We start from the raw sequence: 284,700 nt of genomic DNA, 5'->3' as shown, positions 1-284,700 counted from the left end.
AGCATAACTGACACCCTGACACAGACCATGCACCCCGCTCATACACGCTGCCACCACTCACCGAACATACGGGCGATGAGTCCCAGAAGTACTAATTCTACTGCCTGCCAATCAGCAGGGTCACACACTCTAAGGCTATGGATTCTTTAATAAGTCTGAACCTTGTATGCTCTAAAGTTTTAAGCTTTAATAGAAAAGGTATAGTGCTTACAATAAAATATATAAAAATATGGAAATAAAAAGTGACATACAAATATGTAAAACAGTTATAAAAATAAAGTCAGAAAACTTAGAAATATCTAAACTTTGCAGTCCGGCATTCTGCTCCCTAAGGGGGGGATGAATATGGAATGGCTCGCATCAGCTTGGCTGCCCCTCAATCTGTGAATAGCTTTCTATGTATAAAGGCCATATTTAGAGAGTCAACCTGGAGGACAAATTTCTACACCAGCCTCTCAGGTTAATATTCTAATCCTTGGTTTGTGACAGGATCCTGGCTATTTTACCAATGAATACATTATTTTTCTTTGAACCCTATTTGTGTGACCTTTCTCATAGTAAGTAGTGTCAGGTTGCAATTGGCGTCTCTTCAAAAGTGTCAGAAGGTGTCAAATGTTTCCACTTGTGTGTATTCAGGACATCCCCCCCCCCCCCCCGGGTGAGCCTAGGAAGACTGTCTTTTCCTCAGGATAACATAGGGCATGATCTTTGTGAAGAGCTGCAGCCTAGAACAGATGCTAAGTTACTGCTGGTCATACATCCATACATATACATATTCCACTACACAAACCTTGAGTTCATTCCTGTCAGAATTTCTCAGTGTTGTACAAAGTTTCATCTAACTTTGCATTAACCATTAGCTGTGTTGAGAAGTGATAAGGCAGTAACAGAAAGACCCTACTGTTACTTAGTCTCGCCATAACGCTTGATTTACAGCTACACTGCTCAGTACTGCTGTATAATCTCTTCCATGCTATTGCTGCTTCTAAACAATGTGATATACAGACACAGGAGAGCTGAAATCCCTCAAGTCTGTATACTGTGTATGAAAGACATCACAGCAGCTAGTGTACGCAAACTAGCTCAGGGACAACTAAAAAGGAGAGAGAGCCTGCAGAGGGGAAAAGCCAGAAATGTTGTCCATAATGTACACACACATTAGAAGTTATTAAAAGTCACCTCCAAACAAGATACTGGGGCAGTGGCAGAGAGCCAGTGCAGGACCCATAACGAGGAAGTCTGTATTTTTATTTACACCAAATCTTACACACAGTAGTTTCATCCCCTTTAAGTGCATGGTCTAGATTGGCCTGTAAGGACCTATACAACAAACAGAGAGAATAGACCTGTAAAAATTAACTTTTATTGGTTTATTGAAAAGATCAAAGAAATTGAAGGTGCAAAAAATGTGCAAACATTTTTGCAAAGACAATGGGGGGTCAAAAAACAGTATAATAACCTAACAGGGACTAATTTCTCCCTAGAGAAGCCCTGTGAAATCACCCTACCTGTCAGAGGAGGTTAGCACCCTAGTTGTAGACGTGATGGCGCTCCCGCTTACCGTCGGTAGCCCTAGAAAACCCTATTGCATCCTCCACATACTACAAACTAGAATAATACAAGAAAACGCACACATAAAAAAAAAAAAAAATTCAAGGAAGCACCCAGAATTACAGACCTATTGGTGGTTTTTCAGTAGCAGAAGTACCTATACTATAGAACACATGTGATGATTATTGATTCTGCTCTATTTTTTGGGTGGTTTACAGCAGCAGTGTGCATTAATTCACTATGCAATTTTTTCTGCAGCCAGGGATGGCAGAAGTATCATACAGGTCCTTCTCAAAAAATTAGCATATAGTGTTAAATTTCATTATTTACCATAATGTAATGATTACAATTAAACTTTCATATACTATAGATTCATTATCCACCAACTGAAATTTGTCAGGTCTTTTATTGTTTTAATACTGATGATTTTGGCATACAACTCCTGATGACCCAAAAAACCTGTCTCAATAAATTAGCATATTTCACCCGACCAATCAAATAAAAGTGTTTTTTAATACCAAATAAAAAAACCATCAAATAATAATGTTCAGTTATGCACTCAATACTTGGTCGGGAATCCTTTGGCAGAAATGACTGCTTCAATGCGGCGTGGCATGGAGGCAATCAGCCTGTGACACTGCTGAGATGTTATGGAGGCCCAGGATGCTTCAATAGCGGCCTTAAGCTCATCCAGAGTGTTGGGTCTTGCGTCTCTCAACTTTCTCTTCACAATATCCCACAGATTCTCTATGGGGTTCAGGTCAGGAGAGTTGGCAGGCCAATTGAGCACAGTAATACCATGGTCAGTAAACCATTTACCAGTGGTTTTGGCACTGTGAGCAGGTGCCAGGTCGTGCTGAAAAATGAAATCTTCATCTCCATAAAGCATTTCAGCCGATGGAAGCATGAAGTGCTCCAAAATCACCTGATAGCTAGCTGCATTGACCCTGCCCTTGATGAAACACAGTGGACCAACACCAGCAGCTGACATGGCACCCCACACCATCACTGACTGTGGGTACTTGACACTGGACTTCAGGCATTTTGGCATTTCCTTCTCCCCAGTCTTCCTCCAGACTCTGGCACCTTGATTTCCGAATGACATGCAAAATTTGCTTTCATCAGAAAAAAGTACTTGGGACCACTTAGCAACAGTCCAGTGCTGCTTCTCTGTAGCCCAGGTCAGGCGCTTCTGCCGCTGTTTATGGTTCAAAAGTGGCTTTACCTGGGGAATGCGGCACCTGTAGCCCATTTCCTGCACACGCCTGTGCACGGTGGCTCTGGATGTTTCCACACCAGACTCAGTCCACTGCTTCCTCAGGTTCCGGTCACCTCTTCTCGTTGTACAGCGTTTTCTGCCACATTGTTTCCTTCCAACAGACTTACCATTGAGGTGCCTTGATACAGCACTCTGGGAACAGCCTATTTGTTGAGAAATTTCTTTCTGGGTCTTACCCTCTTGCTTGAGGGTGTCAATGATGGCCTTCTTGACATCTGTCAGGTCACTAGTCTTACCCATGATGGGGGTTTTGAGTAATGAACCAGGCAGGGAGTTTTTAAAAGCCTCAGGTATCTTTTGCATGTGTTTAGAGTTAATTAGTTGATTCAGAAGAGTAGGGTAATAGGTCATTTAGAGAACCTTTTCTTGATATGCTAATTTATTGAGACAGGTTTTTTGGGTTATCAGGAGTTGTATGCCAAAATCATCAGTATTAAAACAATAAAAGACCTGACAAATTTCAGTTGGTGGATAATGAATCTATAGTATATAAAGTTTAATTGTAATCATTACATTATGGTAAATAATGAAATTTAACACTATATGCTAATTTTTTGAGAAGGACCTGTACAATGTGACTATATACACTGCTCAAAAAATAAAGGGAACACTTAAACAACAGAATATAACTCCAAGTAAATCAAACTTCTGTGAAATCAAACTGTCCACTTAGGAAGCAACACTGTTTGACAATCAATTTGACATGCTGTTGTGCAAATTGAATAGACAACAGATGAAAATTATTGGCAATTATCAAGACACACTCAATAAAGGAGTGGTTCTGCAGGTGGGGACCACAGACCACATCTCAGTACCAATGCTTTCTGGCTGATGTTTTGGTCACTTTTGAATGTTGGTTGTGCTTTCACACTTGTGGTAGCATGAGACGGACTCTACAACCCACACAAGTGGCTCTTGTAGTGCATCTCATCCAGGATGGCACATCAATGCGAGTTGTGGCAAGAAGGTTTGCTGTGTCTGTCAGCGTAGTGGCTGGAGGCGCTACCAGGAGACAGTCCAGTACACCAGGAGATGTGGAGGGGGCCGTAGGAGGGCAACAACCCAGCAGCAGGACTGCTACCTCAGCCTTTGTGCAAGGAGGAACAGGAGGAGCACTGCCAGAGCCCTGCAAAATGACCTCTAGCAGGCCACAAATGTGCATGTGTCTGCACAAATGGTTAGAAACCGACTCCATGAGTATGGTCTGAATGCCCGACATCCACAGATGGGAGTTGTTCTCACAGCCCAACACCGTGCAGGATGCTTGGTAGTTGCCACAGAACACCAGATATGGCAAATTCATCACTGGCACCCTGTGCTCTTCACAGATGAAAGCTGGTTCACACTGAGCACATGTGACAGATGTGACAGAGCCTGGAGAGCAATCTGCTACCTGCAACATCCTTCAGCATGACCAGTTTGGCAGTGGGTCAGTAATGGTGTGGGGTGGCATTTCTTTGGAGGGCCGCACAGCCCTCCATGTGCTCGCCAGAGGTAGCCTGACTGCCATTAGGTACCGAGATGAGATCAATGTAATACCCATATGTTACTACAAGTAGCTAGAAGAGTCAAAAAACAATGAATTTAGTAAAGCGAATAACCCTTAGTAGTAATTGATATTTTAGATAAAAACCACAAGTTTATTAAATTCAACTTAAAAACCATGAGACAGCTACACACAGATATACACAAAACCACATAACCGTGCACTCTACATTTACCCTATTGATACAGCCTCTAATAAACTCCTACCTATCAGCGGAGGTTGGCACCCTAAACAAACATGCGAGATTGGCGCCCCCGCTCACCGACGGCTGACCCTGTGACTCCTGATATGCATACCCTCTTATAAGTGTCACAGGATGCCTCGTCATATATACCGGACCGGAAAAGGAGATAGGCAGGAAAAACCAGACCAATGTATTATATGTCTGTATCTTGGTCTTGATGTGTTAGGGTGAGATACACGGACTCAAACAATAGTGCAAAAACAAAAACGTGCTCGTGCTTAAAAAACATATAAATCTCACTACCTCTGACCCCTGCTGATATAAACCTGCCTAGCAGTGGGGGTTGGCGCCCTACTTGACAGCGGATACGGCGCCCCCACTCAACGGTGGCTGACCCTGGGACACCCTATTTATTAAGCTAGTGATGGTCCTCAGACTGATATCAACCACTTAATGTGTACACACATATAAAGGCAGGGCAGTAATCCTAGCAATAGTCAGCTCTAATCTACAGCTGACTGCTACGTTAACACCATAACATAATGGCAGAGGGTGAGAAACGATACTTATCGGAGATGATGATTAATACGCCTCTACGAGTTTCACCTCATCGGATCATCAGGAGGCCATGATATGTAGATGCTGCATGGAATCCAACTTGAACTGTTTATATGCATTTGTCTAAGTGTCAGAGTAGAATATGGGTGGTGTCATGATGGAGCCACTAGAGGCCGGGTCGGGGCCGCCATTAAAGCAAAGCCCAGGTTAAAGAAACCAAAGTATTTATTCTCAGTTTATAGGTTTATGGCAGCCGCCCACTCTTGTGGACATATACATTGCTGTCGGATGCACACACATTGCTGGATGCAGAGGCGGATTATAATGAGGGCAATCTGGGTGGTAGCCCAGGGCCCAGTGGTGTGGGGGGCCCTGGGCTACCGCTGAGATTGACCTCGGCCGCCATTAGGGCATTACTGGCCTGACTGGCGTATTGGCCCGGTGGGCAGAGGGGGTCCACATCAGGCCCTCATCTGCTCACAGGGCCCCTACCGGCGCTGAGGCAGTTTAACGCTATTGACGTGCGGGCCCCCACATCAATAGTTAACAGCTGCCAGCCAATCGGAGGCTGGCAGCTGACATCAGCCGCAGCGCGCACGTCGCCGGCGTCTGATGTCATTGTCAGTTGCTGGCGAGTGCGAGCTTTAGCTGCGAGGAGGGAGCATGGCCGAAGGAGCGCGGTCAGGTGAGGAGAACTCGTTTTTTGGTTGTTTTTTTTTAATTGAGAGCCACAATCCGGGGAACCGGGCCAGAATGCTGGAAACTGGGGGCAGAGATGCTGGACACATTGGGGGCAGAGATGCTGGACACATTGGGGGCAGAGGTGCTGGACACATTGGGGGCAGAGATGCTGGACACATTGGGGGCAGAGATGCTGGACACATTGGGGGCAGAGATGCTGGAGACATTGGGGGCAGAGATGCTGGACACATTGGGGGCAGAGATGCTGGACACATTGGGGGCAGACTGGACACATTGGGGACAAAGATGCTGGACACATTGAGGGCAGAGATGCTGGACACTGGGGGCAGAGATGCTGGACACATTGGGGCAGAGATGCTGGACACATTGGGGGCAGAGATGCTGGAGACATTGGGGCAGAGATGCTGGAGACACTGGGTGCAGAGATGCTGGACACATTGGGGGCAGAGATGCTGGACACATTGGGGGCAGAGGTGCGGGACACATTGGGGGCAGAGATGTTGGACACATTGGGGGCAGAGATGCTGGACACTGGGGGCAGAGATGCTGGACACATTGGGGGCAGAGATGCTGGACACATTGGGGGCAGAGATGCTGGAGACATTGGGGGCAGAGATGCTGGACACATTGGGGGCAGACTGGACACAATGGGGACAAATATGCTGGACACATTGGGGGCAGAGATGCTGGACACTGGGGGCAGAGATGCTGGACACATTGGGGCAGAGATGCTGGACAAATTGGGGGCAGAAATGCTGGAGACATTGGGGCAGAGATGCTGGACACATTGGGGGCAGAGATGCTGGACACATTGGGGGCAGAGATGCTGGACACATTGGGGGCAGAGATGCTGGACACATTGGGGGCAGAGATGCTGGACACATTGGGGGCAGATATGCTGGAGACATTGGGGCAGAGATGCTGGAGACATTGGGGGCTGTATGCTGGACAAACTGGGGGCTGCATGCTGGAGACACTGAGGGCAGAAATGCTGGACACTGGGGGCAGAAATGCTGGACACTCTGGGGGCAGAAATGCTGGAGACACCGGGGGTGGAAATGCTGGAGACACTGAGGGCAGAAATGCTGGAGACACTGGGGGCAGAAATGATGGAGAGATAGGGGGCAGAATGGAGATACGGGGCAGGATTGCAGACACTGGGGGCAGGATTGGAGACATCGTGCAGGATCATGGGGGAGGATTGGATCATGGGGCAGGATGGATACGATGGAGACAGATGGGGCAGGATGGGGAGATCATATGGGGCAGAATGGATACTCATGAGGGCAGGTGTTATGGACTGGTGATTTAGGAGAGACATGCGACTAGCTCTGAGCAGGAGGTAACTATACTGACCGCAGTTCCTGATCTTAACACAACACTAGAAGTAGCCGTGGGATGTTCCTGTCACTCCCTGGACACCTCGTCACAGCCGGAGAACTAGCTACCCCTAAAGGTAGAAACAGGAAAGCTATCTTGCCTCAGAGAAAATCCCCAAAGGACAGACAGCCCCCCACAAATAATGACTGTGAGAGGAGAAGGAAATGACATACATAGAATGAAACAAGATTCAGCAAAGGAGGCCACTTCTAGCTAGATAGATAGTACAGGACAGAACACTGTGCGGTCAGTAATAAAAACTAGAAAAAGTCCACCGCAGAGAAATGCAAAAATCTCCACACCTGACTAAAGGTGTGGAGGGCAAAATCTGCTGCCCAGAGCTTCCAGCTTAGCTGAATAGATCCATACTGATAAGCTGGACAAATGAGCAAAACATAGAATGTGCTGAACAATAAGTCCACAACAAGAGGACTGCAAAAGGACAAGCAAGGACTTATCTTTGCTGAACAGGTCAGAGTGTCAGGGAAATCCAAAAGAGCCGAGACTCCAAGCAGGAACAATTGACAACTGGCATTGATTAAGGGATAAGGCCAGACTAAAATAGCCGAGCCAGAAAGACGATCAGTGGAAGCAGCTGCTGATGCTAAATCCAAGAAGCAGCCATACCACTCAAAACCACCGGAGGGAGCCCAAGAGCAGAACTCACAAAAGTGCTACTTACAACCACCGGAGGGAGCCCAAGAGCGGAAGTCACAACAGTACCCCCCCCTTGAGGAGGGGTCACCGAACCCTCACCAGAGCCCCCAGGCCGATCAGGACGAGCCAAGTGAAAAGCACGAACCAAATCGGCGGCATGAACATCGGAGGCAACCACCCAAGAATTATCCTCCTGGCCATAACCCTTCCACTTGACAAGATACTGAAGCCTCCGCCTCGAAAAACGAGAATCCAATATTTTCTCAACCACATATTCCAACTCCCCCTCAACCAACACCGGGGCAGGAGGATCAACAGAGGGAACAACGGGTACCACATATCTCCGCAACAAAGATCTATGGAAAACATTGTGGATGGCAAAAGAGGCTGGAAGGGCCAAACGAAAAGACACTGGATTGATAATCTCAAAAATCTTATAAGGACCAATAAACCGAGGCTTGAACTTAGGGGAAGAAACCTTCATAGGAACATGACGAGAAGATAACCAGACTAAATCCCCCACCCGAAGCCGAGGACCAACACACCGACGGCGGTTAGCAAAACGCTGAGCCTTTTCCTGAGACAACGTCAAATTGTCTATCACATGAGTCCAAATCTGCTGTAACCTGTCCATCACAGAATCTACACCAGGACAATCAGAAGGCTCAACCTGCCCTGAAGAAAAACGAGGATGGAAACCAAAATTACAAAAAAAAGGCGAAACCAAAGTAGCCGAACTGGCCCGATTATTAAGGGCAAACTCGGCCAACGGCAAGAAAGCCACCCAATCATCCTGATCAGCAGACACAAAGCATCTCAAATAGGTTTCCAAGGTTTGATTAGTTCGCTCAGTTTGGCCATTTGTCTGATGATGGAACGCCGAAGAAAAAGACAAACTAATGCCCATCCTAGCACAAAAGGCCCGCCAAAACCTGGAAACAAACTGGGAACCTCTGTCAGACACAATATTTTCCGGAATGCCATGCAAACGAACCACATGCTGAAAAAACAATGGAACCAAATCAGAGGAGGAAGGCAATTTAGGCAAAGGTACCAAATGGACCATTTTAGAGAACCGGTCACAAACCACCCAAATAACAGACATCCTCTGGGACCAGGGCCGGACTGGGACTAAAATTCAGCCCTGGCATTTGAAGTTACACAGGCCCACTTGTCACATGGTGACTGTATAATATCTTTGTACACTTGTAGGCAGGGCCGGTTTTAGGCAAAGTGGGGCCCTAGGCAAAGTTTAAAATGGGGCCCAAAATGCTAACATATTGCACATCACACAGAAGCCTTTCTGTTGTATTTACGTGCGCTGAGTTCAGGCCGCTAAACGAGTTTGATCGACAATACTGAAGTTGTTCAACGCTTGTTTCCCGGCCTCTTTCCACCAGCTGAGGAATAATGATGAGACAGAACGATCACTAATAGATCACCATACAGTATCATGTTTTCAGCAGCACATCTACAGTTTACACTGGCAATGTGCTGCTGACAACAAGGCTTTTTGTTCCAGCAAAAACAATCCGAATATGCAGCATTTTACTTGTTTAGTAAAATACACCCCATAGTCCTCCATATATTATAATGTGCTCCATAGTCCTCCATATAGTATAATACACTCCCTATAGTCCTCCATATATTAAAATACACTGCTCAGTCCTCCACATAGTATAATACACTCCTCATAGTCCTCCATATAGCATAATACAATCCTCATAGTCCTCCATATAGCACAATACAATCCTCATAGTGCTCCATATAGTATAATGCACCGCCACAGTCATCCATGTAGTACAATTCACTTCCCATAGTATAATGCACCCCATAGTTCTTCATATAGTATAACGTATTCCCCATAGTCCTCGATACAGTATAATGCAGCCCACATATAGTATAATGCAGCCACCCCAGAGTATAATGCAGCCACCCCAGAGTATAATGCAGCCACCCCAGAGTATAATGCAGCCACCCCACAGAGTATAATGCAGCCACCCCAGAGTATGTAACCCCCATAGAATATAATACAGCCCACCTCCCCATAATATATAATGTAGCCCCCCATAGAATATAATGCAGCCCCCCATAGTATATAACGCAGCCTCCCCCATAGAATATAATATACCCCCACAATAGTATATAACACAGCCACATAGTACATAACATGGCCTCCCCCATAGAATATAATATACTCCCCATAGTATATAGCAAAGCCCGCATATTATATAGCACAAACCGCATAGTATACAGCACAGCCTGCATACTATAGCACAGCTCGCGTAGTAGATAACACAGCCCACACAGCAGTATTCAGCACAGACCACACAGTAGTATACAGCACAGACCACACAGTAGTATACAGCACAGCCCACGTAGAAGTATACAGCACAGTCCACACAGTAGTATACAGCACAGCCCACAGAGTAATATATACAGCACAGCCCACAAAGTAATATATACAGCACAGCCCACAAAGTAATATATACAGCACAGCCCACAGAGAACTATATACAGCACAGCCCACAGAGAACTATATACAGCACAGCCCACAGAGAACTATATAAAGCACAGCCCAGAGTACTATATACAGCACAGCCCAGAGTACTATATAAAGCACAGCCCAGAGAGTACTATATACAGCACAGCCCAGAGAGTACTATATACAGCACAGCCCACAGAGTACTATATACAGCACAGCCCACAGAGTACTATATACAGCACAGCCCACAGAGTACTATACACAGCACAGCCCACAGAGTACTATATACAGCACAGCCCACAGAGTACTATATACAGCACAGCCCACAGAGTACTATATACAGCACAGCCCACAGAGTACTATATACAGCACAGCCCACAGAGAACTATATACAGCACACAGTAGTATACAGCACAGAGCACAGCCCACAGAGAACTATATACAGCCCACAGTAGTATACAGCACAGAGCACAGCCCACAGAGAGCTATATACAGCCCACAGTAGTATACAGCACAGAGCACAGCCCACAGAGAACTATATACAGCCCACAGCAGTATACAGCACAGAGCACAGCCCACAGAGAACTATATACAGCCCACAGCAGTATACAGCACAGAGCACAGCCCACAGAGAACTATATATAGCACAGAGCACACAGTAGTATACAGCACAGAGCACAGCCCACAGAGAGCTATATACAGCCCACAGCAGTATACAGCACAGAGCACAGCCCACAGAGAACTATATACAGCCCACAGCAGTATACAGCACAGAGCACAGCCCACAGAGAACTATATATAGCACAGAGCACACAGTAGTATACAGCACAGAGCACAGCCCACAGAGAGCTATATACAGCCCACAGCAGTATACAGCACAGAGCACAGCCCACAGAGAACTATATACAGCCCACATCTCTTCTCTTCCTCCCCTCACCTCCTCCGAGAATGGCCCCACAGTCCAGAAAAAAAAAAAACTCCTCACCTCTCCTCGTGCCCAGCGTTGCTTCCTGGTTCCTGCTCCTGTCTCAGCAGCTGCAGTCTGCCCGGGACACAGCAGGTGCGCGATGATATGACATCATCGCGCACCCGCAGTGTCAGAGGCAGAGCGGGGAATGATGGGAGAGGAGCGTCTGTAGACGCTCTCTCCTCCATCATTGCATTCAACTGTACCGGCGTCTATACGCCGGTATAGTTGAATGCGACGGCGGGGGCGGCGGATTGAGCGGCCCACCACTGGCACCGGCCCTTCTGGCATTTGCCAGAAGTGCCCTATGGCCAGTCCGGCCCTGTCTGGGACACAGGAAGATCCGAAATAAAATCCATGGAAATATGCGTCCAGGGCCTCTCAGGGACAGGCAAAGGCAAAAGCAACCTACTAGCGCGGGAACAGCAAGGCATAGCCCGGGCACAAGTCCCACAGGACTGCACAAAAGAACGCACATCCCGCGACAAAGAAGGCCACCAAAAGGACCTAGCAACCAAATCTCTGGTACCAAAAATTCCAGGATGACCGGCCAACACCGAACAATGGACCTCAGAAATTACCTTACTTGTCCATCTATCAGGAACAAACAGCTTCCCCATAGGACAGCGGTCAGGTTTATCAGCCTGAAATTCCTGAAGCACCCGCCGTAAATCAGGGGAGATGGCAGAAAGAACCACCCCTTCCCTAAGAATGCCAACCGGCTCAAGAACTCCAGGAGAATCAGGCAAAAAACTCCTAGAGAGGGCATCCGCTTTAACATTCTTAGATCCCGGAAGATATGAGACCACAAAATCGAAACGGGAGAAAAACAGGGACCATCGAGCCTGTCTAGGGTTCAGCCGCTTGGCCGACTCGAGGAAAATCAGATTCTTATGATCGGTCAAGACCACAACGCGGTGCCTGGCTCCCTCAAGCCAATGTCGCCACTCCTCAAATGCCCACTTCATAGCCAACAACTCCCGATTATCGGAAAAAATCAAAATATCATCCAAATACACAATCAAGAATTTATCAAGATAATTGCGGAAAATATCATGCATGAAGGACTGAAATACAGAAGGAGCATTAGAAAGCCCGAAAGGCATCACAAGGTATTCAAAATGGCCTTCGGGGGTATTAAATGCAGTTTTCCATTCGTCACCCTGTTTAATACGAACAAGATTATATGCCCCTCGAAGGTCAATCTTGGTAAACCAACTAGCCCCCTTAATCCGAGCAAACAAATCTGAAAGCAAGGGTAAAGGGTATTGGAATTTGACCGTGATCTTATTAAGAAGGCGATAATCAATACAGGGTCTCAAGGAGCCATCCTTCTTGGCAACAAAAAAGAATCCAGCTCCCAATGGTGACGAAGACGGCCGAATATGCCCCTTCTCCAAAGACTCCTTAACATAGCTCAGCATGGCGGCATGCTCTGGCACAGATAGATTGAAAAGTCGGCCCTTAGGGAACTTACAGCCAGGAATCAAGTCAATAGCACAATCACAGTCCCTATGTGGAGGAAGGGAACTGGACTTGGGCTCATCGAATACATCCTGGAAATCTGACAAAAATTCAGGAACATCAGAAGATGGGGAAGAGGAAATTGACATCAAAGGAACGTCAGTATGTACCCCTTGACAACCCCAACTAGTCACAGACATAGATTTCCAATCCTGCACTGGATTGTGTACTTGTAACCATGGAAAACCCAGTACAACAACATCATGTAAATTATGCAACACCAGAAAACGGCAATCTTCCTGATGTGCTGGAGCCATGCACATAGTCAGCTGAGTCCAATACTGAGGTTTATTCTTGGCCAACGGTGTAGCATCAATACCCCTCAGAGGAATAGGGCTCTGCAAAGGCTGCAAAGAAAAACCACAGTGCCTGGCGAATTCTAAGTCCATTAAGTTCAGGGCAGCGCCTGAATCCACAAATACCATGACAGAAAAGGATGACAATGAGCAAATCAGGGTCACAGACAAGAGAAATTTAGGCTGTACAGTACTGATGGTAACAGATCTAGCTACCCTCTTAATACGCTTAGGGCAATCAGAAATAGCATGAGCAGAATCACCACAGTAAAAACACAGCCCATTCTGACGTCTGTATCCCCTCTGTTCTGCTCTAGTCAAAATCCTATCACATTGCATAGGCTCAGGACTCTGTTCAGAGGACGCTGCCATATGGTGCACAACTTTGCGCTCGCGCAGGCGCTGATCAATCTGAATGGCTAGAGACATAGATTCGCTCAAACCAACAAGCGTGGGGAACCCCACCATAACATCTTTAAGGGCTTCAGAAAGACCCTTTCTGAAAATTGCTGCCAGACCGTCCTCATTCCATTTAGTGAGCACTGACCATTTTCTAAATTTCTGGCAGTATAATTCTGCCACTTCCTGACCCTGACACAGGGCCAACAAGGTTTTTTCCGCATGATCCACAGAGTTAGGTTCGTCATACAATAATCCGAGCGATTGAAAAAATGCATCTACATTAAGCAATGCCGGATCCCCTGACTCAAGGGAGAATGCCCAGTCCTGAGGGTCACCACGCAGCAAAGAAATAACTTTTAACTTGCTGAATGGGATCACCAGAGGAACGGGGTTTCAGAGCAAAAAACAATTTGCAGTTATTTTTAAAGTTCAAAAACTTGGATCTATCTCCATAAAACAAATCTGGAGTAGGAATTCTAGGCTCTAAAACCGGAGTCTGAACAACATAATCTTGGATACTCTGTACTCTTGCAGCAAGCTGATCCACACGAGAAAACAAACCCTGAACATCCATGCCCGCGCCCAAATCCTGAACCACCCAGAGATTAAGAGGAAGGAAAAAGACAAAACTGTCTAAAGAAAAATAAAATGGCTCAGAACTCTTTTTCTTTTCCTTCTTTTGAGATGCATTCAACTCATTTTTGGCCAGTTGTACTGTTATGGACTGGTGATTTAGGAGCGACATGCGACTAGCTCTGAGCAGGTGGTAACTGTACTGACCGCAGTTCCTGATCTTAACACAACACTAGAAGTAGCCGTGGGATGTTCCTGTCACTCCCTGGACACCTCGTCACAGCCAGAGAACTAGCTACCCCTAAAGGTAGAAACAGGAAAGCTATCTTGCCTCAGAGAAAATCCCCAAAGGACAGATAGCCCCCCACAAATAATGACTGTGAGAGGAGAAGGAAATGACATACATAGAATGAAACAAGATTCAGCAAAGGAGGCCACTTCTAGCTAGATAGATAGTACAGGACAGAACACTGTGCGGTCAGTAATAAAAACTTGAAAAAGTCCACCGCAGAGAAATGCAAAAATCTCCACACCTGACTAAAGGTGTGGAGGGCAAAAGCTGCTGCCCAGAGCTTCCAGCTTAGCCGAATAGATCCATACTGATAAGCTGGACAAATGAGCAAAACATAGAATGTGCTGAACAATAAGTCCACAACAAGAGGACTGCAAAAGGACAAGCAAGGACTTATCTTTGCTGAACAGGTCAGAGTGTCAGGGAAATCCAAAAGAGCCGAGACTCCAAGCAGGAACAATTGACAACTGGCATTGATTAAGGGATAAGGCCAGACTAAAATAGCCGAGCCAGAAAGACGATCAGTGGAAGCAGCTGCTGATGCTAAATCCAAGAAGCAGCCATACCACTCAAAACCACCGGAGGGAGCCCAAGAGCAGAACTCACAAAAGTGCTACTTACAACCACCGGAGGGAGCCCAAGAGCGGAATTCACAACAGGCAGGATGGGAGAACATATGGCTGGAGCAAGGAATGAGACACATGGGAGCCAGGATGGGGAATATTATTACCATAGGGACTAATTTAGGAATATTATTACTGCAGTGATGTATTTTATTTTTTTGAGTATACTGTTTTAAATGGGGGGGCGGTCCTGTTACTGTGTAGAGTGACACTATATTGCCTCTTTTTCTTCATGTGGTGTAATGTAGAAGTTGGGAAAAATTAAGTAATGTGTTCTGCAAGCGGAGCTCGAGATAACTGTGTTATTTCCTGCAGAGATGAGCCCTGGCTGGAAGAAGTGATGGAGGTCTGTGCTGGATGAAAGATGAAAAACAAAGATGAAGGACTTCACCTAGAGACGTCACTGGTGAGTCAGTGTGTTACCTATACACTGACACTATACACCTCATACTATATACAGAGCTCCTGTGTATAATGTCACTAGTGATCACTGTATAACCTCTACACAGACACTGCATACTAAGTACAGATCTCCTGTGTATAATGGCACTTATGGTGATAGTATTGTTTTTTTTATTACTGATCAGTATTGCAGTATTAGGTCATTATGTGGTGGTAATATGTGGTCTGGACATGGTGTTGTGGTATTTGTTCCTTGTATGTGCTATTTGGTCACTTTGTGGTGGTAATATGTGGTCTGGTCATGGTGTTGCGGTATTTGTTCCCTGTATGTGATATTATTGGTCATTTTAAAAATATACTTAAATTGTATTGCATATTTTAACAAATATTCAATAGGTTACAATAGAGTAGGGCCCGGCCAAAAGTGTCTACCATATTATGGTGGCGGCTTGAAAAATCTTTTGGCCACAACTAAAGCTGCCGGTTATATGTGTGATCTGGTGATGGGAACTGTTAATGTGTGATAGGTGAGCAGTGGAGTTTCACTCAGCAACTATTTTTCTGGAATAATCTGGTTCAGGTATATGATGACCCCGTCACATGACCAGGGGGCCCACAGAGTCTGAACAGCCTGGGGCCCTGGCTACCCTTAATCCACCCCTGGCTGGATGTGAACAGCACATGACCCATATCTCATCACTGACCTGCCGATCTCGTGCTGCTACTCCGGAAGTTAGCATAGTGTGCGTATCAGCCGACACGCATGGTACCGCGCATGTCCAAAGCGTCATTGTGCACGTCATTGCGTGCGTCATCGCGGTCAGACATGATGAAACTCTCACCGCTATTGTCACGCCATCCTGCGCATGACAAGACTGCACACCAGCGCCCAGCAGCGGTGAGGCTCCTCCCTCTACACCGCGCGGCTCTGCGCATGTCACGGCAGCGTACTACTCCCCTAGCAATCGCCAGAGACACATGCACAGCAACCAACCCGCACAACTATGCGCCTGCGCCAGCGATACCACTGTCATAGACCACAGCAGCTGATAAAAAACACATCTTCCACCGTGCGGTACTCATAGGCAGTGCATCCCCAGAGGAAAGAACATATTCATTTAAATATCATCTGTGGGTTGGCACTCCATACTCTTTTTGATACGGGGGGAGCCTGCCTTGTTTTATGGTCCCTTACATGATATGTGCCTAAACATCCCATACAGTGGACCAGATACAACATACCACGACTCACCCCATCAAGATGTATATAGAGTCACACTAATTAAATATTGAGTACCGCCTAGATTTGGCAGAATCCCGTATAAACTATACACTTATATGCACACTTGCAGTATAATAAAGAAACAACATTGATATACCTATAGGTTGATATTAGCAATACTCACAGCTAATACTGTGTAAACCCCTATTTGTAGAAAAAGGGATATAATAGTGGCATGGTAGCAACAGGTATCTGTTTAAGGACCCTACTAATCAGATGGAGCCTGTACTAAAACGACCCAACCCTATGAGTGAAAAATGTCACATGTAAATGCACATATGGTCACAAAAAGCAAGCATAGGAGACATTCTCATTGAGGCCTCATGGGGCTATACAATTTATGCGATGGATCCATGCACACTCCTTTTGTAATAGGAGTCTGTCAAAGTCGCCACCCCTCGGATTCTGAGTGTATACTTCAATCACACTGAATGATATCTCATTTGCATTACCCCTATGAATATCGTTCATGTGTCTGGCTATGGGGGTATCACGCTTATGTTTGATATCTCCCAAATGTTCGCCTACACGTCTCCTGAATTCCCTCCTCGTTTTACCTACATAGTCTTTTGGACAGCTGCATGTGGCTACATAGATTAGTCCACTGGTCTTACAATTAGCGAAATCACGGATATAAAATCTATTACCAGTTGAGGAGCTAATGATAGGTTTTCCTGGTCTCATATATCTGCAGTGGACTAATCTATATAACCACATGCAGCTGTCCAAAAGACTATGTAGGTAAAACGAGGAGGGAATTCAGACACATGAACGATATTCATAGGGGTAATGCAAATTGGGGTCAGTGGTCCACACTGCAGGTGCACACAGAGTGGGGAGTTTTTGTAGGTTGGGAATAGATGGAGACGGCGCTGAAAATGTGAGAAGTCAAATGTACCTTTGTTGCAATCTGTGCAGATGAATCCTGGCTGGAGAAGTTGTTATGTGTAAGGCTTCTTTCACACTTCAGTTGTTTGGCGTCAGTCTGCTCCGACATAGTGACGGATCGACGGATCCGTCACAATTGTTGAGAAAACGGTTCTAACGGATCAGTTTTTTTGACGGATCCGTTACTTGGGGGTTGTCTGGGAAAAGTATCTACTTTTTGGAGAATGCGCAATTGAAAAAGCGGAGTGGGGCGATGGATCCGCCGAAATGACGGTCGCGACGGATCCTTTGCCCATAGGCGGCCATTCTATGGAATGGCGGATGCGACGGATCCGTCGCGAACTGCCATTTCAGCGCAGACAAAAAACGTTATAATGTCCGTCAATGTCTAGCCGACATCTGCCAAATTTCGACGGATCCATCGCATGGCGGATGGAACGGACAACCATCCGCCACAATCCGTCGCTAATGCATGTCTATGGGAAAATAGCGGATCCGCCAAAAAAAATGGCGGATCCGCTATTTGAGGAAAATGGCGGTTTCAGACTGACGCCAAAAGACTGAAGTGTGAAAGAGGCGTTAGTTACTATATATAACTGTACTGTAATCACTTGTTCTGCAGAACTGGTATCTACCAATATACGGTTGCCGTTAGGTTGCAATATTGCTCTTTTTAGGTAGCATTTTTTTTTAAATTTAGTAGCAAGTTAATGTAATTCAGTCATAGTAAAAGGTGTATGGTGGTATCATTGGTCTTTGTATAGAATGTAGTTTCATGTAGAGGTAATGGTGATATTATAAAATTATGTATTCGCTGTGTAGTGATGATAGTAGTAGGCACTGTGTAGCCGTATATTGTATGTATGTTTGTAAGTAAGCTCCATTATGGCACCATATCTAAGCAGTAAGCTTGGTTCTGGTACTGTATCAATGTAGTAATCTAGATTATGGTACCGAATGTATGCCGTAATCTCGGATCTGCTCCAGTTTCTATGTAGCAGGCTTGTTTCCATGTAGTAAACTTATTAAGCTCGGTCCTGCTCCCTTATCTCGTAACAAGCTCGGTCCTGCTCCCTTATCTCTGCAGTAAGCTCGGTTCTGCTCCCATATCTCTGCAGTAAGCTCAGTTCTACTCCCATATCTCCACAGTAAGCTTGGTTCTGCTCCCATATCTCTGCAGTAAGCTCTGTTCTGCTCCCATATCTCTGCAGTAAGCTCCGTTCTGCTTCCATATATCCGGAGTAAGCTCTGTTCTGCTCCCATATCTCTGGAGTTAGCTTGATTCTGCTCCCATATCTCTGGAGTAAGCTTGGTTCTGCTCCCATATCTATGCAGCAAGCTCCGTTCTGTTCCCATATCTTTGTACCAGCCTGTTTTTAACCCCTTCCCGACCTGTGACGCCACGTAGGCGTCATGAAAGTCGGTGCCAGTCTGACCTGTGACGCCTATGTGGCGTCATGGAGGGATCGCGTCCCTGCAGATCAGGTGAAAGGGTTAACTCCAATTTCACCCGATCTGCAGGGACAGGGGGAGTGGTACTTTAGCCCGGGGGGGAGGGGGGGTGGCTTTGCCCCCACGTGTCTACGATCGCTCTGATTGGCTGTTGAAAGTGCAACAGCCAATCAGAGCAATTTGCAATATTTCACCTATGAAAACTGGTGAAATATTACAATCCAGCCATGGCGGATTCTGCACTATCATCTGCCATGGCTGGAAACCCTGATCTGCCCCCCCACCCCCCACCGCCACCGATCTCCTCCCCAGTCCTCCGTCCTGTGCTCCGCTTCCCTCCGTTGGCCTGTCCGCTCCCCTGTCCTCCTCTCCGCTCCCCCGTGCTCCGATCCCACCCCCAGTGCTCCGATCCCCCCCGTGCTCCGATCCCCCACTCATACTTACCGAGCCTCCCGGTGTCCGTCCGTCTGTTCCATGGGCGCCGCCATCTTCCAAAATGGTGGGCGCATGCGCAGTGCGCCCGCCGAATCTGCCGGCCAGCAGATTCGTTCCATGTACATTTTGATCACTGTGATAAAACCTATCACAGTGATCAAAATAAAAAAAATAGTAAATGACCCCCCCCCTTTATCACCCCCATAGGTAGGGACAATAATAAAATGAAGAAAATATATTTACTTTTAGTTTTCCACTAGGGTTAGGGTTAGGGCTAGGGTTAGGGTAAGGCTATGTGCAAACGTATTCTGGTCCTCTGCGGATTTTTCCGCAGCAGATTTGATTTACCGCGGTTTTTCAGCGTTTTTTCTGTGGATTTCACTGCGGTTTTACAACTGCGGTTTTCTATAGGAGCAGCTGTAAAACCACTGCGGAATCCGCAGAAAGAAGTGACATGCTGCAGAATGTAAACCGCTGCGTTTCCGTGCATTTGTTTCCGCAGCATGTGCACAGCGTTTTTTGTTTCCCATAGGTTTACATTGAACTGTACACTCATGGGAAACTGCTGCGGACCCGCAGCTGCGGAAACGCAGCGGATCGGCTGCGTTTTCCGCAGCATGTGCACATACCCTTAGAATTAGGCTATGTACACGGTGCGGATTTGGCTGCGGATCCGCAGAGGATTGGCCGCTGCGGATTCGTAGCAGTTTTCCATGAGGTTTACAGTACCATGTAAACCTATGGAAAACCAAATTCGCTGTGGCCATGGTGCGGAAAATACTGCGCGGAAACGCTGCGTTGTATTTTCCGCAGCATGTCAATTCTTTATGCGGATTCTGTAGCGTATTACACCTGTTCCTCAATAGGAATCCGCAGGTGAAATCCACACAAAAAACACTGGAAATCCGCGATAAATCCGCAGGTAAAACGCAGTACCTTTTACCTGCAGATTTTTTAAAAATGCTGCAGAAAAATCTCACAGGAATCCGCAACGTGGGCACATAGCCTTAGGGTTAGGGTTGGAATTAGAGTTAGAGTTGGAATTAGGGCTAGGGTTGGAAATAGGGTTAAGATTAGGCTTGTTGTTATAGTTATGGTTAGGGTTAGGGGTGTGTTGGGGTTAGGGTTGTGGTTAGGGTTGGGATTAGGGTTAGGTGTGTGTTGGGGTTAGAGTTGTGATTAGGGTTATGGCTAGAGTTGGGAGTAGGGTTAGGGGTGTGTGGGGTTAGTGTTGGAGTTAGAATTGAGGGGTTTCCACTGTTTAGGCACATCAGGGGTCTCCAAACGCAACATGGCGCCACCATTGATTCCAGCCAATCTTGCGTTCAAAAAGTCAAATGGTGCTCCCTCCCTTCCAAGCCCCGACGTGTGCCCAAACATTGGTTTACCCCCACATATGGGGTACCAGCATACTCAGGAGAAACTGGGCAACAACTATTGGGGTCCAATTTCTCCTGTTACCCTTGCGAAAATAAAAAAAATGCTTGCTAAAACATCATTTTTTTTTGAGGAAAGAAAAATATTTTTTTATTTTCACGGCTCTGCGTTGTAAACTTCTGTGAAGCACTTGGGGGTACAAAGTGCTCATCACACATCTAGATAAGTTCCTTGGGGGGTCTAGTTTCCAAAATGAGGCCACTTGTGGGGGGTTTCTACTGTTTAGGCACATCAGGGGCTCTGCAAATGCAACGTGACGCCCGCAGACCATTCCATCAAAGTCTGCATTTCAAAACGTCACTACTTCCCTTCCGAGCCCTGACGTGTGCCCAAACAGTGGTTCCCCCCCCACATATTGGGTACCAGCATACTCAGGACAAACTGGGCAACAACTATTCGGGTCCAATTTCTCCTGTTACCCTTGCGAAAATAAAAAATTGCTTGCTAAAACATCATTTTTGAGGAAGGAAAAATATTTTTTTATTTTCACGACTCTGCGTTGTAAACTTCTGTGAAGCACTTGGGGGTTCAAAGTGCTCACCACTCATCTAGATAAATTCCTTGGGTGGTCTAGTTTCCAAAATGGGGTCACTTGTGGGGGGTTTCTACTGCTTAGGCACATCAGGGGCTCTGCAAATGCAACGTGACGCCCGCAGGCCATTCCATCAAAGTCTGCATTTCAAAACGTCACTACTTCCCTTCCGAGCCCCGATGTGTGCCCAAACTGTGGTTCCCCAACACATATGGGGTACCAGCATACGCAGGACAAACTGGGCAACAACTATTGGGGTCCAATTTCTCCTGTTACCCTTGTGAAAATAAAAAATTGCTTGCTAAAACATCATTTTTGAGGAAAGAAAAATTATTTTTTATTTTCACGGCTCTGCGTTGTAAACTTCTGTGAAGCACTTGGGGGTTCAAAGTGCTCACCACATATCTAGATAAGTTCCTTGGGGGATCTAGTTTCCAAAATGGGGTCACTTGTGGGGGGTTTCTACTGTTTAGGCACATCAGGGGCTCTGCAAACGTAACATGATGCCGCAGACCATTCCATCAAAGTCTGCATTCCAAAATGTCACTACTTCCCTTCCGAGCCCCAACGTGTGCCCAAACAGTGGCTCCCCCCACATATGGGGTATCAGCGTACTCAGGTCAAACTGGACAACAACTTTTGGGGTCCAATTTCTCCAGTTACCTTGTGAAAATAAAAAATAGCAGACTAAAAAATCATTTTTGAGGAAAGAAAAATGATTTTTTATTTTCACGGCTCTGCGTTATAAACTTCTGTGAAGCACTTGGGGGTTTAAAGTGGTCACCGCACATCTAGATTAGTTCCACGGTAGGTCTAGTTTCCAAAATGGGGTCACATGTGGGGGAGCTCCAATGTTTAGGCACACAGGGGCTCTCCAAATGCGACATGGTGTCCCCTAACGATTGGAGCTAATTTTTCATTCAAAAAGTCAAATGGCCCTCCTTCCCTTCCGAGCCCTGCCGTGTGCCCAAACAGTGGTTTACCCTGACATGTGAGGTATCAGGGTACTCAGGAGAAATTGCCCAATAAATTTTAGGATCCACTTGATCCTGTTGCTCATGTGGAAATGAACAAATTGAGGCTAAAAAACTTTTTTGTGAAAAAAAAAGTAGTTTTTCATTTTTATGGATCAATTTGTGAAGCACCTGGGGGTTCAAAGTGCTCACTATGCATCTAGATAAGCTCCTTTGGGGGTCTAGTTTCCAAAATGGGGTCAATTGTGGGGGAGCTCCAATGTTTAGGCAAACAGGAGCTCTCCAAACGCGACATGGTGTCCGCTAAAGATTGGAGCCAATTTTTCATTCAAAAGTCAAATGGCACTCCTTCCCTTCCGAGCCCTGCCGTGTGCACAAACAGTGGTTTACCCCCACATGTGAGGTATCGGTGTACTCAGGAGAAATTGTCCAACACATTTTAGGATCCATTTTATCCTGTTGCCCATTTGGAAATGAACAAATTGAGGCTAAAAGAAATTTTTTGTGAAAAAAAAGTATTTTTTCATTTTTACGGATCAATTTGTGAAGCACCTGGGGGTTCAAAGTGCTCACTATGCATATAGAAAAGTTCATTGGGGGGTCTAGTTTCCAAAATGGGGTCACTTGTGGGGGGGCTCCAATGTTTAGGCACACAGGAGCTCTCCAAACGGGACATGGTGTCCGCTAAAGATTGGAGCCAATTTTTCATTGAAAAAGTCAAATGGCGCTCCTTCCCTTCCGAGCCCTGTCGTGCGCCCAAACAGTGGTTACCCCCCACATATGGGGTATCGGTGTGCTCAGGACAAATTGGACAATAACTTTTGGGGTCCAGTTTCTCTTTTTACCTTTGGGAAAATAAAAAAATTGTTGCTAAAAGATCATTTTTGTGACTAAAAAGTTAAATGTTCATTTTTTCCTTCCATGTTGCTTCTGCTGCTGTGAAGCACCTGAAGGGTTAATAAACTTCTTGAATGTGGTTTTGAGCACCTTGAGGGGTGCAGTTTTAAGAATGGTGTCACTTTTGGGTATTTTCAGCCATATAGACCCCACAAACTGACTTCAAATGTGAGGTGGTCCCTAAAAAAAATGGTTTTGTAAATTTCGTTGTAAAAATGAGAAATCGCTTGTCAAATTTTAACCCTTATAACTTCCTAGCAAAAAAAAAAATTATTTCCAAAATTGTGCTGATGTAAAGTAGACATGTGGGTAATGTTATCTATTAACTATTTTGTGTCACATAACTCTCTGGTTTAACAGAATAAAAATTCAAAATGAGAAAATTGTGAAATTTTCAAAATTTTTGCCAAATTTCCATTTTTTTCACAAATAAACGCAAACATTATCGACCTAAATTTACCACTACCGTTGAAGCCCAATATGTCACGAAAAAACATTCTCAGAACCGCTAGGATCCGTTAAAGCGCTCCTGCGTTATTACCTCATAAAGGGACACTGGTCAGAATTGCAAAAAACGGCCAGGTCATTAAGGTCAAAATAGGCTGGGACATGAAGGGGTTAAAGCCTGTGATCTCTGCTGCTTTAATGCAATGGCCAGAGATAAGCAGTGAAAAGGAGGGCCACCGAAACTCGAGGGCCACTGCCTTGTGATTGCCCCTGGGCTGAAAAGTGCCAGCCAGCCCCTGTCTGTCTCTCCACTCTTCCTCCAGACTCTGGGACCTTGATTTCCAAGGTCTAGTGTAAAGTATCCACAATCAATAATGGTTTCAAGAGTCATCTGCTGGTGTAAGGACCACTGTTTTATCAAGGCCAAAGTCAGCGCAGCTGTCTACCAGGAAATTTTAGAGCACTTCATGCTTCCCTCTGCCGACCAGCATTTTGGAGATGGAAATTTAATTATCCAGCAGGACTTGGCACCTATCCATACTGCCAAAAGTACCAATGCCTGGATTAAAAACAACAGTATCACTGTGCTTGATTGGCCAGCAAACTCGTCTGACCTTAACCCCATAGAGAATCTATGGAGTATTGTCAAGAGGAAGATGAGACACCAGACCCAACAATGCAGATGAGCTGAAGGCTGCTATCAAAGCAACCTGGGCTTCCATAACACCTCAGCAGTGCCATAGACCGATCCCCTTCATGCCACGCCACATTGATGCAGTAATTGATGCAAAAAGAGCCCCGACCAAGTATTGAGTGCATTTACTGAACACTAGTGTTGAGCGATACCGTCCGATACTTGAAAGTATCGGTATCGGAAAGTATCGGCCGATACCGGCAAAGTATCGGATCTAATCCGATACCCGATACCAATACAAGTCAATGGGACTCAAGTATCGGACGGTATTTCTGATGGTTCCCAGGGTCTGAAGGAGAGGAAACTCTCCTTCAGGCCCTGGGATCCATATTAATGTGTAAAATAAAGAATTAAAATAAAAAATATTGCTATACTCACCTCTCTGACGCAGCCTGGACCTTACCGAGGGAACCGGGAGCCTTCTTTGCTTAAAATGCGCGCTTTTACTTCCTTCCGTGACGTCACGGCTTGTGATTGGTCGCGTGCCGCCCATGTGGCCGCGACGCGACCAATCACAGCAAGCCGTGACGTAATTTTCAGGTCCTCAATGCCTAATTCTAGGCATTCAGGAATTTAAAATTACGTTCCGGCTTGTGATTGGTCGTGTCGCGGTCACATGGGCGACGCGACCAATCACAAGCCGTGACGTCACGGGAGGCAGGAGACGCGCGCTTTTTTAAAATTACGTCACGGCTTGTGATTGGTTGCGTGCCGCCCATGTGACCGCGACGCGACCAATCACAGCAAGCCATGACGTAATTTCAGGTCCTGATGCCTATTTCTGCATTGAGGACCTGAAATTACGTCATGGCTTGCTGTGATTGGTCGCGTCGCGGTCACATGGGCGGCACGCAACCAATCACAAGCCGTGACGTAATTTTAAAAATGCGCGCGTCTCCTGCCTCCCGTGACGTCACGGCTTGTGATTGGTCGCGTCGCGGTCACATGGGCGGCACGCAACCAATCACAAGCCGTGACGTAATTTTAAAAATGCGCGCGTCTCCTGCCTCCCGTGACGTCACGGCTTGTGATTGGTCGCGTCGCCCATGTGACTGCGACGCGACCAATCACAAGCCGGAACGTAATTTTAAATTCCTGAATGCCTAGAATTACGCATTGAGGACCTGAAAATTACGTCACGGCTTGCTGTGATTGGTCGCGTCGCGGCCACATGGGCGGCACGCGACCAATCACAAGCCGTGACGTCACGGAAGGAAGTAAAAGCGCGCATTTTAACCCCTTCCCGACCCATGACGCCACGTAGGCTTCATGAAAACCCGTGCCAATCCGACCCATGACGCCTATGTGGCGTCATGGAATGATCGCGTCCCTGCAGATCGGGTGAAGGGGTTAACTCCTATTTTACCCGATCTGCAGGGAGAGGGGAAGTGGTACTTCAGCCCAGGGGGGGTGGCTTCACCCCCCCGTGGCTACGATCGCTCTGATTGGCTGTTGAAAGTGAAACTGCCAATCAGAGCGATTTGTAATATTTCACCTAAAAAACTGGTGAAATATTACAATCCAGCCATGGCCGATGCTGCAATACCATCGGCCATGGCTGGAAAACCTGAAGTGACCCCCCCCCACCCCACCGATCGCCCCCCCAGTGCTCCGTTATGGGGTCCGGTCCCCTCCGTCCTGTGCTCCGCTACTCCGTCCTCCTGCCCGCTCCCCCCTGCTCCTATGTCACCCCCCGGTGCTCCGACGCCCCCCCGTGCCCCGATCTCCCCCCCCTTATACTTACCGAGGCTCCCAGTGTCGGTCCGTCTCCTCGCTGGGCGCCGCCATCTTCCAAAATGGCGGGCGCATGCTCAGTGCGCCCGCCGAATCTGCCGGCCGGCAGATTCATTACAAGTACATTTTGATCGCTGTGGTAGGTTCTATCACAGCGATCAAAATAAAAAAATAATAAATAAACCCCCCCCTTTATCACCCCCATAGGTAGGGACAATAATAAAATAAAGAACTAGGGTTAGAACTAGGGGTAGGGTTAGGGGTAGGGTTAGGGTTACGGGTAGGGTTAGGGTTAGGGGTAGGGTTATGGCATGTGCACACAGAGCGGATCGGCCGCGGATCCGCAGCGGATCAGCAGCAGATCCGCAGCGGATCGGCAGCGGATCCGCAGCGGATCGGCAGCGGATCCGCAGCGGATCGGCCGCGGATCGGCAGCGGATCGGCAGCGGATCGGCAGCGGATCCGCAGCGGATCGGCAGCGGATCCGCAGCGGATCGGCCGCGAATCCGCAGCGGATCGGCCGCGGATCCGCAGTGGATCGGCAGCGGATCGGCCGCGGATCCGCAGCGGATTGGCAGCGGATTGGCCGCGGATCCGCAGCGGATTGGCCGCGGATCCGCAGCGGATTGGCCGCTGCGAATTCGAAGCAGTTTTCCATCAGGTTTACAGTACCATGTACACCTAAGGAAAACCAAATCCGCTGTGCCCATGGTGCGGAAAATTCCGTGCAGAAACGCTGCGTTGTATTTTCCGCAGCATGTCAATTCTTTGTGCGGATTCCGCAGCGTTTTACACCTGTTCCTCAATAGGAATCCGCAGGTGAAATCCGCACAAAAAAACCTGAAGTGACCCCCCCCCCCCCCCCCACCGATCGCCCCCCCAGTGCTCCGTTATGGGGTCCGGTCCCCTCCGTCCTGTGCTCCGCTACTCCGTCCTCCTGCCCGCTCCCCCCTGCTCCTATGTCACCCCCCGGTGCTCCGACGCCCCCCCGTGCCCCGATCTCCCCCCCCTTATACTTACCGAGGCTCCCGGTGTCGGTCCGTCTCCTCGCTGGGCGCCGCCATCTTCCAAAATGGCGGGCGCATGCTCAGTGCGCCCGCCGAATCTGCCGGCCGGCAGATTCATTACAAGTACATTTTGATCGCTGTGGTAGGTTCTATCACAGCGATCAAAATAAAAAAATAATAAATAAACCCCCCCCTTTATCACCCCCATAGGTAGGGACAATAATAAAATAAAGAACTAGGGTTAGAACTAGGGGTAGGGTTAGGGGTAGGGTTAGGGTTACGGGTAGGGTTAGGGTTAGGGGTAGGGTTATGGCATGTGCACACAGAGCGGATCGGCCGCGGATCCGCAGCGGATCAGCAGCAGATCCGCAGCGGATCGGCAGCGGATCCGCAGCGGATCGGCAGCGGATCCGCAGCGGATCGGCCGCGGATCGGCAGCGGATCGGCAGCGGATCGGCAGCGGATCCGCAGCGGATCGGCAGCGGATCCGCAGCGGATCGGCCGCGGATCCGCAGCGGATCGGCCGCGGATCCGCAGCGGATCGGCCGCGGATCCGCAGCGGATCGGCAGCGGATCCGCAGCGGATCGGCCGCGGATCCGCAGCGGATCGGCAGCGGATCCGCAGCGGATTGGCCGAGGATCCGCAGCGGATTGGCAGCGGATTGGCCGCGGATCCGCAGCGGATTGGCCGCGGATCCGCAGCGGATTGGCCGCTGCGAATTCGAAGCAGTTTTCCATCAGGTTTACAGTACCATGTACACCTAAGGAAAACCAAATCCGCTGTGCCCATGGTGCGGAAAATTCTGTGCAGAAACGCTGCGTTGTATTTTCCGCAGCATGTCAATTCTTTGTGCGGATTCCGCAGCGTTTTACACCTGTTCCTCAATAGGAATCCGCAGGTGAAATCCGCACAAAAAAACACTGGAAATCTGCTGTAAATCCGCAGGTAAAACGCAGTGCCTTTTACCTGCAGATTTTTCAAAAATCGTGCGGAAAAATCTCACACGAATCCGCAACGTGGGCACATAGCCTTAGGGTTAGGGTTGGAATTAGAGTTAGGGTTGGAATTAGGGCTAGGGTTTGAAATAGGGTTAAGATTAGGCTTGTGGTTAGGGTTACGGATAGGGTTAGGGGTGTGTTGGGGTTACAGTTGTGGTTAGGGTTGGGATTAGGGTTACGGTTGGGATTAGGGTTAGGATTAGGGTTGGAATTAGGGTTACGGGTGTGTTGCGGTTAGGGTTGTGGTTAGGGGTGTGTTGGGGTTAGGGTTGTGATTAGGGTTATGGCTACAGTTGGGATTAGGATTAGGGGTGTGTTGGGGTTAGTGTTGAAGTTAGAATTGAGGGGTTTCCACTGTTTAGGCACATCAGGGGTCTCCAAACGCAACATGGCGCCACCATTGATTCCAGCCAATCTTGCGTTCAAAAAGTCAAATGGTGCTCCCGCCCTTCCAAGCCCCGACGTGCGCCCAAACAGTGGTTTACCCCCACATTTGGGGTACCAGCGTACTCAGGACAAACTGGGCAACAACTGTTGGGGTCCAATTTCTCCTGTTACCCTTGCAAAAATAAAAAATTACTTGCTAAAACATAATTTTTGAGGAAAGAACAATTATTTTTTTATTTTCACGGCTCTGCGTTATAAACTTCTGTGAAGCACTTGGGGGTTGAAAGTGCTCACCACACATCTAGATAAGTTCCGTCGGGGGTCTAGTTTCCAAAATGGGGTCACTTGTGGGGTGTTTCTACTGTTTAGGCACATCAGGGGCTCTGCAAATGCAATGTGACGCCCGCAGACCATTCCATCAAAGTCTGCATTTCAAATGTCACTACTTCCCTTCCGAGCCCTGACGTGTGCCCAAACAGTGGTTTACCCCCACATATGGGGTATCAGCGTACTCACAACAAACTGGGCAACAAATATTGGGGTCCAAATTCTCCTGTTACCCTTGTGAAAATAAAAAATTGCTTGCTAAAACATCTTTTTTGAGGAAAGAAAAATTATTTTTTATTTTCACGGCTCTGCGTTGTAAACTTCTGTGAAGCACTTGGGGGTTGAACGTGCTCACCACACATCTACATAAGTTCCTTGGGGGGTCTAGTTTCCAAAATGGGGTCACTTGTGGGGGGTTTCTACTGTTTAGGCATAACAGGGGCTCTGCAAACGTAACATGATGCCCACAGACCATTCCATCAAAGTCTGCATTCCAAAACGTCACTACTTCCCTTCCAAGCCCCGGCATGTGCCCAAACAGTGGTTTACCCCCACATATGGGGTATCAGCGTACTCAGGAGAAACTGGACAACAACTTTTGGGGTCCAATTTCTCCTGTTACTCTTGCAAAAATAAAAAATTCTGGGCTAAAAAAATATTTTTGAGGAAAGGAAACACATATATTATTTTCACGGCTCTGCATTATAAACTTCTGTGAAGCACTTGGGGGTTCAAAGTGCTCACCACACATCTAGATAAGTTCCCTTGGGGGTCTAGTTTCCAAAATGGAGTCACTTGTGGGGAGTTCCTACTGTTTAGGCACATCAGGGGCTCTGCAAATGCAACCTGATGCCCGCAGAGTATTCCATCAAAGTCTGCATTTCAAAACGTCACTACTTCCCTTCCGAACCCCGACGTGTGCCAAAACAGTGGTTTACCCCCACATATGGGGTATCAGCGTACTCAGGAGAAACTGGACAACAACTTTTGGGGTCCAATTTCTCCTGTTACTCTTGCAAAAATAAAAAAATTCTGGGCTAAAAAAATATTTTTGAGGAAAGGAAACACATTTTTTATTTTCACGGCTCTGCGTTATAAACTTCTGTGAAGCATTTGGGGGTTCAAAGTGCTCACCACACATCTAAATAAGTTCCCTTGGGGGTCTAGTTTCCAAAATGGAGTCACTTGTGGGGAGTTCCTACTGTTTAGGCACATCAGGGGCTCTGCAAACGCGACATGGTGTCCGCTAATGATTGGAGCTAATTTTCCATTCAAAAAGCCAAATGGCGTGCCTTCCCTTCCGAGCCCTGCCGTGCGCCCAAACAGTGGTTTACCCCCACATATGGGGTATCATCGTACTCAGGACAAACTGGACAACAAAATTTGGGGTCCAATTTCTCCTATTACCCTTGGGAAAATAAAAAATTCTGGGCTAAAAATCATTTTTGAGGAAAGAAAAATTATTTTTTTATTTTCACGGCTCTGCGTTATAAACTTCTGTGAAGCACCTGGGGGTTATAAGTGCTCACTATGCATCTAGATAAGTTCCTTGGGGGGTGTAGTTTCCAAAATGGGGTCACTTGTAGGGGAGCTCCAATGTTTAGGCACACAGGGGCTCTCCAAACGCGACATGGTGTCCGCTAACGATTGGAGCTAATTTTCCATTCAAAAAGTCAAATGGCACGCCTCCCCTTCCGAGCCTTTCCGTGCACCCAAACAGTGGTTTACCCCCACATATGAGGTATCGGCATACTCAGGAGAAATTGCCCAACAAATTTTAGGATCCACTTTATCCTGTTGCCCATGTGAAAATGAAAGAATTGAGGCTAAAAGAATTTTTTTGTGAAAAAAAAGTACTTTTTCATTTTTGCGGATCAATTTGTGAAGCACCTGGGGGTTTAAAGTGCTCACTATGCCTCTAGATGAGTTCCTTGGGGGGTCTAGTTTCCAAAATGGGGTCACTTGTGGAGGAGCTCCAATGTTTAGGCACACAGGGGCTTTCCAAACGCGACATGGTGTCCGCTAACGATGGAGATAATTTTTCATTCAAAAAGTCAAATGGCGCTCCTTCCCTTCCGAGCCTTACCATGTGCCCAAACAGTGGTTTACCCCCACATGTGAGGTATTGGTGTACTCAGGAGAAATTGCCCAACAAAATTTAGGATCCATTTTATCCTGTTGCCCATGTGAAAATGAAAAAATTGAGGCTAAAATAATTTTTTTGTGGAAAAAAAGTACTTTTTCATTTTTACGGATCAATTTGTGAAGCACCTGGGGGTTTAAAGTGCTCACTATGCTTCTAGATAAGTTCCTTGGGGGGTCTAGTTTCCAAAATGTGGTCACTTGTGGGGGAGCTCCAATGTTTAGGCACACGGGGGCTCTCCAAACGCGACATGGTGTCCGCTAAAGATTGGAGCCAATTTTTCATTCAAAAAGTCAAATGGCGCTCCTTCCCTTCCGAGCCCTGCCGTGCGCCCAAACAGTGGTTTACCCCCACATATGAGGTATCAGCGTACTCAGGACAAATTGGACAACAACGTCCCTGGTCCAGTTTCTCCTTTTACTCTTGGGAAAATAAAAAAATTGTTGCTAAAAGATCATTTTTAACAGGATGCAGGAGGAGTGCAGGGAAGCGGACGCCGGGCACCGGAATGTGAGTATGTGTTTTTTTTTTTTACTTTTACAGCGGCCCTGCGCTTAGTAACCCGATGTTTACCCTGGTTACCAGTGAAGACATCGCTGGATCGGTGTCACACACACCGATTCAGCGATGTCAGCGGGAGATCCAGTGACAAAATAAAGTTCTGGACTTTCAGCAACGACCAGCGATCTCACAGCGGGATCCTGATCGCTGCTGCGTGTCAAACACAACGATATCGCTATCCAGGACGCTGCAACGTCACGGATCGCTATCGTTATCGTTGTAAAGTCGCTTAGTGTGAAGGTACCTTTAGTGTATATACTTTTCTCAAGCTGGATAATATGGTTCGTTTGAGTAATGACATCTCGTCTGGTTGGAGGTTCCTCCCTGATCCAATACCTTGCGATCAATTTCCTCGCAATAAACAATAATCGTGCAATTGCAATTTTAGTCATGTTGTCGGCTAATATTTCCCCCACATACCCTAGTACGCAAATCAACCGGTCTCTTGGAATTGAACACCCATATATCACTTCAATTCGGTTCAGCACTACAACCCAGTACGAAGATAATCTGGGGCAAAGCCAGAGCATATGTAATTTTCCCGCCTGAGACTGTGAACCTCTAGGACACTCAGAATTGTATCTCAACCCAGCTTTAAATAGCATGTCAGGTGTCCTGTAGACCCTATTTATCACGTACAATTGCGACAATCTCCCGGGTTCACTCATAGATAACTTTGGTATGTACTCTAAAATAGACTCCCACCTGTCATCGTCTATCTCACCCCGGTCAGCCTCCCACTTCCTTCTGGCCCTAATAGGGTGGTCTACTAAAAAGGTATGTATTTAACCAAATACTAGGCCTAAGTAAAGAGAGCACTTCCATAAATACAAAATCAATCAAAAGAACAACCGGAAGCTTAGATAGCAATAAAAATATCAATATTTTATTATTCACAAAAACAAAATAAATTAAAAACAAGTCTCATAGTAGCCAGTGGAGATACATGTGACAGAATACTACTGTCTGCATACAGGAATATGCCACAGAATCAAGTGATACATACACACATGCCTAAAATAATAACAAAACAATTATATAAACAAATGTCCAAATACTCTATATATGATCTATATTGTTGCAGTGAACCACACAAGGAAGGGTTAATCCCATAAAGTACGGTATATAGCAAACATGCTTACAGTCAAGAGAGGAAACCCTATCCAGTTAGGACATATAGCGTATTGCACCACTAGTAAAAAGGTGCATGTTAGTACATCACTAGTATAAAGTGCATATAGTGCATATAAGCGGCATGAAAGTAAATAAGGGCATATTACCTATGTACGCAGCTCAGTACAGGAACCCCGACGCACGTTTCGCGGTATGCTTCGTCCAGGGGGATAGTCACAGCACATAGTGGCTATTTCAGGGTTTATATAGAGGGTGTAATCAGTGATGGCAGCGGTTTGTAATGGTGCTTGTTTCAACATACCGGCTCTGACGTCACTGCCGGTCAGCGTCACATGCGGCCTGTCCAATCCCCTCCCCGACGCGTCAGGGCAGGGGGCGGAGTCAGCCACACCACAGACGCATCTCCACAGCGACCCGAAAACCAGAAGTATCCGCAAGCGCACACCGCAAGATAGTGAATATAACTAGGATACTAACAGGATCGGGGAGGGGATTGGACTATCTGAAAATTTGACAACATCAGAGATGGAGATACTAAATAAGGATATTGAAGCCCAATTTCCCACATGGGAAAAAGAAGTGAAAGATACTAAAATGAAAAAATTTCAGCGGGATCTTCAAGATTTTAAGAGTGGCACAGTATATAGATGGCAGAGCAACCGGACTAATAGAGAAGATAGCCTTTCTAGAGCATCCTCCATTTCATCCATGTCATCTAGGGAGAATGACAATGTGCAAACTAATCGTATCTATAATCTGAGGAAATATACCAATAAGAGGAGAAATGACAACTACAAAAGACGAGAAAAATGGGCGGATAATTCTGGTAAAGCAAGGCTGCAGGTGATTAATTTATCTGAAACACAACTAACACAACCACAATTAGAAGTGTTAAGCCTAGGTGTTATGACCCCAATGGCGAGGGTCTCAGAGGAACGTGGAAGTCTGCAGAATACAAAAATCCAGCTCATAGGGCAGTGGTAGCTGGGTTGACCATATATCTACTCCTAACGCCAACACTAGAAGTAGCCGGGGATCATTCCTACGTTGATTCTAGATGACACGCTCCAGCCGGAGAATCTAGCTACCCCTAGTAGAGGAAAACAAAAGACCTTTCTTGCCTCCAGAGAAGGGGACCCCAAAGCTGGATAGAAGCCCCCCACAAATAATAACGGTGAGGTAAGAGGAAATGACAAACACAGAAATGAACCAGGTTTAGCACAGAGAGGCCCGCTAACTGATAGCAGAATAAAGAAAGGTAACTTATATGGTCAACAAAAACCCTATCAAAATCCACACTGGAAATTCAAGAACCCCCGAACCGTCTAACGGTCCGGGGGGAGAACACCAGCCCCCTAGAGCTTCCAGCAAAGGTCAGGATATATATTTGGAACAAGCTGGACAAAAATACAAAACCAAAACAAAATAGCAAAAAGCAAAAAGCGGACTTAGCTGATATAACTGGAACCAGGATCAGTAGACAAGAGCACAGCAGACTAGCTCTGATAACTACGTTGCCAGGCATTGAACTGAAGGTCCAGGGAGCTTAAATAGCAACACCCTTAACTAACGACCCAGGTGCGGATAAAAGGAATGACAGAAAAACCAGAGTCAAAAAACTAGTAACCACTAGAGGGAGCAAAAAGTAAATTCACAACAGTACCCCCCCCTTAGTGAGGGGTCACCGAACCCTCACCACGACCACCAGGGCGATCAGGATGAGCGGCATGAAAGGCACGAACTAAATCGGCCGCATGAACATCAGAGGCGACCACCCAGGAATTATCCTCCTGACCATAGCCCTTCCACTTGACCAGGTACTGAAGCCTCCGCCTGGAGAGGCGAGAATCCAAGATCTTCTCCACCACGTACTCCAACTCGCCCTCAACCAACACCGGAGCAGGAGGCTCAGCAGAAGGAACTATAGGCACAATGTACCGCCGCAACAAGGACCTATGAAATACATTGTGAATAGCAAACGACACAGGAAGATCCAGACGAAAAGATACAGGATTAAGGATTTCCAATATCTTGTAAGGCCCAATAAAACGAGGTTTAAATTTGGGAGAGGAGACCTTCATAGGAACAAAGCGGGAAGAAAGCCATACCAAATCCCCAACGCGTAGTCGGGGACCCACACCGCGGCGGCGGTTGGCAAAGCGCTGAGCCCTCTCCTGTGACAACTTCAAGTTGTCCACCACATGATTCCAGATCCGCTGCAACCTATCCACCACAGAATCCACCCCAGGACAGTCAGAAGGCTCCACATGACCCGAAGAAAAGCGAGGATGGAAACCAGAGTTGCAGAAAAAAGGCGAAACCAAGGTGGCGGAACTAGCCCGATTATTAAGGGCAAACTCAGCCAACGGCAAGAATGTCACCCAATCGTCCTGATCAGCAGAGACAAAACACCTCAAATAAGCCTCCAAAGTCTGATTGGTTCGCTCCGTCTGTCCATTAGTCTGAGGATGGAAAGCAGACGAAAACGACAAATCAATGCCCATCCTACTACAAAAGGATCGCCAGAATCTGGAAACGAACTGGGATCCTCTGTCTGACACAATATTCTCAGGGATGCCGTGCAAACGAACCACGTTCTGGAAAAACACAGGAACCAGATCGGAAGAGGAAGGCAGCTTAGGCAAAGGAACCAAATGGACCATCTTTGAGAAGCGATCACATATCACCCAGATAACGGACATGCCCTGGGATAGCGGAAGATCAGAAATGAAATCCATGGAGATATGTGTCCAAGGTCTCTTCGGGACAGGCAAGGGCAAGAGCAAACCGCTGGCACGAGAACAGCAAGGCTTAGCTCGAGCACAAGTCCCACAGGACTGCACAAATGACCGCACATCCCTTGACAAGGAAGGCCACCAAAAGGACCTGGCCACCAGATCTCTGGTGCCAAAAATTCCCGGGTGACCTGCCAACACCGAGGAATGAACCTCGGAAATGACTCTGCTGGTCCACTTATCCGGGACAAACAGTCTGTCAGGTGGACAAGACTCAGGCCTATCAGCCTGAAATCTCTGCAACACACGTCGCAGATCCGGAGAAATAGCTGACAAGATAACTCCATCTTTAAGAATACCAACAGGATCAGCGACTCCAGGAGCATCAGGCACAAAGCTCCTAGAAAGAGCATCGGCCTTCACATTCTTTGAACCTGGTAAATACGAGACAACAAAATCAAAGCGGGAGAAAAACAATGACCAGCGGGCCTGTCTCGGATTAAGGCGTTTAGCAGACTCGAGATACATCAGATTTTTGTGATCAGTCAAGACCACCACACGATGCTTAGCACCCTCGAGCCAATGACGCCACTCCTCAAATGCCCATTTCATGGCCAACAACTCCCGATTGCCCACATCATAATTTCGCTCGGCAGGCGAAAACTTCCTAGAGAAAAAGGCACAAGGTTTCATAACAGAGCAACCAGGGCCTCTCTGCGACAAAACGGCCCCTGCTCCAATCTCTGAAGCATCCACCTCAACCTGAAAGGGAAGTGAGACATCGGGCTGGCACAAAACAGGCGCCGAAGTAAACCGGCGTTTCAACTCCTGGAAAGCCTCCACGGCAGCAGGAGCCCAGTTAGCTACATCGGAGCCCTTCTTGGTCATATCCGTCAAAGGTTTCACAATGCTAGAAAAATTAGCGATAAAACGACGGTAGAAGTTAGCGAAACCCAAGAACTTCTGTAGACTCTTAACTGACGAGGGCTGAGTCCAATCAAGAATAGCTCGGACCTTGACTGGGTCCATCTCCACAGCAGAAGGGGAAAAAATGAACCCCAAAAAGGGAACCTTCTGTACACCAAAGAGACACTTTGAGCCCTTGACAAACAAAGAATTTTCACGCAAAATTTTAAAGACCAACCTGACCTGCTCCACATGCGAATCCCAATTATCAGAAAAAACCAAAATATCATCCAGATAAACAATCAAAAATTTATCCAGATACTTCCGGAAAATGTCATGCATAAAGGACTGAAAAACTGAAGGCGCATTGGAGAGCCCAAAAGGCATCACCAAGTACTCAAAATGACCTTCGGGCGTATTGAATGCGGTTTTCCATTCATCACCTTGCTTAATGCGCACAAGGTTGTACGCACCACGAAGATCTATCTTGGTGAACCACTTGGCACCTTTAATCCGGGCAAACAAGTCAGACAACAGCGGTAAAGGATACTGAAATTTGACAGTGATCTTATTTAAAAGCCGATAATCAATACAAGGTCTCAAAGATCCGTCCTTTTTTGCCACAAAAAAGAATCCCGCACCAAGAGGGGAAGAAGACGGACGAATATGTCCTTTCTCTAGAGACTCCTTGATATATGAACGCATAGCGGTATGTTCAGGTACCGACAGATTAAACAGTCTTCCCTTAGGAAATTTACTGCCTGGGATCAAATCTATAGCACAGTCACAGTCCCTATGAGGAGGCAGTGCACTGGACTCAGACTCACTGAAGACATCCTGATAATCAGACAAATACTCCGGAACTTCCGAAGGCGTAGAAGAAGCAATAGACACAGGCAGGGAATCCCCATGAATACCACGACAGCCCCAACTTGAGACTGACATAGCCTTCCAGTCCAGGACTGGATTATGGGTCTGTAACCATGGCAGCCCTAAAACAACCAAATCATGCATTTTATGTAAAACCAGGAAACGTATCACCTCGCGGTGTTCAGGAGTCATGCACATGGTAACCTGTGTCCAATACTGCGGTTTATTTGCTGCCAATGGCGTAGCATCAATACCCCTAAGAGGAATAGGATTTTCTAATGGTTCAAGAGTAAAACCACAGTGCTTAGCAAATGACAGATCCATAAGACTCAGGGCAGCACCTGAATCTACAAACGCCATGACAGGAAAAGACGACAGTGAGCAAATCAAAGTTACAGACAGAATAAATTTAGGTTGCAAATTACCAACAGTGACAGGACTAACAACCTTAGCTATACGTTTAGAGCATGCTGAGATAATATGTGTAGAATCACCACAGTAGTAGCACAAGCCATTCCGGCGTCTATGAATTTTCCGCTCATTTCTAGTCAGGATTCTATCACATTGCATTAAATCAGGTGTCTGTTCAGACAACACCATGAGGGAATTTGCGATTTTTCTATCACATTGCACCGAATTAGGTGTCTGTTCAGACAACACCATGAGGGAATTTGCGGTTTTGCGCTCCCGCAACCGCCGGTCAATTTGAATAGCCAGTGCCATAGTATCATTCAGACCTGTGGGAATGGGAAAACCCACCATAACATTCTTAATGGCTTCAGAAAGGCCATTTCTAAAATTAGCGGCCAGTGCACACTCGTTCCAATGTGTCAGCACGGACCATTTCCGAAATTTTTGGCAGTACACTTCAGCCTCGTCCTGCCCCTGAGACATAGCCAGCAAGGCCTTTTCTGCCTGAATCTCAAGATTGGGTTCCTCATAAAGTAAACCGAGCGCCAGAAAAAACGCATTAATATCAGCCAATGCCGGATCTCCTGGCGCCAGCGAAAAAGCCCAATCCTGAGGGTCGCCCCGTAAGAACGAAATAACAATTTTTACTTGCTGAGCAGAATCTCCAGATGAACAGGGTCTCAGGGACAAAAACAATTTACAATTATTCACAAAATTCCTAAACTTAAACCTGTCTCCGGAAAACAGTTCAGGAATCGGTATTTTAGGTTCTGACCTAGGATTACTGATAACATAGTCTTGTATGCCCTGCACACGAGTAGCCAGCTGGTCCACACTTGTAATCAAGGTCTGGACATTCATGTCTGCAGCAAGCATAGCCACTCTGAGGTAAAGGGGAAGAAGAAAAAAAAAAAAAACTCAGAATCTTCTTTCTTATAATCCCTCTTCTGCAATGCATTAAACATTTAATACTGGCCTGGCAAACTGTTATGACCCCAATGGCGAGGGTCTCAGAGGAACGTGGAAGTCTGCAGAATACAAAAATCCAGCTCATAGGGTAGTGGTAGCTGGGTTGACCATATATCTACTCCTAACGCCAACACTAGAAGTAGCCGGGGATCATTCCTACGTTGATTCTAGATGACACGCTCCAGCCGGAGAATCTAGCTACCCCTAGTAGAGGAAAACAAAAGACCTTTCTTGCCTCCAGAGAAGGGGACCCCAAAGCTGGATAGAAGCCCCCCACAAATAATAACGGTGAGGTAAGAGGAAATGACAAACACAGAAATGAACCAGGTTTAGCACAGAGAGGCCCGCTAACTGATAGCAGAATAAAGAAAGGTAACTTATATGGTCAACAAAAACCCTATCAAAATCCACACTGGAAATTCAAGAACCCCCGAACCGTCTAACGGTCCGGGGGGAGAACACCAGCCCCCTAGAGCTTCCAGCAAAGGTCAGGATATATATTTGGAACAAGCTGGACAAAAATACAAAACCAAAACAAAATAGCAAAAAGCAAAAAGCGGACTTAGCTGATATAACTGGAACCAGGATCAGTAGACAAGAGCACAGCAGACTAGCTCTGATAACTACGTTGCCAGGCATTGAACTGAAGGTCCAGGGAGCTTAAATAGCAACACCCTTAACTAACGACCCAGGTGCGGATAAAAGGAATGACAGAAAAACCAGAGTCAAAAAACTAGTAACCACTAGAGGGAGCAAAAAGTAAATTCACAACACCTAGGTCTTACTTTCTCACCAACCTCTCCATTTAACTCCTTCTCAGCTATAACAGACCTTAACCTATTTGCACGGAAATTGGTTTTAAAAAGATTGCACGGAAAGTCAGAATCTGATATGGAATGGACAGAACAAGATTTAGAGATTATCAAGACGTTGGAAGAATTGGGTGGAGAACAAGAAGAGAATGTTAATATGGGTAAGTTTATGCCTCCTAAACCCAAAAAATTTCCCCCATTGAATCTATACCCTAATATAGATTTATTTGTAAAACTTGTCTCTAGGGAATTTGGTGAAATCCCTAGCATGGTAATGAAAGACAATTTATCTGCAGACCAAAGAAAGGCACTGAAGGAATTGAAAGGCATGAGGGATATAATAATTAAACCTGCGGATAAAGGGGGAAATATTGTTATTCAATCTACCAAAATGTATGAAAAAGAGGCGTTTAGACAGCTGAGAGACACTAGCTGTTATCGAAGACTTACTTTCAATCCCACCCTTACCTTCCAGGGCGAACTGGATGACATATTGGAGAAAGCTTTTCAGGAAGGGATAATAACAAAGGAACTTAGATCCAATTTAATTCCGATGTATCCGAAACTGGCCTGCATATACTTCACACCGAAAATTCATAAGAGTATGACTACACCTCCTGGACGACCAATCGTATCAGGAAATGGGAGTCTGTGTGAGATAATTGGTAAATATCTTGATTTTTATCTTAAACCTCTGGTATGCAACCTACATTCTTATATCAGAGATACAGGAGATGTTTTGGGTAAAATTGATGGCATACCAATGGAAGACGATATGTGGTTGGTGTCATTAGACGTTGAGTCGTTATACACTGCCATACAACATCATCATGGTATTCTGGCAGTGGAGTCCTTCTTACAAACTACGGATATAGACAGAGATTTGATTTGTTTTCTCCTTGATTTGCTTAAATTTGTCCTTGAGCATAATTACTTTATTTTCAAGGAAACAATATATGTACAGCAAAGAGGTACAGCAATGGGGGCGGCATTTGCCCCCTCATATGCTAACCTCTTTATGGGGAGTTGGGAGAGACAGATATTTTTTGTCAACCCCATCGCATACATTGAGAAGGTCTTGTTCTGGGTCCGCTTTATTGATGATATTCTTATGATTTGGCATGGCTCAGAATAGGACCTTCTCGCTTTTTTGGATATCCTTAACAACAACACCATGAATATCAAACTCACATGCAAGTATAGTCAAGTGTCTCTGGATTTTCTAGATATTCAAATCACCAAAGGATCTGACGGTTTATTGGAAACCAATGTCTTCAGAAAAGACACGGCAGTGAATTCTCTACTGCATGCCTCGTCCTCTCATCCAAAATCGTTAATTGAAGGCATACCATCTGGACAGTTTATTAGAATCAAGAGAATTTGTTCTAATGAAAAATTCTTTTCTGAACAGGCGGATAATCTTTCATCTAGATTTGAGGACAGAGGCTACTCAAGACGTAGCATTAAGAGAGGACTCCACAAGGCAAGGAGAATGACACGTTCTGCATTAATGAAAACTAAAACCAAACCAATGGTAGAACAAAAGGTGAGATTTATATCTACCTATACTGAACAATGGAATCAGATGAGAGAAGTGTTGAAGAGATATTGGCCCCTTTTGCAAACAGATAGGGATTTGACTAAATATCTACCTACGTATCCATCTATTACATATCGAAGATCCAATAACCTGAAATATTTATTGGTACACAGTTACTATGCAGGCCCTAACATTAGTAGGGCCTTTGGATCAAGAGGACAAAAAATGGGGCTGCTTTCCCTCCAATAACTGCATTGCTTGTCCTAATATTCTACAGGCTTCAACATTTACTGTACTTCAAGTGATGGGAAGAAGAATTTCAATATAACTCAACACATCACTTGTAATACATTGGGAGTGGTTTATTATGCACAGTGTCCATGCCCTAAGATCTATGTGGGACTAACGTCTAGAGCATTAAAAACCAGAGTGAGGGAACACGTTAGAGATATTACCAATGCAGAAGGAATTGATGATCTATCCATGCTTAAACCTGTACCGATACACTTTAAGTCCCACCACAATTGTAATGCCAAGCTTCTCAGAGTAATTGGGATAGATAAGGTATATGTGGATCAGAGAGGAGGTAATTGGAGAAAGACGTTGGCACAATTGGAAACCCGCTGGATCTCTAAAATCAACTCTGTTCAACCGTGTGGTTTGAATGAGGTGCTTAGCTTTGCCCCCTTTCTTTAAATGTATATATTTTGTAGCGGTGTTTTTATTATTTGATTTTAATTTTGTATTTTTTTAGTTTCTAGCTCCTGATATTGTCTCTATAATACCTGATTTGATCAACACAGTGCTCTGGCTTTGACATCCTAGGATACCTTTCTTCTGGAGCGGGACCCGCTTTTATCTTAATATACATTGTATTATGTATGTGTGTCTTTTATCACCACCATGTCAAGCATTATTTATGTGTATATTTTTTTATTTTATTTTATATGCAGCTATTTGTCACATTATCCACATAAAATTTATTAAGTAGTATTTTGGCACTTTAATATATTTTAAATACGCACATGTATTTTATTTATATATTTAATTATTGAGGATTTCACATATATTTGTACTAATTTAAGGATTGGCATTACACATTTCTGTAACATATCTTATATAGGTAACCAATGATACCTTCACTTTTTAGTTTTATAGTGCCAATCATTATTTATATATATTTACATTTTTTATATTGTGTAACATATGTATGCTGTTTTTTGCAATATATGCATTTTGCACGGATGCACTATCTACACACTTTATGTCTATTAATTATTGGTATATTTTGTACAGGTAGGCGGTGTATATCACGTTAGTACCCTAGCTATACTTACCATCTTACGGATAGCATTTTTGAATACTTCCGGTTTCGGGTTGCTATGGATACACGTCTGTAGCGTGGCTAACTCCGCCATCTGTACATATATCATACACTGAGGTATTAGTTTTGCACTTTATCTTTGACTAATATACACCTTATATGTAGGCGCTTACTATCCCGTTTAGTATCTTATTTACAGCTACTATCTTGCGGTGTGTGCTTGTGTATAATTCCGGCTCCGGTTGTCATGGATACGTGTCTGTAGCATGGCTAGTCCGCCATCTGCACATGTATCAGGCACTGAGGCACTAGTTTTGCACTGTATCTTTATTGACACATTTTTAATATGCAGGCGCTTATTATCCTGTTAGTATCCTAGTTATATTCACTATCTTGCGGTGTGCGCTTGCGGATACTTCCGGTTTTCGGGTCGCTGTGGAGACGCGTCTGTGGTGTGGCTGACTCCGCCCCCTGCCCTGACGCATCGGGGAGGGGATTGGACAGGCCGCATGTGACGCTGACCGGCAGTGACGTCAGAGCCGGTATGTTGAAACAAGCGCCATTACAAACCGCTGTCATCACTGATTACACCCTCTATATAAACCCTGAAATAGCCACTATGTGCTGTGACTATCCCCCTGGACGAAGCATACCGTGAAACGCGCGTCGGGGTTCCTGTACTGAGCTGCGTACGTAGGTAATATGCCCTTATTTACTTTCATGCCGCTTATATGCACTATATGCACTTTATACTAGTGATGTACTAACATGCACCTTTTTACTAGTGGTGCAATACGCTATATGTCCTAACTGGATAGGGTTTCCTCTCTTGACTGTAAGCATGTTTGCTATATACCGTACTTTATGGGATTAACCCTTCCTTGTGTGGTTCACTGCAACAATATACATCATATATAGAGTATTTGGACATTTGTTTATATAATTGTTTTGTTATTATTTTAGGCATGTGTGTATGTATCACTTGATTCTGTGGCATATTCCTGTATGCAGACAGTAGTATTCTGTCACAAGTATCTCCACTGGCTACTATGAGACTTGTTTTTAATTTATTTTGTTTTTGTGAATAATAAAATATTTATATTTTTATTGCTATCTAAGCTTCCGGTTGTTCTTTTGATTGATTTTTTAAAAAGGTATGTAATATATCTCCGTATACTTCTGATATTGCCTCCTTCGTTCCACTATTATTAAGTATAAAATCCAACGTGAGATCTGTCTGTATCACTATAGGCCCTCTCCTTCTGTGCCTGGAATGCATGCTAAACCCGTCTATATTGAAAAATATTTAGCCTTGGGAATTGAAATTCTTGCTGCAACATATCATATGACTTAAGATTCCCTCTGCACATCAACTGGTCTATCAGCCCAATCCCCTTTTCCTTCCACTCCCCCATTCCCTCCACGTTGTAAAATTCCTGAAAATATATATTATCCCAAATAGGTGAAAATTCTGTAAACCGCACTACCCCCCTAATTCGTTCAATGGTCTGCCATAGCTTGTGGATTAAATTTATGGTATGGTATGTAGGCCCCAATTTCTTAAAAAGTCATGCTTCTAGACCCCTACTCAAAGGCCAAGTTTCAATAATATATACCAAACTACTATGAACCTGTCCCTTCTCAAGTCCAACCCCCAATTTCCGAAGATGTTGGCTGCGCAGACAAGAAATATATCCAGGGGTTAGGAAGGGCTAGCCCTCCTTCATCTTTTGGCCTCTGTAATATTTCTTGTTTAATTCTCAGGCTCTTCTTACCCCACACTAAGGGTATGTGCCCACGCTGCGGATTCCATTGCGGAATTGATAAATCCGCAGTTCAAAACCGCTGCGGTTTTTCCTGTTGATTTATCGCAGTTTCTATTGCGGTTTCCGCTGCGGGTTTACACCTGCAGTTTCCTATTGGAGCAGGTGTAAACCCGCAGCGGAATCCGCACAAAGAATTGACATGCTGCGGAATGTAAACCACTGCGTTTCCGCGCGTTTTTTTCTGCAGCACGTGCACTGCGGATTTAGTTTCCCATAGGTTTACATGGTACTGTAAACTTATGGGAAAAAGCTGCGGACCCGCAGATGCGGAAACACTGCGGTTCCGCAGCGAAATCCGCAGCGTGTGCACATACCCTAACTCACCGATTAATGATTTCATCCTGCGGAATCTGCTCAATGGGATCCAAACAGGAGAATTATGTAAAATGTATAATAACTGCGGCATTGCAACCATCTTAAGAAGATTCACTCTACCCACCACCGATAAATGCAGCTTGCTCCAAGCTGAAATTTTGGTACGTAGTCTTTGTATTAATGGCTCCAGATTGAGCTCCTCAAATCTTGTCAGTGGGAGAGCTATGTGGCTCCCCAGATATTTACATTTTGGAACCACCCTTAATTTAGTGCTTTCCTCCACCTCCCTTGTACAATCGTATTCTCTGTCTACCTGCAAGACACACGATTTATCCTAATCAGCCCCAATATTCGCCCAAATCTTTCAATTAATAACACTACATTTCTTAAAGGCTCCCCAGGGCTCTCGAGGAAAAGCAGGATGTCATCAGCATACAGAGCAACTTTCTCCTCCATTTTCCCATACACAAATCCTCTTACTACCTGCGACCTTCTAATTACTGCAGCCAATGGCTCCACCGCCAGGGCAAATAGCAAAAGGGACAACGGGCACCCCTGTCTTGTACCTCTAAACAATTGAAAACTTTCTGACAGTGCATTGTTCACTTTAATCTTAGCCACTGTAGAGGAGTACAGTAATCTCACCCACAAAATAAAAACTGGTCCAAACCCACAGCGACTCAGCACCGACCACAGTCTGATTGAACTTGTTAATTAAAATCCGAAAAAACTTGGCACTCTAGATGAATAATTATCATATGCAAAAGGTTTATTGATGTGCATCCATAAAGGCAAGTCGAACGTTTTCAGTCCACATCCGGACCTTCATCAGAACAAATATAAGAGACTAGATGTTTCCAGCCAGCTAACGCTCGGCACGCTCATTGCTATCTAATTAACGCTGCTGGTGAATAAACTAAAGTAAATAGTGACAACATTCAATAGCGCTTACGCAGGTGGTTAATTAACTTAAAATGAAGCTAATAACAATAGTGTGGTGATGTGTTGGGGGTGGGATTATGTGTGGTGATGGGGTAAGGGGCGGGATTATGTGTGGTAATGGGATGGGGGGCAGGATTATGTGTGGTGATGTGTTGGTGGCGGGTTAATGGTGGTGATGTGCTGGGGGGGCAGGATTATGTGTGGTAATGTGGTGGGGGCGAGATTATGTGTGATGTGTTGGGGGCGGGATTATGTGTGGTAATGGCGTGGGGGCGGGATTATGTGTGGTAATGTGTTGGGGGGGTGGGATTATGTGTGGTGATGTGGTGGGGGGGCGGGATTACGTGTGGTGATGTGGTGGGGGGCGGGATTATGTGTGGTGATGTGGTGGGGGGCGGGATTATGTGTGGTGATGTGGTGGGGGGGCGGGATTATGTGTGGTGTTGGGGTGGGGGGGCGGTATTGTGTGGTGATGGGGCGGGATTATGTGTGGTGATTTATGTGGTGATGGGGTGGGGGGGCGGGATTATGTGTGGTGTGGGGTGGGGGGATTATGTGTGGTGATGGGGTGGGGGGGCGGGATTATGTGTGGTGATGGGGTGGGGGGGCGGGATTATGTGTGGTGATGGGGTGGGGGGGCGGGATTATGTGTGGTGATGGGGTGGGGGGGCGGGATTATGTGTGGTGATGGGGTGGGGGGGCGGGATTATGTGTGGTGATGGGGTGGGGGGGCGGGATTATGTGTGGTGATGGGGTGGGGGGGGCGGGATTATGTGTGGTGATGGGGTGGGGGGGCGGGATTATGTGTGGTGATGGGGTGGGGGGCGGGATTATGTGTGGTGATGGGGTGGGGGGGCGGGATTATGTGTGGTGATGGGGTGGGGGGGCGGGATTATGTGTGGTGATGGGGTGGGGGGGCGGGATTATGTGTGGTGATGGGGTGGGGGGGCGGGATTATGTGTGGTGATGGGGTGGGGGGGCGGGATTATGTGTGGTGATGGGGTGGGGGGGCGGGATTATGTGGGGGGGCGGGATTATGTGTGGTGATGGGGTGGGGGGGCGGGATTATGTGTGGTGATGGGGTTGGGGGCGGGATTATGTGTGGTGATGGGGTGGGGGGGCGGGATTATGTGTGGTGATGGGGTGGGGGGGCGGGATTATGTGTGGTGATGGGGTGGGGGGGCGGGATTATGTGTGGTGTGGGGGGATTATGTGTGGTGATGGGGTGGGGGGGCGGGATTATGTGTGGTGATGGGGTGGGGGGGCGGGATTATGTGTGGTGATGGGGTGGGGGGGCGGGATTATGTGTGGTGATGGGGTGGGGGGGCGGGATTATGTGTGGTGATGGGGTGGGGGGGCGGGATTATGTGTGGTGATGGGGTGGGGGGGCGGGATTATGTGTGGTGATGGGGTGGGGGGGCGGGATTATGTGTGGTGATGGGGTGGGGGGGCGGGATTATGTGGGGGGGCGGGATTATGTGTGGTGATGGGGTGGGGGGGCGGGATTATGTGTGGTGATGGGGTGGGGGGGCGGGATTATGTGTGGTGATGGGGTGGGGGGGCAGGTTTATGTGTGGTGATGGGGTTGGGGGCGGGATTATGTGTGGTGATGGGGGGTGGGATTATGTGTGGTGATGGGGTGGGGGGGCGGGATTGTGTGGTGATGGGGTGGGGGGGCGGGATTAGGTGTGGTGATGGGGTGGGGGGGCGGGATTATGTGTGGTGTTTTTATGTGTGATGGGGTGGGGGGGCGGGATTATGTGTGGTGATGGGGTGGGGGGCGGGATTATGTGTGGTGATGGGGTGGGGGGGCGGGATTATGTGTGGTGATGTATTATGTGTGGTGATGGGGTGGGGGGGCGGGATTATGTGTGGTGATGGGGGGGCGGGATTATGTGTGGTGATGGGGTGGGGGGCGGGATTGTGTGTGGTGATGGGGTGGGGGGGCGGGATTATGTGTGGTGATGTATTATGTGTGGTGATGGGGTGGGGGGGGCGGGATTATGTGTGGTGATGGGGTGGGGGGGGGCGGGATTATGTGTGGTGATTTTATGTGTGGTGATGGGGTGGGGGGGCGGGATTATGTGTGGTGATGGGGTGGGGGGGCGGGATTATGTGTGGTGATGGGGTGGGGGGGCGGGATTATGTGTGGTGATGGGGTGGGGGGGCGGGATTATGTGTGGTGATGGGGTGGGGGGAGGGATTATGTGTGGTGATGGGGTGGGGGGGAGTTATGTGTGGTGATGGGGTGGAGGGGCGGGATTATGTGTGGTGATGGGGGGCAGGATTATGTGTGGTGATGGGGTGGGGGGGCGGGATTATGTGTGGTGATGGGGTGGGGGGGCGGGATTATGTGTGGTGATGGGGTGGGGGGGCGGGATTATGTGTGGTGATGGAGTGGGATTATGTGTGGTGATGGGGTGGGGGGGCGGGATTATGTGTGGTGATGGGGTGGGGGGCGGGATTATGTGGGGGGGCGGGATTATGTGTGGTGATGGGGTGGGGGGGCGGGAGTATGTGTGGTGATGGGGTGGGATTATGTGTGGTGATGGGGTGGGGGGGTGGGATTATGTGTGGTGATGGGGTGGGGGGGCGGGATTATGTGGTGATGGGGTGGGGGGGCGGGATTATGTGTGGTGATGGGGTGGGGGGGCGGGATTATGTGTGGTGATGGGGTGGGGGGGCGGGATTATGTGTGGTGATGGGGTGGGGGGGCGGGATTATGTGTGGTGATGGGGTGGGGGGGCGGGATTATGTGTGGTGATGGGGTGGGATTATGTGTGGTGATGTGTTGGGGGTGCGGGATTATGTGTGATGTGGTGTGCTGGCGGGATTATTTGTGGTGATGTGGTGGGCGGGATTATTTGTGGTGATGTGGTGGGCGGGCGGGATTATGTGTGGTGATGTGGTGGGGGGCGGGATTATGTGTGGTGATGTGGTGGGGGGGCGGTATTATGTGTGGTAATGTGGTGGGGGTGCGGGATTATGTGTAGTAATGTGGTGGGGTGGCGGGATTATGTGTGGTGATGTGGTGGGGGCGGGATTATGTGTGGTAATGTGGTGGGGGGCGGGATTGTGTGGTAATGTGGTGGGGGCGGGATTATCTGTGGTAATGTGGTGGGGGCAGGATTATGTGTGGTAATGTGGTGGGGGGGCGGGATTATCTGTGGTAATGTGGTGGGGGGCGGGATTATCTGTGGTAATGTGGTGGGGGCGGGATTATCTGTGGTAATGTGGTGGGGGGGCGGGATTATGTGTGGTAATGTGTGGTGGGGGTGGGATTATCTGTGGTAATGTGGTGGGGGGCGGGATTATCTGTGGTAATGTGGTGGGGGTGCGGGATTATGTGTAGTAATGTGGTGGGGTGGCGGGATTATGTGTGGTGATGTGGTGGGGGGCGGGATTATGTGTGGTAATGTGGTGGGGGCGGGATTATATGTGGTAATGTGGTGGGGGCAGGATTATCTGTGGTAATGTGGTGGGGGGCGGGATTGTGTGTGGTAATGTGGTGGGGGGCGGGATTGTGTTGTTATGTGGTGGGAGCACGAGATTATCTGTGGTAATGTTGTGGGGGGCGGGATTATGTGTTATGTGGTGGGAGGGCGGGATTATCTGTGGTAATGTGGTGGGGGGCGGGATTATGTGTAGTAATGTGGTGGGGTGGCGGGATTAAGTGTGGTGATGTGGTGGGGGGCGGAGCTACTGTGCAGAGGGCGGGATTAGCGAGTAATCACGATGCCTCTTATATGTTTAGATATGGTGCAGGGAGAAACGTTAATCCTGTCTCTATAAATTCCAATATTGGTAGGGTAGCCTGGATGCAGCAAGAAGTCCTGTCCACGTAGGCACACGTGTGATGCAACCGGAGTCACTGGGTAAATGGCGCAGTTATGTCCATAAATATTGGACCAGTTCTTAGATAAAGAATGTTTTATAGTCCTCTGATTGGGGTCTGGTTCTGCTGTGATGACCCCTCATAGTCTGAGGGGCAAATTCTGCTTCATGTCACCTGTCTTATCCATGTTTTTTTCTTCTGTGCTATGTTGTGCATAAATATGTGATTCTTCATAATTTCTTTTAGTCTTTGCCTGATGAAGAGACCTGTGTAGTCTCGAAAGCTTGCAATTTGTTACCATCTTTTCAGTTAGCCATTAAAAGGTATCAACCACTGAGGACTCTCAATTCTAAATATTTTTCTATCTACTGGCTAACACGGTACCAAGATATATATCTTTCCTGTATCAATATTTGCAGATGACACTAAACTCTGCAGGGTAATCAATACAGGGGAGGACAATTTTATATTACAGGATGATTTATGTAAACTAGAAGCTTGGGCTGATAAATGGCAAATGAGCTTTAATGGGGATAAATGTAAGGTCATGCACTTGGGTAGAAGTAATAAGATGTATAACTATGTGCTTAATTCTAAAACTCTGGGCAAAACCGTCAATGAAAAAGACCTGGGTGTATGGGTGGATGACAAACTCCTATTCAGTGGCCAGTGTCAGGCAGCTGCTACAAAGGCAAATAAAATAATGGGATGCATTAAAAGAGGCATAGATGCTCATGAGGAGAACATAATTTTACCTCTATACAAGTCACTAGTTCGACCACACTTAGAATACTGTGCACAGTTCTGGTCTTCGGTGTATAAGAAAGACACAGCTAAACTAGAGCGGGTGCAGAGAAGAGCGACCAAGGTTATTAAAGGACTGGGGGGTCTGCAATACCAAGATAGGTTATTACTAGTGTTGAGCATTCCGATGCTGCAAGTATCGGGTATCGGCCGATACTTGCTGTATCGGAATTCCGATACCGGGATTCCGATACTCTTGTGGTATCGGGTATCGGAACAACATTAATGTTAAAATGTGTAAAATAGAGAATTAAAATAAAAAATATCGCTATACTCACCTGTCCGACGCAGCCGGGACCTCAGCGCAGGAACCGGCAGCGTTGTTTGTTTAAAATTCCCGCTTTTACATGGTTACGCGAAGTCCCGGCTTGTGATTGGTTAATGGCGGCCATGTTGCCGGGCCGCGGACCAATCACAGCAAGCCGTGACGAAAATACGTCACGGCTTGCTGTGATTGGTCCGCGTCCCGGCAACATGGCCGCCATTAACCAATCACAAGCCGTGACGTCACGGGAGGCTGGAAACGCGCTCATTTTAAAAAGGGCGCGTGTCCAGCCTACCGTGACGTCACGGCTTGTGATTGGTTGCGTCGCGGTCAACCAATCACAAGCCGGGAGGCTGGACACGCGCCCATTTCAAAATGAGCGCGTCCAGCCTCCCGGCTTGTGATTGGTTGATCGCGGCGCAACCAATCACAAGCCGTGACGTCACGGGAGGCTGGACACGCGCCCATTTCAAAATGAGCGCGTGTCCAGCCTCCCGTGACGTCCCGGCTTGTGATTGGTCAGGGCGGCCATATTGCCGGGACGCGGACCAATCACAGCAAGCCGTGACGTAATTTCGTCACGGCTTGCTGTGATTGGTCCGCGTCCCGGCAACATGGCCGACCTGACCAATCACAAGCCGGGAATTCACGTAACCAAGTAATAGCGCGATTTTTAAACAAACAACGCTGCCGGTTCCCTCGCTGAAGTCCCGGCTGCGTCGGACAGGTGAGTATAGCAATATTTTTTATTTTAATTCTTTCTTTTACACATTTATATGGTTCCCAGGGCCTGAAGGAGAGTTTCCTCTCCTTCAGACCCTGGGAACCATCAGGGATACCGTCCGATACTTGAGTCCCATTGACTTGTATTGGTATCGGGTATCGGTATCGGATTGGATCCGATATTTTGCCGGTATCGGCCGATACTTTCCGATACCGATACTTTCAAGTATCGGACGGTATCGCTCAACACTAGTTATTACACTTGGGGCTATTTAGTTTGGAAAAACGAAGACTAAGGGGTGATCTTATGTTAATGTATAAATATATGAGGGGACAGTACAAAGACCTTTCTGATGATCTTTTTAATCATAGACCTGAGACAGGGACAAGGGGGCATCCTCTACGTCTGGAGGAAAGAAGGTTTAAGCATAATAACAGACACAGATTCTTTACTGTAAGAGCAGTGAGACTATGGAACTCTCTGCCGTATGATGTTGTAATGAGTGACTCATTGCTTCAATTTAAGAGGGGACTGGATACCTTTCTGGAAAAGTATAATGTAACAGGTTATATATATTAGATTCCTTGATAGGGCGTTGATCCAGGGAACTAGTCTGATTGCCGTATGTGGAGTCGGGAAGGAATTTTTTTCCCCAATGTGGAGCTTACTCTTTGCCACGTTTTTTTTTGCCTTCCTCTGGATCAACATGTTAGGGCATGTTAGGTTAGGCTATGGGTTGAACTAGATGGACTTAAAGTCTTCCTTCAACCTTAATAACTATGTTACAAGGGAAGTTGTGCTTACAGCCCAACACCATGCCAGGTGGTTGGCATTTGCCAGAGAACACCATGATTGACAGATTCGACATTGATGCCCTGTGCTCTTCGCGGAGGAGAGCAGGTTCACACTGAGCACGTGACAGAATTTAGAGATGCTATGAAAAATGTTCTGCTACCTGTAACATCCTCCAGCATGAATGGTTTGGCAGTGGGTCAGTAATGGGGTGGGGTGGCATTTCTTTTGAGGGCCACACAGCTCTTCATGTGTTAGCTAGAGGTACCCTAACTGCCATAAAGTACAGGGATGAGATCCTCAGACCCCTTGTGAGACCATATGCTGGTGCGGTTGGCCCTCGGGTTCTATCTGATGCATGACAATGCTAGGCCTCATGTGGCTGAAGGGCGTCAGCAGTTTTTGCATGATGAAGGCTTTGACGCTATGAACTGGCCTGCCTGCTCCCCAGACCTTAATCCAATCAAGCATATCTGGGACATCATGTCTTGGTCCATCCATCAACGCCACATTGCACCAGACTGTCCAGGAGTTGACTGATGCTTTAATTCAGGTCTGGGAGGAGATCCCTCAGGAGAACATCCACCACCTCATCAGGACCATGCCCAGGCATTGTAGGGAGCTCATACAGGCATGTGGAGGCCACACACACTACTGAGCATCATTTCCTTGTCTTGAGGCATTTCTACTGTAATTTGATTTTCCACTTTGATTATCATTCCAAATCCAGACCTACATGGGATATTAATTTTGATTTACACTGATAATTTTTATGTTTATTTGTTCTCAATGCATTCCACTATGTAATGAATAGTGCAACTGAAATATTTATTTCAGTGACATCTAGGATATGGTATTTTAGTCTTCCCTTTTTTTTTTTTTTTGAGGTGTGTCACACACACGTTCTATGATTAAATGTAAAGTAATTGTGTTACAGTAGAAACATCACCGCTTTCAATAAAAATTGTTTAACACTATACATGTACTAAATCTATCAAGATGATATGTGAGAAACTCCACTGAGGTTTTGCCGGCATGATGGCCTATGACATCACAGCTTAAAGGGAAGTACGTCAGCAGGCTTTTCTTATGTAATCGCAGACACCATGAGGTAGAGGCTGAGACACTAATTTCAGTGATGTCACTCACTAGGCTGTGTGCTGTAGTTTCAATACTATAGGTGTTTTATCAACAGAAGATTATCAGTGCTGCCTGCGTGCCTACTGGTCCAACCACGGCCCCCAACACTGATTAGTAGTTTACTGTCAATATACTTATGTTTTTGAACTTTCTGAACACTGCTACATCTATACCAGAGAAAGCTCTGATAGTATAACAACTGCTGCACCCAGTAAAGCAAGAATCAGTCTCTTTCTTTACATTATACTTTCCGCAGATGAAGCAGCAGTAAAAACCTGGTGATAGTTTCCGTTTCACCATTTATTGTTGTGTATCAGTGTATATCACTGCAGATCCTGGAAATTACTTTATAATCCTTTTTATAACCTCGCAAACGTGTATTAGGGGGTTGTAGATAGTGGCAGACTCTGGCTCTAAGGCAGTCTGAAGGAGCCTATGTCGGCCACTACAGGTCTCAATGGAGGGGTAAATGTCTTTGGGCATTTAGGCAGTGAGTGCTATATGGATGTAATTGGACAAAAATTATTGTGTAACCTTTATCATACAGTATAAAGAGAGATTATATCATCAAAAACACCAATCTTATGTCCAGACCAGGGTTTAAAAATGATTTTGCAACAGGATATTAGTATGAGCCCTTCCGGGGACAAACCTATTACCAACATTCTCACCTAGTGTGTTTAACACCAAAAATAATTGCACAGGAAAAAAATGTGGCTTTCCACTTCAGGTTTTTTGTTTGTTTGTTTTTTTGCCAGTGGTCAGCTTTGTGCAGATTCTTTCAGATTATTGCATAATGGTACAATCTATGTTCGGCCACATTCACACTATCAGTATTTGTAAGCCAAAACCAGGAGTGGAACAGTAAGGAAAAGTACAATAAACATATGCTCCACTTCTGCATTTATCACCCACTCCTGGTTGTGGTTTACAGATACTCATGTAAAATACTGATAGTGTGAGCATGGCCTTAGGAGTTATCAACTTTAATACATGTCATGTATTTAATCAAATGCTCTTTATGCAAACTCCAGTCTGTTCTCTAAAGACGAGAGGCAGGAGCCACGTGTCCGATACCCCCAACTCTAAAGCGGTCACTGTTTCAGCAGTTTCTAAACATTCAAGTCTATAACCACGATCTTATAGGTGTAAATGTTTTGAAAGGTTCACAATCTGCTCCAAGGCATAAGCTACTTACTGGATTCTCAATTTTTATACCAATAGTATTGTTTGAATTAAGTTTTCGATATTTACTGCACTTCACGTTGTATTTAGTTATTCATGAGAGATGATCTTAGATTCTGGTATCAATAGGGATGATGTCTTAGGAGGAGCACACCATGAGTGAGCCATAATACCAAAGAACATCCGTCCGTTGTACTATGTGCAATTTCTCTAGAACCAGGATTTTAAATTAAGTACTATAGAGGTTTTTTTTTTTAATCTATAGTTTTTCCAGTTGTAATTTTGGATGTATTGAATCCTTGTCCCATTTTCAGCAACGCGTGACGGCATAAGTAACCTGCCAGATCAGTGTGAAAGAGCACTTACTCTCGCAACTTATGATACTTTCACACTTCCGTCTTTTGCCCTCCGACGCAAACCGTCGTTATGGGCAAAAAACGGATCCTGCAAATGTGCTTGCAGGATGCGTTTTTTGCCCATAGACTTGAATAAGCAACGGATTGCGACGGATGGGTACACGTCGGATGCGTCATGTTTTGGCAGACGCAACGCACAAAAAAAGTTCAATGTAACGTTTTCTTGTGCGACGTGTCTGCCATTTCCGACTGCGCATGCGCGGCCGGAACTCCGCCCCCACCGCCCCGCTCATCACACTGGGCAGCAGATGCGTTGTAAAACTGCATCCGCTGCCCATGTTGTGCTAAATTTAGCACAACGTCCGTCAGTACGTCGGGCCGACGGTTTGCGACGGCCCTGTACCGACGGAAGTGTGAAAGTAGCCTTAAGGAGAACCAGTCATCGCAATTTAGCATGTTAAAAAAAAGTATGGACACAATGGCACTGTTATACTGATTTAATAGATACCTGAACACAGGAGGATGTGGAGTATAAAAGGTTAAAATAACTAGAGGTAAGAGCAACCAAATACCAACCCGTAGGCATTCCCCTTGAGAAAGCGGTGGTTTACACGCGAAACGTGCATCGGGGTCTTGCCATCCAACACCTTTGGCCTGCCTATGCTCTTTTTACGTCTGGTAAGATGTGCCTCTCCTAACCCTGCATTTATTCCCACTTAGTTTAACTCGTACACAGAGCAACCAAATACCAGCTCATAGGTCTTCTAGTATCACTAGACGTGGTGTGCCTTTTCATATGCTGCAGGCTGGCCATTGTTTGCTTGTCTTTTAGACACTTTACTCACGTTTTTTGAGACTTTTATGGTATTTGGTCCAACAAAAATCTACCATTTTAACCTTTATACTCCGCAGGCTCCTATGTTCATTTTCATGGAGTTGGTTTTCTCTTTGTAGGAGTAATTTCACCTGCAATGTGCAGCTGTTTTGCATCTAGTATGCAACAGGGTTTTCTGTCTCTTTTAGTAGATACCTGTAGAAAAGAAATTTGCAGCCTGGTTCCTGTTTAATTAATGTTAGAAGTTTTGGAGCAATATCCTTTTTGCCTCTTTTTTTTTTAATGTTTGAGCTAGAGCCACCCTTGCCACAGGTCACTGCGCCGAGGTCTGAATCAGCACGTGCGCCGCCATTTTGTTGAAGACCGCTGGGAGATGACTAATCAAAAGGAAGCTCATATAAACAGAGGGCAAAGGCAGAGCCGAAAACCCTGCTGATAGTCCCACCCCAATGCATAAAACTTGTAACGTGAATTAAACAAGAACCAGGCTGCAGCATTCATTTGTACATGTATCTATTAAATCAGTATAACTGCGCTATTATGGCCATACCTTTACTTTTGCATACTAAATTGTGATGACATGTTCCCTTTAAGTCTGAGACTTAGAACGAGGCTAATGAGTCTCGTTCTGAAATTCTGACTTGTAATGAAAAAATTTTAAGCGACTTCGGCTCTAGACATCAACCACTGAGATTCGTCAAGTCACAAATAGTTAGTGCAGGAACGTACTGGAGTGCAGCTGGAACTGCGAGAAGATTAGTGAGTTTGTTGCTACCGTTAAGACGCTTACACTTGTGACACCAAACAAAATAAGGAAAAGAAAAAAAAAAAAATCACTGGAGTGGTCCAGTAAGAGACTTTTGGTGGTTATGTGAATTTACCGCAACTAAGAAAACTATGACCCACACAGAATTATTTCACACATCACCATACATGTCAGTGATGTAAAAGCAACAGTGTATGAACGAAAAACTTGCGTGTTTGTATAGGTTTTCAAAGTATGTGAGAGAGCACATGCACGTCTGTACAGTGGCATGTAAAAGTTTGGGCACCCCTGGTCAAAATAACTTATTGTGAACAGTTAAGCAAGTTGAAGATGAAATGATCTCTAAAAGGTCTACAGTTAAAGATGACATATTTCCTTTTATTTTAGGCAGAAAAGCATTAAGTTACTTACCGGTAACGGCATTTTTCGGAGGCCCATGACAGCACCACGAGAGAGGGGATCCGCCCTTCAGGAACAGGAAACCTACGGATACAAAAACGGCAGCACCTCTCCCACGTATCAGTTGTATTTCAGAGCCTGAGAGGACTACCGCGGTTAATGGCACACATATATACAAATATCTCTTTTTTTTTTTAAATTAGGAAGTGCAACCCCCATGAGAAAAAGGGAGGGAACCAAGAGTGCTGTCATGGGCCTCTGTAAAATGCCGTTACCGGTAAGTAACTTAATGCTTTATTCGGACTCCCATGACAGCACTATGAGAGATTTACAGAGATGTAAGCGACCTTAGGGAGGGACTATAGCCTGCAGCACCCTTAACCCGAAGGTGAGATCTGAGGAGAACCCCAAGTCCAACCAATAGTTTTTGAAAAAGGTGGAAGGGGATGGCCATGTGGCCGCCTAACATATTTGGTCGATTGACACTCCCGAACTTTCCGCCCAGGATGATGCCATGGCCCGGGTACAATGCGCCCTCAGATTCTGCATAGCCAGACCCCCACCTGTTGTATAAGCCTCCCTAATCCATTTGGCTAGTGTGCGTTTTGATACTTTAAGGGTATGTGCACACGTTCAGGTTTTTTTGCGTTTTTTTCGCGATAAAAACACTATAAAAACTCATTAAAAACGAATACATTATGCATCCTATCATTTAGAATGCATTCTGCATGTTTTGTGCACATGGTGCGTTTTTTTCCGGGGAAAAAACGCATCGCGGTAAAAAAAATCAGCATGTTCATTAATTTTGCGGATTATCCGCGTTTTTCCCGCAATTCTATGCATTTGGAAAAAAACACACAAAAAAGTGTCAAACACGCATGAAAAAAACGCATGCGGATTTCTGGCAGAAATGTCCGGTCTTTGTCAGGAAACTTTCTGCTAGAAATCCTGACGTGTGCACATACCCTAAGCCCTTTTCTAGGGCCTTGGAAGGATACAAAGAATGCATTATCCTTCTTCCACGCATCAGTGGTTGAGATATATTCTAAAAGGCATCTTCTAATGTCTAATGTATGGAGTTTTTCTTCCTTAGGATTAGAAGGATTAGGGAGAAATGATGGTAGAACTATCTCCTGCGACCTGTGGAAATGGGATGACACTTTTGGCAAGTAAGCTGGTCCGGCTTGAGGACTACCCTATCCTGTAAGAATTCTGTATAAGGGGGAACCTATCCTGTAAGAATTCTGTATAAGGGGGAAGTCTGGAATGTGCCTGGATGTCTCCTACTCTACGAGCAGATGTTATTGCTACCAGGAAAGCTGTTTTAAGGGATAGCATCTTTATCGAGGCTGATTGCTGGGGTTCAAACAGTTCCTTTGTCATGGCTGAAAGGATTAGGTTAAGATCCCATGGTATGCTTTTATTTTTGTTTATAGGTCTAGCTCTACTAGCTGCCTTAATAAATCTCGAAACCCAATAGTTATTGGCAATATTGTACTTTTAGAGTACTTGTGGAAACTCCAAACCCTTCTGCATAAATTCTAGGGATCTGACGTATCAGAACCCCTTCTTTAATGTTAAAATCTGAAGTGGCTAGGAACTTCTTCCAGGTTCTAGAGTAGATCTTTTTTTGTGATCTGCTTTCTACTTTTGAGAAGGTTATCTACTAAATTTGGGGAGAAGTCTCTGTCTTTCAATAATGACCTCTCAAGTTTCATGCCGTTAAATGGAGTCCCATCACTTGTGGATGGTTGATCGGTCCCTGGTAAAGTAAGTCCGGAATGTCTGGAAGCACCCAGGGATCGCCTATCGACATAGTCCTGAGCCACGCGAACCAGGTCCTCCTGGGCCAGAAAGGGGCAATTAGTATGACTCTTGTCCGAGCCTCCCTGATTTTCCTCACTACTAGAGTTAACAGGGTCAATGGGGGGAACGTGTAAGCCAAAGAAAAATCCCATTTTATCAAGAAGGCGTCCACCACCAGAGGGTTCTCCTTGGGATTTAGGGAACAGAATTTTCTCACTTTCCTGTTGTCTCTGGTGGCAACGAGGTCCAACTCTGGTTGACCCCATTTGTGGACAATCTAATTGAAGATGTCTCGGTTCAGAGATCACTCTCCTTGTCTTAGGGTATTGCTGCTCAGAAAGTCTGCTTTTACGTTTTCCTTTCCTCTGATATGAAGTGCAGTTAAAGATTAAAAAGGTCTTTCTGCTGTTTGGAATAGGCGATCTGCCACTTGCATCAGAGCCTTGAAATGCGTTCCACCTTGGTGATTTACATAAGCCACTGCCACCTGGTTGCCTCAGCGACTATCTTCGTGAACACCCTAGGGGCAGCTGACAGACCGAAGGGAAGCGCCCTAAACTGAAAATGACAAACTACTCCTCCCATAAGAACCGCCACCCTTAGGAATTTCTGGAATTCTGCATGGATAGGTACATGATAATATGCGTTTTTTAAATCTACGACTACCATGAAACAGTTTTCAAATAGCATTTTTATTGTCGAACTGATAGACTCCATTTTAAAGGTTCGATTAACCAGAAACTGATTAAGGGACTTAAGGTTTATAATAGTTCTGAACGACTTGTCCGGTATCTGAATAAGAAAGAGGAGAGTAGAATCCTCTACCGCTCTCAAATTCCGGAACCTCAATCAGGACTTTTTTTTTAAGGGAACCTGTCACCCCCCCAGACGTTTTTAACTAAAAGAGCCACCTTGTGCAGCACTAATGCTGCATTCTGTCAAGGTGGCTCTTTTAGTTCTGGTCCCTGTCAACGCTACAATAATCGCTTTTATAATGTGCCCCTCATACCTCGAATTTGTCAGGGGGGCAGGTCTTTCCCCCCTGACACAGACGCACCACAGCCGTCACTCAGGGCCTCTGCGCGCCACCTCTTCTTTCATTAGCGTCCCCGGCGCCTGTAAGTTTGAAGGGAAGTGCAACGGCGCATGCCCGAAAAAAAACTTACAGTGCAGGTGCCGGGAACGCTAATGAAGGAAGAGGCTTCAGCGCTCTTTTAGTTAAAAACGCCTGGGGGGGGGGGCGACAGGTTCTCTTTAAAGCACAAGTTCACCACTTCCAATTCCAATGCCATTTGTTCCAGGGGAGAAGAGCGCAGGGGGGTCAATTTAAAATTATCTCCTGGAATGTGACTAAACTCAAGTCTGAGTCCATCAGATATTATACTCCGTACCCAATCACTATTTGTGATTTTTGACCACGCTGGAGAAAAGGCCGACAATCTCTCCCCCCCCCCCCCCCCCGGGATTGCTAGTCATTGGTCGGGTTTCTTACGCTCTCCTGAGGAAAGAAGGAACAAAGCACGTACCTCTTCTACGTTTATCTTCCCATCTAGAACGGTCTCTAGTGGGTGAAAAGGTGGGCTTGCTTTCTTCCCTGACCAAATCTCTTCCTGTTGAAGGGACGACGGTAGGACACAGATGAAGTTAGGGAATTTTTTCTTGTCATCCTCTGCCTTCTCCAGCAGCTCATCCAGGGTCGGACAAAACAGATATTCTCCTTTGCATGGAATAGCGCAGAGTTTTGACCTTGTCTGGATGTCCCCCGACCAGCATTTCAACCACAAGGCTCTACGAGCCGCATTAGAGAGTCCTGCTGCTCTGGCAGCCATTTTAACAGAATCAACTGAGGTGTCCGATAGGAAGGCAGCGGCCTCTTGCATCACTGGTAGGGCATTATATTACTGGAAGCCCCCTCTTTCAGCTGGGACTCTAATTGATGCAGCCAGACCATCAAGGATCTGGCTGTACAAGTTGCTGCTACTGCTGGTCTTAGAGAACTGGCTGCCATCTCCTAGGTACCTTTAAGGAAGGTGTCTGCCTTCCTGTCAAGGGGATCTTTAAGGGTCCCCATATCCTCGAATGGTAGTGAAGATTTCCTTCATGCTTTAGCTACTGCAGCATCCAATTTAGGGGCCTTGTCCCAGGTGTTAACTTCTGGATCGTCGAAGGGGTACCTGCACTTAAGCGCTGGTGGTAAAGAATCCTTTTTTTCGAGTTTTTTCCATTCTCGGAAAATTAGCTCCTGGATTTTATCGTTCAATGGAAAAGACCTAAGCTTCCTTTGATCCAGCCCGCTGAACATCATTTCTTGTTTGGATAACTGCGGTAGGCTCCGCTATGCCCATCGTTCCTCTGTCTGACTTCACTAGCTTATCTACCCTATCCAGGGGCAGACAGAGCCCTCTTCTTTTTCCCCTTCTGCTGAAGAATCAGAGTCAAAAGGTGAATTTTGAACCACCTGCTTGGGACAGGGACCTCAGGAATTCCCTTAATTCTGCTCTCTCTCTTTCAAGCTTGCCACATTAAGAGATTCTTCTGCTACCTGGGGGAGGACAGTAAAGGCGATATAGTCTAGCCGACCTAACGTCACTCCACCCCGCCCCTTTCCCTGACCTTACAGTCTAATGGATACAGGGGGTGCATAATTTTTTGGGGCATGAATCTGCCAAGGGGACTCCACAAAGGGCGAACTCCTTATGTTTCGCCTTGCCCACACATTTCTTCCCCTAGAATGAGAAAGTATAAGGGGGACTGCGTCACTGAGTGAACATTCACGTAGCTCAATTACCTGTGCCCAAAGTGAAGAGGTACTGGAATATGAGGGGGGTTTTTCACAGTCGATGCTCTCGATCCTTGCCTGGAGGAGCTCTTAAAACTGAACTGGTCACTCCTGTCACGCTCCTTCTCCTTGGGCTACTGTCAAACTTCATCCAGCAGCTGAGGCTGCTGCTCACGATCACTTTCCATCATGACAATGAGGCCAGAAGAACGGTTCCAAATCTGGGGCCTATTAAATCGCCTTATTCCGGTCAGCAGATTGCCCTGCGCTGTTCCCTCATTGGCCTCTCTGTTCCAGGACTGCGGCTGGGCGGTCAGAGGGCCGTGTTGGATCAGGCATCTAAGAATCGGTGGGCGCGGCCATCTTGGAAACACTGCGCATGCGCAGCAACCCGGGAGCTCGCCGGCTCCGCCCCGGACGTCACCGTGGCCCAGCAATGCTCCCAGCCTGCGTTCAGAGTGGCGCGGGATGCCAGGCTGGCCAGCGGTGCTCCGGATAGCGCCCACCATCATGACACCGGCACCCTGCTGCACTGCACAGGTGCCGGAACAGAACGCCTGGGGAATACTCACCTAGCGCTGGTCTTCATGGAGACAGGAATCCTCCAGACTCTGCTCCCTACTGTGAATGTCACTGCCGTGTAGCCCAACCAGGACCACCGTGATGTCTCCAGGAACTCCCGCAGCGGCCTAGGTAGGAGACCCCCTCGCCACCTGATTCGGCCGACTGGCCTGGGATCCATAGGATTCTTTCTGTAGGATTCTATCCCTACAGGAACAGGAAACCAACTGATACGTAGTAGAGGTGCTGCCCTTTTTGTATCTGTAGGTTTCCTGTTCCGGAAGGGCAGATCCCCTCTCTTGTGGTGCTGTCATGGGAGTCCAAATAAAAAAAAAACAGTATATATTTTGTCACCTTTTACAAAAAGCAAAAATGGGCTGATGCAAAAGTTTTGGCACCCTGCATGGTTAGTACCCATTAACACCCCCTTCTGAAATGATCACAGCTTGTAAATGCTTTTTGTAGCCAGGCAAGAGTTTAAATTTTCATTTGAGGGATTTTCATCCATTCTTCCATAGAAAATTCTTCCTGTTCTGTGATATTCCTGGGTTGTCTTGCATGCTCTGCTATTTTGAGGTCTAGCCACAGATTTTCAATGATATCCAGATCAGGGGACTGTGAGGGCCACTGTTAAACCTTCAGCTTGCGACCTTTGAGGCAATCTATTGCGGATTATGACATGTGTTTAGGATCATTATTTGTAGAAGCCATCTTCTTTTCAAATATATATATATATATATATATATATATATATATATATATATATATTTTTTTTTTTTTTTTTTTCTTACAGGTGTTATGTTTGCATCAGAAATTTGTTGAAATTTCATTGAATCAATTCTTCCCTCTGCCGGTGAAATGTGCACCATGCCATTGGCTGCAGCACAACCCCAATGCATGATGGATCCATATCCGTTGCTTAATAGTTGGCGAGATGTTCCTTTCCTGAAATTATGGGTTCTTTTTTTCTCCACACATACCTTTGATCAGTGTGGCCAGAGTACTATTTCAACATCATTGGTCCACAGGACTGACTTCCAAAAAGCAGTAAGCTTGTTTAGGTGTTATTTTGCCTTCTTCTGATGTTGAATTTTTTGGGGAGGATGCAGGAGAGGTTTTCTTCTGGTGACTGTTCCATGAAGGCGATTTTTGTTCAGGTGTCTCTGAACAGTAGCACAATGTACCACAATTCCAGAATCTGCAAAATCTTTCTGAAGGTTAAAATCGGTCACAGGAGCGCTGATAGACACTGACACTGGATATAGTTTAGCCACAACGCATTTCAACGGACATGCAGTCTTCATCAGGTGGGAGTTGAAACACGTTGTGGCTAAACTGTATCCAGTGTCAGTCTCCTTTCAGCGCTCCTGTGACCGATTTCTACCTTTAACCCTGTGTCTATCCTCCTTTGGAGGTTGTCGGCTGGAGCTGCGGCGGTTCCTGGCACTTCCCTTATCCTTTGGGCTGCCTCCTTAGCGCTCCTAAATGACCGCCTTACATTGACTCAAATCTTTCTGAATGTCTTTTGAAGTCAAGCTCTCACTGAAGTTTTCCTTGGTCTTGCAGACCTTATCTTGACCTCCAGTGTTCGTGTTAACTACCATTTCTTAATTACATTTCAAACTGAGGAAGAGGCAACTTGAAAACACTTTGCACGGTATTAGAAGACAGCAAGGGAGCTGCTTAGAAGACCAATGGGTGCTGTTTTTTTTGCACAAAGTTAGAAGAGGTTGGGTTTTTATAAAGCTGGAAAATTTGCATCATCTGCCTCCTAACAATAATGGTGAACAAGCCATAACCCTAAACAGGCTAATTAGCCTCTTTACGACCTATATGTACATCATAGGTCACCTCCATTTGATGCAGGCTCCGGCGCTGAGCCTGCATGTTTTCAGGCACATGACAGCTGATTTGATGAGCTGGCATGTGCTCCTAACAGCAGCCACAGGTGTAATTGCGATCCTGACCGCACTTAACATGCCCGCGCCGGAAGCTCGTTACTAGTCCTGCCCATCGGAGCCAGTCACATGATTGAGAGGCGCTGATTTGTTGGCATGACAACACGGGGTCTGCAGGAGATCCCTCTGGTTGTCATTTCTAATCGGCTATGACCGCCGCACAATGGCCGGCGCTCATAGCAATTGAACATTTCTGCTACATATAGCAGGGCTTGAGCCCTGCTAGGCGTAGCATAAGAGATCAGAAGATCACAGTTTCAAGTCTCCTATGGAGACTATTGAAGCAATTTTTTTTTTTTTTTTTTTTAATATAAACGTTCAAATAACCAAATCAACTTTTGCACCATTCAAAATAATAATAAAAAAAAAAATACACGTTTGGTATCACCGTATTCAGAAACGGATGATCAAAATATTTAAAAAAAATTAATCCAATCGGTACTAGGCGTAATGGCAAGAAAATCAAAACGTCAGCATTACTTTTTTTTGGTCACCACAACATTGCAATAAAATGCAATTACAGACGATCAAAACATATCTACACCTAAATGGTATCAATAAAAAAGTCAGCACAAAAAAAAATAAGCTCTCACCCAGCCCCAGATACCAAAAATTGGAGAAGCTACAGGACTCAGAAAATGGCATCATCCCCCTCCCCCACTCACACATACTTAAATAATAAAGAACCTGTACATGTTTGGTATCTCCCGAAGAAGAATTGCGAAACGCGCGTCGGGTCAGAGGGACCCCGAGGAATTTCACGTGGCTGTTTGTGAGGTATATTATTTACTATTACTAATCTTCGCATGAGTATCATTACTACAGCTCATTATACTTCAGGACATATTAGGGATACATTTAGATTTACCCAAACATTAGTCAATAGAAACATCTGTACTTAGGAACTCAGTACATATCGGTAGTGATAATATTACTACCTGCCATTTATTTTGGCATCTCATTGATAGTAATCTGGCATTTGATCCTTATATATACAGCCACTGTTTTAGAAATATCCTATGGAAGTGTAGTCCCTCTTTTTCTGGATTATGTACAATCTATATTTTAACCTGGTTAATAATAAAAAAATAGATTTTATCCAAGTACCACTGTGGAGATCATTTATACCTGGTCACCCAGTAGTGAGATGTAATGTTTGGCATCTGCAAACTAGTAATGACATGGAAATTCATAATGACAGGTCAGTTTTAGCATTTAGGGAACATTATAAAAAAGAAAACCCCAAAAACAACTGCGGAATTGCATTTTTTTTGCAATTTCACCGCATTTGGAATTTTTTTTCCCCATTTTCCAGTACATCATCAGTACAAAATCAATGGTGCCCTCGTCCTACAAAAAGCAAGCCATCACATGGCCATATTGACGGAAAAATAAAGTTATGGCTCTGGGAAGAAGGGGAGCAAAACACAAAAATGGAAAATCCCAAGGTGGTAAAGGGGTTAAGGTCTGAAACCTTGGTCAAATTTATCTGAGCACACAAATCTCCAAACATGCCCAAATTTTTGCATTGCCCCATTTTTATTTATTTATTTTTAAAGGAAAACACTTTCTTCCCTTAAACTACAAAAAAAGAAAGTGTCATCTTTAAGCCCTTTTAGAGAATTTCATCCTCAACTTGCTTATCTGTTCACAATAACAGAAATTTTGACCAGGGGTGCCCAAACTTAAAACATACTAGTGTAAAGGTTTCATAGTTTCTACACTCACATGTGTATGTAAAGATTTAATGGTGTCCTGGCAAAAAAAAAAAAAAAAAAAAAAAGTTCCATAACATTTGCATGTGCAAGATATACGGTAGCTAAATAAGTTGTACTTTTTCATACTCTTCTGCATTTTTGCCTCCTCTGTTAAATGGGTTCTCCACTACTAGGACAACCCCTTCTTAAACTAAATGAACGGCCCCGATAAAATAAACCTATAAAACCTATACTCACACCTCCCGTGCCGGCTCCTTTCCTGGTGTCGGCACTCGTGGTCCTGGAGCTGTGATGCGGTGGAATGACACGTGATGCCCAATGTCCAATGAGCGCTGGCATCAATGTCTCCAGCTCTTATCAAAATGAACATGAAAAAGTCCGAGATCAGCTGTAGCCTGGACTTCTGCTGCATGTTTAGTTTGCCCGAAGGCACAGACAGTGATGCCAGCGCTGATTGGGCGCCAGACATTACATGTCATGTCACCGCATCACAGCCCGAGATAGCGAGTGCCGACACCACTGGAACAGTGCCGGCACAGGAGGGGATGATAGGTTTATTATTTATTTTAATCAAGGCCAAACATTCAGTTTAAGAAAGGGTTGTCCTAGTAGCGGACAACCCCTTTAACGCCTTAGCACACCATAACAAAATGTATTGCATGCTCAGGTGCACTTTAATGGAGCGGTCAATGAAGCTGAGAACACAACAGTTTTAAAGCAACTCGTCAGAATGCTTGTTCCAAACATCTTGGAGAACTAACCACAAATCTTCTGATAATGCAAGCTTGCAGAAATCCTGTTTTTTCATGCAATTATTGACAAATTTGGTGATGGTAAGATCACATCTCTTTGGCGGCAATATCACTTTCCAGGACAAACTCTTCTTTATTACACTGAAGATTGTTATTAACATTGCTTGGTTGTATGTTTGGGGTCGTTATCCTGCTGGATAAGAAAACTGGAGCCATACACTTCCCTGATGGTATTGCATGATGGATAAGTATCTGGCTGTTTTTCTTAGCATTAAGGATCATAGATACAGTGGTCAGCCAAGGAAATTTAGTGCAGCACATGAATGACAATGCTTACTTCCCTTCTAAAATCAGACAATTTTTAACAATGCCATGAGCTCAGAGCTGGCAACAAACAGTGGGACCCAGCTGCACTCAAATACTCGTTGGAGAAGTCAGGCCAGAAATGGTGTTCATGGAAAAACTGAAGCCAAAAAAAACATACCTTTACATGGAAAAAAGACCAAGGGCCTAAACTGCATAAAAACATAAGAACTGGTGTGCAGAAAAATAGCAGCAAGTGCTCAGGTTATACACTATGGCAAGACTAAGAACAGCAACAAGATACATGGTTGATAAACTAAATCAGTAGGGTCTCCCTAGGCAAAGATTTCAAAGCCAACTAGGGATCCAGGATGTGGCATTCATGTTATTTTGAAGTAGCACTGAGAAAAGGGTAACACAGAAGCCTGTGGACGCAGTGGAGAGCCACAGAATCTTGCACCAGCAGATGAAAGACATTACGCTTCCCTTTTAAATTGGTAGATGTCCAGCAGTGCCATCAGCTAAGAACTGGTAGAATCCAGTGGGAAAAAGCTAGAGTCATCTACTAGTTGGGAGAAAGCTGCCCAAATCAGTCTTTTTTGAATAACTGTGGCCAAGAAACAGAAATTTGAAATGGAAACAAGGGCAAAGCGACTCCACTATGCACAAAAACAAAAAATTGGATGCAGAAAAACAACAGCAGGTGCTCCAGTCAAAATCTGAAATATTTGGCTGTCACAGTAGTTTGTTTGCCAAAGGGCTGGACAGCAGTACAATAATGAGTGACTGCGGGCTACAGTGAAGCATGGTGGAAGGTCAGTGAAAGTTTGGAGCTGCATTGAAGCAAAGGAATGAGGATTTGGTCAAGATTAATGGTGTCCTCAATGCGGAGACATACATGCAGATACTTATCATACAAAACCATCAGGGAGACATTTAATTGGTTCCAAACTAAGGCTAATGTTCACATCACGTTTTTGCCAGACTTCACTGGCTCCATCAGAGCTTATATCTGAAACACGTGGTTGACTATTTTGGTGTGCCCCTTGAATAGTAGAATATTGCTAAAAATGATGTCCCTCAGAGCACAAGGTGACTGCGTGGGCGTTATTAAATCAATGGCCCTATTGGCAGATACATGTGTTTTCAGGGCTTCAGACATAGCGCTAACGGAGCCACTTTGTGTGGCTAAAAGGGGATGTGCACATGGGCTTATTTTGCAGGAAGACTACAACCTCAAATATATAGCCAATCTATCTGTAGCGTAAAGAAGAACAAGGAGTCCTGGAAGTGATAGAGGGCTTATAGTCATAGAGCCTGATCTCAACATCAAGTATTTGCTCAAGTCTATAATCACAGAAGATCTGGGGTTAGTTAGCCAAGATGTTTGGAACAACCTCACTGATGAGTTCCTTCAGAAACTGTGTATAAATGTACCCAGAAGAACTGATGCGGTTTTGAAGACAAAGGGTCATCACATCAAATATGGATTGTTTTAGATTTCGCCTTTGTTCATTCACTTTGCATTGTTAATTGATATTATTTCTATTTTTGAAAGCATTCATACTTTGCAGTACTTTTTCCACAGTACTGCATACAAGTCATTGTCTGTTACTTCGCATAAATGCCTGTGTTGGCAAAGGGAAAGCTCTGCCACCCAGCTTATCTTGGCAGTTCACATTTAGTTTTCATTTGTCTTACATATGGCATTATGCAAAGCTATTTAAAAATGGTTCTCTCAACTTTTTCTCTTTAGGAGCGCATCGCTCCTAGCTTCCTTATGGGGGCGGTGTGGTCATGATGACTGACAGTTCGGTACAGACCAGGGTCATGAACATGCAGCTTGTTCGAGCACATCCCAGGCTGCTAGCGCAGACAGATTTGCCTCAGTGCACCTGTGTTCCTCCCATGTTGCATAAACACGGGATCCGGCCAGAGTAGCACAAGTAGCCCTGACGCATACAGCCTGCCTGTTCCATGAGCTCCTTGCCTAGGTAACTGAACATTCAGACTGCAGGAAGGACGGTAAAATAGGTGACGAGCTGTACACTTATAAAATTACAAGGATTTTTAAAAAGCTAGTTGTAATGTAGCTTGTTTTAAAAAGCACTTTGCAGTTTTAACCAGAGAAAAACAACCCCTTTTATTTCAAGGGAACCTGTCACCCCGAAAATCGAAGGTGAGCTAAGCCAACCGGCATCAGGGGCTTATCTACCGCATTCTGTAATGCTGTAGATAAGCCCCCGATGTAACCTGCAAGATGAGAAAAAGAGGTTAGATTATATTCACCTCCTCTTCTTGTCTTCACGCTGCTGCCCCTGCGCAGGCGCACTTTGTCTGTCCTGTTGAGGGCAGAGCAGAGTACTGCAGTGCGCAGGTGCCAGGAAAGGTCAGAGAGGCCCAGCACCTGCGCACTGCAGTACTTTGCTCTGCCCTCAACAGGACAAAGTACGCCTGCGCCGCAGTGTGTAGACCAGAAGGGGACGTCATCCTATGAAATGGGAGTCCTCGGACTGCGACGCCCATCGGACCGGGACCGCCCCTGGGTGAGTATAATCTAACCTCTTTTCCTCATCTTTCAGGATAAATCGGGGGCTTATCTACAGCATTCCAGAATGCTGTAGATAAGCCCCTGATGCCGGTGGGCTTAGCTCACCTTCGATTTTAGGGGTGACAGGTTCCCTTTATGGCTAAGCTCATAAATGTGTTTTCAGGCAGTTTGCACAACTTCTTGCACCGACAAGCCCATTCACTAATGAAAGTCAATGCTTTAGTTGTACTGAGCGGCCTGTGTGGGAAAAATTGGGAGACAAGACAATGCTAGTGTGGCAGATACAGGATGCTTTCGATGTGGAAAAGAGAAAGGAGATGCTGTCAGAGAACCGCAACATTCGTGTGAACCTGTTTCAGTAAACCCTGAGCAAGTTTTCAGTTTCTTAAAAGTATTTTCTGCATATTGCCCCATATACTAGGTCGTTAAAGGTGTTCTATGGGCATAGAAAACAACAAGTAAAAGAAATGTAATTTAAAAAAAAATCTAAAATATATTTAATTACGAGTCACATTTTGTCTGAGGAGGTAATCACTATAGAATTAAAATGGTCGCTGCTACCCTAAAAAAACCATTTCCTTAGATGTAAGAAATATAAGCCTGAGAGCATGTGCAGTAGCGAGCTTCACTCCTCCCCTTCATATGTAGAAATATGAGATCACAGTGAAGATTTTCATCTAATTCTGTAGATACCGGGAGTGCTGAGGTAAGAAGATGCTGCTCACACTGCTGTCTACCCTGTCTTTCTGATCCAATGCTGGAGACACCAGGAGGTAGGAAGAGGCTACTGCTGGCAACCCTTTCTATCTGATCCAATACCGGAGATACTATGGGGTGCAGAGGTAAGAAGCGGATGCGCAAACTATCCGCCCTGTATCTGATCTAGTATTAGAGATATCAGTGGTGCTGCTCACACTGCTGTCTACCATGAATGCTGAACAGCTGTTGTGACCACTAGATAACCTAGATCACATACTGGCAAGTTGCCTGCATGTGACAGCAGCACCTCAGCATTCACAAAAGACAGGGTGGATAGCAGTAGGCAGATTCTTCTCATCTCAGCACACCTGGTAAATGTCCAGTGTTAAAGCAGAACATCCACAGGGAGCGCATTTTTTCTCATCAGGGGAGGGGGTGGAATTTCCTACTGCACATGCTCACAGGCTTCTGTCCTATTAACACTCTAGGGCAGTTTTCTTCTGTCAGTATCAAGACTGAGGGCATTTTAATTCTATAGTGATTACCTCCCTAGAAAAAACAAAAGTGATTTGAAATTAGCAGTATTTAGGAATTTATTGACGACAATTAATTTATTTTTGTATTCCTGAAAACTCCATTTAATACTACAGTAAACACAAAAATGGCCGCAAGTTAAAAGGTTGTACAAACACGACAACGTTCCCTGACATCACTTCCTGCTGTGCAGCTATTGACTGAAGAGCCATCATGCAGATTTTCTGCTCTTTTCACCCCCCTGCACATAATATTAAGACCCCTCAGCTCCACTCTCCAAGTCATTCTTCAGGATTTCTAAACTAACTGTTTCAGAAAAAAAGCAGAAAATCCTACAGACTGACAAACAACGGGGGCAACAAAGCTCCTGATTACTTGTATCATCCATTTCTAAGGTTAATGCTCCATTCATTGACGCTAGTACACCCATGTTACAGGCCATACATATTTGCCCATTCCTGCAGCTTAAAAAAAATAGTAGTAGAGGCAGACATACAGAACCATATTTGGAGGGTTTTTGTTTCCTTTAGTCTTTTCATGAGTGAGGGTAGTCACATGGAAATATCAGAAATACAGCAGACAAATGAAAATACTAAAATACAAAACAATAGAAAAAAGAAAATATGTATTTACAGGTAGGTAACATTATTATGGAGGGAGCGATGAGCGCAGCAAGTTTGACATGCAAGAGTCCAAGGGAACCGCTAAAAAGGCTGCGCAAAAATGGAGACAAAGGTTTTGGAACATTTCATCTGCCCTAGGTCACTACATTGATCAGAACCAAATACAGTCACTAAACAGCCCATGAGTACATCAGAACAAGCACACAATACACTGGGTTGGAACCGAGGCTTCACTTTGCTGGGATGGATTAGTCATAGAAAGCCAAAGATGAAAGTGCAGGACATGCGACAGAACACAGCAGGCCTGACCTGACCTGGCATTATTCTGTGAATATTTAAACTATCCATAGAAAATATATCACCTCAGACTCGCCCTCTGCAACATGAATTGGGGAAAGGGTGAAATGGAATTAAATACGACAGACTATGTATATACTTTGAGTAACTCACACACTGGCTGAGATCTAAAAAGTCACTTCACACCACAGAAGATATTTAAACTTAAGAAAAAAATATATATATAATAAAAAAAAAAAAAAAAAAAAAAAAAAAAAAAGGGGGGGGGGGGGAAGGTAGACAAAACCAAAACAAAACAGGAAGGAGAGCTGGTTAGAGGGCTGCACGTCTCCTCATGGGGTCTGGTCCCACAGGTTTTGCAGAGCCGAAGTAGTTCTGGAGCTCAGAGGCCTTTAAAGTCACATGCTACATAGAGCCACAGGTAGGCCAGACCTTGAAGGAATCCGAGATCTCCAATCCATATAGATCCACTGGATCCCAGTTCTTTTTTATATATATTTATATATATATATTTTTTTTTTAGTCTAATCTCTGATGTTCCAACAGGAATATAGTCCGCTGCTGAGGGCATGTTTCAGAGAGAAGGACCTTTTGTAGAAGTCACTAAAGTTTTTTTTTGCTTTTTTCCCATCATTTTACAACAAAAATTCCATTGAGGTCCATCAGTTGTAGCGGTGTCCATTTACACTGAGTTTATCCAGAGGAGAGAGATGCCAAATTGAAAAAAATTCTGCCAGGTTTGGCGTTGTTTCCTGTTCCCATCATACTTCGAGGAAGCGGGAGCTGCTGGCCTTAGTGTGGAACGGTTCTGACCACATTCGGCGCAGGTCACCCTGTGAGAGAGAGAACAGTGTCAGCAAAAGTCTTCAGCGTGCAGTGTAATACTGGACAGAATATCTGATCTTCAATAAATCTAATCCACTCTAACACAAAGTTACAGAAGACATTATGAACCATCACTTGCTGAACAATCCAAGTTTCAAAATTAATAGTGGCAGTACCAGACTGTGGTAATATAGGCTGTAACAGACATGAAAATATGGGAGACGTGAAACCAATTAGAACTGATATCCTACAAATAGTCCCTGAAGTCCCAATACGTGAGGCGCAAAGACGTTCTCAATACTACATGCTTCTCAGAGTATACACACCATTACGATTGTACAATACGAGTTGCCAGCAAAATTCACTATGTTATAGATGCAAACTGCCTAATGGTGGATTATATAATGTTACGTGTGATTGTCCCAAATTAGGTAAATTCTAGTCAGAGGTACTGCGACTAATTGCCTCAGTGTTGAAATGCAATATTTCCCCTGGCCCAATCACCTGCTTACTAGGCAATATTGGGGGATTTGCCAGTTTAAGAAAATTATCAGTTGTCTTTTCCTAGACTGCGTTACCAAGGTACCAACTTACTGCCCTATATTGGAAAGAAAAAACTTTTCTTACAGTAAATAAATTCCTAAAATTAATTGTATGCGCTGTCATGACAGAGGTGTTTTTCAAAAGAAAGAATTCCACAACTTTGGGGCTTTAGGGTCCCGATGGCTAGACTCCCCCCTAGCCTAGCTCAATTAAATTTGACGTGGTCTCAATAATTCAGCTATGTGCATACGTTGAGCATTTGCTTGCAGAAATTTCTGCAAGGTTTCTGCACGTCCTGGCAGAAAAAAACTCACGTTTTGCAGCGATTTATGGTGTGTATTTTTGCATGCGTTTTTGTACAGTAATGAAGGCTTTTTTTAGCCCAATAAAGACATATATACACTGTGTTCCAAATTATTATGCACAAAGAGTTTAGGAGTGATAAGGTTAGAATTTTTTTGTTTGTCATTTAAACTCATTGATGGTGATGTGTGTCAGGGCTCTTTATATCACTGAAAGCAATTGCAGATACCTGTGCTAATTAGTTTGGCAGGTGTGTCCAAATAAAGGTAAGTACTTAAGAAGGCTGTTCCACATTATTAAGCAGCCTACATTTTTTGCCAAAATGGGAAAGAAAAAGGATGTGTCGGCTGCTGAGAAGCAACAAATTGTAGAGTATTTAGGTCAAGGCAGGACTACAATCAACATTGCCAAGACACTTCATCGTGATCATCGCACAATCAAGAAGTATGTAGCTGATTCCCAGCACACAAGATAAGGAAAAATTGAGGACTCTTTCCAACAGGCAATTGCGTAAGGTTAAAAGAGCAGCTGCAAAAATGCCTTGTCATAGCAGCAGACAAGTTTTTGAAGCTGCTGGTGCCTCCAACGTCCCCAGAACAACAAGATGCAGGGTCCTTCAGAGGTGCGTAAGCCATCCTGTCGACCACCTCTATCCACTGCACACAAGCAGAAACGGCTCCAGTGGGCCAAACGATACATGAAGACTGACTTCCAAACTGTTTTGTTCACTGATGAGTGCCGTGCAATGCTCGATGGTCCAGATGGATGGAGTGGAGGATCGCTGGTTGATGGACACCCCATGAAAACATGGCTAAGGCGCCAACAAGGAGGAGGTGGAGTAATGTTTTGGGCTGGAATCATGGGGAGAGATTGTCGGCTTCTTTATGATCCCTGAAGGGGTAAAGATGAACTCCATAATCTATGTCAGAGGTCCCCAACGTTTCTGACCTTGAGAGCCACATTCAGCTGTGAGAGAGGGTTTAGCCACATCCAGCCTTGAGAGAGGGCCGCGAGCCACATTCAGCACCCGCCACCCTCACAATAGTGGCAACCAAAGCCCCTCCATTACAGGCATAATGGTAACCAAAGCACTCCCAAGACACTGTCATCCAGCTTCAAACATCTCCTCTGACAGTTGGTGTCATCTTGTCTCCAGCGTACCATACTTAAATCATCTCAAAACCCCTAAGACCAGGATATGTGCATCCTGATCTGCTCTTCTGTGCAGGGCTGCTCACAAAATTCACCATTTTCAGATGTGCTCTTCATGCCTGTTTGCTAGAACTGGAGCTAATGCACCAAGCTGACAGACAGCCGCGAGCCACAATTCATGGGTCTGGGAGCCACATGTGGCTCCCGACCTACAGGTTGGGGACCCCTGATCTATGTGGAGTTTCTAAAACAACACTTCCTGCCATGGTTCAAGAGGAAGAACCGTGCTTTCCGCAGCAAGATCATTTTCATGCATGATAATGCACCGTCTCATGCTCCAAAAAACACATCTGCATCTCTGGCTGCTACGGGCATAAAAGAGGACAAACTTATGGTGTGGCCACCATCTTCCTCTGACCTCAACCCCATTGAGAACCTCTGGAGCATCATCAAAAGGAGTGTCTATGATGGCGGGAGGCAGTTCACATCTAAGCAACAGCTCTTGGAGGGTATTCTGTCCACATGCAAAACAATTCAACCAGAAACCATCCAAAAACTGACAAATTCAATGGACGAGAGAGTTCAGAAGCTTCTTTCGAACAAGGGGTCCTATGTGCAAATGTAACATCACCTAGAATAAAGGTTTCACTTGAAAACTGTTGATTTCATTTTGTAATAAGCGGATAATGCTTATAACTTCACAATTGACTATTTTTTTGTTCAAAATAAAACAAAAAAGGTTGAAAACTCTGCTGTGCATAATAATTTGGAACATGCATTTTGAGTGTTTATTTATTTTTTTTTAAATATACTGTTTTCATAGGCAGTTTGTTCCAAAACATTGCAATTATACTAGAATAGTAGATGACTGGAAAATAACAATGACTGCAATTCAGATAGGTAATTTAGAGAAAATATGAGGAAATATTATTTGCATAATAATTTGGAACACAGTGTATAAAAAAAAGGTTTTGTGATGTAATCTCTTGGTTCGACACGATCTTTTTCATTCTGATACAGTAGTATCAGGGTAATGGGATTAGGGTTTGATGTCAGCAGCTGTCATTGACACCAAGCCCTAGGTTTAGGAATGAAAAGGTGTCAGCCAGACACCCTTATTACTAAGCTGGTAAGTAAACACACACAAACACATTGTCACCAGCCTACGTAGGAGCGTCAACAGAATGAACCTACATAGGCTGTAACCAAACAGCAACTCTTAATTTAAAGAAAAAAAAATGCGTCAGCTCCTGCGTAATTTTCATAGTCAGCAGAGGGAAAGCCGAAGGCTGAGGGCTGATGTTAATATTTTGGGAAGGACCCAATAGCCATAAAGGTTCCCAGGTTATTAATATCAGCTCACAGCTGTCAGCTTAGCGTTTACTGGCTAGTTTACAGGAGGACCCCAGAAAAAAATTGACATGGGGCCCCCTATAAAATCTAACCAGCAGAAGCTAGGCAGACAGCTGCAGGCTGATATTAATAGCCTAGGAAGGGGCCATGGATATTGCCCTCCAACCCCCGGGCTAAAAACATCAGCTCTCAGCTGCCCCAGAAAAGGCACACCTATCAGATCTGGCGCTTAGCCTCGCTCTTGCCACTAGCCCTTTAGCGGTGGCAACTGGGATAATGGTTGGGAGGGGGGAGTTGATGTCAAGAGATAAGTAAAATAAGTCCATTTCACAATGGCCCTCACAGTCTCCTGAACCGATCAGCATTGAAAATCTGTGGCTAGAACTCAATATAGCAGTGCATGCAAGACGTCCCAGGAATCTCACAGAGCTGGAAGATTATTTTCAAGGAAGAATGGATGAAAATCCCTCAATCAAGAACTGAAAGACTCTTGGCTGGCTACAAAAAGCATTGTGACTAGGTACTAACCATGCAGGGTGCCCATACTTTTGTATTGACCCACTTTCCTTTTAAAGATGACATTACATTATATTATAATTATGTTTGGAAAAGAGGGTAGTTTTGTTTAAAGGCACTCTATCACTGGGATGGGTGCCTTTGGGTTTCTTGTGTTACAGTTTTTTCATGTTGGTAATTTTTTGAAAAATGCTCAACCCAAAAAAATATCTGATTAAAAAAAAAAATGAAGAACACAACCTACCTTTAAATAGGCCATGGTGAGCAGCGGTAATAAAGTAAAGGGAACCAAATAGAGCAAAGCAGGCTGTGCAGCTCTGTGAATGCGTGAAGCCACCGTCGCCGTTAACAGTCCTGTAATGTAACAACATTAACACACAAATGCTTTTTTTTCTCTCTTCATTTAAAAGGATAGTCTGGGGAGATAAAAAAAAATTGTTCTGTCTCTTCCCCCCAAACTATAAAGATGAGATGTCCAGTGCAGTTATATGATCTTTACAAGCCATGTAATTCCGTGTGACAGCAGCTGCTCCTCACTGCTCTCCCCCCCCCCCCGTAAGGATCAGCCATCATGAGAAGACGGGGCGTGGTTACTCCCCTGTTCTCTGCTTTGAAACAACTATTATCAGGAAAGTGGATGATAACAGTGGGGAGCTGCACGCTGCTGTAATGTCCTAGACGGAGGGGTGAGCATTGAGAAGCAGCTTCTGTCACACCAGACCCCTGGATAATGTCTCTCTGTCTGCAGTCAGATGTGAGGGGGCGTGAACTGCTCACAGCTTCTAGTAGTAGCATCCAGTCCCCGGATAATGTCTCCGTCACAGGACTACTACAAGCAGGCCACTCCCCCCCTTCTCAAGATGGCTGTTCCTTACAGCGGGAGCAGCACTTGATGTATGATGTAATGACCCAGGACGGGAGGGGGAGAAGTGAGGGAGCACGGAATTACAAGGGTTAAAATGATAATTAAAGCACACTGGACATGTCATCTTTATAGTGTATATGAGTGCAGGAACAGTACAAACATTTTTTATCTCCCTGGAGCACCCCTTTAAGGCAGGTTATAATGAAAACAGAGACTCAAATTATTACTACACCAATGAAATATTAAGAGCAGATATGATACTTCAAATCTTAAAAAAAAGACTCAATTCACATGTCAAGGCCAAGATGACAATGTGGGTGGGCTAGATCCAGATCCGATCATAAATCATATGATGTGATCACTGCAACTAGCAAATACACTCACACAACAAAACTGTATAAAAACAAGGGACTGCCATTCATAAAAAACGCAAACATTTTTTAATCGAAGAGGAAGGAGGGCATCTTGAAAGACCAATCTATATATGCTTAATATAGCAGGTGCTGGTTACTTACCCACAAAGTACCCAATGAGTGTGCAATGGAAGTAGGAGACCTTCTGCATTCGTCCCGAAATGTTGGCGGTCCCCTGTGCACCACAAGAATCAGTTGTTGCCTGTTTCTTGTAGTTGTCATAACGCAGAACGAAACAGAGAAGTAGTCCTGGCATTACAATGTCCCCTATGCCAAGCATGGAAAAATGGCTGCCTGTAGAACTGCACAAAGACAGTAAGTAGTAAAGCATTTTAAGAATGCACAAACAGGACTGGATTCATCTACAACAGCCATTTCCGGATCTAGAAAGCAGAAGGCATTTCTCAGTAAGAGAACCTTACCTAGGAAAAACGAGTTTTCCTGGCAGTGACAGGCGAGGTATGTCCCTACCAACATTTGGGCCAAGATGAAGCTTCCTTGACAAGACATCCAGAGGATTATCAGCAGGTTGTGTTGCCACCTTGACCATCACATTGCTGTTAAATATGTATGCAGAAAAGAAGACCTGCAAAAGAAGTACATGGTTAAACCATATGCAAATATTGTGTGCAAGATGCCTTATAGCAGATACTTAGACCTTGAAGGCCTCCCACCCAGCCAATCAATTCTCAAACTTTGCACTGATGAAGGGCAAAAACCTTGTAACTTCTGGAAATGTGCACCCCATGAATTGTTACATGGAGACTGCCCACTGCAGCAATGCCAAAAATGTGGTCGCTAACTGCTGTTTATCCACATTGTGGTACTCAGAAGAGAGGGTGTGGAGTTGGGGGGGGATTTTTATTTGGAGGAGGGCGCCTTGCTGTATTTCCAGAGCCTATGTGATTCAAGTAATGTGGAAATACCTTTGAATTCTATTAACGAAGACAGAACTGAATGGGGTCCTTGTTTTTGAGGAATACATTTTAAGTGGTAACATATTGGATTACATAATCTTAGGCTGAAAGTGATACAAAATGTTAAGCTCACATTTATCCTATATGCTCTATGTTAAGCATGTATGTTGGGGTTTCCATTTAAATCCCCCCAAAATTAAGTTCAGACAAAACTTCTCACTATAGTGAGGCAGATGGAGTCACTTTGGACTCCGCTTGGTGTATGCTCCAGTGGCATCTTTCCTTTTAGGCATGCACACAGCTCTGGTCAACCACACTCGTGTGCGCTAAAAAGAGGCTTTGTTTACTGTGCGGTATAAGTGATAAGACTGCTATATTCCTCGAGTAGTGCTAGTACAGCAATACTAGATTTCTATTTTTCTTTTGCTTTGCTACTTGTACACACATTTTCATTAAAAAATGTTTTTAATCACCATATTCTAAGAGCTATAATTTTTATTTTTGGGGCAACAGCTGTATAAGGGATTATTTGGGGGTGCGTAACTTTTTTAGCTTTTTATTCTGATTTTCTTTTTCACGCTGAATGAACAAAATCAAGCAAATCAGTTTTTTTCCGGTATAAAGTGATAAAACAGTATGATTATAGCAATAACAGATTTATACAGGTTTTGTTTTTCACGATACACAAGATTTCATAGAAATCTTGTCTTTGCATTGCCATATTCTGAAAGTTCTAACTTTATTTTTTCAGGTTAACTTAAGGTTTCCATTGATACCATTTTTCTTTATTATTTTAGATACAACTTTCTGCCAGTCCTTTATTCCATCTTTTGTCTGTCAGAATGAGTAAAAAGTTAACTTTTTGGTGTTTATGGATTTTTTCTTTTTTACAGTGTTGGTCTCTTTAATGACCGCCGGTAAAAGATGTATACGTGGTCAAATCCCTTCTCTCCACTGCATTGTTGATATATGGATTCTGGATCTTTAGAGAGCCCAATATGCATATTTCCCCTTCAACTAAGGGAGCGGCAATAGAGACTCTTCATGTTTACTTTTCCCCCCTCTTTGACGGTGCCCAATCATAACAAGGTTGCTCATGGGGTGGGAAAGAGAAGCAAAGTCCCACAGGGAAGGCCAAAACTGGCATCTTCAAAATAATCTGCTTAGACTTTATGTACCTCACTTGTCAACACCGAGAAAACCCAACTGCTGTCATTTTCTGCTAATGCGGTGACGCGAGAAGAGGAAAGCTGCCATGTGAGAATGATGATCATCATCATGGGAGCAGGGCTTTTCAGATACCTACTACAAGTATCGAGGAATAAGGAGATTGACAGTTTGCCCAAACACCTGTAGTAGGTGCTGAGCATTGTATGTGACAAATGCTGCTCCCACCATGATTTTCACTATTCCTGGGCTCCACGTCACAGCTCTTCTCGTCCGTCGGCGCAGTTAAACAGGAAGTGAAGGGAATGAGGAGTTCTCTGCATGGTCGAATGAGACACATCGAGTAATGAGACACATCGAGTCTCACCAAATCACACTGAAAATGCCTGTTTTTATTTTTTTTTAGGTTATTTGCATTTTTCCCCTCTCTATGATGCTGCCTTTTTAGGATTAGTCAGTGTCATAGAAGGTAATCATTAAAAGTCCCTTGGCTGCAGGCATAATTGCCTATAGGGCGCGAGAAATGCAGAAGCCCATATCTCCATAACGGAGTATAGAGAGTAAAAGATGTCCAATCAGCTCTGTAGCCAATTTATGATGGGATAGTAAATTATGAATAAATAGAAGTAGCGATGGTCCTCTTAAAACCCTCTATAAAAAAAATATATTTTTTTAAAGTTTTAATGAGGACCATAACCATTTACTTTTGGAGCTCCCCAATATTTTGTTATTTCAAAATGTAATCATCAACATGACAATTTTCTTTTAGATGCACTTGAGCAATACAATGGTTGTTAAAGTAGAGAGAATCTTTCACAAAGTGCCAACTATGTTACCTTGACCACTTCATGGTCAAACGTGCAGACAAACGGGCTCAGACATTGCAGTCTTTGCTTATAACTAATGTGATGGTCCATCAACAAGTACGAGGAACACGTTCTTAGGGAATAAAAACACCCATAAAGCTTGTCAAAATGACAAGAAGTTAGGAAAGGCACAAATTTACATCCTTCATGTCGTGTAATAAGAATAGTCTGTACCTGACAGCATTGTACAGTAGGTCCATCGGAACTTTGTGAGGAGTTATTATAATGTGTTTTGTCATAGGCTTGCAGTCTAACATTACTGAATTTCTATATGAACATCATTTAAAACATGTTTTTCCTATATTATTGGAGCAACATGCTGCTCCTTGTAGAGTCTTGGACACCAAGTAAAAATGCTGCTCAAAACACTCTCTTAATTACGCAGCTGAGTACTTGCACTGATGTTTGGGCTCAATATTATGTTTTTGGATCGGTAAACCACACTGAGTGGAGCACGGACTCATTGTTTTTTATTGAGCCAGTACATTGCTATACGCAAGTACCGTTTAGAATTGGGCGTGCAATTTCAGGACCCTGCACCTCCAACAATCAGCAGCACATTGCAGCCCCTACAATATATAAAAATTTGGGTGGAAATGGAGGGACAGATCTAAAATCTAAATCAGAACAATTTTTATTGTTGATCCAGTTCTGGTAGGCTATGTGGTTAGCTTAAGTGTAAATTTGGTCGGAGACTCCCTTTAATGGCTGTAGGATAGAATAATCATCAGACTAACTATATAACTCTACATATTTCATACCACATTTATTGTAAAACAGATATTCTTTTGAAATTAACAATCCTGCTTACCCAAAACACATCATATATAAGTAGCCCTGAAAGTAGAAGACAGGAAACCTTCAGGCTAGGCAGGCGGACAAAGGCGATCATTGCTACACATAGTCCCATTGCAAGGGCTGGAAAGAGAAACAAAGTGGTGGATTGTTCAAACCGGCTTCTTCAAAAAGGAATTCATGCAATGTGTTACGACAGTGGTAATGTGCACTAACCAGCTACATCATGTTGTACAGACGTTGCAAAGGCTAAAAAAAACCTTTAAAGGGAATCTGTCAGCAGGTTTTTGCTATGTATTCTGAAAGCAGCAGAAGACTGAGGATGAGACACAGAATTCAGGATGTGTCACTTGTCAAAGTGTGCTTTTTACTAAATGTGAAGGATTTATCACTAAGATTAACATTGCTGGACAACACTAGTCCGGCAATGCCCCCTCGTGATAAGCAGCTCACTGTCTATGGACTTTGTACACAGAGCCTGGTGTGTGTGTGTGGGAGGTGGTGGGAGTGGGGGTTAGCTTTTTCAGCTCTGCTTCATTTTAAATCTAAAAGCTCTGATTGTTTGACAACAGCTGCACCTAGTTATGGAAGTGATACATCGTTGGATTCAGCATCTCTTTGCCTACATCAAGCTGCTCTCAGATGAGGTATCAAAAACCTGCTGACAGGATTCCATTTAAAACGGAAACGGACCCAAGGTTATTAGCTAAATATATATGGTTTCCCTACGTTGGTGCCCCACATAACCCGTGAGATGCCTTTGAGAAAGGCAAGAAAACTCACCGTCCATGAGCAGCCAGTGGCCTGTCAGTACCCAAATAAGAACTAGCATTACAGAAAGAGAAAATGATAGCAGCTCTGCCAATGTAAACCGACCACAGCATCCAAAGGAAATCCTGAGAAACAAAAATGGAAACATTGGTAGACTATTGCAATGTACCTCACATTTGATAAGTGTTTATCTTGTGCATTTAATGTGACCTTGTGTTCAAGTAACTGCAAAAAAAAACAAAGACAATGCCCAATATCTTATTATATTGGATTTCTCTTCTATATTTAACTCAAGCACAAAATACAACCGTTTTAGGGAACATGTGCTAAGCTAAGATACTGAGGGTGCTTTCACACTGCGCTCAGACACTCATTCAGCTGTTTCATCTCGGCTTTTGTCCGAACCAACAGACACAGTTGGCTCCCGTCAACAGAACAGATGATATGAGCAGCTGCCGCTCTGTGAGGTGAATTCAGCGGACGCAGCCAAATCGTGGGCACGAGCGGTCTATGTCGGTAGAGATCAGCACCAGACACAAACAGGCAGGTAGTTAGGAAACACCCGCTTGTTAGTTCTTTGGCCTATACAGATAAAATCTACCGTACTAGTCCGGTATAACTCCTTTTAATAAGGGGCAGACTAAAAAAATAAAAAACAACAAAAAAACCACTTTGCAACTGAGAACAAATGACATGATTCAAATCCACAGGATTCATGGATGCATACTCACTTATTCTGAGGAGAGCAGGGCCTGGTTAAATACTGGCACATAGGGAGCAAGAGAAATGCAAATGCTATTGTTGCGAGAACTGAAAGAGAAAATGAACATTAAATTCTTTCTTTTTTCATTTGTGTGAAATTATCCCTCTGAACAAGAAAATTACTCACCTGCAGTGCAAATAGTGAACACCACCTGAACAGAGTCAAAGAAGAAGAACATGACCAGAAGAGAGACAGAGGCGCCAATAGGAAGGAACAAAGCCTGAGTAGAGTCAATAGTCTGGATACCTGTAGAAGAGCAAGCTTGTTACATTCCCAAAATGATTCGCCATCTCTGAAGGACATGTATTTTTCATTTACTATCCTTAGCTGGTTACACCAAAATGCTGAATAAGCAATTCCTATTCACAGCCATACACATGAACCTACAGAAACATCTTATCTCCACAACAAAGGAATTAGGAATATGGGAACATAACATGTCTAATAACCCCCTAGCCCTCCCTCCAAGCATCGGGGGAGAGCCAGGCAACCCCATGCACGGCCAACCAGTCTTGCACCTAAATAAATCACCTGAGTGATGCTTTAATAAATAAATTTGTACATGAGCTTAAATAATAAATAATCTAGATTATGGGATAAAGTAATCTGGTTAGTCAATTCGGCATATGGGATTTTATTACACGAGTCTCCATAGGTTTGTATTTTAGGATATGTGGATGATCTCCCAATCCATGATCCTAAGAGAAAGATGTAGCATGAATGCTATACATGGCCAGGAAGGTCACTGCACAATACTGCTTGATGGAGTCTGTTCATCAATACGGTCAATTGGTTGGTTGCAATAGAAAAATTATAGATATGAGAAGAGAGATTACAAAGAAATGTAACAATATATAGGCACTATGGTTAGGCAATTCGAGCCTAGCACTTTCTACATTCACTAGAGACAAGATATTGGATCTTTTGGGCTCTCATATATGAACTTGAAAAGATTTGAGTGTTTCGAGTGAAATAATAGCCAAGATATATTGTTATGACCGATGGCCTTGGTCATCTCAAAGACGCTGCTCCTCCTCTCCCCCTCCCTCTGCCACAGTGATGGATTTAAGAAAGATTTGAAATAAAGAAAAACTTTTTATGGACATTGGTGAGCGCCGCTAACTTACTTCTTCACTGGACAGTACACTATAATGCTTTTCGCCATGTGAGACTCGGTAGCTGAACACTACCATACACTTCGAGCTTTGGTGTTAGACCAAGCTCCCACAAGAGTTCACACAGATGTTTCCCATTTTAATAATATGATAGAATTTTACTAAGTGACACAAAGAAGGGAATTGACTCTGCCCTATGCCCTCTGCTGTCTGCTGGAAGTTGCAGAAACAGGAATTGCAGGATAACGGCTATTGATAGCGGCTATTGATAGCCTGTTTGATCAGGGTGAGTCACTTTAGTGACCATTACAGATAGTCGGTTTGATAGCGCCTTAGCCAAAATCTTAATATCTACTGTTAATAGTAATATGGGCCTATATGATACAGGTAACTGCGGGTCCTTGGCTTGGGAAGGAAGAACCATAATTGTGTCTTTCCTCATTGGTGATGAGACAGAGTGTTCCTGAAAGGAGTAATTGAACAAGCTCAACAAACTGGGAAGTAATAATTCACTGAAACATTTATATATTTCAACTTGGAGACTATCTGTTCCGGAATGACAAGGGTTTGTCTAAAACAGGGGTCTCAGGCCATATGGACGTTGGGACCATGCTTGTCAAATGCTTGCAACTCCCTGCCAGGGGTAAAAAGCATGCGGAATTCGCATGCGTTTTCCCGCAAAACACAAGCGTTTTGCAAGCATTTTTCGCTTGCAGAATGCTTGCGCTTTACAAGCGATTTGAAGCATCTCTTGAAAAAGTGATTGACAGGTTGGTCACACGTCAAGCATAGTGCTTGAGAAGTGTGACCAACTTTTTACTATTGATGCTGCCTATGCAGCATCAACAGTAAAAGATAGAATGTTAAAGATTAAAAAAAAAAAAAAAAATGTGGTTTTTCTCACCTTCCAACGGCCCCCTATCTCCTCAGCGGCGCTCCCGGTACGTTCCGTTCCCAGGGATGCTTTGCACGAAGGACCTTTGTGACGTCACGGTCGCATAACCGTGACATCATCTCAGGTGGTTCGCGCAATGCATCCCTGGGAATGGAAGCCGCCGTGTGCACCGCTGAGAGGCGGGAGGACTCCGGGGGGCCATCAGATGGTAAGTATATCCCTATTTTTTATTTTAATTCTTTTTTTTTTACAGGAATATTTGTACCCAGGGCCTGAAGGAGAGTCTCCTCTCCTCCAGACCCTGGGTACCATCCGCACATGAAGCGCTCACTTTACGATTGGTGGGCATAGCCACATGTGTAAAGTGAGTGTTTCAATACAAGCCTATGGCGTCGGAATCGCCACGATTCCACAGAAATAATGAACATGCTGCTGATTTTACCGCTATGCGATTCCGCAGCGGGAAAATCCACCATATGGGTATAGCAACTGCGGAATCCCATAGGATTGCATGGGAATGCGTTTTTAAGCGTTTAAGTGTTTCCGCTGTGGCAAAAAATACGGAGGAAACGCATAAAACACGCAACGTTGGCACACAGCCTAAGGGTATGTGCACACGTCAGGATTTCTTGCAGAAAATTCCTGAAGAAAAACGGACATTTTCTGCAAGAAATCCGCATGCATTTTTTTCGCATTTTTTTTCCCAATGCAATAAAATAGGGCGATCTGCGCTATTTACCGCTTTATCGCTGGCGGCGGCCATCTTCCCGAGGCCGCGCGTGCGCAGATGGAGCGCTCTGCTGTCCGGGGCTTCAGGAAAATGGCCGCGGGATGCCGCGCGTGCGCAGATGGAGATCGCGGCTGCCATTTTCCTGAAGCCGATATGCGAACTGTAACAATTCACCACATAGGGGATTGCACACTGAAGTCTTTTGTAAAGCAAGGGTCAGCCAGGTTGTGTTTTAAAAGGTTTTAATAAGTTTATATCGACACACTTCTGAAGGGCCCTGTCTGAATGGAGAGGAGGTGAAGCATGAGCACCTTTACGATAGTCACACAAATGTCAAACATGTACAGTTTCACCTTCGCTCAAACAGTGGATATATGGGGAGCATAAGCACCTGTGCACACGTTGCAAAGCTGTCACTTTTTTTTCTGCACAGATTTGTCACAAAACCTGTAGGGTTTTTTGAGGCCAGTCTCATGCACACATTGCTTATTTGTATCTTGCAGATTTGGTGCAGATATAGATTGGCAGTATGTCAATTCTTTCAGCGTTTTTGCTTGCAGATTTCATTCATACTAATGAGGCGACCACTGCGCTCTGCAAACGACTTTTGACTAACCTCTGCACTAATCCGTACCTCCCACCCCCGACTGCAAAACTTCTCCCGTGCTGCGCCAATCCTCTGGAATGCTCTACCCCAAGATATTAGGACCAGCCACAACATGCATAGTTTTAGGCGCTCGCTCAAAACACATTTGTTCAGAGCGGCCTATCATGTTCCCTAATCAATGTCATTTTATGTTTGTGTGTGTGTGTAGCCCATTCGCTATCTCCATCTACCCCCCACACCCTGAAGATGGCTGGACCATCATTGTAAATACATCATTGTAAATGCACACCTGTACTTTGTATCTCCCCACCTCATTGTAGATTGTAAGCTCTCACGAGCAGGGTCGTCTTATTTTGCTTTATTACTGTATTGTTAATGTTGTTACCTATGACTGTTGTGTTTGAAACTGTTAAACTGTAAAGCGCTGCGGAATATGTTGGCTCTATATACAGATTATTATTATTATTAGTGGGGAAAAATCTGCACCAAAAACGCATGTAAACAATGCATCAAAAACAGGACAAACAGTAATGTATTTATCATCTACTTTTTTTTCCTGCCAAGAGATGCAGAACTGGTGCAGAAATATCTGCAAATACTTAACATGTGCACATACCCTTACTATAATTGCTCACTAGAGTCTCCAGTAGTAATTTGTACTTTATTTCCAGCACTTTAATGCCAATTGTGTAAGGGAAAACCAACCACAGCAGCAGGGCATTAATATGGCTAGTCCCTGGGGAGAGGTGCTCAGAAGCATTTTTTTTATTATTTGCTAAAGAGTTAAACACATTGTGCAAGGTGATTTTAAATTAAAGGTATTGAATATTTACTGCTGTGATATAATACAAATTATCAAATTACATGTGACAGCCATTCTACATGGTGCACAGAAAGAATGGGATAAAGCCAAAGTGCTGTCTTTTTCCCACTTTCTCTATTCAGCCAAAATACAGGTGGTTCAGTACACCAGCTAAATCAGAACTTAATATTAAGAGAAGTAAAGCTACATGTTTCATGCCATTCAGGATTAAAAGGTATATCTCAAGTTGGCTCCCGAGTAGCTCACAGCTATACAGACTCTTTACTTCCTGGTTGCTGGGGGGAGATGGGCACTCTTCTTGATTGACAGATCAGGTCTGTTTCTGTTTGCTATGGTCATTGTTCTTAAGTGTACATGGTTATCACCATATTTCCTTATAGAGAAAACAGTATATTTGAACAAGCAAATGACTCAGGAAAGTAAGAGTCGTGATTAAGAAAACTACTCTGGAAACCAGGGCTGTGGAGTCGGAGTTCATTTTAGTGGAGTTGAAATTGGTAAAATGGACTGACTCCTACAATATATAATAAACTGGGTACAGCAGTACAATGCAATAGGTTCTGAATAGGATTTCATAAGAATTTGGGAAAGTTTTGAAATGTTCAATAAATGTCTATTCTATTCCTGATCCAAGGATCTCAGCTTTTAGTTGGGATGAATCTGTGCTGCACTTTATGTACATGCTCAGTAGTAAAGCTCCTCCTGTACAAATCAGAACAAAAAGGAACTGATAAGGAATGCATGCAGCCCTGTACTCCTCTCAAGAACTGCTAGTGTGAAAAGGAAAACAGGATTAAGGGTACCGTCTCACAGTGGCACTTTGGTCGCTACGACGGCACGATCCGTGACGTTGCAGCGATATACTTACGATCTCGCTGTGTCTGACACGCTACTGCGATCAGGGACCCCGCTGAGAATCGTACGTCGTAGCAGATCGTTTGAAACTTTCTTTCGTCGTCAGATCACCCGCTCTCATCGCTGGATCGTCGTGTGTGACGCCGATCCAGCGATGTGTTCACTTGTAACCAGGGTATATATCGGGTTACTAAGTGCAGGGCCGCGCTTAGTAACCCGATACTTACCCTGGTTACCATTGTAAAAGTAAAAAAAAAAACAAAAAACACTACATACTCACCTTCTGATGTCTGTCACGTCCCCCGGCGTCCACAGGGTTCATGATGAGCGGATCTATTACAAGTGTTTATTTCTGTTAATGTTGATGATTATGGCTTACAGCCAATGAAATTCAAATGAAATTCCAAAGGCATCTCAGTACATTAGAATAATTAACAAAAACACCTGCAAAAGGCTTCCTAAGCGTTTAAAAAGGTCCCTTACTCTGTTTCAGTAGGCTCCACAATCATGGGGAAGACTGCTGACTCCACAGATGTCCAGAAGGTAGTCACTGACACACTCCACAAAGAGGGTAAGACACAAAAGGTCATTGCTTAAAGGGAACCTGTCACCTGAATTTGGCGGGACAGGTTTGCGGTCATATGGGCGGGGTTTTCGGGTGTTTGATTAACCCTTTCCTTACCCACTGGCTGCATGCTGGCTGCAATATTGGATTGAAGTTCATGCTGTGTCCTCCGTAGTACACGCCTGCGCAAGGCAATCTTGCCTTGCGCACGCGCAGTATGCTTTGCCCAACTGCGGGCAAAGCCTAAAAACATTAGTGCACATGCGCCGGCGCACTATGTCCCGGAACACAGCGAAATACTTCCGGGACATAGTGCGCTGGCGCATGCTCACTAATGCTTTTCGGCTTTGCCCGCAGCTGGGCAAAGCATACAGCGCGTGCGCAAGGCAAGATTGCCTTGCGCAGGCGTGTACTACGGAGGACACAGCATGAACTTCAATCCAATATTGCGGCCAGCATGCAGCCAGCGGGTAAGGAAAGGGTGAATCAAACACCCGAAAACCCCGCCCATATGACTGCAACCCTGTCCCGCCAAATTCAGGTGACAAGTTCCCTTTAAGAATCTGGCTGTTCACAGACAGCTGTATTCAAGCATATTAATGGAAAGTTGAGTTGAAGGAAAAAGCGCGGTAGAAAAAGGTGCACAAGCAACCAGGATAACCTCAGCCTTGAAAGGATTGCTCAGAAAAAGCCGTTCAAAAATTTGGGGAAGATTCACAAGGTGTGGACTGCTGCTGGAGTCATTGCTTCAAGAGTCACCACACATACATATCCAGGACATGGGCTACAAGTGTCGCATTCCTTGAGTCAAGCCTCTCATGACCAATAGACAACACCAGAAGTGTATTACCTGGGCCAAGGAGAAAAAGAACTGGACTGTTGCTCAGCGGTCCAAGGTGTTGCTTTCAGATGAAGGTAAATTTTGCATTTCATTTGGAAATCAAGGTCCCACAGTCTGGAGGAAGAATGGAGAGGCACACAATCCAAGCTGCTTAAGGTCTAGTGTGAAGTTTCCACAATCAGTGATGGTTATGGGGAGCCATGTCATTTGCTGGTGTAAGTCCACTGTGTTTTATCAAGACCAAAGACAGAGCAGCCATCTACCAGGAAATTTTAGAGCACTTCATGCTTCCCTCTGCCGACAAGCTATTTGTAGATGAAAATTTAATTATAATAACTGGTTTAAAATCAACAGTATCGCTGTGCTTGATTGGCCAGCAAACTCACCAGACTTTAATCCGGTAGAGAATCTATGGGGTATTGTCAAGAGAAAGATGAAACACCAGACCAAACAATGCAGACGAGCTGAAGGCTGCTATCAAAGCAACCTGGGCTTCCATAACACCTCAGCAGTGCCACAGGCTGATGGCCTCCATGCCACGCCGCACTGATGTAGTAATTGATGCAAAACGAGCCCCGACCAAGTATTAGGTGCATTTACTGAATATACATTTCAGTAGGCCAACATTTCGGATTTTAAAATCATTTTTCAAGCTGGTGTTATAAAGCATTCTAATTTACTGAGATAAAGACTTGGGTTTTCATTGGCTGTAAGCCATAATCATCAACATTAACAGAAATGAAGACTTGAATTACATCACTGTTTGTAATGACTATTAAAATGAGTTTCACTTTTTGTACTGAAGAAATGAAATACATTAATTTTTTTATGATATTTTAATTTTGTAAGAAGCACCTGTATTTTGCCATCAACATTTGATTTGATCGTGACAAGAAAATTGTTACCAAGACACTGGCAGTAAAAGATACTAAAGCTCATCACACCAGTCACTTTATCCTGGCCTTAGTGGAAAAACAGGTTATTGCTATTGTAACTGAACGCTTCAAACACGTTAAGAACAAATAAATGAGAATAATGAAGGTGAACAGCAGCTAGAAGAAAACTTCAGATTCAACATGTTTGAGATGGAAGGCCACAGTCCTGTAACTGAGGAACAAATATTACTACAGAAGAACAGAAAAATGATAATTTACAGGTAGATGATGTTGTTGGAGATGCTTCAAAGCTTTCTCATGTTAATCACATGTGCAGTGTTGTGCACACGCCGCAGCTGGCAATAAGATAGTCCGCCAGAGGAACACTTCGAAAAATGATTCCATCTTCAAGAAACAAGGTGGAAAAGGGGCAATTGTGGATCAAGCCACTCGGAGGGGCAGCACCTAGCTAATGAATGAGCAAAACCCTTCCTTGTAGACATAGCTAACCCTCTGGTAACACTTAATGAAGGTCAATGGACAGGTGGCTGAATTGAAGGAATTGTTTCGTCACCTATTCACAGTGACTAAAAAATTAGAAGCTGAGGATTTAACTTTCATAAAGGAGTGGGTGAACTTGCTGATTTGCTTGTCCCAAAGAGGGAGTTTATTGCAGATGGCATTGCTGCTTCAATGAAATGGAGAGACACTGCTATTAGAAAATAAAATTCTTCTGGCAGCTGTTTATGTGGACGGAGTCATTTTATATTGCAAGATGATCAAAAGCTTACTAAAGGAAAAGAAGCTCTGATTTGAGGTAGCAGTTAGGAGTGGGCTACAGGACGGCCAAGAAGAAGAGGACTTGTGTTTTACCAGTACTACCATATCTTCAGCCTCATTAGAGGAGTATCATTTTGTAAAGTATTTGGACAACATTAAACAGTCAAAACATTACCGCAAGGAAAAGGATTCCACTCCCATAGCAAACAGATTGACCAGATTGAACCCCTTCACGCCGCAGCCCTTTTTCGTTTTTGCGTTTTCGTTTTTCGCTCCCCTCCTTCCCAGAGCCATAACTTTTTTATTTTTCCATCAATATGGCCATGTGAGGGCTTATTTTTTGCGGGACGAGTTGTACGTTTGAACTACACCATTGGTTTTACCATGTTTTGTACTAGAAAAGGGGAAAAAAATTCCAAGTGTGGTGAAATTGCAAAAAAACTGAAATCCCACACTTTTTTTTTGTTTGGCTTTTTTGCTAGGTTCACTAAATGCTAAAACGGACCTGCCATTATAATTCTCTAGGTCATTACGAGTTCATAGACACCTAACATGTCTAGATCGTTTTTTATCTAAGTGGTGAAAAAAAAATTCAAAACATTGCTAAAAAGAAAAAAAAAAACAAAACACACAGCGCACCATTTTCCGATAGCCGTAGCGTCTCCATTTTTTGTGATCTGGGGTTGGGTGAGGGCTTATTTTTTGCATGCCGAGCTGACATTTTAATGATACCACTTGTGCAGATACGTTCTTTTGATCGCCCGTTATTGCATTTTAATGCAGTGTCGCGGTGACCAAAAAAACGTAATTCCAGCATTTTGAACATTTTCTCGCTACGCTGTTTAGCGATCAGGTTAATGGGTTTTTTTTATTGATAGATCGGGCAATTCTGAAAGCAGCGATACCAAATATGTGTATGTTTGATTTTTTTTTTAATTGTTTTATTTTGGATGGAGAGAAAGGGGGGTGATTTAAACTTTTATATATTTTTTTTTTTTTTTTTTTTTTTTTTTTTTTACTTTTGCCATGCTTCAATAGCCTCCATGGGAGGCTAGAAGCTGGCACAACTGGATCGGCTCAGCTACATAGCAGCGATCATCAGATCGCTGCTATTTAGCTGCATTGCAGGCCTGCTATGAGCGCCGACCACAGGATGGCGCTCAGAGCAGGCCGGCATCAGTAACCATAGAGGTCTCAAGGACCTCTATGGTTACTATCCTGATGCATCGCTGACCCCCGATCATGTGACGGGGGTCGGCGATGCGCTCATTTCCGGCCGCGCGGTCGGAAGCGGTAGTTAAATGCCACTGTCAGGGTTTGACAGCGGCATTTAACTGGTTAATAGCGGCAGGTTGATCGCGATTCCACCTGCCGCTATTGCGCGCACGTCAGCTGTACATAACAGCTTACATGTCGCGACTTTGATGTGGGCTCAGCGCCGGAGCCCACATCAAAGGGGTAGACACGACATGCGCCGTAACAGTACAGGGCATGTCATGAAGGGGTTAAGTAAAATTTTTCACTTGCTCTCAAAGCAGAAGAGTTAAACCTTTCATCAAAACTATGTATGAGGCAATTCCTTTATACCCTGAAATTGTTAGAGATGTTGCCAATGTGGTTATTGCTTTGCCACCAAGATTACAATCTAGAGTAAGAACTCCTGAAACATACTTCAGATTCTGTCTAATAACCAAAAAAACAATCATGCAAATAATGGCAGTTGTAGGAAAATATAGAATTCCATATGGGAAACAATCTGAAGTCATGCTTACTATTATTCGTGCTGTTCCCATTAAATGCTCCTGGAGAACCACTGCCGTCCTTTTCTTTATCTTGATTTTCAAAGTCCATATTCAGAGACCTGTAAAGAATAAAACCAGTTTTAAACAGATGTGCAAAACAAATAAACAAAAAAGACAGGCAACACTATATCATGGTGAAATTGTGGCACAAATTGGTAATAAAACAATGCCAAAGTTGTATTAATTTGGCATAATTTTAGGTGTGGCTCTCTAAACTTGTACAATTGCCTCCAAAACAGGCTAAGGCTACATTCACACACCTTTCGATTTTTGTATCTGTGTAAAACGAACCGATTTTGTCACGTGGCAAGTGTATTGCCTCCGCATTGTACTGCATTGTTTAATCATCTGTTTTTAAAAACTGAAGCAGGAAGACTATCTGAACTTTTATTTATTTTAACACCTTAGCGACAGAGCCAATTTTGACTCCTTCATGATCTTGGGATTTTCAGTTTTTGCACTTCTGTTTTTTGCTCCCCTTCTTCCCAGAGACATAACTTTCTTATTTTTTCAATCAATGTGGCCATGTGAGGGCTTGTTTTTTTTTACGGGACGAGTTCTACTTTTGAACGACCTTATTGCTTTTACCATATAGTATCCTGGAAAACGAGAAAAAAAATTCAAAGTCCGGTGAAATTGCAAAAATGGTGCAATTCCACAATTGTTTTTCTTTCTTTTCATGTTTACTAAATGTCAAAACTGACCTGCCATTATGATTCTCCAGGCCATTACTAGTTTGCAGATACCAAACACATATGGGTTGTTTTTTTACTTAAGTGGTGAAAAAATAAAAAATAAAATATATATATATATATATATATATATATATATATATATATATATATATATATATATATATATATATATATATATATATATATATATATATATATATATATATATATATATATATATATATATATATATATATATAAAGGCCATTTTCCGAGACCCATAGCGCCTTCATTTTATGGGGTCTGGGGCGGAGTGAGGGCTTATTTTTTGCGAGCCGAGCTGATGTTTTTATTGATACCACTTTGGGGTACATACGATCTTTTGATCACTTGTTATTGCATTTTTAATGGAATGTTGCATAATTCTGCCATTTTGATTTTTTTTCTCATTATGCAGTTTAATGACTGTATTCATTCTTTTTACATTCTGATAGATCGGGAGTTTCTTAACATAGCAATACCAAATGAGTATTTATTTATTTTTATTTTTTTAACTTTGAAAGGTGTGATTTGAACTTTCATATTTTTTAAAAACTTTTTTTTCCCTTTTTTTCACTTGCTTCAATAATCTCCTTATAAGAATTGAAGCGGCTATCATCCGATCACTTGTGCTAAACATAGTAGGGCTGCAGCTCTGCTATGTGTAGCAACACTGATCATCAGCTATGAGAGCCAGCCACTGGGCAGTGTTCATAGAGCAGCAATAACCACCACAGGCAATTTCCTACAGCGGAATGACTGTGGCATTTAACATGTTAAAATGTTGCAGTGACCAAAAAAATTCTGGCGTTTTGATTTTTTTTCTTGTTATGCACCTTACCGATCGGATTAAATCTTTTTAAATTTTGATAGATCAGGCGTTTCTGAAAGCGTCGATACCATATAAGTGTATTTTGTTTTTATTATTTTATTTTGAATGTGGCGGATTTGAACTTTTATATTTTTAAAAACATTTTCCACTTTTTACTTGTTTCAATAGTCTCCATAGAAGACTTGATTGAAGCTGCGATCTTCTGATCACTTGTGCTACATATAGCAGTGCTTCAGTCCTACTATTTGTAGCAGAATTGATCACCTGCTATGAATGCCGGCCACTGGGTGAGGCTCATAGCAGAGTGGCAATGACAAGCGCAGGGGTCTCCTGCAGATCCCGCGTTCTCAATCAAACCCATCGGCGCCAGGCGATTATGTAACAGTGGCGCCGATGGGTGAAGCTAATGACTTGTTTCCGATGCGGCCATGTTAAATGCTGCTGTCAGAAATTGACAATTGCATTTAACATGTTAAGAGCCGAAGGTGGATCACAATTCCACCTGCGGCTGTTAGGGGCACGTGTCAGCTGATATTAGCTGTCGTGTGCCGGAAAACATGCCAGAGCCCGCATCAAACAGGGTGAGGAGACCTATAATGTATAAATACATCATATGTCGTAAAGGAGTTAATTATTTTACTGTGTTTGCCATACAGAAAAAGCAACATGACAGTTTTATAGCTCTGGTTGCTCCGGATGCGGCGATACCAATTCTGTACTTTTTTTTTTTTAACAAAAAAAGCTGTGTTTTTAGTGTTTAAACAGGTTTTCATAATTTTGTGTTTTTTTTATTATTACTTTGTCACTTAGTCCCACTTTGGGACATGCACATTTTTCATTTTGATTGTTGGTCTCATGTACTGCAGTGTATAAGACCAGCACTGACTCAGCCTTTTATAGTAGTGAGTAACAGGCCACTGTACTCTGCGGTCATCAGATGACCTTGGCTGCATGATGGCACTATGGCACCTGCTATGAAGATCATAGGGGGCCGATGGTGTTAAAAAGGAGTGTTTTAAATCCATTTAGCCACTAAGATGCCGTTGTCGTAATTGACAACAGCATTTAAAGAGTCAATCGTCCCCAATCAGTTCCAAAACCATAAAGGGCCGATGCCGCAGACACTAGCAGTTATATTTCAGCTGTCACCCGTGGCATTTTCGCCCACTGCTGGTGGTTTTGCTAAACATGTAACCCTGAGCACAGGGAAAAAGCAGCGCTGAGGATTAAAGCCTCTTAACAGCTGTAGTGAAAAGGCAGTGGTTGAGGGGTTAAAGAAAACTTTCAACAAATTTTACATGTTGAGCTGGACATTCAGTTTAACCCCTTCATGACAGAGCCCTTTTTCGTTTTTGTGTTTCTGTTTTTCGCTCCCCTTCTTCCCAGAGCCATGACTTTATTTTTCTATCAATATGGCCATGTGAGGGCTTGCTTTTTTGCAAAACGAGTTGTACTTTTGAACGACACCATTGGTTTTACCATGTCATGTACTTGGAAATGGGAAAAAATTCCAAGTGCGGTGAAATTGCAAAAAAAAAAAAAAAAAAGTGCAATTTCACAACTGTTTTTAAGATTTTTTTTTTTTTTATCATGTTCACCAAATGCTAAAACTGACCTGCCATTGTGATTCTCCAGGTCATTACAAGTTCATAGATACCAAATATGTCTAGATTCTTCTTTATTTATGTGGTGAAAAAAAAATTCCAAAGTTTGTTTAAAAAAAAAAAAAATTGTGTAATTTTCCAGAGACCCGTAGCGTCTCCATTTTGGGTTGGGTGAGGGCTTATTTTTTGCGTACCGAGCTGACATTTCAAATATACCATTTTGGTGCGGATACGATGTTTTGATCGCCCGTTATTGCATTTTAATGCAATGTTGCGGTGACCCAAAAAATGTAATTCTGGCGTTTTGATATTTTTTTTCGTTACGCAGTTTAGCCACCGGGTTAAAAAATTTTTATATATTGATAGATCGGAAAATTCTGAAGGCGGCGATACCAAGTGTGTGTATATGTTTGGGGTTTTTATGGCTTTATTTTTAATGGGGCGAAAGGGGGGTGATTTAAACTTTTTTTTTTTTTTTTCCCCATTTTTCGTGTAATTAAAAACTTTTTTATTCTTTTTTACTTTGTCTCCATGGGAGACTAGAAGCTGCCATAACCCGATTGGCTCTGCTACATGCAGGCGATGATCAGATCACCTGCATGTAACAGAATACCTCACTTGCTATCAGGGCTGTGGAGTCGGAGTCGTGGAATTGGAGTCGGAGTTAGTTTTGGTTGGAGTCGGTGTCAGAAGAAATGTACCGACTCCAGCTTAAAAAAAAATGTATTAATATTTCATAATTGAACTTTCATATGAATTTTATAAATGTTACTCAAATATATATGTTCTATCAAACTATGAACAACAGTGATAAGCAGTTCTGCTGGAGATAGATACATTTTTACTTCTTGTGTTATACTTGGTTAACCTCATGCTGCCCCAACCCCCCTACTTACAATGTATGAAACTGAAAGTGAAAATGTGTTGCAAATTCTTAGTAGTAAAGCTCCTCCTCTACACTAGATGTTTACTAGGTGTGCGTCTTCCAAGCATCTCACAGCTGCTACTCAGAAGAGGAAGACTGTAAGAAGTATTATCCTTTCAACAAATTTAGCATCAGTTAACTGTGAGTACATGAGGAATAACAGTATTACTGACCACTATATCAGTTGTACGACCTGGCAATAATTTTGTACAATTGTTTTTAGGAAAAACAATTGTCATTTGGATTGTGAATGCAGAATTAAAAACCTGAGAATGTCAAAGAAGCGTCACATTAAATCAGCTGTATTTGAACATTTCACCATCACTCAAGATAGGAAACATTATGTCTGTCAGTGTATGACAAATAATCCAGACGAAAACAAATGCTGTGAAGCCAAGATCAGTGCATATTCAGGCAAAGATAAAAATGCTCCTACCAGAGCTTCTAATTTAAAGAGACATTTACAGCGCTTTCATCCAGAAGTACTGAAAGCAGTGGATGAGAAAGACTGCATCCAAACCAATGAACCAGTGCCCAGCTCTTCCAGCCAAACAAAGGAGCAGAGAACTTTGCAGCCATCAGTTGCAAGATATTTTGTCAGTGACAAAGTTACTGTGACAATGACAGTAGATACATTTAAAAAACAGATCATAGAGCTTGTTGTAAAGGATAGTGTGCCTATTTCATTATTTTCACGACCAGCTTTTATGTGTCTGAATGGGGAAATGGCCCACAAGCTTGGTGTTTCTCTGGAGAGAGAGAGTATTAGAAAATTAGTAATCGAAGCTTTTAAACAAAAGGAAGAACTTAAAAAAAACTCTCAAGGGACGCTTTCTGTTTCTTAAAATGGATGCCTGCAGACGTCACAGAGTGAACTATTTTGCCATCAATGTCCGATTTGTTTGTGACAAAAATGAAATAGTTACCAAGACATTGGCAGTAAAAGACACCAAAGTTCATCACACCAGTGAGTTTCTCCAGGTCTTGGTGGAAAAGGTTCTGCAAGACTATGAACTTAAAAAAGAGCAAGTTCTTTCTGTCGTAACTAGACAATGCTTCAATATGATAAGTACTGTTAAGCTAATGAATGAGAGTAATGATGGTGACCAGCAGCTAGAAGAACATTCTGGGTCCACAGACACAGAAATGTTTGAAATAGAGGAACACAGTATTGTAACTTAGGAGCAAACTGAAGTTGCTTCAGATGAACAGCAACATGATAGTTTAGATGATCTTTGATGAATGAAAGAACGTATTGACACAGTTTCAACACGTTCTTTCATTCATCACATGCGCTGTGTTGTGCATACGCTACAGCTGGCTATAAGAGACAGTCTGCAAGAAGGACATGCTGCTGCACTGATTGGCAAGGTGAGAAAATTGGCTACTGTTGCCAGAACCCCTAAAGTTGACTCAATTTTGAAGAGACGTGCTGGAAAAGGGGCAATTATTGATCAAGCCACACGATGGGGCAGTACTTACTTAATGATTCAGGGCTTGCTTGAACTGAAAACCTTTCTTGTAGACATGGCTAACCCTCAACTGACGCTAAATGAAAGTCAGTGGAATTAGGTGACCGAGCTGGAAAAATTGCTAGAGCACCCATTTACAGTGACTAAAAAATTACAAGCAGAGGACTTAACTCCAGGTATCTTCTTAAAGGAGTGGAAGAACCTGATGTTTCGCCTGTCCCAAAGAGGAGGGTTAATTGCAAGTGGCATTGCTACATCAATGAAACGGAGAGAGGAGCTACCATTACAAAATAACATTCTTTTGGCAGCTGTTTATGTAGACCCAATGCATCGGATTCTTCTAGATGATCAACAGCTAACTAAAGGAAAAGAAGCTCTGTTTGAAATAGCAGTAAGGATGAAAGGGTTGCAGAACAGTCAGGAGGAACAAGAATTTGGTCGTCCTGCAACATCTTCACCCTCGTCAACTGATGAAGAATTTCGAAAAATATTTGGATCACAAGGACAGTGCAAAGCGTTCCCGCATAGAAGAGTCATCCCCATCAAAGAACACAGCCAGTACATTTCAGCAGAATTTTTCATGTGCACTAAAAGAAATTGAGAAATTTGACAGTTCATCAAAAATAACAGTGCAACAAGCGATTCCTCTGCATCCTGACATTGTCAGAGATGTTGCCCGAGTGGTTACTTTGCCACCAACCCAAGTTAGTGTAGAGAGGTTGTTCTCTGCTCTCAAAATAATTAGATCAGATTTGAGGGCATCCATGAAGGAGCATCTGACAAAGGCAATACTTTTTCTGAGGACAAATTTATAGATTTCTTCTTATTAACTGCATAACAGTGTTTATTGCATATTTACTTACAAGAGTTTAGAAAAGTTTATAAAAGTTATTTGCTATATTCTAATTGTATTCTAATAAATATAGTTTTTGCTCTAAGTGGTCTGATTACTTATATGATGGTGAGAAACTGAATAAGCACAATGTTAATATTTTACAACAGTAAATTTATTGTTACGAATTGGCCATTTATGAAGGAGTGGGAGTCAGAGCCGGAGTCGGAGCCGGAACCTGATAAAATCCAGGAGTCGGAGTCGCAACTGTGGCTTACCGACTTCCACAGCCCTGCTTGCTATGAGCGCTGTCCACCGGGTAGCGCTCATAGCAATCAGGCAGCAACAACCATAGAGGTCTGCAGGAGACCTCTGGTTGACATGCAGACAAGTGATGAGCGAATTACTCGTTACACGAGAGTTCTCGAGCATGCTCGGGGGTCCTCCGAGTATTTTTTAGTGCTCAGAGTTTTAGTTTTTTTTGCCGCAGCTGAATGATTTACATCTGATAGCCAGCATAAGTACATGTGGGGGTTGCCTAGTTGCTAGGGATTCCCCACATGTACTTATGCTGGCTAACAGATGTAAATCATTCAGCTGCAGCAAGAAAAACAAACTCCGAGCACTAAAAAAATACTCTGAGGACCCCCGTGCATGCTCGAGAAATCTCGAGTAACGAGTACAGTTACATCCATCTATATTTGGACAGTAACAACATTTTTCTAATTTTGGTTATAGACATTACCACAATAAATTTTAAATAAAATAAAACAATTCAGACGCAGTTGAAGTTCAGACTTTCAGCTTTCATTTGAGGGTATCCACATTAAAATTGGATGAAGGGTTACCATGATTAAGACATCAAGTCGAAACGCGTCAGAATAACGCTGCCACTCCATGAACTTTTTATGCGTGCTGCTGTGTAATACCTTGAGTGGTTTACCATTATCTATATTATAACCCCTTCCCGACCTTTGACGCAGCGTATGCGTCATGAAAACCTGTGCCAATCCGACCTGTGACGCAGCATATGCGTCATGGTCGGATTGCGCTCCTGCAGGCCGGGTGAAAGGGTTAACTGTAATTTCACCCGGCCTGCAGGGACAGGGGGAGTGGTACTTGAGCCCAGGGGGGGGTGGCTTCGCCCCCCCGTGGCTACGATCGCTCTGATTGGCTGTTGAAAGTGACGTTTCACTTTCACTTTCAATCAGAGCGATAGTAATATTTCACCAATGAAAATTGGTGAAATATTACAATCCAGCTGCAATAGCATCAGCCATGGCTGGAGATCGCGATCAGCCCCCCCCCCCCCACCGCCACCGATCTCCTCCCCTCCGTCCTGTCATATAGTGTCCCACGCTCCCCTCCGTCCTCCTGTCTGCTCCCTCCCGCTGTCAGATCACCCCCCCTTCATACTTACCGACCTGTGTCCCTCCCGGTGTCCGTCCGTCTGTTCGATGGGCGCCACCATCTTCCAAAATGGCGGGCGCATGCGCAGTGCGCCCGCCGAATCTTCCGGCCGGCAGATTCGTTACAGGTACATTTTGATCGCTGTGATAGAACCTATCACAGCGATCGAAATAAAAAAAATAATAAATAACCCCCCCCTTTATCAACCCCATAGGTAGGGACAATAATAAAATATTTTTTTTTTTTTGTCTTTGCAGGGTTAGGGTTTTAGGGTTAGGGTTTTAGGGTTAGGGTTGGTTCACACTGCATCTAAGCAGTCCATTTGACGGACTACGTTACACCGCGGTATAACGTAGTCCGTTACGGCCGCCATTGACAGCAATGTCGGACGCATCACAAGCGCACGCCCACAATGGCTGTGCGCTAGGGATGTGCCGTCATTGAGTGACGGACCCGGAAACGCGGACTGCAGCGTTTCCGGGTCCGTCACTGCTAGCGCAGATAGAGCTAGCAGATGCTCTATCTGCGCTAGCGCGATGCAAACGTCGGCACTTGCGCTAGCAGCAGCTCGTTAGCGTATGTGCTGAACGGGCTGCTGCTAGCGCAGTGTGAACCTGGCGTTAGGGTTACGGCTAGAATTAGGGTTAGAACTAGGGTTAGGGTTAGAATTAGGCTATGTGCACACGGTGCGGATTTGGCTGCGGATCCGCAGCGGATTTGGATGCGGATCCGCAGCGGATTTGGATGCGGATCCGCAGCGGATTGGCCGCTGCGAATTCGTAGCAGTTTTCATTAAGGTTTACAGTACCATGTAAACCTATGAAAAACCAAATTCGCTGTACCCATGGTGCGGAAAATACCACGCGGAAATGTCAATTCTTTGTGCAGATTCCACAGCGTTTTACACCTGTTCCTCAATAGGAATCCACAGGTGAAATCCGCACAAAAAACACTGGAAATCCGCGGTAAATCCGCAGGTAAAATGCAGTGCCTTTTACCTGCGTATTTTTCAAAAATGGTGCGGAAAAATCTCACACGAATCCGCAACGTGGGCACATAGCCTTAGGGTTAGGATTGGAATTAGGGCTAGGGTTGGAAATAGGGTTAAGATTAGGCTGTGGTTAGGGTTATGGTTAGGGTTAGGGGTGTGTTGGGGTTAGGTTTTGGATTAGGGTTGGGATTAGGGGTGTGTTGGGGTTAGGGTTGTGATTAGGGTTATGGCTAGAGTTGGGATTAGGGTTAGGGGGTGTGTTGCGGTTAGTGTTGGAGTTAGAATTGAGGGGTTTCCACGGTTTAGGCACATCAGGGGTCTCCAAACGCAACATGGCGCCACCATTGATTTTAGTCAATCTTGCATTCAAAAAGTCAAATGGTGCTCCCTCCCTTCCGAGCCCCGACGTGCACCCAAACAGTGGTTTACCCCCACATATGGGGTACCACCATACTCGGGACAAACTGGGCAACAATTATTGGGGTCCAATTTCTCCTGTTACCCTTGTGAAAATAAAAAATTGCTTGCTAAAACATCATTTTTGAGGAAAGAAACATGATTTTTTATTTTCACGGCTCTGCGTTGTAAACTTCTGTGAAGCACTTGGGGGTTCAAAGTGCTCACCACATATCTAGATAAGTTCCTTGGGGGGTCTAGTTTCCAAAGTGGGGTCACTTGTGGGTGGTTTCTACTGTTTAGGCACATCAGGGGCTCTGCAAACGCAACGTGACGCCCGCAGACCATTCCATCAAAGTCTGCATTTCAAAAGTCACTACTTCCCTTCCGAGCCCTGACGTGTGCCCAAACAGTGGTTCCCCCCCACATATGGGGTACCAGCGTACTCAGGACAAACTGGACAACAACTATTGGGGTCCAATTTCTCCTTTTACCCTTGTGAAAATAAAAAATTGTGGGCTAAAAAATAATTTTTGAGGAAAGAAAAATGATTTTTTTATTTTCCCGGCTCTGCGTTATAAACTTCTGTGAAGCACTTGAGGGTTTAAAGTGGTCACCGCACATCTAGATTAGTTCCTTGGGAGGTCTAGTTTCCAAAATGGGGTCACATGTGGGGAAGCTCCAATGTTTAGGCACACAGGGGCTCTCCAAACGCGACATGGTGTCTGCTAACGATTGGAGCTAATTTTTCATTCAAAAAGTCAAATGGCGCTCCTTCCATTCCGAGCCCTGCCATGTGCCCAAACAGTGGTTTACCCCCACATGTGAGGTATCAGTGTACTCAGGAGAAATTGTGCAATACATTTTAGGATCCATTTTATCCTGTTGCCCATGTGGAAATGAACAAATTGAGGCTAAAAGAAATTTTTTGTGAAAAAAAGTACTTTTTCATTTTTACCGATCAATTTGTGAAGCACCTGGGGGTTCAAAGTGCTCACTATGCATCTAGATAAGTTCCTCGGGGGGTCTAGTTTCCAAAATGGGGTCACATGTGGGGAAGCTCCAATGTTTAGGCACACAGGGGCTCTCCAAACGCGACATGGTGTCCGCTAATGATTGGAGCTAATTTTTCATTCAAAAGTCAAATGGCGCTCCTTCCCTTCCGAGCCTTGCCGTGTGCACAAACAGTGGTTTGTGACCACATATGAGGTATCGATGTACTCAGGACAAATTGCCCAACACATTTTAGGATCAATTTTATCCTGTTACCCATGTGAAAATGAAAAAATTGAGGCTAAAAAATTTTTTGGGAAAAAAAAAGTACTTTTTCATTTTGAGGGATCAATTTGTGAAGCACCGGGGGGTTCAAAGTGCTCACTATGCATCTAGATAAGCTCACTGGGGGGGTCTAGTTTCCCAAATGGGGTCACTTGTGGGGGAGCTCCAATGTTTAGGCACACAGGGGCTCTCCAAACGCGACATGGTGTCCACTAAAGATTGGAGCCAATTTTTCATTGAAAAAGTCAAATGGCTCTCCTTCCCTTCCGAGCTCTGTCGTGCGCCCAAACAGTGGTTCCCCCCCACATATGGGGTATCGGTGTACTCAGGACAAATTGTACAATAACTTTTGGTGTCCAGTTTCTCTTTTTACCCTTGGGAAAATAAAAAAAATGTTGCTAAAACATCATTTTTGTGACTAAAAAGTTAAATGTTCATTTTTTCCTTCCATGTTGCTTCTGCTGCTGTGAAGCACCTGAAGGGTTAATAAACTTCTTGAATGTGGTTTTGAGTACCTTGAGGGGTGCAGCTTTTAGAATGGTGTCACTTTTGGGTATTTTCAGCCATATAGACCCCTCAAACTGACTTCAAATGTGAGGTGGTCCCTAAAAAAAATGGCTGGTCAAATTTTAACCCTTATAACTTCCTAGCAAAAAAAAAAATTTGGTTATTTATTAACTATTTTGTGTCACATAACTCTCTCGTTTAACAGAATAAAAATTCAAAATTTGAAAATGGCAAAATTTTCAAAATTTTAGCCAAATTTCCATTTTTTTCACAAATAAACGCAAAAATTATCGACCTAAATTTACCACTAACATGAAGCCCAATATGTCACGAAAAAAACAATCTCAGAACCGCTAGGATTCGTTGAAGCGTTCCTGAGTTATTACCTCATAAAGGGACACTGGTCAGAATTGCAAAAAATGGCCAGGTCATTAAGGTCAAAATAGGCTGGGTCATGAAGGGGTTAATATGAAGAAATAAACAAGAATTTATACTTGAATTTCCTGCTGGATATATCGTATATTGTCCATCTGTAGTATGAAACAACGACTAATCAGTCTGGCTGCATTTGGCTGGATCTGAGCACACAGTATGTCTCTGAATACCTCAGAATTCATTCGGCTGCTTCTGTCCTGTGTCACATCATCAATAAATACTAGTGACCCAGTGCCACTGGCAGCCATGCATGCCCAAGCCATCACACTGCCTCCGCCGTGTTTTACAGATGATGTGGTATGCTTTGGACCATGAGCTGTACCACGCCTTCGCTACACTTTTCTCTTTCCATCATTCTGGTAGAGGATGATCTTTGGGTTCATCTGTTTAAAGAATGTTCTTCCAGAACTGTGCTGGCTTTTTTAGATGTTTTTTAGCAAAGTCCAGTCTATCCTTTTTATTCTTGATGCTTATGAGTGGCTTGCACCGTGCAGTGAACCCTCTGTATTTACTGTCATGCAGTCTCCTCTTTATGGTAGATTTGGATATTGATACGCCGACCTCCTGGAGAGTGTTGTTCACTTGGTTGGCTGTTGTGAAGGGGTTTCTCTTCACCATGGAGATTATTCTGCGATCATCCACCACTGTTGTCTTCCGTGGGCGCCCGGGTCTTTTAGCATTAATGAGTTCACCAGTGCTTTTTCTTTCTCAGGATGTACCAAACTGTAGATTTTGCCACTCCTAATATTGTAGCAATTTCTCGGATGGGTTTTTTCTGTTTTCACAGCCTAATGATGGCTTGTTTCACCTGCATACAGAGCTCCTTTGACCGCATGTTTACTTCACAGCAAAACCTTCCAAATGCAAGCACCACACCTCAAATCAACTCCAGGCCTTTTATCTGCTTAATTGAGAATGACATAACGAAGGGATTGCCCACACTTGTCTATGAAATAGCCTTGGAGTTAATTGTCCAATTACTTTTGGTCCCTTTAAAAACAGGGTGGCACATGTTAAGGAGCTGAAACTCCTAAACCCTTCATCCAATTTTAATGTGGATACCCTCAAATGAAAGCTGAAAGTCTGAACTTCAACTGCATCGGAATTGTTTTGTTTAAAATTCATTTTGGTAATATCTATAACCAAAATTAGAAAAATGTTGTCTCTGTCCAAATATATATGGACGTAACTGTATTTTCGCTCATCACTAATGCCGACCCACCCGTGACCTGCGATCACGCCGGAAGTGCGTGTTAAATGCCACTGTCAGCGGTTAACAGTGGCATTTATAGGGTTAACAGCGGCAGATGGATCGCAATTCCAACCGCGGCTGTTCCGGGCACGTCAGCTGTTCAAAACAGCTGATATGTGCCAGAAAAGATGTGGGCTCAGTGCCAGAGCCCATATCAAAGGGGTCTGACAACATGCGCCATTCTAGTACGGCGCATGTTGTGAAGGGGTTAATATAATAGTGGGTGCAGAGCGGAATAAAACTGTATTTGGCACATAATTAATGTAATTCTCCCTGTAGTTGCTATCTGATAATACCAACTTATATATATAGGCATGACCTCCAGACCACTCAAAATACGCACTCGGGAACATGTCCTCGACATAATTAAAGCCCGTGAGGTTGATGATGTTACTCTTTTAAAACCAATACCACGCCATTTCAAATTAACCCACAATTGTGACCCCAGTGCTCTAAGAGTAATTGGTATTGATAGAATTCTGAAAGATTCTAGGGGTGGTAACATCAAAAGCAAATTGGCTCAGCTCGAGACCAAATGGATCTCAAGGATAGGCTCTCTTCAACCCAAAGGGCTAAATGAAGTAATGAGTTTTGCTCCCTTCCTTTAATTATATATGTTTTATGGTGCTTGTTTTATCTATTTTATTCTTATACAGGTCCTTCTCAAAAAATTAGCATATAGTGTTAAATTTCATTATTTACCATAATGTAATGATTACAATTAAACTTTCATATATTATAGATTCATTATCCACCAACTGAAATTTGTCAGGTCTTTTATTGTTTTAATACTGATGATTTTGGCCTACAACTCCTGATAACCCAAAAAACCTGTCTCAATAAATTAGCATATTTCAACCGTCCAATCAAATAAAAGTGTTTTTTAATAACAAACAAAAAAACATCAAATAATAATGTTCAGTTATGCACTCAATACTTGGTCGGGAATCCTTTGGCAGAAATGACTGCTTCAATGCGGCGTGGCATGGAGGCAATCAGCCTGTGACACTGCTGAGATGTTATGGAGGCCCAGGATGCTTCAATAGCGGCCTTAAGCTCATCCAGAGTGTTGGGTCTTGCGTCTCTCAACTTTCTCTTCACAATATCCCACAGATTCTCTATGGGGTTCAGGTCAGGAGAGTTGGCAGGCCAATTGAGCACAGTAATACCATGGTCAGTAAACCATTTACCAGTGGTTTTGGCACTGTGAGCAGGTGCCAGGAAGCATGAAGTGCTCCAAAATCTCCTGATAGCTAGCTGCATTGACCCTGCCCTTGATGAAACACAGTAGACCAACACCAGCAGCTGACATGGCACCCCACACCATCACTGACTGGGTACTTGACACTGGACTTCAGGCATTTTGGCATTTCCTTCTCCCCAGTCTTCCTCCAGACTCTGGCACCTTGATTTCCGAATGACATGCAAAATTTGCTTTCATCAGAAAAAAGTACTTGGGACCACTTAGCAACAGTCCAGTGCTGCTTCTCTGTAGCCCAGGTCAGGCGCTTCGGCCGCTGTTTATGGTTCAAAAGTGGCTTTACCTGGGGAATGCGGCACCTGTAGCCCATTTCCTGCACACGCCTGTGCACGGTGGCTCTGGATGTTTCCACACCAGACTCAGTCCACTGCTTCCTCAGGTTCCCCAAGGTCTGGAATCGATCCTTCTCCACAATCTTCCTCAGGGTCCGGTCACCTCTTCTCGTTGTACAGCGTTTTCTGCCACATTGTTTCCTTCCAACAGACTTACCATTGAGGTGCCTTGATACAGCACTCTGGGAACAGCCTATTTGTTGAGAAATTTCTTTCTGGGTCTTACCCTCTTGCTTGAGGGTGTCAATGATGGCCTTCTTGACATCTGTCAGGTCGCTAGTCTTACCCATGATGGGGGTTTTGAGTAATGAACCAGGCAGGGAGTTTTTAAAAGCCTCAGGTATCTTTTGCATGTGTTTAGAGTTAATTAGTTGATTCAGAAGATTAGGGTAATAGGTCGTTTAGAGAACCTTTTCTTGATATGCTAATTTATTGAGACAGGTTTTTTGGGTTATCAGGAGTTGTAGGCCAAAATCATCAGTATTAAAACAATAAAAGACCTGACAAATTTCAGTTGGTGGATAATGAATCTATAATATATGAAAGTTTAATTGTAATCATTACATTATGGTAAATAATGAAATTTAACACTATATGCTAATTTTTTGAGAAGGACCTGTATATAATTGGCTACATGTTTATAGTGTGCCCTGTGTTTTTTAATTTATAGGATGTTTTTTCTTTAATAAAACTTTTGACTTCTAATACCTTCACTAATGCATGTATTTTTCTTTTTACATTTTACAGTTTCATATTTATGTGATTATACTGACCAGTTGCTGCTTTTATATTCCCACCAGCCACATTGTTGACACCGGCTTCATTCACACCCAAGAAGAAGATTCATAACTCACCTTATTTATTTATCTATTTATTACATATATTGTATATAAAAAAATTTTTTTAGTTTTTTATTTCATATGTTTATTGTAATGTGTATATATATGTGTATTTATTATATTATGTAACTTATATACACTCACCGGCCACTTTATTAGGTACACCTGTCCAACTTCTTGTTAACACTTAATTTTTAATCAGCCAATCACATGGCGGCAACTCAGTGCATTTAGGCATGTAGACATGGTCAAGACAATCTCCTGCAGTTCAAACCGAGCATCAGTATGGGGAAGAAAGGTGATTTGAGTGCCTTTGAACGTGGCATGGTTGTTGGTGCCAGAAGGGCTGGTCTGAGTATTTCAGAAACTGCTGATCTACTGGGATTTTCACGCACAACCATCTCTAGGGTTTACAGAGAATGGTCCGAAAAAGAAAAAAAATCCAGTGAGCGGCAGTTCTGTGGGCGGAAATGCCTTGTTGATGCCAGAGGTCAGAGGAGAATGGGCAGACTGGTTCGAGCTGATAGAAAGGCAACAGTGACTCAAATCGCCACCCGTTACAACCAAGGTAGGCCTAAGAGCATCTGTGAACGCACAGTGCGTCGAACTTTGAGGCAGATGGGCTACAGCAGCAGAAGACCACACCGGGTACCACTCCTTTCAGCTAAGAACAGGAAACTGAGGCTACAATTTGTACAAGCTCATCGAAATTGGACAGTAGAAGATTGGAAAAACGTTGCTTGGTCTGATGAGTCTCGATTTCTGCTGCGACATTCGGATGGTAGGGTCAGAATTTGGCGTAAACAACATGAAAGCATGGATCCATCCTGCCTTGTTTGGAGCATCTTTGGGATGTGCAGCCGACAAATCTGCGGCAACTGTGTGATGCCATCATGTCAATATGGACCAAAATCTCTGAGGAATGCTTCCAGCACCTTGTTGAATCTATGCCACGAAGAATTGAGGCAGTTCTGAAGGCAAAAGGGGGTCCAACCCGTTACTATCATGGTGTACCTAATAAAGTGGCCGGTGAGTGTATATACATATATGCACTTTAATATTGGTTTAGTGCTTATCACTATTGTAGTTCCTTATCATGGGCATAGCCTAATTATCATCACTTCTATATAGCTTTGGTCCTATATGGGCCTTATCACTGCTACTTTATTTGCGGCATCACCTGTTTTTTATTATTAATCCTTATAGTGTGGCTTATGGTCATAGTACTCTAGTTTCAGCCTCTGGTCTAGTTATATGTTTCTTACCCTCTTTTTCACAGATTTTCCTATCTTCTACACATCCCTCACTGTTCGTCCTCGGTGCCTTCTCATTTGCCGCGTAGTGCGCTTGCGCCCCTTGGCCGGTTCGGGTTGCCGTGGCGACGTGTCCCTATAGCGTCATCCTGTCCGCCGCTGCTCTGACGCGTCGGAGCTGGGCGAGACCTGATGACGTGGGACGCCGTGCCTACCGCTTCCTGTCCCGGGACCGATGGACGCCAGCGCCGCCATTAACGCGGCATATTTAAAGCCGGCACCATACCCCTTACACCACTACTACCCCCAGGAAGAAGCTATTGTGCGAAACGCGCGTCGGGGTTTTTCCTTCTCTCGGCAATCATTCCACTAGCAGGTATCTATATGGCTTCACCAGCTCTTGTATAATATTTCTGCATGGCTAATCTAACTATATTATATTAATAAATATTTATGGTTTATACCTATGAGCCTTTATATGGCCTTTAACTAAGTTACTGTAATATCTTGCACGCTGCTATTATCTTTTGTTTGCAATTATTTAGTATAGTTAGTATATATTTCTTAAATACTTATTAGTCATACTGTGACTCCTATATATCTATGTAGAGTTCCTCTTTTCATACTATTATATTCTAAGCTATTTGGCTGCGATAACTGTGCAGTACTTACCTTGTATCATCCAGAGCTTGCTGTTGCATGTAAACTTGATTATTATACTGATTGCCTTGAGCACACTCTGCCCTGTTCTTATGCTCCCTTGTCTGATATATGTTTGATTGTAAATTATCTTGTTGCTGTTTTATAGATATTAACAATAAAAATTTGGAATTTTACCCTTCGGTGTATTACTTCCCTTCTTTTTTGGTATATAATACCAACTTAATAAACGCTAACTCATTAGTTGCCAATAGTTTGTTTGCTAACGTGTTTGCAACGGAGAGGTGGGTGGAAAAAATATTTCGCTCAACAGCTACTATTACATTGTGTTCACAGCTGAACATGCAAAATTTGTAGAAATGTCCTCTAACAACGGATCAGTTAAATACAGTTGAAAAACGGATGGAATGCCGAAGTCGAAAGTCTGTCTTCCATTTTTTTAATCCATCTTTAATAGACTTTAAAGGCAGTCCGATTCACAAAACGAATGAGAAATTGATCAGGCACAGGGATTGGCTTTTAAAAGGAATGTACATGTAGTGGATCAATAAAGCTAGGAGTCAGTGTGCAACACACAAAAAAAAAAAATCACGTAGAACAGGCACATAAACAATGGTTTTCTGAATGTAGCTTTAAAATGAATAATAAATGTGGGCCAATGAAAGGACCTGAAGCCCCCCTCCTTAGAAAACTATACCTGCCACTTGAATTCAAGATTCTGTATATACTCGAGTATAAGCCGAGATTTTCAGCTCACTTTTTTGGGCTGAAAGTAACCCTCTAGGCTTATACTCGAGTCATACCAAGGGGTCGGCAGGGGAGGGGGAGCGGAGCTGTGTAATAATTCTCACCTGCTCCTGGCGTGGTCCCTACACGTCCCAGGTTCCCCGGCAGCTTCTTCCTGTAGTGAGCAGTCACATGGTACCGCTCATTACAGTAATGAATATGGACCCAAATTCACTCGCATAGGGGTGGAGCCGCATTATTCATTACTGTAATGAGCGGTACAATGTGACCGCTCACTACAGGAAGAAGCTGCCGGCGCCGGGGAGCAGACGTGCAGGGACCGTGCCAGGAGCAGGCGAGTATAACTCAGTGCGGATATTCACCTGATTCCCGTTCCACCGTCGGCGCCGCTGCGTCTTCCGCGTCCTCTGCAGTGACCTCCGGTCAGAGGGCACGATGACGCGATTAGTGCGCGCCGCCCTGTGTCTGAATGTCAGTGCAGAGGATGGGGAAGACACAGCGGCGGTCGGCGGCGGAACGGGGAGCAGGTGAATATAGCAAGTGCCGGGGGCCTGAGAGGCGAGTATGTAATTTTTTATTTTTTTAATCGCAACAACAGCATATGGGGCAAATGTCTGTATGGGGCATCTTATGGGGCCATGTGCAGCATTATATGGGGCAATAATCTGTATGGAGCATCTTATGGGGCCATATGCAGCATTATATGGGGCAATAATCTGTATGGAGCATCTTATGGAGCCATGTGCAGCATTATATGGGGCAATTATCTGTATGGAGCATCTTATGGGGCAAATATCTGTATGGAGCATCTTATGGGGCCATGTGCAGCATTATATGGGGCAATTATCTGTATGGAGCATCTTATGGGGCAAATATCTGTATGGAGCATCTTATGGAGCCATGTGCAGCATTATATGGGGCAATTATCTGTATGGAGCATCTTATGGTGCAAATATCTGTATGGAGCATCTTATGGGGCCATGTGCAGCATTATATGGGGCAATTATCTGTATGGAGCATCTTATGGGGCCATGTGCAGCATTATATGGGGCAAATATCTCTATGGAGCATCTTATGGGGCCATGTGCAGCATTATATGGGGCAAATATCTGTATGGAGCATCTTATGGGGCCATAATCCACATTTGTGGAGCATTATACAGGGCAAATGTGTCTATGGAGCATCGTATGGGGTCATAATCAGCATTTGTGCAGCATTGTATGGGGCATATTTTAATATGGAGCATCTTATGGAGCCCATCATAAACTGTATGGTGCATTATATGGGGCGTATTTTGTATGGAGCATCTTATGGAGCCCATCATGAACTGTATGGAGCATTATATGGAGCTCCTGATTCAATATGGATATTCAAAAACACAACCTACTGATGTCTCAATTAATTTTACTTTTATTGGTATTTATTTTTATTTTTTAAATTTACCAGTAGCTGCTGCATTTTCCACCCTAGGCTTATACTCGAGTCATTAAGTTTTCCCAGTTTTTTGGTGGCAAAATTAGGGGGGGGGTCGGCTTATACTCGGGTATATATGGTATATCTTTCAGTAAAATCCACAAATCCACATTTTAGATTTAAACGCTTTTACAAAGTATTTTTTGGAAAGTCTTCTTAGCAGGCGAGCTAATCCCTTAATTATTTATGTTTCTATAGGGGAAGCAGCAGTTAAACTTGAAACAATATACTGGACAAAACTGCCAGAATTAGGTCAGAGAAAAGAAATATCACCATCACATATATTGCGAGGAATGGCTTCAAAGATCATCAGAAAATACGCTTAACATTGCATAGCCTTGTCTGGTAAGATAGCGTTCCTGTGTATATAGCTGTATTTTATGGCTTTCTTACATGCAAGGCACAGTTTAGCACTAACATGCTATGAAACTAAAAAAAAAAGTCACACTTAGGTGATACAACGCATAAAAACACAAACCTGAAGCTGCCATAGACTATGAGGAGGATTGAAATAAGGAACGTGGAGACTTGACTGGAATCCACCAAGGAGTAAGCCCTGTAGAAATAAAAAAATATATATAGATTAGTGACACAACTACAACCTGAATTCTGATCAGAATGTAGAAGAAATGAACTGTAGTTTAGAATAAAATAGTCTTGCATTACCAACAGTGATTAGAGTTACAGAAAATTGTGAATAATATGGACTGGTCACCTCCAAAAACACTGTGCACCTGGAGATACAGCGGTAGTCAGCAGGCAATCCTGTCTGGTGCTTATAGAGGAAAAGAAGTTGCATTCTCTCTGGAAGATGCTCACTTCCAACCATTGGAGCAGAGCTCCTACAGTCACCGCACCATAATCACTTTCTGGCACTTTGCACACAAATGTACAGAGCAGGGTGTGTGTGTATTTGGGCGGTGTAGACTATCTGTCAATGTGTAGGTGAGTGATTACAGGCACACACACTGTAGTGAACAGTTACTGTAATGGCCCTTGCACTGCCCTGATGGCTGGAAGGGCAAGTAGCTGCAGGAACTATGAAACTTTTGTCACTGTAGCCGCTGCTCCAGTAAGCCTGCCACAGATTATTTAAATGCCATTTACTGCAGATTACCATTATATCTGGAGGTAAATAGCAGCTGGGCTCAATTTAAGACTCGCTCTCCAACAGCACGGATCTATATATATAATTGCCTTAGGGGTACTTCCATCTGCGAGATTGGGGCGGGATTTGAACACTGCTTCATTTTTTACTATTAATGCTGCCTATGAATGTTAAAAATAATTTAAAAAAATAATTATATTCTCACCTTCCGAAGTCCGCCGCAGCCTTTCCAGCTCCTCGCGCTCTGGTCCTAAGAATGCATTGCGGCACTGACACGAGATCACGTAGCGGTCTCGTGAGACCGCTACATGATCTCAACTCATTGCCGCAATGCATTCTTGGGACCAGAGCACGAGGAGCATCAGTAAAGGCCTCGGATGGATCCGGGGGCCGACGGAAGGTGAGTATATAACTTTTTTATTTTAATTATTTTTTTTAACAGGGATATGGTGCCCACATTGCTATATACTGCGTGGGCTGTGCTATATACTGCGTGGGCTGTGCTATATACTGCGTGGGCTGTGCTATATACTGCGTGGGCTGTGCTATATACTGCGTGGGCTGTGCTATATACTGCGTGGGCTGTGCTATATACTGCGTGGGCTGTGCTATATACTGCGTGGGCTGTGCTATATACTGCGTGGGCTGTGCTATATACTGCGTGGGCTGTGCTATATACTGCGTGGGCTGTGCTATATACTGCGTGGGCTGTGCTATATACTGCGTGGGCTGTGCTATATACTGCGTGGGCTGTGCTATATACTGCGTGGGCTGTGCTATATACTGCGTGGGCTGTGCTATATACTGCGTGGGCTGTGCTATATACTGCGTGGGCTGTGCTATATACTGCGTGGGCTGTGCTATATACTGCGTGGGCTGTGCTATATACTGCGTGGGCTGTGCTATATACTGCGTGGGCTGTGCTATATACTGCGTGGGCTGTGCTATATACTGCGTGGGCTGTGCTATATACTGCGTGGGCTGTGCTATATACTGCGTGGGCTGTGCTATATACTGCGTGGGCTGTGCTATATACTGCGTGGGCTGTGCTATATACTGCGTGGGCTGTGCTATATACTGCGTGGGCTGTGCTATATACTGCGTGGGCTGTGCTATATACTGCGTGGGCTGTGCTATATACTGCGTGGGCTGTGCTATATACTGCGTGGGCTGTGCTATATACTGCGTGGGCTGTGCTATATACTGCGTGGGCTGTGCTATATACTGCGTGGGCTGTGCTATATACTGCGTGGGCTGTGCTATATACTGCGTGGGCTGTGCTATATACTGCGTGGGCTGTGCTATATACTGCGTGGGCTGTGCTATATACTGCGTGGGCTGTGCTATATACTGCGTGGGCTGTGCTATATACTGCGTGGGCTGTGCTATATACTGCGTGGGCTGTGCTATATACTGCGTGGGCTGTGCTATATACTGCGTGGGCTGTGCTATATACTGCGTGGGCTGTGCTATATACTGCGTGGGCTGTGCTATATACTGCGTGGGCTGTGCTATATACTGCGTGGGCTGTGCTATATACTGCGTGGGCTGTGCTATATACTGCGTGGGCTGTGCTATATACTGCGTGGGCTGTGCTATATACTGCGTGGGCTGTGCTATATACTGCGTGGGCTGTGCTATATACTGCGTGGGCTGTGCTATATACTGCGTGGGCTGTGCTATATACTGCGTGGGCTGTGCTATATACTGCGTGGGCTGTGCTATATACTGCGTGGGCTGTGCTATATACTGCGTGGGCTGTGCTATATACTGCGTGGGCTGTGCTATATACTGCGTGGGCTGTGCTATATACTGCGTGGGCTGTGCTATATACTGCGTGGGCTGTGCTATATACTGCGTGGGCTGTGCTATATACTGCGTGGGCTGTGCTATATACTGCGTGGGCTGTGCTATATACTGCGTGGGCTGTGCTATATACTGCGTGGGCTGTGCTATATACTGCGTGGGCTGTGCTATATACTGCATTAGAATCAGGCCACCATCTAGTTTTAACATAACTGGGTACAGAATTTCAGTGGTTGGATTTCTGATGATAAACTGTTCTAGTTACCTGACCACTGCAGCCAATCATAGGCTTCAGCAGTCAGGTAACCAAAGAAAGTGACATCAATAAGGCTGAGAGCAGAAGAGTGAGCACAGTTAAAGTCAAACTGGTAATGAAAGAGTTATTTATTTATACTGCTAACTACTATTGTTAAGCAATCAGATTTTCTGGGCCTTCGTCCAGCGACCTCATCAGTGGTCTAGGACCACTGTGAACCCCTTCCTTATCGGCTGCTATCACAGGGGCATATTCTGAATTGCGGGCCCTGTGCAACATCATCATTGCTGCATTATGCACACATGACTGATGCCAGCAGGAGGTTGAAGGGAAATCTGTCAGCAGGTTTTTCCTATGCAATCTGAAGACCGCATGATGTGGGGCTAAAACATTGATTTCAGTAATACCTCTCTCATCCAGGAGACTGTTTGCTTACTATGCTTGTTCTAAAGGTACCTTCACACGAAACGACTTTGTAACGATATCGCTAGCGATCCGTGACGTTGCAGCGTCCTCGCTAGCGATATCATTTCGTTTGACACGCAGCAGCGATCAGGATCCTGCTGTGATGTCGCTGAATAAAGTCCAGAACTTTATTTGGTCGTCCAATCGCCGTGTATCGTTGTGTTTGAAAGCAAAAGCAACGATACCAGCGATGTTTTACACTGGTAACCAGGGTAAACATCGGGTTACTAAGTGCAGGGCCGCGCTCAGTAACCCGATGTTTACCCTGGTTACCAGCGTAAAAGTAAAAAAACAAACAGCACATACTCACCTGCGCGTCCCCTGCCGTCTGCTTCCTGACACTTACTGAGCGCCGGCCCTAAAGTGAAAGTGAAAGCACAGCGGTGACGTCACCACTGTGCTGTTAGGGCCGGAGCTCAGTCAGTGTCAGGAAGCAGACGCTGGGGGACGCGCAGGTGAGCATGTGCTGTTTGTTTTTTTTACTTTTACGCTGGTAACCAGGGTAAACATCGGGTTACTAAGCGCGGCCGTGCGCTTAGCAACCCGATGTTTACCCTGGTTACCCGGGGACCTCGGCATCGTTGGTCGCTGGAGAGCGGTCTGTGTGACAGCTCCCCAGCGATCAAACAGCGACGCTGCAGCGATCGGCATCGTTGTCGCTATTGCTGCAGCGTCGCTTCGTGTGAAGGTACCTTAACACAAGTAGCTTATCATTGCTGTGACTAGCAGGCATGCCACTGTCTATGGATATGTGGACACTGTATATAGAGAGCAGTGTGGATGGGGTTTACTTTTCAGCCCTGCTTCACCGCTAAATCTAAAAATTCAGATTGTGTGAGAAGGGCGGCACCCAGTAACCTAAGGCTTTGTACCCACGATCAGAAACAGTAGTGTTTTGGACAAAGCGCCTTTTCACTGCGCCCAAAATGCTGCATTCTTATTAACTGCACTTGTGTTTCGGTACATGGGGATTTACCGCATCTAATGACGTTTTATTGTTGAAAATACGCTACTGAAACTCACATGCTGTACAGTACATTTTTACAAGCCCATTTTAATTATACCTAATTATTAAAATTCCCCATTATTCCACAGCTTATGTGCAGGTTATAATTTTCTTCATTATCTTATTGCATAGCACATTGCCTAGTATATATAGCAGACACCAATTCAGTATAGCAACGGTGGCCAAAACATGTGCAGTGCTTACAATGCTACTTTAAAAAAAATAAATAAATAAATAACCTTAAATATAGATTTTAATTTAGATTTTTAAGTTCAGAGTGTTTTTTGGCAAAACAGTGTGAACAACAGTCATGCAAAAAAGTCACAGTAAAGCACCGAGTGCAAAGCCATATTACAAGGGATTGTCTGGGTTTTTCACCCTAGGTAAGTGTGGGCATTCAAATGCATGCCCAGGATCCTCAAGGGTCACATTGGCCACTGATTTTGGTAATCAATTCATACGTGGATGAGGCTAGTGCTACAGAGCGCTGTGTCACGCAACACAAAGCGTAGTGTCGTATTGCCACCTCACATCCAATGATTTCCTACTGTGACACACTGCGACCTGCCACAAAAAAAAAGAGAAAATCACGTCTCCGAACATGTTAGGTTTCCAATCACTGGTCGCCAAGTCACACGTAGCCATCCACAAATAACGTGTTTAACATTAGTATGTATATTGGAATTAAACTCTACAATCAAAGTTGTAAATGTATTGAAGTCATAGAACCCACACACTGCTCTAAAAATCCAACTAGAACTGGAGCTTTTTGATTGAGGACAAGCAAACACAAGCCCTTCCAATAAATGCTGAAACTTGTAAAACTAGGTCTGTCAAAATATCATGAAGCATCTGCGCCTGTATTATTCAATTACGTTACACAATGCCTTTTAGGAGTTAACCCCAAGCTCACAATCTACCATAAATACAACCAATAACAACTGACCAGACCTGTTCTGCATTCTGACTACAACCTGAAGAACCAGCAAGGAAGCCTTACAACAAAGAAAGCGAGACGTCACCGTTCTACAAAGATTTATTTTCTAGATGCAGATCCAGAGAGGCGTGGGGCACACTAAACCTGCTGCCTCCACGAATTCGGTTCCCATCCCACAGAATGCCTTCATCCCTTTGAATAAGCAACACTAGCCCCCTGAATACACCTTCTGTTATACGCACAGGGCATGTATGTATGGCCCTTCAGATATTTAGCACTTTGGAGAGAAAAGAGTACTTCTTGTAGATACCACATTAATAAACTTGCATATAAAGTTCGGCATGGTGGCAGGATGACGCTAGACGACTGCATCCACCCACACACACTATGCAGACTACGTCTACCATTCAAGACAAAAGCACCACCCAACTCCGTCTCTGAACTCACAACACAGGCCAGAGGGATGTAAATGACTGGTTTGCAGTCTTAGTCTATTTGTGTCTGTTACACAGGCAGGAGTTTCCACCACAGAGAGGCTGCAGAAAACGCCAGGCCAAGACACAGAGCGCTCTGTCAGGGCCGGACAATGAGCACATTCTCCTCTGCTCCCACTGCAGTCACCTTCTACAGACACACCGAGATCAGTGAGAGCTTGTCACTCTGGCACACAATGAACACACCACACACAGCTGCCTCTTAGCACCCGATTGTCCAAGGCAAAGGCATGCAAAAAGATTGCCCAACACAAAGCCCAGGGTGACGTGCTGCAGGTGTCAATTCTGGCTTCCTTGGGAGAAGTACACATGGGTTGCACTTGCTGGCTCCTGGGCGATGAGCAGCAGGTGAAAGGCGCCATGTAGAAGGAAGCTGAATCAGTGTCACTCACTTTTTTCACAGTGTAAAAACTACTTCAGCAATGAAAATTGATGCCAAGTTTTTAATAAATTGTACATTTCATTCATTAGAAAACTGAAGCTGTGACTGTTACATAAAAGCTTATGTGTAGCTGATTTTATTTCAGAAAGTTATACCAGTTGGAACCCATTGATCCAGGGAAGTTAGGAAGAACTGTGATCTGTCTTTCAGTAAATATTTGCAATCACGATGAAACAGGGATCAGGATATTTTCAGAAGTCTGACTTTCCTCTGTATTCCTACCGCAAAGAGACAACTTGCGCTACCCTTCCCCTTGTCTTAAAGTGTGCCAGTCCTAAGTATCAAATTGTATGGACACACCCAATTTACAGGGTGAATTGCAACATGCAGCAGTCTTGATTTCCAGAAGGAATATACACAGAACATGCTAATGCAAAAGTTCTTAAAGAGTAACTATACCTTTCTAATGCATTTCTAGATTTCATTTTGCTTACATTATTAAGCTATGTGCCCACACTGCAGAAATGCTGCGGAAATGTCCGCAGCATTTCTGCAACTCCCTGCCGCGGGTAAAAAGCATGCAGAATTCGCATGTGTTTTCCCGCAAAACACAAGCTTTTTTAGCTTGCAGAATACTTGCGTTTTCCAAGAGATTTGAAGTATCGCTTAGAAAAGCGATTGACAGGTTGATCACACTTGTCAAGCATAGTGCTTGACAAGTGTGACCAACCTTTTACTATTGATGCTGCCTATGCAGCATCAATAGTAAAAGATAGAATGTTAAAAATACAAAAAAATACAAAAAATATGGTTATTCTCACCTTCCGACGGCCCCCGATCTCTTCAGCGGCGCTCCTGGTACATTCCGTTCCCAGGGATGCTTTCCGCGAAGGACCTTTGTGACGTCATGGCCATGTGACCACGACGTCATCTCAGGAGATTCGCGCAATGCATCCCTGGGAACAGAAGCCGCCGCGTGCACCGCTGAGAGGCAGGAGGACTCCGGAGGCCATCAGAAGGTAAGTATATCTCTATTTTTTTTTTTTTTTTTTTTACAGGAATATGATAGCCAGGGCCTGGAGGAGAGTCTCCTCTCCTGCAGACCCTGGGTACCATCCGCACATGAAGCACTCACTGTGGGCATAGCTACATGCGTAAAGTGAGCATTTCAATGCAATCCTATGAACATAATGAACATGCTGCGGATTTTACCGCTATGCGATTCCGCAGTGGGAAAATCCACACCATGGGCACAGCAACTGCAGAATCCCATAGGATTGCATGGGAATGCGGTTTTTAAGCGTTTCCGCTTCGGCAAAAACGCATACAAAATGCAACATGGGCGCACAGCCTTACAAATCATTTTCGTGGGGTCCAGGTCCTGAGACCACCATCAATTGTTAAAACCCTCCCCTCAGAGGTGCGCTCACGAGACAGGTGTAAGGAGAAAAAGCAATTGCATAACAATATACACAAAAAAATATACATATTCCCCCATATGAGCCTGTCACAAAACACTGCAAGGATTGAGGGAAAATCTAATGACCATGTAATATACAACATAATAGAATTCAAATAATATTACGATTCATGTGAACATGACTGACTATCACATGCAAAAAAACAAACAAAAAACAATGGGTCAAGAAAGAAGTCGAAACCAGATCCACAGTCCCTAAATACAGAATGCTGTAGGGATAATGTCAGGGCATATGGTAGTGCCGGACAATATCGCATGTCTATAAGATGTAGAGACCAGGAGGTTAGTCAAATGCATGAAAATGCATCTACAACACAGGGGACATGCAAATAGACAATCAAGCATATCAAGTATAACATCCTACAGCATAAAGTCATGCATACCAGGCAATATGTCAGTGGGGATGCGGATCACGCATATCGCTATCGATTGCCAGCTTCATCAGGTGCAGTTCACGAGACAGGAGACCACATACAGCCAAAGTACAGATTCAATACAAGACACAGGCTTCAGAGCCTATGCTATTGAATCTGTACTCCAGCTGTGTGTACCCTCCTGTCTCCCGAGCTGCCCACCACATGGTGAAGAAATATGGTTTGGGGGAGAGTTGGTTTCAGTGATCTGTAGGGATCTCAGGACCTGGAGTCCACGAACCTGCTCGTAATTATGGGTGCAATGAAATATGAAAGTACATTACAAATGTTTACTCTATGAAGTGTTCCAGCATTTTATGGGGAATTAAATGAGTTTTCTGGTACTTTTATATTGATGGCCTATCCTTAAGATAGGTAATCAATACCAGATCTGTCGGGGTACCACACCTGGCAACCCCACAAGCTGCGGATGGATGAACTCATTGCAGTGGCCGGGTACTGGACTTCCACCTCTCTTCACATGAATAGGGGTTGATCTGCAATATCCCGCGGGAGCTGCTATACACAGTTGACAGTTTTGCACTTCCACATCCAGCTGCTGCTGGCTCCTGGACTAGGTCATCAACCCCCACTGAAGCATAGGCCATAAATCTAAAAATACTAGACAACCCCTTTAAGTATTTCAGAAATGAAAGTTTATGCCATCAATGTTTAATAATGGGCTTGTCCCATTTCCACTTACTAATCAGGAGATTGGGGTCTCATTCTCCACTGGCCATGTTCCGTGTGACTTCATTTATTGTACTTTAATGTGCTTAATTCCTCCCATAAATCTACAATAACGGTTGTTGCGCACATGCATAACCAATTCCTCGACTCTAGTTATGGCTGCACCATTAGTACTTACAGGTTACTACTCTCCACTCCTCTAACATTGAGAGTACATGTTTTTGAATGGACGATTTGGGGCCTCAAACAGCATTACAGGTTAGATGTAGCCCCTGACCTATGATCTAGACCAGTGTTTCCCAAACTCCAGCCCTCACAGCCCCCAGCACATTATGTTTACTGGATTTTCCTAGTAATGCACAGGTGAGAGAACCTGTGGCATTTTCTGATACCTTGATAATCATTCCATCACCTGTGCAATACTAAGGAAATTCTGAAACCATGATGTGTTGTGGGCCATGAGGACTGGAGTTTGTGAAAAAAATGATCTAGACAAGTCTCCCTGTAAACCCCTCTCCTACACTGAAGATGGCACAGGCTGTTGTACTGTTCTTGGAATGAATTCCACTGTAAACCTCTGGAAATATATTGTCCTATGTAAGAGTGTAAAACAAATACGGTAAATTGCCCATAATGTAATGTAAAGCTACAGGATCTTCTGTTTAGACGCCGGTGAGTCACTGTGACCTCTGGTGTGCGCCCTGATAATATGCACTCCCTACTTCCTCCCTGCACAGTCAGCACTAGGAACCATATGTATATGGCGATGACAATGCAGGGAAGTGGGGAGAGCACCTTATCTGCGCGCACACCGGAGGGCACTGGAGCAGAAGTCGCCTGCGCAGAAGATCCCTGAATGCAGCAGCGCCCATAGAAGGAAGGATCAGGTATGTATTTCTCAGGGAGTGCATGGCACAGGATTCCAGGCCCGTAACTGACGCTGATGGGCAGGGGGCAAGTATTAGGCCGGCGTCACACTGGCGTATTGCATCCAATGCGAGATCATCGGATGTGATATGCTAATGACACTCAGCTCCTGCTCGCAGCAGAGCAGGAGCCGAGTGTCATGCGTCTGTGCTCCGATTCTCTCGCACATGGAGGATCGGAGCACAGCTGCGGAGGAGGCGGAGAAATGAATTTCCTCCATCTCCTCCATTGCTGGGGTCCGCTTATAACGCACAGCACTCGGATGATATCCGAGTGATGTGCGTTGTCTCACTTGCACCCATAGGCTTATATGGGTGCGAGTGAGCCCAGAGTTTTCCTCGGTCCGAGACAATCGCAGCATGCTGCGATTGTCTCGGACTGAAGAAAACGGCCGACAAAAAGTCGGCTGCTGGGAGCTGCCCCATATGTTAACATTGGTCCGAGTGCAATGCGATTTTTTATCGCATTGCACTCGGCCGTTTAAAACGCCAGTGTGACCCTGGCCTTAGAATGAGGACAGGAGGCAGGGATTTCTTTCTGGCACCACACCCCGGAGCCTGGAAGAAATCATTAACAAAGAAAGGATATAACATTTCTCAGCAACTAAACCAGGGGTGGGGAACCTCAGGCCCATTTATGGCCCTCGATTACCTTTTATTAGGCCCCAGGGCAGATTCTCAGGGACCACATTCTTGGGCAAAGAGCTGTATTTTGATTCCCACCAGCTCATTAATTTCTTCTTGCTCCGTTAGTACACACGCAGTGTTCACTACTGAAGGGCATGCAATGAAAGATTAGGTCCTGACACCAGTGCCACAGTCAGGATGTACTTTGTGGGTGGAGGTTGTGCGGCCCCCGAAGGATGGTATTAATATCCAAATGGCCCTTGGTAGAAAAAAAAAACCATTCTCAACCCCTGACTAGACCATTAATATGAGGCATACAGGTAGGACTAGTGTAACATTTCTATTACCTGTATGCCCATATCAATAGGTCATACTCGTCCTGGGGGGGGGGGGGGGTGATAAGATTCCTTTTAAGAGGGGACGCAGTCTCTAACCAAAAGAACTGGACTGGTAGAACGCCACTGTAGCCCAGTTTGAGCATTTACCATTTATAGCCATTTATCTTTTACTAAAACAATTTCTATTTCACACATTCTTCCTGTACTTACAAAATATATAGCAGGCTCCTATCACATGCTAACCATCCCACTGCCAGATCCCAGAGACAAGTCTCGTGCAAAAGATCCCCAAAATGGAAAGATCACGTTCCTGGATTCAGTGATTAGGCTAAAGAGTGAAAGTACCATGTAGTTCAACACCTGGCGCAGAGGACCCACTTTTCAGACCCCCAGCCACGCAATAACAGACCTCATTCCAATTTACAAGTTCAACCTAGTGTTACAATGAAGTTACGATGAAAAGAGGAAAGTGCCAAAAGTACGAAGAAAAGCATTCCGAAAAAAAAATCTTAGTGAAAAAGTATTGAAAAACTGTTAAAGGAAACAACTTTTAAAAGCCCAAGTATGAGGTTATATTGAGCCCTTTATAATGCAGGCTCTCACAGTTGGCTTAGGAAGCAGTAATCATGCACTGGATCTCAGAGAATGGCCATCTGAAGAAATAAATATCCAAGGATAAGTTCCTTATCGAGCACATACAGTTGTGTAACGCCTGCCGCCTTCAGTAACTCTGCAGGTGCGTTCCGATTAAGCTAGGCAAGGGGAACAAATGCCCAAAAGTACAGTAGGGACTTTCTGGTTTTATCTAAAGTACCGTAGTTTATCGCTTTGACTAAAGCTTCTACATACACAGAACAAACCCCATATTCTTGATAATTTTAGCCTTTTTTCACATGTTCAGTAGTTATTTCCGGTATTGGTTACAAAAATTAAACTAAAAAGGTTCCAGTACATGATCCATTCATTTGAATCGTACTGGAAGTGTCATTTATGCCATTCCCTTGTATCGTTCTGAAATCATGCCCAAAATATAAGAGCTGCTCAGTTTTTACTAGTGTTGTTGCTGATCAAATATGGGTGTAAACAAATCAAAGTGTCCAGTTTTAAACAGATACCTTTTATGACACATCCAGTCAAAAACGGAAACTATAGTCCCATTTTGCATCGGCTTTTGCTCAGTTTGTAATTAATCTGGGATTTCCAGTTTTTGGGGTTTTTTTCTCCCCACACTGGATCTTTGTCAATTTGACATGTGAACAGAACCTTTAGGTCCATTTATAACACTGACTTTTGACAATAAAAGAATGCCAATCAGTAAACTTACCGATCTGCGGACATAGTAGCCGGTTTATGCAGGCAGATGAAAGCAAATGATGCACACTGAGTAATCTGTAATACATCGCTCAGTGCTCATAGGCTGCCATAGTTCTTGACAGAGAGACCTGTTTACACAGGACAATGCACCGCCAAGAACGATGATCATTTGCACTGCGCAAAATAACATTTCACTCATTCAACTGATCTGTAGCCTGCCTAAATGGAAAGATTATCGTGAAATTAGCATTTTTTGAGGATACTTCTCAACGATCATCTTTCAGTGTAAATGCGTCCTTACAGAGAGATGCCTGGATTAGATCCAATCTTCAAGAACTGTTGGTAGTATTAGGCCTGTACAAGTATTCAGCTTCTGTACATACTTTACAATGGCCAATGAAAACGTAAACGTATACTGGAAAGCAGGAGAACTTGTCATTACACAACCTGTAGATTGTGTTTACATCAAACTAGAAACTCACACCTTGAAAAGACAATCGGCCCACATGAGGGCTGGCTTTTAACATGAGAGACAAAACAGAGTTTCTATGTGTTAAAGATGATGGTGTTAACTAAACCCTTAGGCAAAATCTCACATGTGGCTTCTCAACTAGCTTTTCCCAAAGCAACACTCCAAGCTAAATGTGGTTTAAAGGGCATGCGTTATGAGAAAATGACCTATTGTGTAAGCCAGGGTTTTATTTTAAATATAGATTTAAAAAAAAACTCACAGAAAAAACAGACAATGGTGCTCACCTGTCCAGGCCTCAAATCAAATGCACTAACATGGTGCAGAGGGCCCAAGTAAAGATGGCGACTGCACAGGTGCCGTAATACCAAATGAGACATCCAGCCTACAATCAGGGATAGGCCGCTTGGCACACCAGTGCAAATAAATAATCTGCAGCAGTGTTCACACAGAGTATGCACAGCATCTGGATCACAGCCTATTAGTAACGCCTTGTACAAGACAGATGTACGGACCTGCTGCACGGTCTTCTGACCCAAACTTGAAAGCCCCATAGGCTGTCCAATTCAATGGCCTCATTCAGACATTTCAGGTGCGAATTCAGTAACAGCCTCAAAAGTGAGTTAGATCCTCACTAGGGTTGAGCGACCTTTAGTTTTTTAGGGTCGAGTCGGGTTTTGTGAAACCCGACTGTCTTAAAAGTCGAGTCGAGTGTAATCGTCTCTCTCTCTCTCTCCTGATTTTCCACATCGCTCCCAGAACGCTCATTTTACACTTTGCACATCGCTGTAATGCACGCGAAAAAAAAATGCCTGTTGTGTACGCCCCCTAACACCTACGTCAGCACTCTACCGCTCCTTCATTGGCTGCAAAAATGGCGCTAAACGCGTCATACGAAACGCGACTTTCGCGCCTAGATCGCGTACCGCATGGCCGACCCCACACAGGGATCGGGTCGGGTTTCATGAGACACCGACTTTGCCAAAAGTCGGCGACTTATGAAAATGAACGACCCGTTTCGCTCAACCCTAATCCTCACATTTCTGCTGCAGATATGCAGTTTGATAGACCACAGCTATCACATGCAAACTAGCCCTGTTGAATGGAAAAAAATCCACTGCATTTAAACAGCAATGCAGATTTCCTATTGATATCCATTGTAGTCCACATTTAAAGCAGGCACAAAATGTAAATACATAAAAAGAATATTCAGCGTTTTCTATAATACAAACAAAGAAGCCAAGAGAATGTAAACTCCATTTATAATGCTCACCCCACTGATCTAGATGGTATCTGCATCATACAGCTTCTCTGCTATACAAGTTTACCAAAAGTGAAAATGATATGCTCGCTAACAGAGCAGTGTTAGGCTACGTTCACATTTGCGTTGTTGGGCGCAGCGTCGTCGACGCAACGCACAACGCATGTCAAACGCATACACAACGCAGCATTTTTTGACGCATGCGTTGTCCTATACAATTGAAGATCCAAAACGCCCCCCAAAAAATACATTTAGTCAAAAGGCGCATGCGTCAAAAAACGCAGCTCAACTGCGCCCTATGCGTTTTTCATAAACACTAATGTGTTTTTGTGGCGCATTTACGACGCAGGTGCGTTGCATGCGTTTTTCTTCGGAAATGTGACGCATCAAAACTGCAACCTGTAGTGTCGTCTGCACCCTGTCTGGTGCGCCAAAAAAAACGCATGCGTCATACAACGCATGACAACGCATACCGGCGCATGTCCATGCGCCCCCCATGTTAAAGATAGGGGGGCATGACGCATGCGGCGGTATGCGTCGACGACGCTGCGCCCAACAACGCAAATGTGAACATAGCCTTAGCATTCTGTCTGTATGCCAGTCAGACGAGAGTTGCCCTCATACACCTCGCAACATCCAGTGTGCAGAACTTCTGCAATGAAAAAAAAAAACCAACTGTAGTTACCTGGTAAAAAAGACCAGTCATGTAAGACTATAGTGCAATTCATTTAGACTGGAACAGAGCATGATGGCACAACACCACTCTTGCTGGAGTAAGCGCCAAATTCCTAAAGAGTTGGGCGTAAAAATGCCCTCTCTCTTAGCCCCGTCCATTTCGGTGGAGCCAATTCAAAGAGCTGCGAAAACACCAAAAGTTTTTTACACCACTTTTCTGGCATAAAAGCTTTGATGAATCAGTCTTCACGTTTCCTTTGAGTTTTACAGTCTACAGATGAAACCTGCCCAGACAGACGTTCAAACACATATCTGCTCTGGTCCTTACAGCCTCTATTATGGACATTATAGAATGGTTTGTCCTTCACTGTAATCTGATGATCTGTGCATGGTGACAAGTATTTTAAGGTGACTAGTTATACCTCTGATGTAGGTTATCCTCCCCAGCCACAGGGATTGTGATACTATAATGTATAGCTCCATGCTTATTCATCTTCTATAAGTAGCACTCTTTTTTTTTTTCTCTTTGTTCGCTCATAAAATATCATCAATGTCTGTACAAAGCCAAGCCCTACACCACCTTTTTTATGGTTTCTCTGCATCTAAAATGATGTGCACTTTCCTAAAATATTCCATCAAAATGTAATGTTACAGGCAGATTTTGTTGTTAAAAGTGAAAATCTAAGCTGCAGATTTAACTCAATGCAATGAATTAAAACCAGAATCAAAATCTGTCATTTACTCAACAGTTACGACATGCTGATTTGGTAGAATTTTTTTTATTCCGCTGGGTACATTGTACTATACATTTTATTTGTAGATTTTGGTGTCTAATCCCTCAACTGAAGTTAAGCGAAAGGTATTGTGTGAATCCACAGTATAAGTTAATTCAGTAGATTTCATTTTACTATATTAGTATTTGAAAGTAGACCATGAGTAAGGCATGACTTCTGAACCTCTAATATTTTATTCTCTTAGTACTGACCAGTACATTCCTGTTTCAGAAAGACACTGCTAACAATGGTAAAAATTGGTTAGCTTGACACTTTTTGGCAGGGTATCAGAAATCACTGGCACTGGAATTTTTTAAAGGTTGCATAATATTTTTTTGTGATTTTAAGATGCATATTTTGTTTGGGATTTTTATTTATCTTTGTAATAAAAATGTGTTACAAGGCTGACAATTCCAAAGTAGGAAGTCTGATGTTGTTGTCATTGCAGTGAGGGAAGCACAGCATAAATAAATCTGTTTATTAGCGATTGTGGAATGATTTAACCCATATGACCTGGATGAAACACCATTTAGGCTTCTTCCCATTTTATAACCTCTCAAGTTTACCTTTGAGCATATCTTCCCAGCTTACACAAAGAATTAAGTAAATCTATATGAAAAGTTGTGTAACCTTGCAAATAACTTGCATTACTTGTTGTGATCTGGGTTACAGCCTGTTATGGTTCAACTCTGAATTCAGATACTGGAGAATTGTATGACCGTAAACTGATAGGAAAAACAGTCCTGCATAATGGGAGATTGGCTAAGCTGTTATGGAGCCGATAAGCTTGCAGACTGCTTCCTATAGCAACCAGCAGAACTGTGAAAGCAAATCCATGGCAGTTTGCTCCTGCAGTCTTATTGCCACTTCTCCATGCCCCATATACTACTAACATGCAATTAATAGGTTATGAAAGAGTAAATGGATGAAGAATAACTGCCAGACTAAATAGGATTGGTTTCTAGTCTGGAGCCATGGAGAGTTATATCTAAAGGTACAGTACCTTCACACTAAACGACTTTGCAGCGATAACGACAGCGATCCGTGACGTTGCAGCGTCCTGGATAGCGATATCGTTGTGTTTGACACGCAGCAGCAATCTGGATCCTGCTGTGATATCGCTGGTCGTTGCTGAAAGTTCAGAACTTTATTTGGTCGTCAGATCGGCGTGTATCGTCGTGTTTGACAGCAAAAGCAACGATGCCAGCGATGTTTTACAATGGTAACCAGGGTAAATATCGGGTTACTAAGCGCATGGCCGCGCTTAGTAACCCGATATTTACCCTGGTTACCATTGTAAAAGTTAAAAAAAAAAAAACAGTACATGCTCACCCTCTGATGTCTGTCACGTCCCCCAGCGTCCGCGCTGCTGCTCAGAGCTTCCTGCACTGAATGTGTCAGTGCCGGCCAGAAAGCAAAGCACAGCGGTGACGTCACCGCTGTGCCCTGCTACTGCCGGCGCTCACACAGTGCAGGGAAGCGGACGCCGGGGGACGTGAATGTAAGTATGTAGTGTTTGTTATTTTACATTTACACTGGTAACCAGGGTAAACATCGGGTTACTAAGCGCGGCCCTGCGCTTAGTAACCCGATGTTTACCCTGGTTACTCGGGGACTTCGGCATCGTTGGTCGCTGGAGAGCTGTCTGTGTGACAGCTCTCCAGCGACCAAACAGCGACGCTGCAGCGATCGGCATCGTTGTCGATATCGCTGCAGCGTCGCTTAGTGTCAAGGTACCTTAAGGCAAACCGATCTAATCTGTGTGGGGTCCTGTTGGTTTTCCCACATGCCCAACCTTTTTTTCAGTCATTCACATGTTTTATATAGAATCGGGCCACCATCTAGTGTTTTATAAAAGAATTATAAAAGTGCAGATATGCAATAGCTTGTCAGTTTGTGCTGTATATTTCAGGGATTGCCCGTCTGTTAGGCAATCTTCACATGTGTTACAGCCAAGAGACATGCAGCGACTTGTCTGCCCTGTTGAGGGCAGAGCAAAGTACTGCAGTGCGCAGGCGCCAGGAAAGGTCAGAGAGGCCCAGCACCTGCGCACTGCAGTACTTTACTCTGCCCTCAACAGGGCAGACAAAGTACACCTGCGCCGGAGCCGCAGCGTGAAGACAAGAAGAGGACGTCATCCTATGAAGATAGGAGGTGCCGAACCGGACCGCGACGCCCATCGGATCGGACCGCAGCGAAAAAAAAACTGGAAGTAAACAGATATTTTTCTTTCAAATTACAGTTTATGAGAGCGGATGACTTAGTCAACTGATCCAATTAACAGGTCCATTTTTTAGGACTACTCATGCCCAGCACATTAGAGATGTTCAGAGACACCACAGGTAAAAAGGGAACTGATACAATTAGAACAAAAGCAGATGCAAAATCAAAACCAAAGTATCCATTTATAAACTGATCAGGGTTTTGATTCTTTGTTTTTTAATACTGGATTCGTTACAAAAATATGACAACTGAATATGTAACCACAGCCTAAAATGTTATTTTTACACATATAATTTAATTAAATCCATCTTTAGTATGTGACTTCTTGGGTGTAGACAGAATGATTTAGTACCAATTAATGAGTTTCAAGTGTGTAAATGAAAAAGCAAATACACATAAGAACCCATACATTCCTGGAAAAAGTCCAATACGAAATTACCGCATGTCTCAGTTTCTCTATGCGAACAGTACAACATACAAACGCAAGAAAGAGAAATAAATGTTAATTCTGTAATTAAAAGGTTAAAGATAACAAAATCTCCCTGAGCAGATAGTGTATATTGGAGCAGAGCTTTACACCAGTGAGCAGCTAATCATATTTTACCAACGTTCAGCCTAATCACACTTTCACTGGCACCAGGCAAAGGATCTTCAGGGGAAAGCTTAGAGCTGTGCTCTCCGTTATCTTTGGCATCTCCATACAGATGACTGGTGCAGAGGTGCGCAAGCTCAACCTCCACTCAGATTGGGTTTTGTCATGCTCCTTTCTTGAGAGGGTCCAAGCAGTCGGACCCTGCAATGAATAGGAGAGGTTTTCCATATTTGGTGCAACAGTGCAATCATTTTGGCATACCTTTTCCCCTTCTTTTTACAATAATGTGGTTTAAAAGGATTGTCCGGTCAACAATGATAAGTCTGCAATCACTCTGTGTGACTGCAGATTTCTGAATCCCCCCAACGCACGTAGTGTGCACTGCAGGGATTCAGACCTGGGAACGGAGGCCATGAATGAGTTACACATACCCCTGACCTCCATACACTTGTATACAAGTGTATGGAGCGAGGCAGAGCCCATATTGCCGGGGGTATGTATAACTCATACAAAGCCTACGTTCACAGGTCTGAATCCGGCGAGTCCCCGCAGCGCACAGTGCATGCGATGGGTGATTCAGAAATCTGCAGTCACACAGAGTGACTGCACACTTATCAGTGTTGACCGGATAATCCTTTTAAACCACATCATTGTATTAAAAAAAAAAAAAAAAAAAAGGACAAACGGTATGCCAAAATTATTGCACTGCTGCACCAGAATGACTGCAGACTTATCGTTGTTGACTGGACAACCCCTTTAAAGAGAACCTGTCGGCAGGATTGTGCTGAGTAAGGCTACTTTCACACTGGCGTTAACTGCATTACGTCGCAATGCGTCGTTTTGCCGAAAAAAACGCATCCTGCAAAAGTGCTTGCAGGATGCGTTTTTTCTGGATTGACTAACATTAGCGACGCATTTGCGACGCAATGACACACGTCGCAACCGTCGTGCGATGGTTGCGCCGTGCTGTGGCGGACCGTCGGGAGCAAAAAACGTTACATGTAACGTTTTTTTGCTCCCGACGGTCCGCTTTTTCCGACCGCGCATGTGCAGCCGGAACTCCGCCCCCACTTCCCCGCACCTCACAATGGGGCAGCGGATGCGCTGGAAAAATGCATCCGCTGCCCCCGTTGTGCGGCGGAGACAACGCTAGCGTCGGGAACCTCGGCCCGACGCACCGCGACGGGCCGAGCCCGACGCTAGTGTGAAAGTAGCCTTACCTACAGACACAGCCAGGTTGGCATCGTTATACTGAATAAAATAAAAAATTTAAAAAACACAAAAATTGAGCTTGAGTTTGTACACATGCAGAACTTAAACGCATATTCACATTGGCCACAAAACATATAAAACCTACAAGAGAAAAGGTGAGCAAAAACCCTGCTGTAACTAAGTAAATAAAAAGTTTAAAAAAAGTGCATAAAAAAAAAAAAAAAAAGAACTTACTAAAAACTCTTATAAAAAATAGCATAAAAGCCATCCCACCACGACAAGGTAACTCTGATCGGGACAGTCCTACACTGTCTAATATTAAAACCTTACCTGGAGTGTTAAAATCCGTCTTGTGGTTATTTTTTAATCTTTATTTTCATTTAATGACATTCTCGTGCTCCGGGGCGGGGTGCGTGTGTGGTGCAAGAATCCCATTAACTGAAAACAAAGATTAAACAACCACCAAAAGAGGGATCATTGTAATCAGTATAACGGCGCTGACCTGACACTGTCTGTAGGTTACTGTGCACAATCCTGCTGACTGGTTCCCTCTAAACTGCTCATTCTAGTGGAATGTGGCTCAAGCTATGGTAACTAAATTGTCAGGCTCATGTTTACATGTATAAAACCAATTCGGCAAGTTTGCAGTAGTATTGCACCGTGCAAACTCCAAATGTATATTGGGACTACTAAACTATATAATTTGCCAACCGCTAGAAACAATGACTGGCAATATTAGAACAGGAATTACCAGTAGTAGAGGTCAGAGCAGTAATTGAAGATAAAGGAGCATTTTCTGTTTACAACTAAACATTTCTAGATTATTTTCTCTTGTGAAACTTGCCAGTCCTGAATTCACAGCAGGTCTTTTTACCCAAATTAAAAGTGTTATAATAAACATTTTCCTCGACCTTAAAATAGTATTCCCATCTCCAAGATCCTATCCCAATATGTAGTAGGTGTAATAATAATATTTGCAAATACCTCCAATTAGAACGTAGTATAGTTCTTCTGATTCGCTTTGTCTCTTTCCTCATGTGCAGGCATCGCAGGACCTTAGGCATCAACGGTTATAACCACTATTAACTAGCTAGGTGTCCCTATAAGTGGTTGTAACCATGGATACTTAAGGTCCTGCAATGCCTGCACATCAGGAAAGAGACATAGCGAATCAGAATAACTATATTACATTTCTAATTGGAGGTATTTGCTATAATTATTATTACACCTACTACTATTAGACAAGCATCTTGGAGATGGAAATATCCCGTAAAATCCAACATTCACATAAGTGTTAAAAGCGATTATTTATGGTATATGCCAGCATAAAATGAGCGATTTAAACTTTAACAATTTACATCATTTACAAAAGTCTCTATTTCTTTTTGTCCTCATAAGACACTTGAACCTGTGATAATTTGCACAATATACACTGCAGTTCATTAAACTTTCAATGTAATTCACCTGAACATGCCATTTACATCATTGTGGAGGCTACCAATAGGGACTCGCACTCAGAATTGGACAACTAAGGCCTCTTTCACACTTCAGTTGTTTGGCGTCAGTCTAAAACCACCAGTTTCCTCAAATAACGAATCCGTCAATTTTTTTTGGCAGATCCGTTATTTTCCCATAGACTTGCATTGGCGACGGATTGTGACGGATGGTCGTCCGTTCCATCCGTCATGCGACGGATCCGTCGAAATTTGGCGGACGTTGTCTAGACATAGACGGACATTGAAACGTTTTTTGTCAACGCCGAAATGACGGTTCGCGGCGGATCCGTCGCGTCCGTTATTCCATAGAATGGCCGCCTATGGGCGACGGATCCGTCGCGACCGTCATTTCGGCGGATCCGTCGCCCCAATCCGCTTTTTCAATTGCGCATGCTCCAAAAAGTACTTTTCCCAGACAACCCTCAAGTAACGGTTCCGTCAAAAAAACGGATCCGTTGGAACCGTTTTCTCAACAATTGTGACGGATCCTATGTCGGAAGTGACTGACGCCAAACAACTGAAGTGTGAAAGAAGCCTTAACTGACACGGTCAGAATGCCAGCAGCATCTAAGTGGTTAAAAAACAGCAATCAGAACCATTTCTGGTCTCCGATGGTAGCAGCAGGCCCCACGAATGCCTACCATGTTAAGGTACCGTTACACTAAACGACTTACCAACGATCACAACCAGCGATACGACCTGGCCATGATCGTTGGTAAGTCGTTGTGTGGTCGCTGGGGAGCTGTCACACAGACAGCTCTCTCCAGCGACCAACGATCACGGGAACGACTTCGGCATCGTTGTAACTGTCTTCAACGATGCCGAAGTCCCCCTGCAGCACCCGGGTAACCAGGGTAAACATCGCGTTACTAAGTGCAGGGCCGCGCTTAGTAACCCGATATTTACCCTGGTTACCATTGTAAAAGGTAAAAAAAAAAAAAAAAAAAAACACTACATACTCACATTCTGATGTCTGTCACGTCCCCCGGCGTCCACAGGGTTACGCGCTGCTGCTCAGAGCTTCCTGCACCGACTGTCAGCGCCGGCAGTAAAGCAGAGCACAGCGGTGATGTCACCGCTGTGCTCTGCTTTACTGCCGGCCCTGACACAAAGGGCTGCCAATTCCTGATCGTGTGTACCCGCCCTAAGGCCGGCGTCATACTCAACGTAAGACAATACGGTCCGTTTTTTACGGCCGTAATACGGAGAAATGTTCCCAAAATATTGATCCGTAGGCAGGGTGTGTCAGCGTATTTTGCGCATGGCATGCTCCGTATGTAATCCGTATGGCATCCGTACTGCGATATTTTCTCGCAGGCTTGCAAAACCGACATCTAATGGATTTATGTGCTCAAATGTTCGGGAAAACATATATACAGTATATATATATATATATATATATATATATATATATATATATATATATATATATATATATATATATATATATATATATATATATATATATATATATTCTGTAATTATATTTAATTCAGCGCGATATATGTTAAAAGCCGGTAATTCAATTGCCGGCTTTTCATTTCTCCTTCACAAACCCGACAGGATATGAGACATGGTTTACATACAGTAAACCATCTCATATCCCCCTTTTTTTTGCATATTCCACACTACTAATGTTAGTAGTGTGTATGTGCAAAATTTGGGCGCTGTAGCTGCTAAAATAAAGGGTTAAATGGCGGAAAAAATTGGCGTGGGCTCCCGCGCAATTTTCTCCGCCAGAGTGGTAAAGCCAGTGACTGAGGGCAGATATTAATAGCCTAGAGAGGGTCCATGGTTATTGCCCCCCCCCCCGGCTACAAATATCTGCCCCCAGCCACCCCAGAAAAGGCACATCTGGAAGATGCGCCTATTCTGGCACTTGGCCACTCTCTTCCCACTCCCTGTAGCGGTGGGATATGGGGTAATGAAGGGTTAATGCCACCTTGCTATTGTAAGGTAACATTAAGCCAGATTAATAATGGAGAGGCGTCAATTATGTCACCTATCCATTATTAATGCAATTGTCTGAAAGGGTTAAAAAACACACACACATTATTAAAAAGTATTTTAATGAAATAAACACACAGGTTGTTTTAGTATTTTATTGCTCTCTCAATCCAGCTGAACACCCTCGCTTGGCAAAATAATAAACCCACAATATACATACCCTCTGATGTACTGTCAGGTCCCACGAGGTAATCCATCTGAAGGGGTTAACTCAATTTACAGGCAGGAGCTGCGCTAAAGCACTCGCTGGTGCCTGTAACCCCCGGGGAATGAATGAAAGCTGAGTGATCTGTACTTACATTGAGTTGCGGTGAGGCGCCCTCTGGTGGATGAACTCATATGAACTCGAGCGTGGGAACTTTTCCAAGGCTCCAGTTCATGAGCTCATCCACCAGAGGGCGCCTCACCGCAACTCAATGTAAGTACAGATCACTCAGCTTTCATTCATTCCCCGGGGGTTACAGGCACGAGCGAGTGCTTTAGCGCAGCTCCTGCCTGTAAATTGAGTTAACCCCTTCAGATGGATTACCTCGTGGGACGTGACAGGTCATCTGAGGGTATGTATATTGTGGGTTTATTATTTTGCCAAGCGAGGGTGTTCAGCTGGATTGAGAGAGCAATAAAATACTAAAACAACCTGTGGGTTTATTTCATTAAAATACTTTTTAATAATGTGTGTGTGTGTGTTTTTAAACCCTTTCTGACAATTGGATTAATAATGGATAGGTGACATAATTGACGCCTCTCCATTATTAATCTGGCTTAATGTCACCTTACAATAGCAAGGTGGCATTAACCCTTCATTACCCCATATCCCACCGCTACAGGGAGTGGGAAGAGAGTGGCCAAGTGCCAGAATAGGCGCATCTTCCAGATGTGCCTTTTCTGGGGTGGCTGGGGGCAGATGTTTGTAGCAAGGGGGGGCCAATAACCATGGACCCTCTCCTGGCTATTAATATCTGCCCTCAGTCACTGGCTTTACCACTCTGGCGGAGAAAATTGCGCGGGAGCCCAAGCCAATTTTTTCCGCCATTTAACCCTTTATTTTAGCAGCTACAGCACCCAAATTTTGCACATACACACTACTCACATTAGTAGTGTGGAATATGCAAAAAAAAAAAGGGATATGAGATGGTTTACTGTATGTAAACCATGTCTCATATCATGTCGGGTTTAGGCAGGAGAAATGAAAAGCCGGCAATTGAATTACCGACTTTTCACTAACACCGTTGCGTATTTCTCGCAAGTCACACTACTGGTCAATGTGGAATCCGAATTTTTCTCGCCCCCATAGACTTTCATTGGCGATTTATTTGCGCAATACGCTGACAAACGCAGCATGCTGCGATTTTGTACGGCCGTAGAGGACCGTATAATACGGATCAGTAAAATATGGCTGATAGGAGCTGGGACATAGGGAATCATTGTGCCGTGTGTTATGCGTATTTTACGGATGTATTTTCTGCGCTCATACGTCCGTAAAACTCACCAGTGTGACGCCGGCCTAATACTAATACATTAGAAAGTGCCAGAGTCATGTCCTCAATATGACTGTTAAAATAAAGAAAAACTAGCCAACTCCTCTAACCGTACACATGATAGGGAGATGCCCTGAAGAAACCATGGATAAATCCTGCACCTAAAAAAATTGCTACCTGCTTGTTAAATTCCTGGACAGTACTCACTGCCTGGCAGGGGTCACATTACAGAAGCTATAGGTAGTACTATTCAGTTAGAGAGGAGCAGCAGAAATAAAAACAAAAACTAGGTAATTAGGATTTTTTTTATTACAGCATTTACCAATAAGGTTAATTTTTGTATTTTGATAGACCAGACATTTGCAGACATGGAAAAACCACATAAGGAAATTAAAAAAAATTGCCATATGTTTAAATGGGGGAAAGGCAGAGTGATTAGACAGTTTATATATTTTTTATTCATATTTTAAATTTGTTTTTTACAGTATTTTGTATTCCGTTTTAGGGGATTTGAACCTGCGATCGTCTGATCGCTTGTGCTGTATACAGTATAACATTGCTGTGTATAGTAAAAATCATGGTCTCTTATGAATACCAGTCACAGACTGGCTTTCATAGGAATACCGCCATGCCAGGCAACCGATGGACGGTTAGCACAGAATGCCAACAAGTCTGTGCACTGTAATTGCTAGTGTCACAGCTTGACAGGAGCATTTCACAGGCTAACATCCGCATGGAAAGCTCAGCCCTATTTGAGGCTGTTAGAGGCAGATGATGGATGAGTGGCACAGCCATCACCTGCTATGAATAGTGCGGCCTCAGATCATGCGCCTGCAAAGACAAGGGGCCAACATATGATGTACTATTACGTTGTGTGTCTGAAAAGAGGTTAAAAACATGTATAATTGAAAACTATATTTTCTACTCAATATAGAAAGGAAAAAAAATATTAAACTGGACAAGCCCATTTAAGATGCTATTATGTTACTCCAGTTTTGGTTCCTATGGTGACAACATTCACTTTAGTTGGTCAGTTTTCATAATTAAAGTTTTCTTTTGACGTTCCACAGCAAAAACATTGCAAAAGTCAATGATCACCTTTAGTACAGAAGGTTTGTAGAAAAGTAATAAATGCTTTTACTAAAGGCATTTTTATTGCAGTAACATAGCAGGCCTTGAGTCTTTGTATGTAGCTACCAACAAATCTGCCCAGCTATCTGGTGAAATCATCACTACAAGAATAGAAGAGGCACGATGTCCTGTTAAATTGGCAACTGTGATTTCCACACAATTATGAAGGCTACAACAAAGTTCATGCATGTAAAAGTCACAAACTAGAATGGCAGGTCCTATGTATAGTTTAGAGATTGCGGATGTATGTAATTTTAGTTTTATGTGAGGGATTGGGATAAAACCACAGGCACTTCATCTGCCTTATGATCAGCAAATTTATTAGCCTCAACATCTAAAGACACCTCACATAGACCATCTTTATATAATGAAGCAAAATTAAGAATTATATAGTATAGACTAGAAGATAAAAAAAAATATACAATTCTTAACCTAGAATGTCATAGCCCACAAAATATAAGATACAATAGTGTAAAGCAATAGACTGTTTGCAGTGTTGCTACACAAATACAAAACAGAAGAAAAATATAAAAAAAAAAGTTAAACACAGGAGCGGTCATCTATAATTTTAGGCTTTTTAGAGAAAAGTTAATCTTCAACTTGCTTAACTGCTCACAATATGAATAATTTTAACCAGGGATGCCCAAACCTTTACATGTCACTGTACCTCACCCAAGAGCTGAGTCACATCTAGACAGCGCAACATTTCTGTAGAATGGCTCCACGCTGCCCCAGCTTGTCTATTAACTGAAAAACAAGATTTCCTCTCTGTGTTCTGTGCTGTATATGGGAGAGATCACGGCACAGATTCTCCTTCCAGACAGATCCCAGTGGATTGCAAATTACAGCTGGAGCATGCAAAAGGGACAACTGGTCACAATGCAAGTTTTATTATGGCTGGAAATGGGGGTGTTCCTCAAGTACACACAGAAGATGGATAATGCCTCTTTCATACTTCCGTCGGTCGTGCTGCGTCAGAATGCAGTGAACCGACGTGAGAGAGAGGGGAGAGAGAGAGAGAGAGAGAGGGGAGAGAGAGAGGGGAGAGAGAGAGGGGAGAGAGAGAGGGGAGAGAGAGAGGGGGAGAGAGGGGGAGAGAGGGGGGGAGAGGGGGAGAGAGGGGGGGAGAGGGGGGGAGAGGGGGGGAGAGAGGGGGAGAGAGAGGGGGAGAGAGAGGGGGAGAGAGAGGGGGAGAGAGAGGGGGAGAGAGAGGGGGAGAGAGAGGGGGAGAGAGAGGGGGAGAGAGAGGGGGAGAGAGAGGGGGAGAGAGAGGGGGAGAGAGGGAGAGAGAGGGGGAGAGGGAGGGGGAGAGAGAGAGGGAGGGGGAGAGAGAGAGAGGGGGAGAGAGAGAGAGGGGGGGAGAGAGAGAGAGGGGGAGAGAGAGAGAGGGGGAGAGAGAGAGAGGGGGAGAGAGAGAGAGGGGGAGAGAGAGGGGGAGAGAGAGGGGGAGAGAGAGGGGGAGAGAGAGGGGGAGAGAGAGGGGGAGAGAGAGGGGGAGAGAGAGGGGGAGAGAGAGGGGGAGAGAGGGGGAGAGAGAGGGGGAGAGAGGGGGAGAGAGAGGGGGAGAGAGAGGGGGAGAGAGAGGGGGAGAGGGAGGGGGAGAGAGAGAGGGAGGGGGAGAGAGAGAGGGAGGGGGAGAGAGAGAGAGGGGGAGAGAGAGAGAGGGGGAGAGAGAGAGAGGGGGAGAGAGAGAGGGGGAGAGAGAGAGAGGGGGAGAGAGAGAGAGGGGGAGAGAGAGAGAGGGGGAGAGAGAGAGGGGGAGAGAGAGGGGGAGAGAGAGGGGGAGAGAGAGGGGGAGAGAGAGGGGGAGAGAGAGGGGGAGAGAGAGGGGGAGAGAGAGGGGGAGAGAGAGGGGGAGAGAGAGGGGGAGAGAGAGGGGGAGAGAGAGGGGGAGAGAGAGGGGGAGAGAGAGAGACACACAGAGACACTCTCTTTCTCCGGGCTGGAAAATACTTCCAGGCATGCTCAGATGGAAAAACAGGATCAGTCACTTGATTCCTGCGTTTCACAGTGAGTGCGGGATCCTGCATCCATAGGATCCCATTCTATGAAACAACATATGACGCAGGAGGCGTCGTGGCACATTTTTCCACTGCAGACAAAAAACGTTTCATTGAACATTTTTTCTAGACGACGTACAGCAACATTTCACTGGTTCCAGTGAACGACGGACGAAACGTGTGGCCATCCGTCACAAATCCGTCGCTAAGGCTACTTTCACACTAGCGTCGGGAACAACCCGTCGCTGCGCGTCGGGCCGACGTTCCCGACGCTAGTGTGTTCTCCGCCGCACAACGGGGGCAGCGGATGCATATTTCCCACGCATCCGCTGCCCCATTGTGATGTGCGGGGAAGTGCGGGGAGGTGGGGGCGGAGTTCCGACTGCGCATGCGCGGTCGGAAAAAGCGGACCGTCGGGAGCAAAAAACGTTACATGTAACGTTTTTTTCTCCCGACGGACCGCTACCATACGCCCAAACGCCGCCAAACGCATTCACCGTTTTGAAATGCGTCGCAAATGCGTCGCAAATGCGTCGCTAATGTTACTCTATGACGAAACAACGTATCCAGCAAAAACTTTTGCTGGATGCGGCGTTTCGCAAAAACGACGCATTTGCGACGTATTGCAGTTAACGCTAGTGTGAAACTAGCCTAATAGAAGTCTATGGGAAAAAACAGGATCCTGCAAAAAAATTTGCAGGATCCTGCATTTTCAAAAAACGACGTATCTCAACGGGAGCTGCAAGACGGAAGTGTGAAAGAGGCCTTAAGGTACCTTCACACTGAACAACTTAACAACGATAACGATAGCGATCCGTGACGTTGCAGCGTCCTGGATAGCGATATCGTTGTGTTTGACACGCAGCAGCGATCAGGATCCTGCTGCGACATCGTTGGTCAGAGCTAGAAGGCCAGCACCTTATTTCGTCGCTGGATCACCCGCTGTCATCGCTGAGTCGGCGTGTGTGACGCTGATTCAGCGATGTCTTCACTGGTAACCAGGGTAAACATCGGGTTACTAAGCGCAGGGCCGATATTTACCCTGGTTACCAGTGTAAATGTAAAAAAAAAACACTACATACTTACATTTCGGTGTCTGTCGCGTCCCCCGGCGTCCGCTTCCCTGCACTGTGTCAGCGCCGGCCGGCTGTAAAGCAGAGCACAGCGGTGACGTCACCGCTCTGCTTTACGGCCGGCGCTTACACAGTGCAGGGAAGCGGACGCCGGGGAACGCGACAGACACCGGAATGTAAGTATGTAGTGTTTGATTTTTTTTTTACATTTACACTGGTAACCAGGGTAAACATCGGGTTACTAAGCGCGGCCCTGCGCTTAGTAACCCGATGTTTACCCTGGTTACCCGGGGACTTCGGCATCGTTGGTCGCTGGAGAGCTGTCTGTGTGACAGCTCTCCAGCGACCACACAACGACGAAACAGCGACGCTGAAGCGATCGGCATCGTTGTCTATATCGCTGCAGCGTCGCTTAGTGTGACGGTACCTTTAGGCTACTTTCACACTGGCGCCGTGCACTGCACGTCGCAATGCGTCGCTGTGGCTAAAAAAACGCATCCTGCAAAATTGCTTGCAGGATGCGTTTTTTTGTCCATAGACTAACATTAGCGATGCATTGCGACGCATTGCCACACGTTGCAACCGTCGTGCGACGGCACCAAAAAACGTTGCATGTAACGTTTTTTGGTGCGTCGTGTCCGCCATTTCCGACCGCGCATGCGCGGCCGGAACTCCGCCCCCTCCTCCCCGCACCTCACAATGGGGCAGCGGATGCGTTGAAAAACAGCATCCGCTGCCCCTGTTGTGCGGCGCTTTCACTGCTTGCATCGGTACGTCGCAACGACGCAATTCGTCGTGCGTCGTACGACGCTAGTGTGAAAGTAGCCTTAATCTTAAAATTTACTTAAACCTACTGCTTTATGTGAACATATAGTTACTATTTAAAGGACCACTACACAAGAACTTGACAATAGTCTTGTGAAGTAAAAGGCAGTAGGAAAATAAGGGCTGTACTACCAGTTCTTCTGTATTATTGCTCCAGTTTACAATATGTAAAAAGAAAAGGACTGTTCTGGACTGGATGGTGATGTCCTTTCATCAATTAGTTACAACATAGCATATCTTCACATCTCCAGTTTGAGATAAAGGTTTGCTAGGTTCACAGCTACATATGTTACAACATTAAAGGGAAAGTGCCATCGGTATGTGCACAAGTCAGGATTTCTTGCAGAAATTTTCCTGACAAAAACCGGACATTTCTGCCAGAAATCCGCATGCGTTTTTTTTCGCGTTTTTTTCATGCGTTTTTGACGCGTTTTTGTGCGGTTTTTCCCAAATGCATAGAATAGCGGGAAAAACGCAGAAAGTCCACAAAATTAATGAACATGATGCTTCTTTTACCGCAATGCGTTTTTTTCGCGGAAAAAAACCGCATCAATGTGCACAAAACATGCAGAATGCATTCTAAATGATAGAATGCATAATGTATGCGTTTTTAATGAGTTTTTATAGCGTTTTTAGCGTGAAAAAAAACGCGAAAAAACCTGAACGTGTGCACATAGCCTTAAAGGGGACTCACCGGATTGAAAACAAACAATTGACAGTAGTAGGAATAAGACTGATTAAATAGAAGTCATTAGCAAATCAAACAATTTCCTTCATTATTACAGAGAAGGATGGAGCGTTCTCATTTCTCTGAGATGTAGTGGTGGGAGGGGGCAAAGAATCCTAAGGCTAAGTGCACATGTCGCAGGATTGCTGCGGAAATTTCCGTGGCAATTCTGCAACTCCTGCCGTGGGTATATCGCATGCGGAATTGGCATGCATATTCCTGCTAAAACTTGCGTTTTGCAAGCATAATGAGCTTGCAGAATGCTAGTGTTTTCCAAGCGATCTGTAGCATCGCTTGGAAAACTGATTGACAGGTTGGTCACACTTGTCAAACATAGTGTTTGACAAGTGTGACCAACTTTTTACTATTAATGCTGCCTATGCAGCATCAATAGTAAAAGATAGAATGTAAAAAATAATTTAAAAAATGGTTATTCTCACCTTCCGAAGGCAGCCGATCTCCTCAGCGGCTTCCGTTCCTATAGATGCTTTGTGTGAAGGACCTGCGATGACGTCACGTGACCGCGACGTCATCGCAGGTCCTTCACACAATGCATCCATGGGAACGGAAGAGGCCGCGTGCACCGCTGAGAGGCGGGAAGACTCCGGGGCCATCAGAGGGTGAGTATATCACTTTTTTATTTTAATTCTTTTTTTTTTTTTTTTACAAATATATGGTGCCCAGTCCATGGAGGAAAGTCTCCTCTCCTCCACCCTGGGTACCAACCGCACATGATCTGCTTACTTCCCGCATGGTGGGCATAGCCCCATGCGTGAAGTAAGCAGATCAATGCATTCCTAGGTGTGCGGAATCCCCGCCATTCCGCAAATTTAATGAACATGCTGCGTTTTTTCTGGAATGCGTTTCCGCTCAGGAAAACAACGCAGCATGTGCACAAAAAATGCGGATTGCATTCTATTAAATAGGATGCTTAATGTGAGCGGTTTTTTTGCGGTTTTATAGCGTTTTTATAGCGAAAAACCGCAAAAAAAAGCGTGTGCACACAGCCTAAATATCATCTAATAAACGGAGCTCAGATCGGCCATGGTTTGGTCTGTTTTGCCAACGCTCTGATCCATAATACCGTATTTTCCGGCGTATAAGATGACTTTTTAACCCCTGAATATCTTCTTAAAAGTTGGGGGTCGTCTTATACGCCGGGAATCGCCTTGTACGCCGGGTGTATATGGTGGGGGGGGGGGGGGAGAAGTGGTCCTGATGACGACGAGGGGGCGTCTCACAGGAAAGGGAGTATCCCCCATTACCTTATCGTAGCGCTGCAGCGTGGGGTCTCTGTGCTGGGAGCGGCGGCTGCTGTGCTGTGGGGCGGCGGCTCCTCTTCTGCAGTGTGGGGCCTCTGGTGCTGTGGGGCGGCGGCGGCGTATCTTCATGCAGTCGGGGCTCCTCCGGCATCTCCTTAAAGCCTGGAGGCCCCACCGGCAACTCCATCGGTGCCTCCGGGAAAATGGCCGCTGCTCAGATTCAGATCTCGTGTCCCGAGATCTCGGGACGAGATCTGAATCTGAGCAGCGGCCATTTTCCCGGAGGCCCCCGCATTGCACCGATGGAGTTGCCGGAGGGGGCCTCCAGGCTTTAAGGAGATGCCGGAGGAGCCCCGACTGCATAAAGATACGCCGCCGCCACCCCACAGCACAGAGGCCCCACACTGCAGAAGAGGAGCAGCCGCACCACAGCACAGCAGCCGCCGCTCCCAGCACAGAGACCCCACGCTGCGGCGCTACGATAAGGTAATGGGGGATACTCACTTTCCTGTGAGACGCCCCCTCGTCGTCATCAGGATCACTCCCCCCCCCCCCAAAAGGCACATATTCACCGGCCCTATAAGACGACATACGGTGTATAAGAAGACCCTCGACTTTTAAGAAGATTTTATATTTTAACTGGTAAAGTTGGGGGGTCGTCTTATACGCCCAGTCGTCTTATACGCCGGAAAATACGGTATATATTGGGAAAGTTAATGCAATTACGATACTTTTTCTCAGAAATTCACTAGAAGTCATCTGACAAAATGCAAATTAGTCAAAAATATATATTTTTTTTACCTGACCTTTAATTAGGAGCTTAAACTTTACCTCAATCTTGTTCGTTATTAGCCATGTGATAAAACGTCAGCTAACTATAGTTATATAGGTGACTTAGCACTGTTACTAAATACCTCTTAATGCCCATGCAAAAGAGGGTAGTTCGGTACACCCTTGACATGGCCAAGAGCTCATCGCACCCTTCATTTTGCATCATGAGGCCTTATATTGATCTGATTATCCTCACTGCCACCAATGATAACAAAAAAAAAAAAAAAAGCATCACCTTATCTGTGTGTATGGAACTCTAAATTTACATACATACATATTAGAAGCACCAATGAGTATATTTTTGAGTCTCCATACATATTATGGGGACTCTAATCCCCTACATGTATAAAAGCCAGATCTATCTATCTATCTAGGGGTTTCATGCATGTATGGGATTTTAGAGTAGAAGGTGCCTGACCGCTGTAAGCACACCCGCAATGAATTGTGTGTGCTCATGGCCAACACTGCAAGTGTCACTGTGCACATGCAGGGCTCTGCTCAATCTAGGAAGCACACGTTGTACATCAGAAGCCAGAAAAGTCCCCAAGATGCAAAACGATGAGGCTTAACAGTGCACTAAGATCTTGGCCACCCCAATGCCGCCCCACCTCCCCCTGAATAATTAGGAGGGTGACAGACTTCCTTTAACACTACAAAACATGAAGCTTCCTGTAAAGGGTTAATCTGAGTGTCTCAACATACTGTACACTAGAAAAGCAAAAACTGGACTTTGCTAATATTTATCACACGCAAATGGAGAGGGGGTTGTATCTGGCAAAAGACGAGAATCTCTAACTGAAAACTACAAATACAGATTAAACAACAACCACAAGGGGGGCGTGGCCTAGCGGGCAATGTGAGAACACGCGGGTCGGATCCCTCTCCCCGGGCCACCGATTAAAACATATCTTACCGGCGCCGCCGAGCGCTCAAAAATACACCAAGGGTGTGCCTGAAGACCCGGAGAGTTGAGGGGCACTGACGGTGCTGGAGAAAACAGCGCGGGGTCAGAGAATGCCGCGCCGTAAGCAGCCGGCGCCAGCAGCAGGAGCAAGGAGCCAAGATGGCGCTGTGGCAGAGGAGGAGGCGGAGAGAGCAAGCGCTGCATACCGCAAGAAGCTGGAGGTTATAGCAAAGCTGGAGCGGTATGCAAGGACCGAGGAAGCCGGTAAATTGCGGCAGGAAGCGGAGAACGAGGTACCTGGAGGAAGTAATGACTCAGTGGATCAAGAGTCAGATGGTGATTCACCGCTGCAGGGGTCCCTGGAGAGGCAGAAGGCTACACACGTGAGTGGGGCCGCGAGGTCTGGGGACACTGCTGCTCAGTCTAGTGTTGTGGAGATCGCAGATCTGTCTGACATGGAGGAACCAACCCTGAAAGACATCTTTACTGTAGTGATTCACTGCAAATCTGCTTTAGCAACATTGAATGTACGTGTAGATGACTTAAAGGTAGAGATGATTTCCCTTAACTCCACCATGCGCAAAGTGGAGAAAAGAGTGGAGGAAGTGGAAGAGCGAGTGGGAAGTGTGGAGGATCAGACTGCCGAACTGCTTAAGAGGGAAAAGAAATATCTTCAACGCATTGCAGAACTAGAATTTAAAACAGACGATCTGGAAAACCGCTCCCGCCGGAATAATTTGAGAATAATCGGGGTGCCAGAAAAAGTGGAAGGAAACAATCCGACTGAATATATTGAAGCATGGCTGAAAAACTCAGTGGGAGGTGACAGTCTTTCTGGTCATTTCTCGGTAGAAAGGGCACATAGAATCCCAACTAGACCCTTGCCGCCGGGATCTGCCCCACGAGTGATATTGGCAAAAATTTTGAACTACCGAGATCGGGAGACTTTGCTGAGAAAGGCAAGGGGTAGTGATGGCCTTGCCATTGACGGCAATAGGGTTTCCATTTATCCGGACTATTCTGCAGTAGTACAAAAACTCAGGATGCAGTTTGGAGAGGTCAAGCGTCGATTGAGAGATTTAGACTTGAGATATTCTATGATTTACCCGGCCAAGCTGAGAGTGGTGGCTATGGACCGAGTTCACTTCTTTCAAAATCCGGAGGAAGCAACGAAATGGTTGGACCTCAACGCTAAGCATATCCGAGCTGAGAAGCCCCGGTGAAGAGGATCTGGGGATGTAGCAGGAGTGATGGATGTTCCTGAGGAGGAGGGGATGTTTTGATTTCCCTCTTTTGTGGTGTTCGAGTTTGAGTTGTTGTATTTAAATTTTCTAGCGTTCGGCGGCGCTATTATCAGTTCAGGTTGACTCAGGTGGGAGGAGGGGAGTTGGGAGGAGTTCGGCTATTGTTCTAGGCTGTAAAAGAGCTCTCTGATCTCGTATAAGAGAAAGTTAGTTTGACTCATTTCTATAGGGTTTCGTATAGTTCCTATTGGGGTAAGGGAAGTTACTGGAGGGTTACTTTGGGCGGGATGGGCAGAGTTTGGCTGTTACATGGGGGGGGGAGGGTGAAACTAGAGACCTGGGGGAGCCCGTTGGTATTTGCCGAAATTTAAGTCACGATGGGGGACAACGTTAAAATTTTAAGTTGGAACGTCAGAGGTTTTGCAAATGCAATTAAGCGTGCAGCAGTATTTCAATACGTACTGAAACTGAGGCCCTCGGTGATATGCCTACAGGAAACTCATCTGGTGGATGAAAAAGTTTCTCTGTTACAAAAAAGATGGGTCAGAAAGGCGTATCATTCGACGTTCTCAACTTATGCTAGAGGAGTATCTGTATTGATTCATACTAGTACCCCGTTTGAAGAGATCGAGGTTAAAGTCGACGGGGAGGGACAATATGTATTTTTAGTCTGTAAGATCTTTAATAGATTGCTCTGTTGTTTCACTATATATTCCACCACCTTATTCTGGAAAGAAGATTCGGGAAATTCTGGAGTTTGTGGGTAGATGGGAAGGAGTTCCTCTTTTGGTTGTGGGAGACGTAAATAACATTCTTAATGATCATTGGGATAAGAGTAAGCACGCATTATCGAGAAATGATGGTAATATTACTTCCTTCGGTAGCTACCTGAGAGAGATAGGATGGATAGACTTATGGAGGGTACGAAACATAGATAAATATTCCTATTCATGTTATTCGGCGACATACGGCTCTATGTCTAGGATAGATGTTGCCTTGGGTAATGAAGGTATGAATAACTTGATACAAGAGGTGGACTATAGACCCAGGGTAATATCTGATCACAGCCCAGTCTTGGTTTCCCTTAAGTTAGTTGAACAGGATGACTCTAGAAGGTTGGGATGGAAATTACACCCTTCATGGTTAAAGATCCTGTATATGGAAAAGATAAGGGCTGAAGTGGTAGAGTTTTTTAGGCTTAACGAGGGGAGTGCGAGGAGTAATGTTGTATGGGATACTATGAAGGCCTTCCTGAGAGGTGTCTTATTTCGTGATATCTCTAGGCATAAGAATAGGACTAAAATCCACGATACGAAAGTGTTGGAGGAGTTGAAGGCGGCAAAGGAGGCATTGGCTATCAATTCTACAAGGGACACACAAAAACGGATGAGATTGGCTCAATCAGCGATCAATCAGCTATATTTGAGTAAGGCAGATAGGATGAGGACATTCCAAAGAGAAACTTTTTATTTGGAGGGGGAACAAGCGGGGCATTTATTGTCAGTAGTGGCGTCAGCACAGCGGGTATCTTCACATATTTACTCTATTAAAACCGAGGAGGGGAAGGTGGTGACCCAGGGTGGGCAAATATTAGAAGCATTTCGGAAATTCTACAGCAAATTATATTCCTCTCAGGGGGTCAAGGGTAAAGAAGAAATGACTAGTTATTTGAATGGGGTTGCCTTGCCTAGACTAAGTAGGGAAGACTGTGAATGGATGGATAAACCGCTGGGTGAGGAAGAATTGGGGGCAGCTCTTTTGGGTATGGCGGGGGGTAAGGCCCCAGGGTCGGATGGTATTCCAACTGAGGTCTATAAAATTCTGCAGGAGGACCTGGTGCCTAAGTTGGAAAAGGTGTTCAACGACTCACTGAAGAGGGGGGTATTGCCTCCGTCTATGAGGGAAGCCATTGTGGTAGTTGTCCCTAAGGCTGACAGAGACCCGCTATTACCAGAGTCTTATCGTCCTATCTCATTGTTGACTGCTGATATTAAGATCCTGGCTAAAGCTCTGGCTAATAGGCTGACTCAGGTGATAGATAAATTGATCCATACGGACCAGGCTGGTTTATGCCTCACAAATCAACGGCACTTAATTTGAGGAGGTTATTCTTGAATATGCAGATTCCTTCTGATAATGCTGGTAGGAGAGCTGTGGTGTCTTTGGATGCCCATAAGGCATTTGACTGTGTAGAGTGGAATTATCTGTGGTCAGTGCTGGAACGGTTGGGATTTGGTCCAAAGTTTATTTCCTGGGTAAAGTTGCTGTACTCTGACCCAACAGCCAAAATTAGGGTTAACAATAATCTATCGGAGAGTTTTTCCCTGTTTAGGGGTACCAGGCAGGGGTGCCCACTGTCCCCGCTGCTTTTCGCTCTCGCTGTGGAGCCGCTGGCGGCTAAAATAAGAGGTACACAGGAAGTGAGGGGGTTTGTGTACGGATTGAAAGAAGATAAAGTAGCCCTGTATGCTGATGACATCTTGTTGTTTCTGGAGGATTCGGAGGAGACCCTTTACAAGGCAATGGCTATTATTGAGGAATTTGGTGGGTATTCAGGTCTCAGGATTAATTGGGACAAATCTTGTATGTTGAGGATTGATGGGGATAGGGAGGGGGACGAAGGGGGAACTTTACTTTCCAGTTTGAGGGTGGTTCATAAATTTAAATACTTGGGGATCCAGATCGCTCTCCCTTTAGCTAGTTTTGAGGAACTAAATTTGAACCCGCTTATACAGAAAATTCACACCAAAATTTCGGCATGGAAAAAATTACATTTGTCAGTAGTGGGAAGAGTAAATCTTATAAAGATGATAATGCCACAGCTTTCTTATGTGCTACATAATTCTCCCATGTGGATCCCGCAGTGTAGATTTCGTAAGTTTCGGTCCTTGTTTGGCGATTTAATTTTGGGGGGGGGGGGGGGGCTCCCAGGTTTAGACAGGAGACACTACAAAGGTCTAAGGCGGAGGGTGGCTTGGCCCTTCCCAATCCATGGCTATATTTCCTGGCTGCTCAGTGCCAACATTTAAGGGGGTGGGGTGATGATACGGGAGGGGTCTCTGTGCCCAATGGCTTGAGCGCCTTATTCAAGGGGGAGGATCTGAGCGAGAGTTTGGAGGGGGGTCGCTTTCAGAAATTGGGGGCTAAGTATTGTACTATTAGATTAATCCACAAGGTTTGGGGAACCGTTAAGACTATTAGGGGAGTGGGGAACATTACTAGATATTCCCCGATTTTGGAAAATTTGTATCTACCGGAATTTGGGTGTCTGGAGGGGTTCCGAGCTTGGAGGGAGTCTGGTATAAATAGGATCATACAGCTGCAGTCTCAGGGTAAGCTTAGGTCTTTTGAGGCACTGCGGGAGGAATTTCAGCTGCCGCGGTTTGAGATATACCATTATAACTGTATTTCCCATGCATATTTGACACAATATAAAAAGAGTCCCATAGTGTTACAAGTGGACCTTATGCTGGATTTTATCCTTAAAAATGGAGGCACGAAGGGGGCAATTTCAGGGATATATGAGTTTCTCCTTTTTTCTTTTCTGGAAAAGTACCCTATTAAGGCTAGAGGTAAATGGGAGGCGGAATTGGGAGAAATTGATCAAGATAAATGGGAATCAATTTTGGAGTACGTGCCTAGGATTTCTATGAGTGAGCCAGGAAGATTGTCGCAATTATTTGTAATTCATAGGGCCTACAGAACTCCTGATTTTCTATTCAAGGCTGGGTTGAGACCTGATTCGCATTGTCCTAGATGCTCACAATCTGAGGCAGGTATTCTCCATATGATGTGGCTTTGCCCTAGATTGTCCTCTTTTTGGATAATAGTGTTAAATAGAATTGAGGTGGCATATAATTGTGCTGTTCCCAGACTCCCTCTGGTTTGTAGAGGAGATTGTTGTTGACAATTCACTCAAAACTGCTATCGCCAGGTTATTGTTTATTGCCAGAAAACTGATCGCCAAGTTTTGGATTAGGGAGGAGCCTCCGACGAGGAGAGACTTTTTGGCACAGGCGGATCATATCATTTCTTTGGAGAAAAGTATATATACTAAGAGGCAGAAACTAAACCTTTTCTATAAATTGTGGCAACCATGGCTCGATTTGAGTTAGGAAGGAGAGCCCAAACTCAAGTATATTTTGGGGTGGGTCTTTTCGAAGTACGTTTTACAAACTACAGAATGATGAAGTTTGGTTGGCTCTTGGAGGGTCTCTAAGGGGGGAGGGTAAGGGGTAGAGGTTGTTAGGGGGGAAAACTTCAAAATAAAAATGTTATTGGAGTTGTATGCAAAATGCATTGAAAATTGTTTGTATTTTTGCAATTGCCTAATAAAAACTTATCTGATTAAAAAAAAAAACAACAACCACAAGACGGATTTCATCAACCAAGGAATCATTTTAAGGGTGGTGTCCCACGTGCAACTGCAATGCGAAAAACTTGCGCAAGTCTCTTGCCTCAATACCTGGCACTCGGGACTGGAGTGTGCGGCTGCATGTATTTGCTTGCAGCTGCATGCTCCAATCCAGTGCCGGGTATTGAGGTGAAATACTCACGCAAGTTTTTCGCATTGCAGTTGCAAGTGTGACCCCAGCCTAATCAGTATAATGGCGCCAACCTGACACTGTCTGTAGGATACTCAGCACAATCCTGCTGATGGATTCACTTTAAGCAGGCTCATACTTATTAGATGGCTGTCAGCTGAATAATGCTTCGGCTGGTTGTTTAGCCGACAGCCACCTCTCCCATACACAGAAGTGCTCCCTCGGCTGAGCGCTCCAATATTCCGTGAGAAAGCAGATGACTGACACATTGGCGTATCTTAGGGAGAACAATGCAATCGACAATCGAAAATCGGATATGTCCAAATTGACATCTCTCCTGACATCAGTCTGCCCCATATACCCTCGGGAAAATCTGTCAATGCCAGAAGGTTCAGCCAATATTAGTTTAATATGTATGGGGGCCTTTAGATTCCGGATTGCTGCAGTTTTGTTAAAATCACAGTCTTCTCTGCTGCAGATGAACCAGTTCTTTGAATTCCGAGCTCAGTATACCACTGATTGACAGATTTCTGTGTATACTGTGCATTAGCATAAAGCTGCCAAACAGTGGTCGAGGCGGGGTAATACAGAGCTCATGAATATGGAGGACTACCTGACAGCAGGTTTACTAATCCTATAGTGACATTGACAGGACATTTTCTGCAAGAAATCTGCATGCGTTTTTGGTGCGGTTTTTTTGCAGATTTTTCCAGAGGTTCCCAATGCAATAATAGTGGGAAATCCGCAAAAAAATCTGCAAAATTAATGAACATGCTGCGTTTTTTACCGCGATGCGTTTTTTCGCGGAAAAAAACGCATCATGTGCACAAAAATTGCGGAATGCATTCTAAATTATGGGATGCATTCTAAATTATGGGATGCATAATGTATGCTTTTTTTGAATTTTTTCACGTTTTTACAGCAAAAAAAAAAATGCAAAAAATCTGCAATGTGTGCACAGCCTAAGTGACACTGCTGAAATCAGGGTAGCTGTCCCTACATTTTTATCAGATTAGGCAGCAAAACATGCTGACAAATTCCCTTTGAACACGATGCGGTTTTCGCTGCGGATCCGCAGCGGATTTGCAGCTGCGGATCCGCAGACGTTTTCCATGCAGGGTACAGTACAATGTTACCCTATGGAAAACGAAATCCGCTGTGCCCACTATCCTTTTTTCGGCTTGAAAATCAGCGCAGATTTTCAGCGGAAAAAAAGAAGTAGCATGTCAATTCTTTCTGCGGATTCCGCAGCGGGTTTCCACCAGCACCAATAGGAAAATGCATCTGGAAACCCGCAGTGGAATCCGCAGTAGAAAAAGGACTGAAAACCGCAGTGAAAACCACCGCAGGTTTTGCACTGCGGGTTTCACAAATCAGGACCTGAAAAATCCGCAGCGAAAAAAGGATCGTGTGAACAAGCCCTAAAACTCCTACAATCAAGCAAAAGCAGGTTCAGAGAAAGCTCAATCAAGCCCTAGTGTGACTATGCCATAAGTCTGATAAACTGGCTGACATATGAGATTAAATAGCGTTCAAATGATATATTCCTCTTCTAAAACTCCCAAGAGAAGTACTTGTGAACCCCAGAACTGGGAATAGAGTCTCAGACTATCAAGAGGCACTACACAGCCTAAGAAGCGCTGCAGCCTTCTTAGGCGACAGTGAAATTGTGGGCACCAAGTCCATTTGTTATGCATTCCAAGATAATGTGAAATTTTTACGCAAAACCGAGAAGTCTCCTTTTACGTGACTACGAGAAAGGAAAGTAGTGAATTATTTGCATGTTACATCGTCCCTCATGTAACTACACCCAAAATCATTTTTCACCTTGGGTGGAGACATTTAACTGACATTCATACCAATAATGACGTATTAGATAATAACTCATTGTCTAACGAAATACATTGTAGAAATACAATTATAAAGAAAACTATTAGCAGCTATTGATTGGCCCATCCAGCAGAGTTTACAGATACCAGCAATGCAAACTTCCATAGCCATTACCAGTTTTAGGCCATGTGCACACGTTAAGTATTTTTTTGCGGTTTTTTTCGCGTTTTTTCGCTATAAAAACGTGATAAAAACGCGAAAAAAAACGCTTACATATGCCTCCCATTATTTTAAGTGTATTCCGCATTTTTTGTGCAAATGTAGCCTTTTTTTCCGCGAAAAAATCGCATCGCGGAAAAAAAAGCAACATGTTCATTAAAATGCGGAATTGCAGGGGATTCCGCACACCTAGGGGTCCATTGATCTGCTTACTTCCCGCACGGGGCTGTGCCCACGATGCGGGAAGTAAGCAGATTATGTGCGGTTGGTACCCAGGGTGGAGGAGAGGAGACTCTCCTCCACGCACTGGGCACCATATAATTGGTAAAAAAATAAGAATTAAAATAAAAAACAGTCCTATACTCACCCTCGATGTCTTCCCGCCTCCACTGCATGCTGTCGCTTCGGTTCCTGTAGCTGATGTGCGGTGAAGGACCTTGCCGATGACGTCACTGTCCTGTGATTGGTCGTGAGCGGTCATGTGACCGCTCACGTGACCGTGACGTCACGGAAGGTCCTGTGCGCACAGACCAGCTATAGGAAGAGGAACGGACGCCGGTGAGGAGATGTCTGGGTGAGTATAAGCATTTTTTTATTTTTTTTATTATTTTTAAACATTCTATCTTTTACTATAGATGCTGCATAAGCTGCATCTATAGTAAAAAGTTGGTCACACTTGTCAAACAGTATGTTTGACAAGTGTGACCAACCTGTCAGTCAGTTTTCCAAGCGATGCTACAGATCGCTTGGAAAACTTTAGCATTCTGCAAGCTAATTACGTTTGCAGAATGCTAAAAAAACGCGAAAAAAAACGGGAAAAAAACGCAAAAAAAAAAATGCGGATTTCTTGCAGAAAATTTCCGGTTTTCTTCAGGAAATTTCTGCAAGAAATCCGCAACGTGTGCACATACCCTAAGGGTATGTGCACACGTCAGGATTTTGTCAGGATTTTTCATCAGGTTTTGGAGCCAAAACCAGGAGTGGAACAATTAGAGGAAAAGTATAATAGAAACATATGCACCACTTCTGCATGTATCACCCACTCCTGGTTTTGGCTACAAAACCTGAGGAAAAAGCCTGACAAAATCCTGACAAAATCCTGACGTGTGCACATACCCTAAGGGTATGTTTCCACGTTCAGGAAACGCTGCTTGTTTGACGCTGCGCAGCGCTGCAGCGTCAAACAAGCAGCGTCCAGATGTTCCAGCATAGTGGAGGGGATTTGATGAAATCCTGTCTCCACTATGCGTGGAAACCCGCACGCGGCGGCCCTGCGACTACGGACATGCTGCGCGTCTTTTCAGATCGCAGCATGCCCGTACACCTTGCGGGGACGCAGCGTCCCCGCAAGGCATATCACAGGGCGCTATGGGAGAGAGCGATCATCCCAGGTGTGAAGAGTTAACACATCCGGCATGATCGCGTCCCAGAAAGGGGGCGGGGCTTAGCGCCGAGCGGCTTCGCCGCTGCGGCGATACCGCCGCCCATCCGTACCGTGGAGACATACCCTTAGAAACACAACTTTATAATATACTTACATGAGCTCCAATGGGAAGGGATCGCTATAAATTAAAGACATTAGTGCTATTTACCACTCCAATGCCTTGTATTTCAAGAGGTTTCTGTGGGTACAGAAAGTAAAAAAATCCTGTACATTTAGTGTATGGTACTAGGCGTGATGCTATCCCACATGTTAAATAACCGACCAGCTGAGGCCACAAACTGGCTACGTAGGGTCAGGTCACAAATGAATGGAACAGCATCACGTCTGGCGTCCTTTCCATCACGGTCATTGTGCTCAACACAGTGACAAGAATCTACTGAGCGGTCCGTTGAAAATGACAACAAACATATGCTCAGTAGAGAATAGTCCAGCCCACCAGCAGGGGGGGGGGGCGGCTGGGAGGGGGCAGAGGCTGCAACAGTGACTGCCTCTGATAAAACTACATTTAAGTATCCCAGCATGCACTGGGAGTCTCAATCATTCAGCCATCATCTGCCTCTAAACAGCCACTGATAGTGGCATTTAACGTGCATCGGCAGGGAGATGAACCATTCTATGTGCTCATCAGAGCACCCGTGACGTGATCTCTGGGTGCCGATGGGTTGCCATGACAGCTGGGGGACCGCTGAAAACCCCCGTGTCTGTCACTACAGTACTCTTGTGAAAGCCAGCCTGTAGCGGACATTCATAGGAGACCATGATGCACCGACATATATAGCACAAGCGATCGGATGATTGCAGATTCAAGTCCTCAAAGGTGAAGAAAAATGCCGGCAGAGCCCCCTCACCACCGAAGACCTGTAGCAGCGCACATTTGAACACCCCCTCATCCCAGCCTGCGGCAACACTCCACTCTTGCCTCCTCCAGCAGCGACCCTGGGACCATGCGCCACCGCAGCCGGTAAGGTATATCCGCATTATAAGGCGCACCCCCATTTCCCCCCCAAATTCGTAAGGGAAGGGGTGCGTCTTATAAACCGAAAAATACGGTATATATTTTTGGTATACGAGCAATTGTACTCAATCATACTACCAGGTCAGTTTTACAGTATAGTGAACATTGATAGACTAAGAACCTAAAAACAATTGTGGAATTGCACTTTTATTTTGCAAGTTCCGTGCACTTTGGAATTTTTTTACACCGTATCATGATAAAAAGAAATTGGTGTAATTCAAAAGTACAATTCGGCCAGCAAAAAACAAGCTCTCATACGGCTATGTAGAAGAAAAATTTATAAGCTATGGCTCATGGAAAAAGGAGAAAAAAAAAAAAAAGAAAAGGAAATTGGTTGTTTGTGAGCTGAAGGGGTCAACGTTATCTAGTTTAACCCCTTAGTAACTGGTTCAAATTTTTTTAAATCTGACCAGTGTCACTTTATGTGGTAACTCTGGAAGGCCTCAACATATCCCATTGATTTTAAGACTTTTTTATGCGTGACACATTATACTTTATGAGAACGGTACCTTTATGTTGATACTTTCGGCATTTATAAAAAAAAATATATCAGAAATTTTACAGAAAAAAAATATTGCAATTTTTGAATTTTGACTAATTCTCCCTTTAATCCAGATATTCATACAACACAAAAACATTAACATTTCCCTCTGTTTGCTTTACATGAGCACCATTTGTAAAATGTTTTATTTTGTTAGAATTTTAGGTTTAAAAATGTAGCAGTAATTTTTCATTTTTTCGAGGAAATTTATTTCTTTTTTACTTTTTTTTAAGGGACCTATTCAGTTTTCAGTGACTTTAGGAGTCCTTTTGGAAATCCCCCAAAGTGATACATTTTTAAAAACCGCACCCCCTGACATTCAAAATTGCTGACAGGTAGCTTATTTACCCTTCAGGTTCTTTTAAAGAATTAATGCAAAGTGGCATGACAGGAATGAAGAATTTTATTTTTCCGTCTAAATGTTTCTAACCACTATAGTCAGCAGACTTTAAGGCCATTATTTGGCCACTAGATGGTGGCCCGATTCTAACGCATCGGGTATTCTAGAATATGCATGTTCACGTAGTATATTGGCCAGTCACGTAGTATATTGCCCTGTCACGTAGTATAATGCTCCATGCAGTTCTTTATGGCCCTATAGATGCCCCATATAATGCTCCACAGATGCTCCATATAATGCTCCATGCAGTTATGGCACCATAGATGTCCCATATAATGCTCCATGCAGTTCATTATGGCCCCATAGATGCCCCATATAATGCTCCATGCAGTTATGGCCCCATAGATGTCCCATAGAATGCTCCATGCAGTTATTGCCCCATATAATGCTCTATGGCCCCATAGACGCTCCATACAGCATTGTGCCACATGTAATGCTGCTGCAATTAAAAAAAAAAATCACATTCACCTCTCGTCTGCTCCTCAGCGTCCCGTCTCTCCGCACTGACTGTTCAGGTAGAGGGCAGCGCGCACACTAATACGTCATCGCGCCCTCTGACCTGCACAGTCACTGCAAGAGGACGGGAAGACGGAGCGGCGCCCGGCGGATGGAACGCGGACAGGTGAATATGAAATACTCACCTGCTCCTGGCGCTGTCCCTGCCTGTCCCATGGTACCGCAGCTTCTTCGCGCCTGCACGAGAAGGACCAGCCATGACGTAACGGTCACATGACCGTGACGTCATGGCAGGTCCTTCTCGCGCAGGGCCTGTGATGACGTCGCGGTCACATGACCGTGACGTCATGGCAGGTCCTTCTCGCGCTGGCACGCAGGGCCTGTGATGACGTCGCGGTCACATGACCATGACGTCATGGCAGGTCCTTCGTGCAAACGATCCTTGCCACCGAAACCTGCCGGCGGAAGGTGAGTATATAATGATTTTTTTTTTTTTTTTTTTTAACATTAGATTTTTTTTTTACTATTGACGCTGCATAGGGAGCATCAATAGTAAAAACTTGGTCACACAGGGTTAATAGCGGCGGTAACGTAGTGAGTTACCCGCGGCATAACGCGGTCCGTTACCGCTGGCATTAACCCTGTGTGAGCGGTGACTGCGGGGAGTATGGAGCAGGCACTGACTGCAGGGGAGTAGGGAGGGACTAATCGGACTGTGGCGGTCGCTGATTGGTCGCGGCAGCCATGACAGGCAGCTGGCGAGACCAATCAGCGACTTGGATTCCATGACAGACAGAGGCCGCGACCAATGAATATCCGTGACAGACAGAAGGACAGACAGACAGACGGAAGTGACCCTTAGACAATTATATAGTAGATGAATTGCCATAGCACACACCAGGACCACACGATCAAGGTCTCAGGGTGTAAATGGGGTTAAAGAGGGAGCGCAATGTTAACCATCTAGATGCTGTAGTAATTATTGACAGCAGCATTTAAGGGGTTAAATGACTTGTCTGTACCAACAAGGATAGTGGCTAATACAGCAAGTTGTCAGCTATAGTGTACAGTCGACAGCTGCTGGATAGTCTCTTATGGCAGGTCAGTAGAAAGACGTATTGGCAGTCACTAAGGGGTTAAAATGTATTATGGTGTACTCAAACTGTATCATCCTCTTCAGTAGAAACATTCTCATGCACTGCATTTTCTTAATGTTTGTTAGGCCTCTTTTCACACTTCCGTCCTTTTCCTCCCACCGAAATCCGTCGAGTTTTGAAAAAACAGGATCCTGCAAATTTTTTCTGCAGGATCCTGTTTTTTTCCCATAGGCTTGTATTAGCGACGGATTGTGAAGGATGGCCATCCGATTCATCCGTCGTGCGGAGAAAACGTTCAGAGGAACGTTTTTCACTCTCCACTCTCTCCAGAATCTTATACCTGAAAATGCAGGCAGGAACTCCTTCGACGCATCCATCATAACACTGGATGTGTTGCACACATATTCAGCTATTTTCACAACATCCGTAGATGCGTCGCTTCACTGCATTATGACGCACCCCAACCGACGGAAGTGTGAAAGAAGCCTTATTGATTGTGTGACATGTTTCAATTATTAGTGGGGAAAGGAAAAAAAAAACATATGGAAAAACAGATCTCCCACAGTTCCTCTATATCAGGGGTCCCCAACCTGTAGCTCGGGAGCCACATGTGGCTCGCGGTCCCATGAATTGTGGCTCGCGGCTGTCTGTCAGCTTAGTGCATTAGCCCCAGTTCTAACAAACAGGTATGAAGAGCACATCTGAAAATGGTGAATTTTGTGAGCAGCCCTGCACAGAAGAGCAGATCTGGATGCACATATCCTGGTCTTAGGGGTTTAGAGATGATTTAATTATGGTACGCTGGAGACAAGATGACACCACCTGTCAGAGGAGGTGTTTGAAGATGGATGTGACAGTGTCTTGGGAGTGCTTTATAGGAGAAAACTGAATGGGCGGTATTGTAGAAACCCCTGGATCTTTGTATACTGCTATGGGGTGATTGATTTTTGTGGAAAAGCTTTGGTTACCATTATGCCTGTAATGGGGGCTTTGGTTGCCACTGCTGTGAGGGGGGCGGGAGCTGAATGTGGCTCGCGACCCTCTCTCAAGGCTGGATGTGGCTCTCAAGGTCAGAAATGTTGGGGACCTCTGCTCTATATGCTAGTCTATAGAGCACATCAGTGTTAAGTGGCTATAGAGACTTGTCAAACTTGCAAAATGTACAATTGAGGAAAAATTGACACTGACAAAAATTGGGTTTTCACAGTTTGCTAGTACGGTGTTTTTAGATATTTTTTAGTCAGATGTTTCTATGGTTACTGAACTACAATTTCATAAGCATTTCAAAGTTTTTACAATTTTATTGCCAAATCCATCAAGGTTATGCACAGATTCAAAATTTACATCCCTAGCATTCCGACATCAAATTCTGGGCGAATCCTGACTTGTGACAACCTATTCTAACCTAATCAGTGAATGGCTATGTCTGTGTTCGTGTACCTGTGGGTTGTGGATTTACCACAGGGAATAGGATTGAGATCCGGGGAATTTCCAGCCCATGGACCCAAAATTCCAATGTTTCGTTCACTGAGCCACTAAGTTATCACTTTTGCCTCGTGACACAATGCTCAATCATTCTGGATAAAGATTTGTTCTGACACATTAAACTGCTAAAAAGATCAGTTTTTAATGATGACTTGGCCCATCATGTGTTACACAGCCATTCATTCCAATGGGTGTAAATAAGATTTAGCCAGCACCAATTTTTCTAACTAATGATGGTTTGAAGAACTGGAACTGCAGATGTGATAGACATCAAAGTTCCCAAGTGAAAGTATCATGTGAGAGCCAAGCACAAGGAAGCCATGTTTAATGTAAATACCAATAACCGTGACCTTAGCACATACAAACTGTGCTGCCAGCAAACAGGAGTATTAGGCTTTATTCACATTTAATGTATTCGTCATGACCACGACATTGCCATTATTTTTAATTCTATATTTTCAGGTCAAAAGCACTGCAACCCAATATTACTTTAACCAGTTCAGGACTGGACCAATTTACTCCAATCTCAATCAGGCAATTTTCGGATTTTTTTGTACATGCGTTTTTAGCAGCTATAAAAAAAAATGTTCTTATTTGGATATTCAAGTAATTTTTGGATCCCTTGTTTCGCGATACAGGGGGCCTAATTTTTAAGTCGTTCATAGAATCTTTTTTTGTTTTTTTGCAAATATTGGGGAAACAAAGAAAAATAGGAAAAAAAAGTGCTTGTTTTTCACAGGCCACAAAGGAAGACCATAAACACTAAATTGCATTTCTCCTTTCTATTAAAACAATTTTTATATATTGGACACATTTTTCAACAGCATCTGTTCCAGAAACAGTGAGTTAGGATGGCAGTATTGTTTCGTAATGAAATGAATGAATGAATGAATGAATGAATGAATGAAGGAAGGTACGTATATATATATATATTATATACACACACACACTTTTTATTTTATTGTACATTTCTCCATGTAACTTGGGTGGGTATATTAGCCTCAGATACAGGGTAAGGCTGCCGTCACACTAGCAGTATTTGGTCAGCATTTTACATCAGTATCTGTAAGCCAAAACCAGGAGTGGGTGATAAATGCAGAAGTGGTGCATATGTTTCTATTATACTTTTCCTCTATTTGTCCCACTCCTGGTTTTGGCTTACAAATACTGATGTAAAATACTGACCCAATACTGCTAGTGTGACGGCAGCCTGCAGCCTATATCTAGCCACCTGACTGCACAGCAGACATAAGTGGGTTTTCTAACACCCAGCAGTTCTTATTCCCTCCCTACACACATGATCACTGGATCCAGAGGAAGAAGCATTGTCAGGGTATGTGCACACGTTCAGGATTTTTCGCGATAAAAACGCATAATAAAAGCATACATATGCATCCTATCATTTAGAATGCATTCTGCAATTTTTGTGCACATGATGCGTTTTTTTCCGCGGAAAAAAACACATTGCGGTGAAAAAAGCAGCATGTTCAATAATTTTGCGGATTTTTCGCGTTTTCCCCCTATTTAATGCATTGGGAAAAACGCAAAAAAAATGAGTAAATAATGCAAAAAAAAAAAAAACGCATCAAAAACGGGGAAAAAAAACGCATGCGGATTTCTGGCAGAAATATCCGGTTTTTGCCAGGAAATTTCTGCAAGAAATCCTGAACGTGTGCACATACCCTCAGTGCTTCCTATTCCTGTATACACAAGCACTGATTCAGTACTGTGTTTACAGAGATCAAGAAGGTAAACATGGTAATAAACCAGGTTTATGTTCTCTGCAAGGTCAGACTAAGGATGCGTTAACACGTTGCGTTTTTGCAGCGCCTTTAACTTTGTTTGTTTTTTACGCAAATTAACCCCTTTCTGACCTCAGATGGGATAGTATGCCCGAGGTCAGATCCCCTGCTTTGATGCGGGCTCCTGGCGGTGAGTCTGCATCAAAGCTAGGACATGTCAGCTGATATGTGCCTGCAATAGCGGCGGGTGGAATCGCGATTCACCGGCTGCTATTAACTAGTTAAATGCCGCTGTCAAACGCTGACAGAGGCATTTAACTAGAGCTTCCGGCCATCAGGCCGGAAATGAGGGCATCGCTGATCCCCGTCACGTGATCGGGGGTCAGCGATGCATCGGCTTGACAACCAGAGGTCTATTGAAGACCTCTATGGTTGTTGATGCCGGATTGCTGTGAGCGCCACCCTGTGGTCGGTGCTCATAGCAATGCAACAATTCTACCACATAGGAGCTATCTGAGCTTTGCTCCTTTGTAGCAGAGGTGATCGAGTTGTGCCAGCTTCTAGCCTTCCATGGAGACTATTGAAGCATGGCAAAAGTAAGTTTTAAAAAATATAGAAAAAAATATTTATATAAGTTTAAATTACCCCCCTTTCGCCCCATTCAAAATAAAACAAAAACAAACAAACACAGCCCTCACCCAACCCCAGATCACGAAAAATGGAGACGCTACGGGTATCGGAATTGGAAATTGGAATTTTTTTCACCACTTAGATAAATAAAGAACCTAGATATGTTTGATGTCTATGAACTCCTAATGACCTGGAGAATCATAATGGCAGGTCAGTTTTAGCATTTAGTGAACCTAGCAAAAAAGCCAAACAAAAACAAGTGTGGGATTGCGCTTTTTTTGCAATTTCACCGTATTTGGAATTTTTGTTCTCGTTTTCTAGTACATGGCATGCTAAACCAATGATGTTATTCAAAATTACAGCTCGTCCCGCAAAAAATAAGCCGTCCCATGGCCATATTGACAGAAAAAAAAAATATATGGCTCTGGGAAGGAGGGGAGCAAAAAACGAAAATGAAAAAATAAAAATACCCCTGGGTCATGAAGGGGTTAAAAGAAGTTTTTACAGTGACAGTAGAAGTTATGGTATTTCAGAAATTGAAGAGAGAAATGAGAAAAAAAAAATTACACATTACGGTCTGGAGAGACGCGCCACATGTTTGTCTCCACAGGTGATCCGTGAGCATCTGTGGACGAATGGGATTTCATGATATCCCATCCACTATGCTGTAACATCTGGCTGCTGCGGGTTAGACGATGCACAAGTAAACTCGTCTACACATACCCTGACAGGCACTTTGTTTATCTGCATACCCAACTCAGATGTGATCATAAATCAGCTGAGAGAAGCACAGAAGAAGAAAAAAAAAAAAAAAAAGATCCAAACTTTCCCTTTACAATGAATGGCATAACAAGCTCACTGATGAACTCTCGGGTAAAGAGATCAGCCTCAGGTTACTACAGCTTTCCTCACACACTGACCACACAATGGCTGCAGGTAGAGGAACATATGAACAGACCTGTCCATCAGCCTTCTCCAATAGAAAAGCAGACTTTCAATGTAAGGTTTAGTTTAATTCAGTTATACTAGTTGGCCCGTGCAAAATTTTCGCACATTGTTTGTTGGGGGCATAGGCAATTTCAGGAAAATTAAGCTGGTCAAATGGAGAGAGAGAGAGCGAGAGAGAGAGAGAGACACAAGAATGAATGCCAAGAGTGCGCAAAGTAGTCATCAAGGTAAAAAGTGGCTACTTTGAAGGACCTAGAATACAAGACATATTTTCAGTTGTTTCACACTTTTTTGTTAGGTATATAATTCCACATGTCTTAATTCATAGTTTTGATACCTTTAGTGTGAACGTACAATTTTCATAGTCATGATGAAAATACAGGAAAATCTTTAAATGAGAAGGTGTGTCCAAACTTTTGGTCTGATATATATATATATATATATATATATATATATATATATATATATATATATATATATATATATATATATATACACACATACACACACACACACACACACACACACACACCGTATTTTTCTGACCAAGAAAAGCACTTTTTTTCCTCCAAATTTGGGAGGAAAGTGAGGGTGCGTCTTATGGTAGGGATGTAATGTGGGGAGGGGGCAGCAGCGAGTGGGATTGCACTGGGAGGCAGGAGGCAGAAAATTGTCCCTGCCCTGGCTTCAGGAATCAGTGCTGGGGAAACCAGTGGTCCTGATCATTAAAGTGCAGTGAATATTCATTAGCTGCTTCCCCGCCCACCTGTCAGCTGAGCTGTGAGCAGGGAGCAGCAAATGAATACTCCTTCACAGGGACACACATGGTTTCCCCAGGGCTGGATTCCTGCAGCAGCTGGGGAGATCTGTGTGTCTGGTGGAGGAGGCAGCAGCAGCAAGGGCCGGGGGAGACTAGATTGCTGCATACCTGCCTGCCGGGGCTGTGCTGGACGCTGAGTGCTCTAGCACAAGGACCTGTGTGATGTCAGGAGTAAGCAGGCTGGAGCATCACATGGCAGCACAGAGCCCTCCCTCTTCTGATGTCATCACAGGTCCTGCAGACACCACACTACAATCTGCAAGCTTACTTCTGTGCTGTGAAGAGGGAGCGCTCTGTGGTGTCATGGGATGGGATGCTCCAGCATTTTACCTCACCACAGCTGGCTGGCTGCCACAATTAAAAGGTTAGTCACTACAACACACAATAAAGCACTCTGCCACTTCTGTGGTGAACTATAACTCCCAGCATGCCATAGGATCTGCAGGACATGCTGGGAGTTATAGTTCTCCCAATGGGATCTCAAAGCAGCACTAAAGTGTTATTTTTCCGTGCTGGAGTGGTGCTTTAAATAAAAGCCCTGTACCCCCATTCTTATACTCACCCTCCAGCGTCTTCATATAGTACTTTACAGACACCACACTGGTCCCCCAGCTCCATCTTCTACCCGCAGCTTCCAACACAATAACATACTATTATATATAACAACAACACAAATAATAGTATGTTTATGTTATTAAATATTTTACCACCTTTTTTGCTTCAAACATTTTTTTCCCTATTTTCCACCTCTAAAACCTGGATGCGTCTTATAGTCCGAAAAATACGGTGTGTGTGTGTGTGTGTGTGTGTGTGTGTGTGTGTGTGTGTGTGTGTGTGTGTGTGTGTGTATGTATGTATGTATATATATATATATATATATATACATACATACATACATACATATACACACACACATATATATATATATATATATATATATACACATATACACACACACACGTATGACTATATATTTTTTTTCACGAATATTTGAGTCCATGGGATCCATTATATGTCCATTTTGCAAGCCGGCAAGAAAATTGCATCCTCACAGTGCACATGGATGACATAAGGATCACTGTTCAGGGATTTCTGCGATTCTCGTCCGTATAAAACGGACTGAATTTTTATGCGTTGTGTGTGACTCCAGCCTAAAGGAGATCCCCCAACATTAAACATAATGGTATTTTACTTACTGATCAGAAGTGGTCTGATTGGCAGGACCAGGCAAAAGAACAGAGGCAGCAGCATTTTTTTCCCCTCCACAGCAGCACTGCCATCTATCTGCAGTGTAGGGACGTGCAACACAGCCCTATGTATGTGAACGGAGCAGCTCCCTGTACAGAGTGCCACTTTGACAGTAAAAATGATGGAGAATGGACTCCATAACTAACTAACTCTATCTCTATATCTATCTATCTATCTAATTGTCTAAGGGGTACTTCCGTCTTTCTGTCAGCAACTTCCGTCACGTAAACATATTCATTCGCTGATTGGTCTCGCCAGCTACCTGTCATGGCTGCCGCGACCAATCAGCGACGGGCACAGTCCAATTAGTCCCTCCATACTCCTCGCAGTCACCGCTCACACAGGGTTAATGCCAGCGGTAACGGACCGCGTTATGCCGCGGGTAACTCACTCCGTTACCGCCGCTATTAACCCTGTGTGACCAAGTTTTTACTATTGAGGCTGCATAGGCAGCCTCAATAGTAAAAACATCTAATGTTAAAAAAAAATAAAAAAATAAATAAATAACAAATCATTATATACTCACCTTCTGCCGCCTTTCCGACGCTCCTGTGACCGGTCCATGCAAGCGGCAGGTTCCGGTGCTAAGGTTGGTGTGCGACAAGGACCTGCCATGACGTTACGGTCATGTGACCGCGACGTCATCACAGGCCCTGCGCGAGAAGGACCTGCCGTGATGTCACGGTCATGTGACCGCGACGTCATCACACCCTCGGACCGGAAGCTGCCGCTTGAACCGAACGCAGGCGACAGAACTACAAGGGGCCCCTCGGAAGGTGAGTATATGTTTATTTTTTAACCTGTGACATACATGGCTGGACAATATACTACGTGGACATGCATATTCTAGAATACCGGATGCGTTAGAATCGGGCCACCATCTAGTGTATGTATATGCGTGTGTGTATATATATATATATATATATATATATATATATATATATATATATATATATATATATATATATATATATATATATATATATATATAATCTGCAGATTATTTTACTTTTTTTCCCTGCGGTTGGATTTAAAAAAAAAATAAAATTTCAAGGTTGTTTCCACCAATCTCTCCCATCCGGAAACAATGTACAGTCTGAGTTATGTCAACACTGCAGTTTTTTACTCGGGAGCATAGGTGACTCCAGGTCACCAATAAGCTGCAACCTTAGACGGAAGATAGACTTTTCAGTGACTGTCCAATAATACAGAAAATCTAATGGTTCAGAACCTGGCCGGTCCCTCTTAGGCTGCATTCATTTACATCTTCAGTTTTAAAGCTGAAGTCTATTCTACTTCCACATATGTAGCAAATATTTTATATGTACCCGCCTGAAATCGGCTGGGCAAGGACTTCGGCAAGCTGGAATGCCCCCAAGGCAAATGTTAGGATTTGTTTCAGCTTTGTGGTAGTATGCATGGGGTAGTGTGGTGCCACCTGCAGGTCATTTTGTCCTTACTGCTGGTTCATGAAAATTAATGTTTAAAAGTGTATTTTGTGATCACATCGTGGATGTGTGGTTTGTTTGGCTATTTTCTTGCTGAAGGGGGCAAGTTTACCTTTCAAATGGTGTATCATTTGTGTGTGTGTGGGTGCAGTATGAACGGAGATACAAAGTAATCACCAAAAAAGAGTGTTTAGAAATAATATAGTAGGATAATACTTCTCAGGGATCAGCTTGTGTCTATTGGGGTACGAAGTTTCTATTAATTAGCTAGGTGTTCTGGGGTATAGGAGACATAACAGTTAGGCCGGCCTCACACATGGCGTAAGACAATACGCCACGTATTATACGTCCGTACTACGGCCGTAATACGGAGAAATGCTAGGGGTATAGGAGACATAACAGTTAGGCCGGCCTCACACATGGCGTAAGACAATACGCCACGTATTATACGTCCGTACTACGGCCGTAATACGGAGAAATGTTCCCAAAATATTGATCCGTAGTCAGGGTGTGTCAGCGTATTTTGCGCATGGCATCCTCCGTATGTAATCCGTATGGCATCCGTACTGCGATATTTTCGCGCAGGCTTGCAAAACCGACATCTAATGGATTTATGTGCTCAAATGTTCGGGAAAACATATATACAGTATATATATATACAGTATATAGTAAGTATATATATATATATATATATATATATATATATATATATATATATATATATATGTCATTGAGACACATATATATATATTCTGTATTTAGATTTCATTCAGCGCGATATGTGTTAAAAGCCGGTAATTCAATTACCGGCTTTTCATTTCTCCTGCACAAACCCGACAGGATATGAGACATGGTTTTCATACAGTAAACCATCTCATATCCCCTTTTTTTTTTGCATATTCCACACTACTAATGTTAGTAGTGTGTATGTGCAAAATTTCAGCGCTGTAGCTGCGGAAATAAAGGGTTAAATGGCGGAAAAAATTGGCGTGGGCTCCCGCGCAATTTTCTCCGCCAGAATGGTAAAGCCAGTGACTGAGGGCAGATATTAATAGCCAGGAGAGGGTCCATGGTTATTGGCCCCCCCGTGGCTACAAACATCTGCCCCCAGCCACCCCAGAAAAGGCACATCTGGAAGATGCGCCTATTCTGGCACTTGGCCACTCTCTTCCCACTCCCTGTAGCGGTGGGATATGGGGTAATGAAGGGTTAATGCCACCTTGCTATTGTAAGGTGACATTAAGACAGATTAATAATGGACAGGCGTCAATTATGACACCTATCCATTATTAATCCAATTGTTTGAAAGGGTTAAAAAAACACACACACACACACACGATTTAAAAGTATTTTAATGAAATAAACACAGCGGTTGTTGTAATAATTTATTGTTCTCGCAATCCATCAGGAACACCCTCGCTTGGAAAAATAATAAACGCACAAGATACATACCTTCTGGTGAACCGTCTCGTCCCACGAAGTAATCCATCTGAAGGGGTTAACTAATATTACAGGCAGGAGCCCTGCTAAATGCAGCTGTGCTCCGTGCCTGTAATCCCCGGCGAATGAATGAAATGTAGGTCATTGACCTACATTTCCTTCAGTCGCGGTGATGCGCCCCTGCTGGATGTTCTCATGAACTGCAGCCTGGGAACTTTTTCCCACGCTCCAGGTCATATGAGGACATCCAGCAGGGGGCGCATCACCGCGACTGAAGGAAATGTAGGTCAATGACCTACATTTCATTCATTCGCCGGGGATTACAGGCACGGAGCACAGCTGCATTTAGCAGGGCTCCTGCCTGTAATATTAGTTAACCCCTTCAGATGGATTACTTCGTGGGACGAGACGGTTCACCAGAAGGTATGTATCTTGTGCGTTTATTATTTTTCCAAGCGAGGGTGTTCCTGATGGATTGCGAGAACAATAAATTATTACAACAACCGCTGTGTTTATTTCATTAAAATACTTTTAAATCATGTGTGTTTTTTTAACCCTTTCCTACAATTGGATTAATAATGGATAGGTGTCATAATTGACGCCTCTCCATTATTAATCTGGCTTAATGTCACCTTACAATAGCAAGGTGGCATTAACCCTTCATTACCCCATATCCCACCACTACAGGGAGTGGGAAGAGAGTGGCCAAGTGCCAGAATAGGCGCATCTTCCAGATGTGCCTTTTCTGGGGTGGCTGGGGGCAGATGTTTTTAGCCACGGGGGGGCCAATAACCATGGACCCTCTCCTGGCTATTAATATCTGCCCTCAGTCACTGGCTTTACCGCTCTGGCGGAGAAAATTGCGCGGGAGCCCACGCCAATTTTTTCCGCCATTTAACCCTTTATTTCAGCAGCTACAGCGCTGAAATTTTGCACATACACACTACTAACATTAGTAGTGTGGAATATGCAAAAAAAAAGGGGATATGAGATGGTTTACTGTATGTAAACCATGTCTCATATCCTGTCGGGTTTGTGCAGGAGAAATGAAAAGCCGGCAATTGAATTACCAACTTTTCACTAACACCGCTGCGTATTTCTCGCAAGTCACACTGCTGGTCCGTGTGGAATCCGTATTTTTCTCGCCCCCATAGACTTTCATTGGCGATTTTTTTGCGCAATACGGTGACAAACGCAGCATGCTGCGATTTTGTACGGCCGTAGAAAGCCGTATAATACTGAACCGTAATATACGGCTAATAGGAGCAGCCCCATTGAGAATAATTGTGCAGTTTATTTTGCGAGTTTTACGGACGTAGTTTATGCGCTCATACGTCCGTAAAACTCGCTAGTGTGAGGCCGGCCTTAGTCTCTACCTATTTTGGAGTTCATTGTCAACTGAATGGATAGGGTAATCAAAAGGGAAAAATGCTGGAATACATGGGATGCGAGTCATATGATGGCCAGAGACAACCATCTTATGTACACACACATACACATGACAGGTATACTTTAATGGCTTTAGTAAACGCCAGATTAACTTGCAGTCATTACATTTTACTGTACTTAGCATAGATATTGATATGGGACCTCATCAGCATTTAATATGGAAGGAGAAATAACCTGGTCAAAGCAGACAAACTGGACAATGAACCTGTTGAATGACTGCATCAGGCCACATGTGGCTGGTTGAACAGGTTATATTGTAACTGAACACTAATCTGTACACAATGGAACTCATGTATGAATAATGTGGCTTGAAGGGGTTTTGGCACAGTACAAAAAGTATGTGTTCTATAGATGTCCAGGTTTACAAACACAATTTTATGTAGTATTCAGGCCGTGCTGTACCAGTTGCAACTATCAAGCCATGAAAATCAGATTGAAAGAGGCCCATGGTACATACGGTAATCAATATGGCGCCAACAATGTTTTCAGAGCCCTGCTCATTCAGTTTTCATGGATGCAAAATTCACAAACCTAGTCGCCAAATGTAAAATATCAAGATTTTGTTCAATGGACACATGGATCAGGAAACTCCACGTAAACTCTGATCCCATTATGGCTGTGTGCACACGTTGCTGATTTTTCGCGTTTTTTCACGATAAAAACGCTACAAAACCGCAAAAAGAAAAGCATACAATATGCATCCCATCATTTAGAATGAATTCCGCATGTTTTGTGCACACGATGCGGTTTTTTTCCATGAAAAAACGCATCGCGGTAAAAAACGCAGCATGTTCATTAATTTTGCGGGTTTTTTGCGGATTTCCCACTATAAAATGCATTGGGAAATGTCCGGAAAAAAAACGCATCAAAAACGCACCAAAAACGAGGCAAAAACGCGCAAAAAAACTATGCAGATTTCTTGCAGAAAATTTCAGGTTTTGCTCAGGAATTTTCTGCAAGAAATCCTGAACGTACACGCACATAGCCTAAGGGTATGTGCACACGTTCAGGTTTTTTCTGATTTTTTCGCTATAAAAACTCATTAAAAACGCATGCATTATGCATTCTATCATTCAGAATGCATTCTGCATGTTTTGTGCACATGGTGCGTTTTTTTCCGCGAAAAAAACACATTGCGGTAAAAAAAAGCAGCATGTTCATTAATTTTGCGGATTTTCTGCGTTTTTCCCAACACATCGCGGTAAAAAAAGCAGCATGTTCATTAATTTTGAGGATTTTCTGCGCTTTTCCCCGCAATTCTATGCATTTGAAAAAAAAAACCGCATGAAAAAACGCGTCAAAAACGCGAAAAAAACGCATGCGGATTTCTGGCAGAAATGTCCGTTTTTTGTCAGGAAAATTTCTGCTACAAATCCTGACGTGTGCACATAGCCTAAAAGTGAAAATACACAAATGTGGCTCTATTCACACCACATTATGTTCCAAACTTAAGGAACCCATACACACACAAATCTGCTGATATCAGCATATGTACAGTAGCTTCTTGTCTCTTCACATCTGGAGGAGAGAAGGAAGCAGCCTGTTTGTTTTACAATGGAAAAACCTTTTGTTCTTCGGTAGATAATTCACTGTCAGGAGAGTCTGGCAGCAGCTTTCTGAAATTAAAAGCTGATCAATGCAGCCAAGCGTTCGTGTGTTTGGGGGAGTTGGAAGAGATGGCCAACTGATCATCTGATCGACTGCTATCAGTTATCGGATATGTATGAGGGCTAAAGCCAAAGACTCCTGTTCAGTAAATGGAGGGTTTCCAGTCAGAATAGCATCAGGCTGCACTTTTCTACAGAATTCGGCCATTGAAAAAGACAAAAATACATACATACGGCTGAATTTTTTCTATTTTGGAGTTTGTCACTAGTCCCCAACTACTGTATATATAAATCTGCTAATACTACCTTACTCGGTTGGTTCTTTTTATCTGAAAATTAATGGCATATTTCACAGTGCACAATCAGTAATGATCCTGAAAAGAAGGATGGGCGCCAGGATGAAAGAACACAAATAATTGCTAAAAAGGATAATTATATAAAATGGAAAGATGGAGGCATATCAAAAGAAAAATATAATGCTGCCTACAGGGAATGCAGGGCAAGCGTTAGAAGGGCTAAAGCCAGTAATGAAGTGAGGCTTGCAAGGGAGACCAAAATCAGTTAAAAATAGGATTTGGGGGGTTTGTCAAAAGCAAATAAACAGTCAATGAAGCTATGGGACTTTTTTACAGGATGAAAAGGGTGAAGTGGTAAAAAATTATGTTAAGAAGGCCAAACTTTCAAATTCCTATTTTGCATCTGTCTTCTCTAAGAAAGCAATTGTAACATCAATTGATCTTTGTGGTGCTTTCCAAGGAATAAAAGATTCCACGCTATCTATAAACAGAGAGATAGTGAGGGAACACTTAGCTAATTTAGATTAATTTAGATCTCCTGGTCCATATGGATTACATCCTGGGGAATTGAAAATTATAGAGGAAATTGCATAACTGCTAGCCACAATCTTTGAAAAATCCTGGAGAACAGGAGAAGACCCAGAAGATTGGAGAAAGGAAAACATTGTCCCCACCATCAAAAAAGGTTAAGAAGATAGAGCAAGAAATTACAGGCCAGTGATCCTTATTTCTATACCAGGAAAGATCTTTGAACAAATTATTAAACAGAGTGTATGTAAATACTTGGATAAGAATACAGTAATTAACCAGAGCCAGCATGGGTTTGTAGAAAACAAGTTGTTAGACTAATCTAATTTCCTTCTATGATGGAATCACTGACTGGTTGGATAATGAAAATGGGGTAGATATAGTTTATCTCGACTTCAGCAAAGTGATAAAGTATCTCATACTATCCTTATTGAAAAAAAATTACCAAGTCTGGGAGTGACAAGGCTACGGTTAGGTGCAATTCACAACTGGCTCAGTGATCGTACGCAAAGAGTGGTAATAAATGGTTGCACATTCAATCGGAAAAGTTTCTCTCTCCTGGCCCCAGTGTTGTTCAACATTTTTATAAATGATCTAGATAAGGGAACTGAAGGTAAACTAATCAAATTTGCAGATGATGCAAAGCTAGGCGTGATAGCTAACCAGGGTGGTGGAGTCGGTAAACAATTCACAGACGAAGAAACCCCAGTACTAAATGATTAAAATGTAACCTTTTATTAATTAAATTATTAAAAGAACATCATGATAAGTGCACTACACAAACCATCACCATAACAACAGACACAACCAATAAGAAAAACCAGGGTGGTGCCTAGCCCTGCACTTCACTATATGCACCCTACCTGGCAGCGGAGGTGGGCACCCTATTACCTATGCAGATGGCGCCCCTGCTCACCGTCGGCTATCCCTACTATCCCTAATGGGCCCTTATAGGGTGGGATAGATGATTAAAGGGAACCTGTCACCACGTTTTTGGAAGATGGGATAAAAATAGCGTTAAATAGGGGCAGAGGTGGGCGTTACATTAGTGTGTTTGTTATGCGTTTATTACCCACCTAAGTTGCCGAAATACCTTTGCAAAGTCTCCGTTTTCGCCTGTCAATCAGGCTAGTCTGGTCAGATGGGCGTTGTCTTCCCCCAGATTTTGCGTAGTTTTCCGTTGGTGGCGTAGTGGTGTGCGCATGCCCAAGGTCCCGAATCCTCTGCCAGGGGATTTCAAAGAGCGCGGTGTCCGTTATTGCATTGGTGATCGGTGGGCGCGGCCATCTTCCTTTGGCCGCGCGTGCGCAGAAGCGGCGCTCTGCTGGCCGCGGCATCAGGAAAATGGCCGCGGGATGCCGCGCGTGCGCAGATGGATATCGCGGCGGCCATTTTCCTGAAGCCGCGGCCAGCAGAGCGCCGCGGCAAGCAGAGCGCCGCTTCTGCGCACGCGCGGCCAAAGGAAGATGGCCGCGCCCACCGATCACCAATGCAATAACGGACACCGCGCTCTTTGAAATCCCCTGGCAGAGGATTCGGGACCTTGGGCATGCGCACACCACTACGCCACCAACGGAAAACTAAACAAGATCTGGGGGAAGACAACGCCCATCTGACCAGACTAGCCTGATTGACAGGCGAAAACGGAGACTTTGCAAAGGTATTTCGGCAACTTAGGTGGGTAATAAACGCATAACAAACACTCTAATGTAACGCCCACCTCTGCCCCTATTTAACGCTATTTTTATCCCATCTTCCAAAAACGTGGTGACAGGTTCCCTTTAACATCTATCCCACAAATAGACAAATTTTACGTGATTGGCGCCCCCGCTCCTCGACGGCTGATACCCTAATTTATTATTTATTATTTTTTGTTTATATCTATTTAATAAGGGATAAAGTAGGGTATCAGCCGTCGAGGAGCGGGAGCGCCAATCACGCAAAATTTGTCAATAGGGTGCCAACCTCCGCTGACAGGCAGGGACAAGATAGGGATAGTCCCACATTTCCACTATATCCCTGTGGACCAGATTCTAAGTATGACAGTCGGCACAATATATGTATGTTAATCATCTATCCCACCCTATAAGGGCCCATTAGGGATAGTAGGGATAGCCGACGGTGAGCGGGGGCGCCATCTGTGTAGGTAATAGGGTGCCAACCTCCGCTGCCAGGTAGGGTGCATGTAGTGAAGTGCAGGGCTAGGCACCACCCTGGCTTTTCCTATTGGTTGTGTCTGTTGTTATGGTGATGGTTTTTGTAGTGCACTTATCATAATGTTCTTTTAATAATTTAATTAGTAAAAGGTTATATTTTAATCATTTAGTACTGGGGTTTCTTCGTCTGAATTTTTTCAATAAATATACCCCCAAGGATCATTTTTCTTTTTCTGTTGGAGTCGGTAAACCAAACACCGACTCCATAGCACTGCCTCACTACTGAGCATGCAAATTCATCCCAATTAAAAGCCTAGATCCTTAGATCAGGAACAAAACAGACATTTATAGGACAATTTATAACTTTCCCAAGTTCTTCTGAAAACACCTACAGCTCATACTGCACAGAACTACTTTACCCAATTTATTATATATTCTAGGACTTGGTCCATTTTATACTAACTCAGACTCCACAGACCTGTCGCTAAGACTAGAGAAGACAGAGAAAGGATTCAGAAGGTTCTAGAGAAGATTGAACAATAGCCAGCAACTAACTGAATGGTATTTAACAGGGTGAAATGCAAGATTCCACATATGCGAAAAAAACCGAAAATTACATCTACAGAATGGGAGGAATAGAACTAAGCAACAGCACATGTGAAAACAGTCAACAGTTTGATGCAGCAGCAAAAAAGGCAAACAGTTCTAGGATGCATTAAAGGGAACCCGTCACCTGAATTTGGCGGGACCGGTTTTGGGTCATATGGGCGGGGTTTTCGGGTGTTTGATTCACCCTTTCCTTACCCGCTGGCTGCATGCTTGCCGCAATATTGGATTGAAGTTCATTCTCTGTCCTCCGGAGTACACGCCAGTGCAAGGCAATATTGCCTTGCGCAGGCGTGTACTCCGGAGGACAGAGAATGAACTTCAATCCAATATTGCGGCCAGCATGCAGCCAGCGGGTAAGGAAAGGGGTGAATCAAACACCCGAAAACCCCGCCCATATGACCCAAAACCGGTCCCGCCAAATTCAGGTGACAGGTTCCCTTTAAGAGAACCACAGAGTCTAGATCACGTGGAGTAATTATCCCCCTCTACTCCTCCTTGGTCAGTCCTCATCTGGAATACTGTGTCTAGTTCTGAGCACCACATTTTAAAAAATACATCAACAAACTGGAGCAAGTTCAGAGAAGAGCTGCCAGGATGGTGCACAAAATGCAAACTATGTCCTATGAGGAACGGTTAAAGGATCTGGGAATGTTTAGCTTGCAAAAAAAGAAGGGTAAGAGACTTAATAGCTGTCAACAAATACATCTACATTGTGTTATCCCGTCATGTATCGTCCTTATTCTCATTTGCAAATGGAAACACAAGACGCAATGGAATTAAACTGAAAGGGATATTAGAAAAAAAACTTTTGACAGAGAGGGTAATCAATGATTGTCACAGGTTGCCATGAAACATGGCGAGTTCTCCTTCATTGGAAGTCTTCAAACAGAGGCTGGACAGACACCTGAGATGGTTTAGTGAATACGGCATTGAGCAGGGGGTTAGACACTATGATCCTGGAGGTCCCTACAACTTAGGGTACCGTCACACTAAGCGACGCTGCAGCGATAGCGACAGCAATGCCGATCGCTGCAGCGTCGCTGTGTGGTCGCTGGAGAGCTGTCACACAGACCGCTCTCCAGCGACCAACGATGCCGAGGTCCCCGGGTAACCAGGGTAAACTTCGGGTTGCTAAGCGCAGGGCCGCGCTTAGTAACCCGATGTTTACCCTGGTTACCAGCGTAAAATGTAAGTACATACTTACATGCGTCCCCCGGCGTCCGCTTCCTGTAATGACTGAGCGCCGGCAGTAGCAGGGCACAGCGGTGACGTCACCGCTGTGCTTTCACTTTCAATTTGCGGCGCTCAGTCAGTGTGGGAAGCGGACGCCGGGGGAAGCATGTGAGTATGTACTGTTTGTTTTTTTTTACATTTTACGCTGGTAACCAGGGTAAACATCGGGTTACTAAGCGCGGCCCTGCGCTTAGTAACCCGATGTTTACCCTGGTTACCAGTGTAAAATATCGCTGGTATGGTTGCTTTTGCCGTCAAACACGGCGATACACGGCGACCTAGCGACCAAATAATGTGCAGACCTTCTAGCAGCAACCAGCAATTTCACAGCGGGATTCTGATCGCTGCTGCGTGTCAAATACAGCGATATCGCTCCCTAGGACGCTGCAACGTCACAGATCGCTGGCGACGTTGCTTAGTGTGACGGTACCTTAACATTCTATGAGTCTATGATTCAGCAATTAGGTTATCTGTTCTCATGGTCTACCAGGCAATTGTATTGCATTATGTTCTTTGAATGGGGTCACCAAAACTGCCTGTATGATAAAATTGCATGGACGGACTGTGCCACTGAGATTCTGCACAGAGTCTATCAAATTCACTGATGATGACTTTTTGGCTCCTGCCACTTTAGAGATAATCTTAATGCAGATGCATAATGTCTACATACAGAGGATATTGGAACTAGCTGGTCATTTGGTGCAGTACTGATCCATCATGGAATCAATAGAGCATAAAGGAAAATAATCTAGGGTAAACTTTGGGAATCAGTGTTGTGTCTTATCAGAAGAAAATAGATGAAGATTTAATGCAGGTAAGTACACTATTGACAAAAGAAGTGCAGAATGTGAAAAAAACTTAAGGGTTGAATAGGGACATGATGCACCCACCACTTTATGGCGGTATTATAAACAAATGTATTGGCATACTGCACACCCTATTTGACTGACAATCACTTGCTTTCATACTTCCTGGTAAAATATTACCACGCCTATGAAAAGGATCCACCTTGACAAACAAAGCGTTTTTGAGGAGGCGTGTAATAAGTGCTTGACTTTTACTTGATCAACTAATAAGGACATGAAACAGTTTATCCTATGTATACCTTAGCAACAAGGACACATCAAAGCAAAAACATGCTTCATTCATCTTTTGCATCTTAAGAAAATATCACACCCTGTGATAAACAAGGGTTGGGACAATTACTTTAAACCAAGAGACGCTTTTGCCCCAAAAGTTTATCATGATAGTATGACTATTAATCAACGAGATGAAAACATATCAATGGTTTACATGTATTTTCTATGGTCAAAACAAAACATGTTTTCACATGCTTCTAATCTCACATAATTTCTTGCATTTTTTTTTTTACATTTGGTCAAATCTGAGCCCGTTTCTGTTCATGATAAAAGCCATCATAATGTGCCAGTTGTGTCGTATGATAGTCTTCATTAATATGGGGTTAGGTTTCTATCGAACAGTGTTATTTTGATGGCAATGAGTGCTGCAATTACTGGCAACATTACAGGAAACAGATTACTACAGCATTTTTTACCACAATTTATCTATAAACCAGCTTATATCGGATTGCATTTTTATTTGCAGGTTTCATTCCTTTTTTGCCATGATTATTTAGAAAAACCAACACAAATCAGACATTGTTGGGGAAAAAAAGACATCAGTTTTGTAACAGTATATAAGGCCTGTCAGCACAGAATAACTATTCAAACCAAGCACAGGTGCTCAGTGCACTGTCAACATGACCAAACAGTTCAGTGCACCTTCCCACCTGCTTATTTTCCATCTATCTCCATTCCGCTCTTCCTTAATTGACAGCTCTAACTTTACAGGAGCCAGATGAGGGAAGGACAGTGAGGTGACTGCTCAGCCACGCCAAAAGGTGAGCCGAGCGCCTGTGCTTGGTTTCAACAGTCATTTGTGCTGACACTCCCTTTAAAGCATTACTCCAGCATTTTGTTGTTGTTTTTTTTTCAGAGAGTGGTGGGGGTGGAGGGAGAGCATTTGATTACTTTGTTAAAAATCATGTATGCAAGTGTACTACATCTGGTGATATTCTCACTGGCAGCCATTTTCACCCCTTCTTTGTCACTATGCGACTGCAGTTGTAACAAGTAAAAAAAACAAAAACAAAAAAACAACAACAACAATGAATTGGTGCTTTAAACCCTTCACGACATGAGCCATACATGTACGGCGCATATTGTGTCCCTCTCTTTGATGTGGCTCCCACATCTTTCCTGACACACGTCAGCTGTTTTGATGGTGTCGCCTTATACGGCGTGTGCGGAGCTCTGTGGTCGCCGCATATGGTGCAGGGAGCAGTCCCGATAACGACGTGCCTCACCAGGAAGGTGTAAGTGAATCTAGCCCGCCCTTGTAATCTATTACCTCCTTCTATTTCATCCGTCTGGCCCGCCCCTTCTCTGCCGCTCAAATCTCACGGGCATGGAAGTGAAGCGGCGCAGGTGCGCATACTGATGAATACCTAATCAGAGCACCACATGACGTACTGATGCTGCTCACAGGCACATTTGGTAACGCAAGGTATTTTAAGAGCCTCATTTACAATGTTTAAATCGATCTGCCCACTACACATTGTAGTGGACAACCTATTTAAAGGGAATCTGTCACCATATTTGATCACTTTATGTAAAGGACCTCTTCCAGGCTCTGGGGAGTATGTTGTCTGGAAGATAACTCTGCCTCCAGAAATCATTATAAATAGAAGGGGTGTTGTGCAATGGCTGTGATGTATTAACTCCCCCTTCTATTTATAATAAGCTCAGGAGGCAGAGCTTTCTTCCAGACAACATACTCCCCAGAGCCTAGAAGAGGTTATTAACATATATGAAAAATGTGGATTTCTGTGGAATAAGACATCAGTTTGCAGATATCAAGGTATGATTGTAGTCAGCTTCCTATGACCTAAATGTCCATACTATTCCTCAAGTGGGTTGATCCTTCTACTGACAGATTACATTTAAACAGAAAATCTCTTAATTTTTGTCTCCTATATAACATTTCAATGCATACAAAATTAGTCAGTTATGTTGTTAAAGTTTCAGTCATAGAAAGCACTGGGCAGCATATGATCACTTAGGCCTCTTTCACACTTCCGCTTTTACAATCTGCACAGGATCCGTCAAAATGTTGAAAAGACGGGAAATTCTTCCGCGCATGCTCAGTTTGAAAAGTCGGCATCCGTCGCTGGATTCCTGCTTTTCAGTCAGCGACGGATAGGCGTCCATAGGCTTCCATTAAAGCCAACGACGGGCAGCGCAGGATCCGTCGCGGAGCGATTTTCCGACGTGCAGAAAAACGTTCCTCTGTACGTTTTCTCCGCCCGACAGACAGCAATTTTACAACGGATCCAGCGCACGACGGATGAAACATGTGGCCATCCGTCACAATCCGTTGCTAATACAAGTCTATGAGAAAAAAACTGATCCAGCAGCATCATTTGCTGGATCCGTTGTTTTTTTTTTTTTTTTTTCACAAAACGACGGATTGTGACGGAAAAAGAAAGACGGAAGTGTGAAAGAGGCCTTAGATGAAAACCGTCTCCCCTACATCAAGCTGATGCCTGATAGTTTAAAGGGGTTGTGTATGCGATTTGCGTACATATGGTCACTTGCCGACTAGATGTGCGCGGCCTCACTCAATGCAAGTGCATTGAGCGAGGACAGACACCACTTGTCATAATGCAGACAGAAGTATGTAAATCACATACTTGCGGTCACATGACCACTCACTCCCAGCACACAGAGGATTCACAAGTCTACAGTCACTGTAGACTTGTAGCCTAAGACGGACAACCCCTTTAAGAATGATTGGTTTAAACAACAAAAGTCTTGTAAAGCGTACCAGTTTTCATTGCATCTAACCAAAGAATGGAGGTGGATTCACACATCCTTATTATGTCTGTAGATGCCTTAGGCTGCGTGTCCACGTTCAGGATGGCCGGCGGTATCGCCGGAGCGGCGAAGCCGCTCGGCGCTAAGCCCCGCCCCCTTCTGGGACGCGATGATGCCGGATGTGTTAACTGTACACATCCGGGATCATCTCCCCCCTCCCATAGGGCCCTGTGTTATGCCTTGCGGGGACGCTGCGTCCCCGCAAGGTGTACGGACATGCTGCGATCTGAAAAGACGCGCAGCATGTCCGGAGTCGCAGGCCCGCCGCGTGCGTGTTTCCACGCATAGTGGACACGGGATTTCAAAAAAATCCCCTCCACTATGCTGGAACATCTGGACACTGCGTGTTTGACGCTGCAGCTCTGCGCAGCGTTTACTGACCGTGGACACATAACCTTAGAGTACAGGCAAGACCTGTGGTCAGTGCAAGCATATAAGTGCTTCTCACTAAATTAGTGTATCATTAAAAAGTTAATATATTTCAGTTCTTCAATACAAAGGTGGACAGTCACCTACGGTCCCAGTGGTCGGCGCTCATAGCAAGGTCAGCAATTCTGCTAAATACAGGTGATCTGATCATCGGCTCTGTGTAGCAGGGCCAATTGGGTTATGGCAGCTTCTAGTCTACCAGCGACTATTAAAGCATGCCAAAAGTAAAAAAAAAAAAAAAGTTTTAAAAATGTCAAATAACCACCCCTTACGCCCCCAGGGAGGGGTTTTTCCACGACATAGCATTTATATGCAATAACGGGCGATCAAAAGATTGTATCTCCACCAAAATTATATCATTAAAAAAAGTCAGCTCGGCACGCAAAAAGTAAGCCTTCACCCAACCCCAGATCACGAAAAATTGAGCCGTTACGGGTGTAAGGCCGGGGTCACACTAGACCATAATACGGACGAGTGCTATGCGATAAAAAAATCGCATAGCACTCGGCCCAATGTTAATCTATGGTTCAGCTCCCATCATCCGATATTTTCTCCACCGTATTTCGGATCCGAGGGAACTCGCAGCAGGCTGCGATTGTCAGCGTATCTCGGCCGAGACTCGCCAATGCAAGTCTATGGGTGCGAGAAAAAAATCGGATTACACACGGACCATGCGTGTGCATTGCGAGAAATACGCAGCGGTGTTCTATAGAAAAGCCGGTAATTCAATTGCCGGCTTTGCATTTCTCCTTCACAAACCCGACAGGATATGAGACATGGTTTACATACAGTAAACCATCTCATATCCCCCTTTTTTTTGCATATTCCACACTACTAATGTTAGTAGTGTGTATGTGCAAAATTTGGCCGCTGTAGCTGCTAAAATAAAGGGTTAAATGGCGGAAAAAATTGGCGTGGGCTCCCGCGCAATTTTCTCCGCCAGAATGGTAAAGCCAGTGACTGAGGGCAGATATTAATAGCCAGGAGAGGGTCCATGGTTATTGCCCCCCCCCCCCCCCCCCCGTGGCTAAAAACATCTGCCCCCAGCCACCCCAGAAAAGGCACATCTGGAAGATGCGTCTATTCTGGCACTTGGCCACTCTCTTCCCACTCCCTGTAGCGGTGGGCTATGGGGTAATGAAGGGTTAATGCCACCTTGCTATTGGAAGGTGACATTAAGCCAGATTAATAATGGAGAGGCGTCAATTATGTCACCTATCCATTATTAATCCAATTGTTTGAAAGGGTTAAAAAACACACACACACGATTTAAAAGTATTTTAATGAAATAAACACAGCGGTTGTTTTAATAATTTATTGCTCTCTCAATCCATTTTCAGACCCTCGCTTGGCAAAACAATAAACACACAATATACATACCCTCTCTGATGTCCTATCACGTCCCACGAGGTAATCCATCTGGAGGGGTTAACTAATATTACAGGCAGGAGCTGCGATAAACCACTCGCTCGTGCCTGTAATCCCCGGGTGCTGAAAGGAAAGCAGTGATCTATACTTACATTCAGTGGCGGTGATGCGCCCCTGCTGGATGTTCTCATGAACTGCAGCCTGGGAACTTTTTCCCATGCTCCAGGTCATATGAGGACATCCACCAGGGGGCGCATCACCGCGACTGAATGAAATGTAGGTCAATGACCTATAGTTACCTTCAGTCACGGTGATGCGCCCCCTGGTGGATGTCCTTATATGACCTGGAGCGTGGGAAAAAGTTCCCAGGCTGCAGTTCATGAGAACATCCAGCAGGGGCGCATCACCGCGACTGAATGTAAGTATAGATCACTGCTTTCCTTTCAGCACCCGGGGATTACAGGCACGAGCGAGTGGTTTATCGCAGCTCCTGCCTGTAATATTAGTTAACCCCTCCAGATGGATTACCTCGTGGGACGTGATAGGACATCAGAGAGGGTATGTATATTGTGTGTTTATTGTTTTGCCAAGCGAGGGTCTGAAAATGGATTGAGAGAGCAATAAATTATTAAAACAACCGCTGTGTTTATTTCATTAAAATACTTTTAAATCATGTGTGTGTGTGTTTTTTAACCCTTTCAAACAATTGGATTAATAATGGATAGGTGACATAATTGACGCCTCTCCATTATTAATCTGGCTTAATGTCACCTTCCAATAGCAAGGTGGCATTAACCCTTCATTACCCCATAGCCCACCGCTACAGGGAGTGGGAAGAGAGTGGCCAAGTGCCAGAATAGACGCATCTTCCAGATGTGCCTTTTCTGGGGTGGCTGGGGGCAGATGTTTTTAGCCACGGGGGGGGGCCAATAACCATGGACCCTCTCCTGGCTATTAATATCTGCCCTCAGTCACTGGCTTTACCATTCTGGCGGAGAAAATTGCGCGGGAGCCCACGCCAATTTTTTCCGCCATTTAACCCTTTATTTTAGCAGCTACAGCGGCCAAATTTTGCACATACACACTACTAACATTAGTAGTGTGGAATATGCAAAAAAAGAGGGGATATGAGATGGTTTACTGTATGTAAACCATGTCTCATATCCTGTCGGCTTTTCACAGATATCGCGCTGAATGAAATATAAATACAGAATATATATATATATATATATATATATATATATATATATATATATATATATATATATATATATACATACACATACATACTGTATATATGTTTTCCCGAACATTTGAGCACATAAATCCATTAGATGTCGGTTTTGCAAGCTTGCGAGAAAATCTCGGCATACGGATGCCATACGGATGTCACACGGATCATTTGATGCGAGGAAATCGCATCCTCGCACTGCACACGGATCACTGTTTTTGAAACATTTGTGCGATTCTCGGCCGTGTAAAACGGACCGTTTTTTTATACGTTAAGTGTGTCCCCGGCCTAAGAGAACGGCTTTTTTTATTTTTAACAAATTTTGGAATTTTTTTTCACCATTTTGACCAAAAAAAATAAAAAAGGTTATGGTTCTGGGAAGAAGAGAAGCAAAAAATGAAAATGCATAACCAAAAATACCTCTGGTCGTTAAGGGCTTAAACTCTGAAATGTTGGCCTACTGAAGTGTATGTTCAGTAAATGCACTCAATACTTGGTCTGGGCTTTTTTTGCATCAATTACTGCATCAATGCGGCATGGCAAGGAGGCGATCAGCCTGTGGCACTGCTAAGGTGTTATGGAAGCCCAGGTTGCTTTGATAGCAGCGTTCAGCTTGTCTGCAATTTTGAGTCTGGTGTCTCATCTTCCTCTTGACAATACCCCATAGATAGGTTAAGGTCAAGTGAGTTTGCTGGCAAATCAAGCACAATGATATTGTTGTTTTTAAACCAGGTATTGGTACTTTTGGCAGTGTGGAAAGGTGCCAAGTTCTGCTGGAGAATGAAATTTCCATCTCCAAAAAGCTTGTCGGCAGAGGGAAGCATGAAGTGCCCTAAAATTTCCTGATAGACGGCTGAGCTGACTTTGGCCTTGATAAAACACAGTGGACCTACACCAGCAGATGACATGGCTCCCCAAACCATCACTGATTGTGGAAACTTCACACTAGACCTGAAGCAGCTCAGATTGTGGCCTCTCCACTCTTCCTCCAGACTCTGGGACCTATATTTACAAATGAAATGCAAAATTTACTTTCATCTGAAAACAACACCTTGGACCACTGAGCAACAGTCCAGTTTTTTTTCTCCTTGGCCCAAGTAAGACGCTTCTAGCGTTGTCTATTGGTCATGATTGGCTTGACACCAGGAATGAGACACTTGTAGTCCATGTCCTGGATATGTCTGTGTGTGGTGGCTCCTGAAGCAATGACTCCAGCAGTAGTCCACTCCTTGTGAATCTCCCCCAAATTTTTTTAATGGCCTTTTCTCAACAATCCTTTCAGGGCTGCGGTTATACCGGTTGCTTGTGCAACTTTTTCTACCACACTTTTTCCTTCCACTCAACTTTCCATTACTATGCTTGGATACAGCACTCTGTGAGCAGCCAGCTTCTTTAGCAATGACCTTTTTTGCCTTACCCTTCTTGTGAACATCTTCCTTCTGGACATCTGTCAAGTCAGCAGTCTTCCCCATGATTGTGGAGCCTACTGTAACAGACTAAGGGACCCTTTTAAACGCTTAGGAAGCCTTTGCAGCTGTTTTTTGTTAATTATTCTAATTTACTGAGACAATGACTTTTGAGTTTTCATTGGCTGTAAGCAATAATCATCAACATTAACAGAAATAAACACTTGAAATAGATCACTGTTTGTAATGACTATATAACATATCAGTTTCACTTTTTGTATTGAAGAACTGAAATATATTAACTTTTTGGCGATATTCTAATTTTGTGAGAAGCACTTGTAGATGTGTGAATCAGGCCTTATGTTACTTTCAATGGCAGCTATATTCATTTGATCATGTGATACATAGACAGGCTGCGTCCACAAGAGCCATTTTTTTTGCGTCTTTGGCTGCAATAAGGTGTGTAGCCTTTTAAATGGCAGAGAGCTCTTTGTCTATCAGAAAACCCCTGAAGTCTGAATTAAGATGTCCATGTTCCATGATCCGAGTGGAAAGCTCAGCCCAACTGTGTTTGACTTTGCGTTTTTAGTATTTTTTTTTCTCTATAGGCTTTTATGAGTGGGGGCAGGTGGGGCCTAAAAAAATGTGATTCTACGCATAAAACTGCGACTTATCGCTCCGATTCATATAGGCTTTTATGTCAGAATTCGTACAGATGTTTGAAAAGTTGCAAACATCTTTTAAAATGCCGAGTTGCGCAAAACGTTTCTGACTTGACAATACACGACAGTTCTGGCCAGAGGTGCATCAACCCCTGATCTAATTCATAACAAGCAGCATTTGCTATGCCACAATCCTACTCCAACCATCGAGTGAAGTAAGATTGTGGAGAGGTGCACATGGAGGCCTGAAGTGGCATGGATTGGAGTAGGATGGGGCAGATATATTGTACAGCATTACAGAATGCTGCATATCAGGCCTGAAAGGGGGTGGCTGTATCTCATATAGGTCAAACCTGGTGACAGGTTCCCTTTAAAGGGAACCTGTCACCCCCAAAATCGAAGGTGAGCTAAGCCCACCGGCATCAAGGGCTTATCTACCGCATCCTGCCGGGCCTCTCTGACGTTTCCCGACGCCTGCGCACTGCAGTACTTTGCTCTGCCCTCAACAGGGCAAATAAAGTACGCCTGCGCCGGAGCCGCAGCATGAAGACAAGAAGAGGACGTCATCATAAGAAGATAGGAGGCCCCGGACCGGACCGCGACGGGAACGCCCCTGGGTGAGTATAATCTAACGTCTTTTTCTCATCTTTCAGGTTACATCGGGGGCTTATCTACAGCATTACAGAATGCTGTAGATAAGCCCCTGATGCCGGTGGGCTTAGCTCACCTTCGATTTTGGGGGTGACAAGTTCCCTTTAAGAGGCTTCTCCACCCTGCCCCCAGTAAAAACTCGGGTGAAAAACAATCAGGGTCAAAGTGTTTGTGCACTAAAAAAATGCATTAAAAAAACTTTGTGCCATCAGAACAAAAAAAAACAAAAGGGAAAGAAGCAAATAATCAGAGAATGTTTATTTTGGTGGAATGTCACTCTCCACAAGGAGAAGCCTTACCCAATTTAGGTGTAAGACACCTGCAAAAAAAAAATAAAAAATAAAAAGATGCAGCACTTTCATACATGGGAACGGAATTTTGTCTTATGAGTGAATTCAGAGTGACATAATTGTTGCAGAAATTTAAGGCTATATGCACACCTTGCGGATTTTACTGTGGAATATTCTGTGCTGATACTGCATTTTTTGGCAGAAAACAGGTCAGAATCTGCGCCTTTTTTTTTTTTTTTGCGGATTTTGTGCTGATTTCTTCCTTTTTTTATCCCTGCGGATTTCCATTATGGAATAGGTGCAGAAACGCAGCAGAAACGCAGTAGATCCACAAAAAGAATTGACATGGTCCTTTTTTGATTCTGCTGCGTTTTCCGTGCTGATTTTTCCGCACCATTAGCACAGCATTTTTTTCTGCCATTGATTTACATTGTAATGTAAATCGCTTGCGGATCTGCAGCGTTTTGCAGATCCACAGCAAAATCCTCAACATGTGCACATACCCTTAGGTTGCAGTCAGATGGCTGTATAAATCAGTCCGAGTTCGGCGTGCAGTGCATGGACTGGCCGTCGGCTCTACCGCCCCGAGAGTGACAGCTGAATAAAAATAAATTAGACAGTCAAGTTCGGGTCAGGAGAGCCACCGGCCAGTCCGTGCACTGTGTTCCGAACTCTGTCTGATTTATAGGGCTGTCACAATGCTTACAGACAAGGCTACTTTCACACTTCAATCGGTACGGGGCCGTCGCAAACCGTCGGCCCGACGTACCAACGGACGTTGTGCTAAATGTAGCACAACGTGGGCAGTGGATGCAGTTTTACAACGCATCCGCTGCCCATTGTGAGTTCTGGGGAGGAGGGGGTGGAGTTTCGGCCGCGCATGCGCGGTCGAAAATGGCGGACCCGACGCACAAAAAAAAAGTTACATTGAACATTTTTTCTGTGCGTAGCGGCCGCCAAAACACGACGCATCCGTCGCGCGACGGACACGACGTGTGGCAATCCGTCGCAATGCGTCTCTATGGAGAAACTTTGCAGGATGCGTTTTTTCTCCAAAAAAACATATTGCGACGTACGCCATAAGACGGAAGTGTGAAAGTAGCCTTAGCCAAACGGGGGGGGGGGGAAAATGCTCTGTCCAGTCCAGTGGACTCACGGGAGAATGCCATCACAACACTTGTCAAAGCAGCCAGCCAAAATCACCATCATGCTCCCTTCATAGAAACACCAGACTCATAACTATGTGTCCAACCTATCCTTTCATCACTCTGGTCAACAGGAGAGTTGATCTGTCCCCATACTACAATGTCCTCATATAAGGGAGCATAGTCTACCAAATCAGCTTTAAAGGGCTATTTCCATCTTAACTGTAGATAGGGGATAAGTTGTTGAATATTGGGGACCCCCACGAATCCTGAAAACAGTTCTGAAATGCGCTGTTAGAATGAAGCTGTGCCACTGCTCCATTCATCGTATATGGGACTGCCAAAGATAGCCTGGGCACTGCACTTTAGCAGTCCCTTAAACAATTAAAAGGAAGTCTGTGTGCATTTGTGGTGGGGGCCCCAGAGGTGCTGATAACACTAACATGAATAAATGTTGAAGTACCAGCCAGTTCAAACACATTGATGCCCATGTACTAATTCTGGCACAATGCCGGCAGTATGTGATTACAGTGTAGTGTGAGTAATACTTTGTGGATGGTGCAGAACTATGGAGGCATACAGCACCGCTGCCCAACTGTGCTATGGGGTATTGAAGCTGATTTATAAACTTTTGAGGAACTACAACAACTTAAAAATAACGCTGACATTTTCCCCAAAAGCGTACAAGCTTTATAGGGTGGGCTCTGAGCGAATGCCATCAGATCGAGTCAGACTGACTGCAATGATCCGTTAGCATTGTGAGTGCCGGTCCTGGGACACACAGGACCCTTCTGGGCGGGCCGTGCTTTGTGCAGGAGGACCCTCCAGGCAGTCAGCAAGTTTCACAATCTGAGGCCCATCACTGCATTACATGGAGTCTAATATTAGGGAGCAGAAGGCTACCCACACACACAGTCCTATGGAGCATCATTAGCCAGGTATACCTCAAGATTAGAACACTGGGCAGTTGGTAAATGTTCTTCTCCTACATGTTATTTCACCTTCGGAAGAAAAACAGAACAAAGCACATGATGATGACAAATATTTTGGTCCAGTTCCTCTTCCGAAATGACCATGTTGTCTGTACAGACAGAAGGTGACACTAGTCCTGAAGCCCGGTCCAGAACCCAAAAGTGATGCGTCCTGCGGCGGTTCTGAGGCCCCAGCACCCGGGACGGCCCCGTTATAGAAAATGCCCCCCATTATAGGGGACCCCTGGAGAAGGGGACGGGCACCAGGCCATTGTTTACATAGAGCCCACATTGTACGCAGGAACCGCACATACAAAGGCGGCAGCAGGTACAATCCACAGCACAATCAGCGGCCGCCATCCTGCCCGCCGCATCCGCCCGCAGTCACCACCGATTACCGGGCCCGCAACGACCTCTGTGCACTCCCACAATGGTCCGCCCGGTGCACAGCCCTGCGGGGCCCAGACAAAGACCGCGGCGCCCGGTCAGTACGGCCCAGCACCAATCACATCCCCACCACACCAGCCCCTCTCACCACGAATAGCTCTGCTCAGCCATGGCGGCGTCTCCTCAGGGGGGTCGGGGCTCCGGCCCAGTGTTTGTCAGCGACGGCTCTGAGACTGTGCACACAACATGTCGGCCCGAGCTCAGTTGTCAAGGGGACGGTTATCCCAGGGGGGCAGGCCCATGGCAGACGAGAAGATACAGGCAGCGGGCACCGGACTAACACTGGCGGAGAGGCCGCGGCTGCGCGCTCGGGAGTTACGAGCACAAAGCGCGTCCACAACACGCTCTGCAGGGTACACGCAGGCGCGGTGAGCCGCGTACATCACGTGTTTCTCTAGTGGGCGTAGTTATTTACTATCCCTCTGGTCTAGAGGTGCTGCTGAGTGTGGGCAGTGCACTACAGGTGCATGAGAGGAGGCGCTCCGGTGTGCGGGGCTCAGGAGAACAGCGGGGCTCAGGAGAACAGCGGGGCTCAGGAGAACAGCGGGGCTCAGGAGAACAGCGGGGCTCAGGAGAACAGCGGGGCTCAGGAGACTAGCGGACCAGCTCTCCCGGTTTTTTTTATATCCACATTCTGCTTCTTTACCTTTAGGCAATCTCCGTTCCTCCAATCAGTCAGATTGCAGCGGGCATGTAGGAGCAATCGACTCTGTTCTCAATAACAGAGAATTTTTTTTCTACACTGTTGCCTAGGTTACCGACCACTCTGCAGTCCCACTGTGGCCGGTTACCTAGGTAAAGAGTGTGCACCCCTAGGAGGCGCTGTGCTTTACAGCCTGCTTGTGCCGCTCTGAGTTGGCTGGATAGTTAGATCAGTCTAAGTGCCCTGCTGCAAAAGGCATAGCTACTTCTATGGGAGCGCTCAGTTCACAGGAGTGTCGTGACCGCTGTCAGTCTTCAGGAGCGCATCGCCCCACCTCAGAGGCGGATTATAATGAGGGCAATCTGGGCGGTAGCCTAGGGCCCAGTGGTGTGGGGGGGGCCCTGGGCTACCGCTGAGATTAACTTCGGCCGCCATTAGGGCATTACTGGCCTGACTGGCGTATTGGCCCGGTGGGCAGAGGGGGTCCGCATCAGGCCCTCATCTGCTCACCGGGCCCCTACCGGCGCTGAGGCAGTTTAACGCTATTGACGTGCGGGCCCGCACATCAATAGTTAACAGCTGCCAGCCAATCTGAGGCTGGCAGCTGACATCAGCCGCAGTGTGCACATTGCCGGCGTCTGATGTCATTGTCAGTCGCTGGCGAGTGCGCACTTTAGCTGCGAGGAGGGAGCTTCGCCGAAGGAGCGCGGTCAGGTGAGGAGAACTTGTTTTTTTTGGGGGGGGGGTTTCATTGAGAGACGCAATCCGGGGAACCGGGTCAGAATGCTGGAAACTGGGGGCAGAGATGCTGGACACATTGGGGGCAGAGATGCTGGACACATTGGGGGCAGAGATGCTGGACACATTGGGAGCAGAGATGCTGGACACATTGGGAGCAGAGATGCTGGACACATTGGGGGCAGAGATGCTGGACACGTTGGGGGCAGAGATGCTGGACACGTTGGGGGTAGAGATGCTGGACACTGGGGGCAGAGCTGCTGGACACTGGGGGCAGAGATGCTGGACACATTGGGAGCAGAGATGCTGGACACATTGGGGGCAGAGATGCTGGACACATTGGGGGCAGAGATGCTGGACACATTGGGGCAGAGATGCTGGACACATTGGGGGCAGAGATGCTGGACACGTTGGGGGCAGAGATGCTGGACACGTTGGGGGCAGAGATGCTGGACACGTTGGGGGTAGAGATGCTGGACACTGGGGGCAGAGCTGCTGGACACTGGGGGCAGAGATGCTGGACACATTGGGAGCAGAGATGCTGGACACATTGGGGCAGAGATGCTGGACACACTGGGGGCTGAATGCTGGACACACTGGGGGCTGAATGCTGGACACACTGGGGGCTGAATGCTGGAGACACTGAGGGCAGAAATGCTGGACACTCTGGGGGCAGAAATGCTGGAGACACCGGGGGCAGAAATGTTGGAGACACGAGGGGCAGAAATGCTGGAGACACTGGGGGCAGAAATGATGGAGACATAGGGGGCAGAATGGAGATACGGGGCAGGATTGCAGACACTGGGGGCAGGATTGGAGACAGATCGTGCAGGATCATGGGGGAGGATTGGATCATGGGGCAGGATGGATACGATGGAGACAGATGGGGCAGGATGGGGAGATCATGTGGGGCAGAATGGATACTCATGAGGGCAGGATGGGAGAACATATGGCTGGAGCAAGGAATGAGACACATGGGAGCCAGGATGGGGAATATTATTACCATAGGGACTAATTTAGGAATATTATTACTGCAGTGATGTATTTTATTTTTTGAGTATACTGTTTTAAATGGGGGGCGGTCCTGTTACTGTGTAGAGTGACACTATATTGCCTCTTTTTCTTCATGTGGTGTAATGTAGAAGTTGGGAAAAATTAAGTAATGTGTTCTGCAAGCGGAGCTGGAGATAACTGTGTTATTTCCTGCAGAGATGAGCCCTGGCTGGAAGAAGTGATGGTGGTCTGTGCTGGATGAAAGATGAAAAACAAAGATGAAGGACTTCACCTAGAGACGTCACTGGTGAGTCAGTGTGTTACCTATACACTGACACTATACACCGTATACTATATACAGAGCTCCTGTGTATAATGTCACCAGTGATCACTATAACCTCTACACAGACACTGCATACTAAGTACAGATCTCCTGTGTATAATGGCACTTATGGTGATAGTATTGTTTTTTTTATTACTGATCAGTATTGCAGTATTAGGTCATTATGTGGTGGTAATATGTGGTCTGGACATGGTGTTGTGGTATTTGTTCCTTGTATGTGCTATTTGGTCACTTTGTGGTGGTAATATGTGGTCTGGTCATGGTGCGGTGGTATTTGTTCTTCGTATGTGATATTTTTCGGTCACTGGTGGTAATATGTGGTCTGGTCATGGTGTTGCGGTATTTGTTCCTTGTTTGTGATATTATTGGTCATTTTAAAAATTTTAAAATATACCTAAATTGTATTGCATATTTTAACAAATATTTAATAGGTTACAATAGAGTAGGGCCCAGCCAAAAGTGTCTACCATATTATGGTGGCGGCTTGAAAAATCTTTTGGCCACAACTAAAGCTGCCGGTTATATGTGTGATCTGGTGATGGGAACTGTTAATGTGTGATAGGTGAGAAGTGGAGTTTCACTCAGCAAATATTTTTCTGGAATAATCTGGTTCAGGTATATGATGACCCCGTCACATGACCAGGGGGCCCACAGAGTCTGAACAGCCTGGGGCCCTGGTTACCCTTAATCCACCCCTAACCCCACCTCCTCTTGACCGCTGGTCCGGACTGTCAGTCTTCAGGAGCGCATCTCCCCACCCCACCTCCTCGTGACCGCTGGTCCGGACTGTCAGTCTTCAGGAGTGCATCGCCCTACCCCACCTCCTTGTGACCGCTAGTCCGGACTGTCAGTCTTCAGGAGTGCATCGCCCCACCCCACCTCCTCATGACCGCTGGTCCGGACTGTCAGTCTTCAGGAGTGCATCACCCCACCTCCTGCCGACAGGAGCCAAGCACTGCTTAAAGCAGTTGTCCACTACTTGGACAACTTGTCACACCCCTCAATTGGCTCCCATAACACAATACTCACCTCCCGTGGTGGCGCCGTTCCTGCGTTGTTGGCACTCCGTATCCTGTAGCTCCCGTGTGGCTGTTGTGACAATCAGTGCTGTCAAATTGAGCATGAAGAAGAAGTCCGAGATCAGCTGCAGCCCTAACTTCCTGTTCGATTTGTCTGAAGGCGAAGACAGCGAGGCCAACACTGATTGGGTGTCAGCGTCACTTTTCACAGCAGCAGCAACAGAGCCCTGAGACCAACACAACAGGAACGGCACGGGAGGGGAGTATAGGCTTGAGTATTTTATGGGGGCCGAACATTTGGATGAAGAAGTTGTCCTTGTACTGGATAACCCCTTTTTGGTTGAAGAAGCAAACAACCCTTTAAAGGGAAACTCATGTCACTAAGTGGTATTTAACTGCCGATATAGCATTAATCTGCAGGTTAATAGTGTTAGATAGCTGTCTGGCCACCTTAGTGAAAGTGCGGCTACCGGGAGAAAATTAACGCTTTCAGTCTTAGAGGCGCGTCGGTGCAGCTACAATCATCACAGTATTGTGAGCAGCGGTATGGGAACGCCCCGGAACTTTGATTGACAGCTCAATCTGTACAGATGCATGGCTCCCAAGAGGAACAAAGTTCATTTTCTCCCGGCAGCCACACTTTTAGTAAGGCAGCAGGACAGCTTTTTTTACACTATTAGGCTGCCGTCACACGATCAGTATTTGGTCAGTATTTTACATCAGTATTTGTAAGCCAAAACCAGGAGTGGGTGATAAATGCAGAAGTGGTGCATATGTTTCTATTATACTTTTCCTCTAATTGTTCCACTCCTGGTTTTGGCTTACACATACTGATGTAAAATACTGACCCAATACTGCTAGTGTAACGGCAGCCTTAGCCTAAGGGCGTTTGGGGACACGGCCTGTTCCCTTTAAGGTTGGGTTCACACATGCGTTGGGTTACTGCAGCCAGTTTCCCAAGCAGCGTTTGGATCACGTTCACTTCTGCCTCAATCACAGACAGTGGCTTACCATGAAGCTTGTGGGACCCAATGCAAAGTCTTCTGCAGGTATTGGCCAAAAGGACCTTTTGGGCCCACTTAGCTCCAGGGCCAAAGTAAAATTGCATTCTCCGGACTCGATATACATGCACCTCCGATCACAGATTCGGTAGTAAAACCTGGACCGCTTAGTGCAGCAGGCAGTTTTTTAAGTGATTAACACTATAATGAAAACCCATCAAAGTCCATTGGGACAATGGGGCTCTTTATGGCCATGAGGTAGATCAAGGACTGTGCTTTAACCCCTTAAAGAGAATGTGTTTTTACAGTTCCTTAGATGGATACACCCTATTCTACAGAGATTACTTTTCACTAGTCATCTCATTTTTATTGCATGCAGAATTACAATGAAGGGTAAAAGTCAGTTTTACCTATGAAATGTCAGGTCCTTTAGGTGGCCATGCAGATTAGACTAATATTGGTCAAAGTGACATTTCCTGATGACAAATGTCAGGAAAGAGAAGTATTAGGTAGCGGGATTTTAACATTCACAATCTCTTTGTACTCAGGGGAGATAAGCCATGTCTGGCAGCAGTTTATCGGCCTACAGACCACTTACGCGCTCTGCCATGCTGTGTATAGGGGGTTCGAAGGAATAACTGGAGACCGAATGATCATTGAGCCGACAGCTAAAGTGTTTGGCCAACTTTCCCATCTGTAGGCAACACACTCAATATTGTTGTTTTTCTCGCACCTGAATTCAGTAAAATCACCAGAAACACATTTTTACAGTATTTTATTCTTTTATATAGCACCAATAATTGCCACAGTGCTTCAAACTAAAAACCTTATTAATGAAATAAGAGGCCAGTCACCATACATAACTCATTCAATCCAGAGGATCAGTTTGAAATAAATAAAAAGTTACATTTGCACCTAATATGGTACATTGTTCTGTCTTTTCTTTTAGGACTTTAAGTAGAAGAACACAAGTAATTTTACATTTCTCCTCCATCCAGTGAGTGTAGCCTTGCCTGATTTTCCTGCTTTACTAGTCCCTGGACACTGAAGAAACAGGTTATTGGTATAAAATTATCTTCTTTAAAGGGAACATGTCAGCTGATCCAGTTCTATGGCAGCATTAATCAGAGGCCGGCTTCTGCATTACCAACACCTATAGTTTTCTCTGGAAAACTGCCTCCCCTCAGAGAAAAAGATAGATGAAAGCGCATTTGGAATTGACATGACTAGTTCAAGAGGCTGGTCCACGAAAACTTCTCCCCTCCTGCTCAGCTAGGCTGACAGACCTGTTCCTGCACACAGTCACATATAGGGAGAGACCTGTCAGTCTAGTTGAGCCTGCGGGGTGTGCCTCTTGGATTCATCACCACTACGTTTTTCTTTGAAACAGCATTTCAGAGTATAATGGTGCTTTGGGCAGGCAGAATGAATCCCCAGATAGCTTCCCTTTTGGGCAGGTTCAGGCAACCACAGATTCTCTCATTCTAGAGAATTGGGACAATTATGCTAATAAAACGCCTATCGGAGTGTGACCCGATTGTCTTGGATGTGGAGAAGATGGAGAAAAAAAATTCTCCATCTTCTCCATGTATCAGTCTGTGGAAATTAGACTGCACTCAGATGTCATCCAAGTGCAGTCCAATGTTTTCCAAGGAGTCATTGACGTATGGCCGAGTGCAATCCGAATATTGGGTCAAACCTGGGAATGTAGCATTTTTTCCCCAGACAGGCTTTGTCCAAAGAAAAAATCAGACATGTGCATGGTCCAATAGACTAACATTGGTCCCAGTGCGTTCCAATGTTTTGTAGGATCGCACTCAGGCCGGAGTCACACTACAGCGAGATACGGCCGAGTCTCGCAGGTTAAAAAGAAGATAGATTAAGCCCAAAATGGAAGAGAACAAAATAACATTCCTCCACATACTCACAGCCACAGTGGGGGAGTCTATCAGGAAGATGTATTAATTACAAAAAGGACACTCCTAAAACCAATATTATGCAACAAGGAGAAACGGAGTCCATGTCCAAAATGAGTAACATTATACTTTATTTATTTTTACAAAAAAATTACCAATAAATTACCAACAAACATATAACAAATATCACAAGAAAAAAAACAGGGTAGTCAAAAGATAGGAGGTAGCACAGACATAAAACGGTGCAGCACACAGACTGGTGCAGTTTAAATAGGAATTTCCTGCATAGTGCAAAATATCGCAAGGGTATGGAACCAGGGGATAAGAGGAACGGTATAAATCAATCTCCTGAGCCCTGTACACTGACTCATATCACGGTAGTAGCATCTAAAACCCCCCCCTCCCCAGGATCCTTACCCGCACACTAGCACCAGACCTGGACCGCACCGCTGCCCCAACGCGCGTTTCGCGTCGGCTTCTTCGGGGGGCGGTGCTGCTGACTATACATCGCTATGTTTTATATGGTCCTGAATTTACGTTATAGCGTCCACCTGTTGCGGCGCATATCCTACGTCGACCAGCCAGGATCTGCATTACGGGCTGGCATCCAAGATGGCGATGCGGTTCAGCAGTGTCGCTCGTGTGACCTCACTGAACCGCAAACGTCATCGGGCGGAGCCTCCCACAATGCCCCGGGACATGGACGACACCAGGGCATGCGCACGGAGGATCACACCAACCTGCACCTTTACAGTTTAAGAATCTGTGTACTTATTATCGCTACTAGAAGAGGGAACCGTAAAGAAAATGGAGGGAGAACAAAGAAAATAAATAAACAAAGGTAATTAGTGCTGTGATGAAACAAAGGAGGAAGGGAGGTGCCACTATCATATAGATAACAAAAGAAAAAAAGGAAAAAGAAAAAGAAAACAAAGAGGGGGTTATTGTACAGATGCATATGTGAAGCATGTTCAGTGAAAAAATATATATATATAAAAACAATAAATACAAGGCAGCGACACCGTTGCCAGTGAAGTGACAATTTATAATATACATTTATATATGTGAGCATAGTGAAAGATGATTAAAAATATAATAAAATCTAAATATAAAAATACGTCCAACTTCATTCTGAATATATATATAATAACAATCGATACAAGGCAGCGTGTTGTGAAATTGGATTCTGGGCTCCCCCGGTGGCCACTTGTGGAATTGAACTTATGTGCATCATCCCCTCTGTTCACCTGCTCCTATCAGGATGTGGGAGTCGCTATATAACCTTGCTCCTCTGTCAGTTTCTTGCCGGTCAACAATGTAATCAGAAGCCTTCTGTGCTTGTTCCTGCTACTAGACAACTCCCAGCTAAGTTGGACTTTTGTCCTTGTGTGTTTTTGCATTTTGTTCCTGTTCACAGCTGCTGTTTCGTTACTGTGTCTGGAAAGCTCTTGTGATCGGAAATTGCCACTCTGGTGTTATGAGTTAATGCTAGAGTCTTAAAGGAATTTCTGGATGGTGTTTTGATAGGGTTTTCTGCTGACCATGAAAGTGTCCTTTCTGTCTTCCTGCTATCTAGAAAGCGGACCTCGATTTTGCTAAACCTATTTTCATACTACGTTTGTCATTTCATCTAAAATCACCGCCAATATATGTGGGGGCCTCTGTCTGCCTTTTGGGAAAATTTCTCTAGAGGTGAGCCAGGACTGTCTTTTCCTCTGCTAGGATTAGGTAGTTCTCCGGCTGGCGCTGGGCATCTAGGGTTAAAAAACGTAGGCATGCTACCCGGCCACTTCTAGTTGTGCGGCAGGTTTAGTTCATGGTCAGTATAGTTTCCATCTTCCAAGAGCTAGTTCTCATATATGCTGGGCTATGTTCTCTCGCCATTGAGAATCATGACAGTTTGACCGGCCAAAAAAAAAAGGTTAAATTACTGGCTGAGAAAGGAGAGAAAAAAGAAGTCTGCTACAATTTTTTTTTTTTTTTTTTTTTTTTTCCTCTAGTTCTGAGTGTGCTCTTAATTGAATCACTTGCTAGTCTGCCTATACTGCAGCCTTCCTCTCTTTCTCTCCTTCTAATCCTTGAATGGCTCTGTGTTCACCTGTTTCAAATGGATCTTCAGAGTGTAGCTACAGGTTTGAATAATCTCGCCACAAAGGTACAAAATTTGCAAGATTTTGTTGTTCATGCACCTATGTCTGAGCCTAGAATTCCTTTGCCTGAATTCTTCTCGGGGAATAGATCTCACTTTCAAAATTTTAAAAATAATTGCAAATTGTTTTTGTCCCTGAAGTCTCGCTCTGCCGGAGACCCTGCACAGCAGGTCAGGATTGTAATTTCCTTGCTCCGGGGCGACCCTCAAGACTGGGCTTTTGCATTGGCACCAGGGGATCCTGCGTTGCTCAATGTGGATGCGTTTTTTCTGGCCTTGGGGTTGCTTTATGAGGAACCTCATTTAGAGCTTCAGGCGGAAAAGGCCTTGATGTCCTTGTCTCAGGGGCAAGATGAAGCTGAAATATACTGCCAAAAATTCCGCAAATGGTCTGTGCTTACTCAGTGGAATGAGTGCGCCCTGGCGGCGATTTTCAGAGAAGGTCTCTCTGATGCCATTAAGGATGTTATGGTGGGGTTCCCTGTGCCTGCGAGTCTGAATGAGTCCATGACGATGGCTATTCAGATCGATAGGCGTCTGCGGGAGCGCAAACCTGTGCACCATTTGGCGGTGTCTACTGAGAAAACGCCAGAAAATATGCAATGTGATAGAATTCTGTCCAGAAGCGAGCGGCAGAATTTTAGATGAAAAAATGGGTTGTGCTTCTATTGTGGTGATTCAACTCATGTTATATCAGCATGCTTTAAGCGTACTAAGAAGCCTGACAAGTCTGTTTCAATTAGCACTTTACAGTCTAAGTTTATTCTATCTGTGACCCTGATTTGTTCTTTGTCATCTATTACCGCGGACGCCTATGTCGACTCTGGCGCTGCTTTGAGTCTTATGGATTGGTCCTTTGCCAAACGCTGTGGGTATGATTTGGAGCCACTGGAGGCTCTGATACCTCTGAAAGGGATTGACTCCACCCCATTGGCTAGTAATAAACCACAATACTGGACACAAGTGACTATGCGTGTTAATCCGGATCACCAGGAGGTTATTCGCTTTCTGGTGCTGTATAATCTACATGATGTTTTGGTGCTGGGATTGCCATGGCTGCAATCTCATAACCCAGTCCTCGACTGGAGAGCTATGTCTGTGTTAAGCTGGGGATGTAAGGGGACGCATGGGGACGTACCTTTGGTTTCCATTTCATCATCTATTCCCTCTGAGATTCCTGAATTCTTGTCTGACTTTCGTGACGTTTTTGAAGAACCCAAGGTTGGTTCACTACCTCCGCACCGGGAGTGCGATTGTGCCATAGACTTGATTCCGGGTAGTAAATACCCTAAGGGTCGTTTATTTAATCTGTCTGTGCCTGAACACGCTGCTATGCGAGAATATATAAAGGAGTCCTTGGAAAAGGGACATATTCGTCCTTCGTCATCTCCCTTAGGAGCCGGTTTTTTCTTTGTGTCTAAGAAAGACGGCTCTTTGAGGCCGTGTATTGATTATCGACTTTTGAATAAAATCACGGTTAAATATCAATATCCGTTACCACTGCTTACTGATTTGTTTGCTCGTATAAAGGGGGCCAAGTGGTTCTCTAAGATTGATCTCCGTGGGGCGTATAATTTGGTGCGAATCAAGCAGGGGGATGAGTGGAAAACCGCATTTAATACGCCCGAGGGCCATTTTGAGTATTTGGTGATGCCTTTTGGTCTTTCAAATGCCCCTTCAGTCTTCCAGTCCTTTATGCATGACATTTTCCGCGATTATTTGGATAAATTTATGATTGTGTATCTGGATGATATTCTGATTTTTTCGGATGACTGGGACTCTCATGTCCAGCAGGTCAGGAGGGTTTTTCAGGTTTTGCGGTCTAATTCCTTGTGTGTGAAGGGTTCTAAGTGTGTTTTTGGGGTTCAAAAGATTTCTTTCTTGGGATACATTTTTTCCCCCTCTTCCATCGAGATGGATCCTGTCAAGGTTCAGGCTATTGGTGATTGGACGCAACCCTCTTCTCTTAAGAGTCTTCAGAAATTTTTGGGCTTTGCTAACTTTTATCGTCGATTTATTGCTGGTTTTTCTGATGTTGTAAAACCATTGACTGATTTGACTAAGAAGGGTGCTGATGTTGCTGATTGGTCCCCTGATGCTGTGGAGGCCTTTCGGGAGCTCAAGTGCCACTTTTCTTCCGCCCCAGTGTTGCGTCAGCCTGATGTTGCTCTTCCTTTTCAGGTTGAGGTCGACGCTTCTGAAATCGGAGCTGGGGCGGTGTTGTCGCAGAGAAGTTCCGACTGCTCCGTGATGAGACCTTGTGCTTTTTTTTCCCGTAAATTTTCGCCCGCCGAGCGGAATTATGATATTGGGAATCGGGAGCTTTTGGCCATGAAGTGGGCTTTTGAGGAGTGGCGTCACTGGCTTGAGGGGGCCAGACATCAGGTGGTGGTATTGACTGACCACAAAAATTTAATTTACCTTGAGTCTGCCAGGCGCCTGAATCCTAGACAGGCGCGCTGGTCGTTGTTTTTCTCTCGGTTTAATTTTGTGGTGTCGTACCTACCGGGTTCTAAGAATGTTAAGGCGGATGCCCTTTCTAGGAGTTTTGAGCCTGACTCCCCTGGTAATTCTGAGCCCACAGGTATCCTTAAAGATGGAGTGATATTGTCTGCCGTTTCTCCAGACCTGCGGCGGGCCTTGCAGGAGTTTCAGGCGGATAGACCTGATCGTTGCCCACCTGGTAGACTGTTTGTTCCTGATGATTGGACCAGTAGAGTCATCTCTGAGGTTCATTCTTCTGCGTTGGCAGGTCATCCTGGAATCTTTGGTACCAGGGATTTGGTGGCAAGGTCCTTCTGGTGGCCTTCCCTGTCACGAGATGTGCGAGGCTTTGTGCAGTCTTGTGACGTTTGTGCTCGGGCCAAGCCTTGTTGTTCTCGGGCTAGTGGATTGTTGTTGCCCTTGCCTATCCCGAAGAGGCCTTGGACGCACATCTCGATGGATTTTATTTCGGATCTGCCTGTTTCTCAGAAGATGTCTGTCATTTGGGTGGTGTGTGACCGTTTCTCTAAGATGGTCCATCTGGTTCCCTTGCCTAAGTTGCCTTCTTCTTCCGAGTTGGTTCCTCTGTTTTTTCAAAATGTTGTTCGTTTGCATGGTATTCCTGAGAATATCGTTTCTGACAGAGGGACCCAATTCGTGTCTAGATTTTGGCGGGCATTCTGTGCTAGGATGGGCATAGATTTGTCTTTTTCGTCTGCTTTCCATCCTCAGACTAATGGCCAGACCGAGCGGACTAATCAGACCTTGGAGACATATTTGAGGTGTTTTGTGTCTGCGGATCAGGATGATTGGGTTGCTTTTTTGCCTTTGGCGGAGTTCGCCCTCAATAATCGGGCCAGCTCTGCCACCTTGGTGTCCTGTTGTGAATTTGGATTCTGGGCTCCCCCGGTGGCTACTGGTGGAATTGAACTGGTGTCTTCATTTTCTCTGTTCACCTGTTCCCATCAAGATGTGGGAGTCGCTATATAACCTTGCTGCTCTGTTAGTTGCTTGCCGGTCAACAATGTTATCAGAAGCCTCTCTGTGCTTGTTCCTGCTCCTAGACAACTACTAGATAAGTTGGACTCTTGTCCATGTTTGTTTTTGCATTTTGGTTCCAGTTCACAGCTGTAGTTTCGTTACTGTGTCTGGAAAGCTCTTGTGAACAGGAATTGCCACTCTGGTGTTATGAGTTAATGCCAGAGTTTTAAAGTAATTTCTGGATGGTGTTTTGATTAGGGTTTTTAGCTGACCATGAAAGTGTCCTTTCTGTCTTCTGCTATGTAGTAAGTGGACCTCAAATTTGCTAAACCTATTTTCATACTACGTTTGTTATTTCATCTTAATTCACCGCCAATACATGTGGGGGGCCTCTGTCTCCTTTTGGGGTATTTCTCTAGAGGTGAGCTAGGACTAATATTTTCCTCTGCTAGCATTATTTAGTCCTCCGGCTGGTGCTGGGCATCTAGAATCAACGTAGGCATGCTACCCGGCCACTGCTAGTTGTGTGTTAGGTTTAGTTCATGGTCAGCTCAGTTCCCATCTTCCAAGAGCTAGTTCCTATATATGCTTATGCTATGATCTCTTGCCATTGAGATCATGACAGTTTGACCGGCCCACTAAAGGGTTAAAATCCTTGGCTGAGAAAGGAGAGAAATAAGTAGTCTGCTGAAATTTTTTTTTTTTTTTTTTTCTCTCCTTTGAATGGCTCTGTGTCCACCTGTTTGTAATGGATCTTCAGAGTGTAACTGCAGGTTTGAATAATCTCGCCACGAAGGTACAAAATTTGCAAGATTTTGTTTGTCATGCACCTGTATCTGAGCCGAGAATTCCTTTGCCGGAATTTTTCTCGGGGAATAGATCTGGGTTTCAGAATTTTCGAAATAATTGCAAATTATTTTTGTCCCTGAAATCTCGCTCTGCCGGAGACCCTGCACAGCAGGTCAGGATTGTGATTTCCTTGCTCCGGGGCGACCCTCAAGACTGGGCTTTTTCATTGACACCAGGGGATCCTGCGTTGCTCAATGTGGATGCGTTTTTTCTGGCCTTGGGGTTGCTTTATGACGAACCTCATTTGGAGCTTCAGGCAGAAAAAACTTTGATGTCCCTATCTCAGGGGCAAGATGAAGCGGAAATTTACTGCCAAAGATTCCGTAAATGGTCTGTGCTTACTCAGTGGAATGAGTGCGCCCTGGCGGCGACTTTCAGAGAGGGTCTCTCTGATGCCATTAAGGATGTTATGGTGGGGTTCCCTGTGCCTGCGGGTCTGAATGAGTCCATGACAATGGCTATTCAGATCGATAGGCGTTTGCGGGAGCGCAAACCAGTGCACCATCTGGCGGTGTCCACTGAGAAATCGCCAGAGAGTATGCAGTGTGATAGAATTCTGTCCCGAAGCGAGCGGCAGAATTTTAGACGGAAAAATGGGTTGTGTTTCTATTGTGGTGATTCTACTCATGTTATATCAGCATGCTCTAAGCGCACTAAAAAACTTGGTAAATCTGTTTCCATTTGCACCTTACCGTCTAAGTTTATTCTATCTGTGACCCTGATTTGCTCTTTGTCATCTATTACCACGGACGCCTATGTCGACTCTGGCGCCGCTTTGAGTCTTATGGATTGGTCCTTTGCCAAACGCTGTGGGTATGATTTAGAGCCTTTGGAGACTCCTATTCCTCTGAAGGGGATTGACTCCACCCCATTGGCTAATAATAAACCACAATACTGGACACAAGTAACTATGCGTATTAATCCGGGTCACCAGGAGATTATTCGCTTTCTGGTGCTGTATAATCTACATGATGATTTGGTGCTAGGATTGCCTTGGCTCCAATCTCACAACCCAGTCCTCGACTGGAGAGCTATGTCTGTGTTGAGCTGGGGATGTAAGGGGGCTCATGGGGATGTACCTGTGGTTTCCATTTCATCATCTATTCCCTCTGAAATTCCTGAGTTCCTGTCTGACTATCGTGACGTCTTTGAAGAATCCAAGCTTGGTTCGTTACCTCCGCACCGAGAGTGCGATTGTGCCATAGATTTAATCCCGGGTAGTAAATACCCAAAGGGTCGTTTATTTAATCTGTCTGTGCCTGAACATGCTGCTATGCGAGAATATATAAAGGAGTCCTTGGAAAAGGGACATATTCGTCCATCGTCATCTCCCTTAGGAGCCGGTTTTTTCTTTGTGTCAAAAAAAGACGGCTCTTTGAGACCATGTATTGATTATCGGCTTTTGAATAAAATCACTGTTAAATATCAATACCCATTGCCGTTGCTGACTGATTTGTTTGCTCGCATAAAGGGGGCCAAGTGGTTCTCTAAGATTGACCTTCGTGGGGCGTATAATTTGGTGCGAATCAGGCAGGGGGATGAGTGGAAAACCGCATTTAATACGCCCGAGGGCCACTTTGAGTATTTAGTGATGCCTTTTGGTCTTTCTAATGCTCCGTCAGTTTTCCAGTCCTTTATGCATGATATTTTTCGCGATTATTTGGATAAATTTATGATTGTGTATCTGGATGATATTCTGATTTTTTCGGATGACTGGGACTCTCATGTCCAGGAAGTCAGGAGGGTTTTTCAGGTTTTGCGGTCTAATTCTTTGTGTGTGAAGGGTTCTAAGTGTGTTTTTGGGGTACAGAGGATTTCCTTTTTGGGATATATTTTTTCCCCCTCTTCCATTGAAATGGATCCTGTCAAGGTTCAAGCTATTTGTGATTGGACGCAGCCCTCTTCTCTTAAGAGTCTTCAGAAATTTTTGGGCTTTGCTAACTTTTATCGTCGATTTATTGCTGGTTTTTCGGATATTGCTAAGCCATTGACCGATTTGACTAAGAAGGGTGCTGATGTTGCTGATTGGTCCCCTGATGCTGTGGAGGCCTTTCGGGAGCTTAAGCGCCGTTTTTCCTCTGCCCCTGTGTTGCGTCAGCCTGATGTTGCTCTACCTTTTCAGGTTGAGGTCGACGCTTCTGAGATCGGAGCTGGGGCAGTGTTGTCGCAGAAAAGTTCTGACTGCTCCGTGATGAGGCCTTGTGCCTTCTTTTCCCGTAAATTTTCGCCCGCTGAGCGGAATTATGATGTTGGGAATCGGGAGCTTTTGGCCATGAAGTGGGCTTTTGAGGAGTGGCGCCATTGGCTTGAGGGGGCCAGACATCAGGTGGTGGTATTGACTGACCACAAAAATTTGATTTATCTTGAGACCGCCAGGCGCCTGAATCCTAGACAGGCGCGCTGGTCATTATTTTTCTCTCGGTTTAATTTTGTGGTGTCATACCTACCGGGTTCTAAGAATGTTAAGGCGGATGCCCTTTCTAGGAGTTTTGAGCCTGACTCACCTGGTAATTCTGAGCCCACAGGTATCCTTAAGGATGGAGTGGTATTGTCAGCCGTTTCTCCAGACCTGCGGCGGGCCTTGCAGGAGTTTCAGGCGGATAGACCTGATCGTTGCCCACCTGATAAACTGTTTGTTCCTGATGATTGGACCAGTAGAGTCATCTCTGAGGTTCATTCTTCTGCGTTGGCAGGTCATCCTGGCATTTTTGGTACCAGGGATTTGGTGGCAAGGTCCTTCTGGTGGCCTTCCCTGTCACGAGATGTGCGAGGCTTTGTGCAGTCTTGTGACGTTTGTGCTCGGGCCAAGCCTTGTTGTTCTCGGGCTAGTGGATTGTTGTTGCCCTTGCCTATTCCTAAGAGGCCTTGGACGCACATCTCGATGGATTTTATTTCAGATCTGCCTGTTTCTCAGAAGATGTCTGTCATCTGGGTGGTGTGTGACCGTTTCTCTAAGATGGTCCATTTGGTTCCTCTGCCCAAGTTGCCTTCTTCTTCCGAGTTGGTTCCTCTGTTTTTTCAAAATGTTGTTCGTTTGCATGGTATTCCTGAGAATATCGTTTCTGACAGAGGGACCCAATTCGTGTCTAGATTTTGGCGGGCATTCTGTGCTAGGATGGGCATAGATTTATCTTTTTCGTCCGCTTTCCATCCTCAGACGAATGGCCAGACCGAGCGGATTAATCAGACCCTGGAGACATATCTGAGGTGTTTTGTGTCTGCTGACCAGGATGATTGGGTTGCTTTTTTGCCATTGGCGGAGTTCGCTCTCAATAATCGGGCCAGCTCTGCCACTTTGGTGTCCCCGTTTTTCTGTAATTCGGGGTTTCATCCTCGATTTTCCTCTGGTCAGGTGGAATCTTCGGATTGTCCTGGAGTGGATGCTGTGGTGGAGAGATTGCATCAGATCTGGGGGCAGGTGGTGGACAATTTGAGGTTGTCCCAGGAGAAGACTCAGCTTTTTGCCAACCGCCACCGTCGTGTTGGTCCTCGGCTTTGTGTTGGGGATTTGGTGTGGTTGTCTTCTCGTTTTGTCCCTATGAGGGTCTCTTCTCCTAAGTTTAAGCCTCGGTTCATTGGCCCGTATAAGATATTGGAGATTCTTAACCCTGTTTCCTTCCGTTTGGACCTCCCTGCATCCTTTTCTATTCATAACGTTTTTCATCGGTCATTATTGCGCAGGTATGAGGTACCGGTTGTGCCTTCCGTTGAGCCTCCTGCTCCGGTGTTGGTTGAGGGTGAGTTGGAGTACGTTGTGGAGAAAATCTTAGACTCTCGTGTTTCCAGACGGAGACTCCAGTATCTGGTCAAGTGGAAGGGATACGGCCAGGAGGATAATTCTTGGGTGAATGCATCTGATGTTCATGCCTCTGATCTGGTTCGTGCCTTTCATAGGGCCCATCCTGGTCGCCCTGGTGGTTCTGGTGAGGGTTCGGTGCCCCCTCCTTGAGGGGGGGGTACTGTTGTGAATTTGGATTCTGGGCTCCCCCGGTGGCTACTGGTGGAATTGAACTGGTGTCTTCATTTTCTCTGTTCACCTGTTCCCATCAAGATGTGGGAGTCGCTATATAACCTTGCTGCTCTGTTAGTTGCTTGCCGGTCAACAATGTTATCAGAAGCCTCTCTGTGCTTGTTCCTGCTCCTAGACAACTACTAGATAAGTTGGACTCTTGTCCATGTTTGTTTTTGCATTTTGGTTCCAGTTCACAGCTGTAGTTTCGTTACTGTGTCTGGAAAGCTCTTGTGAACAGGAATTGCCACTCTGGTGTTATGAGTTAATGCCAGAGTTTTAAAGTAATTTCTGGATGGTGTTTTGATTAGGGTTTTTAGCTGACCATGAAAGTGTCCTTTCTGTCTTCTGCTATGTAGTAAGTGGACCTCAAATTTGCTAAACCTATTTTCATACTACGTTTGTTATTTCATCTTAATTCACCGCCAATACATGTGGGGGGCCTCTGTCTCCTTTTGGGGTATTTCTCTAGAGGTGAGCTAGGACTAATATTTTCCTCTGCTAGCATTATTTAGTCCTCCGGCTGGTGCTGGGCATCTAGAATCAACGTAGGCATGCTACCCGGCCACTGCTAGTTGTGTGTTAGGTTTAGTTCATGGTCAGCTCAGTTCCCATCTTCCAAGAGCTAGTTCCTATATATGCTTATGCTATGATCTCTTGCCATTGAGATCATGACAGTGTCCCCGTTTTTCTGTAATTTGGGGTTTCATCCTCGATTTTCCTCCGGTCAAGTGGAATCTTCGGATTGTCCTGGAGTGGATGCTGTGGTGGAGAGGTTGCATCAGATTTGGGGGCAGGTGGTGGACAATTTGAAGTTGTCCCAGGAGAAGACTCAGCTTTTTGCCAACCGCCGTCGTCGTGTTGGTCCTCGGCTTTGTGTTGGGGACTTGGTGTGGTTGTCTTCTCGTTTTGTCCTTATGAGGGTTTCTTCTCCTAAGTTTAAGCCTCGGTTCATCGGCCCGTACAAGATATTGGAGATTCTTAACCCTGTGTCCTTCCGTTTGGACCTCCCTGCATCCTTTTCGATTCATAATGTTTTTCATCGGTCATTGTTGCGCAGGTATGAGGTACCGGTTGTGCCTTCCGTTGAGCCTCCTGCTCCGGTGTTGGTTGAGGGTGAGTTGGAGTACGTTGTGGAAAAGATCTTAGACTCTCGTGTTTCCAGACGGAGACTCCAGTATCTGGTCAAATGGAAGGGATACGGTCAGGAGGATAATTCTTGGGTCACTGCCTCTGATGTTCATGCCTCCGATCTTGTCCGTGCCTTTCATAGGGCTCATCCTGATCGCCCTGGTGGTTCTGGTGAGGGTTCGGTGCCCCCTCCTTGAGGGGGGGGTACTGTTGTGAAATTGGATTCTGGGCTCCCCCGGTGGCCACTTGTGGAATTGAACTTATGTGCATCATCCCCTCTGTTCACCTGCTCCTATCAGGATGTGGGAGTCGCTATATAACCTTGCTCCTCTGTCAGTTTCTTGCCGGTCAACAATGTAATCAGAAGCCTTCTGTGCTTGTTCCTGCTACTAGACAACTCCCAGCTAAGTTGGACTTTTGTCCTTGTGTGTTTTTGCATTTTGTTCCTGTTCACAGCTGCTGTTTCGTTACTGTGTCTGGAAAGCTCTTGTGATCGGAAATTGCCACTCTGGTGTTATGAGTTAATGCTAGAGTCTTAAAGGAATTTCTGGATGGTGTTTTGATAGGGTTTTCTGCTGACCATGAAAGTGTTCTTTCTGTCTTCCTGCTATCTAGAAAGCGGACCTCGATTTTGCTAAACCTATTTTCATACTACGTTTGTCATTTCATCTAAAATCACCGCCAATATATGTGGGGGCCTCTGTCTGCCTTTTGGGAAAATTTCTCTAGAGGTGAGCCAGGACTGTCTTTTCCTCTGCTAGGATTAGGTAGTTCTCCGGCTGGCGCTGGGCATCTAGGGTTAAAAAACGTAGGCATGCTACCCGGCCACTTCTAGTTGTGCGGCAGGTTTAGTTCATGGTCAGTATAGTTTCCATCTTCCAAGAGCTAGTTCTCATATATGCTGGGCTATGTTCTCTCGCCATTGAGAATCATGACAGCAGCGACACCGTTGCCAGTTACAGTGACAATTTAATCTAATTGTAATGAATAAATATATGTGAACATAGTGAAAGAAAATTGAAAAATGATAAAATCTAATATAAAACGGCGTCCAACAACATGGCCTTGTCGTGGAAAAGGACATGATATTAGTCACGGCGGATGTTGAGTCATTGTATACCAGCATCCGCCATGTGGATGGGATGAGGGCATCCAGGTTCTTTCTGGAGTCCAGTAATCTGGACCCCGATTTACGTGAGCTGGTGTTGGAGTTGTTGGAGTTCATCCTAACCCATAATTTTTTCGTTTTTAAGGATCGTTTTTTTCTTCAGAGACAGGGCACTGCCATGGGGGCGGCCTGTGCGCCATCTTACGCTAATTTATTTCTCGGCTACTGGGAACGTGAGGTGTTTCATGGTGGCGCACAGTCTGCCCCCCAAATCTTAGGGTGGTACAGATATATAGACGATGTCTTGTTTATATGGCATGGCCCTGTCTTGGAGTTAAAAAAGTTTATGGTTGGATTGAACGACAACGACTCCAACATCAGGCTCACCTATGCATATCACGACAGTGAGATTTCCTTTTTGGATATTACATTAAAGGTACAAGCCAATGGTGATATCTATACTGATATGTATAGGAAGGAGACATCAGTGAATGCCTTGTTGCATTCAACCTCATCCCATCCACCTTCCACGATAAGAGCCATCCCTATTGGCCAGTTCCTTCGGGCTCGAAGGATCTGTGCCTCTGACACACTATTTGAGAGACAGGCTGTGGACCTTGGGGAACGTTTTAAACAGCGCGGCTATAGTGGCCGATCAATAAGGAAAGGGTATCTAAGGGCTAAAAAAACAAGGAGGAGTGATCTTTTAGTAGACAGACGGAAGACACAGGATAAATCCTGGGATGAACAACCACGGTTTATATCAACCTTTAATCATAGGTGGAATGACATGCGAAACATCCTAAAAAAACACTGGCCCGTTCTAACCACTGACCCTCTGCTGGGCAGATTTTTATCTGACCAACCCTTGATGACTGCTCGGAGGAGCAACAACTTCAAAGACATATTGGTGCATAGTCACTATGTGGCAAAAACACCGGATCCCTTCCAGGCAGGAAGACAAAAAAATGGTTTCTTTCCGTGCGGAGATTGTCTTGCCTGTAAGAATCTTATTAGATCTTTTGTTTTTTCTTCATCAGATGGCAGGCAGCAATTTCGAATCAACCAATATATTACATGTAGTACAACACATGTCGTATATTACGCAATGTGCACGTGCAAGCTTGTCTACATCGGACTAACATCGAGGGAATTACGTGTTCGCATTCGCGAACATGTACGAGATATAATAGCAGCACGAGATGTTGAAGATGTAGACAGTTTGAAACCGATTCCAAAACATTTTCGGAAATACCATAAGTGTAATCCTAAAGACCTAAAGGCATGGGGTATTGAGAGGATTCGTGTTGGAATAAGAGGTGGTGATGCCAAACAAAAATTGGCCCAGAGAGAGTGCCGCTGGATTGCGGTACTGAATACTTTAGCTCCTGCTGGCCTAAATGAAAGTTTGAGCTTTAGCTCCTTTTTATAATTGCTCTCCAGTTTTTTTCTATATATGTTTTTAATTTTTTGTGAGTGTTGCTGTGTGTCTGTATATGATTTTAATTGTGTATTCTTGATTCTTGTAGTTACCTTTTATTAGGGTACGTCGCTATGTTGTGGCCCCCTCACTGTAGTGGTCCTGGCCTGGTCCGTGGTCGATCATGTTGGGACGTCCGGTACCTCCTCTCTTCTAAATGGTGGTCATTTGCATTTTTCGCCGATTATGAAAAATCCTGGAAACAGAAAGAAGTTGGACGCCGTTTTATATTAGATTTTATCATTTTTCAATTTTCTTTCACTATGTTCACATATATTTATTCATTACAATTAGATTAAATTGTCACTGTAACTGGCAACGGTGTCGCTGCCTTGTATCGATTGTTATTATATATATATTCAGAATGAAGTTGGACGTATTTTTATATTTAGATTTTATTATATTTTTAATCATCTTTCACTATGCTCACATATATAAATGTATATTATAATTAGATTAAATTGTCACTTCACTGGCAACGGTGTCGCTGCCTTGTATTTATTGTTTTTATATATATATATTTTTTCACTGAACATGCTTCACATATGCATCTGTACAATAACCCCCTCTTTGTTTTCTTTTTCTTTTTCCTTTTTTTCTTTTGTTATCTATATGATAGTGGCACCTCCCTTCCTCCTTTGTTTCATCACAGCACTAATTACCTTTGTTTATTTATTTTCTTTGTTCTCCCTCCATTTTCTTTACGGTTCCCTCTTCTAGTAGCGATAATAAGTACACAGATTCTTAAACTGTAAAGGTGCAGGTTGGTGTGATCCTCCGTGCGCATGCCCTGGTGTCGTCCATGTCCCGGGGCATTGTGAGAGGCTCCGCCCGATGACGTTTGCGGTTCAGTGAGGTCACACGAGCGACACTGCTGAACCGCATCGCCATCTTGGATGCCAGCCCGTAATGCAGATCCTGGCTGGTCGACGTAGGATATGCGCCGCAACAGGTGGACGCTATAACGTAAATTCGGGACCATATAAAACATAGCGATGTATAGTCAGCAGCACCGCCCCCCGAAGAAGCCGACGCGAAACGCGCGTTGGGGCAGCGGTGCGGTCCAGGTCTGGTGCTAGTGTGCGGGTAAGGATCCTGGGGAGGGGGGGGTTTTAGATGCTACTACCGTGATATGAGTCAGTGTACAGGGCTCAGGAGATTGATTTATACCGTTCCTCTTATCCCCTGGTTCCATACCCTTGCGATATTTTGCACTATGCAGGAAATTCCTATTTAAACTGCACCAGTCTGTGTGCTGCACCGTTTTATGTCTGTGCTACCTCCTATCTTTTGACTACCCTGATTTTTATCTTGTGATATTTGTTATATGTTTGTTGGTAATTTATTGGTAATTTTTTTGTAAAAATAAATAAAGTATAATGTTACTCATTTTGGACATGGACTCCGTTTCTCCTTGTTGCATAATATAGGTTAAAAAGAAGCTCTGGCACCGGCACTCCGGAGCGGAGCGTGCAGCTCCATGTGTTGCTATGCGGCCCACGCTCCACTCCGGAGTGCCAATGCCAGAGCTTGGATTTAACCTGCGAGACTCGGCCGTATCTCGCTGTGTGTGATCCCAGCCTCAGACTGAAAATATGCTCATCTGCACCTGCCCTTAGGTTACGTTCCCACAATGAGCTTTTAGTGAGTTATTGATGTTGCAGATCTTTTGCATCCATAAAGTAAAATAGGTTACTTGCATTTTTTCCAGAATACACAACGTGAAAAATCATCAAAAACTCATCGTGGGTAGTGTTATATAGTCTTAAAAAAGTCCCAGTATAGATTATCGTTATGTATGCTAATGAGCCACCATTAGAAAATTAATTGTTGTAATTGCTTTACTACGGCTGAGGCTTTTACTGTACCACATGTTGCACAGTTAATGATCATACTGTAACCAACAAGTTGCCGTAATTGCAAAACGCCAACAATAATCTCTGGTTGTGCTGTCGTAGGGCATAAAGGACCTGCTCACCATTATCGACACACCTTCATTTTTTCCTTGACTGTACAATATCTTCAGAAATAAAATGTAAATGTACCAAGGTTATATCATCAGGATTTTGTAATCAGTAATCCAAAGTAATACAACAATAAAACATCATTTTTCAACTTACATGTTCCAATTTAAAAAAAACAAACACAGAATAAACAGCATGTGCAGTAATAAAGGCACCCCTAATTAATACTTGGTTGCACACCCTTTGGCATTGATGACAGCCCCCAAATCTTAAATGTAGCCATCTATAAGCTTCTTGCACTTCTCAGCTGGTATTTTCTCCCACTCTTCCTGCAGTTTGTTCAAGCTCTCCTGAGTGTTTGTAGGGTTCTCTTTTCCAATGGCAGATTTCAGCAGCTCACCCCAAGGATTTTCAATGGGATTGAGGTCAGGACTCATAGCTGGCCATTTTAAAACAGTCCACTTTTCTTTTTCAACCATCCCTGTGTACTTTTGGATGTGTGCTTTGAGCCATTGTCTTGATAGATGACCCATGATCTTCAACTCAAACCAAGTTTTCTTATACTGGGTAAGACATTTCGCTCTAAAATCTCTTGATAATTCTCTGATTTCATGGTTACTGTGATACAGTCAAGGCCTCCAGTACCAGACGCAGCAAAGCAACCCCACAGCACAGGTGGATCCTCCACCATGCTTAACTGTTGGTAAGGTGATCCTTTCCTTATATGGGAGGCTAGTAGCTGGCACAACTTGATCGCCTCTGCTACATAGGAGCGAAGCTCAGATCGCTCCTATGTAGTAGAATTGTTGCATTGCTATGAGCGCCGACCACAGGGTGGCGCTCACAGCAATCCGGCATCAATAACCATAGAGGTCTTCAATAGACCTCTGGTTGTCATGCCAACCCATCGCTGACCCCCGATCACGTGACGGGGGTCAGCGATGCGCGCATTTCCGGCCGGATGCACTAGTTAAAGGCCGCTGTCAGCGTTTGACAGCGGCATTTAACTAGTTAATAGCTATTGCGGGCATGTCAGCTTTTGAAAACAGCTGACATGTCCCGGCTTTGATGCGGGCTCACCGCCGGAGTCTGCATCAAAGCAGGGGATCTGACCTCAGACGTACTATCCCGTCCGAGGTCAGAAAGGGGTTAAGGAGTGCTATGGCTATAGAGCACACTGCAATAGATTAGTGGTAAACAAACCTTTTATTGAACCACCATGCGTTTCGGCAGCAGACTGCTACCTTCTTCAGGTAAAAATACAACTGAAGAAGGTAGCAGTCCACTGCCAAAACACGTAGTGGTTCAATAAAAGGTTTGTTTACCACTAATCTATTGCAGTGTGCTCTATAGCCATAACGCTCCTTAAATTGACCACACTTATTATGTATAGCACAGTCCCTTAGTATATAGTGTACTCACTTATGTATAGGACAGTCCCTTAGTGTATAGTGTACTCACTTATTATGTATAACACCATCCTTAGTTACATAGTTTCCTCCTTTGTCATGTATAACACCGTCCCTTATTACCGTCCTCTCTACTTACAGTATATATGATGCCCTCCCTTATTATATAGCTTCCTCTGCTGTTATGTACAGTGCTGTCTCTTACATAGTGTATTCTTGTTATTTTTGTTATTCACAGCCCTCTTTTATTACATAGTCCCCTCTCTTGTTAGATATAAAATGACTACTGATGGAGGATCCAGTGACCAGACTACCAGTCCATCATCTCCTCCTTTAGAAAAGAAGCTTTCCCATGCTGCATCAGCCATCATTGCATTATACAGCTAAATAGACATGACAGTATGTAATAAAAAAACAGGGCTCTATAAAATCCAATATGTAAGGGACGGTGCTGGACATAACAAGAGAGGGCACTGTATAATAAGGGACGGAAATATGCTTAATAAAGGAGACTTTGTAATATATACATGTATGCGTGTGTGGATATATATATATATACTAGTTGTTTCCAGCCAGCTAACGCTCGGCATGTTCATTGCTATCTAATTAACGCTGCTAGTGATTAAACTAAAGTAAATGATCACAACATTCAATAGCGCTTACGTAGGTGGTAAATTTACTTAAAATGAAGTTAATAACAATAATAATAATTAAAAATCAGAATAATACTAATACATTTTATTCACAGTGTAAAATCAAAAGCAAACTGGATTCGTGTGGTAATGTGTGGGGACAGAGCCTCGTGTGGTAATGTGTGGGGACGGAGCCTCGTGTGGTAATGTGTGAGGACGGGGCCTCGTATGGTAATGTGTGGGGACAGAGCCTCGTGTGGTAATGTGTGAGGACGGAGCCTCGTGTGGTAATGTGTGGGGGTGGAGCCTCGTATGGTAATGTTTGGGGACCCAGCCTCGTGTAGTAATGTGTGAGGACGGAGCCTCGTGTGGTAATGTGTGGAGATGGAGCCTCGTGTGGTAATGCGGAGGGACGGAGCCTCGTGTGGTAATGTGTGGGGACAGAGCCTCGTGTGGTAATGTGTGGGGACGCAGCCTCGTGTGGTAATGTGTGAGGACGGAGCCTCGTGTGGTAATCTGTGGGGATATAGCCTCGTGTGGTAATGTGGAGGGATGGAGCCTCGTATGGTAATGTGTGGGGACAGAGCCTCGTGTGGTAATGTGTGGGGACAGAGCCTCGTGTGGTAATGTGTGGGGACAGCCTCGTGTGGTAATGTGTGGGGACGGAGCCTACTGTGGTAATGTGTGGGGACAGAACCTCGTGTGGTAATGTGTGAGGATGGAGCCTCGTGTGGTAATGTGTGAGGACGGAGCCTCGTGTGGTAATGTGTGGGTACGGAGCCTCGTGTGGTAATGTGGGGGGACGGAGCCTCGTGTGGTAATGTGTGGGGACAGAGCCTCGTGTGGTAATGTGTGGGTACGGAGCCTCGTGTGGTAATGTGGGGACGGAGCCTCGTGTGGTAATGTGGGGGGGCGGGATTATGTGTGGTAATGTGGTGGGGGGCGGGATTATGTGTGGTAATGTGGTGGTGGGGCGGGATTATGTGTGGTAATGTGGTGGGGGGCGGGATTATGTGGCAATGTGGTGGGGGGGTGGGATTATGTGTGGTAATGTGGTGGGGGGCGGGATTATGTGTGGTGATGTGGTGGGGGAGCGGGATTATGTGTGGTGATGTGGTGGGGGGCGGGATTATGTGGTAATGTGGTGGGGGGGCGGGATTATGTGTGGTGATGTGGTGGGGGGCGGGATTATGTGTGGTCCTACCACGTGGCTTTTTACAACACTGAAGTCATCATTCATTGGCTAATTCATGTCACATGGGCACCGACAATTAATCACAGGTGATTCTCAATTGTGATTTAACACAGGTGAGTCAAAATGTGTTTCCATGCTAATTTAATGTAAAAGGTGCCAATACCAGTGTCACAGCAAGCTTTAGGTTTTCCTATTTTTCCCTCATAAGACCTAAAACTTATAAATTTTAATATAGTAATTAAAACCAAATAACAATAGTATCATATAGACCAACAGTAGAGGGCCTCTACTGTTGGTCTATATGATAGTATTGTTATTTGGTTTTAATTACTATATTAAAATTTATACGTTTTAGGTCTTATGTTTTTTGGTTTTGCTTTTTGGGAATATTAGACCTAGCTATTGCAATTGGTTTTTCTTCCTATTTTTCCCTCCCATTGTTTTTTGTTTTAAATTAAAGTTAATCATTTGCTCTTTTGGATTGAACACAATAGTCACTTGATTCATTTTTTCAGGAGATATTCCACATTATATACTTAAACGTAATGCCTTCGTGCCAATAACGATGCGCAGGACTGTAGCTAGTGGTAGGTAACACAGGATCCTCCTTCCTCCGCAGTGACCTCATCAAACATCCCTAATCAGGTACACACAACTTGTGCCATACTTCCTGTGACCCTGTTAACAAATCTGAGAAGCTGCTCAGGCAATATGGTTGCCCCAATAATCACATATAGAAAATAAAATAAAAAATGTACAGTCAGAAGTTAAAAAAACAAACAAAAAAACCCCAACAATTTAAAAATGATATATTTTTTCAGTATATGGCTTTAATTATTAAAAAATACCCAGGTGATACGTTCCCCTGAATGCCACAGGTTACTAAAGGTGCATTTACACCGCATTATTAGCACTGGAATACTCATTTCGCAATAATCTTGCAATCACTGGCAATCACCCTCGTTTTGCTCGTTCTTAAGGTGAAATGTATCTTTGGGTTTGTAGAACAGATCATCTTTCTTCTCAGTCGACGTCCTGTGTAAGTCTATGTTCATATGTCCAGTAATGATCTCTTAAAAAGTATCAAGCAGCAACCTGTTGGCGAAAAAATTGTGCAGACACAACTTTTTAGTCCGTTTTTCAAAAACTGAACTCTGTTATATTTGCTTTTTTTAACATTCAAGTCTGCGGACAAGAGATCAGTTCATTAGCCATCCATTGTTCTCCCATTTCTAATGAATCTGTTTTTCCTTGTTCATAGACTTCAATGTTAACAAAGTGGATCCAGCAGAGATCAGTTTTGGAAAAAAAAGGAATAAAAGTTGTGTTTGCAAAACTTTTTTGCCAACGGATTGCTGCTTGATACGTTCCTGGACATGTGAACATAGCCTAAAAAGGATCTGTGCTGCTGCTGCAGAGATAATATTTAGGCCGGGGTCACACTTGCAAGTGCAATGCAAGCAACTCGCGTGAGTCTCTCGCCTCAATACCTGGCCCTGCCGCCGGTTCTCGGGACCGGAGTTTGTGGCTGCATGTATTTCTATGCAGATGAACGCTCCAGTCCCGAGTGTCGGCGGCAGGGCCAGGTATTGAGGCGAGAGACTCACGCGAGTTTCTCACATTGCACTCGCAAGTGTGACCCCGGCCTTAGAGATTAATACTGAAGAATGGTCTACCTGTGAACTCAGCTTTTTAAACGACCACAATTTATTTTCCAGTTTTAGAGTGGCGCTTTAAATGTAATCCTTCTGCCCCGGTCATATACTCACCCTCCTGAATCTTCCCCATTTTTCTAGACCGCTCCGGTCCCCCTGTGCCATCTTGTGACAGTAGCTTCTGACTGGCAAGAAGACATAAGCTATGTCACAAGGTCTCAATGTAAGTCTATGAGAGGCAGAACTAGGCTCTCATAGACTTGTATTGAAAAGTGACCCTTGCGCCGCTCCATGAAACACTGAAGCTGCAGGCAGGTCACTTTTTGCTGGAGACCAACGAGAGTGGAGACGAAAATAGGTGAAAATGCCAGAATGTGAGTATCAGACAGGGGACAGGTGACTTACATTAAAAGCACCACTCCAAGGGTGCAATAAAAATGGCTGGAGTGGTGCTTTAAAAAACGTTTTTTTAAAAGATAGGAATCCATGCTTTGAATGTCAATTGCCCAGTCATCCTGTTCTCATGGAAATAATCCAGCACCCCAGGAGTTTAGCAGTGGCTTACGTCCCTTCTCTGCAGAGAAAACAAGCCCCAACCTGAGCATGCATGTGTATGGGGAGGTTGGGAGCCATATCTGTCAGCTGGATGAGTGCTCTGCATGGTCAGTGAGCGTATGAATTCCTATCCAAACAGTGATGACTTAAGTAGTAAAATTGCTCATAAAGACACAATGCCGCTTGATGATGCACAGTCATTTGGGGTGAGGTCTTGCTTACAATAATGGCTAACACCCAATTTTTTTTTTTCACTTTTCATCACAGTAATTTACAGACTGTAATAATTGTAAACCATGTTAGCAATTTCCCATTTTTTATTTTGTACAGAGGAAGAACATAAAATATGCAATTTAAATGAAAACATCAAGTCATGAAGAAAAATTACTTCTGCAAATGTAAAGGACAAATAGTAATCTTACAACGTTTTATATATTCCTCGTCAAACTTTCAAAATGTACAGTGCTGAAAAGTGTCTGCTCAGCAACCTCTTCACAATTACGTGAGCAATGTAGGATCACATTTCCTGGCTGACATAAAAGATGGAAACAAAAAAGTGTTATAAGGATCATGGTTCCAGAAAATGTGAAGACAATTGGTGTATGCAAGACAGCAGCGAAGTGATGGAGACAGATGCAGGATAGCGTGGCCTATAGAGCGAAAAAGATCTATGGATCGACAGTAATGCTGGATACCAAACACTGAAAGCCTCCAGAACGTTAGGATAGGCCGACCTACAACTTTTAAAAAAACTCCTATTTTTATGTAAGAAGCCACTGATCCAAATAATGCACAAAAATACCGTTTGGAATCCCTGCTTATCACAATGCTCTGCCCACAGCATAACAGAAGAATTGGCAACTTTATCAATATCAACGGTTTTGGCCGAGAGTCTAGTGTGTATGGGTGCCCCTAACTCTCCCCCGATAAAAGATTTCAAGGCAGATAAAGATCGGTACGTCCAATTTCCGATCTCTTTATTTTCTAAGAGATGGTCCAGTCTTGGCAGAGGTTTATCTCTTTGTTTTTTAAGATATAAGTCACTGCCTGAGATGTCAGGGTCTCTCTCAGTGAGAACACAGGAGCACTCGGCAGCCCCAGGAAATGTAGCACTAGCAATCTCTAAAATCCTGTCGCTGGGGTCTCACAACACCAAGATTCAACTGGTGAGAGGTGGAAAATGTGTCAGCTGATGGAGGGTGCTACACTGAGAAATGCAGCAGGGGGTCCTTTTTTTTTTTAGTGATTTCTGTAAATCGGAATATGCACACATTATGGGTTAATTTGCATCATACTTGGCTGTGTGTGCTACAGGTTGTTAGCTTCATTGCTTTTCCATTATAGCTATCTCTGCTAACCAGCAGTGGGAAATGTGAAGACATAATTCAAGGGATTGTCTGGGACTAATCAATTAAGGATCTATCCATCGTATAGGTAACCAATATCAGATCGGTGGGAATCCGACACCCGGCACCGCCACACATTAGCTTAAAGTGAATAGAATTTCCCTGGTGCATTTAACATTTTCTGTGCAGTGTTCCAGCGCAGCAGATACATCGTGTGGTTCTGATGTCTCCTTCACGAGTAGATTATTCTTATACAACACACCTTCTCTAATAACATATGAGTCAGCAGGAGATAATTTGCTGCTCACACAAGCTGTAATGCCTGCCGTTTGACAGGTAAAAGTTTGTCCAGGGTTCATACTGTATAGTTTTGCATTTTGCCTTGGGCACAGAGAAGATGGGGCACAAGATTTGTCTGCTCTCATGACATGTAAAAAATTGTATTTCCCATTAAATAACAATTCTGGATTATTCTCCTTGCATTCACTGTCAACTGGAGAATCTTGGGCCCACCAAGGCAAAATCATAATTTGATCCACCATTCAGCTATATAGAAATAAAACAAGACGGCCAATTGTGTGGTATAAGGCACAATGTTTTTTAACCAAAAACTAGCTAATTTGACTTACTGAACAGGGTTAAAGCCGAAAATCAAAGTGGTCATCATTGGCTACACGTGTCCTAGTTCGGTCTGATTTGCAAAGTAAATTCACAGTTCTATGAGTAGGCCCGTGATGTGAGTGGATACGGTGTAGGGCATCAGCCTTGGGCAAGATATTCGTCTTCCATGGCCCGGCATGCTACATGAAAATGGGGGTCCTGACTGGGTATGTGTGCACTTTGTCTACAGGGGCATCACAATCTTGCAGGCCGTATGATGCCAGTGACTTTGGCTGGCCTGGACCAGATGATGTCAAGTTCACCGAGAGTGACAACTACTCAGTAATAAACTGTCTTTTACTAAACAACAATGTAGGGACGGGTATGTACACTAGATAGCGGGTGCAAATCTTCATGGACGTTTCTCTTATCACTTTTCCTCATCTCTACTCTAGATCTTGCTATCCTTTGCCTAGGTCTCCTCTCATGTCAGGGACAACCAATTCATGCGGCTTCACTGATCAGACCTTAGGTCTGCCTCTGCTGTACCCTTGGCCCTCTCTGCCTCCTCCCACTCTGGGCTTGTCCCAACCGTTAACCCTAATTGCCCCAGCAACCACTTAGTGCTGGACAGAACACAACTCTATCATTATCAGCACACATTGCTAAACATACTTCACATCACACTACATTAATACACATATCTTCAAGGGGGAACGCTGGCAAAACTTCCATCTTCTTACATGGACAGCACACAGATACCATATGTGTTGCATGCATGTTTTGTCCATGTATAACACAAACATATGAATTCAACCTGGAACCCCCTCCTATCTATACTTCTAAAGAGATTTATACAGAGTATGCCTAAATGACTGAGGGTCCCACATGCTCTTATGCCGCGTGAAATAGATCTATCTCTGTGCAGCGCCCCAGAGTCCTGGTCGTTGCAGTACTGTGGCTCCGCCGCTAAGGGGGGCTATGGTACGTCTGATGGCACTGAAGGAGTTCATCTGACCAGGTATCACAGACACCAATACATTTCACAGTCTGGCCTCCAGGGGGAGCTAAGGGTTCTATTTATTAGGCCACTCCTCACAGTCTGGTAAAACTGGGGGTAAGGCAGGAAGTTAGAAAGAAAGCTGACTGGGTTGGAACCAGGCAACACCTTGTGGCAGAGGGTGTTGTAGGGGAAGATTCAGGGGGGTCCCTGTCAGGGGTGGGATCCTGACAGAGGCCTAGCGAACAGAGAGAACGTTACGGGACCGCGCCTGCACGATATAGCGGCGGTACCCCAAGAAAGGATAAGAAGCGAGATTTATTGTGCTGAGTGAGAAACGAGATCAACGCAACAAGGAGAATACCAGTAGGAGTCGTGCTGTAAGACGAGGCAACATCCTATTGAGGCGCATAACCGGTGGCCGGAACGCCGAGGAAGTATAGAGCTCCAAGCCAAACTTCAAACCCACGGCAGGACAGTCAGTTACAGGCGGGCTGTCTCACCCAGACCCAGGAAGACACAGGGGGGTAACAACAGGAGTGGGGCGACGCAAGAGTCCCGGAAGAGCTCCGAGCCTCCCGTCATACGGGTGCGTCCTAACCGTAAGATCAGGGGGACGTAGAGGGAGAACATCAGAATCAAGTTGTGAGGGAACACGAGAAACAGACACAACAGTTGTGGGGTACTATCCCGTAAGCACAGCAGGGGAGGACCACAACACAAGCGCAGGAAGGTAGGCACAGATTTCCACCTGAAAAGGGAACTCTGGAGGTGCCATCGGACCGGCCGGACTTGCGCAGCCCTGTTAACCATATTCCGGATTGAGGACTCAGAAGCCTTCAGTAAAGAGGTAAGGAGACTGCAACCTGGTGTCTTCGTTATTTACTGCACCGCACCTCCACCACCATCCACATCTATTATTGTACGCCCCTCAGCAGGGTCACGGACCGGGTCTAGCCACCGTGACAACCCCAGAGCAGAGACTCAAAGGCCCGGTACCGGGTACCCCTCGGCCCTGCGGCAGTGGGGGCGCTACAAATTGGCGTCACGAACAGGATCTACTTAAGCCTGAAGAATCAGGTCATGTGTGCCTTGGAACTGTGATTTATTATACTTGGACTGTGACTTATTGCAAAGACTGTGCTGTGCCACTTGCCGCCAAAATCCGCCGCCATTACAGCGCTGAGGAGAGCGCAGGAGAAGAAGCGGGGCGTGGAAGTGGGCGTAGACAAGCTGAAGAGCGCGAAGGACAATGGCCGCCCAGTCTAAATATTTCTGCACCGTGAGGACGCCCACACTGTTTCCCAGCTATACCGGTAAATATCGTCAGCCCTTGTTGCTGTTCTGTGTTACATTTTTTATAAAACTTTTTGGGATGTGCATGCATTGATTTATATGGGCAAGTATGCAATAGACTTTTGCTATATATTTTGTACATACTTATACATTTGCTGCTATTGTTGTGGGCTTCCAGTTCTGGACATGTGTGAGCGGGCGTGTTCTCTCTCCCCCTCCTCCTGTTGTCATTTGTATTTAGTTTAATAAAAATTTATATTATACATCTTTATTATGGGAATTTTTTGTCGTGGTTTTTTCTTCGTTTGAGATGGTTTTTTGCGACAGTTTCCAGTAATGTCCATATATATCGCAGTATTTTGATACTCTATCCAATGTTAGTGTTACTGTGATGTTTCTTCTCATGAGGTGTTCTAAATCTTGCTATCCTTTGCCTAGGTCTCCTCTCATGTCAGGGACAACCAATTAATGCGGCTTCACTGATCAGACCTTAGGTCTGCCTCTGCTGTACCCTTGGCCCTCTCTGCCTCCTCCCACTCTGGGCTTGTCCCAACCGTTAACCCTAATTGCCCCAGCAACCACTTAGTGCTGGACAGAACACAACTCTATCATTATCAGCACACATTGCTAAACATACTTCACATCACACTACATTAATACACATATCTTCAAGGGGGAACGCTGGCAAAACTTCCATCTTCTTACATGGACAGCACACAGATACCATATGTGTTGCATGCATGTTTTGTCCATGTATAACACAAACATATGAATTCAACCTGGAACCCCCTCCTATCTATACTTCTAAAGAGATTTATACAGAGTATGCCTAAATGACTGAGGGTCCCACATGCTCTTATGCCGCGTGAAATAGATCTATCTCTGTGCAGCGCCCCAGAGTCCTGGTCGTTGCAGTACTGTGGCTACGCCGCTAAGGGGGGCTATGGTACGTCTGATGGCACTGAAGGAGTTCATCTGACCAGGTATCACAGACACCAATACATTTCACAGTCTGGCCTCCAGGGGGAGCTAAGGGTTCTATTTATTAGGCCACTCCTCACAGTCTGGTAAAACTGGGGGTAAGGCAGGAAGTTAGAAAGAAAGCTGACTGGGTTGGAACCAGGCAACACCTTGTGGCAGAGGGTGTTGTAGGGGAAGATTCAGGGGGGTCCCTGTCAGGGGTGGGATCCTGACAGAGGCCTAGCGAACAGAGAGAACGTTACGGGACCGCGCCTGCACGATATAGCGGCGGTACCCCAAGAAAGGATAAGAAGCGAGATTTATTGTGCTGAGTGAGAAACGAGATCAACGCAACAAGGAGAATACCAGTAGGAGTCATGCTGTAAGACGAGGCAACATCCTATTGAGGCGCATAACCGGTGGCCGGAACGCCGAGGAAGTATAGAGCTCCAAGCCAAACTTCAAACCCACGGCAGGACAGTCAGTTACATGCGGGCTGTCTCACCCAGACCCAGGAAGACACAGGGGGGTAACAACAGGAGTGGGGCGACGCAAGAGTCCCGGAAGAGCTCCGAGCCTCCCGTCATACGGGTGCGTCCTAACCGTAAGATCAGGGGGACGTAGAGGGAGAACATCAGAATCGAGTTGTGAGGGAACACGAGAAACAGACACAACAGTTGTGGGGTACTATCCCGTAAGCACAGCAGGGGAGGACCACAACACAAGCGCAGGAAGGTAGGCACAGATTTCCACCTGAAAAGGGAACTCTGGAGGTGCCATCGGACCGGCCGGACTTGCGCAGCCCTGTTAACCGTATTCCGGATTGAGGACTCAGAAGCCTTCAGTAAAGAGGTAAGGAGACTGCAACCTGGTGTCTTCGTTATTTACTGCACCGCACCTCCACCACCATCCACATCTATTATTGTACGCCCCTCAGCAGGGTCACGGACCGGGTCTAGCCACCGTGACAACCCCAGAGCAGAGACTCAGAGGCCCGGTACCGGGTACCCCTCGGCCCTGCGGCAGTGGGGGCGCTACAACTTGGCGTCACGAACAGGATCTACTTAAGCCTGAAGAATCAGGTCATGTGTGCCTTGGAACTGTGATTTATTATACTTGGACTGTGACTTATTGCAAAGACTGTGCTGTGCCACTTGCCGCCAAAATCCGCCACCATTACAGCGCTGAGGAGAGCGCAGGAGAAGAAGCGGGGCGTGGAAGTGGGCGTAGACAAGCTGAAGAGCGCGAAGGACAATGGCCGCCCAGTCTAAATATTTCTGCACCGTGAGGACGTGTCCGTCAGCAGCCGAGATCCGCCTCCTGATTCTCAATGGTGGGCGGAAACAGAGAAAGCGAAACCGCCCACGAAGGAGAGAGCGGGAAAAGAACCAGGAAGCGACTCACGTGGAGGACGCCATGGCCAGCAGCTCAGAACCCGAATGTGGGGTGGAAGTAGAAGACTTCCCCAACTACCCGGACGAGCACCGCAGCCAATTCTCCACGGACAGCGCTGATCTCTTGCAGGCTGAGATGGGAGACTTGATCCACCAGCTCCTTCAGCTGAACGTGAAGGCCCAGGCCCCGCACCAGGTAGCGCCGGAAAGAAGTTCTCTGGCCTCGGATCTTGCACCACTAACGGAGTTGCTGCTGAGGCCCTCGCCGACACCGCCAGCGGAGCCCGCCACGGAGGAAGAGCCTGCATTGACCGGTGAGTCCGCCGACCCCGTCCCGCTGGCACAGGGCTTGTTAGTAGGCCCCGTTGCAGCACCCCCTCTCCCTGGGACCCATAGACTCCAACGCCTGTTACCATGGGAGGAGGCCACGGGCATGGAACACTTCCTGAAAGCCCCGATTACGCCAACTACCCTGCTGTGTGAGACCCATGCGGAACGCACGGTCTGCCGCTGGGTGAACCCAGGATCCAACCTCATGGGATTCCCCGGGGTGAAGACACGAGAAGGGGAGATGGTGCAGGCCCTGAGCTGGGAGGAGTACCAGACCCAGATAGAACAGCAGTGGGAGGAAAAGGAAAAGGCGTACCAGGCCGGGCTGGAGGCCCATCATCAGAAAGACCTGGCGGTCAAGGACCGGGCCCGCAAGGACCCCGCCGCTCATCAGGCCCCGCGCAGGCAGGGCACCATCACCACCTTTAAGCTCCGCGGAGGCTGGGGCTTCATAAAAGAGCCGGGACTGTATGCGGAGGTGTTTGTCAACCGAAGGGACGTGGAGTCGCATCTCAGAGAGGGCCACCCAGGCCGGGATCTCTACCCGGGGGACGAAGTTAGTTACACCAGGCACTTTGGGGAAAAGGGGTGGTTTGCCTTGAATGTCCGCAAGAGGCAGAACCCTGTAACATCCCCGACTAAGGTGCCAGTGAAGCTGACCCCTGTGGCAACGGTGCCCCCTTGTGGCCAGCCCATGGTCATCACCAGGACCACCGAAGTCACTCCAACGTGCACTATGGTCAAGACCACGACATGCAGCATCGTCACCTCAACCACCCTCGTGGCCAAGGAGGCACCTCTTCAGGTGGGTGGTGCTCCTGCTGCTCCAGAACTGAAGACAGTGGGTACGCAGACCCCCAGATGGGACAACACTCCCCCTTATGCAGTACCAGGCGGTGGGCAATATCCACAGGGGTTGCCTCCGCCGGTGCTGCCTCCTGAGTGGTTCCAGTAAATATTCTAACCCTCTGCAAATGTACATAGTTAATTGTTTTCACTGTTTTGCTGCTAAAACCCGTCCAGGGTTAACTCTTAAAGGGATCCCTTTGTTGACCCGGGATCCCTATTGCTTTTTGTTTGTTTTCTACTTTTTGCACAGTTATCAAAGGACTGCCGAATCATGGATGGTGAATGATTCAAAAACTGATCTTGTAAATAGTTTGCACCTTCTTAAAGGTGCTCTCTACTGGTTTTATAAGCGAAAGGACTCTTTGCGAAGACACTGGTCGCAGAACCAGCATCGGAGTCCTTACTGCAAACAGACTTGCAGCTTGAGAAGTTGCACTACCTCATAGAGACTTGGTCCCCTCTTAAAGGGGATGTTCATCAAAAGCACTTAAAGAATGATGATGTTTTGAAAGAAAGTACTGATAATGCTGATATGTAAAAGTTATATGTAGCTAACTGGTTGATTGTAAGAAATGTTTAATAATGTTAATAGAAGAATGAGGACAGGAAGTGAACCCGTAGGGGTTAGTGGTGAGTCCTCTTAGGAGCCATATAGAGATGGCTCAGTGATCTTGAACTGAAAGAAAAATGATATGTTCTATACTGTGTAAAGTAGTGGAAGGACAGTAGGCCCGGGCGGAAAGGGGCGGTCCTGTATAGAAAGGAGAGGCAGTAGGTCTGGAGCAGTTAGGACAGGCGGTCCTGCAGATGTAAAGAAGGAGAATGCATAAAAGTTAATTAGCCTTATATGTGATATAAGAAGGTCTTTAGTGGATTTAGCGAGTACGTCCTTAAAGGCAATGTTAAATTATTGTTCAAAGATTTTGCACTTAGTAGAATACCCGGTTGGGTAAGAAAAGTTATTTAAAGTATTTAACTATGTTTGTAACGTTCAAGTGTCCTCACCTCCCATAAAGGGAAGCTCTGTTAAAATTTTCTTGTACTTGCATTTTCAAAATTGTATGTCTTTTTGCTGACATGTATTGTTGTTTTCTTCCCAGTCCAGGAGTACTGGATTTAACCGGGGGGGAGTGCAGCGCCCCAGAGTCCTGGTCGTTGCAGTACTGTGGCTCCGCCGCTAAGGGGGGCTATGGTACGTCTGATGGCACTGAAGGAGTTCATCTGACCAGGTATCACAGACACCAATACATTTCACAGTCTGGCCTCCAGGGGGAGCTAAGGGTTCTATTTATTAGGCCACTCCTCACAGTCTGGTAAAACTGGGGGTAAGGCAGGAAGTTAGAAAGAAAGCTGACTGGGTTGGAACCAGGCAACACCTTGTGGCAGAGGGTGTTGTAGGGGAAGATTCAGAGGGGTCCCTGTCAGGGGTGGGATCCTGACAGAGGCCTAGCGAACAGAGAGAACGTTACGGGACCGCGCCTGCACGATATAGCGGCGGTACCCCAAGAAAGGATAAGAAGCGAGATTTATTGTGCTGAGTGAGAAACGAGATCAACGCAACAAGGAGAATACCAGTAGGAGTCGTGCTGTAAGACGAGGCAACATCCTATTGAGGCGCATAACCGGTGGCCGGAACGCCGAGGAGGTATAGAGCTCCAAGCCAAACTTCAAACCCATGGCAGGACAGTCAGTTACAGGCGGGCTGTCTCACCCAGACCCAGGAAGACACAGGGGGGTAACAACAGGAGTGGGGCAACGCAAGAGTCCCGGAAGAGCTCCGAGCCTCCCGTCATACGGGTGCGTCCTAACCGTAAGATCAGGGGGACGTAGAGGGAGAACATCAGAATCGAGTTGTGAGGGAACACGAGAAACAGACACAACAGTTGTGGGGTACTATCCCGTAAGCACAGCAGGGGAGGGCCACAACACAAGCGCAGGAAGGTAGGCACAGATTTCCACCTGCAAAGGGAACTCTGGAGGTGCCATCGGACCGGCCGGACTTGCGCAGCCCTGTTAACCGTATTCCGGATTGAGGACTCAGAAGCCTTCAGTAAAGAGGTAAAGAGACTGCAACCTGGTGTCTTCGTTATTTACTGCACCGCACCACCATCCACATCTATTATTGTACACCCCTCAGCAGGGTCACGGACCGGGTCTAGCCACCGTGACAACCCCAGAGCAGAGACTCAGAGGCCCGGTACCGGGTACCCCTCGGCCCTGCGGCAGTGGGGGCGCTACATCTGTCTAGTGGGAAAACTGCTATCTGGGTGGTAGTTGACCGATTCAGCAAACAAGCTTATTTTGTTCCTGAGTCAGGATTACCTAATGAAGAGACATTTTCCGGGTGGTTTATTTCTTATATGGTAAGGTTACAAGGTATCTCGCTTAACATTGTGTCTGATAGGGGAGTAGAATTTGTCTCTAAATTCACCCGGGCGTGCTCGGATAAGACATTATCCAAGCATGTTGGCTCATCACTACTTTGGTAATCCGAAACTAATATTGATTTTAATCCTTAATCTATTGTAATAATCTAAACTTTTTTTCTAGTGTACTTTAACCCCTTTACCCCCAAGGGTTGTTTGCACATTAATGACCGGGCCAATTTTTACAATTCTGACCACTGTCCCTTTATGAGGTTATAACTCTGGAACGCTTCAACGGATCCCGGTGATTCTGACATTGTTTTCTCGTGACATATTGTACTTCATTATAGTGGTAACATTTCTTTGATATTACCTGTGTTTATTTGTGAAAAAACGGAAATTTGGCGAAAATTTTGAAAATTTTCCAACTTTGAATTTTTATACAATTAAATCACAGAGATATGTTACACAAAATACTTAATAAGTAACATTTCCCACATGTCTACTTTACATCAGCACAATTTTGGAACCCCAATTTGTTTTTGTTAGGGAGTTATAAGGGTTAAAAGTTGACCAGCAATTTGTCATTTTTACAACACCATTTTTTTTTAGGGACCACATCTCATTTATAATAATAATAATAATCTTTATTTTTATATAGCGCTAACATATTCCGCAGTTTGCACACATTATCATTGCTGTCCCTGATGGGGCTCACAATCTAAATTCCCTATCAGTATGTCTTTGAGATGTGGGAAGAAACCGGAGTGCCCGGAGGAAACCCACGCAAACACGGAGAGAACATACAAACTCTTTGCAGATGTTGCCCTTGGTGGGGTTTGAACCCAGAACTCCAGCGCTGCAAGGCTGCTGTGCTAACCACTGCGCCACCGCGCTGCCCACGAAGTCATTTTGAGGGGTCTATATGATGGAAAATACCCAAGTGTAACACCATTCTAAAAACTGCACCCCTCAAGGTGCTCAAAACCACATTCAAGAAGTTTATTAACCCTTCAGGTGTTTCACAGGAATTTTTGGAATGTTTAAATAAAAATTAACATTTAACTTTTTTACACAAAAAATTTACTTCAGCTCCAATTTGTTCTATTTTGCAAAGGGTAACAGGAGAAAATGGACCCCAAAAGTTGTTGTACTGAGTACGCCGATACCCCATATGTGGGGGTAAACCACTGTTTGGGCGCATGGCAGAGCTCGGAAGCAAAGGAGCGCCATTTGACTTTTCAATGCAAAATTGACTGGAATTCAGATGGGACGCCATGTTGCGTTTGGAGAGCCCCTGATGTGACTAAACATTGAAACCCCCCACAAGTGACACCATTTTGGAAAGTAGACCCCCTAAGGAACTTATATAGCTGTGTGGTGAGCACTTTGACCCATTAAGTGATTCACAGAAGTTTATAATGCAGAGCCGTAAAAATAAAAAATCATATTTTTTCACAAAAATGATTTTTTCACCCCAATTTTTTATTTTCCTAAGGGTAAGAGAAGAAATTGGACTCCAAAAGTTGTTGTACAATTTGTCCTGAGTTCACTGATACCCCATATGTTGGGGTAAACTACTGTTTGAGCGCAAGGGAGAACTCGGAAGGGAAGGAGCGCCGTTTGACTTTTCAATGCAAAATTGACTGGAATTGAGATGGGACGCCATGTTGTTTCTGGAGAGCCCCTGATGTGACTAAACATTGAAACCCCCCACAAGTGACACCATTTTGGAAAGTAGACCCCCTAAGGAACTTATCTAGATGTGTGGTGAGCACTTTGACCCACCAAGTGCCTCACAGAAGTTTATAATGCAGAGCCGTAAAAATAAAAAATCATATTTTTTCACAAAAATGATGTTTTCGCCCCCAAATTTTTAATTTCCCAAGGGTAAGAGAAGAGATTGGACCCCAAAAGTTGTTGTCCAATTTGTCCTGAGTACGCTGATACCTCATATGTGGGGGTAAACCACTGTTTGGGCGCATGGCAGAGCTCGGAAGGGAAGGAGCGCCATTTGACTTTTCAATGCAAAATTGACTGGAATTGAGATGGGACGCCATGTTGCATTTGGAGAGCCACTGATGTGCCTAAACATTGAAACCCCCCACAAGTGACACCATTTTGGAAAGTAGACCCCCTAAGGAACTCATCTAGATGTGTTGTGAGAGCTTTGAACCCCCAAGTGTTTCACTACAGTTTATAACGCAGAGCCGTGAAAATAAAAATTCTTTTTTTTCCCCACAAAAAATATTTTTTAGCCCCCAGTTTTGTATTTTCCCAACAGTAACAGGAGAAATTGGACCCCAAAAGTTGTTGTCCAATTTGTCCTGAGTATGCTGATACCCAATATGTGGGGGGGAACCACCGTTTGGGCGCATGGCAGAGCTCGGAAGGGAAGGAGCGCCATTTGGAATGCAGACTTAGATGGATTGGTCTGCAGGCGTCACGTTGCATTTGCAGAGCCCCTGATGTAACTAAACAGTAGAAACCCCCCATAAGTGACCCCATAGTGGAAACTAGACCCCCCAAAGAACTTATCTAGATGTGTTGTGAGAACTTTGAACCCCCAAGTGTTTCACTACAGTTTATAACGCAGAGCCGTGAAAATAAAAAATATTTTTTTTACACAAAAATTATTTTTTAGCCCCCAGTTTTGTATTTTCCCAAGAGTAACAGGAGAAATTGGACCCCAAAAGGTGTTGTCCAATGTGTCCTGAGTACGCTGGTACCCCATATGTTGGGGTAAACCCCTGTTTGTGCGCATGGGAGAGCTCTGAAGGGAAGGAGCACTGTTTTACTTTTTCAACGCAGAATTGGCTGGAATTGAGATCGGACGCAATGTCGCATTTGGAGAGCCCCTGATGTGCCTAAACAGTGGAAACTCCCCAATTATAACTGAAACCCTAATCCAAACACACCCCTAACCCTAATCTCAACTGTAACCCGAACCACACCCCTAACCCTGACACACCCCTAACCCTAATCCCAACCCTATTCCCAACTGTAAATGTAATCCAAACCCTAACACTAACTTTAGCCCCAACCCTAACTTTAGCCCCAACCCTAACTGTAACCCTAGCCCTAATCCTAACCCTAGCCCTAGCCCTAACCCTAATGGGAAAATGGAAATAAATACATTTTTTAAATTTTTTAATTTTTCGTAACTAAGGGGGTGATGAAGGGGGGGTTGATTTACTATTTATAGCGGGTTTTCTAATGGATTTTTATGATTGGCAGCCGTCACACACTACTTTTTATTGCAAAAAATGTTTTTTGCGTTACCACATTTTGAGTGCTATAATTTTTCCATATTTTGGTCCACAGAGTCATGTGAGGCCTTGTTTTTTGCGAGACGAGTTGACGTTTTTATTGGTAACATTTCCGGGCACGTTACATTTTTTGATCTCTTTTTATTCCGATTTTTGTGAGGCAGAATGACCAAAAACCAGCTATTCATGAATTTCTTTTGAGGGGGGGGGGCGCTTATACCATTCCGCGTTTGGTAAAATTGATAAAGCAGTTTCATTCTTCGGGTCAGTACGATTACAGCGATACCTCATTTATATCATTTTTTAATGTTTTGGCGCTTTTATACGATAAAAACTATTTTATAGAAAAAATAATTATATTTGCATCGCTTTATTCTGAGGACTATAACTTTTTTATTTTTTCGCTCGTTTTTTGCGGGACAAGATGACGCTTTCAGCGGTACCATGTTTATTTATTTCCGTCTTTTTGATCGCATGTTATTCCACTTTTTGTTCGGCGGTATGATAATAAAGCGTTGTTTCTTGCCTCGGTTTTTTTTTTTTTTTTTTACGGTGATTACTGAAGGGGTTAACTAGTGGGACAGGTTTATAGGTCGGGTCGTTACGGACGCGGTGATACTAAATATGTGTACTTTTATTGTTTTTTTTATTTTTATTTAGCTAATGGAATGTATTTATTGGAACAATATTTTTTTATTATTATTATTTATTTAGGATTTTTTTTTAAAAAAAATTTTACACATGTAATTTTTTTGCTGTGCACTGTCTCAGATCGGCGATCACACAGCACAGCAGGGAGGCTTCCCAGCGCCTGCTCTGAGCAGGCGCTGTGAAGCCACCTCCCTGCAGGACCCGGATGTAGCCCCGCGGCCATTTTGGATCTGGGGACTGCAGGGAGGAGACGCTCGGTACAAGGTGAGCACATCACCTTGTACCGATCGCCTCAGGGAAGCCCGCAGGGAGGGGGCGATGCTTCCCTATACTGCCGGTACACTGCGATCATGTTTGATCGCAGTGTGCCAGGGGTTAATGTGCCGGGGGCGGTCCGTGACCGCTCCTGGCACATAGTGCTGGATGTCAGCTGCGATAGTCAGCTGACACCCGGCCGCGATCGGCCGCGCTTCCCCCATGAGCGCGGCTGATCGCGCTGGACGTACTATTCCGTCCTTGGGAATTAGGGCCCACCCCACATGGACGGAATAGTACGTCCGATGACAGAAAGGGGTTAATTAAAAAGTCCATATTAGTGATGAGCGAATATACTCGTTACTTGAGATTTCCCGAGCACGCTCGGGTGTCCTTCGAGTATTTGTAAGTACTCGGAGATTTAGTTTTCATCACCGCAGCTGAATGATTTACATCTGTTAGCCAGCATAAGTACTTGTGGGGGTTGCCTGGTTGCTAGGGAATCCCCACATGTAATCAGGCTGGCTAATAGATGTAAATCATTCAGCTGTGGCAAAACTAAATCTCCGAGTACTTACAAATACTCGAAGGACACCCGAGCGTGCTCGGGAAATCTCGAGTAACGAGTATATTCGCTCATCACTAGTCCCTACCGTTCCCTAACTACTCTTTCTAACTACTTTATTTATTTTCTATTTCCATTTTGATGACATTTCATTTAAGAACCCCAGTGCACATTGTGATACTCAACGGAACGTCATCAGGTGGCAGAGTCTGCGGTCACTGCCACCAATTCTGCCTCGAACATGAAACGAAGTGTCATCAGTGACGTCCGTTCCGGGGGCAGGGCTAGTCCCTGCTGTAGTGAGCATGCGTTGGTTGTCGAGGGCCCTTGTCACTGTGCGATGTTAATTTTAATGCACAGTGACAGTGCGTACCCTCGCTGGCTGGTCACTTCTCCTTTGAGCCAGCAGGTACAATGTACTCACTGCCCTCTATCAATACACAGGTAACATGTACAAACTACAACATATACACTATGGAAATGCTTAGGCTCCATAGGTCAATGAGGCAGAACTAAAATAATGAAATAAGGGACATACATAAAATATGCAGAAACAGTAACAATATTTAAAAGTAGAGATGACTAGAAGAAACTGAAGCATCACTGCAGCGTTTTTTTTTTCAGCACTGGAGTAGTGCTTTAAATATAAGTCCCCTGCCCCTGGTCATATACTCATCCTCCGGTGTCTTCATCGTTTTTGGCACCACTCCGGTCTTGTGGCGCCATCTTTTGAGCGCAGCTTGTGACTGGTCAGAAGCCAGAAGCTACGTTACAAGCTCTCAATGCAAGTCTATGAGAGCCAGAATGAGGCCAGAATAAGGCTCTCATAGACTTGTATTGAAAAGTGATCTCCACGCACCTCCATGAAACACTGAAGCTGCCAACAGGTCACTTTTTGCCGAAGAGTGACTGGAACAACGCTGGAAAACGATGAAGGTGGCGGCAGGTGAGTATGAGACAGCAGACAGGGGAATTATATTTAAAGCACTACTCCAGCGGTACAATAAGTGATGGAGTGGTGCTATAAAACTTAACGGGAGTCTGCCACCCCCAAAATGCAAAATGAACTACTTCTACTACTTATACAAGCAGTGTACATTTTAGTTTATTAGTGGCTGTGAATTTTTTTTTTAACCCATAAGTAAATGAGGGTGCTTCAGCACACTATTATGCGCCCCAATTTATATTTTAAGCACTACACTATCCTGTTTGACTGTGATCACTTCTCCAGAGTGAGTGTTGCCAGACCTCAACCTGCACATCTGTGATTTGATAAGATAACATCACGGGCTGCACATAAGAGTTGCCCACCTTCTCCACTTTTCTGAAACCACTTGCTTGCTACATGTAACACCCCTTTAAGCCGCCTCTGTGAGCAGGGTGTTTGGTAGCTCTCACCTCAATATGGCACAGTGCCTCCACCCGAATCTTGCTGGGAGATGTAGTGGAATTCAGGAGGGTTTTCCTCTTCTGCCAGGGGTCGATTCGGGAAATCTCTGTTCACACTCTGCATACGCTCAACAATGGATGAGGCTGGAACAATTAACAGGTTTATTTATAAAGCGGATAAATGGTGAATATGGTAGGGGGGTGAAGAGGTTTGTACTCACTCAGCTCAGCTGTGTATGGGCCATAACACCTTGCATCTGTTTAGGCCTGGCACTGGTAACTGCTCAATTACCTCCGCTCTCAGCTTGGTGACCCGGTATAGTAAGTCCCCATTTACAGCAAAGTATAGGTATTGGGTGTTGCTCTTGAGAAATCCCAATAAGTACCGTCACATTATCAAATGCCTCTTTTAGAGATAAATCCCTGAGCAGGGTGGCTCCAAAGTTTCCCACGGACAACTCCAGCTCTGAGATGTTGACCTCTGGGGATGCTGCCTTATCCTCATCACCAACAAGCACAGAAAATCGAAACATGTGAGCTGCAACCTGCAACAAGGTTTCTTTAGGCGCAAACTGGCGGTTGTCCGGGCAACCAGGTGTACTCCCTTTTCCCCACAAGTCCCAAAATAATGCAAAGTCCTACCCTATTACAACAGGGTCCTTGACTACACCCACCACATAGGACTCAGTGCCACAGCTTGTGTCTATTACCACTCGGGCTACAGGGTAGTTCTTAGCGTCCCCATGGATACAGCGGACGCCCACCATCTTCCCAGGAATCAGCTGAAGAGGTATTGTGGCCCTCACTAGGGTTGCCAAACTTCCTGAATCCAACAGGCCAGTCATTTGCACTCCGTTAACTGATACGGGACACGCCTGCGGCCCCTCGTCTGGTTGAGGGACAGCACTGCAGGCAGGATATGCAAATTATGAGCAGCGCCGTCCTATGCTGCAGTTGTCTTGGGGGTCATGGGGCAATGGGTGACTATATGATTGACCTGGGGTATGACACCTCCAACAAATTACACTATTGGATGGGGCCTTTGACAATATGAAAAAGTAGACGTGTGCACAGCCGTAAAGAGGTGCCAGAGTAGGTTCCCACACCGTAATTTATAGCAAAAACTCGGCACTCAACTTAACGTAAGACAGGTGATTTAATGGTGTCCACAAAATAACAGAAACGTTTCCGTACTACATCAGGACCTTCATCAGTCACAGTTGATAAATGTGAGGGAGTGAGAGGACCCACAGAATTGCTGATTGTGGAATGAGATCACACTTGTGTGTGAGCGCTGCCTGTATGTGGGCAGTATAGCCCCAAATGAAGCGATATACCTTAAAATATCAGGACATAAGTGCCGTACCTGTGTGGCACGCGGAATCCACCGCTAGTCCACCGCTAGCGGTGGATTCCGCGTCCCACACAGGCACGGCACTTATGTCCTGACATTTTAAGGTATATTGCTTCATTTGGGGCTATACTGCCCACATACAGGCAGCGCTCACACACAAGTGTGATCTCATTCCACAATCAGCAATTCTGTGGGTCCACTTGCTCCCTCACATTTATCAACTGTGACTGATGAAGTTCCGGATGTAGGACCGAAACGTTTCTGTTATTTTGTGGACACCATTAAATCAGGGCCGGACTGGGACTAAAATTCAGCCCTGGCATTTGAAGTTACACAGGCCCACTTGTCACACGGTGACTGTATAATACCTTTGTACACTTGCAGGCAAAGTTTAAAATGGGGCCCCAAATGCTAACATATTGCACATCACACAAAAGCATTTCGGTTGTATTTACTTACATGCGCTGATCTCAGGCCGCTAAATGAGTTTGATCGACCATACTGAAGTTGTTCAACGCTTGTTTCCCGGCCTCTTTCCACCGTCTGAGACAGAATGATGGGATAGAACGATCACTAACAGATCACCATACAGTATCATGTTATCAGCAGCACATCTACAGTTTACGCTGGCGATGTGCTGCTGAGAACAATGATTTTTGTTCCGGCAAAAACAACCTGAATATGCAGCATTTTACTTGTTTAGTAAAATATACCCCATAGTCCTCCATATATTATAATGTGCACCATAGTCCTCCATATATTAAAATACACTGCTCAGTCCTCCACAGAGCACAATACACTCCTCATAATAATAATAATAATATTTATTTTTATATAGCGCTAACATATTCCGCAGCGCTTTACAGTTTGTACACATTATCATCGCTGTCCCCGATGGGGCTCACAATCTAAATTCCCTATCAGTATGTCTTTGGAATGTGGGAGGAAACCAGAGTGCCCGGAGGAAACCCACACAAACACGGAGAGAACATACAAACTCTTCGCAGATGTTGTCCTGAGTGGGATTAGAACCCAGGACCCCAGCGCTGCAAGGCTGCTGTGCTAACCACTGTGCCACCGTGCTGCCTCATAGTGCTCCTTATAGTATAATGCACCGCCATAGTCATCCATGTAGTACAATTCACTTCCCATAGTATAATGCACCCCATAGTTCTTCATATAGTATAACGTATTCCCCATAGTCCTCGATACAGTATAATGCAGCCCACATACAGTATAATGCAGCCACCACCCTACAGAGTATAATCCAGCCACCACCCTACAGAGTATAATGTAACCCCCCATAGAATATAATGCAGCCCCCCAATAGAGTATGATGAAATCACCCCTCATAGAATATATATATAATACAACCCCCCCATAGAATTTAATGTAGCCCCAAATAGAATAGAATACAGCCCACCTCCCCATAGAATATAATGCAGCCCCATCAGAGTATGATGCAATCATCCCTCATAAAATCTAATACAGCCCCCCATAGAATATAATACAGCCCACCTCCCCATAATATATAATGCAGCCCCCCATAGTATAAGACAGCCTCCCCCATAGAATATAATATACCCCCATAGTATAACACAGCCTCCCCTACAGAATATAATATACCCCCGCAATAGTATATAACACAGCCACATAGTATATAACATGGCCTCCCCCATAGAATATAATATACCCCCTATAGTATATAGCAAAGCCCGCATAGTATATAGCACAACTTGCATAGTATATAGCACAGCCTGCATAATATAGCACAGCCCACACAGGGGTATATAGAGCACAACCCACACAGGGGTATATAGAGCACAGCCCGCACAGGGGTATATAGAGCACAGCCCGCACAGGGGTATATAGAGCACAGCCCACACAGGGGTATATAGAGCACAGCCCGCACAGGGGTATATAGAGCACAGCCCGCACAGGGGTATGTAGAGCACAGCCCGCACAGGGGTATATAGAGCACAGCCCGCACAGGGGTATATAGAGCACAGCCCGCACGGGTATATAGAGAACAGCCCGCACAGGGGTATATAGAGCACAGCCCGCACAGGGGTATATAGAGCACAGCCCGCACAGGGGTATATAGAGCACAGCCCGCACAGGGGTATATAGAGCACAGCCCGCACAGGGGTATATAGAGCACAGCCCGCACAGGGGTATATACAGCACAGCCCGCACAGGGGTATATACAGCACAGCCCACACAGGGGTATATACAGCACAGCACAGCCCACATAGGGGTATATACAGCCCAGCCCACACAGGGGTATATACAGCCCAGCCCACATAGGGGTATATACAGCCCAGCCCACATAGGGGTATATACAGCCCAGCCCACATAGGGGTATATACAGCCCAGCCCACACAGGGGTATTTACAGCCCAGCCCACACAGGGGTATATACAGCCCAGCCCACACAGGGGTATATACAGCCCAGCCCACACAGGGGTATATACAGCCCAGCCCACACAGGGGTATATACAGCAGAGCCCACACGGGTATATACAGCAGAGCCCACACAGGGGTATATACAGCAGAGCCCACACGGGTATATACAGCAGAGCCCACACAGGGGTATATACAGCAGAGCCCACACAGGGGTATATACAGCAGAGCCCACACAGGGGTATATACAGCAGAGCCCACACAGGGGTATATACAGCAGAGCCCACACGGGTATATACAGCAGAGCCCACACAGTTTACAGCAGAGCCCACAGGGGGGTATATACAGCAGAGCCCACACAGTATACAGCAGAGCCCACACAGGGGTATATACAGCAGAGCCCACACAGTATATAGCAGAGCCCACACAGGGGTATATACAGCCGAGCCCACACAGTATACAGCAGAGTCCACACAGGGGTATATACAGCAGAGCCCACACAGTATACAGCCGAGCCCACACAGGGGTATATACAGCAGAGCCCACACAGGGGTATATACAGCAGAGCCCACACAGTATACAGCAGAGCCCACACAGGGGTATAAACAGCAGAGCCCACACAGTATACAGCAGAGCCCAGACAGGGGTATATACAGCAGAGCCCACACAGTATACAGCAGAGCCCACACAGGGGTATAAACAGCAGAGCCCACACAGTATACAGCAGAGCCCACACAGGGGTATATACAGCAGAGCCCACACAGTATACAGCAGAGCCCACACAGTATACAGCAGAGCCCACACAGTATACAGCAGAGCCCACACAGGGGTGTATACAGCAGAGCCCACACAGGGGTGTATACAGCAGAGCCCACACAGGGGTGTATACAGCAGAGCCCACGTCTCGTCACCCCCCCCCCCCGATAATGGCCCCACAGTCCAGTTAAAAAAAAAAAAAACACTCTCCTCACCTTTCCTTTTGCCCGCGCTGCGCGCTGCTCCTGGCTCCTGTCTCCTGTCTCAGCAGCTGCAGTCTGCCCGGGACACAGCAGGTGCGCGATGATATGACGTCATCGCGCACCCGCAGTGTCAGAGGCAGAGCAGGGAATGATGGGAGAGGGGACGTCAGCGGACGCTCTCTCCTCCATCATTGCATTGAACTATACCGGCGTCATAGACGCCGGTATAGTTAAATGCGGCGGCGGCGGCACTGGTGGGGGGGGAGGGGGAGGAACAGTGCAGCGGCCCACTACTGGCACCGGCCCTTCTGGCATTTGCCAGAAGTGCCCGATGGCCAGTCCGGCCCTGCATTAAATCACCTGTCTTACGTTAAGTTGAGTGCCAAGTTTTTGCTATATATTTGACAATAACTCAGACGCCTCCTCGGCTCTTGGACGCCCCCCAGATGTGGCTCTAGTTCACCTCTTTTGGGTGTTCACCCCCTTTGGAACCCCAACATGGAGATGCTAAGACCCCCCTTGCCTCCCCAAGGAGCGCTCGACCACATGGTACCTTTCGACTAGACCCACCAGTTCATTGGCATTCCGGGGATCTCCCTGGGCAACCCAGGATTGCACCGGCCTCGGAAGGGAATGTATGAACCTGTCCATGACGACCCTCTCCATCATCTGTCCTGGGGAGTAAGATTCAGGTTGTAACCATTTTTGGACCAGGTGTAGTAAGTCAAACATTTGGGACCAAGGAGGTTTGCCACCACAATAGGCCCAGTAGTGCACCCGTTGCGCCCTGACAGTGAAAGTTACTCCTATGCGTACCAAGCTATCAGTCTTCAACTTAGCATACTCATTTGCATCCTGCAAGGCCTGGTTATAATAGGCCTTCTGCAGTTCACCTGTTAAATATGGCGCTAAAACCTCTGCCCACTGCTTCGGAGGCAATTATTCTCGTTCCACCACCCTCTTGAAAATTATCAGGAACGTCTCAATGTCATCACCCGGTGTCATCTTTTGCAACGCTCTTCTTACCATCTTCCTTGTGTGTGAGTCATTACCTGGATTTGGGGTTGGTTGCCCTGTGACGGATCGCCTCAGCTTTCTCCTCAGTAATGGCTGGCAACCCTTATGTTCTTTGGTATTGTCTCTTTCCCCTTCTTCTCCAGCTTTCTCAGCCACTCAGGCCTGTCCTCTGCTGCTGCTGCTCCTCCTCTACCAGGTTGCCAAGGAAATGCAGCTAAGCAGGGATTAAAGGGAACCTGTCAGCAGATTTTGCCGCTATAAGATGCGACCACCACCTTTCAGGGATTATCTACAGCATTCTATAATGATGTAGATAAGTCCCCAGTCCGACATGCAAGTGAAGAAAAATAAGCTATATTATACTCACCCAGGGGGGCGGTTCGGTGCGGTCAGGTCCGATGGGTGGCCACATCTTATAGAGGCAAAAACAGCTGACAGGTTCCCTTTAATGTCTGTTATACAGACAGGGTCGGACTGGCCTGGCGGGGTATTGGGGAAGTCCCCGGTAGGCCCTTGTCTCTGAGGGCAGGAGAGGAGAAGAAGAAAAAAAAGTCTGCAGTTTTTAGGGGCATGGGCCCTTTAAAAGCGCAGACAGAGAAAGTGCAGGGGTGCGGGCATGCACACTCAGCGGTCATTACCTTAACCGTGGCGTCGCACTTCCCGATAGTATCTGTCAAGTGTGCACCCATCGTCACTGGCGAATGACGTGAGTGTCATGCGCCGCATGCGACGGGCGCACATCAGCTGCCGGCCTCTGCTAGGTCGGCGGGCATTTTACTATGTGCGTGCCGACCTGCAGAGAGGAAGAGGAGAACACCGCCTGGCGCTGGGAGCGCAGGAAGGTAAGAGGAATCTTCTGTCTGTCTCTCTGTCTCTTTGTCTGTCTGTCTCTCTCTGTCTCTCCATGAAGCCAGGATAAGGGGCCAGGATGGATATATGGGGGGAGCAGGAAAAAAGGACCAGGATGGATATAAGGGGGGCGGCAGGAATGGATGAATATATGGGGGGAGCAGGAAAAAAAAGGACCAGGATGGATATAAGGGGGGCAGCAGAATGGATATATGGGGAGCAAGAAAAAAGTACCAGGATGGATATAAAGGGGGAGGCAGGATGGATATACATTGGGAGCAAAAAAAAATGGACCAGGATGGATATAAGGGGGCGGCAGGATGGATATATGGGGAGCAGGAAAAAAGGACCAGTATGGATATAAGGGGGCGGCAGGATAGATATATGGGGGCAGGAAAAAATGACCAGGATGGATACATATGAGGGGCCAGGATGGATACATATGGGGGGCAGGAAAAAAGGACTAGGACGGATATAAGGGGGGCGGCAGGATGGCTATATGAAGAGCAGGAAAAATGGACTAAGATGGATATAAGGGGGTGGCAGGATGGATATATGGGGGGGGGGGGCGGCAGGAAAAAAGGATCAGGATAGATACAAGGGGGTCGACAGGATGGATATATATGGGAGCAGGAAAAATGAGCCAGGATGGATATAGGGGGGATGGCAGGATGGATATACAGTATGGGGGCAGGAAAAAAGGACAAGGATGGATACAATGGGGGCAGCAGGGTGGATATATGGGGGGGGGGAAAGGACCAGGATGGATATAAGGGGGGCGGCAGGATAGATATCTGGGGAGCAGGAAAAAAACCCAAGATGGATATAAGGGGGGCGGCAGGATGGATATATGGGGAGCAGGAAAAATGGACCAGGATGGATATGGTAGGGGGGGTGGCAGGATGGATATGTGGGGACAGGAAAAAAGGACCAGGATAAATATAAGGAGGGGTGGGGGTGGCAGGATGGATATACGGGGGGGGCAGGAAAAAAGGACCGGGATGAATATAAGGGAGCAGCAGGATGGATATATGGGGGGCAGGAAAAAAGGACCAGGATGGATACATATGAGGGGCCAGGATGGATACGTTTGGGGGGCAGGAAAAAAGGACCAGGATGGATATAAGGGGCGGCAGGATGGATATACGGTAGACCCAGGATGCATATATATCGGGGGCAAGATGGATGTATGGGGGGGCAGGACAAGGGACCAGGATGCATATATAGATGGGGGGAGCCAGGATGGATTAATCGGGGGGAGGCCCGGATAAGGGATCAGGAAGGATGTATAGGGGTCCAGGAGAGATATATGGGCGGGGGGCAGGACAAGGGAAATATGGGGCCAGTATGGATAGCTGGGGGGCAGGATGGATATCTGGGGGCCAGGCTGCACAAGGGACATAGTGGGCCAGGCTGGGGCATATTATAAAATAAAGGGGACCAGACTGGGCGAGATTATTAAATAAAGGGGGCCAGGATGAGGGACTTAATTACTGTTTGGAGGCCAGAATGATGAACTTGCTATATTAGTTTATGGTGACAAGTGGGGAGCATAATTTCTTTAGGGTCTATTTATGGACATTATTACTACTGTAATTTTATTTACTTTTTAGGAAATTGTTTTTCATGGAGGGAACAAAATGGAGGTCATGTTAGTGTGCAGGGCGGCACTACGTCGCTTTTTTCTTCATCTGACGTAGTGTAGAAGTCAGGGAAAAAGTGGGTAAAGTGCTCTGGAAGCGATCAGCAATTGATGACTGTGTGTTATTTTTTGCAGAGATGAGTCCTGGCTGTAAGACGTGATGGTGGTCTGTGCTAGCTGAAGAAGAAAAGCGAAGAAGTACTTCAACTAGAGACGTCACCGGTGAGTCAGTGTATTACATGTATACGCACACTATACACTATACACTGTGTACAGAGTTCCTGTGTATAATGTCACTGGTGATCACTGTATTACCTGTACACTGGCACTATATATAGAGCTCTTATATATAATGTCCCTGGTGATTACTGTATTACCTGCACACTATTCAGTATCTACAAAGTTCCTGTGTATAATGTCAATGGTTCTCACTGTATTACCTATACACCAACACTATATACAGAGCTACTGCGTATAAAGTCACTGGTGATCACTGAATTACCTGTACACTGACACTACTTACAGAGCTCTTGTGCATAATATCACTGGTGATCCCTGTATTACCATTACACTGACACTATATACAGAGTTCCTGTGTATAATGTCACTGGCAATCACTGTATTACCTTTACACTGACACTATATACTATATACAGAGCTCTTGTATATAATGTCACTGGTGATCACAGTATTACCTGTACACTGACACTATATACAGAGCTCCTGTGTATAATGTCACCAGTGATCACTGTATTACCTGTACACTCACACTATATACAGAGATCCTGTGTATAATGTCACTGGTAATCACTGTATTACCTGTACACTGACACTATATACTATACACAGAGCTCCTGTGTATAAGGACACCTGTGAACTGTATTACCTGTACACTAACACTATATACAGAATCACTCTGATGTTCATTCCGCAAAGTTGGACGAGTGTCATGTGTATGTCACGCGAATGTGCGATTTTTGTTCTCATCTAGCATCCGTATGACATCCGCAGGGCTGCCACTAGAAATTTCGGGGCCCCATACTGGCAAAATTTTCGGGGCCCCCTTAAGACTCCGCCCAGGCTCCACCCCAGCCCCGCCTCCAACCCTCAAACTGTCCACATCACCACCGCTGTCTCTTGGAAAAACTCCACTTCTCACCAATCACACATTAACAGTTCCCATCACCAGATCACACAAATAGCCAGCAGATTTTGTTTTGACCAAAAGTTTTTTTTAATCTGCCACGATGACAAGGTAGACTCTTTTGGCCGGGCCCTACTCTACTCTAACTTATTAAACATTTGTTGAAATATGCAAAACAATTTAGGTATATTTTTATTAATTTTTCAATTTTTAAAATGACCAATAATACCACATACAAGGGACAAATACCACAACACCATGACCAGACACCACATTATCACCACATAGTGACCTATAATACTATCTACAAGGAATAAATACTGCCACACCATGTGCAGACCACATATTACAACCACAGTGACCGAACAATATCGCATACTAGGGACAAATACCACCACAGCATGTACAGACCACATATTACCACCACATGGTGACCAACTACATACAAGGAACAAATACCAACACATGACCAGACCACATATTACCACCACACGGTGACCGAATAATAGCACGTACAAGGAACAAATATCACTACACCATGACCAGATCACATATTACCACCACATAGTGACCAAATAATAGCACATACAAGGAACAAATACCGCCACACCATGGCCGGACAACATATTACCACCATATTGTGACTGAATAGTACAATACTGATCATTAATAAAAAAAAAATACTATCACCATAAGTGCCATTATACATAGGAGATCTGTACTTAGTATGCAGTGTCTGTGTACAGGTAATACAGTGGTCACCGGTGCCATTATACACAGGAGCTCTATATATAGTGTCAGTGTACAGGTAATACAGGGATCACCAGTGACATTATACACAGGAGCTCTATATATAGTGTCAATGTACATGTAATACAGTGATCACTAGTGACATTATACACAGGAGCTCTGTGTATAGTGTCAGTTTACAGGTAATACAGTGATCACCAGTGACATTATACACAGGAGTTCTGTATGCAGTATACAGTGTATGGTGTCAGTGTACAGGTAACATGCTGACTCACCAGTGACGTCTCTAGCTGAAGTCCTTCATCTTTGCGTTTCTTTTTAATCCAGCGCAGACCGCCATCACTTCTTTCAGCCAGGACTCGTCTCTGCATAAAATAACACAGTTATCTAGAGCACCGCTTCCAGAGCACATTCCCCACTTTTTCCCTTTCTTCTACACTACACATCTGAATACAGACATTCACCCACCATATATATATATACTGTAATTGGTTATTATGCAACCCACCATTCCAAATATAAATTATAATACGCCACTGAGCCCCTTCTAGCTATACATAGCCACTTTCCCCATTTAATATATAAATTAATTAGCACCTGTACTCTTTCCGCCAATTTATTTCCAGTCACTTTATCCTCAACGATCCCACTATGTACCTACCGCTTTAACCCTAACTCCGATTCATTATAGTTACATGCCCCTTCTGCCTCAATTCATTGTCATGTCTTCTTTCTCTCCCACCCTCTATTCATTATCAACTGCTCTTCCCCAACCTCAACATTCATAATTTGCTCTCCACACCTTCAATACACCATTTGCTCTCCCCACCCCCACCTTCAATTAAATTGCTGTCCACCGTCCCTCACACTCACTTGATGTGCAGTCCCCATCACCCCCACTTCATCATTTGCAGTCCACCTTACTTCATCATTTAGTCCCCTATCCCCCTTCACTTCATCTGCAGTCCCCCTTACTTTATCTTTTGCAGCCCCCTATCATTTCATCATGTGCAGTACCCCCTCAAACACACTTCATCATCTGCAGCCCCCTATCATTTCATCATGCGCAGTGCCCCCTCAAACACACGTCATCATCTGCAGCCCCCTATCATTTCATCATGCTCAGTGCCCCCTCAAACACACTTCATAATTTGCAGCCCCCTATCATTTCATCATGTGCAATGCCCCCTCAAACACACTTCATCATCTGCAGTCTCACTCTCCCCCACCTCACCCATTTAAAAAATAAAAAATAAAAATGTTTTTTATACTTACCTCAGTCGTTTCGGGGCGTCTCGTGTTTCCAGCAGTGAAGCAGCAGCTAAAATGTATGGGCTGCTGAGAGGATTCTGAAAGGAGTCCATACATTCTAGCACATTCACTACTGAGACGGCTAGAATGTATGGGCTGTGGTCAGGACCTGCAGGGAGCCCATACATTCTAGCTACAGCCGAGCAGGAGCTGCGCAGCCGACTAGGTAAGACGACAGTGGACAGCTCCAAAACGGCTCCCGGGCCCCAGCGCCGACATGTGCACCGCAGTGCACAGTATTTTAGTGCATGATGGGGCCCGGTCTGTAGAAGCACAACAGTGGGGCCCCGGATCTGCGGGCTGTTGTGAATTAGACTTTTTTGGCTCCCTCTTGTGGTCACTAGTGATATGACTCTGGGATTGTCTTTCCTCAGTTTGGCACCCACCTGGGTCGTTAGTCCAGGGGTGTTGCTATATAAACTTCCTGGTTTCTCAGTCCAGTGCCTGGCATCGTTGTAATCAGTTCCTTTCTGTTTGCTCCTGTCTGCTGGTCTTGGATCTTGCAAAATTAAGCTAAGTCCTGCTTCCTTGTTTTTTGGTTATTTGCTTTGCTCTTATTTTTTGTCCAGCTTGTACTAAATGTGATTCCTGATTTTGCTGGAAGCTCTAGGGGGCTGGTGTTCTCCCCCCGGGCCGTTAGACGGTTCGGGGGTTCTTGAATATCCAGCGTGGAAATTTTGATAGGGTTTTTGCTGACCATATAAGTCATCTTACTATATTCTGCTATTAGTCAGTGGGCCTCTCTTTGCTAAATATCTAGTTCATTCTTACGTTTGTCTTTTCTCCTTACCTCACCGTTATTATTTGTTGGGGGCTTGTATCCAACTTTTGGGGTCTCTTCTCTGGAGGCAAGAAAGGTCTATCTTTTCCCTTCTAGGGTTAGTTAGTTCTCCGGCTGGCGCGAGACGTCTAGAACCAACGTAGGCACGTTCCCCGGCTGCTGCTATTTGTGGTGCTAGGATTAGATATATGGTCAGCCCAGTTACCACTGCCCTATGAGCTGGTTTTTTGTGTTTGCAGACTTGGTATGTACTTTTGAGACCCTCTGCCATTGGGGTCATAACAGCGGGCCCCTCTGTGTACTGCTGCTGACTGGGCCCCATACAGCAGTAACGGCTGTAATGCCCTGATGGTGGCCCTGGACATCCGTATGCAATGCATTTTTAACATCTTTCACATGCTATAATACTCTATTTAACTGAAAACTAGTTTACAAAACTAATAGAGCAATCTTATATAAGGTTCTACTGTAGATAGATGATAGAAAGATATTAAACAAATAATAGATAGATCGATATTAGAATAGATAGATATATAGAATAGATAGATATCCTGCAGATATATAATTTCACAAGCCCTCTACATGTAATAAACTTCCACTCTTTAGTGCCTTTCATGTGGCATTAAAGGGTGTTTAGTCGGGTTTAACCTAATAAATAAATGAAAGAATATTTAAAAAATGGTTCCCCCTATTTTTGGTAACCAGTAAAGGCAAAGCAGACAGCTGAGAACTGATGTTATCAGGCTTGGAAGGTCCCTGGTTATTAAACCCTTCCCAGCCTAAAAATACCAGCCCACAGCCGCCCCAGAAGTGGCGCATCACATTAGAAGTGCTTTTACTTAGCTCTTGACGATTCTCATGATGCGTTGGCAACCCGGTAATGGTATTTGGGGTTGATGTTAGCTGTGATTTTTGACATTTGGCATCAAACCCTGGTGTTAATAATGAAGAGGTATCTATTGGACACCCCCATTACTAACTCTATCTATCTATCTATCTATCTATCTATCTATCTATCTATCTATCTATCTATCTATCTAGGGTCCTGGCTGTGAAAGTACTGTACTTGGCTACTGAATACGCATATGCATGGTCCGTGTGCCGTCCGTTTTTTTTTTCTTTCACCCACTGATGAGTCTCGTCAAATATACAAGGCCACTCACAGCATGCTCCAATTTTTTCCTCAGACCAATTCAAGCAGAATAAACACTTGCAGATGAGCACTGCTAAATTGAATAACATTGGTGCAAGTTCAATGTGATTTATTTTTATCACATTACACTCGCCGATGTTATATGCAAATATGAGTGAGCAGCACTGGGATGAGGGCACAGGTGCTGAACCTTTTTTTATACTCCAAATAGCTATGCGAGTCTTTTTGCTCAGTTTTTGAAGAAGACACCACGTTTTTGAAGAGTTTTAAAATTTGGGGAAGTGTTTGGAGAATTTCTGCTCCAAAAACTGCTTGAAAAACTCCATGTGCACATAACAAATAGGTATTTTCTGATGTCAAGGCAGCTAAAGGCAGGCAAATAGGCTAGTGAAAAGAACAGGTTTGGAAACCATTTATACATTCATTTTTTTGCAGCAGAGAGGACAAAACCCCTAATAAAGTGATTTTCAAAGTTTTATAACTTTCCATGCTGGACAAAATAAAAAAAAAAATGAAAGGTTAGTTACTCTTTATTTTGCCTGGCTCATCAATGCTACTTTTTGTTCCCCAAGTCATAGTTTTGCAGTCTTGGGGTAATTCTGTCTGCCATCTACTGATGAAAGAGGAACATTACATGTGGAGAGTGGCGTTGGAGTGGAGAGGGAAAGCTTTCACATCTCTGCTGGCTGGATCAGCCGGTCAGTCTGTCATGCTGCTTCTACCTTCTTCTGTGAAAACAATCCAGCAGAGTAGTATGCATGTAAACAGTTCACTATGTATCTCAGTGTGTATATGCAGGGTTTTTATGCATGTATTACAGAAGTGTGTATATGTTCATGGTATTTTGGCCATGTTCAGTGATCTTTTGAGAATAGGCAGAGAAAATGAGAGAATAGGCAGAGTGCAGCACAGCTATTGTGTGTGAACCTTTTCTAAAGTAGAGCAGGGAGATGATCAGTAGTTGGAGTTGGGCCCAGGCTCGGACTGGCCGACAGGGAAAGAGGTAAGTTTCCCGGTGGGCCCCTGTGTATAACTAAACCACTTGCCCCCAACATGAACAGTATTTGACCTAATATATTCATTCACTGCATACAGACAAACGCAGCATCTCCTCATTCATTCAACAAACTACCTCGTGAAAGATGCAGTAGCATAGCTACCAGGGGCAGAGGGGGCGGTCATCCAGGGTCCCAGAGCTGCACTACTGCTAACTGTATCGCCATGCGCAGCTCACCCACACGGTTAAATTCTGTGGCAGAGCAGGGAGACTCGATGTCCCTGCACTGCCACGTGGACTCTATGGGGTCCATGAGTGGGGGTGGGGAAGAGACCCGATAATCAGCACCGATAGATACAGTTGAAAACAATGATGAGAGAAGCTGCATGACTCCCTCTCTCATCATTTCCACTCTGCTTCTGACATCACTGACACAGACATTGATAGCGGGCGTGACTACATCAGTACACGGTGCCCGCTGTGCTGAGATGTACGAGTGCTTGGAGCAGCGGGCAAACGAGAAAGAGAGGTGAGTATTGCATTTTTTATGGAGAGGGCATTATACTGCGTGGAAGCCTATGGAGAGTGCATTATACTGTACAGAGTCCTATGGGGAGTGCATTATACTGTACAGAGTCCTATGGGGAGTGCATTATACTGTTCGGAGGTCTATGTGGAGTGCATTATATTGTATGGGGGCCTATAGGGAGATCATTTTACTGTATGGAGGCCTATAGGGAGTGCATTATACTGTAAGGAGGCCTGTGGGGAGTGCATTATACTATATAGAGGCCTGTGGGGAGTGCATTATACTATTTGGAGGCCTATCGGGAATGCATTATACTATATAATGGCGTATAGGGAGTGCATTATACTGTATGGAGGTCTATGGGGAGTCCATTATACTCTATAGAGCCCTATGTGGAGTGCATTATACTATACTAGATGGTGGCCCGATTCTAACGCATCGGGTATTCTAGAATATGCATGTCCACGTAGTATATTGCACAGCCCACGTAGTACACTGCACAGCCCACGTAGTATATTGCCCAGCCACGTAGTATATTGCCCAGCCACGTAGTATATTGCCCAGTTACGTAGTATATTGCCCAGTGACGTAGTATATCGCCCAGCCACGTAGTATATTGCCCAGCCACGTAGTATATTGCCCAGTTACGTAGTATATTGCCCAATTACATAGTATATTGCCCAGTTTTGTAGTATATTGCCCAGTGACGTAGTATATTGCTCAGCCACGTAGTATATTGCCCAGTTACGTAGTATACAGCACAGAGCCACGTAGTATATTGCCCAGTTACGTAGTATACAGCACAGAGCCACGTAATATATTGCACAGCGACGTAGTATACAGCACAGAGCCACGTAGTATATTGCACAGCGACGTAGTATACAGCACAGAGCCACGTAGTATATTGCCCAGCTACATAGTATATTGCACAGCCACGTATGTCACAGGTTAAAAAATAAAAAATCTACTATATAATTGTCTAAGGGTCACTTCCGTCTGTCTGTCTGTCTTTCTGTCTGTCATGGATATTCATTGGTCGCGGCCTCTGTCTGTCATGGAATCCAAGTCGCTGATTGGTCTCGCCAGCTGCCTGTCATGGCTGCCGGGACCAATCAGCGACGGCCACAACCCGATTAGTCCCTCCCTACTCCCCTGCAGTCAGTGCCCGGCGCTCGCTCCATACACAGGGTTAATGCCAGCGGCAACGGACCGCGTTATGCCGCAGGTAACTCACTCCGTTACCGCCGCTATTAACCCTGTGTGACCACGTTTTTACTATTGATGCTGCCTATGCAGCGTCAATAGTAAAAACATCTAATGTTAAAAATAATTTTTTTTAAAAATCATTATATACTCACCATCCGCCGCCTTTCCCGCTCCTCGCGATGCTCCGGTGACCGCTCCATGCAAGCGGCAGGTTCCGGTGGCAAGGATGGTCTGCGAGAAGGACCTGCCATGACGTCACGGTCATGTGACCATGACGTCATCACAGGTCCTGCGCGCCAGCACGAGAAGGATCTGCCGTGACGTAACGGTCATGTGACCGCGACGTCATCAAACCCTGGGACCGGAAGCTGCCGCCTGCACCGCACACAGGCGACAGAACTACTACAAGGCGCCCTCGGAAGGTGAGTATATGTTTATTTTTTATTTTTTAACCTGTGACATACGTGGCTGGGCAATACACTACGTAGCTGGGCAATAAACTACGTGACTGGCCAATATACTATGTGGCTGGGCAATATACTACGTGGCTCTGCTGTATACTACGTCGCTGTGCAATATACTACGTGGCTCTGTGCTGTATACTACGTCTCTGTGCAATATACTACGTGGCTCTGGGCTGTATACTATGTAACTGGGCAATATACTACGTGTGTCAGGACTCTGAACATTTTTTACCTTTTGTGCATTACTGCCCTTTTCCAACATGGCGTCTTTGGTCTCATGTGCACTTGTCTTCCTGCTATAAAACTCCACCCCAGCCTTCAGTCTGTGCTAGATTATTCTGCTTTGCATCCAGCTCCTGATTACTCCCTGGCCTTGCACGATTACTCCCTGGCCTTGCACCTGCACCTGTGAACCTGTGTTGGAGATCCTGCCACTCGGCTCTGAGTTCCTTCTGCATACACCAGTGTTCAGTAATCCTCCTTCATCTGCTGCTTGTGTTACTTCCATCTGCATTTGCTGGACATGTAAGCTTTGCTGCTCTGCAAAACCTGAGACTATTAACCAGGCCTCCCTGGTTGAGCTAAGATATGATTTGAACTGCCTTATAGCATATCTATCTGTGTCTGGACTAAGTCAAGGATCTATTCGTGTCAAGTTTCCTCAAGAATAACTGTGCTTCATAGACTTTCTGTTTGTTTGCATCTACCTCTGAAGATTCCTATTGACTGCTAAGCTGCGTTGATTATTTGCACCAAGTGTTGTGGACTTGAGTTTGTCTCTGCACCTGTTTGAATCACCGTGTGATAATATAAACTTTACCACTTATAAAACTGTGTCCTGTTGTCTTGTTCCACGCAAAGAGTCTCCTGAATTATCCCCTATAATTATTACAGGATAATCTAGCACCAAAAAAAAAGGAGACTGCTGGAACAATGACTGCAGAGAGCAGATTAGAGCAGGTGTTTTCCATAATTAGATCACTGCAGAAAGATGTGGAAGGTCTGCAAAAGAAGTTTGGAAGCTTTGAACACAATCAACAAGTGTTTGGACAAACTTTGCAGGGCTTAAGCAATCGCATGGCAGCCCAGGAAAACAAACTTGCTGGCATAGAGTCCCAGTATGGACGGGCTTTTCAGGACATAAGCACGCAAATAGCTGCACAAGTGACTTTACCCTCTGGGCAACCGCCACCAGCTAGTCCACCTAAGTTGCCCCCATTCAGATTTAATGGTGATCGCGACAAATTTCGTGGCTTTGTAAATCAATGTATGCTATATTTTGATGTGCATGCTGACCGTTTTCCTACTGATAGATCCAAAGTATTGTGTGTAATAATGCTACTGACCTCACGAGCGCTCGCCTGGGAGAATCTGATGATTGAGTCTCGTGACCCACGGTTAAATGACTTGGATGATTTCTTGGCCGCTATGGCATTAATGTTTGATGACCCTAATCGCCGTGCAACCGCTGAATCTGCTTTGTTGTCTTTACGCCAGGCTAAACGTTCTGTTATTGAGTATGCCACTGAATTCAGGAGATTGGCGGTAGATACCAATTGGGACCGTTATGCACAATTGCCTATTTTTAAAAGGGGTTTGTCTAGTATTATAAAAGATGAACTACCTTGCTCGGAGTCACCACAAGAACTAGAGACATTTATACAGCATTGTGTGCGCATAGACATTCGCCTTACTGAGCGTAGGCAGGAGAAATTTGCTGCATATAACCGTATTTCTAACTTTTCCCTTCCTTCCAAAGAGCCTGCAGGTAAAACATCTCAGGAAGTGGAGGAGGTGCCCATGCAAATTGATTCCGTTCAGAGACACGAGATCAATGAGCGCCGGGAGCATCGCCTTCGTGAAAGTCTATGTTTCTACTGCGGCCAGTCTGACCACTTCTTGATCAATTGTCCTAAGTGTCCTAGACGGCCTAACAAGGTGCTAGCAGCAATAGGGGAGTATGACAACTGTGATGATGAATCTGACATCTCTAAATGTAGCCTGCCTTTAAACGCTGTATTCCATTCACTTTCTATGACTTCACCCCCCAAGGAGCTGAAGGAAAAGAACTCTCACTGTTCTCTCCCTATTAAGATCCTGTGTTCAGGACAGTGGATTTCCAGTTCAGCTATGATTGACTCTGGTGCAGGTGGCAATTTAATGGATATCGCATTTGCCAAGGAACATGGTATTAAAATTCAGCAAAGAGCCTCTCCAATTACCATGGAAACAGTGGATGGGTCACCTTTAATCTCTGGGCCTGTGGATCAGGAGACCGTACCCCTTGAAATTTTGTTGGAGCCTAATCATCAGGAGCAACTTTCTTTCTTGCTAATTTCTTCTCCTCATTTTCCTGTGATTTTAGGCATTCCTTGGTTGCGTTCTCAGAACCCAATTATCAACTGGGAGACAAAGGAGATTATCTTTCCAACAAGGAGCAAGTCAGCGTTAACAGAAGCTGTCCCTGAGTCCACGGCTACGGAACCACATGTACAGGTATTTTCTTTACCTCCAGCATATAATGAGTTCTCTGACCTCTGTGACAAGAAGAATGCAGATCAGCTTCCTCCACACAGGCATTATGACTGTTTCATTGAGTTGCTTCCTGGGGCAGATATTCCTTTTGGTCACGCATACCCTTTGGCGGCACCTGAGCTTCAAGCCTTAAAGGAGTATATTGATGAAAATCTGGCCAAAGGCTTCATACTTCATTCTTCCTCACCAGCAGGGGCACCCATTTTTTTTGTAAAGAAGAAGGATGGAACCTTGAGACCCTGTGTTGACTATCGGGAACTAAATAAGATAACCGTACGAAACCATTACCCTTTGCCTCTGATTCCCGAATTACTGGAATGTGTCCACCATGCTAAGGTGTTCTCTAAGCTGGATCTTCGTGGGGCTTATAATTTGTTGCGTATTCGTCCAGGGGATGAGTGGAAGACAGCATTCAGATGCCGGTATGGACACTTTGAATCTCTTGTGATGCCCTTCGGGCTTTGTAACGCCCCTGCAACGTTTCAACACCTTGTTAATGATATCTTCAGAGATTTGTTGGACCAGTTTGTGGTGATCTATTTGGACGATATACTAATCTTTTCTGACTCTCTACAGGAACATGAAGAACATGTCAAAACTGTTTTAAAGACGTCTGAAAGAGAACCAACTGTATATCAAGCTGGAGAAATGCGAGTTCCATCGTTCTGAGATACAGTTCTTGGGTTTTATCATCTCTCCCCAAGGGCTGAACATGGAATCTGGTAAGATTCAGGCTATCCTTGACTGGCCGGCACCCAAGAACGTTAAGGAGGTCCAACGTTTTATTGGTTTTGCAAATTTCTACAGACGCTTCATTCGAAATTTTTCTGATATTGTCCGTCCCATTACTTCCTTGACAGAGAAGCAAAAGCCCTTTAAGTGGTCATCACAGGCTCAAGAAGCTTTTGATCGGCTGAAGATCTGTTTCACATCAGCACCGCTGTTGATACACCCAGATCCAACACATCCTTTCATTGTGGAGGTGGACGCTTCTGATAATGCTTTGGGGGCTATTCTCTCCCAAAGAACTGGAGAGAAGGGTCTGCTACATCCTTGTGCTTTCTTTTCCCGTAGACTAACCTCAGCAGAGAAGAATTACGACGTGGGAGACAAGGAATTGCTGGCTATTATTGCGGCTTTCAGAGAATGGAGGCATCATCTGCAAGGAGCTGCACAACAGATCATAGTGCTGACTGACCATTGCAATCTAGAGTTCCTTAGATCCGCTAGATGTCTTTCTCCTCGTCAGGCTCGTTGGAACTTATTTTTAAATCAATTTCACTTTGTTATCTCGTACCGTCCAGGTTCTCGTAATGGGAAGGCTGATGCTTTATCCCGAATCCATGCTACAGATTCCGTACCTGGAGCCCCATCCAAGACCATTCTATCTGATGCCAATTTCATCGGAGTTATCCACGATCAGGACTTGTGGAAGGAGTGCAGGGAGGCCTATGACGGTGATGTATTTCTGGCCAACCCACCTGTGGATATTAATCTTGTCTTTAAGGGTGGCATGTGGTTCAGAGATCGACATATCTACGTCCCGGAGGTCGTCCGTCTGCAGATCCTCAAGTTGGTACATGACTCCAAGTTGGCTGGTCACAGGGGGGTACAGAAGACACAAGAGTTCCTGAGCCGATTCTTCTGGTGGCCAACTTGCCTGAAGGATACCAAGGACTATGTTCTATCTTGCGAGGTATGTGCCCGTTACAAGACTCCTCATGTGGCACCTACGGGTCTTCTACAACCATTACCTGTTCCATCCCGCCCTTGGGGGTCTATATCAATGGACTTTATTGTGGAGCTGCCTACATCGGGGGGCATGAATACAATCATGGTGGTAGTTGATCGCCTGACTAAAGCTGCCCATTTTGTTCCGTGCACTGACCTCCCCTCAGCTAAAGATACAGTGAACTTGGTTATACAGAATGTCTTTCGGTTGCATGGGGTTCCAGATGAGATCATCTCTGACCGTGGACTACAGTTCACTTCAAGATTCTGGAAGGGGTTTTGCTCTGCACTCAATATTAATGTCTGTCTCTCTTCTGCTTACCATCCCCAGACAAATGGTCAGACTGAGCGTGCCAACCAGACGCTGGAACAATATCTAAGATGCTATGTCAGCCATCTCCAGGATGATTGGTTGGAGTTGTTGCCATTAGCTGAATTTTCATATAATAATTCTCAGAGCGCCTCCACTAAATTTACACCTTTCTTTGCCAATCTGGGTTATCATCCGTGTATTTTACCTAGGTCTCCAATTAATTCTCCGGTTCCAGCAGTGGAGGAAAGGCTGACTGCGATGAGACAAAATCTGGAGGTTCTGAAGGAATCCCTGACCACGGCTCAGGAACGTTATAAGAGATCGGCTGATAGATTCCGTACACCTGCACCCATGTTCAAGGTAGGAGATTCCTTGTGGTTAGCAACTAAGAATCTGAAGTTAAACATTCCTTCACAAAAACTTGGACAGAAATTCATTGGCCCTTTCAAGATCAACGGTATTGTGAGCTCTGTGGCCTGCCAGCTGAAGCTACCTAGGACAATGAAGGTACACCCAGTTTTTCATGTATCTTTACTAAAGCCTGTATCTCCTAATACCTTCCAGGGACGTGTTGTGCCACCTCCGCAGCCTGTGGTGATTGATGGGCAAGAACAATTTGTGGTGGAGGAAATTGTTGATTCCAGGATTCGCAGGAATCGGCTCCAATATCTGATAAGATGGCAGGGATATCTGTAGCGCCCCCACTGCCGCAGGGCCAAGGGGTACCCGGTACCGGGCCTCTGAGGCTCTGCTCTGGGGTTATCATGGTGGCTAGGCCCGGTCCGTGACCCTGCCGAGGGGCGTACAGTGAATGATAGATGTAGATGGTGATGTTGCGGTGCAGTGTAGGTTGTAGTAAATAACGAGGACACCAGGTTGCAGTCTCTTTACCTCTTTACTGAAGATCTCTGGGTCCTCAGTCCGGAATCCGGATAACCAGGCTGCGCAAGTCCGGCCGGTCCAATGGCACCTCCAGAGTTCTCTTAGCAGGTGGAAATCTGTGCCTTCCTTCTAGCGCTAGGTGTTGCGGTCCTTCCCTGCTGTGCTTACGGAAAGTCCCCACAATTGTTGTGTCTGTTTCTTAAGTTCCCTCACAACTCGATTAGATGATGTTCTGCTAATCCTCCGTCCCTCCCTGATGTTACGGTTAGGACGGCACCCGTATGACGGGTAGGCTCGGAGCTCTTGCGGGACCCTAGAGTCGCCCCTCTCCACAAGTTTCCCTGTTGTGAATTTGCTTTTTGCTCCCTCTAGTGGTTACTAGTTTTTTGACTCTGGTTTTTCTGTCATTCCTTTTATCCGCACCTGGGTCGTTACTTAGGGGTGTTGCTATATAAGCTCCCTGGACCTTCAGTTCAATGCCTGGCAACGTAGTTATCAGAGCTAGTCTGCTGTGCTCTTGTCTACTGATCCTGGTTCCAGTTATATCAGCTAAGTCTGCCTTTTGCTTTTTGCTATTTGTTTTGGTTTTGTATTTTTGTCCAGCTTGTTCCAAATCTATATCCTGACCTTTGCTGGAAGCTCTAGGGGGGCTGGTGTTCTCCCCCCGGACCGTTAGACGGTTCGGGGGTTCTTGAATTTCCAGTGTGGATTTTTATAGGGTTTTTGTTGACCATATAAGTTACCTTTCTTTATTCTGCTATCAGTAAGCGGGCCTCTCTGTGCTAAACCTGGTTCATTTCTGTGTTTGTCATTTCCTCTTACCTCACCGTCATTATTTGTGGGGGGCTTCTATCCAGCTTTGGGGTCCCCTTCTCTGGAGGCAAGAAAGGTCTTTGTTTTCCTCTACTAGGGGTAGCTAGATTCTCCGGCTGGCGCGTGTCATCTAGAATCAACGTAGGAATGATCCCCGGCTACTTCTAGTGTTGGCGTTAGGAGTAGATATATGGTCAACCCAGTTACCACTGCCCTATGAGCTGGATTTTTGTATTCTGCAGATTTCCACGTTCCTCTGAGACCCTCGCCATTGGGGTCATAATAGTTTGCCAGGCCAGTATTAAATGTTTAATGCATTGCAGAAGAGGGATTATAAGAAAGAAGATTCTGAGTTTTTTTTTTTTTTTTTCCTTCTTCCCCTTTACCTCAGAGTGGCTATGCTTGCTGCAGACATGAATGTCCAGACCTTGATTACAAGTGTGGACCAGCTGGCTACTCGTGTGCAGGGCATACAAGACTATGTTATCAGAAATCCTAGGTCAGAACCTAAAATACCGATTCCTGAACTGTTTTCCGGAGACAGGTTTAAGTTTAGGAATTTCGTGAATAATTGTAAATTGTTTTTGTCCCTGAGACCCTGTTCATCTGGAGATTCTGCTCAGCAAGTAAAAATTGTTATTTCGTTCTTACGGGGCGACCCTCAGGATTGGGCTTTTTCGCTGGCGCCAGGAGATCCGGCATTGGCTGATCTTGATGCGTTTTTTCTGGCGCTCGGTTTACTTTATGAGGAACCCAATCTTGAGATTCAGGCAGAAAAGGCCTTGCTGGCTATGTCTCAGGGGCAGGACGAGGCTGAAGTGTATTGCCAAAAATTTCGGAAATGGTCCGTGCTGACACATTGGAACGAGTGTGCACTGGCCGCTAATTTTAGAAATGGCCTTTCTGAAGCCATTAAGAATGTTATGGTGGGTTTTCCCATTCCCACAGGTCTGAATGATACTATGGCACTGGCTATTCAAATTGACCGGCGGTTGCGGGAGCGCAAAACCGCAAATTCCCTCATGGTGTTGTCTGAACAGACACCTAATTCGGTGCAATGTGATAGAAAAACCGCAAATTCCCTCATGGTGTTGTCTGAACAGACACCTGATTTAATGCAATGTGATAGAATCCTGACTAGAAATGAGCGGAAAATTCATAGACGCCGGAATGGCTTGTGCTACTACTGTGGTGATTCTACACATGTTATCTCAGCATGCTCTAAACGTATAGCTAAGGTTGTTAGTCCTGTCACCGTTGGTAATTTGCAACCTAAATTTATTCTGTCTGTAACTTTGATTTGCTCACTGTCATCTTATCCTGTCATGGCGTTTGTAGATTCAGGTGCTGCCCTGAGTCTCATGGATCTCTCATTTGCTAAGCGCTGTGGTTTTACTCTTGAACCATTAGAAAATCCTATTCCTCTTCGGGGTATTGATGCTACACCATTGGCAGCAAATAAACCGCAGTATTGGACACAGGTTACCATGTGCATGACTCCTGAACACCGCGAGGTGATACGTTTCCTGGTTTTACATAAAATGCATGATTTGGTTGTTTTAGGGCTGCCATGGTTACAGACCCATAATCCAGTCCTGGACTGGAAGGCTATGTCAGTCTCAAGTTGGGGCTGTCGTGGTATTCATGGGGATTCCCTGCCTGTGTCTATTGCTTCTTCTACGCCTTCGGAAGTTCCGGAGTATTTGTCTGATTATCAGGATGTCTTCAGTGAGTCTGAGTCCAGTGCACTGCCTCCTCATAGGGACTGTGACTGTGCTATAGATTTGATCCCAGGCAGTAAATTTCCTAAGGGAAGACTGTTTAATCTGTCGGTACCTGAACATACCGCTATGCGTTCATATATCAAGGAGTCTCTGGAGAAAGGACATATTCGTCCGTCTTCTTCCCCTCTTGGTGCGGGATTCTTTTTTGTGGCAAAAAAGGACGGATCTTTGAGACCTTGTATTGATTATCGACTTTTAAATAAGATCACTGTCAAATTTCAGTATCCTTTACCGCTGTTGTCTGACTTGTTTGCCCGGATTAAGGGTGCCAAGTGGTTCACCAAGATAGACCTTCGTGGTGCGTACAACCTTGTGCGCATTAAGCAAGGTGATGAATGGAAAACCGCATTCAATACGCCCGAAGGTCATTTTGAGTACTTGGTGATGCCTTTTGGGCTCTCCAATGCGCCTTCAGTTTTTCAGTCCTTTATGCATGACATTTTCCGGAAGTATCTGGATAAATTTTTGATTGTTTATCTGGATGATATTTTGTTTTTTTCTGACAATTGGGATTCGCATGTGGAGCAGGTCAGGTTGGTCTTTAAAATTTTGCGTGAAAATTCTTTGTTTGTCAAGGGCTCAAAGTGTCTCTTTGGTGTGCAGAAGGTTCCCTTTTTGGGGTTCATTTTTTCCCCTTCTGCTGTGGAGATGGACCCAGTCAAGGTCCGAGCTATTCTTGATTGGACTCAGCCCTCATCAGTTAAGAGTCTTCAGAAGTTCTTGGGCTTCGCTAACTTCTACCGTCGTTTTATCGCTAATTTTTCTAGCATTGTGAAACCTTTGACGGATATGACCAAGAAGGGCTCCGATGTAGCTAACTGGGCTCCTGCTGCCGTGGAGGCTTTCCAGGAGTTGAAACGCCGGTTTACTTCGGCGCCTGTTTTGTGCCAGCCTGACGTCTCACTTCCCTTTCAGGTTGAGGTGGATGCTTCGGAGATTGGGGCAGGGGCCGTTTTGTCGCAGAGAGGCCCTGGTTGCTCTGTTATGAAACCTTGTGCCTTTTTCTCTAGGAAGTTTTCGCCTGCCGAGCGAAATTATGATGTGGGCAATCGGGAGTTGTTGGCCATGAAATGGGCATTTGAGGAGTGGCGTCATTGGCTCGAGGGTGCTAAGCATCGTGTGGTGGTCTTGACTGATCACAAAAATCTGATGTATCTCGAGTCTGCTAAACGCCTTAATCCGAGACAGGCCCGCTGGTCATTGTTTTTCTCCCGCTTTGATTTTGTTGTCTCGTATTTACCAGGTTCAAAGAATGTGAAGGCCGATGCTCTTTCTAGGAGCTTTGTGCCTGATGCTCCTGGAGTCGCTGATCCTGTTGGTATTCTTAAAGATGGAGTTATCTTGTCAGCTATTTCTCCGGATCTGCGACGTGTGTTGCAGAGATTTCAGGCTGATAGGCCTGAGTCTTGTCCACCTGACAGACTGTTTGTCCCGGATAAGTGGACCAGCAGAGTCATTTCCGAGGTTCATTCCTCGGTGTTGGCAGGTCACCCGGGAATTTTTGGCACCAGAGATCTGGTGGCCAGGTCCTTTTGGTGGCCTTCCTTGTCAAGGGATGTGCGGTCATTTGTGCAGTCCTGTGGGACTTGTGCTCGAGCTAAGCCTTGCTGTTCTCGTGCCAGCGGTTTGCTCTTGCCCTTGCCTGTCCCGAAGAGACCTTGGACACATATCTCCATGGATTTCATTTCTGATCTTCCGCTATCTCAGGGCATGTCTGTTATCTGGGTGATATGTGATCGCTTCTCCAAGATGGTCCATTTGGTTCCTTTGCCTAAGCTGCCTTCCTCTTCCGATCTGGTTCCTGTGTTTTTCCAGAACGTGGTTCGTTTGCACGGCATCCCTGAGAATATTGTGTCAGACAGAGGATCCCAGTTCGTTTCCAGGTTCTGGCGATCCTTTTGTAGTAGGATGGGCATTGATTTGTCGTTTTCGTCTGCTTTCCATCCTCAGACTAATGGACAGACGGAGCGAACCAATCAGACTTTGGAGGCTTATTTGAGGTGTTTTGTCTCTGCTGATCAGGACGATTGGGTGACATTCTTGCCGTTGGCTGAGTTTGCCCTTAATAATCGGGCTAGTTCCGCCACCTTGGTTTCGCCTTTTTTCTGCAACTCTGGTTTCCATCCTCGCTTTTCTTCGGGTCATGTGGAGCCTTCTGACTGTCCTGGGGTGGATTCTGTGGTGGATAGGTTGCAGCAGATCTGGAATCATGTGGTGGACAACTTGAAGTTGTCACAGGAGAAGGCTCAGCGCTTTGCCAACCGCCGCCGCGGTGTGGGTCCCCGACTACGCGTTGGGGATTTGGTATGGCTTTCTTCCCGCTTTGTTCCTATGAAGGTCTCCTCTCCCAAATTTAAACCTCGTTTTATTGGGCCTTACAAGATATTGGAAATCCTTAATCCTGTATCTTTTCGTCTGGATCTTCCTGTGTCGTTTGCTATTCACAATGTATTTCATAGGTCCTTGTTGCGGCGGTACATTGTGCCTGTAGTTCCTTCTGCTGAGCCTCCTGCTCCGGTGTTGGTTGAGGGCGAGTTGGAGTACGTGGTGGAGAAGATCTTGGATTCTCGCCTCTCCAGGCGGAGGCTTCAGTACCTGGTCAAGTGGAAGGGCTATGGTCAGGAGGATAATTCCTGGGTGGTCGCCTCTGATGTTCATGCGGCCGATTTAGTTCGTGCCTTTCATGCCGCTCATCCTGATCGCCCTGGTGGTCGTGGTGAGGGTTCGGTGACCCCTCACTAAGGGGGGGGTACTGTTGTGAATTTGCTTTTTGCTCCCTCTAGTGGTTACTAGTTTTTTGACTCTGGTTTTTCTGTCATTCCTTTTATCCGCACCTGGGTCGTTACTTAGGGGTGTTGCTATATAAGCTCCCTGGACCTTCAGTTCAATGCCTGGCAACGTAGTTATCAGAGCTAGTCTGCTGTGCTCTTGTCTACTGATCCTGGTTCCAGTTATATCAGCTAAGTCTGCCTTTTGCTTTTTGCTATTTGTTTTGGTTTTGTATTTTTGTCCAGCTTGTTCCAAATCTATATCCTGACCTTTGCTGGAAGCTCTAGGGGGGCTGGTGTTCTCCCCCCGGACCGTTAGACGGTTCGGGGGTTCTTGAATTTCCAGTGTGGATTTTTATAGGGTTTTTGTTGACCATATAAGTTACCTTTCTTTATTCTGCTATCAGTAAGCGGGCCTCTCTGTGCTAAACCTGGTTCATTTCTGTGTTTGTCATTTCCTCTTACCTCACCGTCATTATTTGTGGGGGGCTTCTATCCAGCTTTGGGGTCCCCTTCTCTGGAGGCAAGAAAGGTCTTTGTTTTCCTCTACTAGGGGTAGCTAGATTCTCCGGCTGGCGCGTGTCATCTAGAATCAACGTAGGAATGATCCCCGGCTACTTCTAGTGTTGGCGTTAGGAGTAGATATATGGTCAACCCAGTTACCACTGCCCTATGAGCTGGATTTTTGTATTCTGCAGATTTCCACGTTCCTCTGAGACCCTCGCCATTGGGGTCATAACATTTCCCCCCAAGACTGCATAGGTGATTTAGGTGAGACAGCCCGCCTTAGACTGACTGTCCTGCCGTTGGTTTAGAGTATTGCCTGAAGCTGAATATTGTAATACTCCCTCGGCGTTCCGGCCGCCAGTTGTGCGCCTCAGTAGGATGTTGCCTCGGTCTCACAGCACGACTCCTACTGGTATTCTCCTTGTTGCTTCGATCTCGTTTCTCACTCAGCACAATCTATCTCGCTTCCAATCCCTCCTTGGGCACCGCCGCTATGCTGAGCAGGCACGGTCCCGTTACGTTTGCTCAAGTTGCCAGGCCTCTGTCAGGATCCCACCCCTGACAGGGACCCTACCGAATCTTCTCCCACAACACCCTCTGCCACAAGGTGTTGCCTGGTTCCAACCCAGTCAGCTTTCTGTCTAACTTCCTGCCTGACCCCCAGTTTTACCAGTATGTTAGGAGTGGCCTAATGAATAGAACCCTTAGCTCCCCCTGGTGGCCCAGCTGTGAAATGTATTGGTGTCTGTGATACCTGGTCAGATGAACTCCTTCAGTGCCATCAGACGTACCATAGCTCCCCTTAGTGGCGGAGCCACAGTACTGCAACGACCAGGACTCTGGGGCGCTGCACTCCCCCCCGGTTAAATCCAGTACTCCTGGACTGGGAAGAAAACAACAATACAAGTTAGCAAAAAGACATACAATTTTGAAACTGCAATAACAATAAGTAAGCTTGAACAGAGCTTCCCTTTTATGGGAGGTGAGGACACTTGAACGTTACAAACATGGTTAAACATTATAAATTACAGGCTATAAATAACTCCTGTTACCCAACCGGGTATTCTACTCAGTGCAAACTTTTGAATAAGTTAACATTGCCTTTAAGGATGTAGACTTCCTATCCACTAAAGACTTATGCTGAACATTATAATATTAATTAACTGTTTCTCTTTCATTCTCCTTCATTAAATCTGCAGGACCGCCTGTCCTAACTGCTCCAGGCCTACTGCCTCTCCTTTCTTTACAGGACCGCCCCTTTCAGCCCGGGCCTTCTGCCTTTTCAACTACTATACACAGTATAGAACATAACATTTACTTTCAGTTTGAAATCACTGAGCCATCCTTACATAGCTCCCAAGAGGACTCACTGACTAACCCCGTACGGGTTCACTCTCTGTCCTCATTTTTCTATCAACATTATCAATCATTTCTTACAATCAACTGGTTGGACACATATAACTTTTTCATGTAAGCATCATCATCACTTTCTTTTTGTCAAGACATTATTGCTATCTATCAGTCTTAAAGCAATACCATTCTTTAAGTGCAACAAGTGAACATCCCCTTTAAGAGGGGACCAAGTCTTTATGAGGTAGCACATCTTCTCAAGCTACCAGTCCATACTCAACAAAGGCTCCGGTGCGGTATCTTCACAAAGAGTCTCTCTTTAAGTAAAACCAGTAGGGAGCACCTTTAAGAAGGTGCAAACTATTTACAAGCAGTTTGTATCATGCACTGTTCATGATTGCGGCAGTTCTTGATAACAAGGCAAAAGGTAGCAAAACAATCAAAAACAATAGGGATCCCGGGTCAACAAAGGGACCCCTTTAAGAGTTAACCCTGGACGGGTTTAGCAGCAAAGTCAGGAAGCAAACAGTTTAAAGAACTATGTACATGTTCAAAATTTTAAGATCTTACTTAAACCAATCAGGGGGCAGCACCGGCGGAGGCAACCCCTTAGGATATTGCCCGCCGCCTGGCACTGCGTAGGGTGGAGTACCGTCCCATCTAGGGGTTTGTGTACCCACTGTCTTCGGTGCTGGAGCAGCAGAAGCACCACCCACCTGGGGAGTCGCCTCCTTGGCCACGATGGTGGTTGAGGTGACGATGCTGCACGTTGTGGTCTTGACCATAGTGCACGTTGGAGTGACCTCGGTGGTCCTGGTGGTGATCATGGGCTGGCCACATGGGGGCACCTTTGCTACAGGGGTCAGCTTCACCGGCACCTTAATCGGGGGCGTCACAGGGCTCTGCCTCTTGTGGACGTTCAGGGCAAACCACCCCTTTTCCCCAAAGTGCCTGGTGTAACTAACCCCGTCCCCCGGGTAGAGATCCCTCCGGTTCACAAACACCTCCGCATACAGACCCGGCTCTTTAATGAAGCCCCAGCCTCCGCGGAGCTTGAAGGTGGTGATGATGCCCTGCCTGCGCGGGGCCTGGTGAGCGGTGGGGTCCTTGCGGGCCCGGTCCTTGACCGCCAAGTCTTTCTGATGGTAGGCCTCCAGCCCAGCCTGGTACTCCTTGTCCTTCTCCTTGCACTGCTGTTCCAGCTGGGCCTGGTATTCCTCCCAGCTCAGGGCCTGCACCATCTCCCCTTCCCGTGTCTTCACCCCGGGGAACCCCATGAGGTCGGATCCTGGGTTCACCCAGCGGTATACCGTGCGCTCCGCACGGGTCTCACATGACAGGGTGGTTGGCGCGATCGGGGCCTTCATGCGGTGTTCCATGCCCGTGGCCTCCTCCCAGGGTAACAGGCGTTGGAGTCTATGGGTCCCAGGGAGAGGGGGTGCCGCAACGGGGCCTATTAACAAGTCTTCCGCCGGTGGGACAGGGTCGACGGACTCACCAGCCGATGCAGGCTTCCCCTCCACGGCGGGTTCCGCTAACGGTGTCGGCGAGGGCCTCAGCAACAACTCCGGTAGCGGTACAGGATCCGTTGTCAGGGGACTTCCTTCCGGCGCTACCTGGTGCGGAGCCTGGGCTCCCGTGTTCAGCTGAAGGAGCTGGTGAATCAGGTCTCCCATCTCAGCCTGCAAAAGATCAGCATTGTCTGTGGAGTAGTGGCTGCAGTACTCATCCGGGTAGTTGGGGAAAACTTCTGCTTCCGTCCCACATTCGGGTTCTGAGCTGCTGGCCATGGCGTCCTCCACGTGAGTCGCTTCCTGGTTCTTTTCCCGCTCTCTCCTTCATGGGCGGTTTCGTTTTCTCTGTCTCCGTCCCCCATTGAGGATTAGGAGGCGGATTTCTGCTGCTGACGGACACGTCCTCACGGTGCAGAAATATTTAGACTGGGCGGCCATTGTCCTTCGCGCTCTTCAGCATGTCCACACCCACTTCACGCCCCTCTTTTTCTCCTGCGCTCTCCTCAGCGCTGTAATGGCGGCGGATTTTGGCGGCAAGTGGCACAGCACAGTCTTTGCAATAAAGTACAGTCCAAGCACAATAAATCACAGTTCCAAGGCACACATGACCTGATTCTTCAGGCTTAAGTAGATCCTGTTCGTGACGCCAAGTTGCAGCGCCCCCACTGCCGCAGGGCCAAGGGGTACCCGGTACCGGGCCTCTGAGGCTCTGCTCTGGGGTTATCACGGTGGCTAGGCCCGGTCCGTGACCCTGCCGAGGGGCGTACAGTGAATGATAGATGTAGATGGTGATGTTGCGGTACAGTGTAGGTTGTAGTAAATAACGAGGACACCAGGTTGCAGTCTCTTTACTGAAGATCTCTGGGTCCTCAGTCCGGAATCCGGATAACCAGGCTGCGCAAGTCCGGCCGGTCCAATGGCACCTCCAGAGTTCTCTTAGCAGGTGGAAATCTGTGCCTTCCTTCTAGCGCTAGGTGTTGCGGTCCTTCCTTGCTGTGCTTACGGAAAGTCCCCACAACTGTTGTGTCTGTTTCTTAAGTTCCCTCACAACTCGATTAGATGATGTTCTGCTAATCCTCCGTCCCTCCCTGATGTTACGGTTAGGACGGCACCCATATGACGGGTAGGCTCGGAGCTCTTCCGGGACCCTAGAGTCGCCCCTCTCCACAAGTTGCCCCCCAAGACTGTATAGGTGATTTAGGTGAGACAGCCCGCCTTAGGCTGACTGTCCTGCCGTTGGTTTAGAGTATTGCCTGAAGCTGAATATTGTAATACTCCCTCGGCGTTCCGGCCGCCGGTTGTGCGCCTCAGTAGGATGTTGCCTCGGTCTCACAGCACGACTCCTACTGGTATTCTCCTTGTTGCTTCGATCTCGTTTCTCACTCAGCACAATCTATCTCGCTTCCAATCCCTCCTTGGGCACCGCCGCTATGCTGAGCAGGCACGGTCCCGTTACGTTTGCTCAAGTTGCCAGGCCTCTGTCAGGATCCCACCCCTGACAGGGACCCTACCGAGCATATCTATCTGTGTCTGGACTAAGTCAAGGATCTATTCGTGTCAAGTTTCCTCAAGAATAACTGTGCTTCATAGACTTTCTGTTTGTTTGCATCTACCTCTGAAGATTCCTATTGACTGCTAAGCTGCGTTGATTATTTGCACCAAGTGTTGTGGACTTGAGTTTGTCTCTGCACCTGTTTGAATCACTGTGTGATAATATAAAGTTTACCACTTATAAAACTGTGTCCTGTTGTCTTGTTCCACGCAAAGAGTCTCCTGAATTATCCCCTATAATTATTACAACGTGGCTCTGTGCTGTACACTACGTAACTGGGCAATATACTTTGTGGCTGAGCAATATACTACGTCACTGGGCAACATACTACATAACTGGGCAATATACTACATGGCTCTGTGCTGTATACTACGTCACTGGGCAATATACTACGTAATTGGGCAATATACTACGTGGCTGGGCAATATACTACGTAACTGGGCAATATACTACGTGGCTGGGCAATATACTACGTGGCTGGGCAATATACTACGTCACTGGGCAATATACTACGTAACTGGGCAATATACTACGTGGCTGGGCAATATACTATGTGGCTGGGTAATATGCTATGTGGGCTGTGCAGTGTACTACGTGGGCTGTGCACAGGGGTGGATTAAGGGTAGCCAGGCTGTTCAGAATCTGTGGGCCCCCCGGTCATGTGACGGGGTCAACATATACCTGAACCAGATTATTCCAGAAAAATAGTTGCTGAGTGAAACTCCACTTCTCACCTATCACACATTAACAGTTCCCATCACCAGATCACACATATAACCGGCAGCTTTAGTTGTGGCCAAAAGATTTTTCAAGCCGCCACCATAATATGGTAGACACTTTTGGCCGGGCCCTAGTCTATTGTAACCTATTAAATATTTGTTAAAATATGCAATACAATTTAGGTATATTTTAAAATTTTCAAAATGACCAATAATATCACATACAAGGAACAAATACCGCAACACCATGACCAGACCACATATTACCACCAGTGACCGAAAAATATCACATACAAAGAACAAATACCACCGCACCATGACCAGACCACATATTACCACCACAAAGTGACCAAATAGCACATACAAGGAACAAATACCACAACACCATGTTCAGACCACATATTACCACCACATAATGACCTAATACTGATCAGTAATAAAAAAAACCAATACTATCACCATAAGTGCCATTATACACAGGAGATCTGTACTTAGTATGCAGTGTCTGTGTAGAGGTTATACAGTGATCACTGGTGACATTATACACAGGAGCTCTGTATATAGTATACGGTGTATAGTGTCAGTGTATAGGTAACACACTGACTCACCAGTGACGTCTCTAGGTGAAGTCCTTCATCTTTGTTTTTCATCTTTCATCCAGCACAGACCGCCATCACTTCTTCCAGCCAGGGCTCATCTCTGCAGGAAATAACACAGTTATCTCGAGCTCCGCTTGCAGAACACATTACTTAATTTTTCCCAACTTCTACATTACACCACATGAAGAAAAAGAGGCAATATAGTGTCACTCTACACAGTAACAAGACCGCCCCCCCATTTAAAACAGTATATTCAAAAAATAAAATACATCACTGCAGTAATAATATTCCTAAATTAGTCCCTATGGTAATAATATTCCCCATCCTGGCTCCCATGTGTCTCATTCCTTGCTCCAGCCATATGTTCTCCCATCCTGCCCTCATGAGTATCCATTCTGCCCCATATGATCTTCCCATCCTGCCCCATCTGTCTCCATCGTATCCATCCTGCCCCATGATCCAATCCTCCCCCATGATCCTGCACGATATGTCTCCAATCCTGCCCCCAGTGTCTGCAATCCTGCCCCATATCTCCATTCTGCCCCCTATGTCTCCATCATTTCTGCCCCCAGTGTCTCCAGCATTTCTGCCCTCAGTGTCTCCAGCATTTCTGTCCCCAGTGTCTCCAGCATTTCTGCCCCCGGTGTCTCCAGCATTTCTGCCCCTAGAGTGTCCAGCATTTCTGCCCCCAGAGTGTCCAGCATTTCTGCCCTCAGTGTCTCCAGCATTCAGCCCCCAGTTTGTCCAGCATTCAGCCCACAGTGTGTCCAGCATCTCTGCCCCAATGTTTCCAGCATCTCTGCCCCCAATGTGTCCAGCATCTCTGCCCCCAATGTGTCCAGCATCTCTGCCCCCAATGTCTCCAGCATCTCTGCCCCAATGTGTCCAGCATCTCTGCCCCCAATGTGTCCAACATCTCTGCCCCCCGTGTCCAGCATCTCTGCCCCCAATGTGTCCAGCATCTCTGCCCCCAGTGTCCAGCATCTCTGCCCCCAATGTCTCCAGCATCTCTGCCCCCAATGTGTCCAGCATCTCTGCCCCCAGTGTCCAGCATCTCTACCCCCAATGTCTCCAGCATCTCTGCCCCAATGTGTCCAGCATCTCTGCCCCCAATGTGTCCAGCATCTCTGTCCCCAATGTGTCCAGCATCTCTGCCCCCAATGTCTCCAGCATCTCTGCCCCCAATGTGTCCAGCATCTGTCCCCAATGTGTCCAGTCTGCCCCCAATGTGTCCAGCATCTCTGCCCCCAATGTGTCCAGCATCTCTGCCCCCAATGTGTCCAGCATCTCTGCCCCCAGTTTCCAGCATTCTGGCCCGGTTCCCCGGATTGCGGCTCTCAATGAAAAGAAAAAACCCAAAAAAACGAGTTCTCCTCACCTGACCGCGCTCCTTCGGCGAAGCTCCCTCCTCGCAGCTAAAGCGCGCACTCGCCAGCGACTGACAATGACATCAGACGCCGGCAACATGCGCGCTGCAGCTGATGTCAGCTGCCAGCCTCCGACTGGCTGGCAGCTGTTAACTATTGATGTGCGGGCCCGCATGTCAATAGCGTTAAACTGCCTCAGCGCCGGTAGAGGCCCGGTGAGCAGATGAGGGCCTGATGCGGACCCCCTCTGCCCACCGGGCCAATACGCCAGTCAGGACAGTAATGCCCTAATGGTGGCCGAGGTCAATCTCAGCGGTAGCCCAGGGCCCCCCCACACCACTGGGCCCTGGGCTACCGCCCAGATTGCCCTCATTATAATCCGCCTCTGGCTGTGCAATATACTACGTGCACATGCATATTCTAGAATACCCGATGCGTTAGAATCAGGCCACCATCTAGTAAACATATACTCACCTTCCGAGGGCACCTTGTAGTAGTTCTGTCGCCTGTGTGCAGTGCAGGCGGCAGCTTCCAGTCCCAGGGTGTGATTACGTCGCGGTCACATGACCGTTACGTTACGGCAGATCCTTCTCGCGGAGGCGTGCAGGACCTGTGATGACGTCGCGGTCACATGACCGTGACGTCATGGCAGGTCCTTCTCGCAGACCATCCTTGCCACCGGAACCTGCCACTTGCATGGAGCGGTCACCGGAGCGTCGCGAGGAGCGGGAAAGGTGGCGGATGGTGAGTATATAATGATTTTTAATTTTTTTTTATTATTTTTAACATTAGATGTGTTTACTATTGACGCTGCATAGGCAGCATCAATAGTAAAAACGTGGTCACACAGGGTTAATAGCGGCGGTAACGGAGTGAGTTACCCGCGGCATAACGCGGTCCGTTACCGCTGGCATTAACCCTGTGTGAGCGGTGACTGCGGGGAGTATGGAGCTGGCGCCGGGCACTGACTGCAGGGGAGTAGGGAGGGACTAATCGGACTGTGGCCGTCGCTAATTGGTCGCGGCAGCCATGACAGGCAGCTGGCGAGACCAATCAGCGACTTGGATTCCATGACAGACAGAGGCCGCGACCAATGAATATCCGTGACAGACAGAAAGACAGACAGAAGGACAGACAGACAGATGGAAGTGACCCTTAGACAATTTTATAGTAGGTGGAGGACTATGAAGTCATTATACTACATGGAGGCTATTTACCTCATCTTACTGTAAGGTGGCCATCATACAGTGTGGGAGATAATGTGGGGTTTTTGTACAGTGGTGGAGCCATAAAACTGTTTGGGGGCTACTAAGGGGTCAGTATACTGTGTGAGGGGTATTACACAGTAAGGGGGCATTATACAATATATTAGAGAGCATCATACTGTGTAGAGGGGAGCTGTACAGGGGGGAGACTCAGGACATTATTAAATGTTAAGTGGGAACTTATTGATATAAGGGAACTCAGGTTATTGTGACAAAGGGGCAAACAGGGCATTATTACTTTTTAGGAGGCAAAATGTGGACACATTGTGGCACTTGCACAGGGCATTAATATATTCTAAAGGTTTGGTTTACCATCTAGAGGGCACACAGAACCAAACAGTAGGTGAAGGAATAGGGACACATATGGCAGCACTGCCTCAGTATTGGGATATCAGTAGGATGAGGAGTTTGTGCAGGTTGGAGATAGCGCAGTTCTGGAATTGTGAGAAATCAAAAGAGACTTTGTTGTAATCTCTGCAGCCTAGCCCTGACTGGAAGAAGTTGTCTTGTTGGTCTGGGCCAGATGGAAAAGATGGGAAAAGTGAATGACTCTATCAGAAAGAATGTCATTAAGTTTTAGAACGTCAGTAAGTTACTATATACAACTGTACTATAATCTCCTATATGTTCTGCAGCACTGGTATCTACCACTATATGGTCAGTATATGGCGTTAATATCAGTGTTGGTCTTTGTATAGAGATTTTTTTCAGTAACAGCACGGTCATCTGCTGAAGTTCTCCTACATCCACTATTAGGCCATGTTCACACGATCCTTTTTTTGATCCTTTTTTTGATCCTTTTTTTTTCAGGTCCTGATTTGGAAAACCCGCAGTGCAAAACTGCACTGCTGATTTTCCTGCAGTTTCTTCTGCAGATTCCTCTGCGGGTTTTCAACAGCACTTTCCTATTGGTGCCTGTTGAAAACAGGAGCTGAATCCGCAGAAAGAAGTGACATGGTACTTCTTTTTTTCTGCAGGCAAATCCTCGCGGATTTGCCTGAGAAAAAAAGGATAGTGGGCACAGCGGTTTTTGTTTTCCATAGAGTAACATTGGACTGTACCCTGCATGGAAAAAGGACCTGAAAAAAAAAGGATAAAAAAAAAGGATAAAAAAAAGGATCGTGTGAACATGGCCTTAGGGTGTGCCACCTTAGCTGTAATTAGGGTTACCTGGTTAGGGGCCTAATCAGAAGTTTTGCCCCTCCCTCCCGAACCAAAGCCCTATCTACACCATTGGGAGTCTATGGGGGTGTCGTGCTGCACATGGGGAAACTATGGGGGTGTCCAGCTGCACATGGGGAGGCCATGGGGGTGTCCAGCTGCACATGGGGAGGCCATGGGGGTGTCCAGCTGCACTTGTGGAGGCTATGGTGGTGTCCAGCTGCACAAGGGGGTTGCTATGGGGGTGTCATGCTGCACATGGGGAGGCTATGGGGTAGGGTGCCAAGGAAATGCATGGTAAAAATTAAGTAGCAAGTTTTTGAAGGTCTTGCCTCCTAATTTTGTTCCTTTTTGGTCATAGATATTTTATAATTTTCTTTTTTTAATATTAGTTATCATTTACTGGTTGCTCAATGGCACATCATATTGCAGTTTTAAATGTTTGTTTAGTATTTATCGTAATGCATATCCCGCGTTATGTATGGTATGTTATGCCGTTTACTGATCAGATCAATTGATTAATTGATTTTATATTTTGATACATTGGGCTAAGGGGTAAGACTTACCAATTTGCAAAGTTAACCCCTTCACCCCCGGAGCTTTTTCCGTTTTTTCATTTTCGTTTTTCGCTCCCCTCCTTCTTAGCGCCATAACTTTTTTATTTTTCCGTCAATATGGCCATGTGAGGGCTTATTTTTTGCTGGACGAGATGTACTTTTGAACGATTGGTTTTACCATGCCGTGTAACAGAAAACGGGAAAAAAATTCCAAGTGTGATGAAATTGCAAAAAAAGTGCAATCTCACACTGGTTTTTTGTTTGGCTTTTTTTGCTAGGTTTACCAAATGCTAAAACTGACCTGTCATTATGATTCTCCAGCTAATTACGAGATCATAGACACCTAACATGTCTAAGTTATTTTTTATCTAAGTGGTGAAAAAAAATTCCAAAATTTGCTAAAAAAAAACCAAAACAAATTTGCGCTATTTTCCGATACCCGTAGCGTCTCCAATTTTCATGATCTGGGGTCGGGTGAGGGCTTATTTTTTGCGTGCCAAGCTGGCGTTTTTAATGATACCATTTTGGTGTAGATACATTCTTTTGATCGCCCGTTATTGCATTTTAATGCAATGTCGTGGCGACAAAAAAAACATAATTTTGGTGTTTTGATTTTTTTCTCGCTACGCCATTTAGCGGTCAGGTTAATCCTTTATTTTTATTGATAGATCGGGCGATTCTGAACACGGCGATACCAAATATGTGTAGGTTTGATTTTTTTTTATAGTTTTATTTTGATTGGGGCGAAAGGGGGGTGATTTCAACTTTTATATATTTTTTATTTTTTTTATATTTTTAACCACTTATTTTTTTTAATTTTGGCATGCTTCAATAGCCTCCATAGGAGGCTAGAAGCATGCACAACTCGATCGGCTCTGCTACATAGAGGTGACATACAGATCACCTCTATGTAGCAGAAAGGCAGGTGTACTTTGAGTGCCGACCACTGGGTGGCGCTCAAAGCAATCGGCCATCAGCAACCATAGAGGTCTCAAGGAGACCTCTGGTTGTTATGGCGATGCACTGCTGACCCCCGATCATGTGACGGGGGTCAGCAGTGCGAGCACTTCCGGCCGGGAGCGCTAGTTAAATGCCGCTGTCAGCGCTTGACGGCGGCATTTAACTAGTTAATGGGCGCGGGCGGATCGCGATTCCGCTCGCGCTCATTGCGCGCACATGTCAGCTGTACAAAACAGCTGACATGTCGCGGCTTGAAGGTGGGCTCGCCGCCGGAGCCCACCTTAAAGCAGGAGATCTGCCAGCTGACGTACTATTCCGTCAGCTGGCAGGAAGGGGTTAATTTTTCCTTGGCACCCTAAGATATATATATATATATATATATCTATATATATAATTGTCTAAGGGTTTTTCCGTCTGTCTGTCTGTCTGTCTGTCCTGGAAATCCCACGTCTCTGATTGGTCGAGGCCGCCAGGCCTCGACCAATCAGAGACAGGCACAGCATGGGGACGATGATGTCATAATGGAAATCCCACGTCTCTGATTGGTCGAGGCCGCCAGGCCTCGACCAATCAGCGAAGGGCACAGTATCGACGTAGATGTCATAATGGTTGCCATGGCGACAATGATGTCATAAAGGTTGCCTCGACCAATCAGCGACGGGCACAGTCTGCCGTGAATTCTGGAATCATCATTGTCCATATACTACGGGGACATGCATATTCTAGAATACCCGATGCTTTAGAATCGGGCCACAGTCTAGTATATATATACACTCACTGGCCACTTTATTAGGTACACCTGTCCAACTTCTTGTTAACACTTAATTTCTAATCAGCCAATCACATGGCGGCAACTCAGTGCATTTAGGCATGTAGACATGGTCAAGACAATCTCCTGCAGTTCAAACCGAGCATCAGTATGGGGAAGAAAGGTGATTTGAGTGCCTTTGAACGTGGCATGGTTGTTGGTGCCAGAAGGGCTGGTCTGAGTATTTCAGAAACTGCTGATCTACTGGGATTTTCACGCACAACCATCTCTAGGGTTTACAGAGAATGGTCCGAAAAAGAAAAAAAATCCAGTGAGCGGCAGTTCTGTGGGCGGAAATGCCTTGTTGATGCCAGAGGTCAGAGGAGAATGGGCAGACTGGTTCGAGCTGATAGAAAGGCAACAGTGACTCAAATCGCCACCCGTTACAACCAAGGTAGGCCTAAGAGCATCTCTGAACGCACAGTGCGTCGAACTTTGAGGCAGATGGGCTACAGCAGCAGAAGACCACACCGGGTACCACTCCTTTCAGCTAAGAACAGGAAACTGAGGCTACAATTTGTACAAGCTCATCGAAATTGGACAGTAGAAGATTGGAAAAACGTTGCTTGGTCTGATGAGTCTCGATTTCTGCTGCGACATTCGGATGGTAGGGTCAGAATTTGGCGTAAACAACATGAAAGCATGGATCCATCCTGCCTTGTATGGAGCATCTTTGGGATGTGCAGCCGACAAATCTGCGGCAACTGTGTGATGCCATCATGTCAATATGGACCAAAATCTCTGAGGAATGCTTCCAGCACCTTGTTGAATCTATGCCACGAAGAATTGAGGCAGTTCTGAAGGCAAAAGGGGGTCCAACCCGTTACTAGCATGGTGTACCTAATAAAGTGGCCGGTGAGTGTATATATATATATATATATATATATATATATATATATATATATATATATATATATACCTTGAGCAAGTGGTAAATCTACATTTAATGTCAACATATTTTACATGACGAATCCTTATGCTAAAAGGAACAAATTTGAGGGGTAAGACTTAACAATTTGCAAAGTTAATTTTTCGTTGGCACCCTACTATGGGGAAGTCATACTGCACATGGGGAGGCTATGGGAATGTTGTGCTGCACATGAGGAGGCTATGGAAGTGTCGATCTGCACATGGGGAGGCTTTGGGGGTGTTGTGCTGCACATGGGGAGGCTATGGGGGTGTTGTCCTGCACATGGGAAGGCTTTAGGGATGTTGTGCTAGACATGGGGAGGCTTTAGGGATGTCGTGCTACACATGGGGAGGCTATGGGGGTGTCGTGCTGCACATGAATAGGCAATGGGGGTGTCATGATGCACGTGGGGAGGCTATAGGAATGTCATACTGCACATGGGGAGGCTATGGGGGTGTCGTGCTGCACATGGGGAGGCTATGGGAGTGTCATGCTGCACAATGGGGAGGTTCTGGGGTGTCATGCTGCACATGGCGAGGCTATGGTGGACACTTGTAGCCCATGTCCTGGATACATCTGTGTGTGGTGGCTCTTGAAGAAATTACTCCAGCAGCAGTCCAGTCCTTGTGAATCTCCCTCAAATTTTTCAATAGTCTTTTCTCAACAATCCTTTCAAGGCTGCTGTTATCCCGGTTGCTTGTGCATCTTTTTCTACCACACTTTTTCCTTCCACTCAACTTTCCATTAATATGCTTGGATACAGCACTCTGTGAACAGCCAGATTCTTTAGTAATGACCTTTTGTGGCTTACCCTCCTTGCGGAGTGTGTCAATGATTGCCTTCTGGACATCTGTTAAGTCAGCAGTCTTCCCCATGATTGTGGAGCCTACTGAAATAGACTAAGAGACCTTTTTAAAGGCTTAGGAAACCTTTGCAGGTTTTTTTTTTGTTAACTATGCTAATTTACAGAAATATTTACTTTCGAGTTTTCGATGGCTGTAAGCCATAATCATCAACATTAACAGAAATAAATACTTGAAAAAGATCACTTTTTGCATTGAAGAACTGAAATAAATTAACTTTGGGGCTCATGTTTTTATTTGGGGAGGCTGTGTGGGGATCATGCCACATATAGGGGAGGCTGTGTGGGGCTCATGCTGCATATAGGAGGAGGCTGTGTGGGGCTCATGCTGCATATAAGGGAGGCTGTGTGGGGTATTTCTGAGAAAAACAGTAATTGAAAAGCCAGCTGGACGATCAGCCTGAGGCTGGTCTCCGGCGTCTCCTCCTCACTCTCATAAACTGACAGGTCTCTCTATGTGTGGGCATTGGGAGAGACCTTTCATTCAAAGGGATTGGCGCAAGGACCTGCCTTGGGTTAGTCATCCATGACACATAGTGGCTGGACAGCTTTACAAAGAACATTTGAAGTGTCCCAGAGTAAAACGTACACAGCTGCAATAATGTAGTCACTAGTCAGAACAATAACCTTGAAAATTGTTGTCCCCATATACATAGCATCCTCCATGCTACTTTGTGAGAAATAAGGATACAGCGAACTGGGTGTTGTAATTTCTAGGGGGTTAGAGTGTTGGGACTAATGACCTCGCTAAAAATTATGTCTTGTTATCAATATGCTTAGTAGCATAGCAACCAGAGGAGTAGAGGGGACATTGCCCCCGGCCCACTCACACAATGGGGTAAACTCTAAGAAATGGCCACTCTTAATTGTATTGGCATACATAGCTTGAGGATACTGGTTAACCATATGGCAGATCAGGGAGCCAAGGTCTACCTGCCATAACACATTCTATCCTGTAGGTCGTTGGTCGCATTTGGGATACTATGCAGTGTAAGTCACTTGGTTCACTTATTATGGCATGTAGTGACTGTTTTATGAAAATAACTTTCATGACTTATGATCTACCCAACAAGTTTAGTATTCTAAGTTAGGGTGGGGAAGTTCTGACCTGCGGGCAGATTCCTGGGGACTGCGGTGCTAGGGCCGCGGCCACGCTTTGCTGTCTGCTGTCCCTTTAATTGCTCCTTACAAGGTTTTCTTTTTTTAGACCACAGCATATATTCCAGCTATACTGTGGATAGGTTATTCTTTATTGGCTTCAACAACAAAGATCACAATGTTGTAACTTGCAATACTGCTTTAATAGCATACATATTATGCATAGCTAGTTGCATTTTTCATTGTAATTACATGTGAGTGACACCGGTTTACTATAATTTTACCGTGTCATTTGCATATCATAAAAAGCAGGAAACCTACTTTACATGTACTTTGCTCTATTTTTAAATGTTTTTACAGTATGTTTTGTGTAGCCTATGTAAAAATGCAGCAAAAATTCATGATATCCAAGCTTGGGAATTAACAAACACCGTTTCACAAAGTTGCAACGTGTTCATTATTCAAGGGGTTATCCGAGACTTTTAATATTTTTGCGTATGGGGCTAATAACTTACAGCCAGATTGTTGCGAACTACCTGCCTGGCGATGATTTATGCCTGCTCTGACTGGTCACAGACCACTGCTGCCAGCGATTCCCTGACTTCCACTGACTTCACGCCAACAGAGCAGTGTATTGTCTTCCGCTCTACTCTGTTGACAGGGCATCTCTAGCAATGTCATGCTGATTGACAGCGTGCTCCCCACATCCTAACTGCGGGGAGCCGGCTGTCAATCAGCATGACGTCTGCAGTGACGTCCCATTGACAGACCAGATGGGAAGAGGAAGACCTGTTCTGTTGATGTGAGATGAAATGAAACAGCGAATAGCCGGCTGAGACAGCAGAGATCATCCCGTTCAGAAAAAGCAACTACCTGCCTGTTAGTGCTTAGCCCCATACTCAAAAATAATAACAGATCTGGATAACCCCTTTAATTTTTATTAGCCAACATGGAAGAAATATTTTCTGGTCAGTAAGTGACTGTACAATGTTATCACCTCAATTGCATTACACCTTTTAGAGAAGCTGCAGGAAATATTATTATATAGGAATCTTCTTTGAGCAGAAGGGATGGACTCTGCTGGTGGATATGGCACATAGATGCGCGGCCTGCAAAAATGTGTGTGCTGGACCTGACCAAACTCAAAATTTTGGAATGATCTATTTGCAGCATTCAATGTCCCATTACAGAAATGTTAGATGTAGTAATTTTAATAAAAAGAAAATGTGGTTTGGAATTCTTTATTATACTCCATAGATAACTGGCTGGGTCCACAGTTCACAAGACATTCTTGACATTTAATTTGTTGTTTTTCTATGCATGCAAAAATATCTATTATATCCACTTATAACTTTACTGTAGACACTGCTCCTAATAAAAGAATTGACTCATCATATAAATTATTTTTATTTGCGTGTGGTATTTAACAGGTCACTTATCATAAAAATATTATAACATACTTAAACACGGCAGTTCTATAAATATAGCCGTGCACGGCATCACTTGAAGCGTTTCTTCTGTTTTTTCTTTCAATTCCTGTAGTGATAATCTCCTGCTGATAAAACACTGATTGTGTTGAAACAACAAAACTCAGTACAATAAGTGACACATTGCTGGAATCAGGCTGTCTTTACTTTATCATAGTGCTGTCAGATTACATAGCAAAAACCTGGTGATGAGGAAACTGTACATGTATGCAAACACTTCACCTTGTACTGTACAGTGCTTCTCTGCAAGAGATGATTGTACTGCTCCAAATAGGGGCCGGTTGGCTGCTTTTCATGAATGTCACGCTCCTGAAGTTCCAGTTTTTCAGTACAGTTGACTGTATTGAGCTACATACAGAAATAATCTTTTCTTTGTTCACCTGGTGATTGGTAGCACAGTGGGCTCCTTATTATGACAGGCTGGGAAGTACCATTGCCCTGAATGATAACCTTTCCAGAGGGCAACAGATCACTCATAAATCTAGAAAATGATGATATGACCTGTAAATGTATTTCTTATTCTGCTCTGTAGTTGAGGGGCACATGGCTGCAACACAGCAATTATTGTTTTAAGGTGACATTCATGGGGAACCTCCCGATCTAAGCAGAGATTGTGAAAATGCTGAAGAAATGAACCAGTCATGAAGTCATGCTGACTGTGATGTGAAAAAGCTAACTTGCCACCAATCAGAAAGAAGCGCTGGGTATAAATACCAGCAGCCAACCCCTCTGCTCAATCTCGATTAGGGGTCACTCTTGCGAGTGCAATGTGAGAAACTTGCGCAAGTCTCTCACATCAATACCCGGCGCTGCTTGCGGCTCTCGGGACCAGAGCATTCAGTTGCATAGAAATACGTGCAGCCGCACACTCCTGTCCCGAGTGCCCGGTATTGATGCGCGAGTCTCCCGCATTGCACTCGCAAGAATAACCCCGGCCTTACTGTCCTATAAAGCAGCATTTGAGTCCCTTGTGAACATGTTAGGGCTCATTCCCATCACTGTAAAAAAAAAAAAAGGTCCGATATCGGTCCAGAAAAGTCGGACGAGTGTCATGCAAGTGTCATGCGATTCTCTAGCGAGTACAATGCGATTTATAGCATCCAACATCCAAATGGCATCCAATTTACATGCAAATGCGATCCGACTGCAATGCGATTTTAACAAGATCTTTTACATAGAGTAATTCTCTGTCATTTACACATTGTTTTCAAAGGAAATATTCTCTCTCTCTCTATATATATATAGATTAGATAGATATGATAGATGTGATTGAGATATATAATCAGTGCTTTGTATGTGTAGCTTACTGTACATGTATTCTATTAATAAATAAGTTATTTTCTGAAAAACTAAATTGTGTGGGGTACACTGGAATTTTATTAACCAGCTGAGGGAAAGCGGAAAGCTGGGGAAGATGTTTATAGCCTGGAAAGGGGGTAATACCCATGGAGCTTCCCAGGCTACTAATATCAGCTCACAGCTGTCTACTAAGCCTTTACTGGTTATTAAAATGGGGGACCCCCCCCAATAAAATTACATAGGATCCCTCTCTAATTAATAACCAGCAAAGTCTAGGCAGACAGCTGCGGGCTGATACTAATAACCTAGGAAGGGGCCATGGTTATTGGCCCTATCCCAGAGTAAACACATAAGCATTATTGCGCCCCAGAAATGTTGCATTCATAAGATGCGCCAAATCTGCCACTTAGCTTCGCTCTTTCCACTTGCCCTGATGCTGTGGCAAGTGGGGTGATAGTATTGGGGTTGATGCTACCTTTCTATTGTCAGGTGACATCAAGCCCAGGGGTTAGTAATGGAGAGGCATCTACAAGACGCCCCCATTACTAACCCCATAGTCATATTGTGAAAAAAATAACACCCAGAATAAAGTATTTTATGTGAACAAATGACACAGACTCTTTATTGACTCTAAATGAAAGGGAACCTGTCACCCCCAAAATCGAGGGTGAGCTAAGCCCACCAGCATCAGGGGCTTATCATCTACAGCATTCTGTAATGCTGTAGATAAGCCCCCGATGTATCCTAAAAGATAAGAAAAAGAGGTTAGATTATACTCACACAGGGGCGTTCCCCGCTGCGGTCCGGTCCGATGGGTGTCGCGGACTGGTCGCGGTGGGTGTCGCCTCCCATCTTCATCAGATGACGTCCTCTTCTGGTCTTCACGCTGCGTCTCCGGCGCAGGCGTACTTTGTCTGCCCTGTTGAGGGCAGAGCAAAGTACTGCAGGGCGTAGGCACCGGGCCTCTCTGACCTTTCCCGCTGCTTGTGCACTGCAGTACTTTGCTCTGCCCTCAACAGGGCAGACAAAGTACGCCTGCGCTGGAGCCGCAGCGTGAAGACAAGAAGAGAGCGTCATCGTTAGAAGATAGGAGGCCCCGGACCGGACCGCGACGCCCACCAGATCGGACCGCCCGCCCAGGTGAGTATAATCTAACCTCTTTTTCTCATCTTTTAGGATACATCGGGGGCTTATGTAGAGCATTACAGAATGCTGTAGATAAGCCCCTGATGCCGGTGGGCTTAGCTCACCCTCAATTTTGGGGGTGACAGGTTCCCTTTAACCAAAAATTAATCAGATGAAAACTCAGGGCCATAATCTCTGTACTAATGGTAATGCATTACACATATAACTGTGGCCAGCAACACTGAATCACTGGCACGAGAAGAGTAGCCAGAATTCCTTTTTTCGCAGAAACTGGCTTACACTGCCAACTGGAAATCTAAGGTGGGCTCCAGAGGTTCCACTGTTCCAGGCTATGGATCTGCTCTTCCCTCTTCTCCTCTTAGTTGTCTGTTCACATTTCTGATGTGATGTGGATTACGGAATGGATTCTGCACCAAAATTTCTAATTTCACCTTATGCATGTGAATACGTTTATAACCTGTATCATGTTATCAAACAAAATCAGTATATAGAATGTAAGTCCGCAAGGACAGGGTGCTCTCCCCTCTGTACCAGTCCGTCCCTGTAAACCTGTTTACTGTAAACGATATCTATAACCCTGTATGTAACCCCTTTCTCAAGTACAGCACCATGGAATTAATGGTGCTATATAAATAAATAATAATAATAATATGTGTAAGTAAGCCAAAATCAGGAGAGGAACAATCAGAGGAAAAGTAAAATAGAAACACGTCACTACTTCTGCATTTATCACCCTCTCCTGGTTTTGACTTATAAATACTGATGTAAAATACTGACCAAATACTGAATGTGTGAATGTGGGCTAAGAAACCACCACTAATTCACAAACTTTCCAGGATTTTATAAACAATTGGTAACCCTAATAAATATGAAAAAATGGTGATTTGGCCTGGTGAAGAAGTTTATTTCTACTTAATCTAAATACAAGATGTTAAAAATTCTTTAGATAGCTCATTGGTCTGTTCTGATGATGCAAAGCTTCAAATTAGGCTACGTTCACATTTGCGTTGCGTCGGGCGCAGGTTCGGCGTCGCATAGCGGCGCATGCGTCATGCGCCCCTATATTTAACATGGGGGCGCATGGACATGCGTTGTCTTGCGTTTTGTGACTCATGCATCATTTTTGGCGCAAGCGTCAGTGCGCACAGGGCGCTGCATGTTGCATTTTTGGCAAAATCAGGCCAAAATTGGACGGATGCATCACAAAAAGCTGCGTTTTGCATGCGTTTTTGCATGCGTTGTGCGTTGCGTCGCCGACGCTGCGCCGCACAACGCAAATGTGAACGTAGCCTTACCTGCTTCCTCTCCACAGAGCCATGGTTATGAGATAAAACTAGTGCATCCACCTCCAGGGGGAGCTCACTCCATAGGTTTTATACAATCCCCTCTGAACTGTGCATCAAATCCACATGCAATAAGCTCCCTCTAGTGGCAGTAGCGGCATAGACATTAGACATTGTCTAGTTTCTGGTGATTTATGACTGATTTACATTTTTGCGCAATTCTTTTAATTTGCACATTTTTTAATCCCTTGACCCTGAAGCCTGTTTTTACCTTCCTGACCAGTACAATTTTTACAATTCTGACCACTGTCACTTTATGAGGTCATAACTGTGGAACGCACCAACGAATCCCACTGATTCTGAGATTGTTTTTTTCGTGACCTATTGAATTTTATGATAGTGGTAACAGTTGTTCGATATGACTTGTGTTTATTTGTGGAAAAATCGGAAATTTGGTGACAATTTTGAAAATGTATCAATTTTCAAACTTTTAATTTTTTATGCCCTTAAATCAGAGAGTCATATCACACAAAATAGTTAATAAATAACATTTCCCACATGTCTGCTTTACATCAGCACAATTTTAGAAACAATTTTTTTGTTTGCTAGGAAGTTAGAAGGGTTAATAGTTGGCCATTGATTTCTCAGTTTTCCATCAAAATTTACCAATCCATTTTTTTAGGGACCACCTCACATATGAAGTGACTTTGAGGGGCCTACATGGCAGAAAATGCCTAAAAGTTACACCATTCTAAAAACTATGCATGCAGACAGGGAAAGGAGTAGGGAAAAAGTTCAGCTCACCAGTCTCAAAAGGAATCCAACCATATAACGCACACAAGGCGTAAGTCCTAGTAGAGTATTGAGTTAATACATTAACCCCTTTCTACCATTGGATGTACTATTCCGTCCATGTGACCCAGGCCCTAATTCCCATGGATGGAATAGTACGTCACATGCGATCAGCCGCGCTCCCGGGTGGAGCGCAGCCGAGTGTCAGCTGATTATCACAGCTGACATCCAGCACTATGTGCCAGGAGCGGTCAAGGACCGCTCCGGCACTTTAACCCCCGAAACACTGCGATCAAACAAGTTCGCAGTGTTCCAGTGTCATAGGGAAGCATCGTGCAGGGAGTGGGCTCCCTTCGTGGCTCATGAGACCCTCAGAACAACACGATGTGATCACGTTGTTCTGAGGGCCTCCTCCCTACAGGCCCCCAAATCCAAGATGACTGTGGGGTCCTTCCGGGTTCTTCAGGGAGGTGGCTTGTTAGTGCCTGCTGAGAGCAGGCTCCAGTGTTGTGAATTCTGCTCTTGGGTTCCCTTCGGTGGTTGTTGGTAGTAATGCAGTTGTCCCTGGGTTGCAATCCTGGGCAGGTGTCACTGCTGATTGCAGCTCTGACTGCGATATTTAGGTGTGCAGGATTCATTAGCCCTTGCCAGTTGTCCATTGTTCTTGGATGTTTTGCATCTCTGTCTGGTTCCTCCTGGCCTGCTGCCAAATCAGCAAAGATAAGTGTCTGGTTTTGTTTCTACAGCACACATGCTGTGTGCTTTACAATTCAGTACTATTCAATGTTTTTTCTTGTCCAGCTTAGACTGTGTTTGGATATTTCAGTCAAGTTGGATTCTCAGGAGATGCAGATATACATTCCATGTCTTCAGTTAGATGGTGGAATTTTTGTATTATCTGCTGTGGATATTTTTAGGATTTTAATACTTACCGCTTAGTATTCTGTCCTATCCTTTCCTATTTAGCTAGTGTGGCCTCTTTTGTTAAATCCTGATTTCTGCCTGCGTGTGTCTTTCCTCTAATACTCACAGTCAATATTTGTGGGGGGCTGCCTATCCTTTGGGGTTCTGCTCTGAGGCAAGATAGAATTCCCATTTCCATCTATAGGGGTATTTAGTCATCCGGCTGTGTCGAGGTGTCTAGGATCTGTTAGGTACACCCCACGGCTACTTCTAGTTGCGGTGACAGTTTAGGGTTTGCGGTCAGTACAGGTTCCACCTACTCCTGAGAAAGTCTCATGCGGCTCCAAGGTCACCGGATCATAACAGTACAACTGGCCAACAATGAGTAAAATGCATCTCAGAAGAAGGGAAGAAAGAGCCATTTTTTTTTTCTGTAGCCTGCTTTGTCTTTTCTTCCCTCTTTTTCTCTGGGTGGCTGAGGAGTTTTGTGCTAGCATGGATGTTCAGGGATTAGCTTCTCGTGTAGACCAGCTTGCTGCTAGGGTACAGGGTATTTCTGATTATATTGTTCAGACTCCAGTTTTAGAGCCTAAGATTCCTACTCCTGATTTGTTTTTTTGGGACAGGTCCAAATTTTTGAGTTTTAAAAACAACTGTAAACTGTTTTTTGCTCTGAGACCTCGATCCTCTGGTGATTCCATTCAGCAGGTTAAAATTGTCATCTCCCTGCTGCGTGGCGATCCTCAGGATTGGGCATTTTCCCTGGAATCTGGGAATCCGGCCTTGCTTAATGTAGACGCCTTTTTTCAGGCTTTAGGATTATTATATGATGAACCAAATTCTGTGGATCAAGCGGAGAAGACCTTGTTGGTCCTGTCTCAGGGTCAAGAAGCGGCAGAATTGTATTGTCAGAAATTTAGAAAATGGTCTGTGTTGACTAAATGGAATGATGATGCTTTGGCGGCAATTTTCAAAAAGGGTCTTTCTGAATCCGTAAAAGATGTTATGGTGGGGTTTCCCACGCCTTTCGGTCTGAGTGATTCTATGTCTCTGGCCATTCAGATTGATCGGCGTTTGCGGGAGCGCAGAACTATGCGCACTGTGGCGTTGTCCTCAGAGCAGATGCCTGAGTCAATGCAGTGTGATAGGATTCTGTCTAGAACGGAACAACAGGGATTCAGACGTCAGAATAGGTTGTGTTTTTATTGTGGTGATGCTTCTCATGTCATTTCAGTCTGTCCTAGGCGTACAAAGAGGATCGCTAGTTCAATTAACATCAGTACTGTACAACCTAAATTTTTATTATCTGTGTCCTTGATCTGCTCATTATCATCATTTTCTGTCATGGCGTTTGTGGATTCAGGCGCCGCCTTGAACTTAATGGACTTTGAGTTTGCCAGGCGTTGTGGTTTTCCCTTGCAGTCTTTGCAGAACCCTATTCCTTTAAGGGGCATTGATGCTACACCTTTGGCTAAAAATAAGCCCCAGTTCTGGACACAGGTGACCATGTGCATGGCGCCAGCCCATCAGGAAGATTGTCGATTTCTGGTGTTGCATAATTTACATGATGCTATCGTGCTGGGTTTTCCGTGGTTGCAGGCACATAATCCTGTGTTGGATTGGAAGTCTATGTCTGTGACTAGTTGGGGTTGTCAGGGGGTTCATAATGATGTTCCTTTGATGTCAATCTCCTCTTCTTCCACTTCTGAAATTCCAGAGTTTTTGTCTGATTTTCAGGATGTATTCGATGAGCCCAAGTCCAGTTCCCTTCCACCGCATAGGGACTGTGATTGTGCGATTGACTTGATTCCAGGCTGTAAGTTTCCTAAGGGCCGACTTTTTAACCTGTCTGTGCCTGAACATACCGCCATGCGGAGTTATGTTAAGGGGTCTTTGGAGAAAGGACATATTCGGCCATCTTCTTCACCGTTGGGAGCAGGTTTTTTTTTTGTTGCTAAGAAGGATGGCTCCTTGAGACCCTGTATTGATTATTGCCTCTTGAATAAGATCACGGTCGAGTTTCAATACCCTTTACCTCTGCTTTCCGATTTGTTTGCTAGGATTAAGGGGGCTAGTTGGTTTACTAAGATTGACCTTCGGGGGGCATATAATCTTGTTCGTATTAAGCAGGGTGATGAATGGAAAACTGCGTTTAATACGCCCGAAGGCCATTTTGAATACCTTGTGATGCCATTCGGGCTCTCTAATGCTCCATCTGTTTTTCAGTCCTTCATGCACGATATCTTCCGGACTTATCTTGATAAATTCATGATTGTATATTTGGATGACATTTTAATTTTTTCCGATGATTGGGAGTCTCATGTGAAACAGGTCAGGATGGTATTTCAGATCCTTCGTGATAATGCTTTGTTTGTGAAGGGGTCTAAGTGTCTCTTTGGAGTGCAGAAGGTTTCTTTTTTGGGCTTTATTTTTTCTCCCTCATCTATAGAGATGGATCCGGTTAAGGTTCAGGCCATTCATGATTGGATTCAACCCACATCTGTGAAGAGCCTTCAGAAATTTTTGGGCTTTGCTAATTTTTATCGCCGTTTCATTGCTAACTTCTCCAGTGTGGTTAAACCCTTGACCGATTTGACGAAGAAAGGCGCTGATGTGACGAATTGGTCCTCTGCGGCTGTCTCTGCCTTTCAGGAGCTTAAACGCCGATTTACTTCTGCCCCGGTGTTGCGTCAACCAGATGTTTCTCTTCCGTTTCAGGTTGAGGTTGACGCTTCTGAGATTGGGGCAGGGGCCGTTTTGTCTCAGAGGGATCCTGTTGGTTCCTTGATGAAACCGTGTGCCTTCTTTTCCCGTAAGTTTTCGCCCGCTGAACGCAATTATGATGTCGGCAATCGGGAGTTGTTGGCTATGAAGTGGGCGTTTGAGGAGTGGCGACATTGGCTCGAGGGAGCTAAGCACCGTATTGTGGTCTTGACCGATCATAAAAATCTGATTTACCTCGAGTCTGCCAGGCGGCTGAATCCTAGACAGGCTCGATGGTCCTTGTTTTTTTCCCGTTTTGATTTTGTGGTCTCGTATCTTCCGGGGACTAAGAATATTAAGGCTGATGCCCTCT

The 284,700-nt window shown here is 45.0% G+C and overlaps 1 protein-coding gene across 1 annotated transcript; it reads right to left on the bottom strand.

Annotated features, from left to right (window-relative positions):
* Positions 1-71,716: 71,716 nt before the first annotated feature.
* SPPL3 (signal peptide peptidase like 3) lies at positions 71,717-187,982 on the bottom strand. The gene is made up of 11 exons (XM_077294077.1): positions 187,666-187,982; positions 111,911-111,988; positions 92,191-92,279; positions 82,459-82,578; positions 82,301-82,379; positions 81,582-81,694; positions 80,815-80,921; positions 77,476-77,639; positions 77,156-77,355; positions 76,020-76,129; positions 71,717-71,916 (listed from the first exon to the last, which is right to left on the bottom strand). The coding sequence occupies exons 1-11, from the start codon at positions 187,686-187,688 to the stop codon at positions 71,845-71,847; spliced, it is 1,155 nt and encodes a 384-aa protein (XP_077150192.1). The 5' UTR covers positions 187,689-187,982; the 3' UTR covers positions 71,717-71,844.
* Positions 187,983-284,700: the final 96,718 nt, after the last annotated feature.

Source organism: Ranitomeya variabilis, chromosome 1 (assembly GCF_051348905.1).
Source record: "Ranitomeya variabilis isolate aRanVar5 chromosome 1, aRanVar5.hap1, whole genome shotgun sequence".
Taxonomy (NCBI): domain Eukaryota; kingdom Metazoa; phylum Chordata; class Amphibia; order Anura; family Dendrobatidae; genus Ranitomeya; species Ranitomeya variabilis.
The sequence above is the reverse complement of the archived record's forward strand: the minus strand, read 5'-3'. Positions and strand labels throughout refer to the sequence as shown.

Coding starts and splice junctions, on each gene's coding strand:
- SPPL3 (XM_077294077.1), bottom strand. CDS start 187,688: ATGGCTGAGCAGAGCTATTCGTG. Junction 77,356..77,475: donor GGAAAACTCGTTTTTCCTAG/GTAAGGTTCTCT, acceptor GTCTTTGTGCAG/TTCTACAGGCAGCCATTTTT. Junction 76,130..77,155: donor ACTCATTGGGTACTTTGTGG/GTAAGTAACCAG, acceptor GTTACATTACAG/GACTGTTAACGGCGACGGTG.